Source organism: Theropithecus gelada, chromosome 14 (genome assembly GCF_003255815.1).
Source record: "Theropithecus gelada isolate Dixy chromosome 14, Tgel_1.0, whole genome shotgun sequence".
Lineage (NCBI taxonomy): Eukaryota > Metazoa > Chordata > Mammalia > Primates > Cercopithecidae > Theropithecus > Theropithecus gelada.
This window is the reverse complement of record NC_037682.1, coordinates 114095478-114383835: the sequence shown is the minus strand read 5'-3', so window position 1 is coordinate 114383835 and position 288358 is coordinate 114095478. Positions and strand designations below refer to the sequence as shown.

Below are 288358 nucleotides of genomic sequence, written 5' to 3'. Positions count from 1 at the left end.
CTCCGAAAAAGCAATAGGATTATAGGCATGAGCCACTGTGCCTGGTCCATGATCTTTAAATGAATCTTTAATCAGTCAGTAAATATTTATTGAGCATCAGCCTTGGGCAAAGCATTGTGGTAGGGGATGTAGAGAAAAATACAATCAGTACCTTTAAAGATCTCATAGTGTAGTGGGTACAAAAGAAACACAGGTGCGGTGGCTCAGGCCTGTAATCCCAGTACTTTGGGAGGTCCAGGCAGATGGATCACCTGAGGTCAGGAGTTCAAGACCAGCCTGGCCAACATGGAGAAACCCCGTCTCTACTAAAAATTCAAAAATTAGCTGGGAGTGGTGGTGGACACCTGTAATCAGGTTACACCTGTAACTCAGGAGGCTGAGACAGGAGAATTGCTTGAACCCGGGAGGTGGAGGCTGCCGTGAGCGTAGATCCTACTACTGCACTCCAGCCTGGGCAACGAGAGCGAAACTCCATCTCAAAAAAAAAAAAAAAAAGAAAGAAAGAAACAAAGATAGCAGCTAATGAGACACGGCCAAATATGGCAGGCCCTGAGCCAGTGGTCCAGACTATAGACACAGCAGGAGCTGAAGGCAGAGGAGCAGGGTGGGAGAGGCTGGAAATCTCCATGCAGAGGTGGCCCTTGAGGAGGCACTGAAAAGAAGGCACTGGATTTGGGTAGTTGAAGAGGAAAAAGAAAGGCAGCCTGAAGTGTCTGTGTCCCAGAGTGCTGGGCCGGTGTGTAGCATGCAGTGGGCAGTCCACAAATCCTTTCCACCTAAAGAATAGGAAACATCCCTTAGGCCATTCATTGTTATTGTCATTTTAGGTCTAACACTTTTTAGATGTTTTGCTCCATGTCTTCATTCAGGAATGGGTTATAAGCACATTAATTACAGTATACGCAAAGAATAAAAAGCATTCTTTTGGTTTTCTTCTGATTTTCTTCCGTACAAAAGTTTTACTGCCTCTGTCAAAGGTCATGACATCAATCAAGCACTGTGATTTTACTTGATTATTATTTTTTTTCGGTCTCCATAGAGACTATCCAAAATTGCCAATGCTGACTGTATTTCAAGTCATCATGGCGGATATTAGGAAAAGTTTTCAGTTAGCAATAATCGCAACTTGTATAAATCTCACTGGTTATGATATTACCACTGGGCAAAGTTTTTTTACCTTTTATCATTAGCTGATAATCCTATGGTTTTCCTCAGTGACAATTATGAAAGCTACAGGTTGCAATAATCTTACATGCTTCAAATGTATTTTCTATAATAATTTAAATAACTAGACATACATGGTCATAGAATTCTAGCATTTTGCAGCTGTGATAGACCTTAAAGGTCATTTAGGCTAATCCTTCATTTAATAAAGAAGAAACTTAAGGCTTTGAAAAAGTTGAGATTTGCCCAGTCATGCATCAAGTAAACAGCAGGTCGAGGCCCAGAAATTCATCTCTTGTGACCCAGCCCATTACCTATAATGCATGGCAAACCTTAAGGTACTTCCTTTGTCCCCGGTTCCTGTTGACCAAGCTCCCCCGGCTCTCTATAAGGTCTGGTAGTGGATCCTGTCCTCCACATCCCACAGTCATGAGACATTTCATTCCCCATCCTCTTAACTTCTAGGTGTGGCCTCACTGGCATCAACTTTCAGGAAGCTCTGGGTGAATGACTTTTTCTTTCTTTTTTTGCAACTCTTAAGAGTGGCCTGGAGGTCACTGGGGAGGAAAAGAGATGATTCGGGCTGTCCCTTCTTTCTAACCTCTCTGAAGCTGGGATAAAACTTATTATTATTATTTTTTTTGCTATGTTTATCACTGTACATAGTTTTAACTGATGTCAACAGGCTCTATAGGTTCAGCAATTTCAAAGGACTCATCTCTTCTTAGGCAGGGATAAAACCCGGTCCAAGGGAGGCTCCACATACATGGGTCAAGAAAAACCTGAGCTTCTAGTGCTTTTTCTGTTTCTTTTCTTTTTTCTTTTTTTTTTGAGACGGAGTCTCGCTCTGTCGCCCAGGCTGGAGTGCAGTGGCGCGATCTCGGCTCACTGCAAGCTCCGCCTCCCGGGCTTACGCCATTCTCCTGCCTCAGCCTCCCGAGTAGCTGGGACCACAGGCGCCCGCCAACTCGCCCGGCTAGTTTTTTTTTTTGTATTTTTTAGTAGAGACGGGGTTTCACTGTGTTCGCCAGGATGGTCTCGATCTCCTGACCTCGTGATCCACCCGTCTCGGCCTCCCAAAGTGCTGGGATTACAGGCTTGAGCCACCGCGCCCGGCCTCTTTTCTTTTTTCTTTTCCTTTTTCTTTTTCTTTTTTTTTTTTTTTTTTTGAGATGGAGTCTCGCTCTGTCGCCCAGGCTGGAGTGCAGTGGCATGACCTCGGCTCACTGCAACCTTCGCCTCCCAGGTTCAAGCAATTCTCCTGCCTCAGCCTCCTGCGTAGCTGGAACTACAGGCATCCGCCACCATGCCCGGCTAATTTTTGTATTTTTAGTAGAGTTGGGGTTCACCATATTGGCCAAGCTGGTCTCAAACTCCTGATCTTGTGAGCCACCCACCTCGGCCTCAAGTGCTAGGATTACAGACATGAGCAACTGGGCCCAGCCTAATCTTTGTATTTTTAGTAGAGATAGGGTTTCACCATGTTGGCCAAGCTGCTCTCGAACTCCTGACTGACCTCAGGTGATCCACCCATCTTGGCCTCCCAAAGTGCTGGGATTACAGGTGTGAGCCACTGTGCCCGGCCTTTTTCTGTTTCTTCTAGAAAAACAGTGTGGAGAATTTCGGAAAAATCTTCCTGAAATCACAGTTATGATTTCAAAGTAGTACACCCATGGCCAAAAAGGATGTCATCACACTAAATGACCAGTTGGTAAGTTTTTTATATTCTGAAAATGAGGGTTTGGTGAGGCTCTGGGAGTTCCCATCCAGTTTTCAGGAATAGTGTCCCCATTGTCCAGGAATAATAAGTAACTGCCAACTACAAAAGGAATCAGACTTGGGAGCAGCACAGAATTGGACAATTCTTTGGAACTGTGATTTTTCCTGCATGTCTTTCCATGCCTTCCTTCTGTGTGGGATTCTAACTGAGTATGTTGAAAGTGTGATATGATTATTTTCTTCCAGCAAACAGAACCCTTGGAAAAACAGGTAGGGTTGGCTGGCTGAGCAGGCCATGGCTCCTCTGCACAGAAGCCCGTCTTACCCATAGGAAAGTGGGTAATTATTCTCAAGCATAAAAATAAACCCTTAAGTGATAAGAACTCAGTCACGATCATTACTTATATTCAGCAGTATTGCTTGAAACACACTTAAAATGCAATCTAGCAGGTAACCTTTAGCTGTTGTGCTCTTTGATGCCATTTGTCTTCAGGATCGATGGCAGCATTTTCAATTTCCTTGGCATTCTGAATAGACGTCTTGTCTGTTACTCTGACGGGGTAGGAGATCTAGGTAGGTAAAACACATACAGCATGTTAACTGGATTCATTTTAGTCTTAGAGCCATGGGACTCAAGTCAGTGCACTCTAGAAAACCATCCTGCTGGGCTAGGTTTTATTTTCAGTTAATTTCAAGGATTCCTCTCATCAGTCCTCAGGGACCTGATTGTTCCCAAGGAAAATGGGAATAAACAATGTTTTATCTTGCAGACATGAAGAGAAAACTGGTGCCTTAAGGTCAAACTATTACTTACTTTACATGCTCAATACATACTCAGGAGACCCAATTTTAGAACAGTTATCTGAACTGGATGCAGCAAGTAACGTTTGATCATGCCAATAGAAACACCATGAAATAACACGACACGCCGAGATGATGACAACAACAGAAATAACAATGTTTTTACACATGGAATGCTCGTGGTGTGCCAGCATCTGTCCTAGGCCCTTAGCACACAATGTTCTCAGGTAATCCTCACAACCACCTTATTAGGTATGCATATGTTATTACTCCCTTTTTGCAAATGAGAAAACAAAGGTACAGAGAGGTTAAGTAATTTGCCCAGGATCAACAGCTAGTAAGTAGAAGAGCTGGGTGGTCTTTCTCCGGAGCCTGCACATGCAACAGTGTTGCTAACTCGCTTATTAGAAATATCCTAGACCTGCACGATTAGTAGTTTTGGTACTCAGAGAATTTGAATAACGTAAAGTTGGTGGTTCTCAACTTTAGTTAGATATTAGAAAAACCGAGGAAATTAAAAAAAAATACTAATCCCCTGATCCTACCTCAAACCCATTAAAGCATAAGCTCTGGGAGTGGCCCCAGACATCAATATATTTTATAAGTTCCCTATCTACTATTTTAAAAATTTTTTAAAGTTCAGACGCGGTGGCTCACGTTTATAATCAAAGCACTTTGGGAGGCTGAGGCAGGTGGATCACGAGGGCAGGAGTTCAAGACCAGCCTGGCCAAGATGGTGAAATCTCCATCTCTACTAAAAACACAAAAATTAGCCAGGCGTGGGGGCCAGTGCCTGTAATCCCAGCTACTCGGGAGGCTGAGGCAGAGAATTGCTTAAACCTGGGAGGCGGGGGTTGCTGTGAGTTGAGATCATGCCACTGCACTCCAGCCTGAGCGACAGAATGAGCCTCCGTCTCTAAATAAATAAATAAATAAATAAAGCTCCCCAGGTGGGTCTAATCTGCCTCCAGGTTTGGGAAATATGAATGAAGGCAGCTACACAGGATTTAGGTTCCTAAATTATTTAAGGGCCCTTCATTGCCTCCATTAGTTACCTGTTTTAAATCAAGAAATTAGTGTCTGTGCTATGCGGCATTCTAGCCCTCAGGATGTACTGCAGGAAGAAAACTTAAAGTTATGCAATCTTAATGCTGGAAAATATTCTGGAGATAATCCAGTTTTCCAGTACATCCACACCATCCCTGGTAGATGTTTACTCACTGTCTGCCTAAATTCATGCCCCATTTCCTGGCAAGACTTACCTTACCTGTTTGTCAGTATTAGTATGTTTAAAGATCTTCTATGGGTTGAGGAGGAGAAAAGAAATCTCTTTCATGCATGAAGAACATATTGCTCCCTAACTGAGCAACCTGAATGCCAGAAAGCTCTTCCTTATATGCACAGATATATGTCTCTGTAGTTTCTATGCCTCTGCCCTCTGGAATAACACAGACCAGACTAACCCCTTCTTCAGACAACAGTTCTGCGCGGGTAGAAGCTGACCCCGGTCTCCTGTGAGCCTGCTCTTATTTAGAGGACCGACTGTCTCATTTCCCTGTGCTGCAGTCCTCAGGTCAGCCTCCTCTGCCCACTCTCTGTTCCACTGCCTAGAAATGCTGTTAAGTCTCTCGCCGCAGAACTGATGTAATTAGTTTTAAAATTTAGATTTAGGACTCTACAAGTGTTTTGTTACATTTCCTCCGGCGGGCTGTGTAGTGGAGAAGCAGCAAGGTGTATGACTAGAAAGAACTTGGGTTTTGGGACCTGTCCTGTTTGTGTTCAGATCTTCTGTCTGCTGTTTACTTTGACTTCAGACTTGTATTCAATACAGAAAGAGGTAAAATATTTGTTAAATATTAAGTGATAAGTAAATATTTGACAATGAGGACACCCTCATTCCTGACCACTCAATGTGGCTTCCCTGTACAAAACACAACATGTTGTTTCTTTTATTTCAGGTGTAACCTTACTTCTACCCGAGCTATCTCTATTAACTTTGCTAAAGTAACTATCACAATTACTGTATTTATATATAGAGAGAGATAGGGCAGATAGACAGTGTGAACGTTTGAATACTTAAGGTTAATCTGAAAGTGGGAAAAAGTAAAAACTTTTTAACATTTTTGTGCTTGAATTTTCATTCCTAAAACACGAAACAAAAACAGACTATTTGATCACGGAATTCTGATTACAAATGGAAGTAATCACCAGGTTTTGAATGATTAACCTACACGGCAAATGGAAAACTTCACATCATGAAACAGTTCAACTTGTGCTGAAATGAAAAGCTTAGAACTATAAATGAGCTATTTCTCTTCTTTCTCTCTCTCTCTCTTTCTTTTTTTTTTTTTTTTTTTCCCAGATCTTGCTCTGTGGTCCAGGCTGGAGTGCAGTGGCACGATCTTGGCTTACAACCTCTGCCTCCTGGGCTCAAGCGATTCTCCTGCCTCAGCCTTCCAAGTTGCTTGGACTACAGGCATGTGCCACCACGCCCACCTAATTTTTGTATTTTTAGTAGAGACAGGGTTTCCCCATGTTGCCCAGGTTGGTCTCAGACTAATGGACTCAAGTGATCGGTCTGCCTCCCAAAGTCCCAAAGTGCTGGGATTATAGGTGTGAGCCACCAAAGCCAGCTATTTATCATATTTCTATCTCAGTCCCTCTCACAGTGCTAGTTCAAGATGAAACACTAGATCATTATAAAAGTATTAGATTTCACAACTTTTCTCAATGTTATAGCAGGTTTCAATCTCATATGACCATGATGTTCAACAGAAACACGACTCATTTAAAAGAAAAATCAACTCTATCTTGGAGGAGAAATGAAGGTCAAGAGTAAAAAACCTAACTAAGCTGACTTAGCAGGCAAGGAAATCATCCTTTTCAAACCTCGAAGTGGGGATGACTCAGAGAAACTGTCGTCTGGAGCCTGGGAAAAAAGGAAGTTGAACTCTTTCATAGATCTGCCATGAGGATGCTGATTGCCTGACTTTCGTAAGTGTCTAAGAAATAAAGGGGACTTAGTTTAGTTAATTCAGGTTATTACTGTTGGTACTGTTTGATTGACAATGATCTTATATAGCACTGGCGAAATCTCTTATATAGCACTGGCGAAAAGTTTACAAATGAAAAATTTAGTGTCCCACGCTTCCTCTTCCAGAAAATGTAGGATATACAATATTTCCCTCCACAGGCTGTTTTGGTAGAACACAACGGCTGAATCACCCCAGTGAGATCCCTGGGCAAGTAAAGCATACTTCTACATTATCTCTTTCAAAGTGGAATGGGACACAACCTCTGCCAGCTATTTTTTTTTTTTTTTGTGAACCATTCTATTAATACCAATCAAATCGAGAAAATGATCAAATGAAATTGCATTTTGAGCATCATAAGCTGTGTAATGTCTATTCTGTTAAATTGGGGCCTATAATTGCTTCTCTACTGAAAAGATACAACAAAGACAGCAATCATGGCTTGTCATTATCCCAGACTAGAAAACCGGCCTTTGCAGGGAGGACTTCAAAGGCTTGTGGTTCTCGAATTGCATTTGGCTGCTATTGTTGAAGCGCAGGCAATCTTGATGAGGTGTTTACACTGAGGTAAGGCGCAGAGCAGAGCGGCTGAGTGCCTGGGTCTAGAGCCATTAAAAAATTGTACATTATGTTCCTTGCTTTGAAGTGAGGGTTTGTAGGTAGGAAAGTAACTCAGATTGAGTACAGCTGAACTAGATTGGGCTGCTACTTCTTGCTCAAAAAAACTCATCAGGTTCTTACAGAATCAGACAGCACTACAAAAAAAGTTGATGCTTTACCAAGAGCTGTATGTGAGTCGAATCCGCGTAAAGACACACTGAAACATGTTTAAATAAGGACGTTACCATTAAGTTCTGCAATCACTGGAGGTTTTGCCTTTTTTCCTTTATATTGTTTTTACTACTGACCTTATGTTCAGATGTTGTGGGGGGCCCCACATTAATTTATTGGGTTCTTTGTTACTCTCATTCTTTGATAGTATTGACAACTAGCACATACCCGAATTAAATAGAGTTGATTTTTTAAGTAATGTTAGCTTACCATCATTCCAACACCTATTATTCAATTCCCTGCTTCCAGGCATAATACTGGATTCAGTGAGCATTTCTCGATTAACTTGGCTAAGGAGTGAGCTGAAGTATTTATTTCTCTACCCTATTTCTAATATACCTTGCTGTGTGTCGAGATTCACACCTGCTCACGGCAGCACTGCTGCCGCTTGTGTTTATACACAGCCAGCAAAAGAGGCGGAGACACAATGATAGAAATTGTCTGCCAGTCTGCCATTGTGAGGCTGCAACCCTGATATTTAGCACAGCTGTTTCAATTATCCAAAGGTTTGTATTATTCACCTGTTTAGAGGCAAAGGACATGAAATATTTTGGCCCTGCTGTTGGCCATAGTCTCCATTCCTATAGATGGCCTCATGATGTATTTAGCATGCACATGTTCAGTGAGAACTGGATGACACTGAAACGCTTTTTTCTTTTTTCTCGTATTTTTAGTATAGACGGGGTTTTGCCATGTTAGCCAGACCGGTCTTGAACTCCTGACCTCAGGTGATCCGCCCACCTCAGCCTCCCAAAGTGCTGGGATTACAGGCGTGAGCCACCATGCCTGGCCATGAAACCTTTGAATATATTTTTTTCTACATTCATTTTCAGCATCAGATACTTGAACTTTAAAAAGCCCCAAGCTAATGGTCAGTCGCCTACTTAAAAACCCTTCAATAGCTTTCCATTACCCTCAGTCTTCAAAGATTTATAAGGCCCGGTGGCCTCGGGTTCCTGTCTACTTCTTCAGCCGCGGCCCGCTGCTCTCTTCCTGCTGTACGTTCCAGCTTTGCTGATGTGCCAGGGGCACTATTGTCTCTGGGTCTTTGCATAGGCCATTCTTTGCCTGGAAATTCAGTTATTTAGGGAATTTCTTTGCCCCTTCACTTCACTTACCCTTTTGTGTGTGTGTGTGTGTGTGACAGAGTCTTTCTTTGTTGCCCAGGCTGGAATGCAGTGGCATAATCTTGACTCACTACAACCTCCGCCTCCCAGGTTCAAGTGATTCTCCTGCCTCAGTCTCCCAAGTAGCTGGGATTACAGGCGTGCACCACCATGCCTGGCTAATTTTTGTATTTTTAGTAGAGACGGGGTTTCATCATGTTAGCCACGCTGGTCCTGAACTCCTGACCTCCAGTGATCCACCACCCGAGCCTCCCAAAGTACTGGGATTACAGGTGTGACCCACTGTGCCCGGCCCACTTCACTTATTCTGACCCACCCCATCCACTGTTCAGCCTTGGCTGAAATACAACTTTTTCCAGAAAGCCTTCCCTGCCACCCCAGAGGTGGCTACAACAGTTGCATCTGAGCTCATGGCTTTAGTACTCTGTACTTTCCTTTTGTAACAAGTATCACCCTGGTCATTGTTTTTTTTTCTCCCTCTACACTGTAAATTCCAGTAAGGCAGGAAAAAGGAGGGACCATGTGCAGGGCTGTCTTGCTGTGTGGCTCTAGGGGTACTACTCATCTGTGCTATGCTCTGAATGTGCCTGGCATCTAGACAGTCAATAAATACAACGGCATGAAAAGATCAATCTGGGTTGCTCACTGAACTTGCATTTATATCAGAATACATATAATCTACTTGTTTATCTGGTAGGATGTGTGGTTTATTTTAAAGTCAGGTAGCCAGCTGTTGACAAAATAAGGTGGAAACTAGAACTTTATCTTCCATTCCACTCTCCCTTGTTCCCAGCTTCAGTCGCTGAAATTTGCATTTGCTACTCCCTCTTCCAGAAATCCTCTTCAAATATTCGCATGGCGGGCCCTCTCACCTCCTCCGTATCTTTCTCAGGGAGACTCTGCCTCATAGTCCATTTAAAGTTGTGATTTCCCACCACCTCAGCAATCCTCAGCAGTTCTTCCCAGCTTTATTTCTGTCTTTACCTCCTTAAAACACAGAACTTATCATGCACCAATGCACTAATTTATCTGTGTTGTCTGTTGTCCATCTCCTACCTCAGGAGGCCTGGGATTTTTGTCTGTTTTTGTTAAGGGATGTATCCCAAGCACCTATGACAATGTCTGACACATAATCATCTCTCAATAAATATATGCTAGGCTGGACGCAGTGGCTCACACCTGTAATCCCAGCACTTTGGGAGGCTGAGGCAGGCAGATCACTTGAAACCAGGAGTTTGAGACCAGCCTGGCCAATATGGCAAAACCTTGTCTCTACTAAAAATACAAAACTTAGCTGGGTGTAGGTGGCTCATGCCTGTAATCCCAGCTACTTGGGAGACAGAGGCATGAGAGTCGTTTGGACCCAGGAGGCAGAGGTTGCTGTGAGCTGAGATGGCGCCACTGCATTCCAACCTGGGTGACTGAGCGAGACTGTGCCTCCAAAGTAAGTAAATAAGTAAAATAAAATAAATAAATACATGCTAAATGAATAATGGCCTTTTTCAAGAATGTGAAAGATTTTTAGGAATATCTCATATAACTTAGAGAAAGGTTGATTATCCAGCAATCTGAACTCTCCATAACAAACTAAGAATATGTAACGGTGACCTCTGAATGGACACATTAGAGATTAAAAAAAAAAAATTCACAAAGCTCACACATTGCACTGAAATTGCTCCATTACTAAAATTCTTCAATGAATTCATACGACTGAGAGGAAAGGCCTAACATTTTAGCACAGTGGTTTTAAAATTTCAGCTTGTATCAAAATCACTTGGAAGGCTTGTTAAAACACAGATTGCTGGACCTCACCCCAGAGTTTCTGACTCAGGACGTCTGGGATGGGGCCCAAAAATCTCCACTTGTATTAAGTTCCCAGGTGATGCTGATGCTCCTGGTCCGAGGAACACAATATGAGAGCTTCTGCTTTAAAATGACATACAGGGCCTGCATGAAAGACGTCTGCCAATTTCTCTAACCTAAATATCCATATTCTCATCCTCACAATCTAGCCACATACAACTACGGCACTATCCACCTTCTCCTTAACTAACTCACTGGATGAAGTGACATTTTCTAGTCTTGAAGATATCCTGAGGCCATAGCTAAATGCTTACGGCTGCTAGGCTCTCTCTGGTACACCTTGGTACTTCTACTTCCACTTGTTGAGTTGTATGTTTACCAAGAGTCTTTTCCATTTGTTCCCAAACCTGTTTATTCCTACTGTACCTGTTGTTAAAATTATGAAATTTATTTAAAGATTAGATAATCTGAAGAAATCTGAGCATGAATAGAGAGGCGTTATATTCATGAAAACTTAGTTAAATGATTTAGAATGACCCAATAAAAGCAAATGGCAAAATAACATGTTGGGGGTGGGCGGGGGGAACTGTAAAAAATTAGGGGAAACATTCACCACAAAAACCTAGCAATTATGGCCAGGTGCAGTAGCTCACGCCTGTAATCTCAGCTCTTTGGGAGGCTGAGGTGGGAGCACCACTTGAGGCCAGGAGTTTGAGAGCAGCTGGGCGAAACCCTGTCACTACTAAAAATACAAAAATTAGCTGGGCATCGTGGCAGGTGCCTGTAATCCCAGCTACTCGGTGGCTGAGGCATGAGAATTACTTGAACACGGGAGGTGGAGGCTGCAGTGAGCCAAGATCGTGCTACTGCACTCCAGCCTGGTTGACAGAGGGAGACTACATCTCAAAAACCAAAAAAACGCCCCACACACCCCTAGAAATTATGTTCTTAAATTGTTTCTTAAGGTTTTTTAAGTTCGTACTCTGCTATCAAGAAATCAAAACTGCAAATCATAGATGCTCTCAAACTGATGCAAGAGAAACAATGACACTCCAATTAGTAGAATCTGCACTGGTAGAAAAGACCTTGGCCCCTTGGTAAAAAAAAAAAACAACTAGTGAATCAGTGTATATTTATATAGTTTAAGTGAAACTCAAGTAATTATGGTATATAGTTATCATTTTTCATATCTGCTTTAACCAATTTAAAAACAAAATTTTATTAATATATAATGTTTGTACATATTTATGGGGTATATGTGATATTTTGTTACATATACAGAATGTGTAATGAACAAGATATTTGGGGTATTCATCACCTCCAGTATTTATCATTTCTTGGTGTCTGGAACATCTCAAATGCTCTCTGCTCGCTACTTTGAAATATACAACACATTTTTACTAACTACAGTCACCCTAACTTTGTTACGGAACATTAGAATTTATTTGTTGTATCTAACTGTATGTTTGCACCAATTCATCAACCTCTCTTCATCTTCCCTACCCCTCAGACCCTTCCCAGCCTCTGGTAACTATCATTCTACTTTTTACCTCCATGAGATCTTTGATTTAACTGACAAACTATCAGTTCCTGACCAGCAGTATGGAGGTTTCTTCTGTACTGACAGCTTTCTACTGAAAGTGTTCTTTCACAACTTCATGCCATTGACCCTGCCCCCTTTGCCTGCAGTGCCCTTACTACTCACTTCCACCTGTTAACTTCTACTTTTTAGGGCTGGGTGCTGTGGCTCATGCCTGCAATCCCAGCACTTTGGGAGGCTGAGGTGGGTGGATCACTTGAGGTCAAGAGTTCAAGACCAGCCAGGCCAACATGGTGAAACCCCGGGCTCTACTAAAAATACAAAAATTAGCCAGGCGTGGTGGCAGGAACCTGTAATCCCAGCTACTTGGGAGGCTGAGGCCGGAGAATCCCTTGAACCCGGGAGGCAGAGGTTGCCAACAGTGAGCCGAGATCGTGCCACTGCACTTCAGCCTGGGTGACACAGCGAGACCCTGTCTCAAGAAACACAAACAAAAATACAAACAAAACAATACCCTTCTTCGTTTTAAAGAATCAGTTCCATGATTGCCTTTTGTGTGAAGCCCTCTCTGACTTCCCTGGACAGTCAGGCACCTTTTCTTCCAGGTTCTTTGGGACCTTATCTGATACTAGCACAGCAATTTTCACTTGGCATTGACTGTTTGCATGTCTGCTTCCAATTCGGCCATAAGCTCCTTAAGAGCAGATACAGACAGCAGCAGAAAATTACTGCGGACTCATAGCAGTCTGGGTCATTCAACAAAGAGGCAAAGAAGCGATCACATTGCCATAGCTTCTTACTTTGCTACAGAACGGCGCAATATGACCCGTGTAAGGAAGCATAGAATTACCAGGTACGCTAGGTACATTTTGAAAACTATCCTTAAAAATGATAAAAATGATAGAAATTTATCTTAAATTTCTGGTTTTCAAAGGGGCGTGCTTTAGTTATGTGGATTTTTTATTTTATTTTTTCCTTTTGAGACGGAGTCTCGCTCCGTCGCCCAGGCTGGAGTGCAGTGGCCGGATCTCAGCTCACTGCAAGCTCCGCCTCCTGGGTTCACGCCATTCTCCTGCCTCAGCCTCCCGAGTAGCTGGGACTACAGGCGCCCACCACCACGCCTGGCTAATTTTTTGTATATTTAGTAGAGACGGGGTTTCACTGCTTAGCCAGGATGGTCTCGATCTCCTGACCTCATGATCCATCCGCCTCGGCCTCCTGTAGTGCTGGGATTATAGGCGTGAGCCACCGCACCTGGCTGGAAATTTTTTTTCTTATGTATCCCTCTTGAATAATGCCAAATTAATGAAGTGTCACTCTATAGATCATACAAATTGGTAGTTTAAGCAGCCAAGTGCTGAACAGTGCACACAAGAAAGAGGCCTTAAAAATGGCTTGTATTGAAAAAAATCATAAAGTTCAATTGAAATTATGCGGTCATAAGTAAGTGCTCTTGTAGTAATAGCAGAGGGCAAAATAAGAAAATTTATCAATCAATGAACATCTATAGAGTTCCTATTCTGCAGAAGAATAATTTTTATAAGTATAATAGGATAGGTGGGACTCAAAACACCACCAACCTGGAAGAATCCTATAAGAAAAGAATTCTATGTTTCTAACAAAATATAATTACAAAAAGATGACCATAACTTAAATAAAGGTAAAGCTTAATCTTATAAACAACCAAAAGTTTCACTAAATTTAAAACTATGAAAAAGAGCAATATATCCTTTAGGTGGTAACCTTCCACATGAGGAGACTGACTGTAAATTTAAACCAAACATTCAATAATAAATATAACATATTTATATAGGGCTGTAAGATTATAAAAAGCTTTCACATAGCATATCTCATTTGATTATCTCAACACTCCTGAGTCTGTGGTATAAGGCAAAGATTTGTAATTTTATTGAGGAAGAATAAGACTCAATAAGTTTGTGATTTGCCATGGCTCCAAATGGGACTCAAATCAGGTCTTTTAACTTCAAATTCTGGTGTTTAACAGCACAAGTTCTTGTTAATCCCCACCTCTGCTTTTTTTTTTTCTTTTTTCATTTTGAAAACAATGAAATTTTGTACCAAAGAAAAACTATTTAAAACTTACATTTCTTCCTGAAATATTTAGCTCGTGCTTGCTGTACACCAGGATCTGGGAATTCAAAGATGAACAAGCCCATGATCTTAAGAAGCAGTCATCTTTACATGATGAAGACAGAGCACTGCGGGGTTATGGGTTCTGAGGGAGATGTTCAGGAATGAGGGAGGTGGTGGAAGGAGGATCTTCAAAGAGCCTTTACAAAGGCAGAGACACATGAGCTGAATCTCAAAAGGAGAATAAGGTTTTCCCAAGCAAACAAGCCACGGCAAGAGTAGCCCATCAGCATGAACAAAGAAGGGGCTAAAGGAAATGCTGGGTCTGGGCGCTGCAAGTTCCTGGAGTATGGCCAGGCGTGAGACACAAGTAGGGAGTGATGAAGGATGAGGCTACAGGAGCAGGAAGGAGCTGGGTCAGGAAGGGCCTTTCGTACCACTCTGAGAGGTTGAATTGTATCTTGAAGGTTACACGGTGTCACATTAAGCAGTGTTGAAAGAATTGCCCTATGAAATTGTCCTTCAAAACTAAAGTACCAAATATATGACCCAGGGTTATTAATAAATTCCTTATTGTAAAGTGTAAATATTTGAAACAGTATCTGAGACCACATGCAACTGTTAAATACTGTCAACTAGTTGCATACAAGATTGTAGGGTTCTGTAATCCCTGACAGTGTTTGATTGACTGGGGACCCTCAAGAGAGAGCATGGTGAGTGTGGGGTGTGCCTGGATAGGCACCCTAGGTAGGCAGTCTTCTGAGAGTCTGACCATCGAATGGCCTCCTAGGGCATGTGGACATTAGTGTTTTGCCTACACTTTGTTCTTACTCTGTCTGAAGTTATATCTCTTTCATTTTGAGGCAACGTAGCCTTAAAAAAAGAGAAAGCTGGTTAGAAGGGCCTCTTCCCTGGGTGAAATCTTCTCCTGTGGTGTAAGGAGTGCCTAGTGGTAACGATAGCTTCCCTTCACTGAGTGTCTGCCCCGAGTCGGTAGCTTTGTATAAATTCTTCAAATAGCCCTCCAAAGTATATCATATATTCCTTGTTTGCTTCCTCCATATATAGATGAGGAAGGTGAGGTGAGGTTTATTTTTATTTATTCTTAATTTTAATTCTTTTCTCCTTTTTTTGAGACAGGGTCTTACTCTGTTATCCACGATGGAGTGCAGTGGTGAGATCCACTCACTGCAGCCTTGCCTTCCTGGCTCAAGCGATCCTTCTGTCTCAGCCTCTGGAGTAGCTGGGAATATAGGCATACCCCATTATGGCCAGCTAACTTTTGCATTTTTTGGTGGCGATGAGGTTGAGCTAATATGGGCTATGCTGAAGAGCCAGGATTGAATCCGAGATTGACTCTTAAATCAGTATTTTGTTTTGGTTTTAGTTTTTCTCCCACAATATTTCGTTGTTCCCTAGTAAAAACGCTGCTACCAGGGATGGGGCCAACCAAAGCTCTTCCTCTAGATCTTGCATACTTTTCTCCTTCTCATCCATTCGCACCTCCACTTGAATGATATGTCCTCAGAGAGACCTTCCCCAAGCACCTGGCTAGACATCCCAGTTTCTTTTTTTCTTTTTTTTTTAATATGGAGTCTCACTCTGTCACCCAGGCTGGAGTGCAGTTGTGAGATCTCGGCTCACTGCAACCTCCACCTCCCAGGTTCAAGCGATTCTCCCGCCTCAGCCTCCTGAGTAGGTGGGATTACAGGTGCATACCACAAGGCCCAGGTAAGTTTTGTATTTTTAGTATAGACGGGGTTTCACCATGTTGGCCAGGCTGGTCTCCAACTCCTGACCTCAGGTGATCTGCCCACCCCAGCCTCCCAAAGTGCTGGGATTACAGGCATGAGCCACCACACCTGATCCCCAGTTTACTTATTAAAGTCATCACTTTATTAAATAAAGGACTTTATTCCCTTTCATTAGTTTTTTTGTTGTTGTTTTTGTTTTTGAGATGGAGTTTTGCTCTTCTTGCCCAGGCTGGAGTGCAATGGTGAAATCTCGGCTCACCGCAACCTCTGCCTCCCGGGTTCAAGCGAATCTCCTGCCTCAGCCTCCTGAGTAACTGGGATTACAGCCATGCACCACCACGCCTGGCTAATTTTGTATTTTTAGTAGAGATGGGGTTTCTCCATGTTGGTCAGGCTGGTCTCGAACTCCTGACCTCAGGTGATCTGCCTGCCTCGGCCTCCCAAAGTGCTGGGATTACAGGCGTGAGCCACATTACTTTCTTAAATACAGTTTATTCAATCTCTTTTGAGGTATTATCAGTATCTGAAATTATTTTGTTACATGGTTCTTATCTTTGCCGTATGACTGGAATGTAAACTCCTTCAAGATAGGAGCTCTGCCTGTCTTGTTTTCTGTTAATATCCCAGCATTGAGAAGAGTACCTAATATTTAATACATATTTGGTGTTCAATAAATATCTGTTGGCTGACTGACCTGCTGTCTCAGCAACAGCCACAAAGATGTGTTAATCGAAGGTAGGACTGTGAATTGTTTGTGACTTTATATTATCTTGACTATAGGCCATTCAATAACCATATCACATTTGTAAACGATGTGTAATTTCTTTCCAAGAAATTACAAGGAAAGAGTTGAATAACATGTATAAAGCATTTCTAACTCTTTTCTAAACCCATACTAAATTTCATCTTCATCAGTCTTTAAAGTAACATTAGAATCAAGATAGAAAGGTAGTTCATTTTTCAAAACACAGTTTTCTTTAACGGTGGATTACAAATGGTCTCAAAGTGGAATGAGTTTCGGACAAGTACTTTAGGCTAGTGAACAAATCATGAATAAAAGAAAGAACTGATTATTCACCAGCGAAGTTCCTGCCTGACCGTGATACTTAGGTGCCCTCTAGTGTGTGTTGGTTTTTATATCGGTTCCTCGCTTCACACATCACGTGATTAAGATTTTGTCGTGTATTCAAAGTTGATTTTTCCAATGTATTTTAATGTACAGTCAGAAGATCTATGCAAAATGGCAAAAGATTGCAGAACAATTGACTGTAAAAATCAGTAGTTCTACCCTAAGCATTAATTACAAGCATAAAATGCAATTTAGGGGGGTGAGCAATTGGGGGTGTGAAATTATATGGGTTACTACAAAATTTATATTATAAATGTCTCCTCCTATTTTTGTTGCTATTTTCCATTTTAATTTTTAAAAGGTAATATATAAGCATGGTTTAAAATTAATAGATTTGAAAAGGTACACAGTAAAAAGTTGTGCTCCCGCCCATTTCCCCTCCACTCCTTACAATTAACTACTTTTGTAGCCTTCCACAGTTTCTTTTTTTTTTTTTTTTTGAGATGGAGTCTCGCTCTGTCGCCCAGGCTGGAGTGCAGTGGCCGGATCTCAGCTCACTGCAAGCTCCGCCTCCCGGGTTCACGCCATTCTCCTGCCTCAGCCTCCCGAGTAGCTGGGACTACAGGCGCCCGCCACCTCGCCTGGCTAGTTTTTTGTATTTTTTAGTAGAGACGGGGTTTCACCGTGTTAGCCAGGATGGTCTCGATCTCCTGACCTCGTGATCCACCCGTCTCGGCCTCCCAAAGTGCTGGGATTACAGGCTTGAGCCACCGCGCCCGGCCGGCCTTCCACAGTTTCTTATGCATGCCATGCATGCAAATGTAATATATATTTTTATTTCTCTCCACTGTTTTTTTTTTTTTTTTTTGGAGACAAGAGTCTTACTCTGTCACCCAGGCTGCAGTGCAGTACTGCCATCTCGGCTCACGGGCAACCCTGCCTCCCGAGCTCAGGCAATTCTCATGGGCCTCCTGAGTAGCTGGGATTACAGACACCCACCATGACACCCGGCTAATTGTTGTATGTTTTAGTAGAGACAGTGTTGCACCATGTTGGCCAGGCTGGTCTCAAACTGCTGACCTCAAGTGATCCTCCTACCTCGGCCTCCCAAAGTGCTGTGATTACAGGCATGAACCACCACGTCTGGCCCCTCTCCACTTTTCACATACTGCACCTTGAATTTATTTCTTAATAAGAAATCCTGGTAAGTTATCCCTTATAGTTCATGGACAGTGTCCTTATTTTTTTTTTTAACAGCTGCTGTGTACTCTACTGTATGGATGTACCATAACTTATTTACTCCCAAAATGACAGATATTGGGGTGTTTTCCAATCTTTTGCTATTACAAATAAGGCTGAAATGAACAATTTTGTACAGATGTGATTTCAAAATTGCACACAAATATCTAGGATAAATTCCTGGAGCAAAATGTGTTGGGTCAAATAAAAATAATAATTTCGAACACTTTTATACTTACATGTATACCTATATATTTGCTATGGGCCAGTCACTGATCTTAGCACTCTCTATACATTTATTTATTTGTTTTATTTTATTTATTTATTTATTTATTTGAGACGGAGTCTTGCTGTGTCACCCAGTCTGGAGTGCAGTGGCGCAATCTCGGCTCACTGCAACCTCTGCCTCCTGGGTTCAAGCGATTCTCCTGCCTCGGCCTCCCAAGTAGCTGGGATTACAAGCACACATCACCATGCTCGGCTAATTTTTGTATTTTTAGTGTAGACGGGTTTCACGATGTTGGCCAGGCTGGTCACAAACTCCTGACCTCAAATGATCTGCCCGCTTTGGCCTCCCAAAGTGCTGGGTTTACAGGCATGAGCCACTGTGTGCAGCCTAACTCATTTATTTAATCTTCTTAATAAGCCTATGAGGAAAGTCCTACTATTGTCCTCACTTTAAAGGTGAGGAAACTGAGGCACAGAGAGGTTTAGTAACTTGCAGAGGGTCAGACAGCTAGCAGGTGGCAGTGCCAACCAACCTGGCTCCAGAGTCCATACTCTTAGTCATTATGTTTTACTTTCTCAAGGAGTATATTTGTGTTTTAAGTAGACATAACAAATTGTCCTCCATACTGGTTATACTAATTTATTCTTTCACCAGCTTGACTGTACTTTGCCCACAGGGTCATTAAACTTACAGAATTTTGATAGTTTAATTACAGTTGAAAAATGGAATCCCATTATAGTATTAATTTGCATTTCTCTAATAGGCTGAGACTGGGTAACCTCTTATATGTGTAATAGCCATATATATTAACTTTTCTTTGTTAACTTTCATTAACTAAGAAAAATACACAAAAAGTATAAATGAACAATTCACAGATTGTTCCTCTCATTGCTCTTAATTTCCAGAGCTTTCTTTATTATCCTTGCTTATTGACAGATTGTTCATTTATACTTTTTGTGTATTTTTCCTTGGAACTTGGTCTTTTTCTTACTGATTTCTAGGATTTCCTGAAATCTCTACCAAAAAACACAAAAATTAGCCAGGTGTGATGGCAGGTGCCTGTAATCCCAGCTGCTCTGGAGGCTGAGGCAGGAGAATCGCTTGGACCTGGGAGGCGGAGGCTGCAGTGAGCTGAGATCGTGCCACTGCACTTCAGCCTGGGCAACAGCGTGAGACCCTGTCTCAAACAAAAAACAAAACAAAACAAACCAAGAGCCTCCACACTTGGTACCCAAGCTTCCCGCCTCCTACCCACAAATCAACTGAATAATCCTCTTAGCCATGGGAAACATCAATGCTCTGTAGATAATGACTTGCACAACTTTGACTTTTAGATTTTGATAAAACCTTTGTGTTCTCTGTTCTAGCCCCTTGCTCATCAAACTGTGGTCCATGGACCAGCAGCCTTGCATCTCCTGGGAACTTGTTAGAAATGCACACCCTGCATCTCACCCCAGACCTATTGGATCACAATCTGTATTTTAACAAGAGTCTAAAGTGGTTCATTAGCATTTTAAATTGTGAGAAGCAAAAGATCAGTGGTTCTCAAAGTGTAGGCCTGATAGCAGCAGCAGTATCACCTGGGGCCATGCAGAAAATTCAGATCCCTGGGTCCCACCCTACACCTGCAGAATCAGAAATCTGGGGAGATGAGGTCCAGCAAGCTTTTTAATAAGCCCTCCAGATGATTCTGGTGCACTCTAACGTTTGGGAACCACTGCTCTAGATCGGTGATTCTCAATCTTGGCTAAATATTGGAATCACCTGGGGAGTGTGGCGGCTTTCCCCATATTTAGAGTGCAGCCCAGATGAGCTGAATTGCAATTTCAGTGGTTCATCCAGGGAATCAATATTTTTTAAATTCTCCAGGTGATTCCAGTGTGAAACCAAGGCTGAGAACCACTGCTCTAGTCTGGAACAATGCTTCTCAAACCTGGCTTCACATTAGAAATACTCAAGGAGCTTTATGAAAAACAAAAAAGAAAAACTGATGCTCAGGTTCTCAGAGATTTAAATTGGTCTGAGTGAGGCAAAAAAATCACTTTTATTTTTGAGATGGAGGTCCTCTTGTTGCCCAGGCTAGAGTGCAATGGCGTGATCTCGGCTCACTGCAACCTCCGCCTCCCCGGGTTCAAGTGATTCTCCTGCCTCAGCCTCCTGAGTAGCTGGGATTACAGGCATGCTCCACCAAGCCGGGCTCATTTTGTATTTTTAGTAGAGATGGGATTTCTCCATGTTGGTCAGGCTGGTCTCGAACTCCTGACTTCAGGTCATCTGTCCGACTCGGCCTACCAAAGTGCCGGGATTACAGGCATGAGCCACAGCACCTGGCCAAAACAAATCACTTTAAAAAATTCTCAGGTGATTCTGATATCCAGCCAGATTTGCAAACTACTGCTCTAGAAATGCCATTCCCCCCATATAAACTTCAAGTTAATATAAAGAGTAGACAGTTTGGAGGTGATGGAAGAGATACATTTTTAATTTCCCTTATGTTTACTCAGCCTTTTCAGTGTATTAGGCTAGTGACTATGAAGATTAAAAATGAGCACAAACCCTAGCTCCTGCCCATAGGGAACATACAATCTGTATCGGGAGGAGAGACACACACACGTCTACATATGAATAATGGTTCAAAAAAAAAAAAAAAAAACCACATCATTTTATGCTACTGACTAGAATTCACTAAATCACACATATCATTATGTCACTGTTAGGTCAAATTCATTTCTATTCTTTTTAAAATAATAGGAAGCCAGGTCAGTGATACACACCTATAGTCCCAGCCACTCAGGTGTCTGAGGCAGGAGGATCACTTGAGCCCAGGAGTTCAAGGCTGCAGTGTGTGATGATCGAATCTTGCATAGCAATACACTCCAGCAATATAGCAAGACCCCATCTCAAAAAAATAATAGGAGTAATCTCTTAAAAAAATAATAGGAGCAGCCAGGCACAGTGGCTCACACCTGTAATCCCAGCACACTGGGAGGCCGAGGCGGGCGGATCACAAGGTCAGGAGATTGAGACCATCCTGGCTAAAACAGTGAAACCCCATCTCTACCAAAAATACAAAAAATTAGCCAGGCATAGTGGCGGGCGCCTGTAGTCCCAGCTACTCGGGAGGCTGAGGCAGGAGAATGGCATGAACCTGGGAGGCGGAGCTTGCAGTGAGCCGAGATCGCGCCACTGCACTCCAGCCTGGGCGACAGAGCGAGACTTCATCTCAAAAATATATATATATATAATAGTAATAGTAGGAGCAAGAAGTACATATATGTTGGAAAATGGTAAAGGGACAATTTTAAATACAATTAGTCTTTAGATATTTGAACTTGGAGAAAGTGTTGGGAAAAGTCAATGGCCCCTTCAGAGAGTAATATAAGAACTTAAAGAAACTTTCCTCCATGGCACAAAGAAAAGAAAATTAAGCTGCGGAATCACTGACAATTAATACGCCCTAATATTGTTTAGCAAATTAACTTATAACAAAACTAGCGATTAATAAATCAACAATTAGAGAGTTCACAATAAATATTTCTCCCTTTTATTATTGGAAATAGAACTATTTCTTTTGACCTCAGAAGAAAAAGAGAGTTTCTAATGAAGAAAAACCCCAAATGTTCTCCTTCCGGATCAGCTTCTTTTGAAAACACTTTTTAGTAATGAAAAATATTGTCCTAGTTTGGGATAAATTACTGGCTATAAACATTTTTCAGGCCAGGCATGGTGGCTCATGCCTGTAATCCCAACACTTTGGGAGCCAAGGTGGGAGGATCATTTGAGCCCAGGAGTATGAGGTCAGCCTGGGCAACATGATGAGACTCCCATCTCTACAAAGACATTTAAAAACAAATTTAGCTAGATGTGGTGGTGCATGCCTGTGTTCCCAGCTACTCGCCGAGGCTGAGGCAGGAGGATTGCTTGAGCCCAGGAGGTTGAGGTTATAGTGAGCTACGATCATGCCATTGCACTGCAGCTTGGGTGAAAGGCCAGACAGACCCTGTCTTAATAGAAATTTTTTTTCAAGGATATTGGACTGTTGAATTTATTTACATTTTTAAATGAGCAATCAAGCAAAATTCAAAATTTCATGTAAGTTTTATGGAACAAGAGTATATTAACATCTAAAATTGGGTAAAAATACTAAAAACTGCTTGAATTCACCTAGTTTTTAAACTATTTCAGCTAGATATACTACACCTATTTCATTTATTAGTACAATGGCAAAGATGTGACATAATTCTTTTTTTGAATTTTATTTTTATTTTTTGATTAAAGTATTTTTAAGCCCAAATCTCACCAGATGTCATTCTTTATTTTTATTTATTTATTTATTTTGAGACAGAGTCTCATTCTATGACCCAGGCTGGAATGCAGTGGTGCCATCTCGGCTCACTGCAACCTCCGCCTCCCGGATTCAAGTGATTCTTGTGCCTCAGCCTCCTGAGTAGCTGGGATTACAGGTATGCACCACCACACCCGGCTAATTTTTGTACTTTTGGTATAAATGGGTTTTACCATGTTGGCCAGGCTGGTCTTGAACTCCTGGCCTCAAGTGATCCTCCCACCTCGACCTCCCAAAGTACTGGGATTACAGGCATGAGCCAACGCGCCACCAGGAATAATTCTTTAAGACAAAAAAGGGAGTCTCTGAATAAAAACCACAAATGTTCATCCACCTCATCTATTTTGTTCCGTTAGAAAATGCTTAGAGGTTAGAACAGGTTAGCGTATGTTAAAAAAAAACATCAATTGGGATTTGGAATAGGTCTAAGGGCAACCACATTTAACATAATAACCTCTCCTTTGTATTTGAAAATGACCTCACGTTAGCAGGTGATAAATATCAATCTCTTTTTCCAGTAAGAGTGGTGGGCTCTACTATTCTAACCCCATTCTTGTCCTGTATCCCTGGACATACCCATAGGAAGTGGACGGATAAGATCTTTATGTGCCCCTGTGAAACAGAACTAAGTTTACTGGCTCCAAAAGGTTTTGAATCCATCATGTGGGAGAGAATTTACTCTCAAAATGATCTGATGAGGAAGAGAAGGCATTTATTACTGTCCCAATTTTATAAATAAAGAGGCTAATGTTTAATTATATCATATCATTTACACAGGACAATAACAAATGATGTGATTTTCAATGGGGTTTATAGAAACATCTGAAGATTGGAAAAAAAAAAAAAACCCCACCTTATGTTGTATCCTACCCTCTCCCCGACCACCCAATATGTATACAGAATCTGAGTTGAGAATCGCTTCTGTATGTGAGCTGGGGCATGTTCCACGTTAACCAGAATGTGCTGGGGCATTTAACAGGGTTGAAAACCTCTGCTGCGGTGGTAACAAAGGTAATCCACACAGGGAATCAAATGCTTAAGTTCTATATTTTATCATTTGGAAAACGCAGTTTTAAAAAGTTCTAGATTTCTTTGAATGGAGAATTTTGGATATAATAACTGACATAGTAATGGACTTATAATTACTTATAGCAATTATAGCAATTTTGGATATAATAATTGACTTATAGCAATAATTGACTTGTAGCAATTACACTGTAAACCATTGGTGGCTTTTGTTTTGGTCATAAGAATTTGTGGAATAAACATAAACATAAACATACAGGGTATGCTGTGGAAGCATTTGTTTTACCCAGCTAGGTGGCTGCTATCCTCATCCTAAAGGAAGTGGTATCTAGACATTGCAAACAAACGCAACTTCTAGTTTAATGTTTCAGAAGACACTTAAAGTAGCCTCTACGTACCTGTTCTGGATAAGATTCTCCTCTTTTTTTATTGTGAAGTTGAAGATAAGAGTCCATTTTAGGGGTGGGTAATCCCAAAGTGAGCTTGTTTTTTTCCACAAAATGTTGTTTGGACTTCCTTCGCCGAGGGCCACGTGATCCCGGCAGGAAAACCTCGTTATGTGAACTTGAGCTCTTCCCGTACTGAGAAAGGCTGCTCGACTTCTCCTCCAGGTCACTGTCGCTCAGCTCTGAAAACGGCTTGCTGCGACGGCCACCATGCTCATAGTTTGGGCTTAAAAATTCACTACCAAGTAAAGAAGCTGCACTCTGTGGACTCTCTTTCTGCTCGCGACGGCCACCATGCTCATAGTTTGGGCTTAAAAATTCACTACCAAGTAAAGAAGCTGCACTCTGTGGACTCTCTTTCTGCTCACCTTTTCCCCCCACGAGTTCCACTGACGTCTCCTGGGAAGGGTAGAGGGGAGCCAAAGGCAGATTTTCTAAAGAGCTGTCCGGGGACTCCGGCAACGCTTCCACAGACAGCAGCTGACCTTCCTCCTTCTTACTCTTCCAGTTTGGGTCATAGCGGAGGTCTGAATATTTGTCTTCTATTGGTTGTTGCCTGCCCAAGGCAGAAGAGAAATGTCAAGTCCTTAATTAAAATAAATTCACTCCTTATAGTCAGTTGATCATTTTATTTGAAATCAACCTCCGTCTTTCTCCTATAGTTTTCCTTTTATTATCTGTATGTTAAACACAAATCACAACAGGGTGCAGTGGCTCATACCTGTAATCCCAACACTTTGGGAAGCTGAGGCAGGAGGATCGTTTGAAGCAAGGAGTTCAAAGCCAGCCTGGGCAACACAGTGAGACTCCATCTTTGCAACAAACTGTTAAAAAAAATTAACTGGGTATGGTGTCATACCTGTAGTCCCAGCTACTCAGGAGGCTGAGGAGGGAGGACTGCTTGAGCTAAGGAGTTAGAGGCTACAATGAGCTATAATCATGACACTGCACTCCAGCCTGGGAGACAGCGTGAGACCCTGTCTCTTAAAATAAATAAATTAATTAATAAACATAAAGAAAGATCCCAGGCCCCAATTAGACCCACACACTACACATAAGGGCGCAAGGCCTTAATTGTCCAAGTTCATTGAAATATGGAATAAAAATGGGGGATAATTAATTTTTAAGTGTCAGAAAACAACTGAAAAACAAATGTCTATAATGTTAAACCAATAATCACTGTGGTTCAATGAATGCAATTACTTATGTACAAGAATAATGACTCAGTATTTTAGCTGGTGAAGATAAAACTGTGTTTCACACTTTGGCTGGTAATACATTTCATACACTGACTAACAATGTTCTGGTCAAGGACAAGCCACATATACGACTAAGGTCCTACGATACTGTAATAGAGCTGAAAAATTCCTGTCATCTAGCGATGCTGTAGTCCTTGGAATATCATAGTACAATGTGTTGCTTATTATGTTTGTGGTGCTGCTGATATAAACAAACCTACTGCACTGCCAGTCCTATAAAAGTGTAGCACATACAATTATATACAGCACATAATCCTTGATAATGATAATCAACAACTATGTTACTGGCTTTTGTATTTACTATATGATATGGTTTGGATCTGTGTCTCCACCCAAATCTCATGTCAAACTGTAATCCCCAATGTTGGAGGTAGGGCCTGGTGGGAGGTGATTAGATCATGGGGACAGAGTTCTCATGAATGGCTTAGCCCCATCCACCCTTGGTACTGAGTAGTGAGTGAGTTATGGTGAGATCTGGTTGGTTAAGAGTGTATAGCAGTTTCCCACCCTCTCTCTTGGTCCTGCTCTGCTATAAGAGGCCTGCTCCCCCTTTGTCTTTGCCATGATTGTAAGTTTCCTGAGGTTTCCTTAGAAGCCAAGCGGATGCCAGAATCATACTTCCTGTAGAGCCTGTGGAACTGTAAGTCAGTTAAACTTCGTTTTTAAAATAAATTACCCAGTCTCACTCAGGTATTTCTATGTAGCAATGCAAGAACAGGCTAATACACTACACTATATATATATACACACACACACACACATATATATAAAATATATATATATTTTTTTGAGACAAGTCTTGCTCTATCGCTCAGGCTGGAGTGCAGTCGTGTGATCTTGTCTGGCTGCAACTTCTGCCTCCCGGGTTCAAGTGATTCTCGTGCCTCTGCCTCTAGAGTACCTGGGATTACAAGTATGTGTTAACATGCCTGGCTAATTTTTGTATTTTTTAAATTTTTAGTAGAGACAGGGTTTTGCCATGTTGGCCAGGCTGGTCTTGACCTCCTAGCCTCCTGTGATCCACCCGCCTCAGACTCCCAAAGTTTTGGGATTACAGGCATGAGTCACTGTGCCCAGTCACTACACTATATTTTTTATCATTATTTTAGAGTGCACTCCTACTTATTTTTTAAAAAGTTAACTGTGAAACAGCCTCAGGCAGGTCCTTCAGGAGGGATTCCAGAAGAAGGCCTTGTTATCCTAGGAGATGACAGCTCCATGTGTGTTACTGCCCCTGAAGACTTTCCAGTGAGACAGGGTATGGACAGGCAAGACAGTGATATTGATGATCCTAACCCTGTGTGGGCCTAGACTAATGTGTGTGTTGGTGTCTCAGTTTTTAACAAAAAAGTTTAAAAAGTAAAAAAAAAAAAAATAGAAAAAAGCTTACAGATAAGGATATAAAGAAGTTTTATACAGCTGTACAATGTATTTGTGTTTTAAGCTGTGTTATTACAAAAGAGTGAAAAAGTCAAAAAAAATTAAAAGTGCCTAAAGTAAAAAAGTTACAGTAGCTAAGGTCAATTTATTAATGAAGAAATATTTTTAAAAATAAATGTAGAGGAGTTGAAGTGTTCAGTATTTCTGAAGTCCACAGTAGCTTACAGTAATGTCTTAGGCCTTGAAATTTGCTCCCTGCTCACGCACTGCCTCACCTAGAGAAACGTACAGTCCTACAACCTCCATTCATGGTGAGTGCCTATATAGGTGTACCATTTAAAAACTTTTATGCTGTATATTTACTGTACCTTTTCTATGTTTAGATGCACAAATACTTACCACTGTATTACAATTCCATACAGTGTTTAGTACAGTAACACATTGTACAAATTGTGTGTAGTAGGCTGTACTATCTAGGTTTGTATAAGTACACTCTATGATATTCCCACAATGTTGAAACCACCTAACCACAAATTTCTCAGACCATACCCCTGTCATCAGGCAATGCATGACTGTATAGACATCTGGCTGTTTAGAAAGAACTGTGAATTGTTGCCTAGACAACATTTGCTTTGGATGAAGCTATATAGGTATTCAGTCAAGATAAAACCTTAAGCAAGGTTTTATCTTGACTGAATACCTATATAGGTTCATTCTTCTTTTCAGTGATTTTGCTTTTCACTTCATTTTGTCTTTGTAGAGTGTACCTAATGTACTACAGAAAGATCCCCGAGGCTTCAAATCAGACCAGATCATGGCTCACTGAAAGGTTCATAGCCTCTTGGCTGTCAGCTATGCACACGTAGCTCAGTCAATAGTCAGAATGCACTGGACACTGCAGGAGGGGCCTATCTGAAGAAAAGGTTAAGCAGACGGTCCTGCCTGAGAAAAACGAACTAGCCTATAATCAGTTCATGTGACCCAAAATAAAGTCTCCCTTTTCCCCACGACAATCTCAATTTGTACAGCACCCCCAGTCTTAACAAAAAAAAACAAAAACAAAAAAAAGCTGGTAACATGGCATATTTAATGGCCTCTTTGATCTTCAAAAAGCTAAATGGGAGAGATTTTCCTTCCTTGAATACAGTAGATGCAACCCTCTAATCAAAAAGAAAATGTAAATCACCTAGGCTTTTTATGCTATTTGATATTCCCGTTTACAGAGGACATAATTGTATGCTGGGTAAACAAACTAATGGTCCCCCCTAATGTTAATTTACTTTTCTTAATGTGGACCTGGGTTTCTTTGATTTGATGTAAAGCAAAAACTGGAGCAAAAAGCCAAAACTGTCACGCCTTGCTGAATTGTCACTTTGAATTTTTTAGTTCACATATTGTGATGAGGAACTTCTTGAAATAAGTGGCTCCTCCTTTTCCAACAAGAGAGGAGACATGTTCTTCTCCTTCAGCAAAATGGGAATGGTCCACATTTGTTAGAAGATGGGACGCCCAACCCCTCCCTGCCCTGCAGGGTCACCTGCCTCTGGGGCTTTGATGGGGAGGTTTCTCCCAAGTGATGTACTGTCCTAGGAACTCACGGTGTTTCCTGTCCCTGCCTTTCACTTGACCCTTAAGCATCATAGGGCAGGGATATGAATTGTACTGAATTAAACATAAGTTTCAACTGTGGTTGTTTAGGTGGGGGAGAAAGCTCAATTATTATCTTCAAGTAAATACAGATTTTTTTGTAAAGAAAGGTGCTATTTTCCCATATTTATGCTGTGCTGAAAGAAAAAAACTGAATTTAACTTTCTTAATTCATTTGCTCATTCATTGATTCAGCAGGTACTTATTTATTGAGCCCTTATGAAGCTACAGGAATAGTGGTAGATGGTGAAGTGGTGGGCGCACAGCCTAGTGGGGGATACAGACCAGGAAACAGCAATTGACACTTTGGAGTGATGTGTGCTCTGATGAGGAGCACCGGGCCATCAGGACATAGAGAGACATCCAGTCCTATCTTGGGAGGTCAGGGAAAGCCTTCTGGAGGAAGTGCCAGCGTAGCTCAGAGCTAAGGCTAAGAAGGGCAGGAAGTCTATGCTAGGCTGAGGGTACAGCATGTAAAAAGGAGTGGAGGCAGAGACAATGTGGTGCTTTCATGGAACAAATTCTGTGTGGACAAAATGGAGGGTGAGAGGAGGGCAGGTCGAGGAGCACAGCTCAAGGGTAAGCAAAGGTCAGATCTCGAGGGACGTTGCAAACTCCTGAAGCACCTCGGGCTTAACAGAATTAACCAGAGAGTTAATTAGAAAGCAAAGATTTTAGCAAGATGTAAATACATCTGGACAGCCAAAGTGAGGAGTTTCTGGAAGGGATTATCTACAGAGGCTATGAAGTCCTTTTTGGAAAGCTTAGAACAGGTAATCCTCTACTTTGTACTGTTTAGAGCAGGGCCGGCCACCTTTCACAGGTGACAACACTGGGGATCACTGTTTTGCTACTCACGCAGGACTGAGATGTGGAAAGAGAGCACATGTTACTGTTTGATGATCTAGGGAATGTTTATCGTGAGTCTTCAGGTTTATTTCCTTGGAACAATGTTGAGGGAAGTACTATTATTACCCCCATTTAACAGACGAGGAAACTGAGGCTTAGAGGGCTTATGTACCTCTCCCAAGGTCACAGAGCCTGGCAGTCTGCTCTGGATCAGGCTGCTGCACATCATGTTGCATTATATCCTGCTGCTATTCCCATAGGTGACAGTGAAGAAAGTGGGTTGCGGTGTCTGCCTTATGTGAATCAGCGAATGGATCAGCCAGTCAACAGATATGCACGGAGCACCTCCCTACATACAGGCAGAATCTTAGGCACAGAAGGTACAGCAGCAAGGAAAACAGAAGCAGGCTGCTGGATCTTACTCTTCAATGAGGAGGACAGGCTTTATGCACCAACTGTTATACAGTAATCAACTAATGAATTAGATGCGTAAAGAAATACAGGACGTTATGGGTATTTAAAACAGGAGGATGGGCCGGGCGCGGTGGCTCAAGCACTTTGGGAGGCTGAGACGGGCGGATCACGAGGTCAGGAGTTCGAGACCATCCTGGCTAACACGGTGAAACCCCGTCTCTACTAAAAAATACAAAAAACTAGCCGGGCGAGGTGGTGGGCGCCTGTAGTCCCAGCTACTCGGGAGGCTGAGGCAGGAGAATGGCGTAAAAACCCAGGAGGCGGAGCTTGCAATGAGCTGAGATCCGGCCACTGCACTCCAGCCTGGGTGACACAGCGAGACTCCGTCTCAAAAAAAAAAAAAAAAAAAACAGGAGGATGTGACTTATCACAAAAGTATGTTAGCCTCTTATTTCCACATTCAGTTGCTAGATGATATTGCAAAGTCCATTCCAACTCCATTGTTCTATGATCCTATGATAGACTCATGAAAAAATAAATAACTGAGTAATGCCCACTGTTTTTAAAAATTAGGTAGTCTTCAGTTTAAGGAAATAGATTTCCTGGTTTCCATCTCTGCAGTTATGCTAAGAAAACTGATGCACTCATACTGGTCATGGTATTTAACCAGCATCAGCTGATAAGGACATAGTTTCTACAGTCATGACTATAGACCTCCTTCAGTCATATGTAATATTGTGGTGCTTTGTTTCTCTGTATGACAATATGGATTATTTTGGTTCTGAGAAATGGTACAGCAGAGCATCTAAGAACAAGGGTCCTAGACTATCTGCATTCATTTCCTGGTGCCACAAGATTATGTGAATGTGGGCAAGTTATTTAACTTCTGTGCCTCAGTTTCCTCATCAATAAAATAGGGATAATAGTACTGGCCAGGTGTGGTGGCTTATGTCTGTAGTCCCAGAATTTTGAGAGGTCCAGGCAAAGGGATCACTTGAGGCCAAGAGTTTGAGACCAGCCTGAACAACACAGAGAGACCCCCGTCTCTATTAAAAAAATAAATAAATAAAACCAATTAGCCAGGTACTGTGGCATGCGCCTGTAGTCCCAGCTACTCGGGAGGCTGGGGCAGGAGGATGGTTTAGCCCAGGAGGTGGAACCTTCAGTGAGCCATGACTGTGCCACTGCACTCCAGCTTAGGCAACACAGCGACACCCAGTCTCAATAAAAATAAATAAATTTTTAAAAAATAATAGTACCTACCTCACAGTGTTATTGAGAGGATTATGCAAATTAATACATCTAAATGCAGCCAGGCATGGTGGCTCACGCCTGTAATCCCAACACTTTGAGAGGCCGAGGTGGGTGGATCACAAGGTCAGGAGTTTGAGATCAGCGTGATCAACATGGTGAAACCCCGTCTCCACTAAAAATACAAAAATTAGCTGGGCATGGTGGCACGTTTCTATAATCCCAGCTACTCAGGAGGCTGAGGCAGAAGAATCACTTGAACCCGGGAGGCGGAGGGTGCAGTGTGCCAAGACTGTGCCATTGCACTCCAGCCTAGGCGACAGAGTGAGACTCTGTCTAAAAAAAAAATAAAAATAAATAAAAAATAAAAAAATAGAAATCTAAATGCATGGAACTGTGTCCCTGGCACACAGTAAGGATTCCATGAGGACTGGCTGTAGAAGCACGTGTCAGACAGCTCCAGCACTAGCCTTGCTTGCTGTGCATCACATTCAGTCCCTGTGACATAACACCGTTGCTGTGTATTATGCTTCTGGTGATGGATCTCAAGGGATTTTTCTCTTGAAAACTCCAGTTTTAAAGATGTTTAATCACGACTTAGGCACAGTGGAGAATGGCCAAACCACAGTTTAGGGAATGGGATTAAGAAACGTCAGTACTTTCACATGATGAAACATTTGAACAATTGCTGAAAGATGATGAATAGGGTAAAACTCAGAGAATTAAATTATTTTAGACCTTCTGAAAAAGCTGTAATTTCTAGCCTCAGCAAATTTCCTTTTTTTTGAGACACTCTCACTCTGTTGCCCAGGTTGGAGTGCAGTGGTGCGATCTCAGCTCACTGCAACCTCAGTCGCTTGGGTTCAAGCCAAATTTCCATTCTTAAATGGCTGTAGAAGCAATATCACCCATTAAAGAAAAGACTGATGTTTTAAGTGGAACCTAGAAAGTACAAAGGATTTAGAAACACACTAGAGGAAATGAGTTGCTCTGGCTGAGAAAAATGTTTTTGAATCAGAGAAACTCTAAGAATGTGTATATATAAGGGTAGAGCCTGAAGATGTGGCTCTTATAAGAGTTTTAATTATGTTGCACCATTTACACCTGAAAAGACTATCTTAAAACATCCCCTTTCTCCCCTTTCTGGATGGAAACCATATGTGGAGACAAATAGGAGGTTATGTTTTGCAAAATCATGAGCCTGGAAAGCTGTAATACTTCACAGAAACAAATCTAATGGTCAAAATAGAACATGATACTGAAGAACCCCATTGTACTGAGCTTGTGTGCTTGGAAGCTCCATTGTGTTTGTGGTCCAGGTCAACACACTGGGACAAAATGAGTGTGAAGTGCCCTTTCATCAGTAATCATCTGCACACAAAACATGCACCTCTTTTCCTCCCCATTTGATAGAAAGGTTACACAGAAAATGAGTACACAACTCTTTTGTTACTGTTCAGACAGCAGATGCAGGGTCTGCTCTTTAGATGCCTAGGTTAGAAATGGAGGCAGCGAGGAAGGGAGTGGGGGACGGTTTCACATGCATATGCCATGATATTTGCTGGCTTTAATGGACTATATTTGAGTACTTACTGTGATAACTTCAAACAAAATAAAATAAAATCTCCATTTAATGAAGAGCTTCATATTCAACATTGTATTCAATCAAAAAATTACTAAAATTAGAGCATGTTTCTAGTACAATTAACATCCCTTGCACTCACAATAAAATATTCAATAACTGGCCATTTTGCCTGTTGAGGAGGTGAATAAAAGCATTGCTATTAATCATTTAGCTGTTATTTATTTGTCACTTCATTTTAAGTAGGCAGTTAAATTGAAACTGCACGTTATTATTGATTTAGGTTTAATTTAATCCTTTTAAACAGAATAATTATTCCCAATTTATATGCCATTAAATCTTTTATGCATATGAACAGCAAATTCAATTTTTGTTTAAGTGTAAAGTTTTTAATGCTTCTTTAAAGAACTATAAAACTGATCATTGCTTCCAAGGATTTCTGAATTCTATGCTCGCCTTAATCTTCTTATCAACAGCTTTTAAGTAAATAAAATGAAATAAATCCGAAAGATTAAAAATTCACTTTTGTAAATATGAAATAAAACGGTTCCACAAATATACTGAAATGCTTTGTGAAGGTTATTTGCAATCCAGAAAATTTTATTTTATGCAGGCATTTATTTTGCTAAGAATTTAAGCGCTTGAATAGAAAAAAGGATGATTTAATGAAATGAAGGTCAAAGACTGTCTATAGAAACACACTAAAGGGGCTGGATTGTTATTTAGTGAATTTTATTTATAAAAATACACAATTTGGACAATTCCAACTGAAGTCCTTTTTTTTTCTTTGATAACAGATTTGTGACTGCAAAACACCAGATATTTCTCCTGGGTTCTTAATAGTACCAGTCTTGATTCAAGAACAATCTGTGAGTTAAATGAAAATTATCTAAAGAAGACATGTTTGTAATTGCAATGTAAAATTCTAGTACCTCACTTCTATTAAGATTATGTCATGTGAAACCAAGGCTGCATCTTCACAAGGGAAATGCTGTATGACACAGTATTCAGAAACATAATTCCTCTCATTCAATGAGAGTTTACAGTGCTCATGCCAGACATTTTCTAAGGAAGGCTCGAGTGTTTTTTTTCATTCTCCAAAATAATAGCTAAGAGACAGAGACCTAGATTTATAAAATGTGCAGGTTCTTACACTTTCTTTAGGTAGAGTTTCTTCTTCTTCTTTTTATGTTTTTTGTTTTGTTTTGCTTTTTGGTTGCTTTTTGAGATGGAGTCTTGCTCCATCCCGGAGTGCAATGGCGCCATCTTAGCTTACTGCAACTTCCGCCTCCTGGGTTCAAGCGATTCCTGTGCCTAAGCCTCCTGAATAGCTGGGATTACAGGCCCGGCTAATTTTCACTTTTAGTAGAGACGGGGTTTCACTATATTGGCCAGGCTGGTCTCGAACTTCTGACCTCAAATGATCCGCCCGCCTCAGCCTCCCAAAGTGCTGGGATTATAAACGTAAGCCACCATGCCCGGCCAAGTTTCTTATATTTTAAATGCCAGATTTAGCAGCATTAAAATTGCAAGGCAGCTGTGATATCATAAGAAGGCAATGGAGTGGTCTTGACACCTGGGTTCTAGTCCAAGTGTTGCCACTAACCAGTCATGTGAGCTTGGGCAAGTCTTTCCACCACTCTAGGTCTTGGGTTCCTCCTCTGTACAATAAATAAGGGGAATGGGCTGACCTTTCTGAGCCCTAACAATTCTAATAATCCATTACTTTATTAGTTGGATTGGGTCTATCAGGCAAAACCTAGCAATATATGGAAGTGTTGGGAAAATCATTTATTTTTAATTCCATATATTAAAAAATTACATTAAAGTTTTCTGTATTTTCAAACTTGTCAGGGAGTAGAAATAAATGAAAAGACAAAAGTCATGAATTAAAGCATCCCTTTAGGAATTTTGTTACAATCTTCTTGATCCTCTTGATAAACTCACAGCTTTGTACATCATTTAAATTTGAATAAATCACACTCTGTGAGGTTTTGAACTCATGTATGTACTTATTTTAACACAATAATGCATCCTAGTTTTGAAATAACCTAGAAAGGAACTAGTGGTTGTCTCCGGGGGCAACAAGCCTCAGGAGTCACTATGGCGTTAGCATTTCTGGCGGGGACTCAGCCTTTAATAGCCACAATTCATGCCCATGCACACCCTTTACTTCCCTCTATGACTGCTCATCTGTTACGATGGCACCATGCCTGCTCTGAGGAGCGTGTCGGGGTTTAACTAAAGCATAGTTTGTGAGTAAATGAATGAACAGAAAACAGAAATGACTAATACCTGCAACAAAAAGTCACTCCTCTGATATAACTATTCCCATGTGATCAGAAACAAATAAGTGCTAGTAGCTACTCCCAGAGTACTGCATGGAAACTTCTAGAACATGGCAGGTAGTGTAATGTATTGGAAGAGGTTGACAAAACAATGGCCTGAAATTGAAAATCTAATAAAAGGCAACAGAAAATAATGTGGATGAATGTTGCTAGAAATCAATGGGAATGAAAGTTGACTCCTGAAAGCTCCTAGAATGTTCTCAATAGTCCTAGCATATTAGACCTAACTTCAGATGCTTCTTTAATCTCCTACCCAGTACGAAAAACATCTCTACACCACCTATGGAGAGACAGTAGTCTAGTCTCAGCCTAAATATTCCCGATGCATTTTACAAAACAGCCTGGGAAATTTGGGGGAAATGAAAATCCTGAGTTTTGGTCTTCCCTAAGTCTTTCTCTACCTGTGGTCTCTTTTGGTTATCCAGTGCCACTCTTCAAGCCCTAGAAGTCATCATTCAATACTTCACCTGGCTTTCGTATTATTAATCAGAAACAACACACATGAAAGCATCTGAGATTAATAATTATATACAACAATAAAAATGCAGATTATTGTCCGGGCGCGGTGGCTCATGCCTGTAATCCCAGCACTTTGGGTGGCCGAGGTGGGCAGTTCACGAGGTCAGGAGATCAAGACCATCCCGGCTAACACGGTGAAATCCTGTCTCTACTAAAAATACAAAAAATTAGCCAGGTATGGTGGCATGTGCCTGTAGTCCCAGTTACTCGGGAGGCTGAGGCAGGAGAATTGCTTGAACCCAGGAGGTGGAGGTTGCAGTGAGCCAAGATCGCCCCACTGCACTTCAGCCTGGGCGACAGTGCAAGACTCCATTTCAAAAAAAAAAAAGAAAAAAATTGCAGATTATTAGGAGCCCCTTTTTTTCACTTTCAGACAATTCTGAATACTCAGTTTAGTAATTCCTCATGTGCCTATCTCCCTCCTATTAATTTCTAATACAAGGTGGTTTGTTAGACAGAATATGGGCCCTTTTGTGGAGGTTATGGTCTGAGGTGATCAGAGAGGAAAGCACTGCAGACCTCACTGCATGAAAACATTTGTTTCCCAGGACAAGTGCGGAAGAATATGGCTACCATGAACTCCCAGCCCAAAGGAAAATATAATTAATGTCTATCTACTCTAAGGACACAATATCCTCTAAAAATGTTTATTACTTTCCTAAAGCTTATCATTTTACATGCATATTTACTCTGGCCTCAGTTTAATCTGTATTGAAATTGTCAAAGTTTTAATTTTTACTAGATAGTGAAATAGAATCCTTTATCAGCTCAATCCTTGATTACCTATCTAGATACGTGTAATTAGTGGCTCAGACTTTGGCGTTTGGAGAGAGGTCAATTTAATTTCCGGTTCTACTATCTAGTAACTACATATACCTATGCAGCTCTCAGATCCTCAGTTCCTTATCTGCAAAATGGGGATAATAATGCCTATCCCAGAGGCTCTTGTAAGGATAAATGAGATAAAGCAAAGAGTTTTACAAATGGTAGCTAATTATATAAATATTCCTGTTAACAAGCCCTTATTAAACACACACATAAAGTACTGTACGGCTGCTCTCTGATTTTTTTTTTTTTTTTTTTTTTAAATATACAAGGTTTCAGAAGTCCCCAGGACTGAAGAGGTTGTTTCTAATGCTCTAGGAATTACACAGATCTCTTTCTTCGTGAGTGCTGAGTGTCATAAGGCCAGTTCTGGAGTGGGGTTTAAGGATTATCACGTGAAGATCGCCTCTCCACTCTTCATTTATTCGCTACAGTCAATGCTGCTCCAAATTCCATTAAGTAAAAGGTTTTCTCTCATCCATATACATTGAACTATGGCTTGACTTTGGTCAGATACAAGGGAATAATTGCTTTGAGGAGGTTCTAGTAACATCAAAACACAAGTGTAGGACTCAAGTGATTTGTCAGGCAGCTTTTAAAATTATTGATTATAAAAGCAAGAAGAAAGAAATTTTCCTTGGTTTTAAGGCAAGCTTTGACTGTGTTTTTTTTGAACTACAATTCCCAGAATGCCATCTACTTTATAGAAATAAAAGCCTACTTGAATTTCATATTGAGAGTCTGAGATCAATTTCCTTGTCTCTTTCATGGCTCATAAACTACTCAGATCCAAGCAAGAGTGTGCCTAGGAGAGGCTTCGAAGACTAACATGAGGCAGGGAAAGGGACCAATAATGAAACGCTCACCTGAATAATATTTTCGAGGCATTATTTGTCTAATTGCTTCCGTTCTGTTTTCCTTTTTACTGGAAAACTGGTTATCCTATAATGTTCAGTGTATGAAGCACTATATAGCCAAACAATGACTAGGGCTATAACCTATTCTAACCCGAGGGTTTATAGTTCATCATTTAAAAAGTCCAAGGCAAATCAATCTGAGGAAAACAGCGTTATTTGAGGATCTCCGAATCAGAACCAAGAATCTAACCATAATTTTGATTTTTATAAGCATTATTCTTACTTTGAACTATATTAGATGGTATTTAAACTGTACTTTGGTAAGAACAAGGGTTAAAGTCAGGTCCCCAAGCACTGGACAAAAGGAAGAAAAACCCAACAACTGGGGAAATGAGGTCACTTAATGGATCCTTACCTTGGTTTCTTCATCTTAAAAACACAGACAAAAATACCTATCCATTGCAAAAGATTTTTCCTTTCCAGTGGCCCCATTTCTATAACTAAAACGACTCCCATTTATTACCTAGGAGACTATAAATCTCTTAGAGCCAGGATAAAAACAGGGTTTGGAGCCGTGGAGTCAGACTGCCTGAGTTTTCTGCTCCACCACTCACTAGATGCAACAAATGGGTATAATATAAACTTTTAAAGCCTCATTTGCAACCTTCAAAATGGGATCATGATAGCATCTACCATGGCTGCAATAAAGATTAAATGAGATAATACATGTAAAGTGTTCAGCACAAATGGGCTCATGATATGCATTCTATAAATGCTAGCTGTTGTTAGAGGAACCCTTAATCTTTGGCTTCTCTTGTTCCTTCAATCCTCGTATCTAATCTGTCACCCAACCCTATCAATTATTTCGTTTATATATATAAAATTTCAGTTAAAGTTTTGTCTGAAAAACAAAAAAACAAAAAAACAAACTGGGGCCGGGAGGGGTGGCTCACGCCTGTAATCCTAGCACTTTGGGAGGCTGAAGTGCACGGATTGCCTGAGCTCAGGAGTTCGAGGCCAGCCTGGGCAACGTGATAAGACCCATTCTCTACTAAAAGTGGAAAAAATTAGCCGGGCATTGTGGCGCACGCTACTCGGGAGGCTGAGGCATGAGAATTGTTTGAACCCGGAAGGTGCAGGTTGCAGTGAGACAAGATCGTGCCACTTCATCCTAGCCTGGGCGACAGAGCAGGACTGTCTCCAAAACAAACAAACAAACAAACAAACAAACAAACTGGGAACATCCCAAAGTCCACCCTTGGGTGACTGAATAAATATATCATGGCACCTCCAGATACTAGAATACTATGTACCATGTCCATATGTACTATGAACATATAAATATAATCATTGCTCAGCTATCTGTGAGGGAGTGGTTCCAGGACTCCCTGCCGATACCAAAATCCAGAGATGGGCAAGTCCCTTTTATAAATTGGAGTAATATTTGTATATAGCCTATGCACATCCTCCTATATATTTTAAATTATCTCTAGATTATTTATAATACCTAACACAATGTAAATACTATGTAAATAGTTGTTATACTATATTGTTCTGGAATAAAGCCAAGAAAAAAAGTCTCTGTACATGTTTAGTACAGATTCAACCATCCATTTATTCCCCAAATATTTTTGATCTGTGGTTGGTTGGATCCACAGATGCGAAAGCCATGGATACGGAAGACCAACTCTACAGAAAGAGACCCAAGATACACATGGGTATTTTGTTAAATGAAAATAACCAGTTGCCAAAGAGGATGTCTAAATCGATCTCATTTGGTTAAAACCATGTAAAAAGATTCTCAGGCTCACAAGTTATCAGAGAAAAGTAATTTAAATCTATAATAGGACAGGATTTTATAACCCATCAGAATGGCAGAAGTTAAAAGACAGTAATTCTGAGGACTGGTAACTTGTAGGCACTTGTGGGTAAAGTTGAAGATGTCCATCTGCCCATGAACCACAGTTCCACTCCTGGGGACTTAGACCCTAAGGAAACTCTTGCATGCATACCCAAGGAGGCATACGATGACGGGCACAGAGCATTGTCTGAAATAACGAAAACTGGAAAAAAACTAAATATTCGTCAATATTCAACCAAGACCATGTCTTAGTTCAAAAGAATGATTGTAAAATCCCAAAAACATAATATTGACTGAGCAAAATGGGCATCATACATCCATATATAGATACATATTTATCTACTAATTATAGATTACCCATGAAATAAATGAATGGAAGATTGGTGAGAAGGATGCACACTCATGTAAGAGTATGTATTGATTACCTCTGAGGGGAAGAAAGGGGAATGAGTTTGAGAAGGGGTACATGGAAACTTTATCTGTAATATAGTATGAATTTTAAAAATATATCTGAAACAAATATGGCAGTAAGGGTTCTACTGTATTTTTCTCTGTACTTTTTTATAGGTTAGAATTTTTGCATGATTTAAAAAAAAAACAGCATCAGTAACAAAACAAGGACATCCTCCAAGCACAATAACCTTAGACAAGTTTCTTCATCTCTGTTAGCCTCATTTTCATTATCTGTAAAATAGGAAAAGCAACGCCTTCCCTACAGGATTGTGATGGAGAATTGAGTGAAACTAAGATAGGCTCTTAAAAAGTGATGTCATTGTTATTGTTGTCATATCCATCCAACAGTCTCTCTGTCCATTGTGTGTTTAGTCTCTAATTCAAAATGCACCAGCTTGCATAATAATCATCCTTAAACACTGCTGCATCTCACTGCCCTCCCCAAGAACCTGTATTCTCTCTGCCTGGCTTTCCCAGCCCAGTCCAATCAAGGGTGTCTGTCTCTCTGAAGCTGTCCGGATGCCTCTTCCGCCTCTAGCACCTTGGTGACAGCTCTTATCACTTTTACTGTGACATATCACTAAGACACTTATGAGATTGATTCAACTAGATATCCCCAGTGAAAAAAAGGGAGGGGAAGACGAAAGGAAAGAAGAAAAAGAAAGATAAGAAAGAAAGAAAAGACTCAGGACTGGGCTCTACTTCTGGTTCCCACACGAGCCCTTGCAGTGACTGTATCCTGAGGACAAGTCATGTGAGTTCTGTAAGACTCAATATCCTCATCTGTGGTAGGATGGTTACACTTCATGACCTGAAAATGTATCTTCCAATACTATAAGCACATTTTTAAGACCCCCTCATAATCAGACTCCTACTCAGTCCATTTTCCCTACACTCAAATCCTCCGCAAGCCAGCTGGGCTCCCTAAAGTGCCGCAAACATGTCACTCCCATTCTGTTCTATTATCCAGATCTTAGCTTGTTTTCAAGACCCTGCCCAAGTTCCAGGCCTTCCAATAAATTTTCCTTAATATATTTCAGCCTGAATTAAAAAAAAAAAAATCGGCCGGGCACAGTGGCTCACACCTGTAATCCCAGCACTTTGGGAGGCTGAGGCAGGTGGATCACAAGGTCAAGAGATAGAAACCATCCTGGCCAACATGGTGAAACCCTGTCTCTACTGAAAATACAAAAATTAGCTGGGTGTGGTGGCACAACCTGTAGTCCCAGCTACTCAGGAGGCTGAGGCAGGAGAATCGCTTGAACCCGGGAGGCGGAGGTTGCAGTGAGCTGAGATCGCGCCACTGTACTCCAGCCTGATGACAGAGCGAGACTCCTCCCCTACCACAAAAAAAAAAAAAACAAACAAACAACTAACACAATATAATTTATAAGGAGCCAGTCACTATTCTAAACAATTTAGATATATTTATTTTAGCCTTATGATAACTGGTTAACTATTATTATTATCCCATTTTTACTGATGAAGAAACTGAGGCACAGAAACATTAATTGGACTTGGCCAAGGTTATACAGCTAGTAAGTGGCAGAGCCACTATTTGAACCCAAATGGTCTGCCTCAGACACCATGCACTTCACCACCACACTAAAACCTCCTAATCAATAGCTTTTACCTTCTTCTGTACTCTATCATATCCTCAGTGCCTCAGTTGTAACAGAGTGGTATCACCACATTATTTTACAACCCCTTACTTTTTTTGGTAGCTCATAGCACAAGGTTAAATCCTTTAAATTCTGGTTATTAGATTAAATCTTTATATGATCATACAAGCCCTGGGAGGTAGACCTCTACTAGCTCTGAATGGGCCAAGTAAGATTCTATCCCCAATTATTTGTACTTCATTGACATTCATAGCAATCCTGTGAGATAGGCAAGTCAGGTCGTTTGACAGATGAGAAAAAGTGAGCCAAAAAAAGAATTAAGTGGGTCAGGCATGGTAGCTCATGCCTGTAATCCTAGCACTTTGGGAGGCTGAAGTAGAAGGACTGCTTGAGGCTAGGAGTTCAAGACCAATCTGGCCAACATAGTGAGATCCCATCTCTATTATAAATATTTAATACTATATAAAATTTTTTAAAAAATAAAAAAAGAGTTAAGTGATTTATTCCAGATTATACACTAAACAGTAATGCCTGGACCAAATCGAGTCCACCTGACTCCACATCCTTTTCTATACCAGGCTTTCCGGAATTTCTCCCAGGTGAGGTCCTAGTCTGGAGACACTTGGAATATGGACAGGAAATAAATGGTATGAGAAATGCAAATGCCCTGATTAATACCCATTGCACTTTTTAATTTAAAAATATCTGAATATGGAAAAAAGATGGTGCCCAGCTCTCCTTGGCTGCTTGGAGACCCGTCTCACACACATGGCGCTCATTAGGGCAGCTTGCCCTTACTCTCATTTGGAATGACATCAGTAATTATTTAACTGTATATTTTACAGCCCATTATTATCTTACACAAGCCAATTCCTCACCTGTTATTGGCGCCCTGGTCCCAGGTATGGTGGTTTTGCTCGCGAGCCATCGGAGCTGCTTTTCCACTTGCTTCCTCTCCTGTCTCATGCAGGCTTCCCCGTCGAGGGCTTTCCTCATCTAAGCTGTCGCGCTCCATATCGTTGTCCTGGATTCGATCATCAAACTCAGAATGGGACATCATCTCTTGAGTGAGGCTTTCTGAATCAGATTCCAAGGAGTCTTTTGAAATCCGATGTAAGTCTTCTTTCTTCAAAGGTGGGTGTGTGGGCTGGACATTTAAGTTGGTATGACGGACAGGAGACTGAATCGAGAGCTTGGGAATTAGTTTACTTTTACTCATCTTGGAAAATGCAAAAAATTAACAGGGGATACTCTTGTTGATAGGAGCAGCTGGCTGATATTTAAAGTTGTGGTTCACAAAGGCATTACCTGAAAAAAATTATATTTATGTTACTCTGCGACTACTGAAATCTCAATAATGCCAACGTTAAACAAATATTTAAATGAGTAAGAAAACCTTGTTCTATTATCTGCAGGCTTTTGTATGCACCCTTCTGTATGTATAAGAAAGGTCTATTAGAAAAACAATTGTTTTTCTCTCTACAGAAACACATCTGATGTAGCGCTCATAAGCAGCCTGGGGAATCGAATGCAGTTTTATTGATGAAATAAATGGCTGCTTGGGAAGTGGATTATATTTCTAACTTCCAATAAAGTTAGAAAAGGCTTGTTCCAGACAAACCTTGACTAAGACAAATGGTTAATTATGGACAGTACTTGGATAGCCTTATTTCAAATGCCCAGGGCAACAATATAAATATGGCCCATAGTTATTCATGGATAGAGTAAACCAGGTTCAGGGGCTATCTTTTGGAAAGTAAAGTAAGAAGAAGAGTGTGGTTTTCCATAGTTGGAACTGTAAATGGGGAAGCTGTTTTGTTCCTAGACCTATCTGGGCTGGCAACATCATTTGGAAAAGACTTTCTGATAGCCAGGTTGTGACTAGATAGGAACATATAATTTAGGTGGACATAAATGGAGATCAACCTCATCCAGTATTTTTTAAAACCCATAATAACGATTAAAATTATTCAACAATCATGCCTGTAATACCAGCACTTTGGGAGGCTGAGGTGGGCAGATCACTTAAGTCCAGGAGTTCAAGACCAGCTCTGGCAACATGGTAAATTCCCGTCTCTACAAAAAAAAAAAAAAATACAAAAAATACAAAAAATTAGTGGGCATGGTGGGATGGGCCTGTAGTCACAACTACTCAGGAGACTGCGGTAGGAGGGTCACTTGAGCCAGGCAGGCAGAGGCTGCAGCGAGCCAAGACTGTACCACTGCACTCCAGCCTGGGTAACAGAGGGAGACCCTATCAGAAAAAAATAAATAAAACTATTCAACAAAAGATTTAGTGGCCTTGTGAATTCTGCCACTGAGCGATTCAAAGTGGAGCCTGGAGGTCTACATTACGGAATGGGATGCTATCCTGGGGAAAGTTGAGTGGGTGGGAGATTGGCCTGAATTACAGCTAGGAGTTAGCTGGAGTCCCTTCCAACTCACTTATGAGTATGATTCAAGTGAATCTTCGCTGTCTCTAAGGGACATTATAAAGACCCATGGAAAGGGTGCTTTGAGTTCATATAGGACCGAATGGACATGATGTTTTTGGATTGTGCTTCCTTTCATCTCTACCTAGCATTTCTATTTTGGTCTATTTTCTATCTCACTGCCTTTATACTCATTTTTTTTTTTTTTTTCTGTGAGTCAAACAGAAACCTTTACCAATAGAAATTAGTGTAAAATTTGTCTTAATGGCTTGCTCTTGTTCTTTTGGCAAATCCTAACTTTAATTAAATGACACAACCTAATTACTATTCCTAGGACTGCTTATAATGTTGACCTTGTTGCTAATGTTTCCAAGGAACATCATCAAATCCTTGGAGGAAAGCACCTTAACAAACAACAGGCAAAAGGGAACGTTCATATGTAAATACACATGCAGTGAGTTTTCTATTGAATTTGAAGTCTGTCATGTTGGTAGACTAACATAGTATTCTCTCATTTTACAGACTGGTCTGTTGTATTATTTTGTCTCTTATTTTTAAAACACATACTGCATTCTGCCTTATTATTTTAATTGTTGCTTTTTTAGGATGTGCCAAGAAAGCAGCAAATCTATCAAATACTAACACATTTTAACTAAAAGAGTTTCACATCAGTTTTACTGGAAGAGCTAAGGTCACTGAATTCGAGATCCTGATGGGCAAGCTTAGGCGTTATAGTGCAACTTAGAATTACTCTTAAAATAATTCAGCCCCTTGAACTTCGCTTCTTAAATGAAACAGGCTAAGCTTTCTTGGAATGAATAAATAATAAAACAGTAACCACAGAAGATAATTTTGTTGATGTTAGCGGATTCCTGAAGTTTGCTAAAGTATGCAAAGAGCAAAGCCAAATGCCACAAAAGCTGGGTTTTCTGTGGAGGCCTGATCTTACGAAAACATGGGGTTGAAGAAGGAACAGCTGACAGCTTGAATAAGTTAGAAAGTGGGCGCTTAAATTTAATGAATGTGGCTCCCTCCTTCCGTCCAGTGAAAAAAAAAAAAAGGTTGTGCCGCTGAAATTTCTTACTAAGAGAAGTGACCAGTCTCCTGAATAAACAAGACAGGGATAGATCCCATGGCACCTAGGGACTAAGAGGCGGCCAGCTCCCCAGGGATCCCTGCAGTGGGTCTAGTTCACTAGCATGGGACAAACGAACTTCCTCCTGGAGGGGAAAAGGAACCCTGCTTGGGCTCACCAAGATGAATCGTAAAGAAAAAGGAACGAACCCTGGTTTGAAACAGGCCGGAAGCTGCCCAGTAGAGGCGTTCGGTTTGTTTTTTACCTTTGCTTGTTCCTGAGGAACAAGACCCGTCACAAGGGGCGTTTGGAGGTCCAGGAAGTGACGAGTCGGCGGGCCTGGAGCCCCGGACCGGTCCTAATTGACCGGGAACAGGGCTGCTTTGGGTGCCTGGGCGCCGAAGCCTCGGATCACGGCCCCCCAGCCCCTTGGTGCGGCCTCGCCCCCTTGTCGCTCCCCACTCCGTCCCGAAGGCTCCGGCGCCGGCTCCTCCCCAGCTTGCTCGGGTGGTTTCCTGCAGTCCCTATCCCCAGTCAGCCCTTCCCGTTTCCCTCCCCGGGCGCGCCGCCCACCCCGGATCCGGGGGGCCACCGCCCGTCACCTGCCGGGCGCTTGTCTGCGGCCAAGACCCGGGCGGCCCCGCATCCTCCCGCGCCGCCGCCGCCGCCGCCGCCCGGGCCCCCGCCCGCCCCGGCGCTGCCCTGGAGACCGCAGACAACACAGACGCCGGCCTCCACTTGGGCGGAGCAGGACCCGACCTAGGATCCCGCGTCCCGAACCGCACCCCTGGCCCTGGCACGGAGGCTGCAAACGGCCGGAATAACGACATCGGGGCAGAGCTGGAGGAGCCCTAGCGCCCCGGGAGAGGCTGCCTCGCCGCCGAACTTCCAGCGCCGGAGGGCAGAGGCCGCCCGGGGCAGGAGATCTTTGCCACAAGTAAAACTACTAGGATACGCGAGGAACTACTACAAATCAAGAAGAAAAGGAACCCAATTAAAGAATGGGTAAATGGAAAGGTATTTCACCAACACACGAGAAATTGAAATGGCCAATAAATATCTGTTTATTGAAATGGTGCTTTAATTCATTAATAATCAGAAGATGGCCAATTAAAACCACAGCAGATAATACCACACTCACCATAAGTTGAGTGGAAAAGTCCAAAGCTGAAACGTCTGGCAGCGTCAGGTGCTAGGGAGGATGTCATGCAAAGAAGCCTCACCTGCGGGCGGACGTGAGCACCGATGCAACCAACCATTTTGGAAAATGGTTTGACATTAGCCAGGATATGTATACCTTGGGATCCAGCAATTTCACACTTAGGTATTTACCCTAAGAAGTGAGTGCTCCTGTGCATGCAAACTGGAAATAATTGAACTATCCATCAACAATAGAATGGTTAATTAGATTATGGTATTCCCTATACTGGCCTACTACACAGCAGTGTAAATGAATGAAATACAACTACGTGTAACAATATGGAGGCATACTGAAAACACAATTTTGAATAACAAAAACCCAGAAAAATACATACTGTATGATTTTTGTATATACATTAAAGACAGTCTAAATTACACTCTACAATGATTATGGCTCCATACTTAGTGGAGGAAACTATGAAAAAAGCAAAAAAGCAATTGTTTGGGCATCACTACCCACTTAGTGATTTCCATAAAGTTTGGAGGATTGTGGTCGGTTCTGGCAGGTAGGGAGAAGAATGTGTTTGAGATTGTATTTCCTGACCTTAATGGTGGCTATATAGATGTTCATCTTGTAAAAATTCCTTAAGCTGTACATTTATGTATGGGTAGAATATTTCACTATCAAAAAAGGTTTCAAAAAAGCATAAAGAAAGGAAGCATTAGGAATTATCTTCACATTAAAACAAGTAGATTTGAATAACTATCTTCAAAGATTGGTTTGAGGCCAGGTGCGGTGGCTCACCCTGTAATCCCAGCATTTTGGGAAACCAAGTCGGAGGATTGCTTGAGCCCAAGAGTTCAAGACCAGCCTGGGGAACATGGCAAAACCCTGTCTCTACAAAAAATGTTAAAAATTAGTTGAGCGTGGTGGCGCGCGCCTGTAGTCTCAGCTACTTGGAAGGCTGAGGTGGGAGGATCACCTGAGCCCGGGAGGTTGAGGGTGAAGTCAGCCAATATCGTGCCATTGCACTCCAGCCTGGGTGAGAGTGAGACCATGTCTCAAAAAAAAAAAAAAAAAANCATTGCACTCCAGCCTGGGTGAGAGTGAGACCATGTCTCAAAAAAAAAAAAAAAAAAAAAAAGAGAATGCTTCGACCGGGCACAGTGGCTCATGCCTGTAATCCCAGCACTTTGGGAGGCCGAGGCAGGTGGATCACCTGAGGTCGGGAGTTCGAGACCGGCCTGGTCAACATGGCGAAACCCTGTCTCTACCAAAAGTACAAAAATTAGCTGGGCATGGTGGCATGTGCCTGTAGTCCCAGCTATATGGGAGGCTGAGACAGAAGAATTGCTTGAAGCGGGGAGGCAGAGGTTGCAGTGAGCCGGGATGTGCCACTGCACTCCAGCCTGGGTGGCAGAGTGAGACTCCGTTTCAAAAATAAAACTAAAAATAAAAAAAGAACGCTTCAATACCAGTTGCCTCATTAATGATAGGAAACATAGGAAATTGGAAAATGTCCTTACTACCTAGCTTTCACACTTTTTATTCTGTTTTTTATTTGAGTTAGTTTTTTTTTTTTTGTTGTTAACTTTTTTGGCAGCAGGAACCTTGTCTTATGAGTGCACAGTAGGATCTCAATGTCTGTAGAAGAAATAAAAGCAAGGTAGCTGAAACCGTTAGTGTTATTCTGCCCAGCATATTATACAAGGTATTATTATAGCAACTGCAAGCATGAAAGCAAATTTCAAGCAAAAGGACTTAGTCCTAATAGTGGCTTCCAGAATATGTTATAGAATCAATGCTGAGTCATTCACACTTGTCCACTTTTGATGCTGTGGTTCTTTAGACTCTTCCAATGTTTTCTGCACTATCCAGAAGAGATTTTAACTGGCTTTTCTGAAAATCAGTGGTCCCTACGTGATTGAGGAGTCTGTCAACCCAGCAGCTACTTGCAGAGACTAGTCACACATAGAGCGTGGGACACTCTGGGCTTGATCTGCCTCCTTCTCTACTTGTAATGGCTGTCCTGAGTATTTGGAGTGACTAAAGGACGGAATAATCAACACGAGTAGTAGTCACGGTCAGTAAGGAGACAGAAACCATGCCAGTTACTATAATGGAAATAATTTAATATGAAGATTTATTAACTGAAAAATTGAAAAGGGAACACAAGTGTCATAGGGGTAGTAAGAACGGGAAGCAACTTCCGCCTCTATGGCTGGGGATCACAGGAAAGAATTATTTACACTTAGAAGGATTAACACTGAAATTATTAACACTCAGAGCTGGGACCCAGGCCTCTCAGGAGGGTGAAATCCCAAGCTAGCAGGTGCTGGCGTTTTTGAAAAGGAATCATGAAGCTGGTTCTGAGAGTACTGGGAAAACTAGAATCAGCTACTGCTACTGAAACCAACTGAGCTGCTGGAGTGAAGAGACGTTGTCAAGGTGACCTTGAGAGGAAAAGGAAGGAGCAGTCCCTTTTCCAGTCTCCAGGCTTGGGGTCTCCCTCTAGTGTCCCCTCCTGGCAGAGTCCCACAAGGAGCCGGCTGGCAAAGAAAAATGAGGCTTGTAGGTGTTGCCCCAGCATTATGATCACAGTATATGAGAGTGAAGCTGAGAGACAATGGTTTAACAAGCAGCACAGTAATGCTCTGCTTTTCAGAATTCTTAAGGATTACAGAGTGCATACAAACAAAATAAAACCGTAAAGTGCATTGTTTTCATCTGCTGTTATGGTAATAACGTTGATAATTTACATATGAATAGCACTTCACAGGGTCTGCAAAGTGCTTTTGCATATATTATCTTTTAGAATTCAGCTGTCAACCTGACCCCAAACTAATCAAAATACACAGAATAGGAAAAACAAGTCAAAAAACACTTAAATACATAGGTTAGTAATACTGAACTGAGTTTACTCCTTTTTCACCCCATGCCACCCATTCATGCAACTCCCTTCTTTCTGTTTCCCTGTCCTACACATCACTCATGCTCTGTTCGTGAAATCCTTCCTCTACTCCATTTCCCTTTTTGGTCTTACCCCTCCTGAGTCCACCAGACTTATGCCTAGCTCAGCAGCATCTCCTCCAGCAGGAATTTTGGGACAGTTCCCCACATTGTCTGATGCTTCTTGGACTAGGGTGCTTCTCAACCTGGAGCAGTTTTATCCTTCAGGGACAGTTAACAATATCTGGAGACATTTTTTATTGTTATGACTTAAGGGAGTACTACTGGCGTTTAACGAACGAACAGAGGCCAGGGATGCTACTAAACATCCTAAAATGCATAGGACGGTCCCCCCACCCCCCTGCCAAAATTATGTGATCCAAAATGTCAATAATGCCGAGGTTGACAAACTCTGTGCTAGGCTAGTGGCCCTTGGTCTGTGGTCTCAAGGCACCCAACTGCATGCTTCTAGCTTTATACATATGCTTGTACAACATTGCATTGGAATTACATGTTTATATTTATGTCATCTCCTTACTAAACTGTAAGCTCCCAGAGAACCAGAGAACAAGGACAAACGTAGTGAATGGCACCTAATAAATGCTCAGTAAATGTTGAAAAAAAGCCAGAATATCCTTAGACTTTAGTACCTGATTGGGGAGTGGATAAGTAGTCAGTCCCTTTAATAGAACTGGTAAGAGTGGCCAGTCAAACCTTGTAACAAGGATATACTCATATTTGGCATATAACAAGGATGATCAGATAATTTATTAAAATACTGGATAGCCAGGTGTGGTGGCACATGCCTGTAGGCCCAGCTACTCAAGAGGCTGAGACGGGAGGATCATTTGAGCCCGAGTTCAAGGCTGTAGTGAGCTATGATTGTACTACTGCACTGCGGTGTGGGCAACAGAGTGAGATTCTGCCACTAAAAAAAAAAAAAAAAGAAGAAGAAGAAGAAGAAGAAAAGAAAAGAAAAAAAGAAAAAAAAAGCCAACTAGGATACATTCCAGATTTTTTAAAAGGATGCTATTCATTAATTACACTGGGACAATAGGTACACACTGAAATTGTCCTGGGTAGCCAGGGAATGTAGTCATTCTACATATAACTGTAATAAGTTTAATTGTCTGGTTTCTTCGCATGTAGAATGAATCAGGAGCAGCAAATGGGTCAAGGAAGGCACTCGCACGGCAGAAAGAAGGGACAGTACCAGCAAGAGAAGTAACAGACATATCACAAAAACAAGAGACATTCAAACAAACAAAGCAACCTGGGTTAATCTGGTGTAAGGAACAGCCTTATCCTTGAATATCCTATGTGAGAATCACAGTATTATGGCAAGATTAATTTTCATAATGATTAACTTTTGGAAACTTTAATAAATATTGACTGGAAAGGTAAAAGTCATGTAGCCTATTTTACAAAGACTTTCATCCAAAATATTGAAACATTTAACATCTCAAGAGATAAATCTCAGTTATCCAAAAGAAAAGAATTTACTTAGAATGAGTGGGCTGAGAATTTTAGAGGACCGAAATGGCAATATATGTTTAAACAGAAAATGAAACTCAACAGACAGAAATATGAGTAACTTTGACACCCTTCTAGAAGAACGAGCCACATGCTGGCGAAGCCCAGAGGAAGAGAATTCAGCCTGGTTGGGATCAGCTTTGGGAAATAGATGATCTGGAAGGATGGCTCTTAGGAATGCAAATGAACAATTATTATTATTATTATTATTTTGAGACAGAGTCTTGCTCTGTTGCCCAGGCTGGAGTGCAGTGGTGCAATCTCGGCTCACTGCAAGCTCCGCCTCCCAGGTTCACACCATTCTCCTGCATCAGCCTCCTGAGTAGCTGGGTCTACAGGCGCCTGCCACCACACCCGGCTAATTTTTTGTATTTTTTTTTTTTTTAGAAGAGACGGGGTTTCACCATGTTGGCCAGGATGGTCTCGATCTCCTGTCCTCATGATCCACCCGCCTCGGCCTCCCAAAGTGCTGAGATTACAGGCATGAGCCACTGTGCCCGGCCTGAACAGATGATTAATAACAGCCTTTTTTCTCCTTGTTTGTGTCCTTGGTTTTCTTTCTTAAAAATAATTTTAAAACCTTTCATTATGAAAATTTGAAACCATATTCAACAGTAGAGAGAAAAATATAATGAATGGGCACATTGTTCTCACCCATCTTTAATAAAGATCAACATGTGGCCAACCTTGTTTCTATACATACTGTGCTCCTCCCTGGCTAAATCATTTAGAAGCAAATCTCAGCTATCGCATGGTTTAATCTGTAAGTACTTATGATGTGTCCTAAGAGATCATTTTTAAATAACCATGACACCACGATCACATCTAAAACAAAATTAGTAATAACTTCTTAATATCATCTAATCCTCAGCGTTCAGACTTCCCAGACGGTCTCCTACGTGTCTTTATAATTGGTTGGTTTAAATTAGGACCCAAACAAGTTCTACAAAGTGATTTTTAAAAGCTAACAGCTCGACTGGCGCAGTGGCTCACACCTGTAACCCCAGAACTTTGGGAGGCCAAGGTGGGCGGATCACTTGAGTCCAGGAGTTCAGGACCAGCCTGGCCAACATGGTGAAACCCTGTCTCTACTAAAAATACAAAAATTAGCTGAGCGTGGTGGTGCGTGCCTGTAATCCTGCTATTCGGGAGGCTGAGACAGGAGAATCTCCTGAACCCTGGGAGGAGGAGGTTGCAGTGAGCCGAGATTGTGCCACTGCACTCCAGCCTGGGTGACAGAGTGAGTAAAACTCAATCTCAAAAGAAAATAACAGCTTTATTGAGGTATAATTCACATACCACACAATTCACCCTCTTAAAATGCACAACTGAATAATTTTTAGAATATTCAGAGTTTTCTCAATTATCACGACCAGCTAATTCCAGACTGTCTCCCCAAAGGAAGCCCTGTATCCATTAGCAGTCACCCCTCATTCCCCACTTCCCTCAGTCCTTGGCAGCCACTCATCTCTTTTTTGTCTCTTTAGATTGGCGTATTCTGAACATTTCATATAAACAGCATCATACAATATCTGTTTTGTGAGTGTGTGTCTGGCTTTTCTCACTTAGCATGATATTTTCAAAGTTCATGTTACAGCATGTATCAGTACTCTATTTCTTTTTACTGCCAAATAATATTTCACTTTTTTTTTTTTTTCGAGATGGAGTTTTGCTCTTGTTGCCCAGGCTGGAGTGCAATGGCGTAATCTAGGCTCACCGCAACCTCCGCCTCCTGGGTTCAACCGATTCTCCTGCCTCAGCCTCCCGAGTAGCTGGGATTACAGGCATGCTCCACCAAGCCGGGCTAATTTTGTATTTTTAGTAGAGATGGGATTTCTCCATGTTGGTCTGGCTGGTCTCGAACTCCTGACCTCAGGTGATCCGCCCGCCTTGGCCTCCCAAAGTGCTGGGATTACAGGCTTGAGCCTCCGCACGTCGTCTCACTATATGAGTATACCACAACTTATTTACCCATTCATCATTTGATGGCGATTTGGGTTGTTTTCACCTTTGACTATTATAAATAATATTGCTATTAATATTCCTGTACAAGGTTTTTTTTTTTTTTTTTTTGAGACAGGGTCTCATTGTCAGCTTGAGTGCAGTGACACTATTGTGGCTCACTGCCATCTTCACCTCCGGGGCTCAAGTGATCCTCCCAGCTCAGCCTCCCAAGTAACTGGGACTATAGGCGAGGGCCACCATGCCCCACTAATTCCTTCTTGTAATTTTTTGTAGAGACGGGGTTTCGCCACATTGCCCAAGCTGGTCTCAAACTCCTGAACTCAAGTGATCTACCCATTTTGGCCTCCCAAAGTGCTGGGATTACAGGCATGAGCCACCGCACCTGGCCGATATTACTGTACAAGTTTTGTGTGTACAAGAGCATGGTGGCGCGTGCCTGTAATCCTGCTATTCGGGAGGTGGAGACAGGAGAATCTCCTGAACTCTGGGAGGAGGAGGTTGCAGTGAGCCGAGATTGTGCCACTTTTTAGATTACTAAAAAGTAGAGATGGTGTTTCATGATGAGCCACTGCGCCCCGCCTGTGTGGACATATGTTTCAATTCTCTTGGGTATATTCTCTCTAGGAGTAGAACTGCTGAAGCATATGGTAGCCCTATGTGTAACTTTTTGAGTAACAGCAAGGCTGTTTTCCAATGCGGCTGAGCTATTTTACATTCTCACCAGTCATGTCTGAGGGCTGTCATTTCTCTATAACCTATCCAAACTTTGTTCTTTTCTGTCTTTTTTATGACAGCCATTTTTATGGGTGTGAAGTGGCATTATATTCCAGTTGTGATTTGTGGTTTCCCATCTTTTCTTGTGCTCGTGGCCGTTTTTATTACACAGTTATTTTAATAATATATTTCCAATTTCAGTTTAAAAACTAGTGTCTGAGCAATCTCTAAAGCTGATCGGTACGTTTTTAAAGTGTTGTAAAAACTCATGAGTTTTAATGTATTTAACATGTTTTGATCACTACTCTTTATTATTTATTTACTTATTTTTATTTTTTTAAATTTATTTATTTATTTTGAGACAGAGTCTCGACCTGTCACCAGACTGAAGAGCAGTGGGGCGATCTCAGCTCACTGCAACTTCCGCCTCCTGGGTTCAAGCAATTCTCCTGCCTCAGCCTCCTGAGTAGCTGGGACTACAGGTACACGCCACCACACCCAGCAAATTTTTGTATTTTTAGTAGAGACGAGGTTTCACCACGTTGACCAGGATGGTCTTGGTCTCTTGACCTCGTGATCCACCCACCTCGGCCTCCCAAAGTGCTGGAATCCACCCGCCTCGGCCTCCCAAAGTGCTGGCTCCCAAAGGCGTGAGCCACCGTGCCAGGCCCAATCACTACTCTTTTTTAATGCTCAGATGATCCCATCTTTGGCTACTGAAAGTCCCTGGAGGGTGTACACAATTTGGTTTCTGGGCCCTTTAACACAGTCCCAGAAGAGTCTTTGATAGCTTCTTTGCTTTCTAGTATAAAATGTTCTACCCTCGTTGATGTGGTTTGGATATTTGTTCCCTCCAAATCTCAGTCGAAATGTAATCTCCAGTGTCGGAGGTGGAGCCTGGTGGAAGGTATTTTGATCACAGGGGTAGAGCCCTCATGAATATCTTGGCACTAACCCGTTGCTAATGGGTGAGTTCTCACTCTGAGTTCACCGAGATCTGGTTGTTTAAAAGGGTGTGGGCCAGGTTGGCAGCTCATGCCTGTAATCTCAGCACTTTGGGAGGCCGAGGTGGGCAGATCACTTGAGCCCAGGAGTTTGAGATCAACCTAGGCAAGACGGCATTTGGGGAGAATAATGACATTTTTGTGGCCTTACTTTTGGTTTGCTTCTAACTGAAAACAAGACATAGATCAGAAAATGTAGGAAAAAATTAACATTTGGGTTTTTTTTTTTAATTTTTTTTCAGACGGAGACTTGCTCTGTTGCCCAGACTGGAGTGCAGTAGTGTGATCTCGGCTCACTGTAACATCCACCTCCTGGGTTCAAGCGATTAACCTGCCTCAGCCTCCCAAGTAGCTGGGATTACAGGCACCTGCCACCACACCCGGCTAATTTTTGTATTTTTGGTAGAGATGGGGTTTCACCATCTTGGCCCAGCTGGTCTTGAACTCCTGACCTCGTGATCCATCCGCCTCGGCCTCCCAAAGTGTTGGGATTACAGGTGTGAGCCACCTGTGCCTGGTCTAAAAATTAACATATTTCAACAGGTCTAGAGTAATTATCAATTATAACAAATTTGCTCTTGAACAAATTTGTTCAAAGCAATCATAGGAAGGAAGAGGGCTTCTCTCTTGGAAGGTACAACTTTGAAAAATAGAACTACATTTCATCTAGATCAAAGCCCCATTATATGCCGGGCATGGTGGCTCATGCCTGTAATCCCAGCACTCTGGGATTGCATTTTTTGGTAGAAGCGATTCTCTTGACTCAGCCTCCTGAGTAGCTGGGATTACAGGCATATACCACCACACCCAGCTAATTTTAGTATTTTTAGTAGAAATGGGGTTTCACCATGTTGGCTAGGCTGGTCTCAAACTCCTGATACACTTGCCTCGGCTTCCTAAAGTGCTAGGATTACAAGCGTGAGCCATTCATTGCACCTGGTCCAATGAAATAGACTTAACATCGCTTCTGTGACAGTCCTATGAGAGTTGTGTAACTTGAATCTAACCACAAGAAAACAGACAAAGCCAAATTGAGGGATGATCTACAAAATAATCAGCCTGTAATCTTCAAAAATATCCAGGTCATGAAAGTCAAGCCAAGACTGAAGAACTGTTCCAAACTGAATGAGACTAAAATGAACTGGATCCTTTGGGACAACTGGAGAAACCTGAATGGAGTCTGAGGACTGTTCGTGGAAGCAGAACAGTGCTAATTTCCCATTTTTGATGGTTGCATTGTATTTTTAAAGGAGAGTGTTCTTATTTGTAGGAAGCACACACTTAAGGATTTGGGAGGTGATGCGTATTATGTCAATTTACTCTCAAATGATTCCAGGGGGAAAAGTGCTTTGTTCTATGGTTACACTTTTCTGTAACGTTGTGATTGTCCAAAACATTTTTGTCAAGAGAACAAAAAATCAGCATAGTTGGATCTGGCCCCTGTCACAAATTACAGACTTAGAATGTGCACTTGTATTATTTTGTAATCGGTTTATTCAGATTCCAACAATGAGAAATGCTCCACATAAATGCCAGAGTTTGCTGTATAGCTTAAATAAACTGATTGAAAAAGAAAGGCATGTCCCACGTTACTTTCACATATGAAAACAGGAAGTATAACTTGGTATAACCACTAGAAAAACATATAGTCTGCTTTTTATTAAAAAATTTTAAAAAGCCATCCATTAGGTCAATAATTAGTAAATTAAACCCATCATTTTCTTTTGCACATGTATTTGTCATGGAATCTCCAGGTAAAAATCTTGTCTGACAGACAAGGTCAGCTCAGGTAGTTTAGTAATCTAAGAAATTCGAATCTTTGGGCCTATCTTGAGCTCTTCTTTGTGCCTTGGGGCATGGGTCCTGGGGCCTTCATACCCATCTGACTCATTTATTGTCATGCATTGCTCCTCCCTGACATTGGTTTGTGCTGGTTACATCTTAAAAGTCTGTCTTGGAAGTAACTTCTTCTTTTTTTTTTTAAGACAGAGTCTCCCTCAGCTGCCCAGGCTGGAGCATGGTGGTGCGATCTCGAATTACTGCAATCTCCACCTCCCAGGTTCAAGTGATTTCCCAGCCTCAGCCTCCCGAGTATCTGAGACTACAGGTGCACACCACTACGCCTGGCTAATTTTTGCATTTTTAGTAGAGACAGGGTTTCACCATGTTGGCCAGGCTGGTCTCGAACTCCTGACCTCAAGTGATCCGCCTACCTCAGCCTCCCAAAGTGCTAGGATTACAGGCGTGAGCCACCGCGCCCGGGCAGAAGTAACTTCTTAGGATCAGAGATCTTTAGGTACTTTGCATCCCAAATTTCTTTATTTTGTGACCAGAATAAAATATTTAAAAAAAAAAAAATTTTTTTAAAGCCGTTCCATTAGAGCAAAGCATCTGAAAAATCCTGTTCCATTTGAGGTAAGATGTTAGCTGGTCACATTGACCCTGATCCCCAAGGCTTCGTAGAATCCTCCTGCTCTGAAGTAGTGTCAGACATAATTATTTTTTTTTCTTTTCTTTTTTAAACTACAAGCTTTATGTGCATGGTTTGGTCCTCATGTTGCTGCCCTAGCTCTGGGGCAGATCATTATCCAAGGACACTGTCTTGCATTGCACTGTGAGGTCATTGTTAATGTCTCAGCAATTAAGCTCCTTCCCCCAGGCTGGTCCACTGAGGTGACACTGCGGCAACCCTGAAATCACATGTTCTATTGCAGAGAGCACTACACAATACTCTCTGGTACTTGGGTGTGCTTTTCGTTTAATTTTGAATGTTGTACATTTTCCTTCCTCTTTGTTTTTGCTTCTGAGTACAACTTTGTGATGTAGTTCATGCAACGCATAGGGTGGGAAGCTGAAAGAGAAACATGTTGAAGATGAATATTTATTTTGAACAACATTGCACCCATTTACTTGAAACACTTTGATTGGATATCATATTTTTAGGTTCATGAAGTGCTTTATAAAAACCTAAAACTTACTGATGCATATAAATGGTCTGAAGGCATTATTATACTCTTTTTTGTTTTTTGGCTTTTTTTTGGAGACAGGATCTCACTTTGTTGCCCAGGCTGGTGCAGTGGTGTGATCAAGGCGCACTGCAGCCTCAGCCTCCAGGGCTTAAGTCATCCTCTAACCTCAGCCTCTTGAGTAGCTGGAACTACAGGCACATGCCACCATGCCCAGTTAATTTTTAAATTGTTTGTAGAGACAGGGTTTCACTATATTGCCTAGGCTGGTCTCAAACACCTGGGCTCAAGTGATCCACCCACCTCAGCCTCCCAAAATCCTGGAAGTATAGGCATGAGCCACTGCACCGGCCTACACTATAATTTTTAAAGAAGTCTTACTATATACACAATATACTGGTAAAACTGAAAGAAAATATACAGATATTTCTGCTGTAAAATAATCTGTTGCTGAACACAACACATTGCCTTAGCAAAACTGTACACTAAAAATAACAGGGTTTACTGCAAAAACAGGATTGGGGCAGATCACTCAAAGCCTATGCAACTCTGTACAAACAGACTAGAGACAGCCCCAGATAATATTTTTAACATGTGCAAAACAACACAGTTAAAATGCTGGATTTGAGGGTGCTAAGGCAAGGAGGATGAAAGTGAAGGCTTGCGCTCAGGAGAAAGTGAAACCCCCGAGATGTACTTTTCTGGGGAGGAAGCCCCTGAGTAGTGCAGGTACTCATTTTAAATTTTCTTAAAGTTGGCTGGGCATGGTGGCTTATGCCTGTAATCCCAGCACTTTGGGAGGCCAAAGTGGGTGGATCACTTGAGTCCAGGAGTTCAAGACCAGCCTGGGCAACATGGTGAAACCCCGTCTCTACTAAAAATGCAAAAATTAACTGGGCGTGGTGGTGCATGCCTGTAGTCCCAGCTACTAGGGAGACTGAGGTAGGAGGACTGATTGAGCCTGAAAGGTCAAGGCTGCAGTGACCTATGATGGCACCACGGCGCTCCAGCCTAGGCAACAGAGTGAGAGACCCTGTCTCAAAAAAAAAAAACCAAAAAATTGTTTTAAAAGTTGAACTGGACGGGCTTCCATTTTTCCAGCTAATAGACATAATTCTACTCCCACTGTTTTGGTTCCTCTTGCCTAGGAAAAACAGCACAGGGAGCAAGCCAACTCACACGTGATATTCACATCATTTTCCTGTCCGCCAGGTGAGTATGTGATGACTAGTATTTAGAAACAGGTGTTGCAACACAATTGACTTGGATGTTGTTTACACACATTTTCCCCTCCCACCCCCAGTGTTCACACAGTCAATTCGCTTGTGTTCCTCCCCCAGCTAGTACGTCTATTATTCGGTCTTTGCAGTTCACACTAGTAGGTCAACACCTGAAGAGGCAGAGGTGTTATAAAAGACAAGCCTCCTACAAAAACCTCAGTAAAATCAGTAGAACAGAGCGGCAAAGCTCGCTGTATTTCTTGCAGCTCCTGGCAGGTAGAATAAGTTAGTTTGCATGGGGGAAATAAAATGGCTGGAAGGTGGAATATTCTTGCTTTCTATAGTCCTAGCTTCTGCCTTCCAGATCTTTATCAAGAATACAACCCCCAACCTCCACTTCCCATACACAATCTCCTTCCCAACCCCATTCTCTTCATTTTCTTTATATATTTTGTCTGGGGAATTGCAATGAAGTCATCCAAAGGACCTGAAACATGCCTTCTTGAATTAATTAAGCCTATAGTCACTCATTTAATACAAATGTATCAACTACCCTGTGCTAGAATCTGAGGATACAGAGTAAATCTGATTACTTACCACCTAAAGGAGTATTTGTAGCTATATAAAAACACCAAAAATTACAATATAGGGGAAGAAGTGCTTCCATGACAAAGGTGTCATAGGATCCTCTGGCGGTCTTGGGGTATCCCTGCGTGTGACTTCGAAGAGTCAAGGATGGCTTCCCAAAAGGAAGTCACCTTCTGCTACATGAACTTGAATGCTACTATTTATTTTTTGCAGATGAGTTTCCTTAAGTTCTATAAGATGATTTAGGAGACTTTCTGGGGCTAAAAAAGTCAAATTTTATTCTTCTCCTTTTTAATGGTGACTAATTAATTGTGATGGTTAATTTTAAGTGTTAAGTTGGGTGGATTAAGAAATACCTCAAATCTGGTAAAGCATTATTTTTGGGTTTGTCTATGAGGTTGTTTCTAGAGGAGATTAGTGTGTGAGTCTGAGTGGAGTAGGTGGGCATCGAGATTTGCCCTTGATGTGGGTGGGCACCATCCAATCCACTGGGGGCCCGGAAAGAACAAAATCAGAAAGAAGGCAAACGTGTTGATCTGTCTGCTGGAGCTGGAATACACTCCCTCCTCTCCGGGCAGCAGAACTCTAGACTCCCTGGCCTTTGGATTTCAGGACTTCCACCAGCGGTCCCCTGAGTTCTCGGGCCTCTGAACTTGGACTGAGCCAGGCTACCAGCATCCCAGGATCTCCAGTTTGCAGACCTCCTGTCCAGGGACTTGTCAGACTCCATAATCTCATGAGCCAATTCCCCTGATAAATCCCCTCCTCATATATATATATATATATATATATTCTGTGGTCTCTGTCTCTCTGGAGAACTCTAATACATTAATGAACCTCATTGTTCAGATCTCAGGTCGTACAGTTGACTTACATCGGCCATTTTTCTCTTGAGATGATGTTTCTTCATTATTTGACCTTGATCTGTAACTTTCTAGTGTGTGTTCTGAAACTTCGTTTTCTACAAGAAAAGAAAATCAAGTGACTAATTTCTGATGCCACGGACATGTAGAAATGTGTGTTTGAATAAGATAATACCTCTGTTACTGTGCAACAGTAGACTTACCATGCCCCTCCCATAACTCATACCCTCATTAATTCAACACATAGTTTTTTGATTCCTGTAGGCACTGTGCTAGGCAGTCCTGGGATTTGTATCCTTCTGTGAATAGAAGTGTCTATGATTGAATGCCAGTTTCTGGAGCTATGCTAGTTTCTATTGGTTATGCACTCTTAGACTATAGTCCCTGGAGATTCGCACCTGAGTTTACTAGAAAACAAACAATTGCTTATCTGAGTGACAGCACTTATCAACTAGATTATGTAGTGTCTGACAGAAAGCTTTAATAGACAGAATTTCCCTTTTTTTAGCCATTTGTTCTGGCGTCTTATAGCCTCCGTCAGGTTCCCTGCCCACTGACCTTTTTTCCATATGACATGTGCTTTCCGCAGCTTCATAATGAAGAGCTGGACTATGATAAAGAGTATGAAGATGAGGAAGGACACCAGCGTGAGCAGCAGGATGCCACTTTTCTTCCTTGCCAATCCTAAATACTGAGGATTTGCTTCTATAAGGAAAATGAAAAAGGAAGTTTATATACTTTGGGTTTGTTTTTTTTTTTGTCACTGGAGAATACGTAACAATACTTCTACAATGTGATATAAGCTAATAAACAGCTCAGATGAAGAGATGAGAAAGAGCTTACCCCTGAAGGTAAAGAGACTTACACTGTTCATTCTCTGAGAACAAGCAAACAGGCTTACAACAAACAAGGCAATTATGTGTGATGATTTGAAAAGATCTTTTAAGTTACACAGCTATTGAGCTAGTTATTTTTTATTTCTAGAGAAAGCATATGAGAAAATCAACTTAAATTATACTCAGGGGATTCAAATTAGTTATAGGAATGATTTTTAGCAAAATATAGTTAAGTAGCAAGAGGGATTGTTAAGGAGTTTAAAAAACTATCCAAATAAAATGAAAATTTATTTATCTTGGTTAGGTTAAATGTGGCCCTACAGGAAGGCATTTGGGCTAAATCAGATGAGCTCTTAAAAATATTTCTAGCCAGGTGCAGTGGCTTATGCCTGTAATCCCAGCACTTTGGGAGGCTGAGATGGGAGGGTTGCTTGAGGCCAGGAGTTTGAGACCAGCCGCGGCAACATAGCGAGACTTTGTCTCTACAAAAATAATAATAATAATAATAATAAAAATTTGCCAGGAGCCGTGGTGCACACCTGTAGTCCTAGCCACTTGGGAGACTGAGGCAGAGGATCACTTGAGTCCAGACGTTTAAGGTTACAGTGAGCTATGACTGTGAAACTGCACTCCAACCTAGAAGACAGAGTGAGACCTGTCTCTAAAAAAAAAAAAAAAAAAAAAAAAAGCTTTCTAAACCTAGAATTCTGATTCTATGGGATATAGCTTTGCTAAATGTCCTGGTCACCTTATCTCAACCAACAAATCATTAAGGAGTGCCAGCTACCTGTAGAACATTGTACTTGGACCTGCAGAAGGCACAGTTCATATGCTTTGGGAATTACTTCTCTATACATAAACAAATGAGTAAAAACAAACAAAAGTAAGATATGTCAAATTCTGGATCCATATATATTTATATCATAGTGTGTTCAGGGTTTCAGAGGCAAGAATGGTCTCTGAGGAGTGAGTTGGTCAAAAAAGCTTTCAGTGAAGATATTGGCCTTGAAGGGGAAGTAAGGAGAGGTGACAGGAGGTCTCCTCTTCCACCAGGGGCAGTGAGGATAAACAAGAGCAGGGTGATTGAAAAAGGATGATGTTTTCAGAGAAAAATATACATCTCGTAGGGACTTTGTAGATATGAGACTGCAGAAGTAGGTATTAGATGACACCTAATGAGGTGTTTGGGACTCATGCTCTGTGTTGTAGATTTCAGGAAGCCATAAAGGGTTTTAGAACACAGATATGCAGAGTGTAAAGGGATATTTTGATGGTAGGGTGCTGAAAGTGAACCAGAGGAGGGGAAACTGAAGTTATAATACTCCATGCAGGAGATGATGAGAGCCTGAATTGGGATGTTAACAGTGACAATGGACAGAATACCTGAAAGAGAAGACTCAAAAGTTCTTGGAAATTGACCGATTTTATACACGTGTGTGCATATGCATATACATATACACATACACATACATATATATATTTGTACACATGCACAGGAGTGATAGATGACACTAAGGTTTGGGGCCTGTGTGATGCTTTGGACAAGCTGATTTTGTGGGAGAAGGTGTTGTTTGGTATTCAGCAATGTTGAGTTTGAGGAAATCGCAGAAAATTCAGCTACAGACATATAGAAAATAGAAAGAAATTGAGACTAATGCTGAGGAGGATGTTCTGAAAATATAGGTATAGAAATATTTTGCTGGCCGGGCACAGTGGCTCACACCTGTAATCCCAGCTACTTGGGAGGTGAAGGTAGGAGATCTCTTGAGCCCAGGAGTTCAAGGCTGCAGGGAGCATGATCATTCCCCTGCACCCTGGCCTGGGCGACAGAGAGAGACCCTGTCTCTAAAAACAAAACAAAACCAGAAAAGAAAAAGAGAGAAATCTTTTGCCTTGTGGCAACAGGAACCGTCTTGGGAATGAGTAAACTCTTTAAGAAATAAGGGAAGAACGACCGGGAGCGGTGGCTCAAGCCTGTAATCCCAGCACTTTGGGAGGCCGAGGCGGGGGGATCACCTGAGGTCGGGAGTTCAAGACCAGCCTGACCAACATGGAGAAATCCCATCTCTACTAAAAATACAAAATTAGCCGGGGTGGTGGCACACACCTGTAATCCCAGCTACTCAGGAGGCTAAGGCAGGAGAATCACTTGAACCCGGGAGGTGGAGGTTGCCATGAGCCGAGATCATGCCACTGCACCCCAGTTTGGGCAACAAGAGCAAAGCTCAGTCTCAAAAAAAAAAAAAAGAAAGCAAAAAGAAAAAAAACAGGAAGAACAAAAGATGGAGAAGTAAAATCAGAAGTATATACACATTTAAGGAGTCAGAAAAGGAAGATAAGTTAATTGACGGATACAGGGAAGCAGTGGTTAGCAACAGATAACAGAACCAGGAAAAGTATGCCAAGAAGCCAAGAGGTAACTAAATCAAGGAGGGACAAGGGAGTGATTAACCAATCATGTCCTAAAGGGCAGAAAGGTCAAGAAAAAGGAGGACTGACAAAGGCCATTGAATTTATCGATTAAGAGGTTAAAATGTCGAGTGTTTATTCTAAATGCAGTGGATGATACTTACCGGTGGTCAAGTTAGGATCTTGAGTGGTTTGTTCTTTCTCTTCTTTGTCAATTTCCAATGTACTAGAATCTTCCATTACTGACACTAAAGTGAAAGACAATAAAACATGAGCTATGCATACATTATACGCATGTGACTATACACAACTGTAGTTAGATAAGTCTTCCCAGAGCAGCTTGGGAAGTCAAATTAAAAAACAGCACTGAGATCATTTTTGAACTATGGATTTCTTGTAAACATATTTGCAAATGACTGGGCTCACTTTGGCTTGTTTTTTTAAGGTAAATGTTTTGAACACTTACTCTGTGCCCGGCCTCAAACTGAGCACTTGGTATATATTATTTCTCACCACAGGTCTGAGAAAACGGAGATTTAGAGCAGTTATGTAAAGTACCTAAAGTCCTGTAGCAAGTAAGTGGCAAAGCCAATACATAAACTCTGTTTTACCTAACTCTAGAACCCAGCATTTAAACCATTATTTCATACTTCCATCCTGAATCAGGCCTGTTAGGGAGAAGGTCTTTAGGATGCTTCAAGATAACAACTCAACACCGAGGAATGGCATTCCAAGCTTTAATTATAAAAAACCTACTGCCTGAAATGCAGAAAGCAATGATTTTTATGTTGAAATATAGCTTCAGTTATCATTCAGACCTCTGCTTCCTCCCCATTAGAGGTGAGATGTACTATGATTTTTTTTCTAGGCAAGATAAATTATAAAAAATAAGAGACTGTGGGGTTTTTTTTTTGTTTTTTGTTTTTTTTTCAGATCTTACTGCTTATGTTTCCAATTTCCTTTTTTCCCTCTGCAGTTTCTTGCCTTTTAGTCCATTGCACAGCGCCACTATGTGGACCCTGAGGGGAATGAAGCCTCCCATTCTATTGAAAATGGGTATTAAAGGTAATAAAATCGTAGAAATGGAAAGCTGAAAGGAATTTTAGAAACCATATTTTTAAAGTCTTATGTATGAAAAAGAGAGCAGAAAATTGAGCTGTTCAGTAATGATGCAAGCCATTAAAAGTAACTAGATTCTAAACACGTTTACAAATATTGGATTATTAAAGCAAGTGATGTGGCTGTTCCACTTCATAATATTTTCAATTTCCATTGTTCTTCAAAAAATTGTATGGTACATATTGTATTTATCAGTGTTTAGAAATCCCAAACATTTACTTTTAAATATTATTTAGGATACACATTTTAAAAAATGTGATCTGATACTTAGAACTATGAACATGATAATGATCTGAAAGCCCTCATTCCACCAAATGAAATTCTTATTGACACACTACATGAAATGGAAAGAGAGTATGTAGGAATTTATGCCTTTCTGGATGAGGCTAATAGTCTTACTCAAAGCACCATAACCATTTCCTTCCTTCCTTCCTCCCTCCTTCCCTCCCTTCCTTCCTTTCTCTTTCTTTCTTTCTTTGTGTCTTTCTTTCTTTCCTTCTTTCTTTTCATTTGTAATTCATTTTCTGAGCAGCTGCGATTGCTGGATACTATGCTAGGTAAACTACAAAGTTAAATCAGAAATATGATCATTGCTCTGAGTTAACTGCTAGTGAGTTCACTGTCTAAAAAACTGGAATTATAATTCAGACATTCTAAAGTATTCTGCATTTGTAGTTCAATCCCATAATAAAAAATGACCTGAGTTATTGACAATCAAGTAATTGATGTGCCTTCAAAGGTGATTTTGTTATTCAATGACAACACCAAATCTCCAGCTTCTGTTTCTTTTCTCTTTGTTGATACCAACTCTGTGTTTTGTGTTTGGTGTGCTTTAGATGGGAAAACAAATAAATGAGTCTCCGTATAAATGAATTCAACCTTGTCCTTTACCGCAGAGGAAATTCAAATGTCACAGTCGTGAATGTGTGTGTGTATATGTGTACATCTCTATCTCAAGCAAACTAGAACTGAACTTGCAAGGCTTATGTCACCCTGAAGCCCATCCCACTAAGTATTCCAATGCCTGATGTGGTTCTACTCCTAGGATGCTACAAAGCTGGAGCCAGCTGGAGGGGGCCTGTATGGTCTTAGCAAAAATTAAAACAAAAAGTATTCTTAAAACTTAGAATGAGAAAAATGACCTTCCCAAGGAGGCACGATTTTTTAAAACAAGTTTTTATGATTTTGACACTTACCAGTACTGGTGGGCTGCTGTGGGTCTTGAGAGGATACAGAGTTTCTCTCCAGAGCATCTGAGGCTGTCTCTTCATCAGTAACTAGGAAAGGGGAAAAACAAAATTCTGCTACTATGGAGAGCAGTTTTACCCACATTGTGCTCAGTAAAAGAGATTGGAGAATATATTTGGCGGCTACCTGCTTGTAGAGCTTGTGCAGAAACCCCAGAACTGTGTGTTCTGCGGCTCCTGCTCTGGTTTTTGAATCTGTATCCCACTGAGTGTCCATCTGCTCACCTGCCTGGTTTAAAGCACAGCATGCTGGACCTCTGTGTGGTGGCAGTGCTAGGCAAAAGGTGTTCACTGTTTCTATCTGTGTCCTTCTATCCATCAATCAATCCCTCTGTCTGTTTATCTACCCATCCACCTATCTATCTATCTATTAGTTAGATGGCTTTGGAATCAGCCTCAGACTGGGCTGACTTCCAGTGCTGCTATTTACTTGCTCCTGAATGAGCTAGACAAGATACCAGATCTCTCTAACACTTTTTTTTTTTCTTATCTGTAAAATGGAGATAATGACAGCATTTACCTCTTCGAGTGTTTCATGAGAATTAGTAAGTTCATTTATATAACATGTTTAGTACAATGCCTAGCTATTTATTAAGCACAATGCTACATGTTATTGTATAATATTAGTCAATGCTTAGGAATGTTTCCAGAGGGTCAGCTTAGTATAGGTTTTACCAGTCATTGGACAGACCCACATCCGGGAAGCATGTAACAACTACGCCTGTCATTTTACAAATACTAATACTGACATGTCGGGCCAGGTGCAGTGGCTCACACCTGCAATCTCAGCACATTGGTAGGCTGAGGTGGGTGGATCGCCTGAAATCAGGAGTTCAAGACCAGCCTGGTCAACATGGTGAAACCCCATCTCTACTAAAAATACAAAAAACTAGCCGGGCATGGTGGTGTGTGTGTTTGTAATCCCAGCTACTTGGGAGGCTGAGGCAAGAGAATTGCTTGAACCTGGGAGGCAGAGGTTGCAGTGAGCCAAGATCGCACCACTGCACTCCAGCCTGGGTGACAGAGCAAGGAGACTCCCTCTCAAAACAAACAAACAAACAAACAAAAAAAAATATACACACACACACACACATATATGTATATGTGTGTGTGTGTGTATATACATATATATATACTGACACGTCACACGTGGTTCATTTTTTTATAAAATGTGTGAGTGCTTCCTGGTGTTTATTTAATCAAATAATTTTCCATGGTTTTGAAAATGTATCTGGTTGATCAAACATTTAAATGTATGAAAAATATAAAAATACCTGAATTGTGTGTAATGGCTCTGAGGAAAGAAAGAATTACTAAGGAAATGTTATAGAGATAGCAGTATAGACTAGAAGGCTAAAATGAACTCTGACCACACAGGTGCCAGAGAAAATTGAAGAAAGAGGAGAACTGCTGGCAATGAAAAGAGGGAAAACCTGGTGCTAGTCAAATAGAAGTACTGGGAACAAATTTTAAGAAGAATATGGGGCCGGGCACAGTGGCTCATGCCGTAATCCCAGTACTGTGGGAGGCCGAGGCAGGCAGATTGCTTAAGCCCGGGAGTTTGAGACCAGCCTGGGCAACATGGCAAGACTCCATCTCTACAAAAAATTAGCTGGGCATGGTGGTGCACCCCTGTAGTTCCAGCAACTCAGGAGGATCATCTGAGCCCAGAGAGGTCAAGGCTGCAATGAGCTGTGATCACACCATTGCACTCCAGCCTGCGTGACAGAGTGAGACCTTGTCTCAAAATTTTAAAAAAGAAGAACATCACTGGGACATATAGAATAAAATTTATCAATAGTGATTAAAATCTTCTAACATAGTATATACTATGTGAATTCAGAAAATTATGTTTATGTACAAGTTTTATCTATGCATATTTAAAACTAGGTTCTGTACTTGCTTTGATTTATCCTGTTAATTAACGAGCTAGCAAACTATTGTGTTTAGACTGAATGTTGTTTTGATTAGGTGAATACTGGCACATGATGATCTACCTCCCTAGTTGGTCAGAATATTGTAGACCTCTGCTATCCAATATGGTATGCACTAGCTCCAACGACTATTTAAATTAAAATTAATTAAAATGAAAATATATTCAAAATTTAGGCCAGACACAGTGGCTCACACCTGTAATCCTAGCACTTTGGGAGGCAAAGGCGGGCAGATCACCTGAGGCCAGGAGTTTGAGACCAGCCTGGCCAATATGGTGAAACCTGATTCTACTAAAACACAAAAATTAGCTGGGCATGGTGGTGGGCGCCTATAATCCCAGCTACTCGGGAGACTGAGGTGGGAGTATTGCTTGAACCTGGGAGGTGGAGGTTGCAGTGAGCTGAGATGGGAAGCGAAGATTGCAGTGAGCTGAGATAGCACCTTTGCACTCCAGTCTGAGCGACAAGAGCAAGACTCCATCTCAAAAAAAAAAAAAAAAAAAAATTACTTTCTCAGTTGCAATAGTCACACTTAAAATTCGAATTTTGGGCAACTTGTATCCACCAGTGTGAGCCTGACAACCTCCAAATGCTTAAAGACTTCTGATGAGATCAATGATGATATTAATGAATGTGATTCTGATGCTGAAATGTCAACATTTGAAAGTTCTGTAGAACTTAGTGAATCAGTATTTTCCAAATGACTAACACATAATGTTAGAAAAATCATGCCTGGGTGGAAGTTCTATTCAAAGTGCAAGACAGTTCAGTGGATTTTAATACAACAGTATGAAAAGTTAATTGACATGGGCCCAGCGACTAATCTTTAAGAAACTACTACTTGTTAAGTTTTGGTGTAACGTCAAAGAGGAACATCCACAATTATCTGAACCAGCTATTAAAATACTCTACCCTTTTCCAATTATAAATTTACGTGAGATTAAATTTTTATGTCTTTATTTAAAGCAAAATAACATTTTGGAAGAGATTGAATGCAAAAGTTACAAGAACCTAATTGTTTTCCATTAAGCCAGACATTAAAGAGATTTTCAAAATGTAAAAAAAATGACATTTTTCACACTAATCTTTTCAGTTTACAAAATATGCCTTTTTTTTTCATTAAAATATGTCATTTCTAGGCCAGGTGCAGTGGCTCACGCCTGTAATCCCAGCACTTTGGGAGGCCAAGGCAGGTGGATCACCTGAGGTCAGGAGTTCAAGATCAGCCTGGTCAACATGGCAAACCCCATCTCTACTAAAAATACAAAAAAAATTGGCCAGGTGTGGTAGCAGGTGCCTGCAATGCCAGCTACTCAGGAGGCTGAGGCAGAAGAATCACTGGAACCCAGGAGGCGAAAGTTGCAGTGAGCTGAGATCGGGCCACTGCACTTATCTCAAAAAATAAGTTCACTCCATCTCAAAAAATAAAATAAAACAAATATGCCATTTCTGTTAACATGTAGTGGACTTATTATTTTAAAATAAATTTACAGATACATATTTTTTAAATTTCTCAGTTTGAATTTCTAATAGGTAAATATTGACAGACATCACCTACATAAGTAAAAGTTCTTTGGGGTTCGCAATTGTTTTTAAGAGTGTAGAGATGTCCTGAAATCCAAAAGTTTGAGAACTGTTTTTCAAATATTTAAAAAATCCTGTCCCCCGTTAAGTAATAGAAAACCAAGATTCCTCATTTTAAGTACTAACAAGATGAAACAAACCAGGTGCAGTAGCTCATGCCTCTAATCCCAGTGCTTTGGGTGGCCGAGGAGGGAGGATAGCTTAAGCCCAGGAGCTCAGACCAGCCTGGGCACCATAATGAGATTCTGTCTCTATAAAAAACTTTAAAATTAACCAGGTGTGGTGTGTGCACCTGTAGTCCCAGCTACTCAGGAGACTGAGGTGGGAGGATCACTTAAGCCCGGGAGGTAGAAGCTGCAGTGAGCTGTGATTGCACCACTGCACTCCAGACTGGGCTACAGAAGGAGACCTTGTCTCAAAAAAAAAAAAAAAAAAAAAAAAGAAAGAAAGAAAGAAAAAGAAAAGAAAAGGAAAAAGAGTCAGGTGTGGTGGTTCATGCTTGTAATCCCAGCACTTTGGGAAGGAGGCAGAGGTTGGGGGATCGCTTGAGCTCAAGAATTCAAGACCAGCCTGAGTAACATGGTGAAACCCCATATACAAAAAATATGCAAATTAGCGGGGTGTGGGCGTGGTGGCTCATGCCTGTGCTCCCAGCCACTCTGGAGGCTGAGGCAGGAGGATCAACTTGAGCCTGGGAGGCAGAGGTTACAACAAGCCAAGATTGTGTCACTGCCTTCCAGCCTGGGCAACAGAGTGAGACAATCTCAAAAAAGAAAGAAAGAAATGATAATTCTGAAATCTGGGTGAGGTGGCTCATGCCTGTAGTTCCAGCACTTTGGGAGGCCAAGGAGGGAGAATTGCTTGAGACCAGGAGTTTTGAGACCAACCTGAGCAACATAGGGAGACCCTGTCTCAACAAAAAATTAAAAATTAGCCAGATGTAGTGGTACATGCCTGTAGTCCTAGCAACTTGGGGGGCTGATTGTGAACCAGGAAGGTTGAGGCTGCAGTGAGCCATCATCACACCACTGCACTCCAGCTTAAGTGATAGAGTGAGACCCTGTCTCAAAAAACAAAACAAAACAAAAAACCAAAGATAGCCTATTCAAAAATCTATTCCTGTTGCTCTGCTCTCTTTCTCCAAGCGTCACACTGTGGCTTTTTCAGAGGAAGGCACTTCTTTCCTCAGGACCACTCTAGTCCTGGTGCTGGCATGACTCTCACTTTCCCCAGGTCCCTCCGTGCAGAGCATAGGAATGAAAGGGGTCAGAACTCTTATGTGTAAACGTGTTTTAAAGCATCCTCGGCTAGTAATATTTTTTTCCTAATTGGGTGAACAAAATGTTTGTAGCATCTGTATGTCAATATAGTAGCAGCTAGCCAAATGGAAAAAACAGTGAACTAATGGAAGCCGTCAATAGCTGATGCTGGCGTTTCTCTTCGAATACCATTTGGAGATCTGGCAGTGAGTACAGCAAATAGATCACAAATAAAAATTAAGTCTTAGCCTATTATTATTATTATTATTGTTAGACAGAGTCTCGCTCTGTTGCCCAGGCTGGAGTGCAGTGGTGTGATCTTAGCTCACTGTAAACTCTGCCTTCCGGATTCAAGCGATTCTTGTGCCTCAGCCTCCCAAGTAGCTGGGATTACAGGCGCCCACAACCATGCCCGGCTAATTTTTTTATTTTTAGTAGAGATGGGGTTTCGCCATGTTGGCCAGGCTGGTCTCGAACTCCTGACCTCAGGTGATCCACCCGACTCAGCCTCCCAAAGTGCTGGGATTACAGGCGTGAGCCATCACGCCTGGCCTTAACCTATTATTAAAAACATCTTTAGCTATAATTTTGAGTCATGTAGAGCTATAGCCGTAAGGGAGGAGAACTGCCATTTCCCCCTTCATAGTAATTTTTGTAGATGGCTTGAACAGTTGCTGAAAATTAAGAACGCATTTTTTTCTAACATTGTTGGTTTTCCTATTGAAGAATCTAAATGTCTTTAGGAAGCTTTTAGATATAGCCTCATCCCCCACAGGCCCCGTGCTTCAGTTCTACTGCTGGAGGTGGGGGTGTGGGGTGGGGATGACTCACACCGGGGCGGGGGTGGTTGTTAAGGTTACTGTGCAGCTCAGTCTGTGAGTCCATGGGTCTTACAGTGCAGCTTCTGCAATGACTACTTTTGGTTTGGTGAGAAAGTGACCCGTGGAAAGTATGTGGTAGTCAGAGGGGGCCTGTTAACCGCAGCCACAGCCCCCATAGGGCAGTATGGCAGCTTTCCCACAGCGAGGTTCTCCTAAGCAAGCTTGACTTTCAGCATCAGCTTGATAAAAGAGTTTTTCAATAAATGCATTGTCATGCAACAGTTTCCTCTTTCACTAATGTGAGTAATTCCTTATACTTCAGGAATTGATTACACGAAGTACCTTGTAAAACAATGAAACTCAGAGTCCTACTAATTGCAAACTTCTTACAGGACTCATGCATCTTAAAGGATACCTCTTGGCTCAAAGAGTTGTGGACAGTTTTAAAATTATTTCTTGGACTTTTGGGGAAAGAATCACAGAATAGAGGTTCTGAGAATGGAGGCAACTCATCTTCACATTTAATATTGGATATTTAAAATGGTGTTCAACTCAGAATATTAACATGGTTAAACTAAAATCTTCAAAGCAATTATAACAATAAAATAAATCTAAACAGGAATTATGTCTTCATGTAACTGTGTGTTTCATATTGACATAAAATGATATTGACAATTTCAGTTTATTTCAGCTAATATTATCTCCTTCTGGGTCAAGTACAAAGATGTAGTATGATTCATATGATTGCTCCAAAAACACAACGGCAATAAAACTATTTAAAGTCATTATCAAAAAGCAAGCATAACACTATTTGCATATGGCGCTCTGCTAGGCTTTCTGCTTAACTGGGGTTCTTTTGAACATTGGAATAGTTGAAATTCCGTCACTCACCTGGAGAAATTTCAATCAGTACAGGAATTTGCTATTAGGAAGAGCTTTGTTGGCAGTAATCTCACTCTGAAGGACTTTGCCCACTGCATTTAATTTTGTTTGATAGTGTAATATTAAAGTAAATCAAAAATTATTAAAGAGAATCATTAGTTCTTCTTACCCAAATCTTCAAACCGGAAGGGTGCTACTAGTTTTCTCCCTTGCAGGCCTCTGTGCCGGATAATGCAGTCCACTGTTGAATTTTTGCCGTAAGTGTGGATTATGAGAGTGCTGGTAGTATTACATTTCTTCCCATCAGTTTCAAATTCATGGTGGGTTCCACCTGCGTAGCAATTTAAAGAGGTTATGGCTATTTAATGCTAGGTTCTACTAGAGGCCAATGGTCTTGACTTCAGGGCAAACATTAGATTTCTAACCTCATTCTAACCTCAGCCAGTTCCCTTGTATAGGCTTGGCTCTGGTCACAAAGGCAAACAGATGAATGAGAGTAGATGATGGTTTTCTACAAAGTTTTCACTACTGGAAATAAAAAAAATTCAAAGCTTAAGAAGGATAGCTTGATGTTGTTATGAAACACAAAGATCCAAGACCTTATTCCGGTTATATGAATAAGGCGAATTAAAGGGGAAGTCTTATAACGAAGCAGAATTGGCACTGCACTGGGAATCAGATCTAGGTTTAGGTCTTTTCTCTCTAGAACTCCATTTGACCCTCAGTATTCTCAACTGTAAAGGGTCCTTTGTAGCTCTAAGAATGTTGATTACAGGCCGGGCGTAGTGGCTCACACCTGTAATCCTAGCACTCTTGGAGGCCGTGGAACACCTGAGATCAGGGGTTGAAGACCTGGCCAACATGGTGAAACCCCGCCTCTACTAAAACTACAAAAATTAGCTGGGTGTTGTGGCAGGCGCCTGTAATCCCAGCTACTCCAGAAGCTGAGGTAGGAGAATCGTTTCAACCCAGGAGGCAGAGGTTACAGTGAGCTGAGATCGCACCACGGCACTCCAGCCTGGGAGACAGAGTGAGACTCCATCTCAAAAAAAAGAAAAAAAATTGTTCATCACATAGATATCAAAGGTAATGTCTGTTGAAAAGTAAGCAAACTATAAACAGTACCCAGGCATCATAATTAATTAGTTATTCTGTTTCAAAGGCTCAACCTCTAGGTGCTTTATTACAAGAATATTTTTAATCTGTCCTTGTGGGTATGACACAATATAGTACTATACAATATAGGGAAGATCATATCTGTTTCAATTATACGTATTATGTTAAATGTATTTTCAATTTTATATTTGGGAAAAAGTTCAGGCTCAGAGCTATTATACTTCTTTTTTTTTTTTTTTTTTTTGATGGAATTTTGCTCTTGTTACCCAGGCTGGAGTGCAATGGTGTGATTTTTTTGCTCACCCCACAACCTCCGCCTCCTTGGTTCAAGCAATTCTCTTGCCTCGGCCTCCTGAGTACAAGCATGCGCCACCACACCCGGCTAATTCTGTATTTTTAGTAGAGACAAGGTTTCTCCATGTTGGTCAGGCTGGTCTCGAACTCATGACCTCAGGTGATCCGCCCACCTCGGCCTCCCAAAGTGCTGGGATTACAGGCGAGAGCCACTGCACCCAGCCTGAGATGTTACACTTCTGTATTTACTTATTTTAGAAAATTTTGTGAAATTTGAAGAAGTCATTACAGTTCACTTTAGATTTTTACCTGTTTTAAACAAAAACATTTTCATTATCTGTGATTAGCCTTTCAAGATTGAGGCATAATGTTGATTGGTTTTAAGAATAATTTGTCTGGAAAAGAACTAATAGAATATTAAATGGTGTCTTCTGCCACTAGAGGGTGCCAAAACATTTAAAAATCTCCTGGAAATTTGAGCAGGAAGGAAGACAAAGAAGAGAACCATTTCTCCACTTACCGGACACCTCCACGCCATTCCCAAGTAGCCAGGTTATCTGCGGAGGGGGCTTGCTTCTCATCGCGGAGCACATGAGTACAACATGTTCTTCTCCATTTTGCTTTCTGATAACTGAAGCTTCCAGGATTGGCTTGAAAGGAGTTGCTAGAAGAAAATGGATTTTTCTGTGTTTAATTAGGTATGAGTCTGCATATCTCAACATGGCACAGAGCCTAATAATCTGTAGGTGATTGTTGTAGGGTATACTCTAATTAATGGGCCTTTTTTTTTTTTTTTTTAAAGACAGAGTCTCCCTCTGTTGCCCACGCTGGAGTGTAGTGGCAAGATCTCAGCTCACTGCAACCCCCACCTCCCAGGTTCACGCAATTCTCCTGCCTCAGCCTCCTGAGTAGCTGAGATTACAGGCGCCTACCACCACACCCAGCTAATTTTTGTATTTTTCGTAGAGACGGGATTTCTCCATGTTGGCTGAGCTGGTCTCCAGCTCCCGACCTCAAGTGATCCGCCCACCTCCACCTCCCAAAGTGCTGGGATTACAAGCGTGAGCCACTGTGCCTGGCCCATGTTTTTAACTTAATCTGTTCCAGAATACAGCCATGTTAAAGGGCTTTTATGTGCTTGCAAAGCAACTTTGGCTGAAGCCAGAATGTGTATTACTCCGTGTGTTGTTAGTCTCTGAAAATTCCCAAACAAGCAATGTAGCAACAATTCTTAAAATGTGATATATGAGGCCGGGCGAGTTGACTCACGCCTGTAATCCCAGCACTTTGGGAGGCCGAGGCAGGCGGATCACGAGGTCAGGAGATCGAGACCGTCCTGGCCAATCAACATGGTGAAACCCCCATCTCTACTAAAAATACAAAAATTAGCTGGGCATAGTGGCGCACACCTATAATCCCAGCTACTCGGGAGGCTGAGGCAGGAGAATCGCTTGAACCTGGGAAGGGGAGGTTGCAGTGAGCCGAGATCGCGCCACTGTACTCCAGCCCGGGCAACAGAGTGAGACTCCATCTCAAAAAAAAAAAAAAAAAAAAAAAAAGGTGCGTTTATCTTATAAAGGGCACGTTCGTCTTTTTCTTTATACCTCTGTCTTGGAAATACTTTTTAGTTAGGCTTGCTTCTTCCTCTTTCCCATTCTACTTTCACTTCGGTCCAGAACTGAACTCTTCCCCGTTTACTTAACTCACCCGCCCATCTGCCATCAAGACCTCGTAACGGCACTTCTTAGCTCCAAATATACATTAGATGTGTTACTTGTTGGCAATACGAAGATGAAAAAGATATGATTCAAGGAGCTAATAGTCTGGTGGTAGCTTCAGCCCCTAAACTGTTAATGAAAAGATTATGTGTTGAGGGCAATGACAGAGTATGCATGGGGTGTTAAGAGAGCCCAGAAGGGCACACAAGCAGCCGAGCCAGGATGTGTGCTCCCTTACAAAAAGACAACGTTGAGCTGAGTCACGGTGGTTCTCAAAACCCCCTCGAGAGCCACTCCTCCCCAGCTACTTTCCCATCATGCTTTTACCTATGGCAGGCACCACACTGCAGTAATTCAACAAGAGAAGTCTAAGACATTCATTTGTGTGATATGTGGGATGATGTTACTCAGAGATCAATAAAAAGCAATGTTTTTAATCGATCTGCTCTGCCACAAAAGACAAAACGAGTAAGGGTGGTAAGACACATACTGGACACAACTGATCATCTGTAGAACTGAGTAAGTCCTAGGCAATTAGGAGGCTGTCACTTCTTATCTGCACCTCCTAATCCCACCCTCCTACAGAAAAGAGGAATTGTTTGGCAGAGAGGATTTGAGCAGATCAAGCAGTGCAGCTACATCTGAATTCATTCTATCTTAGGATTTGCTGTCACGAGGTTCCACTTTATTTGCATACATGTTTTCCTTCCCGAGCTGGTGCGCAAACTCCTTATGGGCAGAGATCGTGCCTAATTCATCTTTGGTTCCCTAGAGCCTCACATGGTGCCTGGCACATGGTTGCAGCTCATCAGATACTAATTTTCTTTTCTTTTAGTTCCCTGGAGAGAAAATTTAGTTGCTGTCAAAGACAAATTTCACAAGTTCACAGTTCAGTCTAGGGCTTGCTTCTCAAAATGCTCTCTTCTGTTTCCTTTCAATACAAGATGGCAGAGGTGTCCCAGGCAATGCCTCGCTCTAGGCAACATTTTTAAACTAAAAGGTTCAGTTTAAAAATGACGTATCGTGTTCCTATCCATATTGCTCCCCTACTGGGTTTACTTGCAAGTACCTACCCAGCACAATCACTTTCACTTCCTTTGTGCTCACAGAGTCACTGTAATGTAAGCACTTGTACACGCCTTCGTCTTGCAGGGTTATGTTAGACACACTGATGGAGAGCTGATTGGCTGAGTGATGAAGAAGCTGGTATCTGGAATTTTTAAAAGCTGTACAAGAGGGAAATAGAACTGTTATGAGGAAAGGTATCTGATGGATCCTTGGTCTCTACCCACTAGATACCAGAAGCACCACCCACTTTCTACATTTGGCACAATCAAAACTATCTCCAGACGTTGTCCAGTGTCCACAGGAAGGCAAGATCATTCCAGGTGAGGACCCACTGAGCTAGATCAAGCCATTCTGCTGCAGAAACCCGAGAGTCCCTCCTCTCCTAGTTTACCAAAACCAGAAACAAAACAGCAAAAAGCATTGTGTAACAGAATTATCTCTATTTAAAATGTTTTTCTCTCAGAACTTTTGACAGTTAGTATTTACTTCTACTGGAATCTAGTATTACTAGTTGATTTAGCTTGAAATAACATATTTCTTTATGTTAACACATCAGTATCTAATAATGCTTTTAAAGCATAACAATTTTTTTTTTTTTTTTTTAGAGACAGAGTCCTGCTCTGTTGCCCAGGCTGGAGTGCAGTGGCACTATCTCGGCTCACTGCAACTGTCATATCCTGGGTTCAAGTGATTCTCCTGCCTCAGCCTCCCCCAGTAGCTGGGATTACAGGAGTGCTCCACCACGCTCAGCTAATTTTTTTGTATTTTTGGTAGAGACAGGGTTTCACCTTGTTGGCCAGGCTGGTCTTGAACTCCTGACCTCAAAATGATCTCCCCACCTCGGTCTCCCAAAGTGCTGGGATTACAGGCATGAGCCACCACGCCCAGCCAGCATGATATGTTTTAAGTGGCTCTGCTTTGTAAATAAGATTGAAATGTGTTTTAGACTTTTCCAAGTATTTGGGAGTTAGCAATATTAAATGGAGGTATAAAATGATCTAGGGTTTAGTAAAACCCTGCCTAATGTCAAAGAGATGAACCCAAGAGATTTTTAAGAGTCTTTTTCCATCTCAAGACATCTTGTACTTTCTTCATGTGTGTTTGTGAAGAGAGAAATGACTGTCCTCATTTCCACATTAATACATACTGTCTGTTTCTATTGCTTAAAAATCTTGATTTTGTGTTAAGACCAACAGGAGAAGAACAGCTATCTGGAAGGGAGCTTTGTAATGTGCCTTTGGATTGCTCAGATGGAAAATGAAGCAGCTGGCTTCCTATGTGGGGTGGTGGTGGTGGCTGCATGAGGACCGAGCTCCCAGTCAGTTGGCTGCCTGTCTGTCATTGTGCTGTGGTTGTGGGATGGTTACTGAGAGTGAAAAAGTGATGTGAGTGTGGAGTGGGGACATGGAAATGTGCTTTGTAATTTGAACCCCCTTTAACAACCATTCTAGTGGGGTTTCCATTTCACAGTTCCTGCCCCCAGCAAGCCACCGCGTCTATAATAACAGGCTTTGGAGGCATGATTCACGTGTAACAGTAGGTGGGCTGAGTTCACCCCTTGGGTGACTCATGCAGGCTTTCTGTCCCACCAACCTGTCCAGCTGGAAAATCCCTCAGGTTGAGGTCTGGTGGCATTTTTCTTTCTTTCTTTCACTTACCAGGATACTCATTTAAAAAAATGGTGAACCCTGAGGGGGTCAGCCACTGGAGGGAGGAGGACTTCGTCAGAGAAGTGACACACTTTAGAGTGAGCGTCTGGCCTTCCTCCACGGTGATGCTTTCTGTGTGGTTAGTCAGAGAGGCCTCTGGGGAGGAAGAGAAATGAGGATGGTCAGGCCTGGGGTGGCCACACTGTCTCAGGGATTTTGTCTCGTTCATTCGTTCAATCATGTATTATCTATTTCTTCTAGAAACCAAAAAATAAGCAAATACAAACAAAATGGGAGGGGAGAGGCAAGAACTGAGAGCAGGAGCAGTAATGACATCTCTTGAAGAAAGGGACCCTGGAACCAGGTCTGAAGGAAGGGGTAGGATTTTGATGAAAGAAAGGGAAGGTCGAACTACAGTTCTATCAGTGTTGGGCACTTGCTCTGTCATATGCCAGGAACTGTGCCACGCCATTTACCTGTATTGAATTTAAATTTTTTTTTTTTTTTTTTTTGAGACAGAGTCTCGCTCTGTTGCCCAAGCTAGAGTACAGTGGTGTGATCTTGGCTCACTACCTCCTCCGCCTCCTGGGTTCAAGCAATTCTTGTGCCTCAGCCTCCTGAGTAGCTGGGATTACAGACACGTACCACCACGCCTGGCTAGTTTTTGTGTTTTTAGTACAGACACGGTTTTACCACGTTGGCCGGGCTGGTCTCAAACCCTTGACCTCAAGTGATCTGCCCACCTCGGCCTCCCAAAGTGCTGGGAGTACAGATGTGAGCCACTGTGCCCGGCTGGAATTTAATTTTCAAACTAATCCCAGAAAGGAAGAATTGTGCTCACTTTTACAGACCAGGGAATAGAGGCTCAAGGTCACAGAGGTCATGGAGCTGGGATCTGTACCCAGGGCTGTGGATGGCAAAGGCCATGCTTATGTAACCACATCAGCCTATCTAAGCCACAAGACCCCAGAAAATGCAACCTTTCTGGCCTCAGCTTATAAAAGAGCATCTAGTACCTTCAAGTTGTGTGTCTAGGATTCTAAGAAAGAATGTTGTAATCATGGTGCTCTGGTGAACTGCGGAGTTCAGGGCAAGTAGCTAAGTCCCACCTGTCCGAGAGCTTCTACACCAGAGGGAGAATGTCCTAAGATTTCATTCAATTCAGTATTCCACAGCCGAGCTTTCTGCAGACAAACATGAGTCTAATTTCTCCGAATCACAACCCCCAGAGAATGATGAACAATTGGTTCTAAGTAGCTCACATTTATCTCCCCAAAAAAGAAATTGATGGAAAAATAAACTGGCATTCCTACTGATTTGGCATGCTTATTGCCATTCATTATGCCTTCATATTTTAAATGAAATTATTTTTCCTGAGGAAAAGGCAATTCTTATCAATGAAGGTATAAAACACTTTTATAAACAGAAGAATACCATGGGGCTATAAATTATGAATAGCAAATGTAACAAGTTTTACTGCATCATCTTAAACCTTAACAACAACAACAAAAAAGAAACCAGGAGAGTTTATTTTCTTGTGATAAATTTCAAGTGTTAGGAAAAGTACTTTGGAGAGCTCTGGGAATTAATTGGCGTCTACTTTTTTGTTTGTTCCATTCCTAGGTCATTAATTTGAATCTAGCCTCTAGCAGAAATAACCCAGAATTATTGTATTGTGTTCCTGTAAGCTTTCATGGGAAACTGTTTGCTGAAGTTCTAATGGAAAAACACCCATATCATCCACCAATACCAAAATGAACAACAAGGAGGCAATAAAAAGAGATCTGTGCTTTCCAAAAAAAGCACTGGGGCATAAGGCCAGAATTCTGCTTAGGTTTGGCCATTTGGAAATATTCTCCTCTGTGACATCAATCCATAATTGAGTCATAAGGATATTAATAGAGAATGACAATAGAATTTCTTCTAAGGGATTTTTGCTGATAGTAAAGGTTTAAGAAGCCATTAAGTCCCTATTTTGTGTCCTCATGACATCCATATTAAGAAGGTAGGAAAGCCAGTGGTCCTCCACCTTGGCAGTACATTAGACTCACTGAGGGAGTTTGTGTCCTGGCCTCATTCACTACTAATTAACTCGGAGTTCTTGGTGGGGCCCACACATCGGTTCTCCTGACCCCAGGCCTAAGTGTTCAGAGCATCCTGTTCCCAGAGCCCACATTTGCAGTGTAATGAATAAAATTCCAGAGCTCTGTGGCTGCTCCTCAGATACTTAGGACCAACTCTCTGCTGCTGAAAAACCACATGGAACAGGAAGATGAGTATCAATCTCACTTTCAAAGACTTCCAGAAGACATTCTACCGTACCAAGCCCTTATGTGTCCAAGCCCTTATGCCCTTAGTCGGACTGGGTCTTCCGAAGATAAATGTCTTTTCCATAGCATGGTCAAATAATGAAAGAAACTATGCCTTTCGTTTCGTTAGCATTTCTTCACCACTTCCCAACAGCCACATGTGAATATACTGTAGTTTGTCAATGTCCCTCCAAAAATATGTCTCTTTGCATGGGACAGGGGACTCATGTGTCATCAGAGCTGGCGAGAGCATAGGGGGACATTCACTTGCATCACCATCCACCCTCTGGACTTCCTTGTTCTATTAAGCCCAGGGTTTCACCCTTGAGCTGTAACATCTCACTAGGCTCCTGTTGAGGCAGTCACCCAAAACACCCAGAACTTCTTCAGAGAATTTGTGTCACATCACGTCTCCCTATCCTGTGTTGATGATGCATTTCATTTTGGAACCAAAGTTCAGATTTCATATTCTCCCTCATCAGTCTTATTTGGTAAGTTTGGAGTGAGGGTTCAAGTTTTCTGAGAACATTCTTGCTCTTGATTGTCTTATCTGTCAATAGACCCTTAGGCTTTGTACCATCTGAACCTGTTGCAGAGAGGAGCTGTTTATAATCATCTCTGCATCCCTAACCTGGGTGGCATGGGATGCAGTGGTAACACACACACACGAGCCAAATTGACCTGATTGGAATCCTGGCTCCTCCACTACTAACAGCACAAACTTGGGCAATTTATGTGTGTGAGTTTTCTTACCATAAAAATAGGAAAAACAATAGTATTCATCTCATAGAGTCATTGAGAAAATGTTTTTAAAAAATGTAAACAATCTAGTATAGTACTTAGTCCAAGGTAAGCATGACATGCTGCTTTTACTCGGTATGTAGTGCCTAATAATTATATGAAGAGCTGAGCTGACTCGTGTTTTATAAAGAAAAGTGGAAAGAGTCAGTGTCAAAAGCCAAAGCCTTGTAGCTCTGCAGCTCTTCACTAGGGATCTCCTTCCCCAGTGTTATGGGACTACTTATTATTAAACATTCAAAGGTCCTAGTAGACATTAAGGAAGAAGCAGTTCCAATCACAGTAAACCTAAATGGGAACAGTTCAGGAGGATTAAAGATTTTGAGGAGCAAACGGTGATAATGAGGTCTTTTTATTTTGGACCTTAGGTTCCAACCAAGGGTGTAGTTAATCATACCACTCAGTTCATGGTACACAATCATTATTTGATGAAAAGACAGAGAGAGAAAGACAGGCAGACAGGCAGAGGTGTTAGAACTCTGTGAAATAATAAAATTATGGCTAGGTACGGTGGCTCAGGCCTGTAATCCCAGTACTTTGGGAGGCCAAAGTGAGCAGATCACCTTAGGTCAGGAGTTAGAGACCAGTCTGACCAACATGGTGAAACCTGTCTCTACTAAAAATACAAAATTAGCCTGGCGTGGTGGCGGGCACCTGTAATCCCAGCTACTCGGGAGGCTGGGGCAAGAGAATCACTTGAACCCGGGAGGCGGAGGTTGCAGTGAGCCAAGTTCGTGCCATTGCACTCCAGCCCATTGCACTCCATCTCAAAATTAAATTAAACTAAATTAAATAATAACATGTTTTCTCACTTCTCTCCTCTCTTCATCACATAAATTGTTTGCTATTGAAACACTAACTTATTTGCATATGTGTTTGTCAATGTCATCCCCAAGTCACATCTACTTGCTTTTAGATCCTGCATACTTGGCCTGCCCTCCATCACTGTGAATGGAGTGGGTACCTGGTATCTCCACTTGGGCACCAGGTTTCATCCCATTTATTTACTCTAGGAATTCCCTTCTGTGTTGCTCCATCTTTCAAAAGATGATTTGGTACAAAAATAATTCTACCTTCATTGTTTTTTTTCTCTAATTGTTTTTTTCTTTGGCTGGATGTGGTGGCTCACGCCTATAATCCCAGCGCTTTGGGAGGCCAAGGTGGGAGGATCACTTGAAGCCAGGAGTTTGAGACCAGCCTGGGAAACATAATAAGACTTTGTCTCTACAAAACATTAAGAAAAAAAAAACTGTCATTCTCATCAGCACACAAATATATACTATTTCTCCCGTGTTAAAATGCATAAACAAAATATCACAGTTCCTTCCAGCTACTACCCTATACTCCCCTATACTCCCCTATGCCCCTCTTTTGTTTTTGTTTTTTTTTTTGAGACAGATTCTCGTTCTGTCACCCAGGCTGCAGTGCAGTAACATGATCTCAGCTCACTGCAACCTCCACCTCCTGGGTTCAAGCAATTCTCCTACCTCAGCCTCCCAAGTACCTGGGACTGCAGGCATCTGCCAGCACGTCTGGCTAATTTTTGTATTTTTAGTATAGAGTTGGAGTTTTACCATGTTGTCCTGGTCTTGAACTCCTGTCCTAAAGTGATCCACCCGCCTCTGCCTCCCAAAGTGTTGGCACTACAGGCATGAGCCACATGCCCTGCCTTCCCTCTCTTTTATTGAAACATTTTTCTAAAGAACTATCTATACTTGTTTATCCCGCTCTTTGTTTTCTGACCAGGTTTTCAACTCCACTATTTCATTGAAATAGCTCTTTGTCAAGGTTGCCAAAGACCTTCACATTGCTCAAACCAATGCTCCATTCTCAGACCATATCTTATTCAATCTATGGTGTGCCTTTGCCATAAATGATCACTCTCTGCTCCTTAAATCAGTGTCTTTACTTGGTTCCCTAGATGTCAGTCTCTTTGACTCCCCTCCTAACTCACTGGCTGCTGCTGCTCCTCAGCTCCATTTCCAGGTTCTTCTCATCAATCTGCCCTCCACACAACAGAGGTCAGATCCTGGATAGACTCTCTCTATACTCACTCCGTAGGTCATCTCATCTGGCCTCATCACTTTTCTGATGATCAGTTACAAGTCTGAACGCCTAACAAGTACAACACAAACTCCTGATACTCTTCCCCCTAAATGTGTTATTTGAGACTTCACCACCAGCAAATAGCCCAGTTACTCAGGCCCAAAACCAATAACTCTGTAAAGGAGGTGTTGTTATTCCCATTTCACAGATGAGGACATCAAAGCTCAGAGGTTAAGCATTTTTTGAGCCAAGATTTGAATCTAGAACTGTCTAACTTCCATAGCATTGTGATGCTTCCTGATTCACTCACTAGTTCTTGTGCACTGTCTTGATTCCTATAAATAGACTGAAGTTTCTAGAGGACAATGACTATGTTTTATATTTCTCTAAAATTCATTCTTTACAGAAACTATTACAAGGTGAGCTTGAAAAGTTCTGGCTTAATGCTAGTTTTCATGATGGCACTATAATGTAGGTGATTGACAGATATCTTTGTTCTCCTGTTGTTAATAAAAATTCTGAGAAACAGGAAAGAAGTTACTGGAAGAAAGTTACACATTGAATCAATGATAGAATAAAGACTAGTGTTAAGAAACATGCCCTAATTTCATCCTTGGGGACTAGACATTGACAGAAGTTTTGCCAATGTTCTTACCTTTGGTAAAATGATGGTCTAAACAGAAAGCCTGTGTTGGGTAAGATGGGAGTGGTGAGATTTATCTGCAGCCTGTTTAGGAATAAATGTCTGCCATTTTAAGGTTGTATGTATCATTTTTCTCTTTCATAGGATGCATGCTTATGAATTAAATGGTATAATTTAATTCTTACAACATTTTAAAAATTGTGATGAAATATAGTTTGGCTTTTTATTATATGCTAAAGTACTGTATGTCTTAAGATTAATGTTTGCACTTCTTGAGAATTCAGTATCAGCCTGCTAACCAGATTGACCACACCATGGATGCCTGAGTTTCATATGGAAAGGGCTGTGTTTGAGGCATAGAATATTAGTTGTTTCCTTTACTCTTTGCACCAAGCCGCACTTTTGGCTTTACAGGTCTGCTTATCTTGCAGTATTATCATGTAGACCCCATGTTTGATTTAGAAACAGGAAATCACTGTAGAAGGGAAGAATAGCCCCAGTGAGAAGCCACAGACCCACCCAGCTTTGCTTAGGCTGTATTGCTTAAAAATACGTTTCAATGTTTGTAGTTTTGTTAAAGGAGGATGAGCAGGATGCTGTGCCTAAGTTTTGGTGGCACATTTTCCAAGGACAAGTTCCCCATGGTCTCCTCATTGCCATTGGAAACTAAATTGGAACTTCTTTGGACTTTTCTTTCACCTAAGTTTGGAGTCAGACTTTCACCTTTGTTGTCAGAGGGATAGGGTGTGAGATATCTTCCTTACTTACCACTTCCTCCTCTGTAGGCTCTAGAGACATGTACATCCCCATTCACCTTTAAACTTTCTTATTAGACCCTGAGTGTCGTACACCGACTTCCTAGTCCTATCTGAGCTTCAGAGTTCTTATCTGCAAATTAGCCCTGCATGGCTCCCCACATGCTGAGCATACAGAGCTTGACAATGAATGACTGTGGTGTTTCTCCTGTGAGGTCACCACTTCCTACTGGTAGGTCATGTTTACGGAATGGATTATTGACTTCTGGGCTTTGTCATTATCTCCGTGACTGAATTCATCCATCCATGCATGGCCATGTGTTATGAGATTGCTAGCCGACCCTGGGGCTATAGACTGTGACTGGTTTATATATGGAAATGGAACCTGTGACCTTCACCATCATCACCACCCCAAATGCCATGAACTAATTGTCCTATCAGTGGATGACTTTACACCCAGGCACATGTGATCTACTCCCAAACAAAAGGACAAGCAGCAGTAACAGCCACCTACCAAAGTACACATAGATAAAACCAGTGCAGTTCTTAAGATTTTTCGGTCTTTCCCAAGATTTTGGAAGTTCACATGTGTAATCTTTACCTCTACTATAGGTTATCATGTAGACTGAGAAAAGAATAAAATATTCTTTCCTTTTCTTGCCTTAATAACCTAGTTTTTACATGCCGTAAATTTAAAACGAGAGCAGAGCAAGTTTGTCCTGCAAAGACCCCAAACTCTACATGTCCCTATGCTACACCCATGTCTAACACAGATATATTATCTCTACTGTCCTCATGCTCCACCCATGTCTAACACAGATATACCACCTGCCCCATTCTAGAGTTCGCTTACATAAATTAATGTCATCACCAACCACTGCACACCAGATATTTGAGAGGTGCTCCAAACTCTTCTTTCTCCAAAACATCTCTTTAATCAATTTATTCCTCTTTTGTCACTATTATTGTTGCCTTACTTAAGGACTCCATCATTTCTTTCCTGGACCATTGTAATAACTTAGTTCTAGTCTCTCTTCTCTGTAATTCATCATCATCATCTGGTTCTAGGATTACATTTTAAAAACATGAATTTGAGGTCGGGCACAGTGGCTCACGCCTGTAATCCCAGAACTTTGGGTGGTTGAGGCTGGTGGATCACCTGAGGTCAGGAGTTTGAGACCAGCCTGGCCAACACAGTGAAACCCCATCTCTACTAAAAATACAAAAAATTAGCCGGGCAGGGTGGCAGGCACCTGTAATCCCAGCTACTTGGGAGGCTGAGGCAGATGAATTGCTTGAACCTGGGAGGTGGAGGTTGTGGGAGCTGAGATTGCACCATTGCACTCCAGCCAGGGCAACAAGAATGAAACTCCATCTCAACAAACAAACAAACATATAACCCATGAATTTGATTATGTCTCTTCCTTTATTCAAATATTTGCTATGGCTTCCATTGCCTATAGGAATCAGGCCCAAATTCCAGCCGACTTGACTCCTGTGTTCTCCTCCTTTGTCATGTCCTGATACTCCTTTTCAGATAGTCCTTGTATATGGCCACTTGCTGTTTCCAGAAAGTTCCAGGCTCCAGAAGATAGTTTGTCTTTGTCTATGATATTCTCTTGGCCTGGAATGCCTTTCTCATCTCCTTCAAGACTCAATGTTAAGACCCAACTCAAGACTCAACTTAAAGACTCAACTCAAATTACACAACTTTTGTCAAAACTTCCAAAACAGGCCTTAGCCTCCCTTTTCCCCATAATGTCTTTCTCCTAGTTTCCCAAAGGCTTGAGATATACTTCTATTATAGCACTTAGCACATTACTTTATAATTATTTGGTTACAGGTATTTCTCTGTAGATAGATTACAAACTCCCCATGGAAAAGATATTTACCATTCATTCATTTTAGCATAATGTAACATTTTAGATATTGGTTGAATTAGTGGATAAAAATGAGTAAATAGGCCGGGCTCGGTGGCTCATACCTGTAATCCCAGCACTTTGGGAGGCTGAGGCAGGCAGATCATGAGATCAGGAGATCGAGACTATCCTGGCTAACATGGTGAAACCCTGTCTCTACTAAAAATACAAAAAATTAGCCGGGAGTGGTGGTGGGTGACTGTAGTCCCAGCTACTCGGGAGACTGAGGCAGGAGAATGGCGTGAACCCAGGAGGCGGAGCTTGCAGTGAGCCAAAATCGCACCACTGCACTCCAGCCTGGGTGACAGAGCAAGACTCAGACTCCATCTCAAAAAAAAAAAAAAAAAAAGAGTAAATGTATGTATTAGGAATAAATATTTTAATAGGATGCTAACTTTGCTCTTTAACTGTTATATCAAATAATAAAGACTAGGGCTAGGTTAAAGCTAGAGACATGCAATGCATTAATTCTCACATCAGAGTCCTAGTTACATGACTGCCATGAGGTGTTAAGCAAAAATGTGTTTTAATTCAGATCATCACAAAAAAAGATTTTTATTATTTTTAGATTGAATCAATAGAGAAAATTGCAGGTATAAAAATAAATCAGACTTGTCAGAATCAAATTATTTTTAGTACATTTTAAAGAAGCTGTCTCAACATGTCATCTAACATGTGACTTTTTCCTGGGCAAAGAAAATACGAAAAGAACTACTCAATTTGCAATTTTCCTTTGTTTTCTGCATCCTACCCTCCACAAAACAATGAAAATAGAGGGTTCAAAATTTTTTGGATTTGACATTTTCATTGTCTACAATGTAAGTTAATGGGATGAATTTTGAAAAATGCTTCATTTTTATGGTGTTTTTACCAATCCTAAGACTATTTATTCTGGGAGTAGCCTTGAAAAGAGGGCAGGCTCTCAAACTATGTGACTTTTTTTTCCATAAATTTTTGGCAGCCATAGAAGTTACACTGTAGAAGCAGTCACAGTGATCTTCCCGTAATTTAATTTGCTAAAATCAGCTGACAGTTTATAGATTTGCCAAAACTGATGATTTGCTGCCTGTTTTGCTGACAAGAAAGCAACATGGTCAACTCCTCTCCTAATTACATCTGGGATGGGCTTGAGCAAGGTTAAATGAGAGTGGCAGCCACTGCTCAAATGCCATTGAGCTTAGATGCCCTCGGGTGGCCTTTGAACGAGTTTTCAAATGAGGACTTTTTAATATTGAATCCTCCAAATTGTGAAAGTCAGTGGTTTTCCAACTTTTGATCCACATTAATAAACACATTTTCTGTCACAACCTAGTACACACACACACACACACATACACACACACATACACACACACATACATACACACACACACACACACATACACACACACACATACACACACACACACTAATGAAAAGTTTCATGAAATAAATACTTTTACTGTGTGCTTTATAGGCTGATATTTGTGTTGTCATATTCTAGCTTGAAAACTTGGGCAGGTTACATTAACTTCTTTTCTCATCTTTAAATTGGGGATATTAGTACCTACTTCAGTACTTCCGCTATGATTAAGTGTAATTAACATAGAATACTCAACACTGTGTGTGAAGCAATAAATATTTTTCCTCTCTATATAAATAATATTTAAGTAATTAAGGCTTACCTTGAAACATAAGTTTTGCTATTTTTTAAAAAATGTATTTTTATGAGTTTTTTTTTATGAGGCAATAACTCAAAGCCTAAAAAAGTTAAGGTCACTTAAAGGCTATAAACTCTGGAAAAATTGAAATCTTCCTAATTTTAGCTGTCTAAATGTACTCTTTCTGAATGTATTAACTATTCTTTAAGCCACTTATTGAAGAAAATAATATTATTCATTACCAAAATTGAATCCTTATTAAGTGCCTCAGGGTACAGGGACCAAAAAAAGAAGGCATTAATTGAAGTATATGAAATAGGGAATTGAAGTACCATGTAAAATAGGAAATCGAGTTTTTTAAAGTAGCGTCCTTCAGATGCCATTCTAGATTAAATGTTGATTTGGAAGGATAGGTACATTTCATGAAACAGAACTACAGATTCAATATTTGGAAACAAACACACAAAAAGCAAAATTTTTGAGTGTATTTATGAGTGATGTCCTTTGCATGAATCTGATACAACTGCAGTCAGAGACTGAAGGACAACAGGAGTCCCTTCCTACACCCCTGCCCCCACTCTTTGGGGTAGAAAATAATTTGACCTGCTCCAAAAAGGTAACTGTTTCTATCCTTAATTTTCATAATGCTACATTAGGATTAAGCACTAAAACCCAAATTTGAAAATTACAGTAAAATGTAAAATATAACTTACTCTTTAAAAATAAACATGAAGTTTTCATTGCTGTCATTATTACCTCTGAGCTAGATAAGTGTTGTACAGCACTGTATCATTTTCAAAGTGCTTTCACGTTTGAAATTTGATCCTTCTAACAATCCAGGGAGTTTGGTAGATCGAACGTTTTTATCATTTTTATTTTAAGATGCAGAAACTGAGTTTCAAAGAGATTAAATCATTTGGTTAAGATTTATACAGCAAGGAAATTTTAAAATTCAATGTGGATGCTCTCTCAACTGGTATACCCTTAAAAGATAGAGCCTAATAAGCTTGTTACATCTTGCCATAACAGAGGACCCACAGAGACACACACTATAGTGATCCTTTCTATACTCTTTAGCCATTGAACAAGAGATCAAATAAATGCAGTAACATCCCTCAGATGCATGATTTGAGCATGGCTTGGAAAGTATGAGCAGTTACCTGGGTTGTCTTCTACAGCAGCTCCTCTGTAAATGCAGTTGACTGGCTGACAGGTAGATTGGCAAAACATTAGGTCAGCTGAGCAACAACAAAAATAATGACTCTAAGTCCTTACCTTGTAAGGGGAACCAAGCCAGCAAGCTGAAAACTCCCCACCACATATTGTGCTGTGCTGCTGTGGCACCTTCGTCAACTTCCTCTAGATTCTGAGACGAATGGAGCCGACTAGTTTCTTTTGAAGGGGGAGAGGGAGTAGATCTGTGACCTCATGTGTATCAACTCCTCCACCTGTCTGGAAGCCCCCTCTTAGTTAACTGCCCCCAAAACACCTCCTGGTGGAACATTTTGGGGACCACATGTATTATCTTGATGGTAGAGAAGTGTGAGTGATGTGTTGGTGACAAAAATTGTTTTACCACAAGTGGGTAGTACTGGTAAATCAACTAGTTACAAAGGTTTTTAGAGGGAGGATGGGTGAGAGAAATACTGTAAAATGTCCCTGTGTAGTGATGTCATCCTTATTTTTACTTTTCTAGTTTATTAGATAAATACAATTAGACAATTTTTGCTCAACCTTTGGGAATATTATATTTCTAATGCTGACATCAATTTATAATTGTTGTCAGGGAATGAATTCATTCATTCATATATATACTCATTTTTGAAATCCATATATCTGTCCACCCACCCATCCACCCATCTTTTCATCCACCCACTCACAAATACAAATCTATTCATCCACCCATCCATCCACCCATCCACTTATCCATCCATCCACCCCACTCACTCATGTATGACCTTCCCACTCATTCCCCATACATCCATCCAGCTCTCCATCCATCCATCCATCCAGCCAGCCATCCATTTATCCATCCATCCATCCATCCATCCATCCATCCATCCATCCATCCATCCACCTATCCATCCATTCACCCATCCATCTATCCATCCATCTATCCATCGATCCATCTATCCATCCATCCATCCGTCCATCACCTATTCTTTCAGCCAACCATCTATCTATACATGCATATATTCATCCATCCACCCAACCACCCATCCATCTCTCCACCCACCCATTCATCCATTCACCCACCCATTCATCCATTCACCCACCCATCTATCTATACATATGTCCATCCATATGTATCCAACCTTCTTTCTATCCACCCATTCATCTTGTCACCTATACAACATCTAGTATGCACTACTTTGAGACATGCTCAAATAAAAAACATAAATTCCTTGTTTTTTAGGAGAATATAATCTAGTGGGGGAGACAATGTACATATGAACAATTTTGGTAGTTAATTTTCATTAATTGGACAAATTGAGATAGATGTAATTTAGTTTTTCCAGGGGCACACAGCAAAATATTAGTAGGTTTATGTTTAGAAAACCGAGATCAGTCTGCAATGCTTGGAAAATTTAAAGGAAACACTACTTACTGGTTCTAATTGAAATTAGTGTTAATATTCTGATAAATTTGATGATAGTTTGGGTAGGAAAAGTCTTACTCATCAAAAATGTCTTTCAGATATTTTGTTGGCTGGGCACAGTGGCTCATGCCTGTAATCCTAGCATTTTGGGAGGCTGAGGTGTGAGGATCATCTGAGGCCAGGAGTTCAAGACCAACCTGGGCCACATAGTGAGACCCCCATCTCTACAAAAAATACAAAAATTAGCTGAGCGTGGTGGTGCATGCCTGTAGCCCCAGATACTTGGGAGGCTGAGGTGGAAGGGTTGCTTGAACCCAGGAGGTTGAGGCTGCAGTGAGACATGATCACACCACCATACTGCAATCTGGGTGACAAAGTGAGACCCTGTCTTAAAAAAAATAAAAGTAAAAGAAACATCCAAAACAAAATATTTTGTCTTTCAAATTTTTCGTTTGTTGATTTTTTCCCCTTTGCTCGTAACATTCCATCCGGGAACTTCTAATTTTTATACTTGTCCTCAGTAGAAGAGAACGGTTTACCCAGGGTCACAATTCCTCCATAGGGCATCCATGAGGGGGTCTCAAGGTCCTTTTCCCTTGCCCTGAGGTGGAGCAACTCTGAAGCTCCCCAAGGGATCAGGATCAGCTGAGATCTTTTGTAACTGCACCTCAGTCCAGCCTCTACTAATTCCCCATCTTGCTTCCTTCTTGTCACCGAGAGTACTCGTCTATAAACTTCGGCACACAGATCTCTGTCTCAGCATCTGTTTCCCCAAAACCTGACCCAAAACAACACTTGACATAGGTTGTCAATGAGTGAGTGAATGAAAGACTAAATGGACTCTTTATTTGAGATGTAAATGCTACTCTTTTTGCTCTGAAGTCTAAAAAGATGTTTGACTTACAATTTCCCCGGAGCGTTAGAGAAGAGCTTACTTTAAATTGCACTTTGGACAATGGTGAGTGTATCCTTTTCATCCACGGGTGCTATATTCAACTGGTTGAAAACCTTGACAAATATCACAGTAGTCCACTGGACTCGGACATTAAGAACGGTTGGTGGGGGAAATGCTACATGGTGAACTGGTGGACGACATACATGTGTGCTTTCCAGGGTCCCTGTTCTCATTTCCCCCACTTCAGCCTGCAGCTTATGGAGTATTCAACAGGAGAGGGCAGCAGATTGTAGCCACTCAGTGAATTGGGAGAAAAAGATGAGGTTGGAGGGTAATAAGTGGTCTACCTCTTTTCTAATGGAAAAGAGTCTACTGACCACCTTGTATGTGGGAGACCTCACAACTGATAGCTAGTTTGTCATTTTGATCTCTGTTTTATGAAATCTTCATATTTGGTTTCAATACTAATAGGAAGTAACATCTGGTGGGGTGGCAGAGGAGGACATATTTTGGAGAAATAAACAAACATCCTCTCTATTTTTCATCATCACCCTTGTCAACATGAGTTGTGGGGGTGAGGGGGGTGCAAACATGAAAAAGAAGACATTTGTTAAACAGGCTAAAGATGAACTGTTTTAAGGGGGGGGTCAGAAAACAGGGGATTTCCCTGTGTCTAGAAGCCACTGGGTTTTTTGTTGCATTTACAAAAGAGGCCTACACTTGCTTCTTGACATTTCACAGCTCCTGTGAAGAATCGTGGCCTTTCCCAAGTCAGAGTAAGAGGTGGACTTGCCTGCATCTCCCAGAAGATGCCTCAGATAATTCACACCCAGCGTTGAGGTTTTCTGAGCACTGTTGTTGCACAAAGTGCAAACAAAGTTGCACAAAGTGACTGGGGAGTTTCTAAGCCAGAGCAGCAGCCTTTGAAATTAATTATTGATTCAGAGAAAAGTTTCCTAGGAGTAGTAGGAGCTTAGTGGAATGAGCATGGGAGTGAGTAGCAGACAGGCCCAGGCTTGGCCCCTAGGCCCTGTCACTAGCAGCTGTGTAGCCTTAAGCACATTACCTGCCTGTTGGAATCAGTTTCCTCACCTGTAAAATGGGAAGAGTAATTATAGCCTGAGGTGACTGTCCAGGAATCATAAGGCAGGAGCTGAGAAAGTTGGATTGTATCACTTTTAAAAATGAAGAATTGGCCGGGCGTGGTGGCTCATGCCTGTAATCTCAGCACTTTGGGAGGCCGAGATGGGTGGATTGCCTGAGCTCAGGAGTTTGCGACCAGCCTGCGCAACACGGTGAAACCCCATCTCTATTAAAACACGAAAAATTAGCCAGACTACAGTAGCTGTAGTTCCAGCTACTTGGGAGGCTGAGGCAGGAGAATTGCTTGAACTTCGGAGGCAGAGGTTGCAGTGAGCCGAGATTGCGCCACTGCACTCCAGCCTGAGCGACAAAGCGAGATTCTGTCTCAAAAAAAAAAAAAAAGAAGAATTAAGAAGTTTGCCTGAAGTGACACAGTGAATCAGTGATACACACAGACAGACACACACATATATCTTTTGCTTTGTCTATGAGATTCCTTTGAGGGACTTCACATTTTTATACTTGCCCTCAGTGGAAGAGAATCAGCTCACCCGGGGTCACACGTTCTTTGTGTGGCACTCATGGAGGGTTAAATTAAATATATAATAATAACCCGAATACCTAGCACCTTGGCACAAAAAACATCCTCCATAAATCTGCAGACCTCAGGTGGCTGGAGCAGCATCTCATCCCCACAGGAACCGTGGTAGGTTAGGTGTGCTGGGAGGAGGAAAGGGATCATTTGGCTTTTGTTCTGAAGGCTTCTGCCTGAAAAACCTGCCATTGTGAACCTGGGCTTTCGTGAGGGTAGAAACTTTATTTAGTCTAGTGAAATAGATCATTCTGAAAACAACCCAAACATGAGGTGATTTCAGAAAGCAATTGTGGTTTTGGAGAATATACCACAGGATAGCAAGGGCCAGCTTCAGGCCCCAGCTCATGGAGCTCTGCCCAGATGAGTGACCAGCCCTGGTGTCTTCATCTGTAAATGAGATTAGATGAAAGCTGTGGTTTCCAAACTGTATTCTGAAGAACACGAGCATCCCCAAGATGCCTCAGGCTTCTGCAATATTTTCATTGAAATTTCTTTCAAAAAACATTTTCCATGATTAGTCCAGGCTCTGGAACCAGGCTGACATGGTCCTGGTCTCAGCTCTAACACTCATGAGACGTGTGACTGTGTGCGAATTATTGAACCTTTCTAAGACTCAACTTCCTCTTTCATAAATTGGGAATCATAGTTTCTACTGAACAGAGTTGGTGAGAAGATTTAAAAAGCTTACACATGTGAAGTACTTAGAAAAGTGCCTGATAAATACAAGCACTCAAATGCTGGCTGTTACTTTGCCAGCCACTGGATGCCACCAATCTATGAATTGTTATGTCAGGTAAAATAGTTTTTGTGCTGGATTCTGCAGATTTAGAATAAAATCCAAATGTTTCACTATGGTCTATGATGAGATCAACACACTTTTTCTGCAAGGGGCCAAGTATAAACATTTTAAAATAGTTTTACTTCTCAACTCTGCGCTTGTATCCTGGAATAGCCATAGGCAATACATAAATAAATGAATGAGGCTGTGTTCCAATAAAACTTTATTTATATATACTGGAACTCTAATTTCATATATCATTCTTTTTTTTTTTTTTTTGCTTTTTTTTCCCCCAAAGATATGAAAAGCTAAAAATCATTCTTAGCCTGCAGCTGTACAGACACGCTGTGGGCCAGATTCTGCTCATGAGTGAGATTCTGCACAATAAGCAATACTTTGCTGACTCCTGGTCTATAAGACCCCATGTCTTTGGGTGTGCCCCCCACTTTCTATCATGCTTACTACGCTTTAGCTCCCCAGCCTCTTCTGTTCTAACCCAGCTAGTTTCTTCCCATGTGAGGGCTTCTGTATGTACAGCTTCCTGATACCCTCCTCATTTAGGTCTTCAGCACAACCAGCTCCTGCTCAGTTTTAACTGTTGGTTTCATCATCACCTGTTTAGGGACACCATACCCTACCTAAGAGTGTAACCCCTGCTCCACATCCCTTCAAAGTTACTTTCTATCATATTACCCAATTTATTTCCTAAAGAGCATTTATCAAAATCTGTAATTATCTTGTTTATCTATGTATTCTTCTCTCTCTCCCACTTCATGAGAGCAGGGGCCTGCTCTGCTGGAAACATAGTGTTCAATAAGTATTACAGAATGATGAATGACTCCACAAGCTCAGTATCTTAGTTTCATTCAATGAGTTGATAATACCTGATCTCCTTACTTTGTAAAATTGTTACGAGGATCAAATGAGAAAGTGTTTTGTTTTTTTTTTTTAAATTATAAAGAGTTATACAAAGGAAAGTGGTAAATCATTAAGGCAACATCTTAGACAAGCTACAGAATTCAACCAACACATCAATTTTTACCATTCTTATTGTGATTCAGAGAACAATACGCCAAAATATGGTGCTGAACACTTTTGAATTAAAGAAACTAGGAAAGTCTGAGAAGCTGCCTCAGCACCCAGGGTTTTCTAACCTTCTCTTGCTTTTCTCCCCCAAGTCCAGAGAGGGGCTCTCTCTGGAAGTTGCCTTCAAAAGAAATGCAATTTGTCTTAAGACTCCTTTGGGCTGGGTGCAGTGGCTCATGTCTTTGAGACCAGCCTGGCCAATATAGTGAAACTCTGTCTCTACTAAAAATAAAAAAATTAGCTGGGCGTGGTGGCAGGTGCCTGTAATCCTAGCTACTCAGGAGGCTGAGGCAGGAGAATTGCTTGAACCTGGGAGGCAGAGGTTGCAGTGAGCTGAGATCGTGCCATTGTACTCTAGCCTGGGCATTGCAGTGAGACTACATTTCAAAATAATAATAATAATAAAAGACCTCCTCTGTAAGTATCTCATCAAATAACAAGGCAAGATTAACCATCAGAGAAGAGGCTAAAAATTGTTACCACACCCAGACAGACTTTTCATTTATTATTCTAAGGACAGCTCTGAGAGATCACCTAGGAGACTTTATCTGCATAATAAGACAGCCTTTGTTTGCAGTGCACTTCTGCCCTTCACCTTTCCATAACTTATTGTTCCCATTTGGTTTCAAACGAGAATCACTTACAAACTATTGTTGGCTCTTTGTGCTCATTTAATTCTCCTGAAAATCACTTACCACCCCTCAAAATTGCCTACACTGTGATTTCTCTGTTTCCTATAAAGAGAGTATTTAAGCCTCAATAATCTGGCCCTTCTTAGAGTCGTGTATTTGTGGAACTCCTATGTCTGAGGTTAGTTAATTTGTATGCCTTTCCTCCTGTTAATCTGTGTATTGTCCATTTGTTTAGCAGACTTGCACTTTCAGAGGAGGTGGGAATTTCTCTTTGCTTTACAGATTTGGCATAACTGGCAGGATACTAAAACTGCTCTGCTCCTCTGGAAGCTACAGCTGAGAGAACCTAGGACTTGATGAAGCTGGGAAAAGGTTAAGAAATTCTTATCAGGCAGTCCTGTGAATCTTTACTTATGGGATCCAGTTGAGCAGACAGTAAGAGTCACTTCTTGTCTTTTTCTTTTCCAAATTTAAAATAATAGGAGATTTTTTAAAACTAGTGCTTTGAATCTGTGACTCTTGTAGACTTATTTTAGGCTTATTGATTATTGATCTGTAAACTCCTACAAATGGTCTTTGTTCTTCTTGTTTTTGTATTTGGTGTGGTTTGTCATAAGGAGGAAAACCATAAGATTCTCTTTTTGTCCTGTTTTTATGTCTTGAGAAACTTGGCTTTGTAATCAGTGAATTTGTTCTCAGGTGCTACTTCGAAGGGAATAAATTATCAGCTTTATGCCAGGCAGGCAGCCAGTTGGCTGAGAGTCCAAAATGTCTGTTTATCTGAATGTACCAGCTCTCAAGAAAATTTGTCTTGTCTCAAACTTTGTTGTTTTATTAATAATGAGAATCTTTGCTGTCTTAGGCTATTTTTGAAAGAGACTTTAGATCTTGAGAGGGACTGCATATATCCTCTATAAAACTCAATTCTTACATTTATTGGTTTTAAGTCATAAAAATTCTTACTGATTTTGAGTCACAATTGAAGAAGGAATACGTTTAGAGGTTTGGAAGCTATTTGTATGACTCTGGACATTCCTTAATGATCCTCCCCCTGCTGTAACTGCCTGATGGGTTCTTCTTCCTGCTGCACAAATAAAGACCACAGCATTGCAATAAAGAAAGAGTTGAATTGATGTCAGGCTGGCCAACCATGCTGGCCTGGGAGATGGAGTTACTACTCAAATCAATCTCCTCCAAAATTTGGAGATTGGGGTTTTAAAGAATGATTTGGTGAGTAGGGAGTCAGAAGGTAGGCAGTGCTGATTGGTTGGGTAGGAGATGAAATCATAGGGAGTTGAAACTGTTTTCTTGTGCTGAGTCAGCTCCTGGGTGGAGGCCACAAGATCAGATGAGCCAGTTTATCAATCTTGGTGGCATCAGCTGGTGCACTGGAATACAGGGAGTGCAAAAAAAAAAACAAAAACAAAAACAAAAACAAACTCTACTGATTTCAAGTTTTACAATAGTGACTCCTAAACCATAATTTCTAATCCTGTGGCTAATTTGTTAGTCATGCAAAGGCAATCTAGTTTCCAGACAAAAAGGGAGTTTGTTTTGGGAAAGGCTGTCATCATCTTAGCTTCAAAGTCAAACCGTAAACTAAGTTCCTCCCAAAGTTAGTTCAGCATACATCCAGGGATGAACAAGGGAAGTTTGGAGGTTAGAAGCCAGATGGATTCAGTTAGGTCAGGTCTCTTTCACGGTAATAATTTTCTCAGTAATAATTTTTGCAAAGGCAGTTTCAATCTCTCTCTTTGGGTTTTATAACACCTTATTCTTAAGATGTGGGCTATGAAGAAGGAAAAAGGGCAATGATCACTCTAGCTTTTTCTTGCTGACAGGTGGCATGGTGGGAGTAGGAGTTGACTCTAAGGTAAGAGGAGTGGAACTGCCTTGCAGCTGCCTGCACACACTCAGGGTGCCTAACTGGAGTTTCAAGGCTTGCATGACAAAAGCATTAGTATTCTCCTCTATCGTTTTAGCACAGCATTTAAATGAGCTATAAAGTAAATAATGAGTTCTAGGGTAAGGAGTGAGAGACCTAGCTTCAGAAGCCTTTGTAGAACTGATCTGAATCTCTGAGGGATCCAAGTGAATAGCTTGGAGAACCAATCAGACATGGGGTCTCTAGTAGAGAGATATTTGGGTCAGAGGTTATTAGAAAGGCTGATGAGGATAGACAGGAAAGGACAAATTTAAATGTACCAACCCATATATTTTTAGTTGGCTTCCTAGTCCTGAGACTAGATCAGTCCCGTTAAATAGCTGTTTACCATATCAAGAAGGGGCAGTGCAGATGAGCTAGGCCTCTATATATGATGACAGCAAACAAGTTTTTAATAAGAGGCATTTCTGTGGAAACAAGAAAAACAAAGGTTAATGTTGGGCATAATTTATTGAAACTTTAGACTCAAAGCATCTTTAGTTATAGAGGAGGAAGGCAGTGATAATCTGACATATTTTTCTTGCCTGTACCACAAGGAATAAGCTTCAGCTTTCAGGGCCTCAGAGAAGATGTAGTAGCAATTTCATTGAGTTCAAGTCAGAAAAATGAAAGAAAGATTTGAAAGCATTCGTTTTGAGACTTGTAACCCAGACAGAATTCAGGAATCAGTCTAAATTGCAGAAAATAATAAAAACACAAAAATAGTGGACAAGACTACAATCTAACAACAGAGGTACTATAGCTTTCTCTGAAATACACTTTGTCTCTCTCCATTCCCGTTTTTACTAAAAACAAATTTGCTTGCAAAATAAGTGTTAGTCTTATCGTACTTGGCATGAATATTTGCATAAAGTCAGCAAGAATAATTATTTGCCATATAGGCCTTTTTGAAAATTGGCTTTAATGGAACTTTATTCCATAAGGAATCTCAGCTTAGATTTTTCAAAGCCTTGAGCCCAGCTATGGATTTATCTGTGCCTGCAAATATCAGTATGAATTGGGTGAATTCCTCTCCTTGAGGTTCCAAGATAACTGGGGGCTCCTGGGCTTGTCAGAAAGTGACATTCTTTACTTACCACAGATTGAGAACCCTGGACAGGGACTGCATAGAAAAGGTTTGAGGCCAGCTTTATTGGCCCTATAAATCAACTTTGATTCCTTAAAGCAGTCTGTTTGTATATGAAAGTATGCCATTGCAGTCAAAGCCTTGGTAAAATAATCAGTGTCTCCAGTGATGTCCTGTTACAAAAGCAAACATTGTTATTACATGTAGGTAAATAACTATACTGCCATAAGTTAAGAATATTCACAAATAGTTTCCAGATTCTGGAGAAATTAGGTAGAGAGAAAGACATATGTTCCAAGGTTTTCTCACAGAGTATACTTTACTCAATAGATAAAAGCTGTAAATAGCTCAAAAGAAAAAAAAAAGTTTTCTTGACTCTAAAAAGAAAACATAAAGAATCAGTAAATATTTTAAACAAAAAATCATAAGAGATAATTTCAGTCTTCTACTAGTTCAGTACATGCATTAACTGCTGTTCTGCTTGATACTGAATTAGCAAACCACATGAATATATTAGCTGTCTATGAGAATACTGAATATTTGTTTTTTCCCCCTCTATTCCAATGACCATGGGAGCCAAGAAGCATCACAAGGGAAAATCACCTTTTTTGTTTTGTAAAACCATAGGCAAAAGCCTTTCAATTTTGTAAGATGCTGCCCAACAGTCTGCACGTGGAACAAATGAACATTTTCCATCCCAGCCAAAGCAAACTACATATAACAAAATAGACACTAGTCACCTTACTCAGCACCTGATATTGACCTGGCAAGTCTCAAATTTGCCCCTGTTCATCCCTGTCATCTTTGATCCACTCAAAGTGGGGAGAGATGACCTTCAACTCAGAATTCAGTGGGTGAACTATGGGCAAGATGAAGAGCAGATGGTCACCTTGTGTCAGACCTGTGGAGCTTCTGCTAACAATTGCTTCAGGGGGTACCTAATATGACCAGAAAAATAAGGAGGGTTCTCCAACTTAGGTCTGCTTGACTTCCATTAACAATTCCTTCAGAGATCACCTCCACATATATAAACAAACACACAACAAAGACAAGACAGACAGAAGACCTTCTAAACCAAGATCCCTAACCAAAACTCCTAAGTATTCTTCCCAAACTAACCACCTAATCTTTTCCTGAGAAATCTCCCCAAAATCTTCCTGATTAAGGAAAAATCTCCTGAACCAAGACTCTTCCTACTATTTGGGGAGAGCCAGCCAAACCCCTTAAAGGAGCTGAACCAAGACCCCAGAAGAAGCCAAGCCAATCAGGAGGAGAAAGGAGGTGCTGGAAGCACCTAGAATATGCACCAAATCAGACACTCCATGATAGGACCACAGACACCTAATGATGGTGTTACAGTTATAGGACTTTTTCTCCATTGCAATGAAATCCATGCACCATGGATTGGCAATGCCCTGCCAGTAGAAACTATGCCAGAGACAGCCTCCAGTTCAAGAGAATTAGGCAGCCTCTTGGGCTGGCCTCTAGATTCATCGCCAGAGAGGGGGCTACCAAGCCACAAGCAGGAGTCACAAGGGTGATCCTGGATGAGCCCTCAAATTTGGAACTTCCCAATGTGTTCTTCCTGCCCACTGCACAAATAAAACCATGGCATTGCAGTAAAGAAAAAGTTTAATTGATGTGAGGCCAGCCATGCCACATAGGAGACAAAGTTATTACTAAAATCAATCTCCCCCAAAATTTTGGTATGGGAGTTTTAAAGGATAATTTGGTGTGTAGAGAGTCAGAAAGTAGGGAGTGTTGATTGGTCAGGTTGAAGATGAAATCACAGGGGTTTGAAGCTGTCCTCTTGTGCTGTCAGTTCCTGGGTGGATGACACAAAATCAGATGAGCCAGTTTATCAATTTGGGTGGCATCAGCTGGTATATCAATCAATGCAGGGTCTTCAAAATATCTCAAACACTGATCTCAGATTTTACAGCAATGACTCCTAAACCATAATTTCTAATCCTGTGGCTAATTTGTTAGTTCTACAAAGGCAGTATAGTCCCCTGACAACAAGGGGGTTTGTTTTTGGAGAAGGCTGTTATTGTCTTTGTTTCAAAGTTAAACTATAAACTAAGTTCCCCCAAGTTAGTTTGGCCTACACCTAGAAATGAACAAGGACAGCTTGGAGGTTAGAAGCCAGACAAAATTGGTTAGGTCAGATCTCTTTCACTGTAATAATTTTCTCAGTCATAATATTTGCAAAAGTGGTTTCACTGCCACAGACAACTTTTGTTTTCCTGTTTTGTCTTACTGACTGTTCTTTCTTTTTGATTCTCCATTTATCAGGGGCATGTAGGTTATCCCACCTTTCTTTGCTGCAGGCAGCCAAACAAAAAGTTGAGAGCCTCAAGAACGTGGCCAAACTAAAATGTGGGTTTACATCCATTTGTGGCTTACTAAGCTTTCCTTTCTTTGGCTGTCCTGTGAGAATGGTCTGGATCTTGGAAGGGCCACCTTGGTTAAAGCCATAAAGGGGCTTATTAGTTGAGTCTTCAGTCACTTGTTGAATATAGCTTTGGATTAAAATTTTGGTTTATATTCAGAGCATGTTAAAAACATTTTTTTTTGTTTTGTTTTGTTGGTTTGTTTTCTCCCTTCTCATTTGAGCTAAAAAGGTACTTTATACTCAAAAGGAAAAATTTGATTGTTAATTACCCTGAACCTCTAAAAACTTCCAGTATTTCTCTGTACTTGTCAATTCTTTCCCCTGTCTTACCTAAGAAACCATCCCTCTTAAAATGCAAACTTCAGGGAAAGAAAAGCCAGGAAATGAGAATGTTTGCTGTTTGCCCAAAACTGGTAATAATATACTTAAAAGACATTTTAAAAGAGTATTATTCTCAGAAGTCAGCTTAATTAAAAGGTGATATTCAGACTATATATATATTTAAGGCTTTTCTCTTCTTGTTGGGATATTTTTTCCCATGAGAACTTCTTGGTCAGGTGAATTATCCCACACCCCCACTTTTTTTCTTTTTTTTTTTTTTTTTTTTTGGCAGAGTCTTGGTCTGTCACCCAGGCTGGAGTGCAGTGGTTCCATCTCAGCTCATTGCAACCTCTGCCTCCTCAGCCCAAATGATTCTCCTGCCTAAGCCTCCCAAGTAGCTGGGATTACAGGCATGCACCACCGCACCTGGCTAATTTTTGTATTTTTAGTAGAGATAGGGTTTGCCATATTGGCCGGACTGGTCTTGAACTCTTGACCTCAACTGATCTGACCTCAACTCTTGGCCTCCCAAAGTGTTGGGATTGCAGTCATGAACCACTGCGTCTGGCATTTTTTTTTTTTTTTCTTTTTCCTTTTTGCTAACTAGAACTTCATTGGCCTTTTTGGAAAACTTCCAAACTGGCTCCTCTAAAATTTACTTTACCAGTTACCATTTCTGTCTTTCCTTCCTTTTATCACCTTTGATCTTCCACCCAGTTCCCTTGGTACGTTCCCCTTCATGCCTCTACCTCTTTACATAGCCAGAACCAAGCCATCTGAGCTTTTACATGCTTATTTCTGGCACAGTGAAGTATTTTCTTTTTTTTTTTTTTCTGAGACGGAGTCTCGCTCTGTCGCCCAGGCTGGAGTGCAGTGGCCGGATCTCAGCTCACTGCAAGCTCCGCCTCCCGGGTTCACGCCATTCTCCGGCCTCAGCCTCCCGAGTAGCTGGGACTACAGGTGCCCGCCACCTCGCCCGGCTATTTTTTGTATTTCTTAGTAGAGACGGGGTTTCACCGTGTTAGCCAGGATGGTCTCGATCTCCTGACCTCGTGATCCGCCCATCTCGGCCTCCCAAAGTGCTGGAATTACAGGCTTGAGCCACCGCGCCCGGCCGAAGTATTTTCTTTCTTCAGGAAGAAGATTGTTTTTGGTCCTCAAACACCTTTCCAATAAACCCCCCAAAACAAAAAACCAAAAACAGACACTTTGCTGATTTAACTTAAACAAATCCCAAGTACATTATTCATTTTCTCTGGATGTGCAAGCAGCCTTTACATACATCACAAAAGAGCAGAATGAGTTTGGGAATCTGTCAAGCAGAGAACCGCTGAGAACCAGCCAGAAGGCTAAATATAGCCTGGTCTTTTGTCGCATATGAACATTAGCTGTTATGTTTCCTCAGGAAGTAAACCCTGCCAAGGTAGTAGATAGTTGTGTTAATGAAAATCTGTATTCATGTCCTTGGTACAAATTTGCATTCAAGGCTTATTTTAAGATCTTATTAGCCTAACACATAATTACTTCAAAAAATAGGGTCGGCCAGGTGTGGTGGCTCATACCTGTAATCCCAGCACTTTGGGAGGCCAAAGTGGGTGGATTGCCTGAGATCAGGAGTTCAAGATCAGTCTGGCCAACATAGTGAAACTCCGTCTCTACTAAAAATACAAAAAAAAAAAAAAAAAAAAAAAAAAATAGCTGGGAGTGGTGGCAGGCACCTGTAATCCCAACTACTTGGGAGGCTGAGGCAGGAGAATCGCTTGAACCTGGGAGGCAGAGGTTGCAGTGAGCCGAGATCGCGCCATTGAACTCCAGCCTGGGCGACAAGAGTGAAATTCCATCTCAAACAAACACACAAACAAACAAAAACGAAACAAAACAAAAATGGTATATGACTTTTAGAAGTGCAGATCCTAGTTTGAGCTGAATGTGCCCTCTCTCTTACCCAAATTCTCACTCTCTGGATCATTCTTGGTGCAGCTCCTTGAGGTGGATGGTGGGTAGTAGTCAGCTACGAAGGTGACATGGAGTTCAGGGCACAATACCCGAAAATACTGCATCTCAGCATTTTGAATAGTTTAAGATGAAGGAATGTGAGAAAACAACAGGAGCAGGAAGGTCACTTTGGCCAATTCCTCCCTTCCCACCCTTCTCCCCTGAATCGGTGATAAAACCTAGGAAGGACTCTAACCTTTCCTAAGCAGGTTATGTTTTCTAGCTGTTATGCTAGGAAAGGTGTCTTCCCTAGACCCAAAGAAAATGAGCACCTTCATCTCTGAAGACAGAGGGACACCCAGGGGAATCTGAACACACAGGCCTCATTAAGTCCTCCCAGTTTATTACCATTAGATCACACTCTTAGCTCTATCATGTTTCTCCATGACTGTCTACTCTTCACCAAATTTTGCATTGAAATATTCAGGTTTAACTGGTTTTCTTCAAATCTTCATTTCCGTATGAAGGTTTTTGTGTTATGTAAAGGAACACAGGGAACTCCCCCCCCACAAATATGGCTCCCTGGTATAATGAGTATTTTGGGTTTTTGTCTGTTTGTTTGAGTCTTGCTTTGTTGCCCAGGCTGGAGTACAGTGGCACGATCATGGCTGTCACCTACACATTCTGGGCTCAAGCGATCCTCCCACCTCAGCCTCCTGATTAGCTGGGACCACAAGTGCACACCACCACACTTGGCTAATTTTTGTATTTTTTTGTAGTGACAGGGTCTTGCTATGTTGCTTAGGGTGGTCTCGAACTCCTGGGCTCAAGCAGTTCTCCGGCTCTGGTCTCCAAGAGTACTGGGATCACAGGTGTGAGCCACAACACCCAGCTGAGTATTTTGAATTAAAGGCCCTTAGGGATCAACAGATGCTAGAAGAAACCTTTCCCCTATCTACATAAAGACTGGACAGACCCACCAAGGAGAATAATTGCTTTTCCTTCCTCTGTCCCCTGTCTTTCAGTCCTCTACCTGTCCCAAAGCACAGGATGAGGTTATTCTCATATCTACCAAAGAAGGAAACAATTACTTCTGGTCCCTTCTCGGAGTTTTCATTGACTGAACTCACATCACAGGAAGGTAGACTAAAGTCTGACAACAAACCTGGACAGACTTTTGTCCCAAATGACTGTCCACTCTGTGGGTCCAACCGACTTTGTCCCAGACCATGGTATGTTCTTCAAGTCCATTGAATTTCTTTAAAAATCATTTACTATCTGCCTGAAATCATCCACACTTCCCCATCCTCTTTCCCCTAAGATGTAGGGTATATAAGCCTCTGTACCCCGTTGGGAGATTGGGCACTCACTCTGTGATACTCTACATGCTCACATAGTTAATATATTTATATGCTTTTTCTATTAATCTGCCTCCTGTCAATTATTTTCAGTGAACCTTCAGAGGGTAGAGGTGAAGCTTTCCCTTGGCCCCAAGACATGAAAAACTTATATGCTTTTTCTTTTGTCAATCTATCTTTTGTTATAGGGGCCTCAGCCATGAACCTAGGATAGGTAGAAGGACAGATATTTTTTGTTCCCTAGTTTGCACGTAGGGCAGGGGAAGCATTTTGAAGCTCGCTTTTTTCACACACAGTGGGTGTCCAGCTCCCCAGTCTGAATGGCATGGAGGCTTGATGCCTGGTCAGAAGGGTCCAGAGACACACAGTGCTGCTGGGGCATCCTCCCCTTCCATCGGCAGCAAGTGTCCTCTGGCCTTTTGAAAACAGAATCACACTCTGAATGCGCGTTTATGAAATAATAATGAACAAAGTAACATCTGAAAACATGATAGGAAGAGACCACTCAGATTTAAAATGACATTGCTCTGGATCAACTAAGAAGTTTCTTTTTATTAAATCATCTAGGAACCATTTAATGGAGATGCACCTGAAAGGTGCACCTGTAATTACAATGGTGCCATAGCTGTATCAACAGGGGAGAGCTCTCAGCCAGGAAAGCACAAATGCCACGGAGAGTTTACAAAGAATTTGGCAATACAGGTAGGTGTGGTTTTCCTATAATTACAAATAGTCTTCAAATAAATACACCTGAATCACATAGAAAAAAAATACAATAGCCTTATAAATGAGAAAGAAACCAATATACCTCTCCAAAATAACAGGTTTAGAATGATCTGTGTATAACCAAAATGCCTTGGCATGGTGTTTCCATCTTGAGTGGCAATCAAAGAAAGAAGCAGTACATATTTCCCATTATACACGTCTATCCTGTACAGAGTCCATGATAGTTGAACAGCTGCAAAATTCCAATTTGTTGTGTAATGGCAGCTAAGTGCAAAATATTTGTAAGAACTGATTGTATATTAAGTTTGACTACTCATCACTATAATTTTAAACCTACATACACCAAACCTACTATTATTTGTATTTTAAAATGAAGTTATTTCATCTGCATTTACAGACAATCTTTTTCCCCTTTCCCTTGAATTTTCATTATAGCTAGTCACTTTCCTAGGAAAATTCAATATGTTGAAGTATTAAAGAGAAGCAAATCCAATTTTAATCCTATGTTTAAAAATGAAAAGCATCTGCTATCACCTAACAAAATATCCCCATCACCTTTGTAAAGCGAACATTAACCTAAATAGATGTTACATCGCTCCTTACCCCACCCTCCTCCGCCTGTCTCATCTCTCCCCGCAAGGCAGCCTTTTAGACTAGCGCGGCTTCTCTCTCACACGTGTGCTGGATTACAATTTAAATGCAAATAACCCTGCACCTCATTATCTAAGTTCGTGCAGACTCAGTAACAGTTGTCTGTGCTGAAGCCTGTGAAATCAAATGGAGGTTCATCTGTATTCTAACACATGGATTACTTAGAGTAATTTCAAAAGAGCAATTCATCACTGCTTTGAAATTAAACACTGGACTTGCAGAGTGCCTAGGTTACGGAGGAATGCCTTCCTTTTACCACATAGGGAAGCCTTTCCACAAAGGCAATGAGATAGGAACTTCTCTTACTGTAGCTGTTCAATTAGTTCCCAACGACACTAGGTAATTGAAATAACAGACTTCATTTTAATACGAATACAGCTAGTTGAGTGGAAAAGATACATTTATGGTAATGCTAAACACAGTGACAGGACAATCTATATGCATTCCAAATACCACTAACAAGGAAATTATCAACAACGATTTACCAAAGAGACATCACTCCAGAAGACATATTTTTTATTTTTTATTTTTTGCAAAATCATCTTTCAAATATAAGGTTACTTTAAAATAATTCTTTGGTTAAAGTATAATTAAAATAAAAAGTAGAAACTCCTCCAAGCCTTTCACTACAGAGTGAAAAATACGCCCCTCTTTCAGCCATCAGATGGCCATTTAATCAGCCATTCAGATTCTATGAATCTAAATGTAATGGAAAACACTGTAATCTGAACTCCATACTGGGGTGAAGCAATAAGCTCCTAGCTACCAATGCAGTGATGGTGAAGAGAGCCTGGGAAAATGAAACCCCCAGCTTATGCATTAAAATGTGCCAATTACTCTAGTCCATGGAGGAACAGATGCGGTATTTTAAAATCACAGGAAACAAAGTTCTATCTGTGACTAACACTGGGGCATTACCGGATTGATGTGGCACACTTGTAGAGGAAACGGTTTCAGGCTTTCAATCCCAGATTAAAACCTTTAGTTAATTTCATTTCACCTAGTTCATTTCAAATAACTTTCTACATTAAAACAAAATTCCTCTCTGCAAGAAACCATTTGCTTCTTATCTGTCAATTCCTTCCTTGCCCTTCCTTCCTTCTCCTGTCCCCATATATCATTTGTTCTAATAAGCATCAGCTTCAGATCAAAAAGAACCAGCTGCAACTTCAGGTTATATATAATATTAGCCTATACTTTTTGGATGTATATGAAATTGAGTAATATAGCTGTCTGTTTCTTTGATTATACATAGATTCCACATGACTTCCAAATAATTTCTCAGTTGCAGTGCAAGTTTAGTTTTTTAAGTAGGTAAGTGTGCAAGGAGAACTTAATGTGAATTCAGATCTTTTGGGCCATTTTGATAAGCAATTTGAAATAATGAAATTGAAATGAAAGCAGAGAAATACACTCTTTCTTGTTTTCCACCTAAATTATTCAGAAAATTATTTCAGATCTCTATCTCCTTTTGCTTATATAGACCATTGCCTAAGGCAGTGTCCATATTGGACTAAGAACAATGGATTTTAGCCCAGTCAGACAGATTTATCAGGCCATCATATGACTAAGATAACCTAGAGAGATGGAGTGGATAACCTATTCCAGACTCTATTTCATACATTACAGATACTGCCCAGAACACACTGCTACAGTTTCAAGGTGAAGCGTTCAAGCATTATTCTGAGCACTCAACGCCCACAAAAAATTTGTGGTGAATCTGTTAAAGATTATGGATCTGATTAAACAGTAGATTCACTTCATTACAAATACCATTAGAATGAATGGTAGGGCCATTACATTAGCTGTAATGTGACTTTTCTTTTAAGACCTTTACTGGGAATATTCCCCCCCAACATTTTATATTAACATGTCACCACAGGGTTATTTCCATACCCAGAAGCTGGGTCAATGTTTGTGCAATGCTAGAAGAAACCATGATTTGTTTCTCAAAATGTAAAATGCATGACATATTTTTCTAAGTGACCTAAAAAATACAACTATGGGCCAGGTGTGGTGGCTCACACCTGTAATCCTAGCACTTTGGGAGACAGAGGCAGGAGCATCGCTTGAGCCCAGGAGTTCAAGACCAGCCTAAGCAATATAGTGAGACCCTGTCTCTAAAAACAGAACAAAACAACTGTAATCCTTTTGCTGATTAACATATATAGCCAGCATCCTTTCATGTCCTCTTCTTTCTAGGGGTTATCAAGTTGTAGTTTCAAATACAGGCATAGATCTATTTTTATATACCTCACGTTTTATGCATCTGAGTTTTGAAACACAGTCAATGCTACTGCAACATACAAACATTCATTTTACACTAACTACTGTTTCTTTAAAGGGCTGGCGTTTCACTTTGCATACATCTTCTACAGAGTGAACTATACCATAGGAGACCATCATCTGTGGCCATCAACAGTCAGATAGTCACACAATTAAACAGACATTGATAACTGATGATTTGGTTTGATTGTCATTTATTTTTCTTTTAAATAAACTCCCTCTAAATGCAGGAAGTATAATGAGAAACCACAGAATGTGGCTCTCCAAATTTCCTCAAGTAGCCCTACCTATATATTTTAAATTATCATAGAAAAACAAACAAAACGACAGCACAAGTAGCAGTGCAGCCATGACTGTCATCATTTATATTAGTTCCCTGACTTACTATACATCCCTGGTATAATTGATGCATTTGTGGATGTTCTGTTATGGTTAACATGTACTGTAAGTGTACAGCAACCTGACCCTTGGTATGGTTTGCAAACACGTCCATATTGCACAGAGTGAACTTCTTGCTGCAAGTAATATATCTAACATACATCCTTTCAAAATGTAACATCCTTAACTAGTTAACATAGTCTAGAGTCTAGACTATGAGTCTAGAGTCTAGGCTTTGCCCCTAGGCAAAGACAAGCAAATACTGGTGATTTAGAAATGCAGTAGCACATTAGGCTACAACACGGGTAATTCCAAGTCACTTCATATTTTGCAAGTTCTTTGCTCCTATGATTGAATACTTCAAACACGTATCTTATCTTTCCTCCTGAGTATCCAAAAGTGCTTTGGAGAGCAAAAGTGCTTTGTCTCCCCATTTCACAGAAGCAAGGGGGTGGGAAGGGCTGTAGCAAGAAGGGCCAGCTGCTCTAGAGAGAATGTGGCAGTACCAGGGTAAATGTTAGCATCCTTAAGCAGGTGTCTTCAGCCAGCAACACCGGTGTATGGGGGCTATGAGGGTAGGATTTCACGTGTAACCTAAGAACAACTCTCTTCAGGGCATGTTTTCTAATAATCTTCAAAGGATTCCTCAGCTTGGCTCTGCCTAACTGGAAAATGGAGATGAAAAAAAAATTCCATTCCCCAAACTGCCCTTTCAATGCTCCCCCAGCTGGTCTGGGCACACTCCTTCCTCTTGTACCCCTTAGAGCGGGCCAGCAGCTCCCTCTGGGAGGAATGAGGCCCCTTAGCTGTGCATACCTGGAAGAAACGAAACATTCTCTTCTGTAGCAGGTGCCCCAAGTTAGGGAGACAATTCTCCAAAGCCTTGTGAGCTAGGCAAGAGTCCAGAGAGAACACATTTTTTTTCCTCTGAATCAAGTCTTTCTCTCATTGACACAGTCTCATCTGAAGAACTTTAAGTGTGAAAGGAAATGCTAAATTATTCTGAGCTGTCCACTTAGAATGTGGTGTGGATTTTTAAACACACAAAAAGACACGTCTCCAAAAGGCCTTTCCGTCTTGTTCACTGGTGTGGTTTATTCTTGAAGCAAGGTTTCTCTCCAGTTGAAGCCCCCAGTTGGTCCATGGGTAAGAGGAAGGATGGGTGGATCTGTCAGCTGCCATATTCCAGTTTCTCCTAATTCTTCACAGGAACAAAATCCCAGATATGGGATCTGAAGTAAGAGTCGTAAAGGAAGGGGATATTAGAAGATAGGTTTAATACAGAAAAAGAGGACCAAAATACATAAGGCTACAATGTCAGGAGTTAATTCCTAATTGCAAGTCAAGTTAAAAAGGCAGCTTAAGGCCAGGCACAGTGGCTTATGCCTGTAATCCCAGTACTTTGGGAGGCTGAGGCAGGCGGATCACTTGAGGTCAAGAGTTCAAGACCAGCCTGGCCAACATGGCAAACCTCGTCTATACTAAAAATACAAAAAATCAGCTGGGCGTGGTGGCGTGTGCCTGTAATCCCAGCTACTTGGGAGGCTGAATCAGGAGAATCGCTTGAATCCAGGAGGCAGAGTTTACAGTGAGCTGAGATTGTGTCACTGCTCTCCAGCCTGGGTGACAGAGCGAGACTCTGTCTCAAAAAAAAAAAAAAAAGGAAAAGAAAAAGGTGGCTCAAACATTTCTGAAATTATACTTGGACCCAGTGGAAAAGATGCTCCAATTTTAAAAAATTTGTTTCACCCGTTTTTTTTTTTTTTCTCCTTATGAGTCTCTGTAACATTCAGAGCTGAAGCTGTGCTCTCCCTCACTTCAGTTGTCACAGCAATTTTAAAACTTATTTTTGTCTGTGTCCAGAGAGCTGCATTTACAAACAAGACAAAATTCTCTATCTTCCAGCACTGACAAATGAGGACAGATGCATAAATAAACTTTTCAAAAATGTGAAAAACAATTGCGAATGAGTTTGAACCAGTTTCTCTGGTGGCAGAGAAAGGAAGTATGTAATTCGCCGGAAGGGAAGTGTGTGGGAGGCAGCTGACCAGAAAGCCTCTCCCACAGAAAGGAAGCCTCCAGATGTGTGGGTCAGCCTCATGGGTTTTCTGTCTTGCTGTCTTGTTCCTGGCTTTGCCTCTTAGCCTCCTCATTTTAAATTGCTGCAGGCCTCAGCCTACCTTCAAGGACCTGTGTTTGAGTTAAGCTTTCAGATGCTGTCTTTTGGACTGACCTCTATTGATCCAACCCAAGTTCCCTCCAGGAAATTCAAAGAAGGTCCCTCAGGGAAATCCAGACAATTTGCTTATAATTCCTAGCTGCTTCCTACATTTTAGCTCTTAGAAGCCAGAACTAGCTCTAATACACTGTTTTTCTAACACAAGGCTTAATAAAGTGCCCTGCACAGAGTATCACTCAATATGTCTTGGTTGAGAGAATCAGTAAATGAATATTCCCAGCTCAGCATAAACACATGCTTCAAAGAACTTAGTAATCAGCCAGTCACTGTGCTGACCTCAAACTACTAGCCATCACGGACCCCAAAGAGCAGGAATGAATTACCTTTCGGACCATTTGTACGAAGTCCTTGGAGTTCTGAGGTGACAGGCCCTGAAGTTGGCAGGTACAAGCTTCAAGGGAAGATGCGTGGGCCACAATCAGGATGTTATTTCCTGGGGAAAAATGGCAAGGAATGGGAAGACTGTTTCTATAAAGACATGGAAACGGCAAATACTGGAAGCTAACTAAATGCTCTGGAGGGGAGCAAACGCACTCAAGAAAAAGACAATTTGCCTAAGCAATATTTTGTAAGTGCTTTGTTATTGATAAGGCAGCCTAATTTTTTTTAAAGAAAACATTTTATCTTAAAATAGTTACAGATGTATGGGGCCAGGTGTGGTGGCTCATCCCTGTAATTCCAGTACTTTGAGAGAACGAGGAGGGAGGATCACTTGAGCTCAGGAGTTTGAGACCAGCCTGAGAAACATAGTGAGACCCTGTCCCTACAGAAAATTAAAAGAACATTAGCTGGGTGTGGTGGCCTGTGACTGTAGTTCCAGCTACTTGGGAGGCCAATGTGGGAGGATCACTTGAGCCCAGGAGATTGAGGCTATAGTGAGTCATGATTGCATCACTGCACTCCAGCCTGAGTGACAGGAGCAAGACCCTGTCTCAGTAATAATAATAATAATAATTATTGACTTATGGGAGGGCTACATATAATACATATACATACATACCAGCAAGGTCCCATGAACCCTTCCTCCCAGCTCCCTCCAATGGTAACATCTTACATAACTATGGTACAGTATCAGACCCAGGAAATGGACGCTGGTGCAATACACACAGCGTATTCAGATTTTAGCAGGTGTGCAAGCAGTAGTTTGTGTGTATGTGACGATACAGTTCATGCAATTCTATCATATGTGTAGCTTTGTGTAACACCATGACAATCAAGATACAGAACTGCTGTAGGTCCATAGGGCTCTCTGGGTTACTCCTTCTAATATAGTTTTAAATGCTCCCACTGTAGAACTGTGAGTACTTGAGACTTTCTGGTTGATAGAACATGCTGTGTACCTTTATGGCAGTGACTGGCTAATCAATGAAAACTGGAAGGTGGGCATCATCCATAATACTGTTGCTCATGGCTGTCTACCATTTGAATATAAGTATTTTAACTTAAAAAAAAAAAGAGATGAAGGGAATGTCCACACTTTTTTTGCAATCTGTCTTTTTCACTAAAAAATTTATAGTGAACAATCTTACATGTTAAATATTTGAGCTCAATGTTTAGAAAATTCAATAGCAAACACACTTGAGCCTTACAGAACACTGCTCTTGGTGACAGCAGGGAAGGTGTGTGTATCTGTGTAGGAGTGTTGTGTGTAGGTGTGCATCCTGCTAGATCAATGATAGGCAAAACAGTGGCATGCTAGAGCTTTTGGAAATTGTAAGAGGGAATCTCACAGGGTGCAAGAAGAATAGCTATAATGCAGAATTTAAGTTATTAAGAATAGTAACTAAGTCTGGTATAAACCCCTGGAATATCTACCATTTTAGGTTCTCAGAGAATATTACAAATTTAATGTAAAAGTATCTGGAAGAAAATCTGGAAATACATTTCTTTGGTTAGCCAAAGCAAGTTGAAACATCTCGAGTAGCCTATTAACCATTATAGAGAAATAATCACGTACGTAAAGATGGAGCTCAGAATAATAACCACTTACCTTTACTTTTACATTCACTTATTATTTCTTTTGTTACTTGGAAACTTCTACTGATATAAGTATCATAGGATTCTGAAACAACTAATTTGCTGACTGGAATGTGAGGTCTGTAATAGAAAAATGAACAAAGGAAATGAAAACATTTTGATCTTGAGACAAAGGAAGATATCGCTCTAAACTTTTATTTCAAGGCCTTTCTAAAGATCCCATAGATCTGTTTGCTTATCCATTTCCCTAGAAAGGAGAAAGGTATAGGGAAGGGTATTTCCACTGTATGAACATGGAATGGAAATGTACAGAAATAACAGCTACGTGTATGGCGTCACAGTGACCAGGCGAAAAATGAGACATTCAGTGCAAGTCTCATTCACAGGATAACATATAAGCCCTTGATTGATGGTCCTAGTCACATAGCTAATACAAAGCAAAGCAGAGATGGGAACCCTCAACCTATTTACATCAGTGGGGATTTCCCAGGCCTCTCCTCAAGAGCTGCAAGGATAGGTTTTAAAAGCAGATATTAGGTCCATCTGATTCTTTGTGAGTTTATAACACTTCACCAGCCTTTTCCTTTTATTTCTCTCTTATTTTGAACACAGACCGTACACTTGGCACAAAGAGAAGTGCAGAGCATAAAGATGAAGACAACCCAATTTCTGTGCTAGAGAAGTTCTCTGTCTGTGGTTGGGGGTGAAGAGGCTAGTGATGTAAATGATGATTACTATACAATCTACAAAGGCATGTGATACTGTGTGTCCTCTACCGGCTTGGGGGCCTGGCTGTGTCCTCCACCCAAATCTCATCTTGAATTTCCACATGTTGTGGGAGGGACTTGGTGGGAGATAACTCAATCATGGGGGCAGGTCTTTCCCGTGCTGTTCTCATGATAGTGAATGAGTCTCATGAGATCGGATGGTTTTATTTTTTATTTTATTTTTTATTTGGTTTTTTTGTTTTTTATTTTTGAGACGGAGTTTCACTCTTGCTGCCCAGGCTGGAGTGCAATGGCTTGATCTTGACTCATTGCATCTTCCACCCACTGGGTTCAAGCAATTCCCCTGCCTCAGCCTCCCGAGTAGCTGTGAATAGAGGCATGCACCACCACGCCCGGTTAATTTTGTATTTTTTTTTAGTAGAGACAGGGTTTCACCATGTTGGCCAGGCTGGTCTTGAACTCCTGACCTCAGATGATCTGCCCACCTCAGCCTCCCAAAGTGCTGGGATTACAGACGTGAGCCACTGCACCTGGCTGATCTGATGGTTTTAAAAAGGGGAGGTCCCTGCACAAGCTCTCTCTTTGCCTGCTGCAATCCATGTAAGACGTGACTTGCTCCTCCTTGCCTTCCGGCATGATTGTGAGGCTTCCCCAGCCACGTGTAAGTATAAGTCCAATTAAAAGCTCTTTCTTTTGTAAATTGCCCAGTCCCAGGTATGTCTTTGTCAGCAGCGTGAAAACGAACTAACACAGCATGGAAGAGGATGATCAAAGCTAGGCTTCCAGTCCTGCTGCCCCTGCATGTCTTCAAACCCAGTCGCCAATGCCCTTAGGGCCCACCTCTGCTTGCCTCCGCCCTGCTTAACTATGTAGAGTTTCTGTGTTGTTTCTGGTCCACAAGATGTTTATCTTGTTTTCTGGGTACAACTATGTCATTTCAATTTTCTTACTTTGTCAGTTTTCATTTTGTCTTTCACTGCTGGGTGTTTAGTGCCTGGTAGAGGCGTGGTAAGTTCTCAAAATGAATTCACATGGCCTCTGGATCAGAATATACTATTACTGCTACTATTAGCACAAAATATTTACTGAGGTTCCCGTATGTGTCAGGCTCTGTGCAAGTGTCCTTCTAGCATTCTTTCAGTCTAATCCTCCCAGCAATGCTTTTGTAAATGCTGTTTATGGATGACAAAACAGAAGCTCAGAAAGGCTGCAGCTGACTTGCCTATGCTAACACCATTAGCGACTCTTAGAACCTGGATTTGAACCTGAGTCTGGGGTCTGGCCTGTGAGCCTATCCTCCACACACAGCTTCTGACAGTGCCCTTGTCAAGCCTGCCCTTCTGTGCACATAGGCTTACTGTCCAGAGAGGAAGGATGCCCTTCCACTTGAAGGAAACTTGTATTCTCTCAGCATGCATGTTTCTCCTAGGAAACAGCCTTCTGAGTCTCACAACACCCTGGGGGATAGGTAGAGACCTGAATCACCACTTGTTGGGGCTGCACCTCATTGTTCTGGAGCAAGCTCTTTCTCCTCTTTTTCTTTCCCCATCCTCACCTCTCACCCAGTTCCATCTCCATTTATGTCACCTGATCTCCCAGGCCTGTCCCCTCCCCACAGTAACAAAAGGCCACTTTGTATGGCCCAGGGAGTCATTTCAAGGGTGAGACCATGTAATGTGTGAGATTTATGTAGGTGAAGAGCGGGAGACATACCGGGATCTGGTTCCTCCTGATCAGTTCTTGCCTATGGCTTCTCCCAGCACCTTAAAGTGGAGCCTGTGAATGACTCCAGTGTCTGGAGCCCTGATGGGCTTGGCCTGAGTCAGAGCTTCCTCACCCCTGTCAGCAGGTCATGTCATGCTGCTAGCCACACCTGCGGGCCCTGTGCTGTCCTCAGAGTCAGGTGGCCTTCCCACCACCCACTCAACCTGGAATACGGTGCTCTGGAAGTCAGGTGGCATCCCCGAAACAGTATCCTCCTCCATATACTTTCTGCTCCCCATCTTGCTGTGGTCCAGGTTGTAAGCACAGGCCTGTGCTTTGAGCTTCACACCAAAGTTTGATGTTTTTCCCCTCTAACACTCCAGATCTATGCCCTCCCCCAGTCCCCTGCCCCAGTCCCATGCCCCGTTCTGAAGCCCCACCCAGCTGGTGTGGATTTTGTGTTTTCTGCCTTGCTCCTCTGGCCCAGCTCCTCAAGGCTAGGGTTGCTTTTCAATCCCCCAGGCCCTAGGCTGGTCTTGCTGCCTGTGGATGATGCTTCGATATTAGTCACCAGCCTGGTTAGCTTCCCTAACTCGGCTTTCAGTCCCACCTCCCTCCTGTTCTCTTCCTACCCCTGTTGCAAGGTGAGAGGGCTCTTTCAGCAGAGGCTCCCTGACTCACACTACCCCGGCTCTCGGGGCTTGCCCTTCTGCCTGTCACCATGTGTCTTCAATCATTTGGGCACCACTTCCTTGCTTCCAAAGGCTTGTTCATTTGGCATCATTAATTTCATAGGTAATTAAACGCCAGGGCTGTCCCTTTCACATGCTTACACTTTGGCTTTCTCAACTGATTTTTCAAATTAGAGGCTTCATCTCCTCCCCCAATTCCCTCACCAAACAGAAAATGGTTGAATTGAATTCTGATTTGCCGGAGAGGAAAAGGCAATCTGGAATTAGGACTGTGTCCTGACCCCCAAGTTCCTGGCATTCATCCTTCTGCTCACACTGCTGGTGGGGTGTGTATCTGAGTGTACATTGACAGGCTCAGGTAGGATGATTCTGGAGACCTTTGTAAGGCAGCTTGGGAGGCAATGGCAGAACACACCTAAAGGAAATATCAAAGACATAGTTGACCCAAATTGGTCTGGGTGGGACTGGTGGTGAATGATGAAAGTCACTTAACCAATGTTGGTGGCAACTCCCCCTCTTTCCAGGCCAAAGGGATGCTGGCTGTTGCACGGGGACAACAATTTATTGCTAATTGCCTGCAAAGAGCAGAAAAACGGTGGCCAGAAAGGGGATAGGACAAAATGTGAAGTGTATTCGTGGGGGATCCTGTTGATCGATCTAATTTTGTTTTTGAGCAATGCTAATTCCTTTCAGACAAGAAGCAGCAGCACATAACTAGTTAATGGGGTCATCTGAGGTCTTATTTGCTGAGCAGAAAAAATGAGTATGGAAAAAGAAGATATTCTTTATTACCTTAGCTAGAAATGCACCTTGCTTTATTTGTGGTTTGGGTAGGTATTTGAAATGAAAGGTCAATAGATACCACATAAGAAAGTTCTGCTTATCTTGACAACTTGTTATTATTAATTCTTTTTTTTTTTTTGACAGAGTCTCACTCTGTCACCAGGCTGGAGTGCAGTGGCACGATCTCGGCTCACTGCAAAACCTCCGCCTCCCAGGTTCAAGTGATTCTCCTGCCTCAGTCCTCCCAAAGTAGCTGGGACTACAGGTGCGCACCACCACACCCAGCTAATTCTTATATTTTCAGCAGACACGGGGTTTCACCATGTTGGCCAGGATGGTCTCGATCTCTTGACCTCGTGATCCACCCAGCCCGGCCTCCCAAAGTGCTGGGATTACAGGCGTGAGCCACTGCGCCTGGCCCTATTATTAATTCTTAATTGTGTACATGCGGATTATTCAGCTGTAAGCAATCTACAAACACTTTTTAAAATCCCAGCACAGTTGGGTCTAATGGAAAAAGGAAAGGAACAGGAATGGGATGACTGCCCAGAAGATTGCATGGGGCTGGACATGTGGAAAATGATGAATAAAGCTTATTATTATTATTGTTATATGTGATCACTAAATGCATAAATACTTTTAGGCAAGTTATTTGAACTCTCTCATATATAAAAATGGTTTACCTACATTCTGGGCATATAGCAATAATAAACAAAGATAATACAGAGATTTAAAAATGCTTTGAAAAATTAAATGTAGAAACTGCAAGACATCGTCATCTCCCTTATCGCTCCAATCTTCTCAACTGCATCATCATTAGCTGGTGCTTATTGCTGGAATGCAAAATGGTTTTATTACACTGAAGCAGGTATAATAAAGTCAGAAAAATCCAACATGGGGGCGAGGCTGGAGAATCTAATCCACACTAATGCCAAATATGAAAAAAATGCTGGCTTTTCTCCAGTTTTGATTTCTAAAATCGTAGCTCGATTTCCACCACTATGGACAACTGCCTGTAGGTGATGTCCAGCCCTGTCTCCTTCATGAACCTGGCCTAGTGCTAGTGCAGAAAGCACTTCCACACTGGCCTCAGTAAGCAGCAGTTTCCCAGGCTTACCTGTAGGTTGTATCAACACTCAGGTTGGCTGCAGCTAACTCCGATGGAGGTATCCATGCAGGTAACGTGCTCCCGGCAACCCATTTTGTCCACTCAAATAAGCCGGGCTCTACACGGATCTTCAAGTGATTTTCTTGTTGTAAACCTTAGGGGTAAAATACAGTGAAGATGAAGGAAGTGCCTCTATATTCTCAGGCCAAATTGTTATAAAAATTCTGATAAATCAGTTATTCTCTTTCCTACTGGCTGCTATACATAGCTAAACAGAAGTGGAAGCATGTGGATTTGGACAAGGTTTTTAATTTTTGTGCATTACTAACACATGAGTTTCATACTCCTGCCATACTCCGAGGATGTACCCTGGCTTTAAGTCATATCTGACTTAAGGAAAAAAGCCACAAGTCATTGTCCATATAATTTATTCAAGGCTGGGTTCGGTAGCTCACACCTGTAATCCCAACACTTTGGGAGGCTGAGAAGGGCGGAACACTTGAGGTTAGGAGTTGAGACCAGGCTGGCCAACATGGTGAAACCCCATCTCTACCCAAAACACAAAAATTAGCAGGGTGTAGTGGCATGCACTTGTCCCAGCACTCAGGAGGCTGAGGCAGGAGAATCACTTGAACCCTGGAGGCGAAAGTTGTAGTGAGCCAAGATTGTGCCACTGCATTCCAGCCTTGGTGACACAGTGAGATTCTATCTCAAAAAAAGAAAATTTATTCAATTCTGTGACTACCATAATTCCTCTTTCTTTTTCTGTTTTTTGTTTGTTCATTTGTTTTTGATACAGAGTCTCTCGCCCTGTCACCCAGGCTGGAGTGCAGTGGCCCAATCTTGGCTCACTGCAATCTCTGCCTCCTGGGTTCAAGTGATTCTCTGGCCTCAGCCTCCCGAGTAGCTGGGATGACAGGCGCCTGCCACCATGCCCAGCTCTTTTTTTTTTTTTGAGACGGAGTCTCGCTCTGTCGCCCAGGCTGGAGTGCAGTGGCCGGATCTCAGCTCACTGCAAGCTCCGCCTCCCAGGTTTACGCCATTCTCCTGCCTCAGCCTCTGAGTAGCTGGGACTACAGGCGCCCGCCACCTCGCCCGGCTAGTTTTTTGTATTTTTTAGTAGAGACGGGGTTTCACCGGGTTAGCCAGGATAGTCTCGATCTCCTGACCTTGTGATCCACCCGTCTCGGCCTCCCAAAGTGCTGGGATTACAGGCATGAGCCACTGCACCTGGCCCCCATAATTCCTCTTTCTAAAGCAAATTCCATGGTGTTACCAAGAAACTTCAGATAGTTTCTGAGTATCCAACATCGTATTTGAATATCATGTAAATTGTTCATTTTCTCTACCAGAAAATCGAATGCTGAACATTTACTAGTAGCAGTGCAGAAGCCCTCTGTTTTACTGTAGTGCAGCTGGCTTCCTAGAAATGGTCCCTGCTTAGTTATCGTCATATTGCATGCAGTCCAGTTGTTCTGTGCAAATTGAATACATAAATGCCTTCTGGTAGTGAAGAGGTCTACTTAAGGTTAAAGGATAGAAGACTCAGATGTAGTGTCAAGTTCTTTGTTGGCTTATTTCTGGCTCATTCATTTCTTTGGTAGAAGTAAACAGTCTAATCCTGTTCCTTTTAGTTTTCCTTCCCATGAAATGAGAATGGAGATACCTGTAACTCATGCTTCCACAGATTTTAGGGTGAGAGTTGAGTATCTTGGTAGCAATGGTGCTTTTAAAGTCTTTCCAATTAAGTAAAGAAAAAATGATGATTAAGATTTGAGGCTCCTAGGAGCACCACAGGAGGCAAACAACAGATCAAAACAAGAAAGTTATTCGACTATTAAGTGTAAAGAAAGGATCACACTCTATAAGTAAACATTTTGCAAGCCTAGGATTCATCCAAGAGCGCTTTAAATTCTCAAAGAAAACATGATTAGTATACTTCCTTTTATTTCACTTAGACTGCCAGAGTATGTTTTTGTGACTTGGGCAAAGATCGCCTTCTGAAAGAATCCTTGCTTCATTCCAAATTCGAAGCTTTCAACTGGCAAATGTCCCATGACTCTAAGATAATTTATGTGTGGGGCTGCCTAGAAACAGAGGGATGGACTACTTGTTTTTGTCAACCTGCAAGTCTTACCTTTCAAGATATTGTGTGCAGTCTGAACGCAGCGAAGGGACGGGGAGCAATAGACATGATCGATAATGGTATTGCTCTCTAATAAGGCTTCACCTGCAAAGAAAACCACAAAAGAATCAGTCTGATGGATTTACTCAGTCTCACCTCGATCCGCAGTGTGAGAGGGGGCCAAGCAGTAAGCCCCTGTAAACCCTTCTTTCCTAACTGGGGCTCACATAGAGCCAGTAGTGTCAGCCTTTGTTAGTTTCTAACAAAACCCCTCATCGGTGTTCCTGTGAGAGCAAGTGACAGAGCCCTTCTTGTCTTTTCTTTCCCTTCCCTCTGGTGCTAACAAGTGGTAAAGCCTTTAGCTAGGAGATATTAAGAAACAGGACAATACTTTGGCTTCAAGTTTGTGAAAGAGGATTTATTTTATGAATATTAGGTCTTGTTTTAATTTTATTCTGTGCTAACCAAAATCTCAACATGTCATATTCTTAGACACCAGAGATAAATCCCAACACCTCATACTTTAATGCTATCTTCATAAAATCCACTTCTTTCAAAAATTTATTCTTCTTCTTAATTTAATTTTCAGAGACAGGGTTTTGCTCTGTCATTCAGGCTGGAGTGCAGGGGTGCGATCATACCTCGCTGCAGCCTCAAACTCCAGGTCTCAAGCAGTCCTCCTGCCTCAGCCTCTCAAAGTGCTAGATTGTAGGTGAGAGCCACCACGCCGGGCCTGGAAACCAGTTATTTTGTCTACTGGATTAAATCCGAGCACCTTAATATGGTGATCAAGGTCTTCCATGAACTTGCCTTTATCCATCTTGCCAGCCTCATCTCTGCCTTGCCTTGCAATTTATACTCTAGACACAAGGCACTTTGTTTCCCCTGCATTCCTGAGGCTGTTTCTCAAGCCTCAGACAGTTTATGTGGTCCCTCCCACTGAGAATGCCATTTCCTCATTCCTGCTCCTTCTTTGCCCAGCTAACTTCCACTTCAGCTCCCAGCTCACCTCTTCACCTCTTAGATGTCTTTTTGTGTTCCCATAATATTTGGTGACCACGCATAGCTCTATGTATATCATATTGTATGATATTTATCCACACATAAGTTTGTTTCCCTGACTCACACTTGGGTTCCCTTAGTCCAATACCTTGCACAAGGTAAGTGAGCACTACATATCTGCTAAGTGACTGAACAGGAAAGTACTATCTCCCCGCAGCAGTAATGGAATGGGCTTGCAAAGAGCTGGGCATCTTCAAAGGATCAGTTGACCTTTATAAATTCAGCAAGTCCAGGTCCGTCTTCTTCACTCTTGTCCTCTTCCACAGCCATGCTGGCAGATGCTGCTGTCTTGAACTAGATGCTGACCTGTCTGCTACATCCAACAGTGAGCACAGTAACCCAAGCCATTACTGGATCACGAGGTCCTCAATAAGGACCACACCTCATTCACTTTGGTCAACCAACCCAGGGCTGAGCACAGTGTCCTAAACTTAATGGTTGTGTAGCAAGTTCCTTTTGAATTGAGGAAATTTATTACTTGTAGGAAAGTTATAGAAGCCCCCAGGAAGGGTCCCGCATATCCATGGTACCAGCGTTTTGAAGGAGGCGGCAGGAAATGCCTGGAGTACAGTCACTCCAGGATACTTACCCACTAGTCTCGCTTGCATGCATCCAAACACAGTGATGGGAGCATCTTTCTCGTAATCTCTGAAACCACCACTCCGCTGAGGTAAACTATGAGGCATGTTCAGGTTGCTCCGTATGTAGCGGCCTGAAAAATAAAAAAGTTAGACAGAGGATACATACATTTCTTGTTTACTTGGGACTCCCTTACTGATCCTGACACTCTCCACCCCTATTCCTTCTTGGCCAAAGAGATCACATTGAGCTCTCTGGAGCTGATGGAAAATATCAAGGCTGATATTTTGTCTCATAAAGTGACTTGGAATTCACTCTTCCATTCTACTGACAAAAGTGACATGAGGTAGTTTCTCAGTGAAGGTAATAACCATGCACCCTAAGGCAGGTGAGATTCCCTGGTCAGGCAAGCCTCCGTGTCTTCAAATGCTACTCAAATGAAAATGGAACCCAGCGAACCCGGGAGGTTTAATGGCAGGAGCTCTGGCCATGGGATTAGGGCACGTTGCTGCTGCTGACTTTGCCATGTGGCCTTGGGCAAGACATCTGTCTTCTTTAGTCCTGGCATCCAAGTTTATAGAATGGGGACAAGAACACTTACTTCTTCCCTAAAGCTCAAGACAATCAGGAGGGGCTTACGGATAACAGACATTTTCTATAGTACACAAAACTATAAATGACTCCATCCAGATAACTGTAGCTTGACTGTGCCCCCTAGAGGCCACTATGGGTATGGCAGTGCTGAGCAGGCCCACCAACAACTCACCTTTGGCATCGAAGCACTGGGACAGCCAGTACTTCCCAAACACAACATCCATCCTCTCACCATGCCGACACACAAAGAGGCATCGCTTCTGGGGGCCGGGCTGGCTGTTGACCCTCAGCGGCTACAGAGAAAGAAAGGCTATCAGTGAAGACTCACATGGCAAAGTGGACATGTCTTGGAGCCAGGTGCCAGGTGAGCTGAGCTCTCCTACCAAAGTTCTGCCAAGGTGTGACTAGGTGAGGACAGTAAGACTCATCCTACAGACCTCATAAGTTATTTTGAGGCTCAAATAAGATAAACTGCATGTCTTTATAAAATGAGAAGGGTTGTGAAAAGGGCATTATTGTTGCTACAGCTGCCCTTGGTAGGAGTAGCATTTGGCCATTACTAAAACATGCCGTACACTTTCAGTTACAGCTCAGAGGTAAAACTAGCCATTCACGTAGAGACAGCCATCTAGTGGGACATCTTCCCCACTAGAAGGGGCAATTCATCAACTTCTTCAGGGAGAGAGGGCTTCTATGATCACAAATGTGTCTACCTTTTCTCTAAATTGTGTGGCCAGACCACGTGGTCCTCATGGTCCACTCCAGCAATGAGACCCTGTTTTCCTATTCTAATCACAATGTAGGCTCTGCTGTCTGACTATATATATGTTGGTGATCCCCAAAATGAGACAACTGCGACCTCTGGGTGATGACACAGGCAAATCGAGTCAAAGGCTTGTCCAAATGACTTTGGCTTCTATAACTGCTGGATGGAACCTTGCAGATGTTTCTGCATTCCTTCTTTCTGATATAGTCAGCTTTTCCAGTTTCCTTCGTGCTGGCCAGCACTTCACATTTGCTTCTAGTGGCCCTGACAAGGTTAATACATGGAATGGTGGCATGATCCTTCTCATCTCTTTTCCTATTGTTCCTTCATTCAAATCCTGGGCTCCAGCCACAATGGTCTACTCTCTTGATCCTCAACATGCTTGAACTTTCAGCTTGCCTCTATTTGTACTGTTCAACAACGACTCCCTGCCTCCTTCCATCTCCAACCTTTCTTGAAAAAGTTAACACATACTGAGCACTCATTATATGCCAGTTATTGTGCCAGCCTTATTTTATTATTTTCTTTTATCTTTGTGACAAACTACAAAACAGATACAACTATGGGCATTATTCCTACTTTAGAGAGAAAATTTCCTCCTATGTCTGTGGAACAACCTTCCTTATGAGCCTAGCTTCAAATGTTGGAAGTAACTGTCAGTACTGCTCATCTGACTCTTCCCAGCCTTGAATTTTTGTATATCTTTTATAATTCGGTGTCCTTTCTTCCCAAGAGATCATGGAACCTTTGGAGATAGCAAGGGCAATGCCTCATACTTAATAAATAGGTTCTCAGTGAATCCTGGTTAGAGTTGGCGGTGTGATCCTAACAATCGGCCTTACCTGCATGGGCTGGCAGATGATAGTAAGAGGAGTCGTCTCCCCGAGCCCCTGGTCCTCATACGGCCGCCTCTCCAATACTCCATCCCCAAATGTGAGAGAGTTGGACGATGATGTATTTAAGATTGAGTAAGAACTGCAGAGGAAGATAAGGAAGGTGTGAACGCTCTGGCCAGCAGTTATCAGCACTTCCTCCTGGGGTCAACAGGAGTGTGGGAATTAACTCAGCGCCCTCTGTGGGTAGCCCAATGATGAGGGAAGCTGAGCCAGAGTGGTCCCATTCCTAAAGGAAGAATACCTTCTTTTATACTGAAGACTTGCAGTTAATAAATTAGAGGTAGGCCGGGCGTGGTGACTCACACCTGCACTTTGGGACGCCAAGGCAGGTGGATCACTTGAAGTCAGGAGTTCGAGACCAGCCTGGCCAACATGGCAAAACCCCACCTCTACTAAAAATACAAAAAATCAGCTGGGCGTGGTCATGTGTGCCTGTAGTCCCAGCTACTCGGGAGGCTGAGGTATGAGAATCGCTTGAACCTGGGAGGTGGAGGCTGCAGTGAGCCAAGATCGCACCACTGCACTCCAGCCTGGGCGGTAGGGTGAAACTCCATCTCAGAAAGAAATAAAAATAAAAATAAGTAAATAAATAAATTAGAGGTAGATGGATTTCTGCACTGAGGACAGATATATTCATTCCTTTGGGCAGGGATGGGTCCTAGTGATTTTGTGCCATGCATGGTTCACGCCAAAGACAAGTTCAAGAATAACAATGTATCAATTATTTGTTTGCAGCTGTTTTTCTGGTTCAAAAGAAATCTATGATCCCTGTTGCCTTTAATATTTCCCGTGGTAATTTCCATCTGAAGTGAAGAGTGATAGGGGGGTCTTTTCACCATCTCCACCACTTAGCCAGTGGCTCCTAACGGTCAAGGAAACATTGTGCCAAAGTCCCCTATTCTACCCTCTTCAGTCTCCAAAACCCTATCTCCCCTCAATCACACCTCCAACAGGATGATTACAAATAGAATTATTTCAGAGAAGACCATTCTCACCAGATGTTTAGAGCTGTGAGCCAAGAACTCTCATTTCTGAGTGTTAACACTATAGCTACAGAAGCCTAAAAAGAGGTCTTGCTGAAAGGAAGACAGTCAAAACCTGCCAAGCTTAAATTGTTGTCAATAGTAAGACTTCCACAAGTCTTTATCTAATAAACATTGCAATTTAAATGTGGTTGTTAGGCAAATCCAGTGAACATCTTTGGAAATCACTGAGCAGGGTCCAGGGGAAACATTTAAATTTTATAGATTTCTTGCTTCTTTACAATTTGGGTAGCTATCTATCCCAGTTTTCTCCATATACTCCTAGCTTGCATCTGCTGACCCAGCAACCTGTCTGGGCTACCACCTGTTTTGGATTATTCACTTTTAACATTGTATTATCAGAATTTTATTTTAGAGATGGAGTGTCACTTTTGTCACCCAGGCTGAAGTGCAATGACATGATGTCGGCTCACTGCAACCTCCACCCTGAAGGTTCGAGCGATTTTCCTGCCTCAGACTCTGGAATAGCTGGGATTACAGGCATGTGTCACCATGCCTGGCAATTTTTGTATTTTTAGTAGAGACGGGGTTTCACCATGTTGGCCAGGTTGGTCTCGAACTCCTGAACTCAGGTGATCTGACCACTTGGCCTCCCGAAGTCATCCTGGGATTACAGGCGTGAGCCACCACACCTGGCCCAGAATTTTATTTTTGAAAATAACTTTTTATATTCACAAATATAATACAGCTAACTGGTTGCTGGTAAATTTTTGTTCCAAAAATTATGTGACTTTATCTTAGCACCCCATTCAGTTTCAGAAGTGGCTGCTTTTTCACTAGAAGTGACAGACTTGTTCTATCTACTTATAAACGAAGGTCTCAGAAGTCTCATGCCCTGAAAAACTGATTTTGAATACTTGTGCATATCAGAATCACCAGGGGACTTTAAAAAAAAACACTCATGCTGGGGTTCTGCTCCTCACAGGCTGTGATTCAGTAGGTCAGGGTGGGACCCAGGAACCTGCATCAGTCCATCTGAATATGTTGCCAAGTGAAACCTGTTATGGAAAAATTTAAGTAACTGTAGCCCAAGGAAATCTTGTGCCGTTCACACGGTATAAGAGACCAGCGATTCTACTTTATTTTAAACTAAGACCCTTCCAAACATCACACAGTTCAAGAAAATCCAGTTTGGCTGGGCACGGTGGCTCACGTCTGTAATTCCAGCACTTTGGGAGGCTGAGGCAGGTGGATCACCTGGGGTCAGGAGTTCAAGACCAGCCTGGTCAACATGGTGAAACCCCGTCTCTATTAAAAATACAAAAATTATCTGGGTATGGTGGCACACACCTGAAGTCCCAGCTACTCAGGAGGCGGAGGCAGGAGAATCACTGGAACCCAGGAGGCGGAGGTTACAGTGAGCTGACATCACACCACTGCACTCCAGCCTGGGCGACAGAGTGAGACTCTATCTCAGAAAAAAAAAAAAAAAAAAAGAAAATCCAGTTTTATTGTCTGACTCATCAAAGCTTCAGGGTGCAAAACGTCTGGCTACCTAAAATTGTGCTGACATCTTGCGTGTACATGTCTGTTTCTTTACTTTATTGCAGCTGTGAAGATACTGATAGGATTCCTTCTCTCCCTCCTTCGGCTCCCATGGCAAGACGAATGCCAGCCTCTTTCCCTTCTTAACTGTCATTATAATCAAAGGACCTGACTCACTCTGAGACAGCTTGGAGCTGCCAGTTCCAGTAAGACAATAGTCAGATGCTTCTTGCTCAGAACAGTGGAGGGAGGAAGCCGGGTCTAAGATCCAGAACATCTCAAGCATCAGGAGAGCTGGTTTCTCCCTGCAACACGCCAGGCCTGTGCTAAGCCCGAGCGGCCAGGCAGCTCACCCAGCTTCAGAGAACACAAGGAGGCTTCATCAACTTGCCTTACTTAGAACCAAGTAAGACACTCAAGTTAGTGTGGAGAGAACATATTTCCTTAGGAGGGACTCAGAGAACTGAGAAGCACTTGGCAGGGAGTGTTGTTAAACTCATTGACCCCCAATCATGACTTGTTGCCTGGATCCCCTGGGCAACTCCCACCATGCCAGCCAGGCCATGCTTGCCATTCCCCTGGGGTTCTACCTCCTGATGTCTATCCTGGGTTAGGAGTGAGAGAAGATCTGTCTTACAAGGAAGCTGGGCTCTGCCTCCTTGAGTCATTTAACCTCTGGGGTTAAATAGGAAAGTGCAGTTCATCTACAGGATTGCTTTTATGGAAGACACATGTCCTTTGATGAGCACTCAGTGAGGACTGGCAAACACAAGATAGACAAAAGTCATCATTATGCAAATGGTGATTTTATAGTCACCGCTATACACCAGACTCTGAACCATGTAAAGCGAAGCTCGGCATTGCAGTCTTCACAACAACCTTATGAGGTAAGTGCAATGATTAGTTCCATTTTCTAGATGAGCAAACAGAGGCTCAGAGAGGTAATGCAACTTGGCCCAGGCCACACAGCTGGTAAGTGGTAGAGTTATCGTTTAAATCCAAGACTATTGGAACCCAGTCTCAAATTCTTAATTACAATAAACTAATGCCTAACTTATTTCCCTACTTTGAACGGAGTTGGCTGGGGAAGCTGTTAGTTTAATTTCAGACATTGTTCTCACAGACATGACATCATGAGTAATCTCTCAAATAAAAGATGACACAAAGACCTCCCTGGGACGCACTGACCGAAGTCACTCAGGTTCACCTATACGTCAGCCTGAGCTGTAATTTAGGGAAGAGTGGGCTTGGATGGAGTGAACTCTAAGAGATCAGCACTGCTTCTCACATACATCCTTTTTTTTTTTTTTTGAGACAAAGTCTTGCTCTGTTGCCCAGGCTGGAGTACAGTGGTGTGATCTCGGCTCACTGCAACCTCCACCTCCCAGGTTCAAGTGATTCTCCTGCCTCAGCCTCCTGAGTAGCTGGGACTACAGGCGTGTGCCACCACGCCCAGCTGATTTTTAAAAAAATTTTTAGTAGAGACGGGGTTTCACCATGTTGGTCAGGCAGGTCTTGAACTCCTGACCTCAAGTGATCCACCCACCTTGGCCTCCTAAAGTGCTGGGATTACAGACGTGAACCACCGCACCTGGCCATACACCCACTTTTAAGAAAGAGATCTGATAAAACAGCAACTCCAAGTACTGTAAAATAAAAAATAATAGATCTGAGAACTATGCTTTGTCAGGCAAATAATCTTTTAGTTCTCAGTTTATTCATGCAATTTTGCTTTCCTTGTTGTTACAGGGATTAAAATGGAGACTTTGGAAACCCAGCTTATATATTTTGATCTTCCAAAGCACTTCTGAAAAAGCAAATGCTTGGGGAACATGAGACAACTCTGACCTCTAATTTTGTGCCATCCGGTTCTGCAGGCTCACGGGCTGGGCTGAGGTGGGAGCGGAGTGAAAGAGAGGGGAAGGGATTGCTGGGTGGGGTTATTGAGAAAGAAAATATTGTTTCCCATCTTTGGATTTGTGGTTTGTCTGTTTGTGGCTCACTAGGGTAGGGGACCTTTATTTTCTCCTTCCAGGCAAAAGACTTGATGAAATCATTTCTCTCTGCTTCTCCTTTATGGTGATAATAACAATGTTAGCCACCAAGCAGCTGGTGCTCAGGGCTTCTGCCTCTCAGCCATGTTGCCACATGACAAAAACAAGAGGGAGGAAAACAAACCAGCACGCAGGCCCTGGCTAGATGCCCCAGTGTGCCAGGGAAGCACTGGCTTCGAGCTGCTCCAGCTAAGAAAGAGAAGATGCCTTTTGTTTCTATTTTCTCTGTTGGAACAAAGTTGGCCACTGAACACGGGACCAGTATGGAATAGGGGCAAAATAGTAATGAGGGATGGGAGGAAAGTTATTACCCTAAAGAAGACTGGCAGAGGGGAGGGGGAAATGGATCCCTTTTCAGTCTGGCAGTTGCCTGTTCCCTTAGACGCGGTCTTTGTTGTCTAGGCATGCACGGGCTGTGTCTAGGGACTTGCTCAGGGTCACTTAGCAAATGAAGGATACAGTTAGGGCTCCTGCCTCTTGAAACCTCCTTCTCTATGGGTCTGGCTGGCAGGGTAGTAATCTGCCCAGCTGCTTCGGGGAGTCAGACCACCCTGAGTCATGACCCAGGACAAGGTGGACAGAAGCCCTAAAGCAGTGAAGACGCAGTGCTGGGATGATGCCACCCTTCAGCCAGAAGAGATGGACCCCATGCAGCCTCGGTTTAGTCTCCGATCAGGAACTCAAGCAGACAACGATGGCGAACGGGGCAGGCAGAGGGAAGCAGAGCAATTCCTTTCGCATTTTTCCCATGCCTCAAGTCAGCTCCTTTCCCGGAAGCCTGGAACCCACAGGGCCTTCTTCCCATGGGCTCCATTTACTGCTGCCCTGTGTATCCAGGATCCAGTCTGCCTTAGCAACGTTCTTCAAATGGCATAAAGGTCTTGCTATCTGCTTACCCATGAAATATCCAGGTGCTGCATTCATCAGCCTTGGTAATGTAATTCTCAGGCAGGAGCCCAGAGCAGCCGGTGGTTAAGGACGTGCCGTAGATCCAACCCTCGCTGGTGCTGGTCTGCTCCATTGGAGACATGAAGATGAAGTCCCCGGGGACCAGCTCCAGCTCGTCGTCATTTTGTGGGGTATAGGGGTAGATGACCTGTAATGTCTGAAAAAGGAAGAGAGGGTGAGTAAGCCCCAGGCCTCACCATTCTCCTGAGTGCCTTTAGGGCAGGACTGTGTGTTCTGCATTAATACTGCACACCTCCAGGGGGCGATGTGCCCTGAGTAGATGTGAATTCCTATCAGAGAGCACCTCTCTCTTCAGAGTACTGCAGGTGTATGCCTGGTGCTAGAAATGGTTCCATACTTTTCTTCAGGCATGTCTAGATTTCCCATCAGGATTCAAGTATCGTTTTTGGAAACTGACCTGAAATCCTGTAGGCTCGCTGGCTAACTGCTATATAAATGGACTTGGACCTAGTTTCCCTTGCTTCATCTGATAGTCACCATGATAGACACTTGAAACCCAGCTCATGGAAAGCCAGTCTTCCATATGGGGGTTACGGATGGGCCAGGTGGAGTGTCTCTCGTACAGGAAGGCTCAGGGAATGAAGTACCCCTCTTTCTATGTAACTTAGCTCTTTATTTATGAATTATTATTATTATTTTGAGATGGAGTTTCACTCTTGTCGCCCAGGCTGGAGTGCAATGCTGCAATCTCAGCACACTGCAGCCTCCGCCTCCTGGGTTCAAGTGATTCCTTGCCTCAGCCTTCCTGGTAGCAAGGATTTCAGGCAGCCACCACCACACCTGGCTAATTTTTGTATTTTTAGTAGAGACAGCGTTTCACCATGTTGGCCAGGCTGGTCTCGAACTCCTGACCTCAGGTGATCCCCCTCTCTCAGCCTCCCAAACTGCTGAGATTACAGGTGTGAGTCACCACGCCTGGCCAACTTAGCTCTTTAAACCAGACATGGTTCTTGCCTTAAAGGAGAGTTCTTTAAACCTATAGTTTTAACAAAGATCCTGAAAGAAAAATGTCTAGACATCAGTGTCTGTGTCAGCATGTAGCCAGCTTTCATCAGATGGAGAAAACCTTCTTACTTTGTGCTCCAAAACAGCCCCTAGGCCAAAAACAGGCCATGCCAGTTGGCTATTTATTCTTCCTTTTGCCTTCCTTCCCTGGGATGTATTAACATCACAGATACAGGCATGAAGGTGCTGCAGAAAACATTTATTTTAGCTTTTGTTACTAATAGTGGGAAACCTCAATAGTAAGGAAAATATTTCCTATCTTATTTGCTTCACAAGGGACATAAAGACGGAGAAAGCTATAATAGCTTTCACCGTTTCCTAGGGTCTCAAAGCCATTAGTTGGATGCTATGTATTCTGGTCTCCACTTGCATATTTCTAACTTTGGCTTCAGTTTTCTCATCTATAAAACAATACTTAAGACTATAAAAGTTAAATGAGACAATCTAAGAAAACACCTTAGGACAGAGCCTTGTGCACCGAAGGGGCATCATTATTTATTTATTTATTTATTTTTTGAGATGGAGTTTTGCTCTTGCTGCCCAGGCTGGAGTGCGATGGCGTGATCTCGGCTCACCGCAACCTCTGCCTCCCAGATTCAAGTGAGTCTCCTGCCTCAGCCTCCTGAATAGTTGGGATTACAGGCATGAGCCAACACGCCGGGCTAATTTTGTATTTTCAGTAGAGACGGGGTTTCTTCATGTTGGTCAGGCTGGTCTCGAACTCCCGACCTCAGGTGATCCTCCCGCCTCAGCCTCCCAAAGTGCTGGGATTACAGGCATGAGCCGGGGCATAATAATTTCTACAGAACCAGAGCACCTGATCTCCCAGGTCACATCCTTCCTTCCAGCCGACCCTGATCCCTGGACCCTGCGCTGGGTGGGCCTGTGAACTAATTGGCTCGTTGATGTCAAGGTGATACACCAGAACATGTTATGAAGAGAGAATTTCCTTCTGGAAATCTCTAAAGAAAGGAGCCTTTAAGGTGTGATTCTTTTCAGAGGATGAGAGTGATTGTGCAGGGAGCTCATTTGTACTGCTGTATTTCTGATTCTCCTTTTATGTAGGGCGCCTGTTTGTTTCTCTAATTCTGACTCCAGCATCTTTCAGTTCTAGATCTTCCTGCTCTGATTCCTCCTTATTCTTCCTGTCCCTCTGCCTCATACACACTTAAACCACCTCTCCAAACAAGCCAGGAAGGTTTTCTGTGGGATTGTTAAATCAGCTTAAAGGGAAAAAAAAATTCACGCAAAATCTCACAAACTGCAAAGCTAAATGTGTGACGTCCCATGAAAAGGAACATTCTTTTTTTTTCTGGGACAAGGTGGAGAAAGGCACCGAGTCACAGGGAAACAAGCCTAAACTCGTGTTCCTTAAATGTTCAAGCACAGCATGGTCTTGGCTAATAATGCCTTTGGCCCAGTAGTGCCTTTCCCTTGAGAAACTCAATGCGATTTCAGAGAAGTCCTCACTTGTTCTATCACACAGGGGAGGTGGGTATTCATTCTATTTCTAGGTTATCCCCAGGAAAACTGAGGCACAGCAAAAGGTAGAGACAATATGTCCTAGGCATAGGGAAGCTGGGCAATAAGTAGCTTCGATTTATTGAATGAACAATAAAAGAATTAAGGCATGGTAGCAAATCTAAAATTATAACTGGGACCCATGTCCCCACTGCCCTTTCTCACTCACCAAAAGCAGATTCAAAACCTTAGCCTAAGTTTGAGAGATATGAGAACACAAGCCTAATTTATATTACATTCTACTTATTTTGTTTTATGTTTGCCATCTACTTGTAAGAACTCTTCTTTTTTTTTTTTTTCTTTTTTTGGTGAGATGGAGTCTTGCTCTGTTGCCCAGGCTGGAGTGCAGTGGCATGATCTTGGCTCACTGCAACCTCTGCCTCCTAGACTCAAGCGATTCTCGTGTCTCAGCCTCCAGAGTAGCTGGGACTACAGGTGTGTACAACCAAACCTGGTTAATTTTTGTGTTTTTAGTAGAGACAAGGTTTTACTGTGTTGGCTACGCTGGTTTCCAACTCCTGACCTCACGTGATGCGCCCGCCTCGGCCTCCCAAAGTGCTGGGATTACAGGTGTAAGCCACTGTGCCTGGCCTGTACTCTAAGAACCCTTGAATCCAGGACCAGCGCCGTGGCTCATGCTTGTAATTCCAGCATTTGGAATGCCGAGGCGGGCAGATCACGAGGTCAGGAGATCAAGACCATCCTGGCTAACATGGTGAAACCCCATCTCTACTAAAAATACAAAAAATTAGCCGGGTGTGGTGGTGGGCACCTGTAGTCTCAGCTACTCAGGATGCTGAGGCAGGAGAATGGCGTGAACCCAGGAGGTGGAGGTTGCAGTGAGCCGAGACTGCACCACTGCACTCTGGCCTGGGTGATAGAGCAAGACTCTAGCTAAAAAAAAAAACAAAACGAACTCTTGAATCCACCTCAGGTATGTTTTTCCTCCCTTACTACAGTGGGAGGAAACTCTGTTTGCTGAATGAAAGGCAGCCACAGCCCTGTGTGAATACAGGAGCTGAAATGTCTTTGGAGCCCTTTTTATTCTCACTCACAGTAATAGCTGCAGCAATTTTTTGTTGCTGTTGTACCCACCTTGTGCTGGGTATTACATTAAAGCCTTTCCATACATCTTCTTTATTTAGTCTTCATAACCATCTAGCAAAACATTGTCACCATTTTACAGATGAGAAAACTAAGGACTGGAGATCTGTACAAGTTGTCAAAGTGAATTTAACCCTTGCTAAAGTGATGGAGCCAGGATTTGAAGCCAAGTGTGCTGGACTCCAAAATTGATGCTTTTTGGATCACCCTGTACTTCCTCTGGATTTCTATTGGTTGGTATATTAAACTGGCATGGCCCAACGTAATCACTAACATGAAAGAGCCTATGTGAAATACAAATGAGGATCCGCGTGTCCAAATCGAGTGAGAATCTAAACAGCAGAGGGATGAGGCCTTGGAGTTTTCCTTAGCATCATGGTGCCTTGCCAGAGTGTCCTTGCCTAAACCACTCTCCTTCTCTGGACATCTGTCCCCTCACTGGAACAGTCAATCAAAACTGCCTCCTGGGGGCACGTTAAAGAAGGCAGGTAAGAAGAGGGTTCAGGTAGGACCGAAAGACCTCACAGGAGAGGTCCAGTCCAAAGGGGCCGAGGAGAGCTTTATCAGAATGAACGGTAATAAATGAGCTTTTACAAATAAGAGATAAAAGAGGCCAAGTTATTTTTAGAAGATAATTCACGTGGGCGCTTGCTGCCTTTTTCCTTCCATGCCAGTTGAGCAGAATGTGGGTCAGGCAGAAAAGCAATTACCCTTTGAGTTAACTGGAGGACAGTGTTGATTAGAGGATATTCCTTGTAAAATTCCACTGCCACCTTCCTTATCTTAGAAAGGTGACTTCTCAGAGGTCATCTGCATGCAACCCTTGACTTTTTTTTTCTTTGCCCTCAGAAGGAGTCCAACCAGCCACACCTCCTTTGTTATCTTCAGGGCTAGTTCTAAGTGACTCTAGGAGATGTCAGAGTTCTTTTTTTTTTTTTTTATTGAGACAGAGTCTCGCTCTGTCACCCAGGCTGGAGTGCAGTGGTGCGATCTTGGCTCACTTCAAGCTCTGCCTCCCGGGTTCACGTCATTCTCCTGCCTCAGCCTCCCGAGTAGCTGGGACTACAGGCACCCGCAACCTTGCCCGGCTAATTTTTTTGTATTTTTAGTAGAGACGGGGTTTCACCGTGTTAGCCAAAATGATCTCAATCTCCTGACCTTGTGATCCACCCCCCTCGGCCTCCCAAAGTGCTGGGATTACAGGCGTGAGCCACCGAGCCCGGCCTGAGATGTCAGAATTCTTAAGTAAGATCAGGCCCAGTCTGCTCAAGGCATCTTACAGAAACCTGCATCAAATGACTCAAAAGGAGGACATCACGTTCCCATGAGCAGAGTCAGACAAAGCTGCACGCCCCTGACACTCACAGGCGCACGCTGAGCCCTGAACCTCTGATTCGTGGGTTGGCTCTTCTACCACTTCCAAAACAATGAGCTTGTCTGCTCTCAGCCCTGGGGTTCTAACTGTTTTCTCATGGTTTTTTTTTTTTTTTTTTTAAAGAAGCCTCAAAGAGATGTTAAAAGGCTATGCAAACTAACAGAAATACCAGTTCTTTGGCTGCTTGAAAAATTGGGAAATAAATGTTAAGTATTGCTTAATAAATGTAGTTAAGTTGGAAGGCACATTTTTAACACACGATGAGGTCTCTTGTGGGTGGGGAGAAATACAGTCTCACTATGCTGCCCAGGCTGGTATGGAACTCCTGGTCTCAAGCAATACCTCTGCCTCAGCCTCCCAAAGTGCTGGGATTATAGGTGACAGCCACCATGCCTGGCTATGATGTAGTTTTGTTTCAGACAGGTTGCCCCTCTTTATTGGTCAAAATACTTGGGCTCTCGCTTCATCTCTGGCCTTAAGTTACTAAGACACTAATGTTTTTGTGTCTCAGCTTCTCCTTCAGGATAGAAAAAAGACAATATCGGCCAGGTGCGGTGGCTCATGCCTATAATCCCAGCACTTTGGAAGACCGAGGCGGGCAGATCACCTGAGTTCAAGACCAGCCTGGCCAACACAGTGAAACCCTGGTGCTACTAAAAATACAAAAAATTAGCCCAGTGTGGTGGCGGGCACCTGTAATCCCAGCTACTTGGGAGGCTAAGGCAGGGGAATCACTTGAATCCGGGAGGCAGAGATTGCAGTGAGCCAAGATCATACCATTGCACTCCAGCCTGGGCAACAAGGAGTGAAACTCCATTTAAAAAAAAAAAGGCAATATTATGCTTCCAAGATGTCACATACTTGTCTAGAAGGCAATGTTGATTCCCTCAAAGGAAGGATGGTAGGGCTGTGCCAATCTTTCTTCAGTTTTCTCACTCAGGCCTCCCACTGGGATGTGCAAAGACTCTCACAACAGGTGGTTTGAGTTTTCTTTTCATGCGTGTCTGTCCTCAGAGCTCCTTGAGGACGGGACCACATTTAAAAATTCCAGTATGCAACATGGTACTTCGCATGACACAGATACACAGCAAATGTATGTTGATTATGTCTTTGCAAGGTTTTTGTTTTTGTTTGTATTTATGTGTTCTTCAACTCACCTGAGGTCAAAATGATGTCTTCCATTAACACCATAAATTTATATAATATTAAAAATTTTCCAATATATTTTTTATTTATTCTCTCTCATTTCATTTCTTTTTCGCTGGGGTAAGATTGGCAGGGGAGACAGAACTACGTTACCCAGATGAGCCACTTGTGACCCAGAAAGGAGGGAGGCACGCTGGAAGCCTCCCAGGGAGCCAGGCAGAGGCTGGACACAATCCTGGGCCAACGGACTCTCCATTAGGTGCTTGCTCCATTTTTCCCCTGTAGGTACCCATCTCCCTGCAGCAGCGAGCTGCTGACTCTGATCGCACCCTGCACCTGGTAGCTTCTGGAACCACAGTGAGACATTACCTCATGGTTAGCAAATCGGATATCCCGAGAAAATATGGTAGCCACCCAGTCACACCCTAGCTTGACGTCAATGTTCTGGGCCAGTTTCTCTAGGGTGGGTAGGTGGCTGGCTTGGAAGTGGTAAGCCAGGGTCACATGTAGCTGCTTCTTATGAGGTTCCACATGCACTTCTGGAAAAAGGAAGAAAAAAGTCAGTAATTAAAAGGTGGCGATCATAGCAATGGTGAAGACTTAAGGAAAGGCTTAGAAAGGTACCCTGAGAAATTTTCTGCTTCCCACATAACAAGGAAGACAAAAGATGTTTCTCTCCTTCACAGCAGTAGAATAAGGGGGTAAGGAGATGGCAAGAGATTCCGAACCGAGCCACTGTTCAAGAGATAAAGAGCCACCGTACGGCTTTCCTCTAGGAGCTACGGGTTGGCTGAGGGCAGTCCTTTTAGTTAAGTCCTCTCACAACCATTCCAGTGGCTGGTCACCAGCCCCACCATTGAGACGAGGGTACTATGACCTACAGTGGTGAAATAATTTGTGTAGAAATACAAAGCATGTTTTGTAACTGCATGACTCCCAAGGCTATATTCCCTTCATTTTGGAGCTAGGTCTCTTAGCTTCTGGGTGAGATGGATGGAGAAATGAGGGGAAAAAGATGGATATTTTCAAAGTTTAATGCAGGGTTTCTCTCAACAGCATTTTGGGTTGAATACTTATTTTTTGTGGGGGGCTGTCCTGTGCATTATAGGGTGTTTCACAGCATCCCTGGCCTCTACCCACAAGAAGTCAGCAGCACTGTCCAAGCTGTAACAGCCAAAAGTGACCTCAGACATTGCCAAATGTACCCTGGGAGGCAAAATCACCCTTAGTTGAGACATGCTCATTTAAAGTATACGGACTTATTCTAAGATACCCCAAGAGACAAAACAAAACAACCCTACCTACATGGGGGAATGGCTTTTTAAATTTTCTTTCTCTTGTACTTTTTTTTTTTTTTTTTTTGAGACAGGGTCTTGCTCTGTTGCCCAGGCTAGAGTTAAGTGGCATGATCACAGCTCACCACAGCCTCAACCTCCTGGGCTCAGGTGATGTTCCCACCTCAGCTTCCTGAGTAGCTGGGATTACAGGCGTGAACCACCATGCCTGGCCTCTTTTGTATTTTCAGTGAGGGAGAATCATCTATTGTACAAGCTAGAATAATGAAGAAGTTGCAACTAGAAGAAATTAGGGAATTTGAGAATTTAAGGGGCTTGGTCAAGTCACACAGAGAATTAGTGGCCCAAGATAGAAGCAGAAATTGAGCATTTCGGTTTTAAGTACTTTTTCTTTTATACTGCATTGCCTTTCTTTGGTGTAAGTCCCATGAGACAAGGTTTTTGTCTCTTGCTTACACTGTGTCCTTACTCAGCATATCATGCAGGTTTTCAGTACTTGTTAAATGAATAAATGCACATGAATGAATCTCCTTTGACCACTTTGAATGGAGGACGACACTAAATCTTCTTGATTATATCTGGGCCTGCCAACAACTGGAGAATACCAAGTTCCAGGGCAAAGACATGGTGGCCGGCTTTCCATGCTAGGTAACAAGGAGCTGGACCAGCTAAGCTGTGCAGGGTCATCCAGTTCTCCACATCCCCACCAGGGGGCCACACAACAGCAGAGAAACGAAGCTGGCCAAGTTCTTCATGACAGCAGGATCTTGGAGAGGGACTGGCTCTTCCCACCTCCCACGGGGAAAGCTGGGGCTTCGACTGCTTCTCGCTCAGTATGCGCTCCAAGAATCTGCTGCGGCCCTGGCTGAGGCTTGCTTTTCTCATTTGTGAAGGATTTGGGTTTTGCGGCTTTGACATTAGTTTTGGTCCTTGTGGGGATTTAGTGGTTCTGACGATAACTACTGTGTGATGAGAGAAAGCCATTTCCTTGAGATTGAGGGATAAGAACAGGAAATAATTTGCCTCTCTGTTATGCTCTTGCTCTGAAATATTAAGCTCCTATGAAATGTCAGGTTTCCCTGAAGTCAGGACCCAGACTAGTCCCGTCGCTGAGGGAGAGGAAGAGGTGGGGGTGGGGGTTGCGGAGTCTAAAGAGGCCCCCTCCCCAGGTACAGAGGGGTCTTAAGGTCCTTGTGTTCCTTCCGAGAGCGCTGTGATCCTGCAGTGATGCTGAGCCCCCATCACACTCATAAGTCCCAAGCCCTGTATGGGGCTTTTCTGGTAAAGAGGAATCTCAGGCCCCCAAAGGGCCTGAAATGGTGATGAAAATAGCAGCAGGGAACAATGGCAGGTGAGGGATAGGCCAAAAGGCTAAGGAGCAAACTGTGCGGCTTTGCTCAGGTCTTCCCCCTCTCTGGCACTCCATAAAATTATGGGTAGGGGAGTTCCAGGTCTCCTCCAGCTTTGCACTCAGCACTTGGCTTCCACTGTGCATCCTGCACCGTCCACTCTGGCCGGGGCAGCCTCCCCACTGTCCTCTGCTCACACCCTCCTCATGCCTGCCTGCCTGTGCTCCTGCCACCCGCCCACCTGCCGGTCTTTCCTCCATTGTCCTGATCAACATAGTCTCAGGGCAAGTTTCCTTCCTTCCATGACGGTGGAACCACCCCTTTCTCTTTTCAGAGCTGATGTTACCCAGGGCCTGGCCAGGAGAAACCACTTCTTGTTCTCTTCCCTGTTGCGCTCCTCATGTAGGAGGAATCCTCCTAGTAGCTGACCAGTAAGTACCTGCCAATTGTGATTTCATGCTGGAGGGAGCCAAGAGGCTCTCCCCGCACCTGGTTGTCTGTCTGTTTCCCTGCTGTCATTGAGCTAAGTGAGCTTGTCCACACCTGTAGCCAGACACGAGAGCTTTGCAAACTTCTCCCTCTTGTCACCTCCATCGTGTCTCCTGCCTCGAGCTTTAAGCTAATTCCTTTGACAGGAAATCTCAGGTGCCCTGAGCTAAAAGCTCCCATGAGAAGAGCGGGAGACATCTGGAAGGGGTTACATTTTTAGACAGACTCTTGGGGCTTGGGGTCCTATCTAATGGTGTTCAGCAAGTTGAAGGGTATTGGCTCAGTGGATTTTATTGTGATATAATACGAAGTGCTTCCACTCTTCTCTCTATCCTGTGCTACCCACTGAGAAAAGATCTGGATTGTCGTGGAGTAAACAGTGAGACCCAGATAAACACCTACATGGGCGGTAGCTTGGGAGGGAGAAAGGATGTTTCTTTAATTCTGAAATAGGAGGAGATGGTGGTGCTACAAAGAAATACATTTCTAGTTCCGTATGGAAGTCATTTGTGAAGCTTCAACTTGGGAGTTAGGTAATAAGCCTTAGACGGTCTCTCCAGGTTAGCAGAAAAGGAGTTGAACATTTTTACAAGGGAGCAAAAAGGCGTGGGGTGCTGCAGGACAAGGCTGCTTTTTTGTCACACGTGCCTGTTCCTGCAGGGCCCTCCACCTCCTGACCCCATCCTGCTCCTCTACCACCATTTCCTATCCCTTTTCCTTTCCAGCTCTTTGATTGACAGGGCCCAGGGCTGGCCTGGCAGCTGTTTGCTCACCGGTTTTGGATGCAGCCTCTGCAGCAAAGTCAGCAGCAAACTTCTTGAGGACCTCCGCACTGTCTTCCTTTACGAAGAGGCCGATGAAGTTGGAGGACGTATAGAGCTCCAGGGGCAGCGGGGCGGAGAACTTACATTTCCAGCGACTGACCGTGGTCTGCAGGGCTTCCCCCAGGGCATCCACCTTGCTGTCCTCGCACTGGCAGGGAAAACAGGCAGTCTTCACTTAGAGACGAGGGGAGATGGAAGTCTGCTGCTACTTAACATTGGCATCCTCTCCCCAGATACTGGAGGAGGCTGATAATGCAATTACTTAACCACCATCCCCGTCTGTGGGGAGAGAGAGGAACTGCAGACCTCCAATTACTCAGACACAGATTACCCAACTGGTGGATTAATCTGGGGAACACGCAACCTCTTCCCTCCTTTCCTTGCTCTGAAGTGGCCCCTGTGAACCCAGCCAAAATGCTGTAGGACTGGTCGAGCACAAAGCAAGAAAGGGGAGCGAGATTGGGGAGATGTTGGTCAAAGGACACAAAACTTCACTTAGACAGGAGAAATTAAGTTCAAGGGACCTATTATTATGCTATTAGTGTCTATAGTTAATCATAACGTATTGTATGCTTGAAAATTACGAAGACAGTAGATTTTGTTCTCACCATAAATACATGATAAACATGCGAGGTAATGCATATACAATTAGCCTGGTTTAGGCACTCCACAATGCACACATTTATTCAACCATCATGTTATACACCATAAATGTATACAATTTTTATCAATTAGAAAAAATCAGGCTGGGCGCAGTGGCTCATGCCTGTAATCCCAACACTTTGGGAGGCCGAGGTGGGCAGATCACTTGAGGACTGGAGTTTGAGACCAGTCTGACCAACACAGTAAAACCCCATCTCTACTAAAAATACAAAAATTAGCCAGACGTGGTGGCGGGTGCCTGTAGTCCCAGCTACGTGGGAGGATGAGGCAGGAGAATCACTTGAATCTGGGAAGTGGAGGTTGCAGTGAGCCAAGATCACGCCACTGCACTCCAGCCTGAGTGACAGAGAGAGACTATATATCAATTAAAAAAAAAAAAAAAGAAAAAGAAAAAAAAAAAATCAAAGTTCTCCTTGCTTGTGGAAAAAAAACAAAACAAAACGAAGGAATGTGACAGGAGAGAGTGCGGCATCCCAGGAGAAGCTGCGTGTTTTCTACTACTTTGTATCATCTGTACCTTTTCTTTTCCTCTTAGATGATCAGAAGTTGACTCTACATCCACCCTCATGAGAGTTTGGAAGAATGAGTCCCAGAGAGCTGTGACATCATCCTCCTACCTTCCTGAGAGCATTGGAAAAAAGAATGAATGTCTCTCAAACTCTGAAGGGTTTTGAGAAAGATCCTGGGATGACTAAGAGGAAATGATAGTCACTTTGATTTTCAGGCTGAATGGTAAAAGAGAAGGTGTTAGGAACATATTATTACCTGAGAGAGAGAAAAAGAGAGAGCATATATCTGGGGAATAAAGCAAAATATTTTTTATAAAAATGTTTTAAAATGCAACCACTTTGTTTGGTCTTGAATGTATGGAGATAAATCAACTCTTCTGTATTACCACAGAGAGCTAAAGTACACAAAATGTATTTACATGTGTGATAGTGAGGGGGATGGTATTTGGTCAGTAGAGGCCGGGCGCGGTGGCTCACACCTATAATCCCAGTACTTTGGGAGGCCAAGGTGGGCGGATCACTTGAGGTGAAGAGTTCAAGACTAGCCTGGCCAACATGGTGAAAACCCGTCTCTACTAAAAATACAAAAATTAGCCGGGCATGGTGGCGCATGCCTGTAATCACAGCTACTTGGGAGGCTGAGGCAGAAGAATCACTTGAACTCGAGGGATGGAGGTTGCAGTGAGCTGAGATCATGCTACTGCACTCCAGCCTGTGTGACAGAGCAAGACTCTGTCTCTTAAAAAAAAAAAAAAAATTTGTCAGTAGATAAGCTTCCTGACAGCTAGGATTATAGACTAGGTAACAACAGCAAGTAAATATCTTTGCATTCTCTAGAAATATATAGTGGGAAAAAAAAACCCCATGGATAGGAAATGGCTTTGCCTGTCTATAGACTACCTTTTTTGTTCCCTGCTCTTAGCTCCTCCTCTTTGGTTGTCGTAAGAGTGGAGAGGGTAGACAGCAAACAAGTGTGAAGCTAGATCAGTGATTCTATTCCAGCAGCCAGACCCGTGTGTCTCTCACAGAGGGTTACAATCTGGTGCTGCCCCCATCCTGGGGTGCTCCTGGGCCTCAGCAGATAAAACTAGGAAGCGTTGCGGTGAGGGGCTCATGGTGGACCTCACTGATCCCTTGAAGGTCCCTCCAGCTCTAAGAGCCCGCGACTATTCCTGCCATCTTCCTGCGAGGCTCCCCCTTTGTTCCAGGTCCCAAAGGGTCGGCTGGGATCCTGGGAGTCAGGCTTCCCAGGGGCGGGGGGCTGCCGCTCACCATGAAGAACTGGCAGAGTGTGATGTGGGGAAAGATGTTGTGTGCCTTGTTCTTCCCACAGATCTGCTTCGACTGCTGCCAAAAGTCGGAAAGCTTCTGTGCTAAGGGGCCAGTGGGACGGAGGTAGAGGACGTACTCCCGGGGCAGGGGGTCATCCAGGAAGGGGTCACCGACGTGGGAGAATAACCTGTAAGACAGAAGTAAGCCAATGAGGTGTTGCTTGAGAATAACGGGAGGAAAAAAAGAACTGAGAGACAGATCCACCCTCCATGTGCTCCGAATCCCCGGCATAGCGCGCAGGGAAGGGTTTTCATTCATGATTTGAAAATCTACTTCTGGAAACTCACACTTCACAATCAACTCTCGGATGCAGCAACTTCTGTCTTCCTTCTTGTCATATTGCCTCCTCATCCTACAACTCCTTAAAAAAGTCCTGAAACCACTCTCCAGGAAGCATTCTTGGATCAACTCCAAATCCTGTCTCAATCCACTAGGACCAACCCAGCCTGTCCCTCAGGTCAGCCTATAATTAAACCCATGTCCCTCCAAAGACAAGGGAACCTCCCAGAAAGGGAACCTTGTGGGATCCACCCTGGGTAGGGACACCCTGAAAGGTAAGTAGGGTACTTCTCTAAATTGATTTGCCCAGTATCCATACCCCTAAAATGAATCTTTAAGTGACTGGAGCGGGGACAGATCTTATGAGAGGGGCTCTATCTGGGAATTACTTAGAATTTTCTTTAAACAGCTCCAAGGAGAAATATACCCTGGGGCCAGGGCAGAGGAGGCAATTGACTTGATAAATGGCCTTGCCACAGTCTTTTGGCTCCTGTCTCTTCTGGAAGAGTCCACTAGAGAAAGTCTGCACCTCCCCACTCATCCACATGCACTTAGAGTTAATTATATGCTATTTTCTCAATTTATTTATCTCATACCAACCAGTCACATGCTGCCTGAACACTTCTTCCTCCCGTGGATGCCAAGGCTTTTTGTCTGAAAGAAGAAATCAAATTTCTATTGTTAGTATTTTTAGCCTCCTCTCAGCTTTTCTCACTGCAGTGGCAAGAGCGAGTGTGAAGGAGGCGACATCATAGCCTGCGTTCTGCTCACTACTCTGTGGTGGGGAGTAGACACCTGCAGCAGGTTTTCCCCCAGGGGTCATATCGAGACATATGGAAGTTAGGACTTGTAATTAATTTCCATGTAATTAGCATCAGATTTGCATGCAGTCTGACAGCCCAGGCAGTCTATTTTCAGCAGTTTCCACATTAGAGTTTTATTTTTGCTTCTCTAAAGGTTGTCATGTCTTGCTTTTTCCTCCTTCCTCTTCACCCGCTCATTCTTACTGACCCAGATCCCCGAAAGAGCAGATTCTTGTTTTCAGCTCGTTTGGTAGAAAGTATTAGAAGTGGTGCTGATGGTTTTCTTTTTCTTTTTCTTTTTCTTTTGAGACAGAGTCTCACTCTGTCACCCAGGCTGGAGTGCAGTGATGTGATGATCATGGCTCACTCCAGCCTCGACCTCCTGCACTCAAGCAATCCTCCCACTGAGCCTCCCAGGTAGCTGGGACTACAGGTGCATGCCACCATATTTGGCTAATTTTTTATTTTTGCAGAGACAGGATCTCATTATGTTGCCCAGGCTGGTGCTGATTATAATTAAGACAGAGGGCTAAATGCTTACAAGGACAATTGGTTTGGATTAATTCATTGCCTCCCTCCACCCACTTCCAACCACCACCAGGCTGGATCCATCATCTCCAAGTATTATAGACATCTCTGGGGACGAGTATCACTGGGTTAAAAGGAATGGCCACAGCAGTACAGCTATCATTCCCACTTCTGGAGAAATGACTGAGAGCATAACTAACTGTGGCTAAGTATCCATAGGCCGGTTATAGCAGTGAAGCCCTGTGTACAAACTTACAAGTGGAGCTCTTCTGAAATCATACACAGGTCTCCAAGAGCCAGATAGTTCTGGATTTGTATCTAGCCTTGCTATTCATCCATCCTTTCATTCATGCATTCATGCTTACATTTATTCAGCAAACATCTACTGAATTTCAACGATTTTGTCAGCACTGTGCTAGGCTCTAGGAATACAGTAATGAACAAGAGTTATGAGATCCCTGCCCTAAAGTAGTTTTCTGTTGAGTAGGCACGTAACTATTATTATACAGATAATGATTTAATTACACTGGCATTAAGTGCAGTGGAGGGAAAGCATAGGGGACATAAGAACATAGGACAGGGAGATCTAATCTGGTCTGAGGGGCTGGGGAAGGCTACACTAAGGAGGGAACATTTCAAGTGAAATCTGAGGGTGCAGACACATCTGGGTGGGGTGGATGGGGCGTGTGGCGGTTGTTGAGGTGGAAAACACCTGGTACATCTATTCTACGTGAGAGGTAATGATTAAATGAGCCAGTGTAGAGAAGGAGCATCCGACCCATCACAGGTGATCAATAGGTGCTCTTTCCTGTCCCTTCACACTACGTTGATTCAGGATCCTTGGGAGGGAGAAGAGATAAGTGGGAATCCAAGTTACACTGACACTCTCTGCAAGCATCCTTTCCCCAACTGGCTGCTAAACTCACCCCCTGCTTCCTTGTCCTACCCTTCTATGGAGCAATTAGAATGACCGATGCTGTGAGAATCACAGGGTTGGACTGGAAGGGACCTCAGAGGTCATCTGTGAACCCAACTTCTTCATTTGACACAAGGAAAAACTCAAGTGGAAACAAGTGATGAAATGCGCTTAAAGCAGCCTGGCTGGGGTGATGGCTGAGCAAAGGCCAGCCTCTGTTGTTCTGCTCCACAGCAGAAAGACAAGTTAAAGACTGTCCCTTTCCCCCATGAAAGTCTGTGGACAGATACCAAATGATCAGGATAGGGAAGTCTGCACATCTCATGAGAACAGCATTGTAAAACGCAAGCCTACTTACAGAGAGATGAAGTTACGGAGAAGCAAGACAGATCCCTCTGCTCCCCTTGGAACATCTGGTGCAGAAAAGGCTAGAAGCACAGAGACCCACACATGCTCATTCCCACACTTTGACAAGGTGCTTAACTGCTGCTGGGCTGCAGCCTTGTCTGTTTCCTCATGACTTACCAGACAATCAGAGGCCACACATCTGGCCTTTTTTTTTTCAGTACAGAAGCTGTGTATGCACAAAAGAACACAAACCATGACCTTTTAGAGGTTAGAATCTCTGAGGAATTAAAGTCACCAAAAAAGGACCCATTGTTCCAAAAACAACTGGGAAAAGGAAAACGCATTTGTGGCACCAGACAATGTGCTATTTATATAAGGAATTCAATTTCTTTTTTTTTCTGCACCCTTCCCCCAATGAAATACATCCAACTGAAATTTAATTTATTTCTTCCGAGGCACTAGGAGTATCCTCTGGAAATGAAAGATCTAATTAAGTTACGGGCTCCGTAACTCAAAAGACAAGTTTTGGAAAGAGTTCAAAGAAAAAATTGAAAAAGATAATGAAAGGTTTGGGTGATAAGATGATGATGAAAGGCTAAGGAAATCCGAATTCTTTGTTCTGAAAAGCCGAGATCTGAGAGGTCCCGGTTTGGTGGAAGGTTATCGTATCTGGTGCACATGCTCCAGGGAGGGTTGGCCAAAATAAAATAAGCACAAAGGGCGCAAGTTGGCTTCCAGGAAGGACTTTCTGGCAGCTATGTACGTTAAAGGTTTTATTTTTATTTTTGAAAGCTTCGAGAAAGCTGTTACCTATCTGAAACAGTGCAGTTCTCCAGGCAGGAGGTTGTAGGAGTAAAATCTCATTTTCCCTAAGGTCATGAGCCACAGACAAACCTTGCTGGCCCTTCACCCACTGCCAGGCTGGCACCGATTTGGGCTAAGTGTGTTCCCCAAACTCTGCCCACAGAACAGACTGAACATGGGTGCGGCAGAACATGCCTCTCCCTCTCCACTCTGCTGAAGAAAGACTGTTGCCATAGAGCACCCACCTCCGTGGTCCACCCATGGGGCCAATGCCAAGGGCAAGTGGGAGTATGTGGGGTGGACCCTAAACCCCAGCCTGAGCCTGTGCATCTGCTATCCTCAGGGTGACTGAGGATTTGGCAGAGAGTTTACTCAGACACTGTCTGAGACCTCCAGCAGATAAAGGAGGCATATCCCTTGAAACTAAAATGCACCCACTGGATGACAGCAACAAATGACAGCAATCAGTGATTTAAATGGAACCTTCTTGGTTAGAACTGGTGAAATGTGAATTGTTGAAGTTTTGTCATGTGTGAACCTAAATTTGACTTCTGATCCTAGCCCTAATCTTTCTGATTATCCCATTTGTAGCAGAATATGAAAAAGAAATAGTGTAAAAACTCTCATGCTTACTGAGGATGGAGAAGAACAGCACAAAGAAAAGAAACACAATGACTAATAAAACAAACAAACAAACAAACAAACAAACAAAAAAACAGGTGAGCAGTGATCCTTCCCGCAGGGGAGGGACCAGCAGTGCCCGCCAATGGCCTTGCAACGCTCAGGCGGGATTCTTCCTACTTTCTGCCATCAGCGCGGAGGATTTTTGAATTCAAGGTTGGCCTGGCCCCAGGGTCACAGAGAATACCTCTCATTCCCTTGAAGGAGGTTTGCAAGCAAAAATTGCTTTCCTATTAGTCTGCCTGAGACAAAGCAGCTTTCCTTCTTTCTGCCTTCCCTCCCTCCTCTTCCTCCTTCCCTCTCTCTTTCTTCCTTCCTTCTTTCCTTCCCTCCTCTCCCTTATTTCTTTTCCTTCTACTCTCTTTTTTCTTCTCCTCCTATGGAACTCTTACCAGGAAACCAAATGAAAATTAAAAAAAAAAAAAAAACCCTCCATTATCACGGGATGTACAAAGAGGAGGAAAGTATGGTCCCTACCCTTAGAGAGCTCACAGCCTTAGAGAGTCAGATACAAAAGCAGCTTCGTACAATGCAATAGGCCAAGGGCCATGACAGAGACGTGCAGGGTGCTAAGAGAGTTCACGGTGGGCCCAGCTCCATAGTGGGGAGTTCCCAAGCCTGAGGTTCTCAAATTGTACACCAAGCTACTCTAGGTCAGAACACCACAGCAAACTCAAAGAGGTGCCACTGGATGTTTTAAATGTTATAAGGGAAACACAGCATACTCATCTGTTGAACACCACATAAGCTTCTAGCTTGAGGTAGTTAGAGTTCACAGTATCAGACTGGGCTGCATTCTTGAGGTCCTATCTTGGTGAAGCTGCAGTTTCAGCAACTGTCGTAATAAAAACCAAGTAGCCAGTGAAAATCAATGTGGAACAGGTAATGACAGTGGCAGTGCCCCATCTGATCCTAAGGCTTGGGCAGTTGTACGGTGCCCCACAGACACACACATCCCGTTAGTAAGTAGCTGTGGTTACTTAAGAATACAAATATGATTTTTCTTCCAATTTGTGTGTGTGTGTGTGTGTGTCTGTGTGTGTTGACACAGCTCTTAAGTTGGCAGGACAAAAATCCTTATTAAGGTGTTTAGATCTAACTACTAAATAAACAGAACTGTTGGTATTTATGTTGGCCCACAGGCTCTATGTAAAAATTATTGGACACTAGGGGGTTGTGGGCTGAGAAAGTTTAGGATTCTTTCCTACAAGAAATGATGCTTGATCTAGACCTTAAAAGCTAAAAGAGGCTGGACACGGTGGCTCATGCCTGGAATCCCAGCACTTTGGGAGGCCAAGGCGGGTGGATCACCTGAGGAGAGGAGATCGAGACCACCCGGACCAACATGGCGAAACCCCGTCTCTACTAAAAATACAAAAATTAGCTGGGCGTGGTGGCGTGGTGGTGGGCGTCTGTAATCCCAGCTACTTGGGAGGCTGAGGCAGGAGAATCACTTGAACCTGGGAGGCGGAGGTTGCAGTGAGCCGAGGTTGCGCCACTGCACTCCAGCCTGGGCAACAAGAGCAAAATTCCATCTCAGAAGAAAAAAAAAAAAAAGGCAAAGTGAGAGCTGACTAGAGAAAGAAAGAAAAGCAGAAGGACATTTGAAGTAGAGAGAATGGCAGCAGTAAACAGATGAAAGCAAGAGACAGCACTGCATGTGCAGGAAAATTTGAGTTTGGTAATGCTAGGGCCAAAATTGTAAAGCTGGAAGAGGGTAAAGATAAAGGCCTCTGCAGATACCTGAAAACATAGGCAGGAGATCACTTGCAAAGGCCTTATGCGCCACTTTAAAGCTTGGACCTGACTCAAATTAAGCTAGAGAGAGGCACGATCAGATTTGCTTGCATTGAAGGATAAATTTCAGAGAGATACAGCTGGATGCTGGGAGACTAGAAGGCCTTGACAACAGATGGGAAGAACACATTGAGAGGTTGAACTGAAGCAGTGACAATGAGGATATTGGCAATGATGTTTAGATGGTTGACTGAATAGAGCTGAGACTGATCTGGTACTGCAGCTCGAATATTTATGTGGATGGTGGAGACACCCCCTGAATGAAAATGCAGGAGTAGAAACAAGTTGGGGCTGGGGGTGACAGTGACAGTGAGGTTAGTATTGTTCCAGGAGAATAGTGAGACCAGGTATCATTGAAGAGACATACCCAGTCTTGTTGTTAGGTGTCGTTTTCTTTGTTGGCTTGACTGCACTTTCTTGCCTCTTTCTGTTTGTAATCCAGACATTTATTTTGGGCCACCCATTGAGCTCCTATTTCCTGTCTAAGGAATACCTTCGGCTCCCAAATCACTCAATGCTGTGATCAAAAAAACACTTAAGACATCCCCAACTCAGAGGGATAGATTAGCCCAGACCAGCAGGTTCTCTAGGGATGCTCAGCATATGCCTTCAGAGGACAGTTCCCCTATTTTATTGTCACTTGATAAAACTCAAATATCTGACACCTGCCATAAAAAGCAAGAGACAAGATATATGCTAATGTAATGAAAAATATATTCCCTTAAAATAGTAAGACTTTCATCCAAGTAAGTAGCAAACTAATTTGTTGGGCTTTCCAGTTACTTGGAGCTGTATTGTCCTTGGCTTTGCATTGCTGGTGGACTCATACGCATGGCCGCAGGCACCACACCTGCTCCATGCATTGGTTCTCTGTCACCAAGGACTTGTTCACGTAAGAAATGAGAAGGCACAGCGTCAAGTATGTAATCTTTCAAGTGGACGAAATTCCCTATGCAACCAAAATTAAATTCTATCTTTCCTTCATGTAGCTAAGATGATCTTAAATTTGGAAATATTTAATACTAACTGTAATATTTTAAAAAATGTTCTCAACCTCCAGGATACCAGTTGTTAAATTTTCCGCACCTAACAGTTTGAATTCAATTAAAAGATGACCTAATTAATCAGATGCCTCATTCTCCTCCCTCAAAATCAGCTTAAAAGTCAGCAATGAACTGGGGGATGGGAAAACTGAGGTAGAACCCAACTCCTCTTTTCCCTGGTTGAAGCGTCCAGCCATACAGTGGTGATTGTTGCCACAAAGGAAGATGGAGGTATTCTTTTTGGGTATATTTGGAAAACAACATTTTTTTCATAAAGTAGTTTTAGGTAGAAATACCAGAGCCTTTTGTTGTGCTCTATGAATTGCCGAATCAGTGCTGAATATCCTTACAGGATGCTCTGAGGCTGCTCAACAGAGTGCCTGGGGCTGGCGGCCATCTTGAGAACTGAGGGCACACAGGTGATTCTCCATCTATTTGTTTCTCTAGTAGAAGAAAAATGAGGATAAGGGAGTCAATCATGATCGAGGGCCTTTATGTACCAGGCACTTCAGACTTTATACCTTTATGGCATGGTTTGGATATGGCTTGCTTGACCCTGCCAAGTTTCATGTTGAAATTTGATCCCCAGTGTTGGAGGTGGGGCCTGGTGAGAGGCATTTGGATCATGGAGGTGGATTCCTCTTGAATGGCCTGGAGTCAGTCTCCCGGGAGTGAGTTCTCACTCTTCGTTTTCACAGGACCTGGCAGCTTTTCCCTTCTCTCTCTCCCTTCTTCTCTCCATATAATGTCTCCTCCCCTTGCCTTCTGTTATGAGTGGAAGTTTCCTGAGGTTCTTGACAGAAGCAGATGCTGGAGTCATGCTTTTCGTATAGTCTGCAGAACTGTGAGCCAAATAAACCTCTTTTCTTTATACCCAGCCTCAGGTATTCCTTTATAGTAATAAAAATGGACCAAGCTACTTCATGACAAACTTAGGAAGTCGGTATTGTTAGGAACCTCCATGCACCTGGTGGCTCTGCCCTGACTGGCCAACAGTCAAGTCATCTCTGGTTGTCCTGTAATAGGGGTTGGTTCTAGAGGTTGTGATTAAAAGTCCATAAATCAGTGTACCGAGTAGTTGCCAATCTTGAGAGGGTCAGATGTTTAACTTTGTTTTGTAAATATATGAGTAAATAGGCTGGGCGCAGTGGCTAACGCCTGTAATCCTAGCACTTTGGGAGGCCGGGGTGGGTGGATCATTGGAGGTCAGGAGTTTGAGGAGACCAGCCTGGTCAACATGGTGAAACCCTGTCTCTACCAAAAATACAAAAATTAGCCTGGCCTGGTGGCAGGCACCTGTAATTCCAGCTACTCAGGAGGCTGAGGCATGAGAATCACTTGAACCAGGGTGGCAGAAGTTGCAGCAAGCCGTGATTGTGCCACTGCACTCCAGCCTGGGCAATAGAGAGACTCAGTCTCAAAATATATATATATATATTTTTTTCTTTATATGTATATATTTTTTTCTATATATATGAGTAAATACATGATTCAGTACCCAAAACTCCTGACTGCAATATGGTATTTGAATCCTCATGCCATCCAGACAGCCCTCACGGACACAGCAATTCTGCTTCTCCACAGAGTGCCCTCTTGACAGGAGAGTCATTGGCCGTGATAGTGGGAAGGACACTGTGCCTGTATCTAGTTACCAAATGGAGCCAATCAGGTCTGGGATATCTACTTCTCTGTTCCCTGTACTTTCTCAGTTAAGCAATGTGGCAGCAGGACTGAAGGCAGCTTGAGATTTGTGGGAGGGAAAAATCTCTCCCAAGAAGGATGCATGAAAATCATCCCATATAGCCAACTACTCAGGAGGGCTCCCAGGCTAGCAGTCATTTTTATCCTATTACAGATGAGGAAACTGAGGTTTCAGGCCACACGACAGTCATGCAAGTCAACCGTTACAAGTCAAGAGCCATTTATTCAGCACCTGATGTCCATGTGTAAGGTCCAAATACACACAGAGACATCATTAAGACATTGGCCTTGCTCTTGAGGAGTGCACTATGTGAAGGCCTCCAGGTCTGTAACTCAGTTGCTTCTGACTCCAGAGCAACGTTCCTGCCCACCCTGCCCGTCTCCACAGTACCTGTCCCACCTGGCTGCTTCTCCTCCTCTGTGAATGCTGCCCAAGAGACCTGACTGCAGTCAGAGCTTTGAAAATCTCATTCTTAGTCCTCTGTGCTGTGTGGCTTGGGAAAAGTCAGCTTGCCTCTCTGTGGTAAAGTTTTGTCCCTTAGTTAACCAATAGCATTCCCTTGAAATACAAAAAGAGCATAAGACACCAGGTGCAGTGGCTCACGCCTGTAATCCCAGCACTTTGGGAGGCTGAGGCAGGTCAGGAGGTCAAGAGATGGAGACTAGCCTGGCCAACATGGCGAAACCTCGTCTCTTCTGAAAAATACAGAAATTCGCTGGGCATGGTGGCACATGCCTGTAGTCCCAGCTACGTGGGAGGCTGAGGCGGGGGAATTGCTTGAACCTGAGAGGCAGAAGTTGCAGTGAGTCAAAACCATGCCACTGCACTCCAGCCTGGGCGACAGAGCAAGACTCCATCTCAAAAAACAAAACAAAACAAAACAAAAAGAAACCTTTACTATCACAGATTACTTTTTTTTTTTTTTTGAGACAGAGTCTCGCTTTGTCACCAGGCTGGAGTGCAGTGGCACGATCTTGGCTCACTGCCAGCTCCGCCTCCCAGGTTCATGCCATTCTCCTGCCCCAGCCTCCTGAGTAGCTGAGACTACAGGCGCCCGCCACCGTGCCTGGCTGATTTGTGTGTGTGTGTGTATTTTTAGTACAGATGAGGTTTCACCGTGTTAGCCAGGATGGTCTCGATCTCCTGATCTCATGATCTGCCCGCCTCGGCCTCCCAAAGTGCTGGGATTACAGGCGTGAGCCACCGCGCCCGGCCACTATATCCTATTTTATATCACTGTGTCTCTTCTCCTAATTGCCAACTACGTCTACATTCCCGGCAGAATAAGACAGGCAGTTCATGATAGCTCTTGACTCATGGAGGCCTCCATTTCACTTGGAGATGCTTCTCCCTCAACTCATTCCGCTGAGAAGGACCCTGGGTATCCACAGCTGCTATCCTGCCCCTCTCCTTTCGCTTCTTCCCTGAAGACAGGCAGCTTTCACAGCCTAGTGAAAGGCCATCACTTTTCTGCAGTGCACCAGCCACACTGGGTGACTAATACAGGAGACTGCCTACCTCAGGTAAGGCCTAACCTGTTCCAATTTTAGGCTGAGCAGGAAATGATGTGTAGAGTGGCCACAGGCAATGGCATGGGAGTCAGACTATGTTACATGAAGCTGTGTAAAGGGAGGGTGAAGACACCGAAGCCACAGTCATAGCCCAGAAGCAGCCTGGGCACCAGGTCCAGGACTTAAACATACGTGAGCTCCCAGGCATCAGGCTTCCAAAAGACTCATATGTTGGAGATAGGGGCTAGGCACAAAGCATCCAGTAACCCAATGGGCTGAGAGCCAGAGATCCATCAGGCAGTGGTTGCCAGAGTGGTTAATTAATGATCAACCACTTCTAGTCTGCTAAACTTCTTCCTCCACTGAGGTAGAACTCAACCCTATGAAAAAGCTGTCACCCTCTTCTGATGTACCTGCTATGTCCTGTCATGGAGGGGTCTGAGCAAGCAGCCAGAGCAATTCTTTCTTCCCCTTCACCCTCTAAGTCACTTGGATGAGCTGGAATCCTTGAGTCTCAGGTAAAAGCAAGAGTCCCACTACCAGTGTCAAAACACTGAGCCCAGGGCCTTGGGAAGCGTCACAAGTGCCCGCTCTTCCCTGGAAACCCAGGGAGAAGTGACCAATAAACCTCTCCTTAGGCATAATCATGGAGCTCTACTCCAGACCCTTGGTGCCTTCCAGGCTGGAATGGGGCTTCTTGGTATTAGAGGAAGTTGGGGATATTGAGAATTTCAGTATCTGCCTCTCAGTCTTAGGGCCTGTGCCCCTGACATTTACCTTAGTTATATCAGCAAAGGCTTTCCTTCTTATCTTTCAGAGACAAAAATGAATAAAACTGAACCTAGTCTCTGTGGGTGCAAGTCTAGACATGAAAAGGGCTTTTATGACTACAAAACAAAAAATCCTGTTAATCTAAAAAGGATAGCTTCCCCCTACATTTTTTTTTCTATGCAGCAGAATTGACTTGCTTCTAGGCTTTTGTTAAATACCCATTCCTCTTGGATTCTACCTTTTTGCTTTGGCAAAGGTTCAGTTCCACCCCACACTAAAATCAGCGTGCTTCCTTTTTCTCTTCTGTTGGCTTACACTGGTTCCGGGAATGGAGTCTACTCCATGTGCAGAGCAGTTGGGTATGAGGATGGGCAGAACCAGAGCCAGCCTGATTCCAGGCACTTCCGTGACCAGGGATGGAAGATGCTGGCAGAGCAACCAACCAAATTCCCTGAATTCACATACTACAGCACCTCTCATCTACCACCGTCTGTTAGTTGAGACTTCAGTTTCTGATATGGTCACTCTTTCAGCTACCGGTGGCCAATAAGACTCATGCAATTCAGTCCCACCTTCAATCAACAGAGGTCAAGTAAGTGTTGGGAAGCCTTGGGGGAATAGCTTAAGAGTTGTGCAAGCCAAGGAGTGGAAGCAGTAGTATTTCAGCCAAGCTTTCCAGGCTAAAGCAAAATCAGGGACTGGCCACATACAGCTGCTCTAGCAAGTTCTCGCAGGAGCTGGAACACGGGTAGGTGTCTTTTTCCCAAAGGAAGTCATTTCTTTGTGCTTTCGTTTTTTCGTTTTCAAAAAGGAGGTGATTACAAGCCCACAGGGAGATTGAGAAAGATGTGACATCTATAAAGTGTTTTGAGGTCCTCAGAAGCAACCATAAGTGATAGTGATTCCTTGGCCGCAAAGGATCTTAGGACAATCCTGTTCATTTCTCCTTATGGCTAGATAAGACTATACTATAGACCATCCATGACTTTTGAAGGACTTTTTCCTCTTCTCACAGATATTAAGAGTAGGAGATCCAGCAATGTCTCTTGGTTGCTTAATGGCCCTTGCACTCAGAAAGTTTTTCCATGTGTCCAAACTCCTTCCAATGACACTCAAACTTATGCCACCCTTTTCTGTACCCGGTACAGTTGGTCACTCTCCTACATAATAAGATTATTTATTCTATCACTTTCATACAAGGAAATCCAGCTACTTTTTATCACCAAGGCCAGTAAAATAGGCTTGCAAAGAGCCTGGGCAGTTCAGTTGAACAATCTCATCTCCGAAGTCTTGTCCCCTCTCCCCTAGCCTCCTCCCCATGAGGCTGAGGGACGGCAGTAGAGAAGCCTGTCAGTAAATATCAACCATAACGTCTCTACCCATTTCCTTCAGAGGAAATGAAACTAATGGAGAAAGATATATTGATCACAAAGACTCAATTTCAGAATCAGTCTCCTGGTGGTGAACCCTTTCAGTTAGCTGGGGTTAATGGCTTCTGCTTTCAGCTGTTGTCCAGTGTAAGAGCTGTACATCCCACAATCAATGGGATAGCAAGCCTGCTGGGGACATTACCACCAAGGCCAGCCAATGGGAAAAGGCTCTGGGTTTTTTGTTTGTTTGTTTTGTTTTTTTATAAAGCTAATCAGAGAAAGGGAAAAAAATTTCCTGAGCTATTTGGGGGCTTAAGTAAGTCTTCCAGCTGAAGGCCTCCAACCTGTGGGGGAGGCCTTTCTCTCCTATCAACAAGACTCTGTTTTCCAACCCATAAAGAGCCTGTTAGGCAGCCCTCCTTAGGGGGTGGTTAGCAGGGAAAATGCTGTTTAGGTTTCCCGATGTTTTTATGTGGCAGGGCCCAGCAGCCCATATAGGAGGCCTTGTTTTGTTCCTGCTAAAAAGGGGCTGGAACTCTGGCCTCTGCTGTAGGGAGGCAGCAGTTTGTAATTGGGAAACCAGCCATTAGACCATGGGTGGTGACAAAATAAAACACATTTTTCTCTTTGCCTCTGTTATGTGTCCCTCTAGCATCTAGACAATGCCTTTCTGCTCCCCATGATCAATGAGTTTTTGCACAGAGGCACAGGTGGGAGCACATTCTTAGGAACAAAACTCTCATTAGCGATGGGACTGTGGACAAGTTAATTATCCTAAAACTCACTTTCCCAATCTCTTAAATGGCGATAATAACTGCCTTACAGGGTAGAATAATGATTAATATCACATAATGTATTTGAAGAGCTCAGCACAATGTTTGGCATATATTAGGTACTTAACAGAAATAACCTTTGCACATACGCCTGTGCGTATTATCTAATCAATCTTTGCAGTTTTCCTGGAATAAATGTCTGTAAATTCCATGCTAATAGAAATATTTCGAGACTGGGGACCAGAAGACCCAGATTCTTTCTCTGCTAAAATAATCCACAACTATCTGGGAAGGTCTTAAAGCATGTATGGGATTTAGGGAGAGAGAAAAGCTCCTCAGGTAAGGTGATAACATAAGGTAAAGGTGCACAGGTAGAAACCATCCGGGAACAGGTGACGGTGGCAGGAGTCTGCTGAAGAGGACACATGACACAGATTGTTAGGAGCCAGGCAGGGGAGTTTAGGTTTGATCAGGAAGAAAGTGGGGAGTCACTGAGAACTCTCAGCACGGCGTGGAGAAAAAGAAAGCAACATTTCCCACTGTCTGTCATCATCTAGGCAGTCAGTGGAGGGTGTGTGTTTCTGCTCAGCGGAGGTATCCTAACAGAAGAGTGATAGCCCTGAGCTGGTGTCCACAGTCAGGCTCTGGGGAGAGGCTAGCCAGGACTGCCTTCTTCCTTGCAGATCCTCAGATCAAGTCATTAGTGCTATCCCTGAAGCCTTTACTCTCGGGTTGGCAGGGTAGTAACTCTGCCCACCTGAATGTCTCTGGAGGGCGTAAGTTTCAAAAGCTCTCTCAATTGTATGCGGTGAACTATCATTATTTCCTGAGAAACAGAGGATCAGAAGCCTGTCTTACCCAAGGACAATAGCAAGCCAGGGGCATGGTGATTCCAGAATGAGATCACAGATGTTATCAGATCGGTGCAAAAGTAACTGTGGTTTTTGCCATTGAAGGTAATCGCCAACCGGCCGGGCACAGTGGCTCCCGCCTGTAATCCCAACACTTTGGGAGGTGGAGGTGGGCGGATCACTTGAGGTCCGGAGTTTGAGACCAGCCTGGCCAACATGGTGAAACTCCGTTTCTGATAAAAATACAAAAATTAGCTGGGCGTGGTGGCGCATCTCTGTAATCCCAGGTACTTGGAAGGTTGAGGCAGGAGAATCGCTTGAACCCAGGAGGCGGAGGTTGCAGTGAGCCAAGATTGCGCTACTGCCCTCCAGCCTGGGTGACAGAGTAAGCCTCTGTCTCAAAAACAAACAAACAAACAAGTAATGGTGAAAACTGCAATTAATTTTGCACCAACCTAATAACACTTGGCAGTCGCCTGCCCATAATAGGTGCTCAATAAATATGGCCATGAGTTATATTTTTATGACTAACTTCTCTCCAGGACTTTACCATTTCTGCAGGCTTCCACACATTCTTTCCCTGAGGGATACCTGAGGGAGGAGTGGAATGTGAGTTAGTTCTCTAGCCGCTCGGTTCCATTTCATGTTTAAGGCATCAGTCTCTGACTGTCAGTCCAGGAGATTCTGTTTCTAGGTTACAGGTTCTGCAGAGCACCATGGAAATCAGGCATCTGGGAGGGAGAGTGTCCGGTTAGTGTCAGGAGCCTTTGCATCCCTGCAGAGGAAAGCACAGCTGGTTTGGGGCTAACGGTGTCCATTGAGTGAAAGGAGCTATTTCTCTCTGGGGTGCTGTGGAATTGGGAGGCTAACACTGAGCCACAGTGAACCCCCAAACTCCTATCAAGGCTGGCAGACGATGGGGAAGTGCTCCCAGGTGTGTAAAAGGTATGAAAGGTTCTGGGGAAAGACACAGAAAACTGGAAAGGCAGTGACTGCTACTACGGAGGAAAAGAACGGAGCTTATTTATGAAAATGGTGTGTAACGCCAGTGCCACGGCAGTGCTGAAGCTGTTCTTAAGACTCTCATATAATCACTCTCATGAATCCTCATAATAGCCCACAAAGTGGGTAGGACATCATTATGACTTTTATTTCATAGATTAGGAAAAGGAGGTAACAGACAGGTTAAAAGATTCGTTCATCCCCAGTCATTAATGTAGGAGAGGGGTGACTCCTGCTGTCTCGTCCAGAGCTCTGAGGTACTACTGGGTCTCAGGGAGCAAAGGGGCGGCGAGGGTGGGATGAAGTGAACCTCCGCTGCAGCAATTGGCTGGTGAGATTTAAAACAGAGGAAACAGCCGCCACCACGTCCCACCAAAAAAAAAAAAAAAAGGATCTGGGGCTGGCTGTGGTGGCTCACGCCTATAATCCCAGCACTTTGAGAGGCCAAGGCAGGCGAATCAGCTGAGGTTAGGAGTTCGAGACCAGCTTGGCCAACACGGTGAAACCCTGTCTCTATTAAAAATACAAAAAAAATTAGCCGGGCGTGGTGGTGCATGCCTGTAGTCTCAGCTACTTGGGAAGCCGAGGCAGGAGAATCCTTGAACCTGGGAGATGGAGGCTGCAGTGAGCTGAGATCATGCCACTGTACTCCAGCCTGGGTGACAGAGTGAGACTCTTTCTCAAAAAAAAAAAAAAAAAAAAAAAGATCTGGGAGACACAGATGAATATGAAGAGTCATTTCAAGTTGCAGATGACAACAGAGACTGTTTTTTTCTCCCTTTCCACCCCTTTTCTCTCTAAACCACTAGAATCAGCTAAAAATACTTAAACTTGGGTGATTTTTAGTCCTTCTGAAATGGTTTCAGACCAAAGCTACATAGGAGACTCTGGCTAATGGGTTTGGTGGGTCAGAGAAAATGTACACAGACCAGACAGAGCCATTGTCACTTCTCTGTAACTCTTCTTGGTAAGTAATCTGTTAGCAACATTTATTTTTGTTTTATTTTTTGGAGTTAGTGTCTCACTCTCACCCAGGCTGAAGTGCAACAGTATAATCGTAGCTCACTGCAGCCTCGACCTCCTGGCCTCAGGTGATCCCCCTGTGTCAGCCTCCTGAGTAGCTAGGACTACAGGTGTGTGCCATCATGCCAGGCTTTTTTTTTTTTCTTTTTTGGTTGCTGGTAGAGGTGGGGGTAAAGAATATGTGAGTAAACACAAAGAAATCACAGACTTGGAGAATTAAGCTCAGGTCTTTCTACCAGGAGGGTGGGTTAGTATCATGAGATTCTTGAGAAGACCTTCCAAGGAGAGTGCGGAGATGCCACTAAAGAGAAACCCTCCTCTGCCACCTCAGCCCTGTCAACTGACACTGTCAGAAAGATTTGAAACTCCTCCAAACCAGACTATAGGTCAGATTCTACCAAAGGAAATACTGTCATGGCAAAAACTCCTGCATCGTCAAACCCACCCTGCTGGTCACTATTTCAAGAGTTATCCAGGGAGACCGAAATCCAGGGTAGAGAAACAAGTGGATGGTCTTGGGGTTCACGGTATGAAGAGATGACCACTATAGTTAGGTATGGAATATGGTGTGACAAAAAGAGATTTCCAGTTTAGACACTGCTGCCACCAGGATTCAACATAAGGCATCCCATCCTACTTTTTAAAGTCTTCATCTCCAAAAACATGTGTAGACTCCTTACCATGCCGAGCCCTCCATGGCCTCACACCTGTCTCCTTCTTCAGCTTCACCCTCAAACATCCTCAAACATTCTGCTCCCTGGTTCTTTTCTCACACTTAAAACCTTTCTCTGGGGCTAGGCGCAGTGGCTCACACCTGCAATCCCAGCATTTTGGGAGGCTGAGGCAGGTGGATCACAAGGTTCGGAGTTCATGATCAGCCCGGCCAACCTGGTGAAACCCCATCTCTACTAAAAATACAAAAAATTAGCCAGGTGTGGTGGTGCATGCCTGTAATCCCAGCTACTCGGGAGGCTGAAGCAGGAGAATTGCTTGAACCTGGGAGGCGGAGCTGCAGGGAGCTGAGACTGAGTCACTAAACTCCAGCCTGGGCGACAGAGCAAGACTCCGTCTCAAAGAACAATAACAAAAAACACTTTCGGCCTGGCGCAGTGGCTCACGCCTGTAATCCCAGAACTTTGGGAGGCTGAGGTGGGTGGATCATGAAGTCAGGAGATCGAGACGAGGCCATCCTGGCTAACATGGTGAAACCCTGTCTCTACTAAAAATACAAAAAATTAGCCGGGCATGGTGGCGGGCGCCTGTAGTCCCAGCAACTCGGGAAGCTGAGGCAGGAGAATGGCGTGAACCTGGGAGGCAGAGCTTGCAGTGAGCCGAGATAGCGCCACTGAACTCCAGCCTGGGCAACAGAGCGAGACTCTGTCTCAAAAAAAAAAAAAAAAAAGAACCACACAGACCTAACCCATCTAATCTCAGTCCCCACATATGTAAACAAAAGGAGATTCACACCAGCTTGTTAGGGTTATGTGATATGCTTAGCTCTGAGTTTGGCACAGGGTCGGTGTTCTACGGCCACTGGGTGCCCCTTTCGCCCCCACCACTGACTGCCCTTTTCAGCTATCCTGACTCTAAGCAGGCTAGGCCTGTTTGGGAAGCTCCTGGAGGGAATCTGAGGCAGGAGTTCTTGGCGGATGCTCTGGAGACTTACTCTGCAGCTGAAATCCCAGAAAATTCTACCCCCCCAGCTCCACCACTGCTAAGCTTCTAAGAAAGGTTACGCTCAATTTCCTCAAATGATTTACTGCATCCCCTTTTATGGGAGTACTTTACATATTATAAATGGGACTTGATCAAACACGCCAGGAAGTGAGACGGGTCCAAAACTCTCTAGCCAGCCGTGTGTCTGCTGGCCCAACTATGATCCCCAGATCAACTCAGGCCTGAGGTCCTATAATTTTAAGATTGGGTATCTATCTTAAAATACCCAATTGTGGGGGAATCACAAATGTTCAGTCCATAACATCTACAGTAACATGCTCAGTACTGCATTGGGGCACCCCTGGGTGTGACAGTAAGTGTATGTGCACGTAGGCAAAGATACTTAGGTTATGATTTTAGGATTGAATAACAGGATGTATATTAAGATATTAAGATGCGATATTTAGGAAAAGCTGCTCACAGAATTTCAGGCCTTAGAGACTAAGATCACTTACCTCAATCCTCTCATGTTACAGATGAGGAACTAAGACCTGCAGAGGCAAGTGATTTGATGAGGACAGGAAGCCAGGTCTTGTAACTCCCCAAATTGTGCTCTTTGCACGTTACCATGCTGAGTCTCTGTCTTTTTCGCTTACGCTGTACTTCTTAATTTCTGTTGGATCGAGTGCAACCTCTCTGGTCCAGTGTTAATTTACTGAGAGGCTTGAGGATCCCCTTCATAGGGGACAGCCTAAGAGATGACCCCTCAGCTTGCCTTTGGCTCTGCAGTATGGTCATGGCAGGGGAGATGGGTTGTTCCTGTTCACAGCTTAGCCCTCCTTGCCTGGGGTCTAACTTCCTCCTTTGACTTCCTCCACAATGGCTGCCCCCAGGCCCTACCACAGCCCTCCACAATGGGGCACCACAGCCTTTGATAGAAGCTAGAATCATCAGTAATGTGAAAGAGGCCTAAATGGTCCCTTCCCTGACATTTAGGAACCAGACACTGGAAATAAATGGGGTGTAGAGGGGCTGAGGCAGGAAAAGAAGGCAGTGTAAGAAGGACTGTATCTTCCACTGTGCTAGGCACATTTGCTCATGTAGCAATATTTTATTTAATCCTCAAGGCAGGCCTTGAAGGCAGATTTTTAAAGACCAGGAAGCTGAGGCTTTAAAGAAAGAGGCAGTATTAGGCTTCAGCTTACAAATGTGCAAGCATAAGAATCCAATCTAGTTACTGGCTCTAATTATCGAGACTTAGTCAGTTTCACATTTCTGGAGTACAAAGAGGACTCGAATCAGCTCTAGGTAAGTCTCCACGGTTTTCAAGGCCAAAAGCTCTTGAGAATTTTCCTCATAGTTCATTCTTATTGCCACACTCAAATGCTGCCCCTGAATACAGTCAGCCTTGATTCCTGTTAGGCCAACACGTGTTAGTGCTTATGCCTAAATCGGGATGGATTCCTTCCGTCCTAATTAATCGACCCTCTTCCATAACCAGCTCATGAATTGCCCAGGAACTCCTGAGTTCAGTGCCCTCCGTGGTAACGGGGAGAGGAACACTGCAATGTTTAGGTACAAAAGACTCCTATAATTAGCCCTAAGCCCCAGGAAACAGACAATCAAATTAATCAGTGAGTATGGGAAAAAAGCAGATTATAATTAATTACCTATGTTTATACCAGGGTTATCTTTAGCCATAAGTTTTCTTTTTTATCTAAATAGATACCCAATCTTAAAATTATAGGACCTCGGGCCTGAGTTGACAAAGCCTGAGTTGACAAAGCCTAATTTGACTTTTGTCCCCAGTTCAGAGGAGGATCCTAAATGAGTCACTTCTTCCTGCCTTGCTTCCTCCTTACTGATATGGCCTCCGCCACTTTGGTACAACACAGGATCAGAGAGCATGCCTTTTCTCTGCAGAGCCATTTTCATTCATGGTGGAGGTTTTATTGAACCTGGCCAGGCAAAGCTCCTCAGTGCCAGACCAGCACTCCATGTGGCCACACCCTCCGGCCCCAGTTGTTCCCTCTGCTTGCCAAAGCAATAACCTGATCCTCACTTTCCAAAAAATAAAATGTTCAAGTCCTTTCCACAGAAGGCTATAAGCCAAAAGGCCAACTGCTCTGTGGGTTACCGGAGCCTTCTGCATGGACGAGGTGGGAAACCGAGACTCAGAGATGGGAGTAGAGCTGCATGTGCTTGTGCTCATGTATTAAACTGAACTCCTGGTGATGTGCAATGTGAGAATGACAGTGGGTATTAGCTTTCACTAAATATGCTTAAGAGCTCTGGGGCGTCATTGAAACCCACGCAGAGATTATTCAGCATTGAACCATGAAAAGGGAGAACCATGTAGTCTGACTTCTCCATTGCATGGTGGAGGGAACCAAGGCTTGGAGGGAACCAAGGCTTAGAGAGAACAACGGCTTCTTTAAGGTCATAGTGACTTGGTGCAGAGCTTACATTTGTAAGTCCTTGTCAAGTGCCCACTCCACCACTCCAACATGAGCCTTCTTTCCACCCCTTTTGACTGACTATGGTGCAGCTCTAGGGGGAGGACCGAGCTGGTGGTACAGTCAGGGGTCTAGTCCTGCTGTCACTAGCAGTATGACCTTGGGCAAGTCCTCCAACCTTCCAGCGGTCATAAAAAATGAAAAGGGGCTTACATGGATCTCAAGGGCCCCTTCCAGCTCTGATAGCCTTTGAGTTTCTGTGTGCTGCGGATTCTCTTCTTTTTCTCTCCACCAGAGGGAGGAAGTTGGGCTGTTTTCTTAACCTTAGATCACAATGAGTGGCTGAGGTGTGGGCTGATGATGAAGAGCAGGCTTCGGGGAGTGAGGGGTTCATGGAGAATCGTCAGTGGGAACCAAGGCCAGACACCAAAGCAGGAATCACACTCACAATACCCAATGCAACACAGAGCGGCCATTCCAAACTCTAGCACCTCCTTCCAGGTGGCAGCCTCAAGCCGAATGCTGTTCATCCCAGCTAGAAGATACCAGACACTCACTCTCCAAGCCACTCGTGCACGGACTGACCATCCGGATGTCCTCCCAGATGCAACACAGGTTGGGATCCTCCAATTACTATTCTGTGTTCACTAGTAAAGACCCCAAAAGAACGATTCTTCAGGAAATGAGGTACCAATTTTAGCTTATCAGGAAGACAGTTTCCTTGAGGAGACGACAGAGAAGCCCGAAACATCCGTCTTCGCTTCTGGAGTGGCATTGATAAGCCAGAAAGGCAGGCTCCCTTTTTCCTAGGAAAAGACTCGTTTCCCCTGTAATTTGTCTTTGTTAGCAATTGAGGGTAACCTCTGGAGTTCCACTATTGACTGTAAAACCATTCCATTAGACGTGCACCGGCCAAAATGCTAACCACCAGCCACATGCTGAATAAAACTGAGCATTCAGTTCCGCATCACACTGGCCATGTTTCAGGTGCTAGTGGCTACTATGTCAGACAGTGCAGATATGAAACCTTCCCATCATCACGGAACATTTGGCTGGACTTTGCCGCACTAGGAGTTTCACAGGGAAGGCACTCGATTTGTCGAATGCATTTACTGAATTCATGGACAGCAGTTTAGATAGGGCAGGGAATACTGTAGTATTCCCTGGTGAAGGCATGTTCATCATTCAAAAATTTTCAGCAGGTTTCTTTTAAGAAACCCAGGGTTGGCTGGGTGCAGTGGCTCACGCCTATAATCCCGACACTTTGGAAGGCCGAGGCAGGCGGATCATCTAAGATCAGGAGTTTGAGACCAGCCTGACCAACATGGAAAAAAGAAACTCAGGGTTTTTTTCTTTTCTCTTTTTGAGACGGAGTCTTGCACCATTGCCCAGGCTGGAGTGCACTGGCGCAGTCTCGGCTCAGTGCAACCTCTGCCTCCTGGGTTCAAGCCATTCTCCTGCCTCAGCCTCCCGAGTAGCTGAGAGTACAGGCACATGAAACCAGACCCATCTAATATTTGTATTTTTAGTAGAGATGGGATTTCACCGTGTTGGCCAGGATGGTCTCAATCTCCTGACCTCATGATCTGCCTGCCTTGGCCTCCCAAAGTGCTGGGGTTACAGGTGTGAGCCACAGCGCCTGGCAAGAAACTCGTTTTTTTTTTTTTTCCTAGTATTCATACTTGAAGATGTCTTTTGAGCATTCATTTGTATATTCCTAAGCTGAGTGCTACCAGGAATATGAAAAACAACAACAATAAGAAAAGAGGCAGCTGAATGTATTGGGAGGAACAGAGGATTGGGAAAGAAAAGAGCCAGGTTCCAGCACGGGTTCCAAACAGGAGGGCAGGTGAGGTCCATCAGCCCCTTTGAGTCTCAGTCTCTTCGGTCAGTGAAATGAGAGTAATAATACTATCCTCAGGGGTTGGTTGTTTGTATGAATCACGTGAAAATATAAAGGAACACACTCTGGAGACTGTCAAGAGTTAGATGTTTGTGTTATTGACCTTTCGAGTCCCACAGCCATAATCCTTGAGAATATTTTTGCAGCCTCTTTCAATGGCTCTCCCTGCCTTGGGATCATACTTCAATCCATCATGCATACCTCCAAGAAAATAATTCCACTAACATACCACTAGGATCACGTGCCAACGCCGCAAAGACTAAAATGGCTCCCTACTGCCTGTAAGATCAAGACCAAACTCCTTCTCGTATTTGCTGCTGCACTGTGCCCTGTTTGCTTAGGAAGCTGCTGTTTCATTTTGCAGGAGCTTCCTGAGGCAAGAAGCCTTATTCCTCTTACAAGTGTGACCCAGGCCCCACCCATGCCTTTCCTTCTTCTATCTCTGCAAATTGCACCTGGTCCCTTGAGTTCACCGTCTCTAACTCCCGCCCCGTGTAACCCTGTCATTCTTAATGCCCACCGGGCCTTGCACATTGTAACATGTTCTCCCATGTGGACTTTTTCTCTGATTGTTTTGTGTGTCTTATCTCCTCAATAGCATTAGACAACACTCAAAGAGAGTATGCTTAGGCAGAGCTTGGCATCTCAGGAGTACCAAGGGATGGGGAAGGATGGGGACAGACGGTTGACCCTGAAAGCCTGGGGTTAGATGGGGCCAGATTGATAGGGACAGCAAGGCAAGACAGGAAGAAAATTTGGTTTGAAAAGATAGTTTAGTTTTATACAGATGGACTATACTATTCCTTCAACAGAAACCCTGTTTTAGTATAATAATTTCAAATACCTTGTGTTTATTAAGTTATAATAATTAATTTTCCCTTTTTTTATACTTTAGGTTTATATAATTCCAGCCCAGTCAAAAGGACAAAGAGTTTTAGTTACTTGTGGCTGTTCTTTGGAGATCTGACTCCTTTTGGTTGTAGCAATTGGTCTCACCCTAGATCAAATGTCCATGACTCATCTAGAGGTTTCTCTCACTGGAGAAGGCTGATGGAGCTAACATGAGATACGATGATGGATGTGATGTGGAGCACAGTGTCCTAAAATCAGCACTCTAATGAATAGTGGAGCACTATGATCAGCCAGGATTCTCTAGGAAAATAAGCCAGGCTCCCAGTCCACTGCAGAAGGCCTGGGTGTGTGGCTCTAGACGCCATTCCCTTCATAATAAACACCATCTTCCCAGGGGAGAACAGGTTGCAGCCAGGCAGCATTGCCTGTGTGAGGCCTCAGCCAGCACAACAGTTCTGACCGAGTATAAACAGAGCACACAATTAAAACACATAATTATAGGGTAGGCTGGAGCCAGGAGGTGGGCTCTGTTGGTGGCCCTGAAGCCAGCTGCTGGCCAGGCTGCCAGCATCTCCCTTACAAGCCACATCCAATTTCAGACTGGAATGAGCCTCCAGTGGATAGATGACAACAGAGTTGGGAGGGCAGAGGAGTGTGACACACCTCACTGCTTCTTTAGCTCCTAGGGCGTGGACCGTATTCTCCCAAGGAGTATTCCGGAGGCTTCTGGGAAGACACTCTTCAGTGAAAGAGAATTGGAATTTCACATTTTAGGGACCCGACTGTCTCATCCACATACTGAAACAATATCTAATTTTTCCATTATGATAAGACAAATGCTGCCAGGTGTAACTTAAAAGCTCCTTGTTGTTGGCCAAAGCACTGCAATATATTATGCACTTTCCCAAAATATGAGAGGTCGGGAAGCATTGTAAACAACATGGCCCAAAACCCAGGCATGTGGTACGGTTCTTTCTGCCTATCTGCAAGTGCAAATCCCTCGTCAGGCACTGAAATGCTGATGTTCGCTCAACTCTATCTCAATGATCACACTATCAGTGTTCAATGCACCTTTCTTGGGATAATGATAGTAAAAGGAGTTTCTGTATCCTTCCATCAAGGATCTCAAGGCATGTTCACACGGTTGCCTGTTTCTCCAGCCTTCCTAAGAGGTTGACAAGAGGGACAAGCATTTGAGTCTCCCTGGTGAAGGAGGAGGGGGCTCTATGTTCAAGTGACTTGTCCCCAGCTTCCCTATCATGACAGAAAGTAGAGCTTGGACTAGGATCTTAAAATGCAAGCAATCAGGATTGTCACTCTGAGCTTACTAGGTTAGCCTTCAATGCATTGTGAAAAATGGACTCTGGAGATGCAAAATGGCTATTAATCACCATCAGGTGCAAGGCAGGCAGCATCTGGATTCTTAGTTTCTCCAGATTCATTTCACGAGGATCCTTTGGAAAGAGTTCTTTCTCCCTTTCTCTTCAGGATGGGTGGGATTTGGTTCCTTACCTCATGGAGAATACAGTAATTAGTCACTTGCCCTCAACACACATAATACTAGTGTGCCAGTAAGTTAAGTTGAAGTTGTTGTAGCTTTGGGGGTTTAGGTCAAAATCACAACATTCTGTGGTGGTAACTGAGGGTACATTGTAACTGTGAGTGTGCCCCTCCCGGTCCTGCCCAGGCAATGTGTTCTTTAAACTTGTCCCTCCCAACCAGCCTGGGCAATATGCCAGAAGTAAAGAAGAAAGGTGGGGGTCCTGCAACTGAGCCCCTTCCCAACAGTGGGAGGCCAGTGGTGATGAGCTGTTCTCCTGGCCCAAGCAGCATAGGCCTGAGGAACAGGCGTTGCCCTCAGAAACACTGAATATGGGGTCACAGGATCTGACTTTGAGCCTTGGTTCTGCTATTTGTTAGTGGGATTTGAAGAAAATCTCTTTGGGCATTGGTATCTCATCTATCAAAGTGGTTTAAGAATGATTACCTTGGCCAGGAGCAGTGGTTCACACCTGTAATCCCAGCACTGTGGGGGGGCCGAAGCTGGTGTATCACATGAGGCCAGGAGTTCGAGACCAGCCTGGCCAACATGGCAAAAACCCATCTCTACTAAAAATGCAAAAATTAGCCAGGCGTGGTGACACGTGCCTGTAGTCCCAGCTACTCGGGAAGCTGAGGCACGAGAATAGCTTGAGCCCAGAGGGCGGAGGTTGCAGTGAGCCGAGAAAGCGCCATTGCATTCCAGCCCGCGAGACAGAACGAGACTCCGTCTCAAAATAAAATAAAATAAAATAAAATAAAATAATAAGATAAAATAAAATATAATAAAGAATGATTACCTCTCAAATAGCGATTACTTTGTTAGAGTTAGAAGACAGTGTGGTGCAGTGGTCAGACCCATGGACTTAAGAGATGCACAGTCCTGGATTTGAATTATGTTCCATTGCTCACTAGTTGTGAGGCCCTTGGGCAATTCACTAAATAGAGCTAACCCTCAGCTTCTCATCTGACAATAGAGAATGGTAACAATACAGAGAGGGTTGTTTGGAGGTTTTTACCGACTCAATGCCTGGTGCACAGTTGGCACCCAATAAACCTTCTTTGTTAATATTACAGATGTAAGATGCAAAGCGCAATGCAAATGCAAACAATTGTGATTATTTTCTAGGCTTTAGGCAAGTGTTGCCAATACATGAAGTGCTTTGCAAATAGTAAATGCATAATAAGTCTGTGCTAATTATAGCATCCATAGAAGCAGTTTCTTTCGCTCTGGAATGCAGCTCAGAGATTAGTATCATTTGCAATAACTACATTCCAGGCTGCCAGCCCCACAAATTAGACACCAACTAAAGACATGCAGTACATGATTCAGCTGTAACTCAGGGGAGGGCTTCTGATGACAGCTAAAGCCACAAGGGATCCGATCTGAGTACTTTCGATGTGTCAGCAGAAGGCTCTTCCTCTCGCAGTGATGATGCACATACTGCCATGTGTAGTATGAGGCGCACAGTGTGCTGGGACCTCTCCAGGTCCAGGAGAACATACAGCTGTCGGGGACTGTCTTGGCCATGAAAACATTCTCCACGTAGGCATAGCCAAAGTTGAGAGTTCTCGCAGAGGTGATGTGTTCTTTAAAAAACAAAAATTAAAAAAAAAGAAAGAAAAAACAAGGGCTCTCTTTCCTTCCGTGTATTCACTCTTTTGCTGACATCCAAGGGACTTGTTAAGTGGCAAATCAGTATTAAGCACAAGTGTGTGCAAGAGACCCGGGGACTGTGCCACAGTTTGGGGCTGGTAGGCACTTAGAGTTGGGTGGGAAGCAGGCCTTGCCTTTAGCCTCACGTCACTGCGACCCTTGGATGGACCCTCACAGAGCTCTGGTGTCTTGTTCTGGGTTCACAGTCTACTGCGGGCAGGGAGGAAATGGAAGTATTCAGAGAATCAAGGAGATGATAAAAATGTCAAGAAATGCTTTGTGATAACAAATTGCATAAATGTAAATTATTTAGCCCAAAGTAAAGGAAGTTAAACTGAGATTAAATGACATTTAACAACTGGCTGTTTTCCATTTGCACTGAGGGAAAAGCAAGTGAGGAAGAGAATTCTCTGACTGCACAGGGAGCTGGGATGGCGCGTGCCCATCTATAGGGGCAGCTGAGATGAAACCAGACTGGAGGTATGTTGATCGTTACTGAATCTGGATGAAGATACATGGGGGTTCATTCCACCATCCTCTCTGCTTTTGTGAATGTTTGATAATTACCACAAAGTTAAAACAATGAAAGAAAGGCGGCAGCTTCTACTCAACTCCCACCTACAGCTGAAGGGCAGAATGAAGGTTTGGAGTTGTCCACACTGATTTTTTTGGAATGGTGGATTTCATCAGTTTTAAACCACTACGTGAAGTCGCTCCACCTCTTCGTATTTGCCACAGTGTGTTTCTTCCAGCACAAGGGAGGTATTCTTGCTCTCCTTTTGCAGGATTGGGGGACTGAGTGTCCCAGTTAATGATTTCATAGCTGCTGCTACTTACGAGCTTATTGAGCTTATCACGTGTCATGTGGTGTATGTACTATGCTCTTTACCTGCATTGTATCATTTAACTCTCACAACAGTCAGCTCATTATTATCCCTGTTACACAAATGAGGAAACAGAGGCTTTGAAAGGTTAAATATCTTACTCAAGGGAATATATGGATCTTAGGTCGTAGAGGCAGGATTTGAACCCAGGCAGTTTGACTAGAGTTCCTCTCCACGCCTGCGCTTCATAGCTTACTTAAACTTTGGCATCCTCCCTTTGTACTTTCCAGATTGAACAGCTCTAAAATTTTCATTGCGTCTCTATAAAGAAAGCTTTCAGAAGCTTAAAGACCTTCCCCAGCCTTGACTCTGTCTCCAAATGTGCAGGAACCCAAACCACCCAACATCACTCCAGCTGCAGATGCTATTGTTTATAATATGTTATCCCGCTTCATTCTCGCAGCAGTCCCAACGGGGGCTCAGGCAAGTCTGACAACTCTCTAAGGACACAGAGCCGTGGCCCAGCCCAGACTCCCCAGGGCTCTGGTGCATTTTTCTCCCCTCCTATCTGATGCTGCCTCTAGGTCCTAAGCTCAGCCCTGCCCCCCGCCCCTGCTGCCACCCCGCCGCCCCGGGTGCCTTACATGCACAGTGAGAGAATGACATTTCCCCAAACTCATTGGCTGGTGTCATCAGGACAATTCCACTCCACCGGTTCTGGGTCTATTCATTCATTCTCTTCTCAGTGCATAAGCTCTTGCTAGGATGATTTTAGGGGTCCTGTTGGCCGCTGGTTTCACTCTCCCTTTCATTCTCCACTTTATAGTCCACCTCCACCAAGACTAGAATAATCTTTCTTAAATACTAATCTAGATCACTCTGCTGCTTAATATCCTGCAGAGGCTCCCCATATCCTCGGCCATGCCTGTGCTGGCCCCTGTCAGCCCGGCTGCCTCTCCCGTGGCCGCCCCCACCCCGCAGCCTCTGCTTCAGCAGGGAGCCTCGGCAGTTTCCAAAACACAACCTGGTGTTCTCTCTGTGGAACCTTTGCCCACTTCGCTTTATCTGCTGGGATTGTCCACATCCCCCCTTTTCTGCCGAATGAATTTAAAGGATGACTTTAGGCCAAGATTTCACCATTCAGCGAAATCCTTTCTGAATCACAAATCCCCCCCCAGGGCCCCTCCCACACTTTACCTATCCATCACTCCCAATGGACTGTAAGCTCTTTGGAGATAAGACTCCATATCTGCTTAACTTTGTGCCTTCAAAATTGAGCACATGGTAAACGCCCTGAAATATTCATGAAATAAGTACAGAATCAATAAACCGTCCGGAATTCCCCACCACAGAGAGCCAAGCAGCTCTCTTCGGAAGTCTCATAGCACTCTCTATCACTCTTCTATTAGCCCTTCCAGTCTTATCTCTAATTATTTCTTTCTATGTCTATTTTTCCCACTACATTGGAAGCATTCTTCTCCATTAGACTCTGAGATCTTCAAGGGTAGGAGGTACAGGCCTGAGCACAAAGCCCAGCACAGAGTAGGTGTTTAATTTATTGATTGAATGGAGTGACTCTTTCTCGTCAAACTTCATCACCCAAAGGCACCATCTTACACCTCAGATAACTTCCGCGTCAATGCAGTGGTTTGAGTTTGTTCACGCTGAAGCAACCTTCCACTTGTCCGCCCACTCATATCTTAGGGGATCCTCCCCTCCTGTACCTTTTTGGCATGGAACCTCCCTACCGAAAGAGCTCTGTGTCACCCACAGACATGGTGAGTTTCAGTCTGAACTTCCTTTTTCAGATTATTTATAAAAATGTAAAAGCTGCCCTGACTCAATGCCAGCCACTGTTGAAACACTATCCCTTACATGGTCCCTGGGCCTTAGCTCAGTGCTGGGCTGCCATCTTTGTAGGGTGGGCAACGGAGCCTTCATCTAACCATCCGTCTGCCCGCGCACCCATCCATTCATCCATCCCACACATGTTGAACATCTAAGAAGGACGAGGTCCCGTGCCAGGCTCTGGGAACTTCAGTGATAGACAAAACAAAGTCTGGCCTCAAGGAGCTCAGTTGAGACAGAAAACAAACACGGAGCAAATCATGGTAATGCTGTGATAGACGTGCTCCCCCAGTCATTTAAAGCATGCAGGTGGGTCACGTAGTGGGACATAAACTCTGCCCCAGAAGGGACAGGATTTGAGCTGGGCCTTGATACATAAGCAGAATTTTGCTACCCAGACAAGAGCGACGGAATAGTGGGTGCAACGGGGGAAGGGATCCAAGAAGCCACAAGGTGGTCACAGGAGTGAGAGAGGGCATGGCAGGGGAGCCAAAGCTTATCCATTTATATTTTCTCACTAGGGGAAAATTTTTGTTTTCAAAGCCTGTGGGTCAATAATATCTTTGTAAAGGAAGAAAGGCATATTGATTATGGCCTTGCCTCTTCCACTAGCCAGAAAAAGCCAAGAGTCTCTTCTACAAAGCTATGGAAAGAGCTGGAAACGGAATCCATTCTTGCATCCAAGATTTCCAGCACCAGTCACACGTACCTATGTATTAATGGGACTGTGATCATGCCCCCCACTGCTGTACACTCCCTGAGATCAGAGACTTTGTTATGATCTGTGTTCCCACATGGTCACAAGCGCCCCATAAATCCTTGCTGAATGAATGCACGGGCCCTGCCGGCTACCAGGAACTGTGCTAGTTACTGGGAATAGGAAAATGGACTAGACATGTTGCCTGCCCATCCAGCTAGGAAGGCTGACAGTCTGATCTGTTTGTTACGTGATCCAGTTTCTCAGGAAGGCATTTTTGGAGTGGTAAGAAATTATTTGTTTCAAAGCTTGAGGGAAAAAAAAGATACAAGCTGAGAGGTGAGTCTTTCAGTGTGGATGGAAGGCCTCAGGCAGCTTCCAGGACGTGCTTGCAGATGCCAGTGCTGCCCTGCTCCTTGCTCTTGTCACTCAGGCAGACAGGTTCCCTGGGAGGACCACCGCTCCTCAACACCCTCCCCTCTCCCCAGACCAGACTGGTCCCCTGCAAGGAAAAGTCCCCTGCCTCAGTCGCCCTTCCCTGGGCTGTGCGGCACACTCACATGCGCTAGTGCACACACACACACAGTCACACGTGACCACAGTCAACACACATTCTCCCCTGGTTACACACATATATAATCACACACAATCACACAGTCACACACATGATCACTCATGCAGCACACAAGTGATCACTCACAATACACACTGACAGAATCACACACATGATCACATACAAAACACTCACATCAGGTCACACACACAGTTACACATGTTGTCACACCCACAACACACCCTCACAGTGACAAACATTTGATCACACCCACAACACACACTAACAGTAACACACATTTGATCATACACTCACATTGTCACACACATGGTCACACTTATGCAACTCATGCACACAAACACCCTTACACACAGTCACACATGGTCACACACCCACACAGGCACTCTTACACAGACATGATCACAGTCACAACACGAGCTCACAGATAGACACACATGCTCAGGCAACACACACACAGTAACACACACATGATCACATACTTATACAGGCACTCACACAGTCACACACAGATACACATGCTCAAATGCACACAACATGAGCCCATGTACTCAACCACTCAGTCACATGCTCACCCACATGCACAAACACATGCTCACACATCACACGATCACACTCAAATTCACATTTGCACATACACATTTATGTGTGCACACAGGCTCACACAGCACAAACTCACACAGAACCTCACACACCCAGACATACACACAGCCTGAGCCATTCAAGCGGCAGTACTCACATTTTCCATCTATTGGTGGTTTCAAAACAGGAAGCCTGCGTGGGAAGGGGAGGTGCTGGTGAAGTGAGAACCACTGTCAAGGGGCCCAGGTGCATGGGCTGGATTCAAAAGGGACATCTCACTGGCGCCTGGGTCTCCCTCACAGGCAGGAGAGCTGGGCTGCGCGAGGCCCTGACTTGGCTCAGCTCCTGAGCAGCACCAGCTCTGGCGGGGAAGGCACTGAACACCCGTCTGATGCAGCCACGCTGATCAAATCACACCTCTTCCTCACTAGGGGTTTTCTGTGAGAAAGTAAGGGAGCACCCTGCACCTTCCTGTCTGCCAATATGGGGCCCTCTCCTTTGGAAACTGCTTCTTCCAAGAGCCCTTCCAGACTTAACTCGTGCCTGCCATGCTGCCTTGTCCCTCAGGCCTTCTGCTGCTTACTCCATCATGCTCCTTTGCAATGGAAACATTCTGCTTTGTGCCTTCCCCCAACCCCACTCCAAAGTGAAAGAGACCAGGGATCTGCTTTCGAATAGTCACATCCTTGCAGCACTTTGTGTTTTACAGTTTTTTTCATAATTAGCATCTCCTTCAATCCTCAAGACAGCTTCATGAGGCTAATAGGATACCCATTTTACAGATGAGGAAGCTGAAGGCAAGAGATTAAGTCAGCCAAGCATGGGTTCATTCCTCTAATCCTGAAACTTTGGAAGCCGAAACAGGAGTATCACTTGAGCCCAGGAGTTTGAGACTAGCTTGAGCAACATAGTGAGACCCCCATCTGTACAAGAAATAAAAAAATTAGCTAGGCATGGTAGTGCATGCCTGTAGTTCCAGCTACTCGGGAGGCTGAGTGGGAGGATCACATGGGCCCAGGAGTTGGAGGTTGCGGTGAGCTGTGATCATGCCACTGCACTCCAGCCTGGGCAACATAGCAAGACCCTGCTTCAAAGACAGACAGAGAGAGAGAGAGATTAAGTCACTTGTTCCAGGGTCCCAGAAGTAGACTTTCTGATCCCAACTTTCCATTTTCAAGACTGTCATAACTCCTATCTCCTACTCTGGCTCTTAAGGTACCTCAGAACGGCCAGAGCAAAAACTGATGGCAACAAGGGTGCTGAAAGGAGAGAAGACTAAAGAGAGAAGGAACAGAGAGCTGCCACAGGAAGCGGGCACCCAGGGCCAGGTGGGCCATGGAGGCACTCACTCTATCCCATCTCTCACACACCACACACACACACACACACACACACACACACACACACTCATGAATGAACTCTAGCTGGCCAGGCTCAAGCTCAGGCAGTGTTCGGGGGTGGGGTCACTCCATTTATGTACTTGAATTGCTGGAGTGGCTTGGAACTGATTTCCACAACATACAGAGAAAAAGATTAAGGGGAAGTCATAGTATGACATTTCTGGGGGTGAATGACATCCCTGGAACTTCAGTTTTTTCCCTTTCTCTGAGAAAAGTGATTGGAAACATTTTCCCACAGTAGTGACCTCGCAGAGGAAAATGGCCTCGATGCCAGGCAGCTGATTCCTGTGCTGCATTCCTGACAAAGGGGGTTCTGGGGGGGAGACTGGGGATGCCGGCAGGCCGCCCTCCCATACTGGCCTAAGAGAAGGCCTAGTGATCTCACACGTGTGGCTGAAAGGAGACAAGAGTGGGCCGCAAAACAAGCCCAGACTGGCTTTTTCCGCCAGGCTAGCACTTCTGTGGCAGCCCATGGCCTCCTTTTCCTGGCCCTCTTCCTTTTAGGTTTTACATATTTCACAGCCGGGACCCACAAAATGGAGCATGAGAGGTCATAGGAAAAAGGATGGGTTAGACTCAGGGGAAGCCCTGGAATTTCCTTTCCTGGAGATCTTCAAGACTGAAACGAGAGACTCCTGTCCTTGGGAGGGTTTCTTGCACTTCTTGGCGCGGTTTGCTTCTCCTGTCTGCAGTACTGTCCAAATCTCTTTTTCTCCAAGTCCCACCCTTTTCTAAAAAGCTTCTCCCTTCCAGGCTTGAATAATCCCTGAGGTCAGAGACTGCGACCAACGCAGTCTCGCTGACTGACAAGTGAGGAAGGATCTTCCTGGAGGAAGCGGATCCCTGAGATGATCTTGGACTGTGTCCACCTCCAGATTTCGTTGCTGCTGAGTTAGGGGAGGGAGGGAGGGGTTCTCAGGATTCTGCTCCACCATCAGACCAGAGAGGCTAAATCTCATCTCATGAGTAGTGAGAGTGAGCCAGGTTCCAGGAGAGATCTGGCAAAAGGGGAGGGGAGTCGTCTTGGGGGGGTTGGACTGCTTCGGTTGAGTGAAATACTAAGGAATTGCTCAAGGCTGATTTCCTTGGTCTTGGTCAGCAGAAGGGTCCAGGAAACAGAACCCAGGGGAGAGGAAGAGCAAAGGAGGGTTGCTGACTCCAGAAGACGCTCTGAAGCAGCCTGGCCACCCAAGTTCAGAAAGTTCACGTTTCTGGGGCCTGGCTGTCGTGAGGGCCTCATGGGAGGGAAGAGGAGCAGCTGGACGCTCTGCTGCTTACGGGTCTGTGCTCTCCCAAGCAAAGCATCACGGGGCCTCCTAATGCAAATGTCTTGGCCCTCCCAGCAGGAGACCCCGAGGACTTCAGGCTTGGAGTACTGGATCACTCACGCAGTTCCTGTGCAGTGGGATGTTCACTGACCACTATGTGAACTGACTTAGATCTTAAAGGGAGGGGCTTGAAATGAAGCAAACACAACCTCTGGTTTTGCTCATTCGCTGAGCTCTAACATGAACTTGAATGTTCATTTATTGGTAAACAGCCAACACCAAGAGTGCTATTGTTGTTGATTTGCATCTTTGTGGGTTTGGGCTTGTTTCTGCTGAACACTTCGTGTTTTAAGATCAAATTGAAAATTTTTTAAATTCACTGTGAAGGAAAAGAGCCGAACATGAAAATATCCTATGAACTGAGAGTAAACTGAGTATTTTATTCTGCGAAGATCTTATAAAATCTGAATCACACCACAGCTTCAGTCCTCAAGCTAGCTGAGAGGTTAAGTTCTGAATTCCTCGAGTTTTAAATAAAAAAAAAACTTTGTCATTTTTTTTTTTTTTTTTTTTTTGAGACGGAGTCTTGCTCTGTCACCCAGGCTGGAGTGCTGTGGCCGGGTCTCAGCTCACTGCAAGCTCCGCCTCCCGGGTTCCCGCCATTCTCCTGCCTCAGCCTCCCGAGTAGCTGGGACTACAGGCGCCCGCCACCTCGCCCGGCTAGTTTTTTGTATGTGTTTAGTAGAGACAGGGTTTCACCGTGTTAGCCAGGATGGTCTCGATCTCCTGACCTCGTGATCCGCCCGTCTCGGCCTCCCAAAGTGCTGGGATTACAGGCTTGAGCCACCGCGCCCGGCCAACTTTGTCATTTTTAAGGTGAAAAGAGCTAATAACCTGGAAATACTTTTACATAATTGGGGCTTACCTTGAGGACAGAATTCATCTATATGTCAATAAGGACTTTGAAGTAACAAGGAATCAAAATCCCTGAGAACGATTTGTTTTTAGTTAGATTATTAACCTCAATCCCCATTTCATGTACATCATTATGTCCCACTAAAGCAGGACTTTGCTAAAAAATGGTCTAAATCGTGGGTTCTGTTTCACTTTAAAAGTAATACAGTGAATTTTTATAAAAAATGAACCTGTGGAGATGTTTGTCTACAACAACCTCTGTCTTGGTGCTCAGTATCTCAAAACTGGCTTCAGTGGACCTTTCTGCCTTCAGCTTGGCCCCTTGCCCCACACACATGCACACGAATGGTCTGCACACATCTGGTAAGTCAGGGTGGCTTGCAAGTACAGACTCAGGAGTGTACAGGATGGTTTATATTCAAATTATACCTTGTCATTCTGTTATGGGCAAGTTATCCAACCTCTCTAAGCATCAGTGATATCCCATGTATAATGGGAATAAGAATAGGACCTGCCTCATATGGTTGCTATGTGCATCAAGTGAAATAAAACAAGTACTTAGCACCATGCACATAACACATATTGTGCTTTCAGTAAACAGCTGCTGGCATCCTAATCCTGGGACAATGCATGGTTCACCCTTTCAGAGCCAGCCATTCTCTTTCAAGTACATGCTCTTTCATCAGGAAACATGTCAGGAAAGCCCATCCCCTTTTCTTCACCTGGAAAGATCCAGTTCACAATTCAAGGTGCGGTTCAAATGCCAGATTTGCTGAAACTTTCTTGTGACCTCCCAATCCCCAACCACATGATAGCCAGTTAGTAGCTCCAAATTAACCTATCCACAGTCTACTGAAATTATGTCTTTAGATCTTGCTTTGCCACAAAATATGGTATCCTTCAGCATGCAGAACTGAATATTATTCCTCTTTGCACCGCAGACGCCAGGCACCAAGCAGACACTCAATATTTATTAAATGAATACGACAAAATGGAATCAAATGGCATCTGTGAGGATGTCAGGATGTATGGAACATATGGCTTTACAGAAATACAATCCATATTACAGCTTTTCCAGAAACTAGTTATTTCTGGGTGGACATGAATGTAAGGAAATCAGCTATCATAGAAGACAGGATAAAAGGAGAACACGGAAGAAGAAATTAGGGCAATGGCTTCAGGGTTGTGCCATCTGTCCGAAGGATGTGTTATCCATCTTGTCGGTAAATCCCGGAAAGCTTAATGGGAAAGTGATACTTTTGAACCACTGCCCAGCCCCAAACACAAAAACTCTTGCATCAAGACAATCTGGGACATAGCAAATGAGCTAGGTCAATTTGCCAAATCAGAGAGTGAGCAGAGATAGAAATTTAGACCTATACTTGGAAGGAAACTTTTCAGAAGACAAGACTGTTGTTTTCCTTCAGTATTGCAAAGTTAGGAAGCAAATTTATGTCTCCTGAAAATCAGAGGAGAGCAAGACATTCGGATACCCGACATGGACACCCACCGACAGCATGGAGCCGTCAGGAGGAGGAGAGAGCATGAGAATAATACTGTATGCCAAGCACTATAGTAGGTACTTGATAGAAAATGCAATGTCCAAAAGAACCTCAGAGATAAATCTTATTATTCCCATTTTATTAGTGGAGAAACTGAGTCTTGATGAGGTTAAGTGACCTAACCGAGGTTAAATGCTTACAAGCGATTTTTTTGCTCTCTATTAAAATTCCTCCACCTGCCACACACTGTGGACAGCTCTTGCCTAAGTCTTCCTCCTCTATAATCCATACTTCTCTCTACCGTTAGAATAATTTTTCTGAAACAGGTTGAGTTAAACCTTCCACTCCTCAGTCTGGGCATCGTAGTGAGACCCTGTCTCTACAAAAAATTTACAAATTAACCGGGTGTGGTGACATGTGCTGTAGTCTCAGCTACTCAGGAGGCTGAGGCAGGAGGATCCCTTGAGCCCTGTAATTTGAGGCTGCAGGAAGCCACCACACTCCACAACTGAGCAACAGAGTGGGACCTTGTCTCAAAAATGAAACAAAAACAAAACAAAACCCTTCCACTCCTCTAAAATTGTCCACGGCTCCCTTATATCCACAAAGCAAAATTCAAATATTCAAATTCATAAATGTAAGCTTTATTTATTTATTTATTTATTTTTTGACAGAGTTTCACTCTCGTTGCCCAGGCTGGAGTGCAATGGTGCGATCTCGGCTCTCTGCAACCTCCTCCTCCCGGGTTCAAGCAATTCTTCTCCCTCAGCCTCCCAAGTAGCTGGGATTACAGGCATGCACCACCACACCCGGCTAATTTTGCATTTTTTAGTAGAGATGGGGTTTCTCCATGTTGGTCAGGCTGGTCTCAAACTCCTGACCTCAGGTGATCCGCCCACCTCGGCCTCCCAAAGTGCTAGGATTACAGGCATAAGCCACTGTGCCTGGATCAATGTAACATTCTTTACAGGCTCAACTCCCACAGTAGCTCTTCCTGCCTCTTCTTGACCATTGCACTTGACCACATCTGTTGTCACGCCATGTAACCCCATGCCTCAGGCTTCTTGCCATGCCTGTGTTGCTTCACTTTATTCCCATGGAAAGCCTGTCTTCTCTATCTTCTATCTCTTCCTCCCTGGAACTGCTTCTTTGCATTTAAACAACCTCTCTGAAGTGCTCAATTGCACTGTCCCCTTCAGCTAAAAGTCACTCTAATTTGGCACTTCCCACTAACAAAGTCCCTAATAGTTATTCACGCCATTGAATAATAATGGCTAAGATTTACTGAACATGTATTAAGATGCCAATCTAAATACAATGCAATCGTTCCAACTTATGGATAAGGCTCAGTGTAAAATTAATAACAGGTCTAAGGTCACTGAGTAAGCAGCAGTGAGAATCTGAGTCACCACACTCTATTCAACGGGATTTTTGTCTCTTGGCCTCTCAATGGTACGAACCCTCCCTTTGTTCTCTACTTTTACTTTCCTGATTCTGCCCCTTTGGTTTGTCTTTTACCCTTTTCTCTAGTGGCTTATTCTCGGTTTCCTTTGTAAACTCTGACTTCTCTACAGGCACTTTAATTGCTAGTATTCCTCAAGAATCTGTCCAGTCTTTCTCCATGCATTCTACTCATTCTCTCTGGGTAATCTCAGCTATTCCCTGGGCTCTACCTCCGGCTTTTACATGCTAAGGATGCCCTTAGTCTCCAGGTCCCTGCAGTTTCTCCTGCTCCACCCTCTGGCTTCCTGACCTATTCCATACATTCTACTCATTCTCTCCGGGTAATCTCAGCTATTCCCTGGGCTCTACCTCAGGTGCTAAGGATGCCCTTAGTCTCCAGGTCCCTGCAGTTTCTCCTGCTCCACCCTCTGGCTTCCTGACCTATTCCTTACTAGAAACCTTCACTTGAATATCTTACTTGCACTAAACCTCATGTGTTTAAAAAATGAACTCGCCTTTTTCCCCTCCAATCTTGCTTCTCTCCAGAGTCTCTTGGCTTAGGGCACAGCATCCATGCAATTTCCCAAGTTAGAAACCTAAGATCCGTCCTTGACATCTCTCTTTCTCTCACCTCTCCTATCTAATTCATCATTAAGTCCTGTCCATGTGTGCCTCCTAAATTTCTTAGGCATTGGTTCTCTTTGATCCCTTGTTTTCTCTCTATGCTAAGCCCTTATCACCCCTTGCTTTGAGTACTCCAGCAGCTTTAACAAATCTCCTGCTTCCAGTTTTGCCCTTTCCAATTTATTCTCCAAATATACAACAATAATCATACACTCTTCTGCTTAAAACTGTCAGGCCTCTGAGCCCAAGCTAAGCCCCTGTGACCTGCATGTGCACATCCAGATGGCCTGAAGCAACTGAAGATCCACAAAAGAAGTGAAAATAGCCTTAACTGATGACATTCCACCATTTGTTTCTATACCACCCTAACTGATCAATGTACTTTGTAATCTCCCCCACCCTTAAGAAGGTTCTTTGTAATTCTCCCCACCCTTGAGAATATACTTTGTGAGATCCACCCCCTGCCCGCAACATTGCTCCTAACTCCACTGCCTATCCCAAAACCTATAAGAACCAATGATGATCCCACCACCCTTTGCTGACTCTCTTTTCGGATTCAGCCCGCTTGCACCCAGGTGAAATAAACTGACTTGTTGCTCACACAAAGCCTGTTTGGTGGTCTCTTCACACGGATGTGCGTGACAAAAACATCTCAGTAGCTCCCTATTTCCTCTAGGGTAAAGTTCCAGAACCTTAACATGGCTAAGCCACCTACCTGCATGCTCTATTTTCTGGCCCTTCCCTGGTTTACTTTAGGCTACCCTCTTGTAGCAACACTAGATTTCTTTCAGTGCCTCGAACGTGCCACATTTTCTCACAGCTGAGCAGTGGGCATGCATTCTTTCTTCAGGAACATTCTTCTCCTTCCCTACACTATCTCTGCCCACCTCTCATGTCTTAGCTTAAATCTTCTATGTTGCTTTCCTTGGTACTTATTTCATTTCTTCATTTCATTTCATTCCATTTCATTTCATTTTGAGGCAGGGTCTCACTATGTTGCCTGGGCTGGACTGAAACTCCTGGGCTCAAGCGATCCTCTTTCCTCAGCCTCCCAAGTAGCTGGGATTACAGGTGTGAACCACCACGCCTGGCTTCCTGATCCTTAAATCTCCCAGTTACACATTCTCATGACACTCTGCATTTCTTTCCCAGCATGCATTCTGCCTGTAGTTAATTACTTATTTGATGTGTATCTTCCTTCTCATCATACGTGCATGTTAGCCTGTTGTTCTCAGTGGTAAGTGTAGTACAGGCCATGAGGTAGATGCTCCGTAAGAATGAAAAGTCTTGCTCAAGCCCCACCTTCTACATGAACTCGTGAATTCTCCCAGCCCTCTCTCTGTGGTCCCCTAGCCCTTTTGTTTTCATTCTGCATGAATTAGTATTTAGAGTTTTATCTATCTCTCTCCTCCATAAGTTATGACCTTCTTGGAGAAAAAGACCAGGTCTCCCTTCTGCATGCCTTAACTTCTAGCATGATGCCCATGCTGAGAACTTGTAGTTCTCAGACCGAAAAGCATCAAAATATAGAATGAGGTTGTGTCTGAAAAAACTCTAGGGATGAGTTACACAGATCTGAAAAGAGGTGGAAGAACACCAAGAAGCAGAGGGAGTTGGACTTTAGCAGTAGATGTTTGTTTTTTGTTTTTGGGTTTTTTTGTTTTGTTTTGTTTTGTTTTGTTTTTTTGAGACGGAGTCTTGCTCTGTCGCCCAGGCTGGAGTGCAGTGGTGCGATCTTGGCTCACTGCAAGCTCTGCCTCCCGGGTTCACGCCATTCTCCTGCCTCAGCCTCCTGAGCAGCTGGGACTACAAGCGCCCGCCACCACGCCCGGCTAATTTTTTGTATTTTTAGTAGAGACGGGGTTTCACTGTGTTAGCCAGGATGGTCTCGATCTCCTGACCTTGTGATCCGCCCACCTTGGCCTCCCAAAGTGCTGGGATTACAGGCCTGAGCCACCGCGCCTAGCCCAGCAGTAGATGTTTTTATCTGTGCACTGGGAGAACTGGCATAAAGCTGAAATAACAAGAAGTTAGGAAGCATTCTTGACTTCTCCATCTTTCTCTGTCAGGTACCAAAGCATCCTAAATGAGGCTGAACTGCACTTCCTTTCCCCTTTCTGAACCTCCACTGTCTTGGGCCAGAATATCTTTGTCTCTTACCTGGCAAGTCTGGTTTCCTGTCTTTTCTCCCATTTTATACACCATCCGCATTGCTATCAGTTATTCTGGAGCTCAGATGTAACCATATTACCTCTGCTTAAACCTTCAGGGATTCTTTGTTACCTACAGGTAAAATCCTTTTCAGATGGTGTCCAAAGTGCTCCATGATGGTTCCTGAATCTATCTCTCTAGGCTCAAGCCGTCACTTTGCTCTCATGCCCCCTACATCCCACAACTCTGAACTCTCCCTCCCTCACTACCTCATTTTCTTCTTTGCCTTTGCACGTGCTGGGCCCTCTGCCTGGAACTCGGTTTCCCACTTCAACAAGTAGATAGACGTCTTCTACATACTTTTCTATGTCCAGACCAAATATTTCTCTGTGAAATATGGTGGAATTAGTTGTTGCCACTAGGGACTCTCAGATCTCTCTGGGCATTTCCCACACTGTGTATTCCTTTACTGAACCCAAAGAAGACAGGGCAATGTTTTTTTCTTCTTTGAATCTCTCGCCTCTATCACATATTAGGTGCTCAACAAATGTTTAATAACTGAAGGCATGAGGTCTAGGTCTTTGTGAATTGGGTTGGTGGAACAGGCCTTCCTGTTCATCTAGCACTGCATTTCTTTCCTTAACTAGGAAAGTGTGTATTTAGCCTGTCTTTGTGACAAGCTGTTCTTGTTAGGAGAGAGTTCTATTACACTAGCTTTCTGTTACCCACATGTTGGGGACTGTAAATTTCTTTGCCCATCTAGTGTAAGAATTGCAAATGAAGCAGTTTAGTGTGCTAAAAATACTCTTTTAAGTACATTCCAAGGGCAAATAAACCAACAAGAAATATATGCTATTGGGTATTATCCATGTGATTGTTCTAATGTCATTTTGCTCGGAATTTATGCAGTTCTTCTTCTCTACTCAACCTCTTAAGTGCAAATAATTGAAGGTTGTCAAAACATTTGAAATAACTCTGACCCTCATGTGTACAATAATAATAAGGTGCAGAAAAAGTACTGGCCTCCAAAAAGGGGAAAAGTTCACTGCTGAATGGCTTAAGTAAAAATAAAATGAGTTTATATAAAGTTTGCTAGGAAACAGGAAGTTAGAAAAAACTGTGATAAGGAAAGCCGTAAAGAGCAACGGTGACCTAGAAAAGACGGATCTGAAAATGCAGAGGGAAACGTTTGACACAGATGCAGGATCATTTCTCTAAGGGTTTTTTCTTTTTCTTTTTTTTTTTTTAAGATACAGCTTCAAAAGTGAGGATTAAACTCATCATAATTCTATAAGATAAGCACATCTGATGAGGGGGGAAAATGATTATTCACTCTACTGGAATTGCCTCAATGAAACCCTCTTGATGAAAACTGCATCTTAAAATACTCATCCAGTGATGAGGACTTATTTCAAGATGTAAACCAAGGCGGTCATTGGTGTGAGGCTTGCTTGTGAAGCACGCCACATCTTCAGGATGTTGAGCTAAGCCAGTGTGCTCACAAGTGTCCCTCCCAGATGGCTTTTCTGGACAGCCAGTTCCCACCCCAGTGGCATCCTGGAAGCCACGGACAACTAGTAAATCTATGAACACCATTCAAGCAAAGACATGGGGTCAGAGCACAGTGGCTTCAGACCTTGAGCCTCTTCCTTTCTCCTTGGGAATCCCCGTCTGCTCAGGCCAAGTCCTGTCCTCAGGCTCAGCCATGCCAAGCTCTTTTCAATGTCTCTCTCTTCACTGCAGCTGTTGATAAGGCCCACAGTTGATCATCAGGCTACCAGCCCCTTTTTTGTGCTCATGAAAACAAAAAGCTTTTGAAGTACAAATCTTAAGAGAGGAGACATTCAATTTCGGCTGGGCATGGTGGCTCAAGCCTGTAATCCCAGCACTTTGGAGGCTGAGGCAGGCAGATCACCTGAGGTCAGGAGTTCAAGACCAGCCTGGCCAACATGGCGAAACCCCGTCTCTACTTCAAACACAAAAAATTGCCCAGGTGTGGTGGCGCACACCTGTAGTCTCAGCTACTAAAAAGGCTGAGGCATGAGAACTGCTTGGACGCAGAAGGCAGAGGTTACGGTGAACTGAGATCATGCCACTGCACTGTAGCCTGGGCGACAGAGTGAGACTCTGTCTCAAAAACAAAACAAAAAAAAGAGAGGAGACATTAAATTTTTACTGCTCAACTCTCCTGTGAATTATCTTGTACATCATTCAAGATACAAGTCAACTGTCACCCTCTAAGATATTCTAGTTCTTTGATAAGACAAGACACTATTTCTTCTGAGTTCATGCAGTGCTATACATACCTCTATTATCATATACTCTTATCATGACAATAATAATCTGTTGACATATCCACGGGTGTCTGTAAGGCAAAGACTCCAGGGCTACTCAACACATTTGTGGAATGAATATGTCAATGAAGCCGGCTGCGAATGGAGGATTATGGGAAGTAGATTTTGTCTGTCAACAGCCATTAAGAAACAAAAGCCAAACATGTTGAATGGCAGGAATTACTGATGTGAAACTTGGATCTGGGCCATGTTTTGGCGCGAGGCACTTGAACCACATAAACAAGCAAACTGGATGGCTGGGATTTGTTTCTAGTGACTTATCGTTGACATACTTGTTGATGTTAAGACTCCTCTTTCCAAAGTCAATACCTTCACTTCATCCAATCACTGCCAGACATCTTTCCCTGAAGAATTTATTAAACTGGACACCAGGGAACTCCAGAAATAACGGAGATTGAAGAAAGCACTTTGTATTAGTGATGATCTGAATTAAAATTTAATTGGGTTTGAGATGGAGTGAGTGGGAAGCTGCTAAGGTTAGTCTTCCACAGCAAAGGAGGGAAACCTTTTCTGCTGTGTATGAAGCCAACACCCCACCTCTACGCTCGACTCCCCATATGCAAAGACCTTTGGCATTTTCTGTTTAGCACAAAGGCTTTGAGTCTTTAAAGAGAGAAAAGCCAATTACATGACCAGTTGGGAGGGGAGACCTTTGCTCTGCCATCCCAAAACGCCTTCAAAACCTTTCTGCTTGATATTATGTAGGTATAGTGATGGGTACATCATAACAAGCCAGGAATTTCAATGATTCATTAAGAGAGACAACAACATTTCACCAGAGGGAAGGCAGGGAGGTAGGATTCTGCCGCTGTTTGAATAGGAGGAGCTATTGATTAGAATCTATTGTTTGGAATCCAGAACAGTGCCTGTCCCTTTGAATGAGGATGGGAAATTCCAGGGAAAACCTTTTCTGATAAAATTGTTGGTTTACACAAGTGTCCTTACTTTAAGGCTATTTTTAATTAGCTTGTTAGTTTATGTAATTGAGCGTTGTTGGGGGTGGAAAGATGGGTGGTGGAAAGACAAACCATGATTTCATCTCCATTATAAACACAGGAAATACGTGGTGCTACAATAGGACTTTACAAGTTGTATTTTACAAGTTGCAGGAAATACCATGGAAGAACACAAGCCTTCCTTAAGGCAAGATGAAGTCCAGCCCAGAGCAAAATTCCTGTGTCTCCATTAGGAAATAGATACTTACAACGTGCAGGGCCTGGGCAAGAGTGTAAAGAGAGGCCCACATGCGCCAATGTCTAAATGTTTACAAATAATCAAGCGACCACCAACTCATAAATATGCCTTAGCCTCCTACCTTGGCCAATACACCTTCATAACAACCTGGTTAGAGGCTTAGACTTCTTGCCATTGTGTGCCAGGCTATGGCAGCTCGGGAAGAGCCAGCAGCCAGCTGGCCCTGATCGCTTCTCCTGTGGTCTGCTTCCATCTGCTTTTAGCTCAGACCCTGGCTTCTGTGGGTACCAGGAGGGTCCTCACATGTATGCATATGGGTACCCCGAGAAGATGTCAAAGTTGTGTCCACACCCCCACAAATAGAAGCTCCTTTGTCATCCTCAGGGCTAGGGCTGTCTGTCTTTGGGAGACTGGAGATGGGGGAGAGACCCCAGAAGCAGGTTCCTAGTCATTTGTGTTCTGACTATCCAGAGCATGGTGTGTGTGTGTGGTCAGGGTGGGAGACACATAAGCTCCAGTGTATGCGCGTCTCCTTGGAACTAAGACGTCTTCACTCTGTAGTAAAGAACGTGGCCATGGGAAGACCAGAATGGAGCGCTCTAGGCTAGGACAGGTCTGCGTACAAAAACCTCAGTAGTGGGTGCGACAAGAGAGTAAACATTTAAACAAACTAGTGGAGCAGTCCTGCCTTATCCATGGTTTCATTTTCCAAGGGTTCAGTGGTCAACTGTGGTCCATGAAAAATTGCAGAAATAAACAACTCACACATTTCAAATCGTGCGATGTTCTGAGTAGCACGATAAAATCTCGAGCCATCCCGCTCCATTCCACTAGGGACATGAATCATCTCTTCGTCTAGTCTGGATACAGACTGTGGAAGCAGCAGTGAGTCCATGCTGTTAGCTCTCTGCCTGTTAGTCATTTAGTAGCCATCTAGGTTATCAGCCCAACTGACCCAGAGTTGCAGTGCTTATGTTCACATCACCATTATTTTAATTTATAGTGGCCACAAAATGCAAGAGTAGTGATGCTGGCAATTTGGATATCCCAAAAGAGAAGCCGTAAAGTGCTTTGTTTAAGTGAAAAGGTGAAAGTTCTTAACTTAATAATGAAAGGAAAAAAATTGCATGCCGAAGTAGCTGAGGTCCACAGTAAGAACTCCTCTTCCATCCGTGAAATTGTGAAGAAGGAAAAAGAAATTTGTGCTGGTTTTGCTGCCACACCTCAAACTGCAAAAGTTATAGCCACGGTGCATGATAATTGCTTAGTTAGGATGGAAAAAGTGTGAAATTTGTGGATGGAAGGCATGACCTGAAACAGAACCCGATTGACACAGTTGGGTCTGGTGCTCTATCCATGCTTTCAGGCATCCACTGGGGGTCTTGAGTATACCCGAGTATAAGGAGGGGCCACTGTAATAGGAAAATCGCATCATAGAGACTATGGGGATTGCAGACATGGCAGAACCTTTAGCGGGTAGAAGTGGTGAAGGTTCCACTGTCAGGAAGGGAAAGGAAGGAGGGCAAAACAAGGACAGAAGGAGAATAAGAATCCAAATATTTGCATCACAGTGGGCTGAGAAGGCAAGCTCAGTTGTGCAGCGATGTGCAGTGTTGGCCCTACAGCTCTATGAGGGGGTTTGGCTTAGGATGGGCCTCTCTGGGTGCCAGAGGAGGCTGACCTGAAACAGAGATGGTCTGGCAACATGAATGGAAAATACCAAGGATGGCATGGAGTTCATCTTGGCCACTGTGCCCGGCCAAGTCCTTGGGTCTCTTAGGGGACGCATGGAAAGGCAGGAACCGCCCCCCGACCCATGTGAGTACAATTGTTCAAGGACCTGTGTGATGTCACCCACACCCTGTCATGTCTGTGGAAGCCACTTCTTCCACAGCCACCAAGCCATCTCGGCTCACTGCAACCTCCACCTCCTGGGTTCAGGCGATCCTTCCGCCTCAGCCTCCCGAGTAGCTGGGATTACAGGTGCCCACCATCATGCCCAGCTAATTTTTGTATTTTCAGTAGAGATGGGTTTTGCCATGTTGGCCAGGCTGGTCTTGAACTCCTGACTTCAAGTGATCCACCTGCCTTGGCCTTCCAAAGTGCTAGGATTATAGGTGTGAGCCACCGCACCTGGCCTTTTTTTTTTTTTTTTTAAGATAGGGTCTTACTCTGTCACCCAGGCTGGAGTGCAGGCATGATCATGGCTCACTGCAGCCTCGAACTCCCACGCCCAGCCAATCCTCCTGGTTCAGCCTCCCCAGAAGCTGGGAACTCAGGTACGAAGCTAAGTGCCTGGGTAACTTTTTAAGTGTTTTTTTGGTAGAGATAGGGTCTTGCTATGTTGCCAGGCTGGTTTCAAATTCCTGGGCTCAAGCGATCCTCCCACCTGGGCCTCCCAAAGTGTTAGGTTTACAGGCATGAGCCACCATGCCCAGCCTAGGACATTTTAAAGCAAATTCCAGATATCATATCATTTTACTATAAAATACTCATAAAGATTTATTTTCCCTACAGTATTTTAAAACAACCTAGACATTAACATGCATCTCTAACTGATAAGGATTGTTTTATCTTTAACATAATCAGTTGCCTTTATCATATCTAACATTTATAATAATTCTTTAATATCACTAATATCAAATTCACATTCATTTTCCCCTGATGGTCTCAAAATGTCTTTTTCCAATCAGTTTGTTTGAATCGGGGCCAATGAAGGTCCTGACTTCAGCAGGATGGAAAGCCCCAGTGTGTGGCTCAGGCGCCAGGGCCTCTCACACGCCTTCCCCTCAACAAGAACCACGTGGCATCTCAGCTGAACTGGGCCACAAGACCAAAAGTGGCGAGCCTTCGTCTTCTGGGCTTTCTGGCCTCTGGAGAAGTAAGTCTCAGTGGGAACTGCAGGGAGCTGGCCCCTGTGGCGTTGGAGTACTCACTCCGCAGTCCTAGTCCGAGAGCCACTGTCCAGAGCCTCCCAGTCCTCCCAGGATTTAGGTCACTGAGCCACAGTAGACCTGCAATGAAAGTGGGTTCCTGCTCTCTCTGGTACTGCCTCTACTTTTCATGATTTGATCTTTCTAGTTAAAGGCCAAAGACAAGCTGCATGGGGTGATAGAAAGAGCCGAAAGCAGGGACGGCAGGCTGAGCACTCTCTGTCCCTGTCTGACCGGGTGGCCTTGAGCAAGACTCTGACCAATCAGCTTCTTTACTTCCAAAGTGAGAGGGAGGGACTTAACAATCCCTACGACCCTATAGCTCTGACATTTTATGACTCTAAGCTCAAAAGCCACCAAATGACTTTGTTTCTGCCGCTGTGCTAGATGTTGGAAGTACACAGATGTCTCCCTTCTTAGATGATAAACTGCTTAAAGGGAGGGGCTCTATCAGATTTTGTCATCACCAGATTCTAGTACGGCACAAAGCGCATTCTGGGCACTCAATAAATGTTGCTGAATGGGGTACCCAATCCAACAACCAATTCTTGAGCATCTACAGTGAGCCAAACACCATGTTAGGCTGGAGATCACAAAGATCTCCCTGGAGAGCCTCATATTTAAATAGGGAGATGTTCAATGGAGAAGAAAAGTTTGACAATTATAAGAGAAGTAGCTATGGGTCTTAACAGCTCAGACCTAAGATAAAGAAACTGGGCTGGTGGCCCCCATCTATGAGCTTCCTGCTCCTCAAATTTTACCCTGTCAGCGATACTTAATTCCCAATCCCCCCACCTGCTTCAACAGCAACACCATGAAGAGCGGTCCTAGGACAAAGAAAAGGCAGAAAGAGGTCTGTGCCAATTTGCAAAGAGGAGAATCTCCCAAGTAGCATCCGGAGCCCTTTCCAGGGTCAGCCTAGGGAAGCCCACAGAAACGACGCGGACGGCTAAATGTAAACTCAGTGACTCAGTAAACTCAGTGATTCTGCATCCTCATGGAAGACAGGCATGTAGATCCGCCCAGAACAACTGCATACTTCCACCTCAAGATGGGCTAAGGCCGGGCGCGGTGGCTCAAGCCTGTAATCCCAGCACTTTGGGAGGCCGAGGTGGGTGGATCACAAGGTCAGGAGATAGAGACCATCCTGGCTAACATGGTGAAACCCCGTCTCTACTAAAAATACAAAAAACTAGCCGGGTGTGGTAGCGGGCGCCTGTAGTCCCAGCTACTTGGGAGGCTGAGGCAGGAGAATGGCGTGAACCCGGGAGGCGGAGCTTGCAGTGAGCCGAGATCGCGCCACTGCACTCCAGCCTGGGTGACACAGCGAGACTCCGTCTCAAAAAAAAAAAAAAAAAAAAGATGGGCTCAGGCCGGGTGTGGTAGCTCATGTCTGTAATACCAGCACCTTGGGAAGTTGAGGCAGGAAGACTGCTTGAGCCCCGTAGTTTGAGACCAGCCTGGGCAACACAGGAGACCTCATCTCTAAAAATAAAAATAAAAAAAAATAATAATAATAAGACGGACTAAAACTACAGGGCAGGAGAAGGTCCCCAGTGAGGTGGGTTTCCTCTAGGTAAGGAGCCTTCAGGACAGGGACTGGGCCACTGTTGCTGTCTGGCCCAGCTGTGCGGGGAGGGTGAAATGACCGTTCAAAATCTCTTTGGGTCTTTGGGTGGGAACAAGGATTTCTTGAATTCACAAAGCTGGCAAGGCTCTGAATCACGGCCCAGAACTGAGTTCCGCATTGCCAAGTCCACATCTGAGAGAAAACAGCCTTATGCTCTACCTGAGAAACCAGATAAACACACTGCCTCAAGAAAAGACTTCAGGAAGTGTCCCAGCAAAACAAAACCGAATCCCTTTCAAAACGGTAACCAGGTTCCGTGGTGTCGAGACGATAGCCTCGCTGTCCTTCTCTCCTGGTGCCCATCTCAGAGGCCCTCTCCTTGCTGGGCCTGGCGATTCACTCCCTACGTGGGGACAGGCGGGTCCTGGAGAAGATGTCATTAAAGTGTAATTTTAGAAATGAAGGCATCTGGGGGATCATCTAGTCTCACCCCTCCCTCAATTCATAGACAACTTCCTTCCTCTGAGCTTCTCCAGCGACCCTTAGAGAACGCAGGAAATTCACCACAGTAAGCGAAGACATGACGTCTTTAGGACCAGGAGTTTGCAATTCTAGCTAATTACAGCCAACACTGGCTCACTGCTGCGCTGTGATTTGGAGTCTTAAAGCTTCTGTGTGGCTCAGCACATGTGGTGGAAAAAAAAAAAAAAATGAAAGAACACTGCAACAGAAACTGGGGGAGCACTTGCAGGCACATGTGTGCAGCAGGAGTCCCCGGCAGGACGCGGCTTAAAATCAGACACACATGGTCCCGCCGGAGACTGGGGCTGCCAATTGAGGCTCAGAAGTTTTGAGAGGAAGAGCTGGAGGGGAGGAAAAAACCCAACAACTTGTTAACAATTAGCAATCGGAATCCTTTTTAAAAAATAAGTCCTGGGACCCGTGGACAAGAGGGAAGTATTTTGCTGAGAAATCATCAAAACAGCACTGCTCTGAGCATCCCTTCTGCCAGAAAGCTCAGAACGGTTGATAAATGTGAAATTACTTATTACTTTCCTGCATGGGAGTCAGAGTGGACAATACTGTCCCTCCTTTACAGAGCAGGGAGACACAGTCACAGCAAAACTTCTGCTTTCCTTTATTTCACTGTGGAAGGAATAACCGGACTAGCTAGAAATCCCTCAACGAGTATGACTTTTATTTTTCAAAGACCTTGTTGATACATCCTACAAGTGAAGGGGAAAACAGTAAGAATCTATGATCTCATTTGCTCACAGATGCATAAAGAAATGCTGGTGCCGGGCACAGTGGCTCACGCCTGTAATCCCAGCACTTTCGGAGGACGAGGTGAGCAGATCACTTGAGGTCAGGAGTTCGAGACCAGCCTGGCCAACGTAGTGAAACCCTGCCTCTACTAAAGATACAAAAAATTGGCCAGGCGTGGTGGCACACGTCTATAATCCCAGCTACTCAGGAGGCCGAGGCAGGAGAATCGCTTGAACCCGGGAGGCGGAGGTTGCAGTGAGCCAAGACCGAGTCATTGCACTCCAGCCTGGGTGACAGGGCGAGACTCTGTCTCAAAAAAAAAAAAAAAAGAAAGAAAAGAAAGAAAAATGAAACAAGCAATGGAGCCCCGCTTTTCCTCCTGAGCAGGCTGTTTGCAGGGAATCCAGTACAGCATGCTCCTCCAACACTGTCTAAAGATGAGCTATGCAAGGGAGCATGATATCGCTACTGCACCTACAGAACGATGGGGAGACTAGACACTGGAAGGGCTCTTCTCAGGGGTACCCTGAACGTCGTAGGCAGAATCAGCACCACAGTTTCCAAACCCTTGCCTCCTGACCACGGTTGATGCTGGGCCCTCTCTGAAATGGTAGATACCTTACACTCACATTTAACAAGGGTGAGGTACTCAAGTCACTGAGTTTGTTTCTTTTCTTCTTCTATTTATTTATTTATTTTTTTGTTTATGGTGCTACGCTCATCACAGCAACCAGAGTGATTTTATTAAAATCCAAATTTGAGGCTGGGTGCGGTGGCTCACGCCTGTAATCCCAGCACTTTGGGAGGCTGAGGTAGATGGATCACCTGAGGTCAGGAATTTGAGACCAGTCTGGCCAACATGGTGAAACCCTGTCTGTACTAAAAATACAAAAATTAGCTGGGTGTGGTGACGGGTGCCTGTAATCCCAGCTACTCGGGAGGCTGAGGCAGGAGAATCAATTGAAGGAGGGGGTGGGGGTGTGGGTGGGAGGATGGTAGGAGGTCGCAGTGAGCCGAGATCGCACTCCAGCCTGGGGGAAAGAGTGAGACTCTGTCTCATAAATAAATAAATAAATAAAATAAAATAGAAATTTGAGTCTGTTCTTCAAACACTCCTAGTGAGTCTCAAGTGCCTTTCCTCCAGGCAAAGTCCACATCCCTTGGCATGGTGCTTATGATTCTTAGGATCTTAGGATGGCGCTCACTGGACTCTCCACTTCACCTCCCACTTCCTTTTCATGCAGCACATTCCCCACTTTCTGTCATTTCCTGCACATGCTGGGGTTGTCATGCCTCTGTGGCCCTGTGTGTGCTGTTGCCTTTCTCTGGAATGCCATTCCCCTTTCCCCCATCTGGTGAATTGCTAATGACATTTTAAGATCAAATGCTACTACCTCCTCTAAGAAGCCAGCTCAGGCCTGGCCCAGCCCATTCATGGCACACAGCTGGCCTCTCCTCTGTGTCCCCACAGTCCTCTGATTTTTCCTCTATTACAGCATTTCCCATGTCAACAGCAACTGTACATGGCAGTAGTCTGTTTCCATGCCTGTCTCCCAGTAAACTGTGAACTCCTGCAAGGTGGGACCCTGGTGGTTGCCTCTGTGCCACAGTGGTGGACCCAGAACGTGATGTTTGCCAAACGGCAGTGAAGCTAGCACTTTGCCGCAACTTCTATGTGCTGCCCTGATTCTAAGCACTCCACACATAATAATTCATCTGCTCCTCGCCAAAACCTGAAGCAGGAGGTACCAGTGTCATCATGATCTTACCGATGAGGACACTGAGGCACAGTGACACCAATTACAAAGCTAGTGAGTGGCAAAGCCAGATACGGAATCCAGGAAGTCTGCCTTCAGAGCTTAGGCTCTTAACTACTCTGTAATAATGTCTATCAATAGATGAATGAACGAAATAACCAGAAATCAAACTCCCATTCCTAAGGCAAAGGTCCTCTAGGTTCCAATTTATAAAATTCTGAGAAGAGCTGCCACACTGGGAATCTGGGATGAGGGCACCACCCACCAAAGTCCGCATAAGCATTTCAACCCTGGGAGCTCCCAATGACACTGACCCAGCTAGGACAAAAGAGCCCTGCTCTCAAGTTACTTTTACACGCTGACATAGTCTCACCCAGAAGCACCAAAAAGTCCACTCAAAGTTTCCCACAGTCACCCCCAGGGCCACCCTGCCTCCTTGCTATCACAACGAAACTTGAGATTTTTGAGGTTTCTTCATGATGATCGAGCTCCAAAACACAGTGCACATGGAAAGAGGAAAGGTTTACCACTAACTCTCTAAGCCAGCGGCCCGTGGTTTCTACCCTGTGCTCTTCAGGACTCTTTCTTGGAACTGGGCTGAAAGGTCTCTTGGGCCTGCCTGCCACTGTTGTCTGATGGGCCCAGATAACTGACAAGGATGGATGCTTTGAGACACTTGCCTGGGGCCTGCCTTTCCACCACCACCTCCAAATCTGCTTAGAGCTGCTCGCAGGGAAGAACAGATGAATTTGGACTTTTGCTGGTTAGCAAAACAGAGTATGAGAAGAAACCAACACCCCTGGGGCAATGGACAGATGGGAGAATGCGTCTCCAAGGGAGATCGCAGTGGAAATGAAATCAGGTTTGGAGACAAAGGCTTTAGGCTGGAGACGTGGCTCTACCATTCACTAACTTAGAGGCTTGGAATAGGTTATTTACCGTATTTGAGTCACATCTGCAAAAAAAATAGGTTAACGGCTTCCTCATGTGTTGTGATGTATAAATGAAATATTATATACAAAAGGGCTTTGTAATCTAAACAGTGGTTTCCAAGCCTGGTTAACTGTCAGAATTGCCAAAGGATTTTTTTTTTTTTAATTACAGATTTCGGATCCTCTTAAGCCTACTGAATTAAAATCGCCAGGAGGAGCCCAGGAATCTGTATTTTCAGAAACTTTCTGGGAGTTTCTGAAGCATAACCACAACTCTAAAGCTCTGTGCAAAGGCTGGTCGTATTATAACCCTGTGGTAAAAGAAATACCAGGTCTGAATATTATGCTTAAAGGGTAACCCTAGAGCTGTCAGACTTCCACGTGAAGAATTTCTAAGGAATGTGACTTCACTATGGATATTCAGAAAAGAAGCCCAATTCTCTACCAAGTTGGACCTTAGAGACCAAAGAACTCAAGAAGGGCAGTTTTCTCCTTGGATTATCTAGATGGTTCCTTCTGCCACTGAACATTCTCCTAGACAAAGAACAGTCTCAAAATATCCAGAGACACACTGACATTTCCCATCTCTCTCAGTATCTGGAAGAAGCAGGAGAACCAGAAACAAGATGTTGCAAGTTAGAAATGGACCCCTGCAGCAAAAGACAATCATCAAGTGTTTGAGACCAGTACTTGGGCTCCTGGAGTACAGAAGAGAACCAGGACACCTATCGGGAATTAGGAGAGGCAAAATGTATAAGTGAAAGTCTTGCAAGGCAAGGAAGCAAGAGAGCATGCGGGCGGAGCTCTAGGTCCCACTGGGCCATCCATCAAGGGCAGCCTTCAGCTGGTCACTACCCTCCCCGTGCCTCTGTCTTCATCTGTAAAATGTGATACAACTTGTCTACTGCAGGAAGCTTTGTGAGCTTCAAACAAAATAACAGATGCAAAAGGTTGCAGGGCCCTGGGAGAGGGCAAATACCATGTGATGTCTTTATTCTTCAAAAGTATGATGACTAATGCATTATACCACAGATATGAACATTTTCCCAAGAATTAAAAAGTCCGTACAACTGGTTCATCCAATAAACAGTATCCTCTATGAATGTCATTCTTTGACTCCTCAAGAAAAAGGAGCCTCATTCTCCTAAGAGGCATCCCCAAAGAACAGAGTAGCATGTTTCTAAATTTCACCCAATAGCAGTGAAATGCATTAACGGATTTGCCGATGAGCTACTAAGCCTAAGAGGTTATGTTAGGAGACTTGGAAAAGAAGGGTTAAAAGTGAGCAACCTCACTAGGGTAAAAAGGAAAGATCCTGGAAGGCTTTTGGAAACCACTAAGTAACAAATGCAGCTCCCACCTCCCACCCACGCACCACTGGAAATAACTTTAAATAATGCATCTGAGAAAGTCTGCAGAACAGGCAGTCTGGATTAAGGACTTTCAAAGGGATGGTGTTTGAACAACGGTTCTTTCAGGGAAACCATCTTGAGAAATACTGAACTCTCAGGCAAGCTCACTCTGACAAATATCCTTAAGCAAGCTTTGAGCTACAGCTGAAATCCTGGTATGGTAAATATCATCATATGGAAAAGCAATTTATAGCAAAAAAGATTTAGTGGTCCTCCCAGCCACCACATTCCCACTCCCACCCCCTGTAGTGTTGTGGAAGATCTGCTTACTCTAAGTGAACAGAATTCCATAGGGATCTTGGTTGGTCATTCAGAATCTGTTGTAGAAACTGACCTAGAGTCACTCATTCTTTTTTTTTTTTTTTTTTTGAGATGGAGTCTTGCTCGAGTCTGGGCGTGATCACTGCAAGTTCCGCCACTCGGGTTCAAGCGATTCTCCCAGCTCAGCCTTCTGAGTAGCTGGGACTATAGGCGCCCGCCACCACGCCCAACTAATTTTTTGTATTTTTAGTAGAGACGAGGTTTAACCCTGTTAGCCAGAATGGTCTCGATCTCCTGACCTCGTGATCCGCCCGCCTCAGCCTCCCAAACTGCTGGGATTACAGGCGTGAGTCACTGCGGCTGGCCGAGTCATTCATTCTTTTTTTTTTTTTTTTTTTTGAGACAGAGTCTCGCGCTGTGTCACCCAGGCTGGAGTGCAGTGGCGCGATCTCGGCTCACTGCAAGCTCCGCCTCTCAGGTTCACGCCATTCTCCTGCCTCAGCCTCCGAGTAGCTGGGACTACAGGCGCCCGCCACCACGCCCGGCTAGTTTTTTGTATTTTTAGTAGAGACGGGGTTTCACCATGTTAGCCAGGATGGTCTCGATCTCCTGACCTCGTGATCCACCCGCCTCGGCCTCCCAAAGTGCTGGGATTACAGGCTTGAGCCACCGCGCCCGGCCGAGTCATTCATTCTTTCAACAAATATAAAGTGAACATCTACTACGTGTCAGACATTTGTCTACCCTTGGGGAGATAGCAGAGAAAAAAACATACAAAGATTTTTGACCTCCTGCAGTTTATATTCTACGGGAGAGGGCAGACAGTAAGTAAATACATGCGCCTTATAGTAAGTGTTTTGGAAAAAATAAGGCAGGGAAGGGTGGGAAGGGATTCCTATTTTGCATGGAAAGATGAGATAAAGGTAATGAGAGAGTCAGGGAGGGAGAGCCCTGTGGATCACTGTGTGAAGAGCCTTCCTGGATGAGCAAGCACAAAGGCCGGAGGCAGTGGCGTGTGTAGTGTATTCAAGGAACAAAGAACAGACCGTGTGGCTTCAGCTGAATGGGCAAGGAGGAGCCTGCTAGGAAACAGATTCAGGGAGGTAGCAAGGGTACACCCTACAGACATGAAGGCTTTAGATTTAACTTTGTGATACAGAGAACGTTGGGGCATTTTGAGCAGTGCAGTGATTCCATCTGCCTTACACTTTGAAAGGATCTCCAGCTATTCTGATGAGAAGAGACTACAGGAAAGCAAAAGCCAAAACAGGGAGAGCAGGTTGAAGGCAGTTGCAATAATACAAGCAAGAGAGAACGCCAGGGATTTGGATCTGTGGAAGCAGCGAGGCTGACAGATTCACTGATGGACTGGATGAGGGAAAAAGTGAGGTGCTAAGGGTGACTCCAAGGGGTTAGAATGAGCATCTGGAAGCAAGAGTTACCCTGCTTGCTGATGACAAGACTGTGGGAGGACCCACGTTTGAGACACCTATTTGACACCCGTAGGAGATGTTGAGTGCGGAGTCTGGAAAATGGGGAAGAGGACTGGGCGGGGGATGTAAGTGCAGGAGTTGTCAGCACATGGATAGAACATAAAGTCAGGAGTTTGGAGACTACCATGGGAGTGAGTTTAGACAAAGAAGAGAAGGGGTCCATAGTTTTCAGCTGAGGGCTCTCCAACAGCTGAGGCGAGGAGACGAGGAAGCCAGCAAAGGAGTTGGAGCAGAAGCAGGCACTGCCGTAGGAGGACCAAGAGAGAAGAAACTCCTAGAAGCCAGAAGTCTTTAAGGAAGCATCGAGAGAGGACTGATCGCCTGCATCCAATGCTGCTGATGGGGGATGGAGTTGCTCACAATATATGGCAATACTGTGGCCATTAGTGACCTTGATGCCAGCAGCTTTGGTAGGTAGCATGACAAAAGTCTGAAATAAGTTTAAAAGAAAAGAGGAGGACAGGAAGTGGAAACAGCCAGTATAGACAACTTGTTTGAGACGTGCTACTGTTCAAGAATCTGATTTAACACATTAGGTTTTGCAAGAAGAGAAACTGATGAAACGATCTTTCCAGCTACTAAGGCTGATTATTACTACCTTTGCTGGGAGGTTAATTGACCTATGTGATGGGATACATAGATGCCTGGTTCTGATGAACTCATGATGTGAACCATAGGTTTTTCCCTCTCAGAGACTTATTTTAAGGAGGATGAAGGGGAAAGACAAGGAGAGAATAGTAAAAGAAAGGGACAAGAAAAATTGTAAGGAAGACTTTTAAAGAGTTTCAGGCCATGTTAAGTTTCCTAAACTATTTCTTTTCCATTGCAAACATCACTAACATAACCCCCAAATTTCCTGGTTAAATTTAGCACAGATGTAAAATTTTGAGCACTGGTGGACATGGGTATCTAAACCAATCATCTGATGAGGAAACTGAAGCTTAGAGAAGGGAATTGACTGCTAAAAATACAAAAATTAGCCAGACGTGGTAGCGGGTGCCTGTAATCCCAGCTACTTGGGAGGCTAAGGCAGGAAAATTGCATGAACCCAGGAGGCGAAGGTTACAGTGAGCCAAGATGGCACCACTGCACTCCAGTCTGGGTGACAGAGTGAGGCTGGTAACAGAGTGAGACTTAAAGAAAGAGAGAGAGAGGGAGGGAGGGAGGGAAGGGAGGGAAAGGAAAGAAAGGGAAAGAATGGAAAGAGAAAAGAAAGAAAAAAAGAAAGGAAAGGAAAGGAAAGGAAAGGAAAGGAAAGGAAGAAGGAAGGAAGGAAGGAGGGAAGGAAGGAAGGAAGGAAGGAAGGAAGGAAGGAAGGAAGGAAGGAAGGAAGGAAGGAAGGAAGGAAGGAAGGAAGGAAAGAAACTTGGGTGAGAAATCCACATATAGTTGAATTCATTCTTACCAGGCAAGGGCTGGCCTAGTGTTGTAGGGGGTGGGGGACAGTAGGGGAAGGGAACAGGAAGTCATTTGCTGGTGGTTGACCAGGCCCCCTGTGACTTCTCAGAGTTGCAGAACTGCCACCAACAGTCACAGCAGTTCCTGGAGAACAACGAGAAACTTGGCGTCAGCCAGAAGGTACCTGTGGTGATATCACGAGGTACAGCGGTGGAAAATACACACTCTCTAAGGGGCTGTTTCCCCCCTTTGCTGAACACAGGGTACCAGAGAAACTAATTATAGCCACTGAGGGCAGTTGACATTTACAAGTATCCATGCTGTGTGCAGTGTTTCTTCCTCTGCTGATCTGTGGCCACAGCCACACCTAATGTATATGGTGGAGGCCACAGGATCCAGGCAGCCTGGGTGTGGCAAGGTCACCCTCCTTCCTCCCTACCCCTTCTTACTGCCAGGAGATCTCTCACACTACTGCAGGTCTGCTCTATTCTGATGTGATCATCTCCTGGGACTGTGGGGTAGGATCACTTCCCCAGGGGCAGAGAGGGAACCTGGCCCTTCCGCTATCGATTAGTCCAGGAAGTGGTAGTTCATAGGACAGGCAATGAGGATTCGGAAGGGAGGCCTTAGGTGGGATAAGAAGAGACAATCTCCATGTCTCTGGGCCTTGCTTTCTTATGCTAGTACTCCTGGGAGTCTGGCAAAACTTGAGGACTTTTCTGGAAGCTAGAGGACAGGGGTCTCTGTCATACAGTGGTAGCTTTGAGGGGACCCCCTGAGAATGGGCTGATCCTAAGCCTGGTCCTGATCCTGAGCTGCTGGTAAAGTCTTGTTCAGTTTGTTGCACCTTGGCCTCAGCCGTGCTATGGGAAATTAAGGCATCAATCTGTGTGACTACTTGGACAGGATGGGAGAAGGGGAGATGAGGCTATAATTGCCATGATTCCATCTACCATCTCCAAATTATGAGGCTGGAAGAGCCATGGCCAACAGCTTCCACTGGGAGGAAAGGCAAGGCACTTTGTCTCTCTCTTCCTTCCAGCAAAGCTTTCTGAGGCTCCCTTCTTTAGCCTGGTCTGGTGTTCAAGATTCAGAAAACTGAATTGGACTCCTTAGACAGGCGTTTTACAGAAGTGGGTGATACTGTGGTTGTATTACCTGCCCTCAGGTGGAGAGGGGACATGTCTGCAACCCAAACCTCCTTACAGAGCGGTGCAGACTGAAAGCTCTGAGCAAGGTCTCCCACAGGCGACATTTCCTCAGGAGGTGAAAGGACATCCTGATGTTCCAAGCCTCTGGGTGGATAGCGATTCCCCACGCAAGAGGTCCCACAAAGGATATTAGAGGGGCAGAGATGAAAAGCTAACTCACGGCACATGTGTGTGTTTTGTGGAGGGAGGGATAAGGTAGAATCATCCTCTTTCGACTTAATCTGACACAATTCCTCCATGTGACTTGGGCAATAGAAATAAAAAAGAACCCAGCCTGGGCAGCATGGCGAAACACCGTCTCTACTAAAAACACAAAAAATGAGCTGGGCACTGTGCTACCTATCTGTAGTCCCAGCAACCTGGGAGGCTGAGGCAGAAAGACCATGTGAGCTCAGGAGGCTAGGGCTGCAGTGAGCCATGAATGAGCCACCGCACTCCAGTCTGGGCAACAGAGTGAGACCCTGTCTCAGAGCTCTCCTCTGCAGCTGAGATCCCCCTTCCTCTCGGGGTTCTCACCAGCCCCAGCTTTGCTGCTACTACCATGCAGTTTTTCTGCCCCCACAGAGGGACACTGCATCACGATCAGGAAATTCCACCTCCTCGTCCTCTCTCCACAGTCCCCACAGACTCTACTCCAATACTGGAAAGAGAGGGCTGAAACAGGGACAAGAAGGAAAGGAAGCATTTGAATCTCCTCTGTTTCTGGAGAATTTTCAAATGACAGGAAAATATAATTTTGACTACAATTCAAGGGGTTGAACACCATGACCCTCTAGTCCTAGGGGGAGGGGTGCTGCCTCCTTTAGCAAATAGTGGCAAAGCCAGGGGGCCACGGTGGAGGCTGGGTACCTCTCCCTTTGTGGTTTACAGAACCTGGCAATGGCTGGGAAGCCATATGTTGTGTTCTGAAACTCAAGCATAAACTTCTGCTGGATGTTTGGATTTTGGTTTTTTAATTATCCCCTGTTTTGAGAGAGAAAAAAGGGGTGTGTGTCGATGTGTGCTTTGAAGGAAGTAGGGGAACAGATGGGTGGAGAGAATAGAAAGAAGAGGAGAGGAGCCGTCATTATTGGACTTTCGGGTCCGTGTTTCTCCAGCAGTTTCTGCTGTGTCTCTTTGGTGACAGATCGGGTAAATGGCCTTAAAAGATGATAGCTCTGCCGAAGCTACGGCAGCCATGGAGGTTCTATTGATTCAGAAGCTTTCTGGATGGTCTCTGCCGCAGCATATGCACCACCTCATTCTTAACAGACACGGACACAGCGCTAGAACTGTTTTGAAAAAGGCAACTTCCCCTTGACGGCAGCATTGCAAGGTCTGTCCAGACCATGAAATCCCACCTCAACCATCAATCAATAAGAAGACATGACATTTCTTAAGTGTTATTTAAATGCTAAGCACTGTGTCAGCACTTAACATTTATCTCGGCCAGGCGCAGTGGCTCACACCTGTAATCCCAGCACTTTGGGAGGCCGAGGCGGGTGGATCACGAGGGTCAGGAGATTGAGACCATCCTGGCTAACACGGTGAAACCCTGTCTCTACTAAAAATACAAAAAATTAGCCAGGTGTGGTGGCGGGCACCTATAGTCCCAACTACTCCTGTAGGCTGAGGCAGGAGAATGGCATGAACCCGGAAGGCGGAGCTTGCAGTGAGCCGAGATTGTGCCACTGCACTCCAGCCTGGGCCACAAAGTGAGACTCCGTCTCAAACAACAACAACAACAACAACAACGACAACAACAAATTTATTTCATTTAGTCTTCAGAACAACTCTATGATGTAGGTACTATAATTACACTCGCTTTACAGATGAGCAAAGGAGAAAGTAAATACTTTGTACAAGGTTATGCAGATAATGAATGTGTCCCAGGCTCAGACACAGGCTTGCCAGACACCTCTGTTCTTCAGCACCATCCTACCCTGCCTTCCCATCGTCAGCTGACATCGCTTCACTCAGTGCGAAGACAGAAGGAGGAAGCCCGTTGGTAAAGTGTTCAGGCTTAATTGTCACCATCATCAGTCTCTTTAGTTTTACTGATGAGGAAACTGAGGGTCACAAGTTGTGAAGCAATCTGTCCAAAGTCACACGACCGTTAAGCAGCAGAACCAGGAGTCAGAGCCAGGACTGAGTTCAATCCTTCACTCTCTCCATTTTACCCCGCTGCCTCTGGGCCCAATACCTGGAAGAAGAGGTCCCCCTCTCCCTTGCTTCAGGTTTTAAAGTGAAGGCAGAAGAGGAAGCTCAGAAGGTCTTCTTCAGTGTCCCCTAAATATGAAACTTTGGGAAAGGCTAGACCTTAAAGGCCAATAGGTAGCAATTTCAGGAAGGCAGATTTAGAGAGAATTGGATAGCCTCGTAAGGTGGTGGGCTCCCCAAGAATGGAGGAATTCAAGCAGTCTTGATGACTGTGGCAACACTGTAGACAGCAATTGCTGTTTTGGCTGTCCGGTATCTAAGCACTCTTCTTACTTAGGGAAATCCCAATATGAGTTCAGGGGCAGCCCCGTTGAAGAGGGTGATGGGGCAGACGTTCTCTCTTTCAGCTTCCTGACAGATGACGCCCAGGCATATGACTTAGACGAAGGCAATCAACTGCTCCCATTAAAGACTTTGGAACCTCAAGTGACCAACAGTGGAGAGGTCATGGCAAGCGTCCGTAGCAGTGTCCTTGGCTCCTGCCTGTTTCCAGAGTCTGACTATCCAAGACCCTGATTAGTGCTGCGAGCTACCTAAACTCCTTTCCTGCTTAAGTTATCCAGAGGTGGTTTCTAACCTGGATATAAACATCTGATGGAAGGCTGGACTGGATTAGGTCACAAAGCCAGCTGCATATCTGAATTACTGGTGGAGTGCAGTAAAAATACAGATTCTCATGTTCCCCAAGGCCTACTGGATCAGAATGTTCAGGGGTGACCGTGAGCATTAATATTTTTTAAAGCTCCTCAGATGACTGACATGTGGCCAGATTTGGGAGTGGCTAAGATAAATAAACTTTAGGGCCCCCAAAATAAAATACTATGATTTTCAAGAAAACTCTTACCAAGAATTTGGCCACAGCTCTCAGAAAAATGCAAGATGCCTATAGTTTCTTTATCATTGCTAACATAAAGCTTATCTTTATGGACAAATCACGTACACTCCTAAGAGGCTAAAGGTATGATATATCTTCCATTTCCATAGGATATTCCTTCCAAGGGCTTTTGCATCTACAGATCTATTATCACAGCTGATGTAACTTCCCACTTTCCTCCAGTGGGTGAGATCCATGATTTCACGTGCATTTGTCTGATGCCACAGTCAGTTGATCACACAGCTTTTTACCTCCCAAACCAAGGCCTCTCTTCGTTGTGTGGCTGCTCCTGGGATCTACAGTGCACCTCCTGTGTGCCCTAAAGAGAGCTTCATCCCGGGTGAGCCTCAACTCCTCTGTGTGAAAATGAGGAACACTAATACCAAGTTACTTTGTCTAGTCTTGGGGCATAAGAAAGACAAACACAGGCTGAGAGATTGGCATGTCAATCTCCAAGCTGTGGTCCCGAAGGCTCTGAAAGTAGGCCTTTCAGAGAAGAAAGATGAGGCCGGGTGCGGTGGCTCATATCTGTAATCCCAGCACTTTGGGAGGCCGAGGCAGACGGATCACCTGACGTCAGGAGTTCGAGACCATCCTGGCCAACATGGTGCAACCTTATCTCTACTAAAAATACAAAAATTAGCCAGGCTTGGTGGCACATGCCCATAATCCCAGCTACTCGGGAGGCTGAGACAGGAGAATCGCTTGAATGCAGGGGACTGAGGTTGCAGTGAGCCGAGATCGTGCCACTACACTGAAGCCTGGGCGACAGAGCGAGATCCATCTCAAAAAAAAAAAAAAACAAAAACACCAGAGAAGAAAGATGAATGTCCAGTCAGCTTGCTGGGGCTCAGCTCAGAGATGTACATCCCTGTACCACTATTGCTCATTCATCCAGGAGCAAAATCCCTACTTCTCTGGCAAACGTAACTGCTGTTAAGAAGGTGCACTTGGTAGTGAATTTCTTTATACTTCAGGGTGTTTCCTTTCGTTTTCGTAACACCATGGGTAGGAAGGTAGCTGTGACACCCATAGAGTCCTTCTCTTGCCTCCCAGCTAGTCAGGGCTGTTAGGGGTAGAAATTCTGGGGTAGAAATTCCCTAGCTTCCCTTGGTGACCCTCCTGGTGCTCAACAAGGATGCAGAATGTGAGGGAAAAAGAGCAAGTACCAATGGGACCCTGGCTTGTGCCTATTACTCAGGGCCTGGATGGAAGGCAGCATCCAAGTCCACCCTGGGCGTGTATCTACCCAAGCAGCTCCTTAGGAAAGTCAGCAGACCTCCCACCTCCTCATGCTGGAGCTTCATGTCAGCTACCGCCCTCCAGAGGACTTTGAGGACAATCTGGCCATCTGGTATCTGTACAATCTGCATCCGTATAGTGCTCATAAACTTATCTTCCAGCTCGTTCAAAATGTACGCAGCTGAATTCTACTGCTGACTTTGGCACTTGCTCCTGGTATCTGAGAAGAACAGATTCAATTAAAAAGGAAATAACAGATGCTGCAAATCACTCCCTCATTTTCAGAGAAGTTTTTTCCCCCCAGTGCCCTGAATTACTTGATGATGAACAGCAATGCAGTTAGAAAAAAAAAAAAATGCAGCTGGCATGACAACTTCCAACTTGGCTTCAAACCAAGGGGAAGCTGTGGGCCGTCCTTTCTAGATGGTCTTTATGCCCGGCACATTCCTTTGTTTGGTGTGGGTATTGTTGTGTAGAGAACTTGGCTGGAGGTAAAGGGATAGAAAAAATGAACCCTGGGGTTCTTTCAGCTTTAAGAGTCTTTGCATGGCCGGGCGCGGTGGCTCATGCCTGTAATCCCAGCACTTTGGGAGGCCGAGGCGGGCGGATCACAAGGTCAGGCGATCAAGACCACGGTGAAACCCCGTCTCTACTAAAAATACAAAAAATGAGCCGGGCGCGGTGGCAGGCGCCTGTAGTCCCAGCTACTCGGGAGGCTGAGGCAGGAGAATGGCGTGAACCCAGGAGGCGGAGCTTTCAGTGAGCCAGGATCGCGCCACTGCACTCCAGCTTGGGCGACAGAGTGAGACTCCGCCTCAAAAAAAAAAAAAAAAAAAGAGTCTTTGCTATTACTCACTTGTCCTCACAGTATCTTTGTGAGGGGTGTATGTGGTCAGTGGGACATCGAAGGCAGGATTAGTATTCCCATTTTAGAGATGGAAAAACGAAGGCCCAAGGACAGCAGGTTATTCGCAAACTCCAGCAAAGGAAATTGGTTCTATCAGAAAACCTGGATTCTTATTCCACATGCACCTGTGCCCATTACACAGCATGAGGCAGTAATGAGGCCAAGGCCAGGCTGAAGTGCCTGGGGGCATGCCCAGGAGACATAGAGGCATACATGCACTCCTGGCACATGTCCTTGCAAGGCACTTAAAGGCTACCAGTGCCCGGCCTTCCTAGGCTCCATTCAGGCCTGTTTATCACATCCTGCCCTGTGCTCAGCTTCACTCTGCCTGAGTCTTGTGAGCCTCCCTGGGCCTCAGGGGTGACCATCTTGTTCTTGATGACTTGTGATGGGACCCACCTGGCTGGAGAGTGAGTCCAGAAAAATGGAAGGCAAGAGATGTGATCTAATTACCTCTCCTCCCTTTCCCTAAGCACTAAAATGATTACGAATTCCAAGCATTGGACAAGAGATGGGGGACCCCCAAAAATGTCTGTTACAGAGATTTTGGGAGCCTGGGACTGCAAGATTGGGAGCTCCCTTTGCCAGAGTGTAGAAAGAGGAAGGGTGGGGGCTCTCTTCTGGGGAATTAACTGAGGAGATCTGCCTGGACACTGAAGCACAAACTCAGGAGAGCCCAGGCTTCATTCCATGAATCTCATTTCCAACAGTCCTCAGAGAACAGGGCTCCTACACTTCCTCACCCATTAACTTTGCTGGGACCTTATTTTCTGAAAAAGAGTCAAGACCAATGTTTCATCTATGGCCTGTCAATGGAAAGGGATGATTTAAAAATTATGATTATCCCTGAAAATCCAGGGTATATGCCTCGATGTTCTCATGGCTGCTCCACCATCTCCACCCCCGCCACCCTGTCCCCAGGCCAAAGCCTACCCACCTGGGGTTCCTCACCTTATGGAACGAGAGTGCAAAAGCTCTAGGGAAGTGAATGCAGCATAGGCTTTCTGTGTTCCCATTGCCTACCAATTCTACATGCCCCGTCCCCCTCCCCGATTCTCCCCAGCAGGCCCTTTTGGGGCAGCCACCCCCTAACACCCTTCTACTTTGGTGCCTTTATGTGCCCATTTTTGGCTATATCAGCATTAGCTATAATTTAACAAGATCACATGCTTCTGGAGGCAGAGGTTGAGGATACCACGACCAGATGGATGAATGTTTGACTTCTGGCTCTGCCACTTTTCAGGTGGGGGAGATCATGTCTGGTGTTGAATGTCCCTGAGCCTTCTTTTCAAAAAATGGGATGAGACTGGACCTGCCTTGCAGAGTGGTTGTGATGATACAGAGATGATGTGTGCAAAGGGCAGCACAATGCCTGGCATGTAATAAGCGTGTACAACAATGGTGGCCCCACCATCTCTCCAACCACTAGCACACTCTGGGACTTGCTCTTTCTCCTCCTCCTAAATGCTTTTCCTAAACTGCATTTACCTCTGTCTTCTAACTTTACTTCTGTTGGCCTTATCTTTCTTCTGTTGTGAGAACCTGGAAGCTAGACCATGTTGTTTATTATAATTATCTTAAATCCATGGCTGAGAATGCTTTTTTTTTTTTGGAGACAGAGTCTCACTCTGTCACCCAGGCTGGAGTGCAGTGGTGTGACCTCGGCTCAGTGCAGCCTCTGCCTCCTGGGTTCAAGCAATTCTCCTGCCTCAGTCTCCCAAGTAGCTAGGATTATAGGTGCCCGCCACCATGCCTGGTTAATTTTTGTAATTTAGTAGAGACGGGGTTTCACCATGTTGGCCAGGCAGTCTTGAGCTCCTGGCTCAAGTGGTCTGCCTGCCTCAGCCTCCCAAAGTGCTGGGATTACAGGCGTGACCCAGAGCCCCTGGCCTCGAGAATGCTCTTTTGATCTAGGCAAATGAATGAACTAACAAATGAACAAACACATAAACTAAAAACAGGTTAGAGCTCTAGTTTCTGAGACTGTGTGATAATCTCTTCCAGATCTCTAGGAGGAAAGGCTAGGTGGGGACTCAAATTCCTCCCTTGCAAAAGCCTTAGATTAGATAATTCCACCCAGGATGTCAGCAATGCTTGATGACTTGGAACGTTTCTGCTGATTGTAGGCCTACACCCAGAAAGAGTTAACCAGCAGCTGCTGGGTTTATTTTCATTCTCTTTAATAAGGGAATCAAAGCAGCAGGACACAAACACGCTGAATCTCTAATCACTCCAACACCCACACATGTTCCCCATCCCCTTCTGATTTAGTAAAGTCAAAGCTCGCTTACCACGCAATACACTTGACTGGCTTCTACAGTGGCTCACTTGTAAGTGATGAAATCTCAGCTTTTCCCCCAAACCTTTATTCCTGAAAGCCCATCATCACCAAATTCTTCCTCTAGAATAGATATTGGTATTGCCCTCTTGCTGCAGCCCCTTTTACAACGTAGACATGAAGGTGGGGCTGGGGATGGGAAAATGAAGACTTCTAAGTCTCTAATAACATAGTTTGTTTTGAGACAGGGTCTCGCCTCGCTCTGTCACCCAGGATGGAGTGCAGTGGTGTGATCATGGCTCACTGCAGCCTTGCCAGGCTCAAGTGATTCACCCACCTCAGTCTCCTGCGTAGCTGAGACCACAGGCATGTGCCACCACACCCAGCTAATTTTTGTATTTTTTGTAGAGACAGTGTTTCACCATGTTGCCCAGGCTGGTCTCGAACTCCTGGGCTCAAGCCATCTGCCAGCCTCAGCCTCCCAAAGTGCTAGGGCTACAGGCATGCACTACCGTACCTGGCCGTGAATGAATTTATCATGTTTAAGTTGACTGGGTTCTACATTAAGGGGAGGTGATGGGAAATGATCATGTACTGAACACTAGCTAAATACATTATATACATGTTCTTATTTCTTAATAACTATGACAGAAGGATTATTATTATACACTTTCGGCTGGTGAGAAAAATTGAAACCTAAAATCGAAACTTGCCCCATATTACATGGCTCCTGGAAGACAGAGCTAAGACTCATGCCAACATCAAACTTAGAGAGGCCTGACTCCAAAACCTGCATGAATCTTTCTGAGGGATACAAGTGAATGGTGCTATTTGGCAATACAACTTTTTGGAAGAATGAATGAATAAATAAGTTACCAAAAGCCAAACAAGAAGGCCGGGCACAGAGACTCACACCTGTAATCTCAGCACTTTGGGAGGCCAAGGTCGGCGGATCACTTGAGGTCGAGAGTTCAAGACCAGCCTGGCCAACATGGTGAAACCCCGTCTCTACTAATAATACAAAAAAAGTTAGCTGAGTGTGGTGGTACACGCCTGTAATCCCAGCTACTCAGGAGGCTGAGGCAGGAGAATCGCTTGAACTCGGGAGGCAGAGGTTGCAGTGAGTCGAGACTGCACCATTGCACTCCAGCTTGGGTAAGGGTGAAACTCTGTCTCAAAAAAAAAAAAAGCCACAAAGTCCAAAATGACTTAGCAAAACTTCTTGGAGAAGAGTCAGCATCTCACCTCTGAGGACCAATTCCTCCTAGCCTCTCTGCTCTAGGATGTTCAAGATGGTGAGAACCTGCTCTTAATTCCTTTCCTTCGGACACTGAGTCTCCAAAGAGTAAGTGGCTTGGAACTAAAGCCTAGTTTTCAGATTTCTGGCTCAGTGTGTTTCTACTAGTACTATGATGTCAGGAGAAGAGATGGCCAAAGAAGAACTCTATCGTAGTATTCAGGCATCATAAATTATATATTAGAGGCCAGGTGCAGTGCGTTCATGACCCAGCACTTTGGGAGGCCAAGGCAGATGGGTCATCTGAGATCAGGAGTTCGAGACCAGCCTGGCCAATATGGTGAAACCCCATCTCTACCAAAAATACAAAAATTAGCCGGGTGTGGTGGCACGCACCTGTAATCCTGGCTACTCAGGGGGCTGTGGCAGAAGAATCGCTTGAACCCAGGAGGCAGAGGTTGCAGTGAGCTGAGATTGCGCAACTGCACTCTAGCCTGGGTAACAGAGCAAGACTCCGTCTCAAAAAAAAAAAAATAAATAAATAAGATTAGCTGTTTATTGTTACTGAAAGAGACAAACGAGACAATAGCCTTTAACCTGACATTTAGGATGCTTATTCATTCAGCAAATATATATTTACCAGGCACTGTGCTTAGTAATGACAAAAAATAAAAAATAAAAAGATAAGCTGTCAGAAACCTCACAGCTTAGTGAGAAAAAAAGCCTCATTCAAATAATTGTCTTTTATCATGGCAAGTGCTAAGCAAAGTACAAACAAGGTGCCTGGGCAGCCCAGAGGAGGAAGAGGCAAATTGGTTGTCTTGTCAGGAGTAGAAGAGGCACCACGCAGAGAAGTCGCACGCTAGGAAAAGGTTACCACTCCCCGTCAGAAGCAAGAGGAAAATACTGGAAAAGCCTGCAGAGTAGGGTTGTAGCCTGTTTTTCTGGGACAGGAGAGTGACATTTGCCTAATGACTTCCAAGAAAGTAAGTAGGTCAGCTGGTCCTAGATATTTGGATTTTGTGGACCAATGTTCTTTGAAAAACAGGGATCTATGGGGTAGGTGGGGGTGGATCGTGTGGATTTAATGTTCAATTTTCTCCAGCAAAAATCTGCATCTGAAATCCCCATGATCAATTACCACCAACAGTTCATAAAAGTAAGGACGTTTTAATCACAAAAAAAGTAGAAAGGGTACCCTCTCAGAATAAAAGACACTTCCTTCTAAGGAAGATCATCCAGCAATTTCCACCGGCATTCTTTTTGGCTTGACTCATTTCAATGTGGACTAATGACAATACTGACAGAATTTAGGTCCAAAGTCGGGACTGAAAAGAATGTAGCCCATTAACCCAGATAGATTTAGAGACAAACAATTTTCTTTTACCTATAATGGTGCCATATAAACATGATAATCTACAGAAATGTGCAGCTGAAATTCTCCATCTTATATTCCCTTTTCCATATGTGATTGCATACATGTATGTTACTTCTTGGTACTCCCAGCCAAGGATTTCTATAACTATCCATCTACATAGTTCCTCTAAAAGCCTACAAGTCCATGCCTTGTTAGATTCCAGCATCAGGAGATCAGCAAGCCTCAAACTCTTCATTCTAAACGCTATCCTTGAGCCCTTCCACAGACACACTCAGAAAATCAGCAACTCCCTAAAAGAATCTCGTATCTAGGGTACTGGAGTAAAATGCAGAATGTACACTCTCTAGCTCAACAACACAAGTTGTTAGCAACAAAGCCATTTCTCCAGACCTTTATGGGAGGAACTTCCCCACAGATGGCCAGATGTGCAAACAAGACCTTTGAGGGCCTTTCAGAGCTCAGATTATAGAAGCCAGCAAAAGTATATAGCAATGGAGAGGGATTCTTCCATAGAAGACACACTTTCTAAAGTCCCAAGCCCTAGATCTGAATCCAGGGGTGGCATTAAGAATTAGAGTTCTGGCCGGGCGCGGTGGCTCAAGCCTGTAATCCCAGCACTTTGGGAGGCCAAGACGGGTGGATCACGAGGTCAGGAGATCGAGACCATCCTGGCTAACACGGTGAAACCCCGTCTCTACTAAAAAATACAAAAAAAAAAAAAAAAAACTAGCCGGGCGAGGTGGCAGGTGCCTGTAGTCCCAGCTACTCGGGAGGCTGAGGCAATGGGCGTGAACCCGGGAGGCGGAGCTTGCAGTGAGCTGAGATCCAGCCACTGCACTCCAGCCTGGGCGACAGAGTGAGACTTCGTCTGAAAAAAAAAAAAAAAAAAATTAGAGTTCTGTGGCACATGCCTGTAATCCCAGCTACTTGGGAGGTTGAGGCAGTAGAATCGTTTGAACCCGGGAGGCGGAGATTGCAGTGAGCTGAGATCATGCAATTGCACTCTAGTCTGGGCAACAAGAATGAAATTCCGTCTCAAAAAAAAAAGAAAAAAACAATTAGAGCTTTGGCAAATAAAGAAGGAATGTTTTTGGCTTCTCTCTTCATGATGAATATTTTGACCCCTTCAGAATAGACATGAGGTGGCCTGACAGCTGGACCCAGGCAGCCCCTACCTGTGTCCCAGTGCCTCCGTGTGACTTGTGGAGTGGATGCCACACCTGTGATCACAGGAGTCGAGCCTGGTCAACGGCTTTCCCCACAAAAGAAGGGCATCAGGCCCTGCAGATTGAGTTAGTCAGAGCAAGGGTGGAACGAAGTCCTGTGATAAAGTTGAACGAAGATGGGAGGTCAGAAAGAATCCATTGGCAGCCATTTTCTTTCTACTCTCAAAGCCCCCAGCCTCCCTATTAACTACATGAGGTGGTAGATGGCAATGGATGCCCCCATGAGTTGGTGAGATTTAAGGTCCCTGGTGAGGAAGCCCAGGAGCCCCAAGCACATTTGTGACGGTAGCTCCTGGGGAAACAGTCCTCCTTCATTAGGGCTAGAGGACAGGCCTTGCTTCAACAATTTCTGTGAGACACTGTCAAGGTGTGTAAAGGGAAGGCTGGCCCTCAAGCAATGGGTGGTGGGCTCTTGGACTGACTGTCAGTAATGGAGGGATTTTAGATTCTTTTTATTTTTTTCATTTTATTTATTTATTTATTTATTTATTTTGAGACGGAGTCTCGCTCAGTCGCGCAGGCTGGAGTGCAGTGGTGCCATCTCGGCTCACTGCAAGCTCCGCCTCCCGGGTTCACGCCATTCTCCTGCCTCAGCCTCCCGAGTAGCTGGGACTACAGGTGCCCGCCGCCACGCCTGGCTAGTTTTTTGTATTTTTAATAGAGATGGGGTTTCACTGTGTTAGCCAGGATGGTCTCGATCTCCTGACCTTGTGATCCGCCCGCCTCGGCCTCCCAAGTGCTGGGATTACAGGCGTGAGCCACCGCGCCCAGCCTCATTTTTATTTTTATTTTTTGAGACAGAGTCTGGCTCTGTTGCCCAGGCTGGAAGGCAGTGGTGTGATCTCGACTCACTGCAACCTCTGCCTCCCAGGTTCAAGCGATTCTCCTGCCTCAGCCTCCTGAGTAGCTGGGACTACAGGCATGTGCCACCATGCCCGGCTAATTTTTGCATTTTTAGTAGAGATGGTTGCTTTTCACCATGTTGGCCAGACTGGTCTCGAACTCCTCACCTCAAATGATCCATCTGCCTCAGCCTCCCAAAGTGCTGGGATTACAGGCATGAGTCACCATGCCCAGCAGGGATTTCAGATTTAGCTGCAACCTCAGAGCCACTTCCCTCCGGGACTCATGAGTCTTGCTGGCAGCTAGGAGGGCAAACTGTGTCCACGGGGATAGTTTCTCTCTGTGCAGAGCCAAGGCCCAAACACAGTATTTTGGCCAGGTTATTGCCTGCTCCCTCCCACAGTTACAGTAACTAGGCTTAGAGCCTTAAAACAAATCCTTCTTTAACCACAGGTCTTTTTATCAGAGTGACCTTCTTTTCTTCTAACCCCCCAAATAAGGAAAACATAAGACAGTTGCCTATTTTCACCCAATGCCACTTTGAGAAAGTGCGACCCTTAAAGAAATCCCATAATAAAGTTTCCTATTAAAAAAAAATGGTTGATGGGGCGCAGTGGTCATGCCTGTAATCCCAGCAGTTTGGGAGGCCAAGGCGGGCAGATCACTTGAAGTCAGGAGTTCGAGACTGGCCTGGCCAACGTGGTGAAACCCTGTCTCTACTAAAAATACAAAAATTAGCTGGGCGTGGTGGTGCATGCCTATAGTCCCAGCTACTCGGGAGGCTGAGGCAGGAGAATCGCTTGAACCTGGGAGGCGGAGGTTACAGTGAGCCGAGATCGCGCCACTACACTCCAGCCTAGACGACAGAGTGAGGCTCAGTCTCAAAAAAAAAAAAAAAGAAAAGAAAATGTTTCCAGAGACACCCATCTGTAACCTCTCTGAGGAAAGCAGCCTCTCTAACACGCCACCAACCCGACACTTGGGGAATTCTCTGCAATTGAAGCCCTTTGGTTCCCCCATGCTCAGGTGCCCCTGGAAACTACTCTCCTACTCACGGCTGACCCATGTAGCCTTTCATAAGGCCATCTTCAACAGAAGGAGCAGAGCGTGTTTTCAATGCTGAGAAATGTGAACTTCTTCCGGCCACCTTCTCAGAGGAAGACCGAACAGGTTGTGATTCAGACACTCCATATGACACCAAGTTAGACTGTTCAACTGGCAGGTTTCAAGCCAAGGACTCAGCCCATAAATAAAAGGTCACTCAGCTTTCGTTCCTGTAAGTTCCCCACTCAGCTTACAAAGCACTTGCTGCCTTTGGCAACACTTGGCTTTGGTCTACAAAAGCCCCACGGCCGCAGGCACCCTGAGTAAGTTAGGTTGATTTCCGAGTCCAAGTGAGTCATCTTTGAGGCCTTGGCTATTAGCACATTGGAGACAGTGTCCCCCAAGTTAAGAGATCTTGTCCACCAAGATAGGGAAGGACAGCCCCTCCAATGCCTGCAGGTCCCATTCCAAGAATTCCAGGTCCCTAGAGTGTATATCCCCAGGCTTATGCCATCACTAGTCTCTCTTCTACCCTAGAGAAATGCCTCTTTCCACTAACCACTGAACTAACACCAGGGCACCATGTTCTCTTGCTTTTAGAATCCAGTCATTTCTTGTGTCATGGGACGTGAGATGCTTGTCTTCAAAAAACAAGGAGCTTTAAGTACAATAAAACAAAACATTATATTTATGCCAAGAACTTTGTGTTTAACCCTTGAGTCTCAGACAATCCCACTTATTCACCATGTCTAAAAGTTTCTATTTCAGACGTGATCGAAACTTCTTTTTCAAATCAATAAACTGCCCAAGTTTCTAAACCTAATCTATGACTTGCAGGCATGTTTCCCCATATTTCCAAGGGAATAAGCATCATTTGACACTATTTATTTTGAAAAGGGCCAGGGGGGAAGAAACAAGAGACAATATATTTCTTTTTTTTCTTTTCTTTTCTTTCTTTTTTTTTTTTAGACAGAGTCTTGCTCTGTCGCCCAGGCTGGAGTGAGTGCAGTGGCACAATCTCGGCTCACTGCAACCTCCGCCTTCTGGGTTCAAGTGATTCTCTTGCCTTAGGCTCCCGAGTAGCTGGGATTACAGGTGCCTACCACCACGCCCAGCTAATTTTTTGTATTTTTAGTAGAGACGGGGTTTCACTGTGTTAGCCAGGATGGTCTCAATCTCCTGACCTTGTGATCTGCCCACCTTGGCCTCCCAAAGTGCTGGGATTTACAGGCATGAGCCACTGTGCCCTGTCAAAAAAAAAAAATATTTCAAGGAAGTATGTGGCATGTCTGCAACCAACCCAGTTCAGAAAACATCTACTAAGTACCTGCTGTGGGCGAGGCTTGGGGGTAAGAGGAAAGAGGACATTCCAAAAGGAACCAGATACAGCACAGATCTTCAGGGAGTGTCCGATTTGTTTATAGAATGAGTCAATATATGAGAAAACAAATGATGAGTGAATGCAGAATCAGGATCAGGATTAGTAGTAAGTTTTATAGCAATTCCACTCCTTCATTTAATGGTATTAGTATAATTCAAACATGATTGAGGAGAATATACATTTTTCCTGAGTTAAATATCTGGCCAGGCACGGTGGCTCACACCTGTCATCCCAGCACTTTGGGAGGCCGAGGCGGGTGGATCACCTGACATCAGGAGTTAGAGACCAGCCTGGCTAACATGGTGAAACCCTGTCTCTACTAAAAATACAAAAATTTGCTGGGTGTGGTAGCGTGCTCCTGTAATCCCAGCTCCTCAGGAGGCTGAAGCAGGAGAATCGCTTGAACTTGGGAGACAAAGGTTGCAGTGAGCTGAGATCGCGCCATTGCACTCTAGCCTGGGAGACAAAAGTGAAACTTCATCTCAAAAAAAAAAAAAAACAAAAAAGAAAATCTGGTGATTTTTTTTTTCCTACTGCCTACTGTTTTATCTGTTCCCCGAAATCCCAAACACATTACTTGCAACCTAGAGTTCTCTGAAATCTCCAATCTGACCTTGAACGATGAAGGCAAGGGATCTCTATGCTTTGTAGGGGTGGGATCCTATATTATACTTTATGTGATGATACTCTCTGCCCTCCTTTAAGTACTTGAAAAAGATCTTTATTTTAGACTCCTCTCTCCATGCTGATGTCATTAGTATTCTGGATGAAACGTTTCCTTGCACGTAACTATGTTGGACTTGGATTCATTACTAAAGCAAATAATTCGGTTTTCCTAGGGAACAAATGCTACTTTTCCTCAGGGGCTGTTTGCTGACCATCCCTCTTGGTTGAGCATATGCTACATTACTTGGAAGCCACATGTTAGGACTAAGGGAGACATAGAGAAGTAAAGAACACAGCATCTGTCGTCAAAGAAACTGTCGTCTTCACTGGGAATGAAGATTGAAACCTGGCATTACAGCTGGGCATGATGGTTCACGTTTGTAATCCCAGCATTTTGGGAGGCCGAGGCAGGAGGGTCATGTAAGCCCAGGAGTTTGAGGCTGCGGTAAGCATGATCGTGCCACTACACGCCAGTCTGGGTGACAAAGCAAGACACAGTTTATTGGAAACAAATAAACAAACATGGCACTACAAGGGCTCAGAAGCGAAGACGCTAATATATTCACTCAGAGTTCAGAAAAGGCAGAGGTTTGCTTAGGGCAAAAGTTGTCAGGAGAGGTTTTCAGACCAAAGCAAGGACATCTTGAGGGGAGAGTCCAAAGGAAAGAATTAATCCTATTTTCAGCTCTCTATCCCTGAATACCCTTAGTTCCTCCAAGCAGCAGTGGGCTAGCAAGTGATGCTACAGGACCGTATGCCATTGCAAGCGAGGACCCTGTGACCTTCAGCAGACCTCTGCGTCACCGTGGAGCTTTGAGATGAGTGTTAGAAGGAAGAACAAGCTCATTCTGAAAAGTACACAGATGTTGGAAACTGTGAGTATTGCCCAAAAAGAAGCTTGAAAGGCTCCCATCCCCACTGGGTGACCAGCAGAACCTGCCACTGCAAGAGCCTCGTTCTCATTAATAAGAGTTCATTTTATTATTTCCATGCTATGTAATTTCTCCCACTGCCTTTTAGACTGGAACATTCAACTTTTCGCACTTCATATTAATTACCCTGCGGGATTCAGGCTACAGTGCACAATAAGAAGACCCAATTAGAACATTTCCCATTGTCTTTTTGTTTCTTTGTAATCCAAAATCAATCCATAGCGTCTTTAAATCCTCACAAGAAATGACTAGGTTTATTAACTTCTCGGACAAAGAAGCCAAGAAATTCAAAGCAGATGGAGCAGAATCACACAAATCACACAACCATGCAAATTAGTAGCAGCCCATGGGCTTGACAGGGTCCGAATGCCAGGGGTTGGGAATTTTTAATATGAAACAGAAAATATATCCCATAACACTCATGTTCTTTTTGTGATGAAACATGATGATTCTGGTTTAATGTGGAGCAGGGTGTCCTCAGGAGCTCTGAGAAAACACAGGCTTCCCAGTGCTCGTCCACATAGCACATCCCTGTCTGGGACAGTTTACTGTTCACCCTACATGAAGTGGTCTCTCGCCTGTCAGAAACACACTTCCTCTACAAATTGCATCCCCTACTGTTAACATCAAGATCAGAAGTAGGCCAGGTGCAGTGGCTCACACCTATTAATTCCAGTGCTTTGGGAGGCCGAGGAGGGTAGATCACCTGAGGCCAGAGTTCAAGACCAGCCTGATCAACATGGTGAAACCCCATCTCTACTAAAAATACAAAGGTTAGCTGGGTGTGGTGGTGGGCACCTGTAATCCCAGCTACTCAGGAGGCTGAGGCAGGAGAATTGTTTGAACCTGGGAGGTGGAGGGTGCAGTGAGCCGAGATCATACCACTGCATTCCAGACTAGGTGACAGAGCAAGATTCCATCTCAAAAAAAAAAAAAAAGATCAGAAGTAAACCATGAGAGTGAGTAAGATGAACATATGAACATTTACATTGAAAAATATGAAAAAAAGATGTAATGGTGTTTGGAAAAGAAATGTTAACTTTATCCACTAAACAAATCCCGAACTTGGGAAACGAATTTAAAAACTGCACTCACCATATGTAACTCTGGTCAGGGCCTAAACAAAGGAGGAGATAAAGCTTATGATGTCAGCCCATCTCATTCAGCACTGGGGACTTTGTGCTAGTTTAAAGTGTTGAGGAATTGGATCTCTACCTAATCATAAGAGACTGACCTCTTCCTCACGCCAGCAGCAAGGCTGTTCCCAGGGGAATGATGGTTACCTCAGTTTCTCTTGGCCTCTCAGATGTGCAGCACGCCAGGTCTCCCCTAGTACCCACACACGATGCCTCATGCTGCACACCTACCCACTGAATGGGGCCAAGTGAATAAAGCACCACCAACAACACTGCCTCTGGTTCCACTGCTGGGCTCTGGGTACCACTGTCAAAGCTAAACAATAATATTTACATAAAGCTTAATAGACTACAAGACATCGAAAAAGACATCAGTCATCTGGGGTGGGCATGGTGACTCATGCCTGTAGTCCCAGCACTTTGGGAGGCCAAGGCAGACAGATTACTTGAGCTCAGGAGTTCAAGACCAGCCGGGGCAACATGGCGAAATCATGTCTCTACAAAAAAATACAAAAATTATCTGGCTGTCATGGCATTTGCCTATAGTCCTAACTACTCAGGAGGCTGAGGTGGGAGGATTGCTTGAGCCCTGGAGACGGAGGTTTCAGTGACCAGAGATTGCACCACTGCACTACAGCCTGGGTGACAGAGGGAGACCCTGTTTCAAAAAAGAAAGGAAGGAAGGAAGGAAGGAAGGAAGGAAGGAAGGAAGGAAGGAAGGAAGGAAGGAAGGAAGGAAGGAAGGATTAAAAAAAGAAAAATCAGTCATCTGATGTGTTTCTCACAATAATTTTGGAAGGTGGATAATATTATCCACAGGTATTTCACAGAAGTAGAGATAGCATAGAGGTTGCAGGAAATGCCAAGAACACATAGCAGCTTCCTAAGATTCAAACTCAGTTCTGTGACTCCACGTGCCACACTCCTCTGAGTTGTGAGTTCTCTAAGATGAAAAGTCACATTTTTCCATCTGTAAGACATTGAGTGTTGCCATGAGGATTAAATAAAATAACCTAGATACAGCAGGCACCTAATAGATACCAGTTCCCTCCCATGCCCCTCCTCCATCAGGGGCCAAAAGATTTAAAAATAATCCCAGTCCGGGCGTGGTGGCTCATGCCTGGAATCCCAGCCAGCACTTCGGGAGGCTGTGGCAGGTGGATCACCTGAGGTCAGGAGTTCGAAACCAGCTGGCCAACATGGAGAAACCCTGTCTCTACTAAAAATACAAAAATTAGCTGGGCGTGGTGCTGGGCACCTGCAGTCCCAGCTACTCAGGGGGCTGAGGCACGATAGTTGCTTGAACTTGTAGGCGGAGGTTGTGGTGAGCTGAGATCTTACCACTGCACTCCAGTATGGGCTACAAGAGCGAAACTCCATCTCAAATAATAAATAAATAAATAAATAAATAAATAAATAAATAAATAAATAAAATCCCAGTATATGTTCTGCACACACTACACATTTATACCCACAACTTCAGATTAAAGTGAACATTAATGACCATACTGAAGCAAATAGATTTCCAGAGGCCTGGGGAGTGCTGGGTGTCAGGCGGATGGAATGTGGGGGCTTGTGGGATCACTGGGAGTTAGGGGACTAGCTTTAGGTTCTGACCATTGTAGCAACTCAGTGAGCCTCCATACACGGCACCCAGGGTGCTCCCACACCTGGTTTCTAGTATCCTCACAGCTGGCACCTGCCTTACCAAACATATGCCCCAGGCTCTCCCATACTGCGAGTGCAGTTTTCATTACATAATGCATCCATCTTCTTGCTCTTCCTCAGCCTTATGCCATCCTAATTTTCTATAGTCCCAAAGCCATTCTCTCCTGCCTTGTTGCAAGGTAGGGAGAAAATGTAAAATTCACATGGTCACATAGTGTTACTTGGGAACAATTTTTGCCAGAGCCTAGAGGAGGGGCATGGAAGATTTTGGAAGGTAGGGAGCAACAGAAGGTAGAAATCCATGCCTGGTGTGAACTGCAACAAAAATTTGGCATGACTAGGGGAGTATGGGTAGGGGGAGAGGAGGGCATCTGCAATGTTGACAATTTTTCATCTAATAGGACAGAGGAGAATTCCAACTCTAAGAGAAGAGATCTGCCAGGTATACTGGCAAGAACACCGAGACTACGTGGCTGAGCCCAGCTCCGCCCTTAATTTGCCAGAGCAGTCATTCCACCACCCTGGTTTCCTCACTGAGAGAATGTGCGGGTTGGACTGGGCTGGCTTTGGAATGAGACAAATCTAGGTTCAAATGCAGGCTCCACCAATGACTTGTTATGCAACTTTCGGCAAGTTTCCTTACATCGCCACGCCCCAGTGCTCTTAACTGTCAGGCGAAAATGAGAAAATGTGTTTCCGGAGGCTGTTTGAGAGTTAAATGAGGAGGTATATAAATATATTCCCCCTTGGACAGTGTCAGGTCTATGAAGTTCCCAGCACAGCAGCTGCTTCCTCTTTATTCTAAGTTGCTGTAAGCTTATGTCTCTATGGTGCAATGCAATGACTCAATCCGCGGTTATTTAATGTGGCTATCCTGCCCTCCCTAAGTCTTGACTATCAAGGCACTGAGGTGCTATATGCTGAAGCAGCAAATAAACAATTCAAGTTGGACAAGAAGATGGAAACAAGTGTGAGGGAGGATGGTGGAGGAAAAAGGATCCAGAAGTGGGAGGCAGTGGATCTGGGTTCGAATTCTAGCGCCTTCAGTCACTAGCTATAAGACATATGGCTTTGGATTTCTGAGCTTCAGTTTTCTCTTCTGTAATAAAGGGGATAATCACATATGTAAAATACTTTGTTACCTGGAAAGCGCAATTGAAATGTTAGGGTCTGTTATGCCACCATTCCTGTTGTTTGGAGAGTTCAATTACTTGGGTTTGAAAAATGTTTTGAGAGCTATTTAATTCCTCTTAGCAGTCAAACAAAACTTCAAACTTCCCCCAAACCCTAATCTTCAAAATCAAATGGCTGCTATGTAGACTACCCATGTATCCCCAAAAGAGCTGGGCTGACTTTTCTTTGCTATGAACAAATACTGCTAGTGACCCACTGGAGTCACCAACTCCTGGTGGCCTGATCTTTACTTGAAAAACACGGTAAACCACCCTCCTATTTTAACAGCTAGCACAGGGCAGGGCGGGAGGAACCCCCACCCACGCTTGCTCTGAACAGAAATCGTGGCTGCAGCTGATGTGAAAACAAGATAAGGAGAAATGTCTGTCAACAGACTCTGGCCTACCCTAGAACTGGGCTGCTCTCTGTGTATTCTGTACAGATGGGAAGGCAGGGGCCATTAGCCACCTGCAATTCTGCTCTGATGTGGCTGTATACTAAACACGGCCCAGGAAAGGGTGGGCACAGCTCGGACACACGTGCAACTAACACATTCTAGTCTTTAGCTAAAGTCTTTGAAAATATAGATTTAGAAATGTACTACTGGTTGGGTGTGGTGGCTCACTCCTGCAATCCTGGCACTTTGGGAGGCCGACGCAGATGGATCACCAGAGGTCAGGCATTTGAGACTATCCTGGCCAACATGGTGAAACCCTGTCTCGACTAAAAATACAAAAATTAGCTGGGCGTGATGGCGTGTGCCTATAATCTCAGCTACTTGGGAGGCTGAGGCAGGAGAATCGCTTGAACCCAGGAGGCAGAGGTTGCAGTGAGCTGAGATCGCGCCATTGCACTCCAGCCTGGGTGACAGAACGAGTCTTCATCTTACAAACAAAAAGAAAAAGAAAAAGAAAAAGAAATGTAGGGCCCTGAAGAAATCCTCATTAAGGTTAAAATTCTGCCAGCTTATTACTGAGAAACTAAAAACTATTTGGGGCCGGGTGCAGTAGCTCATGCCTGTAATCCCAGCGCTTTGGGAGGCCAAGGTGGGCAAATCACCTGAGGTCAGGAGTTCAAGACCAGCCTGGCCAACATTATGAAACCCCATCTCTACTAAAAATACAAAAATTATCCAGGCGTGGTGGTGGGCACCTGTAATCCCAGCTACTCAGGTGGCTGAGGCAGGAGATTTGCTTGAACCTGGGAGACACAAGCTGCAGTGAGCTGAGATCACACCATTACACTCCAGCCTGGGCAAGAGAGTGAGACTCTGTCTCAAAAAAATAAAAATAAAGAAAAAATAAACAAAAAAACTATTTGGTTATCAGGCTGAGTGGAAACATAAGCTCAATGTGTCTATTTAGTAACTTCCCAACAGTTCTAAACTGCCATTCGGAGCTCTAAATGAAAACTTCATTTTTTAAACCACTCTGGGCATGGCTGGAATGCAGGAATCAATGTGTCGATGCAAAAATGCTGCAAGGCAGTTCTCTTCTCCTTCCCTGAGCCTCATTAAACCTCCAGGGGTGAGGCACAGTGTAACTGAAGGTCCAAACAACATATCCAAGGCACTAAGAGGATCACAATGCATAAAACACGATGTGTATAAACGCTAATGGATAATGGGAAAAAAGTAAAAAAGAAAAGAAAAAAAAAGGAAAGAAAACCACAGAGTCTCCTAAGAGCTACTGAAATGGCAACAGCATCAGACACTTATTAGCATTCACCCCAGGAGACATTCCCAGAAGGGGTTGAAGCGTTATCAAGGTTGGGAGGACTCAGCATGTTTGCAGAGGAGGAGCCGGATGCATATGCTCACCAGCCTGCTGGCATGAGTACTGCAAACTCCTACCCATCCGCAGGCTCTGATCAGATCATGCCAGAGCTTCGAGCTCCTTCCAAGCACCCGTGCGACTGAGTGATGACAGGAGTGGATAGAAGAAATAAATGCAAGGTTTTGAATTTTAAAGCAGATCAGTGGGCCGGGCACAGTGGCTCATGCCTATAATCCCCCAGCACTTTGGAAGGCCAAGACGGGTGGATCACTTGAGGTAGGGAGTTCAAGACCAGCCTGACCAACATGGTAAAACCCTGTGTCTAATAAAAATGCAAAAATTAGCTAGGCGTGGTAGCAGGTGTCTGTAATCCCAGCTACTAGGGAGGCTGAGACAGGGGAATCGCTTGAACTGGGGAGGCAGAGGTTGTGGTGAGCTGATATCGTGCCACTGCACTCCAACCTGGGGGAAAGAGGGAGAAGGAAGGAAGGAAGGAAGGGAGGGAGGGAGGAGAGAGAGAGAGAGAGAGAGAGAGAGAGAGAGAGAGAAAGAGAAAGAGAAAGAGAAAGAAAGAAAGAAAGAAAGAAAGAAAGAAAGAGAGAGAGAGAGAGAGAAAGAAAGAAAGAGCCGGGCGCGGTGGCTCAAGCCTGTAATCCCAGCACTTTGGGAGGCCAAGACGGGCGGATCACGAGGTCAGGAGATCGAGACCATCCTGGCTAACACGGTGAAACCCCGTCTCTACTTAAAAAATACAAAAACTAGCCGGGCGAAGTGGCGGGCGCCTGTAGTCCCAGCTACTCGGGAGGCTGAGGCAGGAGAATGGCGTGAACCCGGGAGGCGGAGCTTGCAGTGAGCTGAGATCCGGCCACCGCACTCCAGCCTGGGCGACAGAGCCAGACTCAGTCTCAAAAAAAAAAAAAAAAAGAAAGAAAGAAAGAAAGAGAGAGAAGAAATAAAATAAAATAAAAACAAAGCAGATCGGTGGTGAATGGCATACCCTGGCATACCTCAAATTAAGCACAGACTAAATGTTCTATGCTAAGAGCTAGGGTTTTCAGATCCAATGTGGCATACTAAATCTTGACACTCAAGGAACCCACAGTCCAAACAAGCCTTGTTTTAGGAGCTCTTCCCTGTGCTTAGAACTCTTAAAATTTAAAACTCCCTCCACTGACTTCCCATCATCAGTAACAGCATTTCCAAGACTTCAGCCATTTCCATCATCAATTCATTAATTTTTCTATATCAGTATCTATACTGTACTATATTTAAGACTATATTTAAGTAGCTTCCTTCCTTCCTTCCTTCTGTCCTTCCGCCCTCCCTCCCCCACCGCCCTTCCTTCCTTCCTTCCTTCCTTCCTTCCTTCCTTCCTTCCCTCCCTCCCTCCCTCCTTCCTTCCCTCCCTCCCTCCCTCCTTCCTTCCTTCCTTCCTTCCAAGTTGTTTTAGAGACAGGGCCTTGCTATATATATTGCCCAGACCGGACTACAGTGCCTATTCACATGTACAATCATGGCACACTGCAGCCTACAACTCTCAGGCTCAAGCAAACCTCCCACCCCAGCTTCCTGAGTAGCTGGGACTACAGGCATGTGCCACCATGCTGGCCTAAGTAAGTTTCATTAAAATAATTCATCTACTTTTATTCAAATACCTTTTGAATAAAATGTTATTTCTACCATAAACAGAAAACTAGTACCCTTTGCCATTAAAAAACAAAACAAAAAAGGAAACAAAGGAATCTTACTAAATTCTTGTTACATCCCCTCCCTGCTAGTGCTCTGAACCTAAGGCCTATAGCTCTCATAAAAAAGAGATTAACAAGTACTAGAGAGGTTTTAAAGATAATAGGCTCTGAACTGAGCCCCTCACTGTTTGTAATTAGAATTGTAAAAAGAAAAATTGTTCACTATGTGATTCATCATTTCTTAATGTCATGTCTACATATCACCCAAATCAGGCCACATGGGTCAGCTGATACCATCTGCGCTCCCTAGTCAACCTCATGATTGGGCCTCCATCATTGCATCCCCAGAGCTTCGAATGTCACATAGGAAAATTATAGGTACACAACACAACTGTGTGAATGACTGAATGAATGGATGCATCATTTAGTCTCATCATTCTTTCTTTTTTATTTATTATTATTATTATTATTATTTTGAGATGGAGTCTCGCTCTGTCGCCCAGGCTGGAGTGCAGTGGCGTGATCTTGGCTCACTGCAAGCTCCGCCTCCCGGGTTCACGCCATTCTCCTGCCTCAGGCTCCTGAGTAGCTGGGACTACAGGCGCCCGCCACCACGCCCGGCTAATTTTTTGTATTTTTAGTAGAGATGGGGTTTCACCGGGTTAGCCAGGATGGTCTTGATCTCCTGACCTCGTGATCCGCCCGTCTCGGCCTCCCAAAGTGCTGGGATTACAGGCATGAGCCACTGCACCCGGCCTTCTTTTTTATTTTTATTTTATTTTATTTTATTCTGAGACAGAGTCTCACTCTGTTGCCCAGGCTGGAGTGCAGTGGCGTGATCTCGGCTCACTGCAACCTCCGCCTCCCAGGTTCAAGTGATTCTCCTGCCTCAGCCTCCTTAGTAGTTGGGATTACAGGCATGCACCACCACGCCTGGCTAATTTCTGTATTTTTAGTAGAGACGGGTTTCACCATGTTGGGCAGGCTGCTCTGGAACTCCTGACCTCAAGTGATCCACCCGCCTCAGCCTCCCAAAGTGCTGGGATTACAGGCATGAGCCACCATGCTCGGCCATCATTCTCTATTTCTCGATTTCAGCCTCATCTACAGGCTTATTTTTCCTCCCATGACCCATGCCCGCTCATCCCTCCATGACTTTGTCCATCCTGTGCCTTTCAGGGAATGCTTTACTTTTCCTCCAACTGGTCAACTCTAAAATCTCCAAGCCTTAGGGTATGTCATCTTCCCTTGATGGTTTCTCCTTACCACTCTGGGTGGAGAATAGACATTCTTCTCCGTGTGCCCACCACACACGTATCACACTGTAATCACAAATGCACTTGACCTTTCTCTCCCACCCACTCTCTAAACTCCTTGAGGGGAGGAATGATGTGTCTTCCATTTCCGTTGTCAGTACCCGGCATTAGTTGACACTCCATAGATACATGTGGAATGAAAGCATCTCTGGCTATTTCCCCATATTCTCCGATCGTACGAGACAAACCCTGTCTTTCTCTTCTCTGAGTTTTAGCATATACTGTGTCTTTGGTTTTTTTTGTTTGTTTGTTTTGAGACAGGATCTGGCTCTGTCACCCAGGCTGGAGTGCAGTGGCGTGATCTCAGCTCACTGCAAGCTCCCCTTCCTGGGTTCACGCCATTCTCCTGCCTCTACCGGCGCCTGCCACCACGCCCGGCTAATTTTTTGTATTTTTTTTTAGTAGAGATGGGGTTTCACCGTCTTAGCCAGGATGGTCTCGATCTCCTGACCTCGTGATCCGCCCGTCTTGGCCTCCCAAAGTGCTGAGATTACAGGCGTGAGCCCCCACACCCAGCCCACATACTGTGTCTTTGACCAGAGTGCCCTGGACAGTATGCAAACTCTCTTCCACATTCCTGCTGAGAAGCCTCGCGGGGGCCCATTCTCCAAGCCAAGGGTGCATTCCTTCCTCTCTGTTCCCACCATAGCCCCTGAATATCACCTTTACTGTAGGGTGTGTCCCACATCTGTGCAATTCTTTGTTTCTCGGCTGCTATAATTCAGTAAATTATGAGCTTCTTGTTTTTGTGTCCCCAAGGTTTAGAGAGTGGTTGGCATCTTATAGTGGATAATCAATAGATATTAAATACTGTCTGAAGAAAAGAATGAATGTTTAGTAAGAAAATATTTTACTAATGTTTAGTAAGAAAATATTCATCTTTCTTCTCTCAGCAATCCCAAAGTCCCTGGAGTTGAGGTCAGTATAACCATAAAAATATTAAATTTATTGCTGACTTAAATGGAGTACCTACTATCTGCCAGGCACTCTGTCAACATTATCTCATTTAATTATCCCCATCTTGTGAGGTAGGCACTTCTACTGATGCCAATTTCCAAGTGAGGAAATCTGGGCTTAGGGAGATTAAATCACTTGTCCAAGGTTCTGTAAGTGGCAGAGCCAGCACATGGAACGAGGCCTGAAAAGCTCCAGTGTTCTTAACTATCACTCTGGCTTGGACTCTGAGCTTATACTGTCTGACCTCCCTCCCTCCTTCATGATCAGAAGCCACATCCTGGGCAGATGGATCTGGGCCTGCCTGGGGGTAGCACTGATTGTGTCCTTTGAGAGCCCAGCTAAGCCACCAAGCAAACCCTGCTCAAAACACAGAACCCTGTCACAAATGGCCATCACAGCCTTTTGCTCAAACCATGGGACTCAGCAAAATCACCAGCTCCACACCTACCCAGCAGAAGGCCAGGCAAGGCAGCCTTTTCATTGATTCCAGAAATGTCTCTTTTTCGTTTGTAAAATACCCACATTTTGGGATTTTCCCGCAAGTGGTGGGTGGCTACAGCAATAACAGATGAACTGGTATCTTTGAAAGCTGAATAGAAACACTTTACAATAAAGATTTTAAGCCTTAAATTGACTGAGGAGCTAAGTGAGAGTCCAGCAGCACCCCAGTGGGAGAAAATATTGACCCGGTTTTTATAACTGCATTCCCTGCATGAGAGGAAAGGGGTTACAGCTGCTCTTTCTTCACTCACAGCCCTGTGTTGAAAGCATCTGAGCTAACAAGGGCCAGTTTCCTCTGGTTTGCACCCAAGGAAGTCAGAGAAATGCTGCTTGGCTGCAGAAGTTTTTGTCCAGAAAAGAGTGACTTTAACCTACAAACGCCAGCTTCAAATAATTGTATAAAATTTGAGAGGAAAGAAAAGGAATCAGAGCCACCTTGTAAAAGCTCCTTCCTGCTTCTTGATGATGTTACCAGAATTCTGTGCAGGAAAGGCCCGGCAGACGCACACAGCAGAACACACAGTCATGTGGTTTCGTTTTTCCAGTGATGAACCTCTCAGGAGAAACACTCCGTTTTGGAGACAGGCAAACGTATCTGGACAACAAGTTAACCATGACCTTTCATTTGCTGGATGTGAGCACAACCCAGGGGGAGAATCCTGCAGAGGGGAGGAGTCCGGAAGACCCTGGGTTTGGTTCTGGCTTTACCGCTCATTCGCTTCGTGGCCTTAGGTAAATCATTTAAGCACTCTGGGCTTCAGCCTTTCACAGAAGAAGTGAGACGATCGGGCCCAATGATCAAGTTCCTCAGCTCGGAAATACTGATCTTATAGTAGCATATTACAGAGCGCAAGATGCCGAGTCTGACTCAACTCTCCCAGGTGCTGTACCCTAAGGAGAATCCTCTTCCAGGAGCAGCGCACACCACCCTCAGCCATCATTCCCACTACCGAGGCACAAAGATGGGAAATAAGGCGACAAGGGTGAGTTCTGGAGGGAGCACAGTGCTATGTGTCTCACTGGCTCTCAGTGCACACGTATCTAAACTTTAGCAGCAGCTGGGCTCATGACAGGCAGTGGATTCGGACGCCAGAAGATCTTGGCAAGGGATGCTTGGGACAGCAGCAGTTTGACTGCCAGGACCCCATTTTTGAGGCAGCTGAGATGTCACAGAGGCTACCTGAACCTCAGAGAGGGTAACACAGTGCAACCACACACCCTTCAAAACCATGAGAACATAATTCTACTTAGCATTTCACTTAAAACCAAAAGTCAGATGTAAAGAGCTAACTCCATGTAAGGCAATGTGCTAAGAACTCTACATGTATTATAATATAGAACCCTATATACATATATATAGTGTCCTTTGAGTTTGGTTTTATATATATTAGGTTTTCCTCCATGGTTCCTGGCTCATGACTCCCATCGCCCTTTAGCCTTTTGTTATCATGTTGAGTGCGGTAGGACTCAGGAGCAGGCCTGAGGAAACAGAATCTGACCTGATCTGTTCTCCTTTCACCTGCCCTAAGGCAGGACTTCAATCTTCCAAAACAGGCCTCCGACTATGGGTCATAAGACCCTCCCCAGAGAATGTCCCACCCTAGGGGAAGAAATGCTGAGGGAATGAGGCTTCTATGAAAACCCAAGAAGGCGGGGTTTGGTGGGCTGCCCACATGGAGGGTCCTGGAAGGTGGTGCCAGGGGAGGCCATGGAAGCTCCATGCCCCTTCCCCCATACCTAACCTTACACATCTCCTCAACTGTATCCTTTGCAATATCCTTTATAGTAAATCAGTAAGCATAATTGTTTCCCTGAGCTCTGTGAGCTGCTCCAGCAAATTGAGCCCAAAGAGGCGGTTGTGGTAACTCCAACTTGAAGGCTGTCAGAAGTTCCAGAAGCCTGGACTTGCAACTGGTGGGGATGGGGGCAGTCTGGGGCCTGAGCCCTCCCACTGTGGGATCTGAGGCTATCTCCAGGTAGACAGTGTTGGAACTGAATTGGAGGATACTAACTGGTGTCCGCTGCTTGCTGTGTGGGGAAAACCTCCACATGTTGTCAGGCCTCTGAGCCCAAGCTCAGCCATCATATCCCCTGTGACCTGCACGTACACATCCAGATGGCCTGAAGCAACTGAAGATCCACAAAAGAAGTGAAAACAGCCTTAACTGATGACATTCCACCATTGTGATTTGTTTTTGCCCCACCCTAACTGATCAAAGTACTTTGTAATCTCCCCCACCCTTAAGAAGGCTCTTTGTAGGCCGGGCACAGTGGTGGGCACCTGTAGTCCTAGCTACTCGGGAGGCTGAGAATGGCGTGAACCCAGGAGGCGGAGCTTGTAGTGAGCAGGTATGGCGCCACTGCACTCCAGCCTGGGCCACAAAGCGAAACTCATCTCAAAAAAAAAAAAAAAAAAAAAGGCCGGGCGTGGTGGCTCAAGCCTGTAATCCCAGCACTTTGGGAGGACGAGACGGGTGGATCACGAGGTCAGGAGATCGAGACCATCCTAGCTAACACGGTGAAACCCCGTCTCTATTAAAAAATACAAAAAACTAGCAGGACGAGGTGGCGGGCGCCTGTAGTCCCAACTACTCGGGAGGCTGAGGCAGGAGAATGGCATAAACCCGGGAGGCGGAGCTTGCAGTGAGCTGAGATCCGGCCACTGCACTCCAGCCCGGGGCGACAGAGCCAGACTCCGTCTCAAAAAAAAAAAAAAAAAAAAAAGAAGGTTCTTTGTAATTCTCCCCACCCTTGAGAATGTACTTTGTGAGATCCACCCCCTACCTGCAAAACGTTGCTCCTAACTCCACCGCCTATCCCAAAACCTGTAAGAACCAATGATAATCCCACCACCCTTTGCTGACTCTCTTTTCGGAGTCAGCCCGCCTGCACCCAGGAGAAATAAACAGCCTTGTTGCTCACACAAAGCCTGTTTGGTGGTCTCTTCACACGGACGCGTGACACACATGTGGTCATAGAAGCCTTCCTCGGTGTTGATGATTGCTGTTGTGGTGTAAGGGCAGAGCAAAAACACAGTTTGAGAGTTTTCTGGAAACAACTTCCATTTTACAAAAGAGAAAACTAAAGGCTTTTAATCCCACTCTGCTATTCAGGACACAAAAATTTATGTGTAAGAATATTCATCTAAATAAAATGACCTAGTTTTCCAAAAATAGGGTACTGAGTAAATAGTATATTCACGTACTAGAAATTCAGGAGAAATCACTTTAGACAAATAATTGACAGAAAAATGTTTAGACAAATAATTGACAGCAAACTGCTAAGTAATAACCTCAACTTTGTTTAATTTAAATATAATTATAAATAATATGGTATTTGCTTGTTCTTTGGGTTTTTCCATATTTTTCAAAATTTACACAATAAACATACATTACTTTTTACACTGTGGGGCTATTTAAAAGCCCATCCGAAATAACCAGCAGCTGGCCGGGCTCAGTGGCTCACACCTGTAATCCTAGCACTTTGAGAGGCCAAGGCAGGTGGATCACCAGAGGTCAGGAGTTCAAGACCAGCTTGACCAATATGGTGAAACCCCGTCTCTATTAAAAATACAAAAATCAGCCAGTGTGGTGGCAGGTGCCTGTAGTCCCAGCTACTCAAGAGGCTGAGACAGGAGAACTGCTTGAATTAGGGAGGCAGGGGTTACAGTGAGCCGAGATCTTGCCACTGCACTCCAGCCTGGGCAACAGAGCAAGACTCCCTCTCAGAAAAAAAAAAAAAAGAAAAGAAAAGAAAGAAAGAACCAACAGCAAACTCCCATTCCTCTTGGTGTCTGGATCCTGAGGAATGCTTTTTTTTTTTTTATAAAAATTGTACAGAATTGAGATTCTATACAATTGACATCTCCCAAATGAAAACCAAGAAGTCCCCTCAGCTTCTCCCTTTGCTCCTGAGGTATGCAGTAAATAAGTGGGAAGCCAAGGCAGTTGAACAGTTCTTTCTCCAAGGCTGGGGCACCTACCATGCCAATTGGCCCAGACCCCTATGTTCTAAAGAAGTCGGGCAGAGAAACAAAAATAAAACCAATTAATAAAAGAAATTTATGTATAATCTATCTCTGCTCAACTATTATGATTGTTATTATTACTAGGTATTTAAATGAGGCACTGATGGCAAGATAGGGAGCTAAGACAGGACAGAACTGGCTTCATGTCTTGGCAAATTCTCTCATCTTGGAGACATGGGAGCACCAGGAAGAAGATGATCATGGAGAAATAGCAAGACTTAGAGGTGTGGTGGGGGAAAAACAGGGGCTGACCTTCAGGCACACATGGGTTAAAATGCTGATCCCATTTACTGAGTGACACTGTGTGAATTCTTAACTTTCTTATCTGTAAAATGGGTTTAAAGAGGCTGCTGAAAGAAATAAATACAGCATACAAAACACATAGTAGAAGCATAGCAAAGGAACATGCAGTAGGTGCTTAATATCTTTCTCACGGTCCCTCCTCACTCATCTGCCACCCCCCAATACAACATACCTACTCTCTATCTTCCTCAAGCTCTAAATTTTTCCCTTTTGCAGAAGAGTAACATAAAACCTCCCACTGGAGGCCCAGTGCTGTGAAGGACCACGTTAAGTGGAAGGTTTGAATCAAAGGGTAAGTCATTTCATCAGTCATCACTGCTAAATAAGAATCAGGCAGGCGCCCAAGCAGAAGGCAAGTTGCCAATTTATTTCATACTTGGAAATACCATGACCTCATATGTATTACACACTCCTAAAGTGTCTACCATGATGCCATCAAAATCGTCTACCATTTGTGTGGCTCATGATAGACTTTCTACTTTCGTATCTGTTGCATCTCACTGGAGGTACAGAATAGAAATAGCCTCATTTGCCCAGGTGCGGTGGCTCACACCTGTAATCCCAGCACTTTGGGAGGCTGAGGCGAGCGGATCGCTTGAGGTCAGGAGTTCAAGACCAGCCTGGCCAACATGGTAAAACCCCATCTCCACTAAAAATACAAAAATTAGCTGGGCGTGGTGGTGCACGTCTGTAATCCCAGCTATTCTGGAGGCTGAGGCAGGAGAATTGCTTGAATCTGGGAGGTGGAGGTTGCAGCGAGTGGAGACTGTGCCACTGCACTCCAGCCTGGGCGACAGAACTAGACTCCATCACGAAAAAGAAAAGAAAAGAAAAGAAATGTCCTCATTTTACTTACCGAAAAACAGGGCTTAGAGAGATGGGTTGATTTGTCGGAGATTAGTTGGCACATAGGAATAGCAGTTGGGGAAGAAGGGGATTAGGAAAGGGAAAAAGTCAATGCCTGCACTAGTTATTTCACTGAGGCGTTTGTGGTAGAGTAGGAAGAAGAGACAGTGCCTTCTAGCCTCCATTCTCTTCCCAAGTCCCTGCACACAGAGCTCTATTAAAAGCCTGGATGGCTTTTCCTCCAGGGTCACGTTCTTTCCCTGCATACCACGGCCAAGAGCCTTACTCATCTTGCACAGATCCAGCCCCCAAACAAGTTCTATGGTTGTTTTCTTAACATTTAAGACCATCTCAGTACCATCTCCACCTTTCCTATAAATCTACCAGTCCACTGTCAACAGCATCCTTGGGTCCCGGTTAGGAGGAATGCTTGCTTCCAGGTCCACACCCTGGAGTCAAGCCCTCTGCTTCCTCCCAGAATAACTGTACCTGAGTCCGCTGTCTCATGCTCGACCATGCGTGTTGACCAGTCTACTTACATATTTCTCCTTGGTAGCCATTTGTCTCTTCCTCGACATGACTCAGCTCATAGGAGAAAAAACCTGCTTCTCTCAGCTCCACTTAGACTTTGTCTGGCAGACTTTTGGCTAAGCACTTAAGCAGCCCCAAATATCATGTTCCCCAAAGGACTCCAAACCACTTAAGGCCATAGTTGGGATTGGACTTCCTCAGGGAGGAAGTGACCGGAGAGAAACCTGCTCTTTTCAGTCTTTATTTTCCATGAGCAGAGAGAGAAGGGCCGAGTGGTCCTGCAGAGTGTTGTGGCAGAACGAGTGCCAGGCAGGCCTGGGTTCAGTGCCTGCTTTGCTCCTCCCTGGCTGTGTGGGCTTGTGCAACTCAACTTCTCAGAGCCTCAGTTTTCTCCTCAATAAATGGTGATAACATCCTCTGTTCAGCCTGTATCCAAATAGGGCTGCTATGAAGCTCAAGGAAGACCCCACGAGGTGAAAATGCTTTGTAGAATGTAATGAACTATAAAAATGAAAGGCGCTGGCCGGGTGTGGTAGCTCACGCCTGGCACTTTGGGAGGCCAAGGTGGGTGGATGGCCTGAGGTCAGGAGTTCGAGACCAGCCTGGCCAACATGCTGAAACCCCATCTCTACTAAAAATACAAAAACATTAGCTGGGCATGGTGGCGTGTGCCTGTAATCCCAGCTTCTTGGGAGGCTGAGGCAGGATAATCACTGGAACCCAGGAGGTGGAGGTTGCAGTGAGCCGAGATCACACCATTGCACTTCAGCCTGGGCGACAGAGCGACACAAAATAATAATAATAATAATAATAAAGAAGTGTTGCCATTATCACGAGGAGGTGTTGGATGAAAACATTTTATATTTTGAAAACTCTGCGTCTGCCTATAAATTGGAGTACTCACAGGCAGACACTTTCAGACGGAAACCCTACCCTAGGTAAGAAGGACAAAGATAAACAAATTAATTAACTCTACAGTATTTCTTGAGCACCTGCTCTGTGGCAAGCACTCTTCCAAGCAGGAGAATCAGAGTAATGACTGAGACAGTTAAGGTCTTTGCTCTCAGAAAGCTACATCCTGGGGGTGGGGGTATGGGACAGAGAATAAGCAAATAAAGAAGAAAAACAAGGCAAGTTGTCCTTCCACTGAGGGTACAATGGACTTTCACCCTATTTTCCTATTCTGAGGCTGCAGAAACATCAGTTGCAAACTCAGTGATAATCCAAGGAAAAGACCCAGAATTGGTGGGAAGAAGATAGTACTTTCCTCTTGCCGGGGCAAGATACTGCAGTTTCAGACCCAGGGCCCGTGAAGATATGTTGATGAGCCAGAAGAATGAAAGAATGAAACATCTGGACAAATGATTTATCAGTTATGTAAGGATTTCTAGCCTCTGCTTGGAAACCTTGTTGAAAATCTCTTAAAAAATAAACACAGGCTGGGCGCAGTGGCTCACGCCTGTAATCTCGGCACTTTGGGAGGCCAAGGCGGGTGGATCACCTGAGGTCAGGAGTTCGAGACCAGCCTGACCAACATGGAGAAACCCCGTCTCTACTAAAAATACAAAAATTAGCTGGGTGTGGTGGCATGCGCCTGTAATCCCAGCTACTCAGGAGGCTGAGGCAGGAGAATCACTTGAATTCAGGAGGTGGAGGTTGCAGTGAGCTGAGATCGTGCCACTGCACTCCAGCCTGGGCAACAGGAGCGAAACTCCATCTCAAAACAACACGAACAACAACAAACACAAACCTGCATCACTTTGAGTTCCTCTTTACTTTTCCAAATTCAGAAAACTGAACCAAATATTTTCTGTTCTAAAATTGTTCACACCTCATCCTTCATCATATGTCACCCCCTCCAGGAAGCCTCACCTGCTTTAGCGAGGTGAACACACACTCTTCTCCACAGCTCTTGCTATCTGTGAATAAGTACACACAGCATTTTCACAATATACCACCATTCCTAACTTTTGCTTGTCCCTCACTAGAAGATAAACATCCCCAGGCCAGGGCTAGGCCTTCCTTATTTGATTTTGACTTCTTAGCACCTAGTATCAGGCAGGCACATAATAAGTACTCAATAAATGCTTACTCACTAGATCACTCCTCATTGATCAATCTTGTCTCTACGGCCAATTTATTAGATGGGTTGAATGTGAACACAGACTCCAGGATACACCTTGTAAATGCGTATAATAGGACAAAATGTCTCATCTCAGTCTATTCTTCAGCTGACCTTCCCATTTTTTCTATAAGAATGTGTGCTGTGTCTGATGTTTTACCAAGAGTTGGTCAAGTGAGCTTTTGATCCAAATGAGATCTGTATTAAAACTGATAGTTTCCTCTTAACTATCAACTTAAAGGAACTACAATACATTGATGTTCCCTGCCATCCAGGGCTGCGATCAGCCTCATCCGAACTATGGAGACTTTAGACATTTGACCTGGTCGTCAACAAGAAAATTACAAATTAAAAAAACAGAAAAGACTGGGCAGGGAAGCTAACTACCCTAAAAGATGCAACCCTCCATCTCAAGTACAGACCTTATTTGAAATCTGGCTCACACACACACACACACACACACACACAGATTTTTTTTAAATTATAAGGCAATTGAGGATATGTGATTATTGACTAGATATTTGATGATATTAAGTAATTATTTTTCAGGTGTGATAATGATCCTGTGGTCATATTTTATTTTATTATTTTTATTATTATTTCTTTGAGACAGAGTCTCGCTCTGTCCCCCAGGCTGGAGTGCAATGGCACAATCTCAGCTCACTGCAACCTGCGCCTCCAGTGTTCAAGTGATTCTCCTGCCTCAGCCTCCCAAGTAGCTGGGATTACAGGCGTGCACCACCATGCCCGGCTAATTTTTGTATTTTCAGTAGAAACAGGGTTTCGTCATGTGGGCCAGGCTGGTCTCCAACTCCTGACCTCAAGTGATCTGCCCACCTCAGCCTCCCACAGTGCTGGGATTACAGGTGTGAGCCACCATGCCAGGCCCTGTGGTCATATTTTAAAGCGTCATAGTCTTTCAAAGATGCAAACTGAAAGACAGACTACATGATACATCTAAGATTTTTTTTTTTTTTTTTAAACAAGGTCTCACTCTATCTCCAGGCTGGAGTGCAGTGGCGACTCACTGCAGCCTCAACTTCCAAGGTTCAAGGGATCCTCCCACCTAAACCTCCCAAGTAGCTGTGACAGCAGGCATGCACCACCATGCCTGGGTAACTTATTTTTTGTAGAGACGGGGTCTTACTATATTGCCCTGATCTCAAGGCTGGTCTCAAGACCAACTCCTGGGCTCAAGCAATCTTCCTGCCTTGGTCTTCCAGAGTTTTGGGATTACAGGCATAAGCCACCATGCCTCACCCTAAAATTTAATTCAAAATGATATGGGGGAGGGTGGGGAAGTGGGTGGTATTGATGAAACAGGATCAGGGATGAACTGCTTGATGCATTTGTTTCCCTTTACTACCTTACGATAAGTTAGAAAATTTCCATTAAATTTTTTTAATCAGTAGTTTATTTTATTTCTAATCACTGTAGGGTGGCCAGTGAATTCTACAGACCAAGCTTACCCATGACGGTGCTGGGCTTGGTGCAGCTCCCTCTTGGAGGGGAGAGGAGGCAACCCAGAGCTGGGTTATGGAGAGTTGGCCCCTAGTGTCCTAACCACCATCGTCCTCAAAGAAGCTCTTGGTTAGAAGGAGATGTGCATCTCAGGCTCCAGGAACCAAATGAAGGAGACAGAAGTGTTTCTCAACTTTTTACACAGAAAGATAAAAACTCGGGAAAGGCAGATTGGAAAGAATATTGAATTTAGAGTTACTCCTTGCCCCGCAACTGGGACAAGTGAACTTCTCTGTGCCTTAGTGTCCCCATCTCTAAAATGGGAATATAACTACCGTCCACATCAAAGAACTGCCATGAGGATGAGATGAGATCTCATACTGGACGGTGAGAAGCAGCTTGGGGCCGTGGGTCAGACTTGCGTCTGATGGTGGCTCCATTGTACCAAACACACAGTCAACTACTAAATAAACACTATTATAATTAATTATTTAAGAAAAAGCAATTTGTCCAAGGCCTCACAGCGCGTCGGCAGGGTACTACGCAGGAGGAGAATTTGCACTTCTGTCCTCGCAGCGATCCCTCCGAGTTGTACATGGGCAGATGATTCATGACCAGTGCTTTTTTGACAAGGCAGGGAGAACAGAGAGGAGATGGGCCCATCTTGTTCTGACAGCTGGGCCACCCTGGGTGGCAGTGATGAGTCAGCCTCGCTGCCACACTCAGCACACAAGGCTTCCCAAGCCCAGGCAGAGCATTGTGGATCGCAGACGCGCTGACCATGCAGTTGTGTGATGGCGACAGATGACTTGTCTCTTTGTGTCCCTTCCCCCAAAGCACTCAGTAACCTAACAGGCTTCTACCAGCCTCCAAATAGAAGCATCTTTTTTTCAAACCCTGAAGGGATCAAGCAAGCCAGAGGGGTAAGCATGTAGGTTTGCATGCACGTGCCTGTGCCTGTGTGTGTGTGTGTGTACGTGTGTGTGTACAGGAGGATGCATATGAACCTGTGTCTATTACCCCCGCAGACAGCGTGCTATCCCAGTGTCATGGTGGAAGAACAAGGAATAAGATGCTCAAACAGTGGATGACCAGGTCCCTACTTCCCAGGACTCAGCTTTACTTTGGAGGGAAGCTTATCCAGGTTCCCTGAGGACCTCCCTACATATGTGACTTCAGAGTGGACTGTTCAGTGTGGCTTGTCTAGGACTTAAATTCTCAATCTCATCATTGCCTTTCTGCGCCCAAAACCAAAACAGCAGAGGTACAAGAAGGCAAAACTCCGTTTCCTTTGTGAGCACTGCTCCTGTTTGACTGAGGAATCTGGCGAGAACAAGAAGAAACAGGGCCAGAGCTGGGGCTATGTATGTAGAAATTTTGGCTGGATTTTAAAAAAAATCAACAGTGTCTTGGATTTTGTCACAAGAAAAATCACTTAGACATCCTACAGTTTTGGATAAGAAAACAAAGGGAATGCTTGATTCATTCTATTATGCTTTTAAGTAACTATTACAATGAAAGATTCATTAATTACTATGCAAGAGCAAGGTTTCAACAAAAACAAATAGGAATACATTAAATAATTTTTAGCTAAACTTCATTTGTTATGGAATAGCACCTAAATCTAACTTTTATTTTGCTAAATATAAAAAGAGTTTTGGTATCTAATTTCAGGTGTTGAAATGCCTGGGGTCTCGTTCTGGACAACACGTTGCCCTGGGACAGGCTGCTCACAGCATTTTGGCTTTGACACAGCAGCTCTGACATTAAAAAGCTCTTACCCACCATTTGTAACACATCAGAAAGGTTACTTTGCCTTTTACGCATCCTTTACTCTGCTTTGGTTGTGGAGGAGAAAAGATAGGACTCTGGTTCTCCTTTCAAATCAGCTATGCATAGAATAAAGGAAGAGCACGGACGGGCGGTGGCTCATGCCTGTAATCCCAGCGCTTTGGGAGGCCGAGGTGCGTGGATCACCTGAGGTAGGGAGTTCAGGACCAGCCTGACCAATATGGAGAAAACTTCGTCTCTACTAAAAATACAAAATTAGCCGGGCATGGTGGCACACACCTGTAATCCCAGCTACTAGGGAGGCTAAGGCGGGAGAACCGCTTGAACCTGGGAGGCAGAGGTTGTGGTGAGCCCAGATCACGCCATTGCACTCCAGCCTGGGTGACAAGAGCGAAACTCTGTCTCGAAAAACAAATAAATAAATAAATAAAAATAAAGATAAAGGAAGAGCACTTGATAGAAAGGCAGCAGACCTGCACTGAAGTCCTAACCAGTAACAAGCTGTGCTACTCTCAGCAAGTCACTGTCCCACTCTGAGTCTCTATTTTCTGATCTGAAAATAAGGACTTAGTTTAGGTGTCCTTCCCCATGCCTTTGATTTTCACAATCTCTCTGAAGCTTATAGTTCAGTAGGTTTTATCTGAAGCTGAAGATCCAGAATCCTACAGATCAAGAGCCAGCAAACTACAGCCCAGGGGCCAATCCAGCCCACCTCCTGCTTTTGTACAGCCTGTGAGCTAAGAATGGTTTTCACATTTTTAAATGGTTAAAACAATTGGTTGGGCGTGGTGGCTCATGCCTGTAATCCCAGCACTTTGGGAGGCCAAGGCGGGTAGATCACTTGAGGTCAGGAGTTTGAGACCAGCCTGGCCAACATGGTGAAACCCCATCTCTACAAAAAATACAAAAATTAGCCAGCCAAGGTGGTGGGCGCCTGTAATCCCAGCTACTCAGGGGGCTGAGGAAGGAGAATCACTCGAACTTGGGAGGCGGAGGTTGCAGTGTGCCGAGATTGCGTCACTGCACTCTAGCCTGAGTGACAGAGACTCCATCTCAAGCAAAAAAAAAAAAGAAAAAGAAGATAAAAAAGTCAAAAGAAGAATGACAATGGTGCGACCGATGGAAATTATATAAAATTGAAATTTCAGTGCCCACAAATAAACAAATAAACTTTCATTGGAACACAGCCATGCTTATTTGTTTATGTCTCATCCGCATCTGCTTCTGCACTGCAAAACAGCAGAGTTGAGTAGCCACCATGGAGACCATATGGTCAGCAAAGCCTGAAATGTTTACTCTCTGGCCCTTTGCAGAGTTTGCTGGTGATCCAGGTGTCACAAACTTCAGTGTACATACCAATCACCTAAGGATCTTATTAAAGTGGAGATTCTAATGCAGTGGGTTTGAGGTAGAGCTGAGATTCTATGTTTCTAACAAGCTCCTGGTTGGTACCAAAAGGGCTGGTCTGAGGACCACATTCTGAGTGGCAAGGCTAGGCTCTCTCAGACAAATCCAGTTACATCATGAACTCGCTCACCATCCTTTGGTGCCTTTCCGGGGCCTTCAAAATAAACTGAGACTCCCTAGTACAATGTGATTGTCGCCAGCTTCTCCAGCTCCACTGCCCCCAAACACACTCCTTTGATGCACCAGGATTTCTCATCCATCGTGCCTATGCACACACTGACCTCTTCAACTGCACTATCCCCTCCTCGCCCCACCCCTTCACCCTCAACATGTCCAATTGCCCAACTTCCTGTCTTCGCATCCTCAGCTCCAGTGGCACCTCCTTAGAGTGGATCCTTCCTGGATCCTGTGAGTCTTATGCTGTCTGGGCTACGTGGCTTTCAGTGAGGTCTCTTAGTACCTCGTGGACCTCTTCACAGCCTGAATTACATGGTTGTGATACTACGGCCCTTAAACGCAGAGGCATCCTTGTTTATTCCTGCATATCCAGTAGCCAAGCATAGTTCTTGGTACATCATGGGGTATAATGAGTGTTATTTGGAATGGAACAAATGAACTGCCCAGGATTATGCAGCAAACCAAGCGAAAAGCTGGGACTAGAGTCCACACTTTCTAAATCCTGGTGTGTGGTTCCTTTTCCCTAAGCCATGCCTCATAAGTGGATACTCATTCTCCTGACTGATGGAGGAATTTGTTCCATAGCATTCCAAACTCTGAATGCTCTGAAACTCCTAAAAGAGTTTGGGAATGGCAGCCCCTCCCCGCCACTCACTACTCTGTAGAGCACAGGGGTCAGTCAGCTCCTGAAAACACACCTTTCAGCCTCTGGGCAGTGGGTCCTGGGGTGATGCTGGCAGTGGCTGCTGGATCCTCATGTATACTAACGAGTCATGTGGAAGCAACTCCAAGTGGTTAGTGAGAGGCCTAGGAAAGAGATTCAGTCTTCACCACCTTCACTCCTAGAGGCTGCAGGCGTTTCCCTTTTCACTTCTTGTGGTTTCTATTTTCTTATTGGACACCTGGACCCAAAGGAACATGGGTCAGCCAGACAGATCGAGGCTGAGTGCAGCCACAGTGGAAAGAAGGGCAGACAGCATGGTCCCCATTGTGACCCCTGCCAGCTGACAGGGCTGTGGCAGGATGGAGTAGGGTCCCACCTGGCCTCAAACTCCCACCATTCAGTTCACACAGGTATTCTCTCCAGGTCACTGGTGGCTGATATGAACTGAACTGAATTGTTTCCTCTTAAAATTCATATACTGAAGCCCTAACCTTTAATATGATGGTATTTGAAGAGGGGGCCTTTGGGAGGTAATTAGGGTTAGATGAGTTCATGGGAGGAATTCTAATGATGAGATTAGTGCCCTTGGCCCATGCCTATAATCCCAGCACTTTGGGAAGCCGAGGCAGGCAGATCACCTGAAGTCAGGAGTTTGAGACCAGCCTTGCCAACATGGCAAAACCCTGTCTCTACTAAAAATACAAAAACTAGCTGGGCACAGTGGTGGGAACTGGGTGTGGTAGTGGGCACCTGTAATCCTAGCTACTTGGGAGGCTGAGGCAGAAGAATTGCTTGAATCTGGGAAGCAGAGGTTGTGGTGAGCTGAGATCCTGCCACTGCACTCCAGCCTGGGTGACAGAGTAAGACTCTGCCTCAAAAAAACAGAATAATGCCCTTATAAGATTATAAGAGACTTTTGTTGTTTTTTTTTTTTTGAGATGGAGTTTTGCTCTTGTTGCCCAGGCTGGAGTACAATGGCACAATCTCAGCTAGCACAGGGTATATGAAATAATAAATGTTAATAAAAGGTTATTAAAGAGATGAATGAATGAACTGAGTGCTTATCATGTACCAGGCACCATGCAAAGGGGTAGGGAAAGAGAAAGGACTAAGACACCATCTCTCCAAGGAGTCACAGTCTAGTCTGGGAAACTGACATAAGCTGACCTTGATGATGTGATAATGGTAAGTGTTCCACCAGAGGCATGATATCGGGTATGTACAACGTTCCAGGGCAGCACAGATGCACATAAACACATTCTGCCCCGAGATGGGAATGTAGTATGTAGAGGAGTTAGGAATGGATAATACAACCTGAGAAATTTTCTCAAAGGAGAGAATATTTGACAAGAATGTACAGCACTCCCTTGGTATCCATAGGGGATTGATTCCAGGACCTCCCTCAGATATCGAAATCCTCAAGTCCTTGATATAAAATGGTGCAGTATTTGCATATAACCCATGCACATCCTCCTGTGTACTTTAAATCATCTCTAGGTTACTTATAATACCCAACACAACATAGAAGTTATGTAAATCGTTGTTACACTGTATTGTTTAGGAAATAACGGCTGGGAAAAAAATCTGTTCATGTTCAGTATACGTGTAATTTTTTCCCCCAATATTTTTGATTTGCAATTGGTTGAAACCACAAATTCAAAACCCATGGACATGGAGGGCCGACTGTATCACATTTCATCTAAGAGAAAAATGCACCCAGGAAGAAGTTATCCACGGATTCATCAACAAACATAAGCAAGACCCAGAGGTGATAATGGCGGCTTTCATAAAGGTGGCGGAGTCACACAGAAGGGCCTGGGAGCGAGAGGCAAAGGTGAGCAGGAAGGGCCAGAAGGTGACAGTGATGCCAGGAAATACAGAAGGGAGCCTAAGGGAAAGATAGGGAGACAACAATTCAATAGTACAGGAATGTTGGAATGTCGCTATTTAGATTTTTATTTTTATTTTTATTTATTTATTTATTTTGAGACAGGGTCTGGCTCTGTCACTCAGGCTGGAGTACAGACTGCAGTGGCACATTCTTGGCTCACTGCAACCTCCATCTCCTGGGCTCAAGCAATCCTCCCACCTCAGCCAGAGTAACTGAGACTACAAGCCTGCACCATCACACCCAACTAGTTTTTGTATATATTGTTTTTTTGAGACGGAGTTTTGCTCTTGTTGCCCAGGCTGGAGTGCACTGGTGCAACCTCAGCTCACTGCAACTTCCGTCTCCCGGGTTTTCAAGCGATTCTCCTGCCTCAGCCTTCTGAGTAGCTGGGATTATATAGGTGCCTGCCACCATGCCCAGCTCATTTTTGTATTTTTAGTAGAGACAGGTTTCACCATGTTGGCCAGGCTGCTCTCGAACTCCTGACATCAGGTAAACCACCTGCCTCGGCCTCCCAAAGTGCTGGGATTATAGGCATGAGTCATCCCGCCCAGGCAGTTTTTGTATTTTTTTAGTAAAGACAGGGTTTCTCCTTGTTGCCCAGGCTAATCTCGAACTCCTGGGTTCAAAGCAGTCCTCTTGACTCAGCCTCTCAAAGTGTTGGGATGACAGGCATGAGCCACCGCGCCCAGCCAAAAATTTTTAAAATGAAATCTTACAAGAGCTGTTAGCGTGAGGTGGGAGAGCTGAGGGGTCTAAAGCCAGATGAATGTAAGTGCATTGGCACAGTCATTTCTGAGTGGGATAAATCCTTTAATGTATCTGTCTTGCTTCTCTCATTTGTAAAACGGAAGTACTGCTTACTACTTTCCTCAGGATTGAGAAAAGAGTAAAATTACACATTAGCAGGTTCAGAACAAATGTAAGCTCTCACTCTCTAATTATAAAGAGTTCCGAATACCCTGCAGTTCCAAGACGGTCCGCTGCAAAGAGGAGGAAAATGGGCTCCGCCTTCAGCAGGTGCCTCCTTGTTTTGTGATTATCTACTGTTGATGCGTCTATCTCCTTCCTAATCTCAGGAATTCACTGGGCCTAGGATTACATCCTGTTTTCTCTCTGGGGGCTATGGACCGAAAATACTTGGCTCAACAGAGGTGCTCCTTGCAGCTTTGAAGAACTAAATTGCACAGATGGGCAAAGTAGACATAAACTGTCTTCCCCAAAGTCACAGGACAGAACAGCGGCTGAGCTAGTTCTAGAACTTTGACCTCACAGTCCATTGATTTCATGATGCCACATGGTCTCAGACCAAACAGAACAAAGACTCTGATCTCAGTCGGTGACATATAAATTCCTCTCCAAATCCCCACCAAATGGGAACTGCCACAGAACACTGAGCATCGTGTCACCTTTCTCTTTCTCAGAACAGCATCCACACTTTCACACAGAGGAACAGAACCAACACTCAAAACAACTCTTAAAACACTTTCCTGCAGTGTGGTCTCTAAACACAGGAAACAGCAGCTGGCTGCATTGCCAGTAATGCTTATTTGCCAGTCAGGGTGCTAGAGCTCTGTGTGCAAGTTTAAAGCTGTTATCCAGGAACAAAAATAAACCAGCAAAGCAGAAATCGAGGCACTGTAAACATGGGTCTAATAAAAGGTTTTTGGAGCCAGGAAAACTTGGGTTAGGGACCCAGCTCTGCCACTTAATCATGGTGCATGTTTAATAAACTCAGTTTCCTCATCTGTAAAATGGGTTTATTAATACTAACAGCAGGCCAGGCACGGTGGCTCACGCCTGTAATCCCAGCACTTTGGGAGGCGAGGGTGAGGAGTTCCAGACCAGCCTGGCCAACATGGTGAAACCCTGTCTCTACTAAAAATACAAAAATTAGTCGGGTGTGATGGTGCATGCCTGTAATCCCAGTTCCTCAGGAGGCTGAGACAGGAGAGTCGCTTTAACCCAAAAGGTAGAGGTTGCAGTGAGCTGCGACTGTGCCACTGCACTCCAGCCTGGGCCACAGAGCGAGACTCTGTCTCCAAAAAAAAAAACAAAAACAAAAACAAACAAACAAAAAACAACTAACTGCAGAGGTTTGCTGTCCTGAGTAAGAAAGTGTTTGGGCTGGGTGCAGTGGCTCGCACCTGTAATCCCAGTACTTTGGGAGGCTGAGGCGGGCAGATCACGAGGTCAGGAGATCAAGACCATCCTGGCTAACACGGTGAAACCCCGTCTCTACTAAAAATACAAAAAAATTAGCCAGATGTGGTGGCAGGCACCTGTAGTCCCAGCTACCTGGGAGTCTGAGCCAGAAGAATGGCTTGAACCCGGGAGGCGGAGCTTGCAGTGAGCTGAGATCGTGTCACTGCACTCCGGCCTCAGGGACAGAGCTAGACTCTGTCTCAAAATAAAGACAATGTTTGTAAGGTGCCATGGCTTATGATTGGCACATAAGAGATGACTGAATGGTATTTACCTCCAACACCTTTGAGGATCTAATATCAATTCACTTGACAAAATCCAGCTCTTCAGAGGAATGAGGGGCCCCAACTGGAGTTATTTTCACTAGTTCTTCCATGATTCCATAGCACCATTTACGTCTCTGTGTTTGTGGGCACTTAGCAGACTGCTATATACTTATTTGGTTTTCTTTTTTTCTTATTTTAATATAATTTAATTTTAATTTTTGTTTTCCCGACTAGACTGGGAGCACCAAGGTGGCAGCTCATTCTCTATTCACATCTGTTTCTTTTGATCCTAGCAGAGCACGCACTTAATAAACGTGTGTGGGAAAAACAACAACGCAGCCCTCTTAACAGGAAATTCGTGGAAGGAAGAAAAAGAGGCATCCTGAACCCTAGATATGCAGCTCTAAAAAGATACTTTAATATTCTGGCAGGAGTCCAGCAGTAAGCTGAGAATGGCTGAAGAAATTTGAGAGTACTTCCTTCTTCATCATGATCTTCTTTTTCTTTTAAAGTAGAAAACCACCTCTGCAGAAAGAGCAATTCCAGAGCAAAGAGGACCAAACAAGGAAATAGTCTTGGACTCTTTAGCAAAAAAAGGGGTTGCAATATACATTCTCTCCATCATCAGAAATGGCAGTGACAACAGAAAGAGCACCAGGCCTTCTGGAACTTTTTTAAGTGATGGAGTCTCGCTCTGTCGCCCAGGCTGGAGTGCAGTGGCACGATCTCAGCTCACTGCAAGCTCCGCCTCCCGGGTTCACACCATTCTCCTGCCTCAGCCTCCTGAGTAGCTGGGACTACAGGTGCCCGCCACCATGCCTGGCTAATTTTTTATTTTTTAATTTTTAAATTTTTTTTATTTTTAGTAGAGACGGGGTTTCACTGTGTTAGCCAGGATGGTCTCGATGATCTGATGATCTCCTGACCTCGTTATCTGCCCGCCTCAGCCTCCCAAAGTGCTGGGAATACAGGCGTGAGCCACTGCGCCCAGCCCTGGAACTTTCTATGGTAAGGAGTTAAAGGTTGGCTAAAGCTATTCCTCCTACTGCTGAAAACTTCAGCCTCCTGACTGTTACAAATTCAAATCCTCCTGAGTCTCAAGTACCTGCACTCCCAGCTCAACAGTTCCTTTTCTTCCTCCTAAGGTGGCTGTTCTGCCCTGGCTTGGTTACACTGGACTTGCTTCCCATCTCCTTCGCAAGGCCTCTCTCAGCACTAACCCCTTCCCAAAATGCTGAGCGCAACTCATTGTCACATGCCCAGAGGCCAGACAGTGGCTGGCCAGTGAATGCTTGCCCAACCAGAGAATGCTGAGGGCTCATCTTTCCTAAGGCCATTGCTCAATTCCATCAGTTCATCACTGCACATCCCCTCAGCCCTGGGGTATGGATAATCCATCCCTAACCAACCGGGGAATCATGCCCATGAAACAGCTATCCAGAAGCTAGTCCATAAAGGACACCCCTAGAGGCCATGTCCCCCGTGCAGGCTGGCCAGCCTGGTCCCCCAGGGACTTTAGGTATGCTCCTGACTCCAACGCAGAAGGCTTGGGTCCTTCTGGGGAGGTTAACCAGGAAGCTCTGCTGTGCTCACCCAGAACCAGAGGACACTCTCCCTGAGGAGGTCGAGCATCTGTACGTGGGCCAATGGTTTCCAAAGTTGTTTTTCTTGTGAACTAAAATCTGACCCTGTCCCCAGCAATTATAACCACTCATTAAACTTCACAAAATAGGCTGGGCATGGTGGCCCACACCTGTAATCCCAGTACTTTGGGAGGCTGAAACAGGCAGATCACCTGAGGTCAGGAGTTTGAGATCAGTCTGGCCAACACGGTGAAACCCCGTCTCTACTAAAAACACAAAAATTAGCTGGGCGTGGTGGTGCGCATCTGTAGTCCCAGCTACACGGGAGGTTGAGGTTGAGGCGGGAGAATCGCTTGAACCTGGGAGGCAAAGGTTGCTGTGAGCCAAGATCATACCACTGTATTCCAGCCTGGGTGACAGGGAGACTCCGTCTCAAAAAAAAAAAAAAAAAAGTTCACAAAATAGGCACCTGTTTTTCAGATGACAGCCCTTTCACTATTAGAGGAGAGATACCCTCCCTCCCTCTCTATCATATCACATTATGTTGAAGTCATTTGCTTGAGTCTGTCTTCTCTAAGAGGTTGGGGGCTCCTTGTGGTCAGGGTCTTATTCATGATTGTACCTTCAGAATGCGGCACAATTCCCAGGTGCCCGGCACAAAGTCACTGCTCAGTAAATTTTTGTTGGACTAACAGGAGCCCAGTTCTGTCCTGCCTCAACATCTTCCTTATCTCTGCATGTCTTTTCCAGACTAAACATCGGTAGCCCTGCACGACCTGTTTCCCAGGACAACCCATTCTGGGGCAGCGGCTGGTGCCCCAGAATGCAGAAGATGGAAAGGGAACATTGAAAAACCAAACAACAAAAAGCAAACAAAAAAAAACTTCAAATACTGAGATTCCATCCTCCACATCCTTCGGAGCCAGCTGCACAGCTAACAGCAACCGTCTGTTTACTCAACGCCCCCTGGGAGTCATCCCATTCGGAAGTCTTCACCAGTCACACACGATGTGGGCCATCTCACGAAGGCGGTTTTCCTGGTGTCCCACCGCTCTTCCTCTGAGGCCCATCTCCTGCTCCACTGGTCTGCAGGGCTGGCAGCCACAGGCCGGAACAGGACAGCCCACTTGCGGCCTCCCTGCCAAGGCCTGATGGATAAAGTGATACCGGGAGATCTGTGGCGCCTGAGGCGGCCAGACAGCAAGCGGACACAGCTGTCTGTTCAGCCTTCCATTTGTGGGCCTGTGGTCTTATGTTTGGAGGAAGATAAGAACTTCAAATGTTCTCCTCCATCCTGATGTAGAAAAGCTGCTGCAGATCCCAGGAGGGACATCTTGATTGATCAGTGGATTTTCAAGATCAGGTGCACACCACCACGCTGGGGTTTCGCCATGTTGCTTAGGCTAGTCTTGAACTCCTGGCCTTAAGCAATCCACCTGCCTCAGCCTCCCAAAATGCTGGGATTACAGACGTGAGCCGCTGCGCCTGGCCCGTGGATTTTTCTTGACAAGACAGCAGCTCTGAACTTGCAAGGCCAAGCAGAAGGCAGGAGTGGTGTGGCTCCCACTGCGCGCTGAGGAGCACTGCTCCATACTCCTAAGCCAGCTCCCCGCATCTCTGTTCCCCTCCTCAGAACACTCATCACATAAACTGAATGCTATTGAAATTATTCCTTCTAGCAGGGTGTGGTGGCTCACGCTTGTAATCCCAGCACTTTGGGAGGCCAAGGCGGGCGGATCACCTGTGGTTAGGAGTTCCAGACCAGCCTGGGCAACATGGCAAAACCCCATCTCTACTAAAAGTACAAAAATTAGCCGGGTGTGGTGGAGCATGTCTGTAATCTCAGCTACTCGGGAGGCTGGGGCAGGAGAATCGCTTGAACCTGGGAGGCGGAGATTGCAGAGAGCCACATCGCACCACTGTACTCCAGCCTGGGCAACAGAGCTCGGTCTCGACAAATAAATAAACGAATAAATAAATAATAAATTATTCCTAGGCTCCACCCAGGTCTTGAAGAGGGTGGGGAGGAAACAGAAACACACTCTTACCGAAAGGCTTAGAATAGCTTATTAACATACCCAGAGTCCCCTTCTGTACTCAACACTGAGCCCAACCACCATACCTACCATTTATCATGCACTTAAGGTCAGGCTCTGCACTCACCATGCTTATATGTATTATCTCATCTAATTATTGTAACAATTCCTTGAGGCACAGACTATTACCTTCATTTAACAGAAGACAAAACTGAACTTAGAGGGATTTGGTAACCTAAGTGGAGTAGGAATTTGAATATACATCAGTTTGATCATACACTCAAGTACCAGACACACCACTATGCATTCTGCGCCAGGAGCCCCTTCTCGAGGCCGCAAGATTAAGAACACGCTTCCTATTTCTACCACAGAGGTTCATCTGGCAGCAGCAGGTGGAGGCTGGGATAGGTGGTTGGCAGAGACGTGGTGCTCTGTGACCCATAAGTACAATCCTGTGCGCATCTTCTCACAGTTGGGAGCTGAGATGGGCAGTGTATACACACACACACACACACACACACACACACACACTATTCTAGAAAGTGTGATAACATCATTCCAACTCCAGACCACATCACTAGACAGCCAATCACACTGCATTTAGCTGGGGCCAAGTCAAAGACCAAACCAATGGGCAAGTTGGGTTGCTCTCTTGACCCCAGTTCCATGTAATCTAGAGACTTCACATCATTTATTTGGATCTCAAGTTTCCTTCCTTCTGCTATTCATCAAACCTTACTGAACACTAGCTACATGCCAATACCATGGGTGCTGGCTAAGAACTCTTGGGTGTGGAGTCAATTGCCTGGGGTTTGCAACCTGGTTTCTACCACTTTCTAGCTGTGTGATGTTGGGCAAGTTAAAATCTCTGTGCTTCAGTTTTCTTGTCTGTAAAATGGGTATAATAATAGTTCCTATCTCATAGGGTTGTTATGAAGAATAAAACAAAATAGTACATATGTTAGGTATTTAAGATATTGTCTGGCACAAAGTAGGTACCCAGTGAAGGTTAGCTATGACTACCTGCTGCTTGGGTTGGGAATGATAAGGGTGATGAGTTAGCAACAGAAATGTCATGAACTCAGGGGAAAGGCAGACCAAGCGCTTACACACACACATGCTGTGGCTGACAGAATAATAGTGACCAAAGCTGTCCATGTCCTAATTTGCAGACCCTATGAATATGTGACCTTACATGGCAAAAGAGACTTTGCAGATGTGATTCAGCTGAGGAGCTTGAGCTGGGAAGATACAATCATTAGGGCCTTTATAAGGAAAGGAGTGAGGCAGGAGAGTCAGAGGCAGAAGGGGAGGTGATGATGATGAGGAGGGCTTGGAGTGATGTACTTGAAGATGGAAGAGGAAGGGGCCACTAGCCAAGGGATGCAGGCGGACTCTGGAAGAAAGTCAAGGAAACACATTCTTTCCAGGAAGAACACAGTTCTACTGACCCGTTGACATTAGCCCATGATATCCATTTCAGACTTTTGACTTCCCAACTGAATAAATGTGAATGCATGCGTGTTGTTGTAAGCCACTGAATTTGTAGTAATTTGTGAGAGCAGCCATAGGAAGCTACTACACATGCTTTTGGCTATATTTGCTGCATTTCACAAAGCCTCTTGTATTTCACAAAAGCCACTTGCTAACTCATTATGACTCATGTCCCTAGTTCCCAAAAGAGATAAAGTGAAAATTTAAGCTTCCAGAAGGATGTGTTTACTTTGGTGGAGATGGCTTCTCGAGTGACTACTTCTGTTCCTCACCCTGACAGAATTAGCCTCTCTGAAACAGTGGTGCTTGGCAAGGAAGAAGACTAGAATAGCCCACTAAATACCACACAAAACCAACAGTTCACAGTACTTTGAGAGCCTCAAACTACCAGGACCCAATTGTTGGTAACAAATAATAGTATCACTTTGCATATGCATGACTTTTTGTGGTTTTCTATTACTTTTAGATCCATTGCCTCATTTTGATGCAGCCACCTATAGAAATAACGTTCAAAACCACATCCTCAGAAAGTGACAGATCCAGGACTTGAGCCAAGTCTTTTGTCTCTAAAGCCAATTTTCTTTCTGCTGTAGCAGAATATCACTTGTTTTTACCCTCATGGATGGGTGACTGAGACCACCATCTATCCCTTCAATATCCTATCACTGGTGCAAGTGGCACTTTCTCACCCAAGCATCTCACCCACCTAGAGGGGTGACCACTCCCATGGCCTACGGACAGGTTAGCTTTGTCTTCTACAGGCTAAGATGCAAACAAAAGGCCAGGAGCTAGAGAGGAGCAAAAGGAAAAGATGAGAAAAACATATGAAAAGGCTAATTCAGATAACAGATCATCCCATTCCTCCAGAAAACAGAGCCAAAACCTTGTTAGAAAGCTGTCTCAGCCACGCTTGGTGGCTCACACCTGTAATCCCAGCACTTTGGGAGGTGGGAGGATCACCTGAGGTCACGAGTTCAAGACCAGCCTGGCCAACATGATGAAACTCTGTCTCTACTAAAAATACAAAAAAAAAAAATTAGCCCGGTGTGCTGGCAGGTGCCTGTAATCCCAGTTACTTGGGAGGCTGAGGCAGGAGAATCGCTTGAACCTGGGAGGCAGAGGTTGCAGTGAGCTGAGACCACGCCATTGCACTCCAGCCTGGGCAACAAGAATGAAACTCCATCTCAAAAAGAAAGAAAAAAAGAAAACTGTCTCTAGGTGCCTGGACTCAGAGAGGTAGCCTGATGTGGAAAAAAGAAACCATGGTCTCGACTGAGATCAGCAGGCCTAAGTTCTGGTTTCTATCACAGACTAGCCGTGTGGGATCTTGAAAATATCACTTAATTTTCTGGTCTCATTTTACTTAAGTGTTTCAAAGGGTACTAGACTAGATGAGCTCTACTAGCAATTCCAGCTAGAGATTTCTGAGCGTCTACCTCTGGAGGTTTCTTCCAAGCAGAATCTTACACCTGGGGCGTAATATTAAGTCATTTGAACTGTCTACTGGCCTTCCCAGACTTTTTCCTCTCCTCTCAAACTGAAGAGTATTGCTCCTGTCTTACCGGTGCTTCAGATGTAATCGTGTGCTCCCCATCTGGTTTATGACCCTCACCCTCCCACACTGATGTGTCTTCCGTCTTCTGTCTCTTGCATCGCATTTACCACGCTTTATCATAATCGTCTATCTTCCACCCTAGATTGCCAGTTTCCTGAGGGTGGAGATTATAGCTAATTGTCTTTATATTCTCAACTCCTGTTATAATAGGATATTATAGTTGCACATAAATGTGTGAAGTGTCTGTACAGTAGATACATACATATACAGAGAGAGAGAGAAAGAATGGGCCGGGCACGGTGGCTCACATCTGTAATCCCAGCACTTTGGGAGGCTGAGGCGGGCGATCGCCTGAGGTCAGGAGTTCGAGACCAGCCTGGCCAACATGGCGAAACCCCATCTCTACCACAAATACGAAAATTAGCCAGGTTTGTGGTGGTGCACACCTGTAATCCCAGCTACTCAGGGAGCTAAGGCAGGAGAATCGCTTGAACCCAGGAGGTGGAGGTTGCAGTGAGCTGAGATCGTGCCATTGCACTCCAGCCTGAGCAACATAGTGAGACTCTCAAAAAAAAAAAAAAAGAATGGCATTATACCAGGGGACATGTCATGGAGAAAGTGGCTGAGGACCCTGGGCAGATCACTGTGTATCTTCGTAGGTGACTTGGGGTAATCCCCTTAGCCTGGCTTGCTTCACAGGGTGTGACGCTTAAGAAGTCTTGTGGCAGAAGAGATGAGGAGAGTGAGAGAGGAGAGGAAGAGAAAGTGAAAAGAAGGGAAGAGGAGCCAGATGCATTACGGTGGAACTAGTTCTCCAGGATGGGTAAAATCTGATTAGGGAAAAAGAGGAGAAAAAAATGAGCAAACAGGCAATTCAAGGAAAAGTTGATTCAAAACGAAACTGCAGATGCCACTGGTTGAGAACTCCAGCAACCCTGCATCATTCCACATGTGCCTGTGTCTAAATGGGCGGCACACAAAAGCGATCAGCGAGGCAGAGTTCTTCCCAAGGTAAAGGAATAAACACTTAGGGAGCGAATGCTCTCGGTAAATGTTTTTGAAACGAGCACCATCAACGTGGAAGTAGGATTCTAAACAATCCTGCTCCCTGAATCACCGAGAAGGTTCATCCAACAAAACCTGAAAGAAATGGGAAGCATTCAGCTGCCTCTGGCCATCTGTGCCGTCGGCTTCCCCCCGGCATTTTCCGGACTGCCGCGAGAGGCTACAGCGGTGGTTCTTTCAGCTTCCCACTCTGCACCGGAACAGCCTTGGTCCTGGTGGAGTTCATTGCCACAGTTGCTTTATGTACGAGAATGTTTATGCTTCCACAGAGGCCGGGAGCACCACGGGAAGTGTCACACAAACAGCTGGTGACTCCACAGAAGGGAAGATGTCCCTTTAATTAAAAAGGCACCCATAAGCAATCTATTTACCTCAGGGGCTGGGCTCAAGGCACTCCCCTCCTCTTATTTAACTAGCACTTTGGTTGTATTTCGCAAGAAAACAAATTGTTTTTGTTTTGTACCAATTTGAGAATTACACTATTGTATACTAGTAAACGGCTCCCCGCCACTGTAATTGCCTCATATCTTTCTTCCTTTCCATTTATTTACTCTCCAGAGTATCAACAGTCAAGAAGAGTTTTCTTTAAAGGGAGAGGAGAAGAATTTGACCATAAAGCACTGCGAAAAACAAAACAAAAACAGGAACAGAAAAGCCAAATACTCTGGAACAGAGAAGCACACCCATGAAGCAGTGACAGCATCCTCGTGCTGTGCAAAAACACTGGTCCAGGCTGGGTGCAGGGGCTCATGCCTGTAATCCCAGCACTTGTGCAAGGCTGAGGCAAGTGGATCACTTGAGCCCAGGAGTTCGAGACAAGCCTGGGCAACGCAGTGAGACCCCCATCTCTACAAAAATAAAAATAAAATAAATTTTTAAAATTATCCAGGTGTGGTGGGGCACACCTGTAGTTCTCACTGTTCAGAAGGCTGAGGCAGGAGGATTACTGGAGCCCAAGTGTTCAAGGCTGCAACGAGCTAGGATCGTGCTACTGCACTGTAGCCTGGGAGATAGTGAAACACACTCTTGAGCTGGGCGCAGTGGCTCACACCCGTAATTCCAGCACTGTTGGAGGCCGCGGCTGGCAGATTGCTGGAGCTCGGGAGTTCAAGACCAGCCTGGGCAACAAGGCGAAAACCTATCTCTACAAAAAAATACAAAAATTAGCCGGACATGGTGGCATGCCACCTGTAATCTCAGCTACTCGAGAGGCTGAGGTGGCAAGATCACATGAGCCTGTGAGGTGGCGGCTGCAGTGATCCATGATTACACAACTGCACTCCGGCCTGGGTGACACACAAGACCCTGTCTCAAAAACAACAACAACAACAGAAAAAACCACACACACACACACTGATCCAGCCGTCAGAATTGCAAGGAATTGCAGAGGTGGTTGACATCAACTCCTTTTACAGTTGGGACCACTGAGGCCTGGGAAGGAAAAGGATGTGTATGAGTCTAAGCAGCCAATAGTTGAGAGTAGAGTGACATCCCAAAGACAGGGTCTGAACAAAAGGAAGACCTAGCTCACCTCACAGTGTGCTACCACCAGGCTCCATGTGGGCGGTGCACAGAATCCAGAGCCGCTGGACTCTGTAGAGCTGTGTTCACACAGGCCTCAAAGAGGCAGGCCTGTCCCTCTGAGGGCCACTGTGGAGAACGTGCAGCCAGCTCAGAAGAGCAGCTCACTTCAGAGTGCCAGATGGGAAAACCTGACATTTACCTTTTCCTCCGGAGAACTGCACAGAATTTAGTAGGGTGCTGTATGCACAGTAAGAGCTCAGACAGTTTCTGGATGTTCATCTAGGACACTTCACCATAGGCTTCACCGTCATAGATAGTAGGTGGCAAAGGGCACGACTGCAAAGTCGCCAGGAAAACAGGGATGTGAGCAAGATGAAACAAGAAAAGGGATCACCTATCACATACTGAGGGCCCCGGGCAGAGGATCCAGAGGACTGAGATCACCGCCACATCTACCCACCCATCCTCCAGGGAAAAAGAGAAAAACCAGAGATTCTCCATACACCTTTGGGCAAATACAAAGTGGCCCCTGGGAGAATCCATCCATGAAAATGACGGAAATGTTCAGTTCAATGAGGATCACAGGCATGTCATTCTCCTGGCAATGGCTCTGCATCCTGCTTGGCTGTGTCTGTCACCGTGCAGAGAGGATCCATTCTTGACTGTGGTGTTTTTCTCCCCACTCTCTCTCTGAGGCTTGAGTCTGATTCCATTTGAAAGTAATCAGAAGACAACCATATGGTACCCCTTTCACTCCCCAACCCCTGCCATTTATTATCGTCAGCAGCTTGCGTGGTGCTCGCTCTGCCCTGGGTCTGCTTTTTCTCAGGCCCCGCACCCCTCTGGGCACTCTAGAGAGAGAGGCACGGATAGCAGAATGCAGTTCCCAGGGAGAAAGCATCCACTGGCCTCTGCCCCACCTTACCACCTTATGCCCAGAGCTCAGTGAGGAGCAGAGAACCATCAAAGTGGAAGGCGACCAAGGAACCAAACCGCAGAGGGAGCCATGTGGAATAACATCGCCACTCGAGTGGCACTAATATCTACCTCATTACTGAGGGTGTGCCCCGTGCCAGGTGCTCTCGAGCTGTTTGTGTGGTTTGGCACCCTTCTCTCCCAAAGGTCCTTCGAGGTAAGTGCTGTTATTGCCTGCCTTGTACAGACAGGAAAATTGAGGCTTAGCATGTTCAGCAACTTGCCCAAGGTCAGTCACTCAGCTGGTAAGGGGGCAGAGCTGGAATTCAAGGCCAGGCTGCCACAAGTTCAGACTTCTGTCTATCAGGGCAGGATGGATGGGGCAGATCATGATGGGGTCTCTTCAACTTGTAGATGGCTAAGAAGGGAGATACCCTTACACAGGCTGATGCCTGCTAGGATCGGGGATGCACTGATCGTACCACCACATCATCACCAGCTGGAGCAAAGCTGGCGGGAGACACAGAATTCCCTAGGCTGACTGCTTCCCTAGAAAGCAGCGCCTTTAGCTCTGCGAATGACTGTCCACTCCCTGAAAGGCAGCTGGAGTTTGAGGCAGCTGAGGGTGGGGAGCAGGCGGTGATCAAAGCCACAGGATAGAACAGTGAGGCAGGATACTCTTCAATCTCTGTGGCACTTAATCTTCCAAACCTCAGTTTCCTCATTAAATTATCAATGTTTGAGATGTGATAGTGATTATATATGTGACTCTGCTTTGTAAGCTCGAATGTGGTCTAAAAACTTAAGGTATTATTAGAAATTAGGGCGTAAGGCCAGACGCGGTGGCTCACGCCTGTAATCCCAGCACTTTGGGAGGCCAAAGCGGGCGGATTGCCTGAGCTCAGCAGTTCAAGACTAGCCTGGGCAACACGGTGAAACCCCATCTCTACTAAAATACAAAAAATTAGCTGGGCATGGTGGCGTGTGCCTGTAGTCCCAGTTGCTCAGGAGGCTGAGGCAGGAGAATTGCTTGGACCCGGGAGGCGGAGGTTGCAGTGAGCCGAGATCACGCCACTGCACTCCAGGCTGGCGACAGAGCGAAACTCCGTCTCCAAAAAAAAAAAAAAAAAAAAAAGAAATTAGGGCATAAGAGGGAATTTTCACAGAAGCTGTGTGCAAGGGGTTACAAATGCCCCACTAGTATATCCAAATACCTGAAGGTCTACTCAGCAATTAAAAGAGATAAACTATTGATACATGCAGGATGAATCTCAAAAATATGCTGGAGGAAAGAAGGTAAGTACAGGGGTATGCACTGTATGACCTACATGCAAATCTAGAAAATGCAAACTAATGTACAGTGAAAGAAAGCAACTGGGCCGGGTGCTGTGGCTCACGCCTATAACCCCAGCACTTTGGGAGGCTGAGGCAGGCAGATCACCTGAGGTCGGGAGTTCAAGGCCAGCCTGACCAACATGGAGAAACCCTATCTCTACTAAAAATACAAAATTAGCCAGGCACAGTGGTGCGTGCCTGTAATCCCTGCTACTCAGGAGGCTGAGGCAGGAGAATCACTTGAACCCAGGAGGTGGAGATTGCGTGCAGTGAGCCAAGATCGCGCCATTGCACTCCTGCCTGGGCAACAAGCGTGAAATTCCATCGCAAAAAAGAAGAAAAAAAAGAAAACGACTGGTGGCTGCTCAGGGTTGGGGGTTGAGAGAGGACTGATGGCAACGGGCTACAAACGAAACTTTTAGGGGCAATGAATGTGCTGTGTCCTGTAGTAGGTGATCACATAGGTTAGCTAATTATACATAAGTTATAACTCAACAAAGTTTTTTTTTAAAAAAAAGCACATCGGCTGGCTGGGCGCAGTGGCTCACACCTGTAATCCCAGCACTTTGGGAGGCCGAGGCGGGTGGATCATTTGAGGTCAGGAGTTCGAGACCGGCCTGGCCAACATGGTAAAACTCTGTCTCTACTAAAAATGCAAAATTAGCTGGGTGTGGTGGCACACACCTGTAACCCCAGCTACTTGGGAGGCTAAGGCAGGAGAATCACTTGAAACCTAGGAGGCAGAGGTTGCAGTGAGCTGAGATCATGCCATTGTACTCCAGCTTGGGCAACAAGAGCAAAACTCCACCTCAACAACAACAAAAAAAACCACACACACAAAACAAAAACAAAAACAATAAAAAAGCATATCAAGTTTTTTTGTGTGTGTGAACCAGGACCTCTGTGTAGCCTGGAAAGTTCAGGAGACTTGCAGTTTACCCTAGGGCTGTTACGGCAACATGGTCCCTGCGTACCAACTGTGTGACTCTAGACACATCCTGAGCTCCTCTAAGCCTCTAGTCTTGTCTTAAAACAAAGCATATATTGTGTGCTTTACCTCACAAGACTGCTGTGGGGTATCTCACGCACATAAGAGCAATTTTTACAGTGTACAATAACACAAATAGAAGGGTATGTTGTGTGGGGGCACAGTCACAGCAGGTAGATGAGAGACCTCCTTGCCCTGCCCACCTAGAAGAGCCCTTTAGCTCCAGGTGGGTTCCTCTATCTATCTAAGGACGGGAAAGCAGCTGCAGCCCCCACGCCAGAGTCAGCCACATTTCCGAGATGCTGGGTTTTGGCCAAGTGTTCTCAGAGGATCCAATGCCAACCAACAGGTAAGATAGAGAAAGCCAGGGAAACCAGATACTTTAATTCATGGGCTCCACACCCCGCTTCTCGACTCCTCATGCAGCCAACTTGGAGCTGCTTTTATCTTTGGGCAGTGAGGCATAGCTAACACAGCTTACTGTCCAAAGCCAAGTCAAAGGCGCTCGTTCCAGCTCTTTCCTTCTGCCACTGCCTTGCTCTTTAATCTGACATTGTTCAAATATTCTCAGTAGAAAAAAAAAAGGACAGTCCAGTAATACATGTAAATCCTCGCCAGACACCTCAACCACCATCTCACCTCCTCTCCCTTCTTCCAATCCAACACAATAATGCCACAATCACATCCTGCATCCTGATCCTATTTTTAACTTTCCCAAGTTCTTTTCTGTCCGTTATCTCATTTTGTCTTTGCAAAGACCGATGACACATGACAAGTCTTGCCATGCACAGAAGTTGGTGAAGATATTAAGGAAAAGAGGTTAAATAGAAGACCTAAAATGTGCAGATGTCATTCAGGAGCTAGACCAGACCTTAGAACCTTTGACCCATGCCACAGTGTCCCTCCCAAGACTATTATCTCTCAATCATTGAAAACATTAGAAAGCCATTTGCTGTAGACAAAGTTCCAGCCACCGGCAGCCTCAAAAAAAAAAAACCAAAAACCAAAAAACAAACAAACAAAAAAAACTGATCAGGGTTGTATCAGCAAGGATTCCTCCAATTCGATTATTCAGTGACTTGCTACAAGGCCCAGCGTCAGCCCCAAGCTACAGAAGAGATGAGAGCCTGTCTCCCCAGAAACCAGAGGTCAGCAGGGGGATGTTAGTGCGGTATCAGGTCCGGCTGTGCAAAGTGATGGCCCTGATCTGAGTTCTGCCCCATCTTCTCTAGGCTCAGACCCTCTCCTGGCCTCTGAGGCCTCCTCTTCCTCAGGTCTTTGCCCCCAATACATTCTTTTCCCCTCAACCAACCTCACTAGCCTCAAGGAAGCCGGACCCTTATTTTTAGAACTCTTAAAACAGGGAAGTGCTAGTGGGCATAGAAAAAAGGAAGCGATTGGCCATTCTGACCCTTGAAAGGTTTCCTTCCTGATGCCTCCCTAACACCTCCTTAACTTGGACTTGCACACGAGCACACACACACACGCACCGTGAAATCGCCACTTCTCAGTCCTTCTCCATGTGGCAGATTCTCCTACAGCAGTCTCTAAGTTGGACTGAAGTTCATAGAGTGGAATGGAAAAAACCGAGCCCAGCTCCAGGGAGTAATGAGCTGGAGAGAGCACACCCTGAGGTCACCCTGCTCGAGCCAGCCCTGCAGCCCTCTGGTCCTCTTAGCTCTGTCAAGCACTTAACAAGCATGCAGTCATTAATTGCGTTCTCCTCAGAGGGCACCAGCATGGCCCTGAGGGGACTAAGTGACTTTTGCAAGATCACAGCACAGTGCAGCCCAGCATGGGCTGGGTGGGATCCAGCCTTGCTGGCCTCAACCCTCTCTGCCAGCCCACCAAGAGCCTGGCCCGAGTGCCCCTTCTTGCTGCCACACACTACCAGACCCGGTGACACCCACAGGGGAAACTAGAGCTGTCAGCCCTGGCTGCTGTCACTCTGTCAAAAGGGCCTAGAGCAGTCAGCCCTGGCTAATGTCAGTCTGTCAAAAGTGCCAGGTTTGAGACAACCATCTTATCCCTTCTTAAAGCATCACATCCAAGTCTTCTGGACCCAGGAGACCATCACTGCTCTTTGGGGCTTTGGATTTTCATTATGCTCAGCTCTCCAGGCATAAAGCTCAAGAGAGAAGCTTCTGATGAGCTAAGCCTGATGCCCTTGCTCTTTCTTCTCAACTCTCCAAAATGAAGTTAAATGCCTGCTCTCTGAAGCTTCCGATGGCCCCTTTTCATACTGGTCTAAGTTATTAGGAGGAAGGCCGACCGCATCAGCCTTTCTGGGTTGAAGCAGAGGAGGCAAGCAAGCCTGAGCAAGGAGTCCGACTAGATCAGGTGACCTCCCAGAGCTTCACTCCCTTCTGGGCAGAGAATTTAAGAAAAAGAGCAGCAAACCCAACCTCCCGCTTTCCAGGCCTACTCTTGTTACCTCTTTGGTAAAGAGGGGCGGTGCTAGGAGTAATATAATAGTAGCCATGATAGGCTAAATAATGATCCCCCAAAAGACACCCACATCTTAATCCCTAGAAGCTGTGAATGCCACCTTATATATATATATATTTTAAAAGACTTTGCAGATAATGATCTTGAGATGGGGAGATTACTCTGGATTATCCAAGTGGGCCCTAAGTACAACCACATGTATCCTTATAAGAGACATGCCAAGGAAGATTGGACACAGACAGAAAACAAAGACAATCTGACCACACAGTGATTAGACTGATGCAGCCACAAGCCAAAGAATGCCAGCCCCCCACTAGAAGGTAGGAGAGGCAAGGAGTGGATTCCCCTAGAGCCTCCAGAGGGAGCACGGCCCTGCTGATGCCTTGATTTTAGCCCAGCGATACTGATTTTCGACTCCTGGTCTTTACAATTATGAGAGAATAAATTTCTGCTGTTCTAAGCCACTCAGTTTGTGACAATTTGTTACAGCAGTCCCAGGAAGCTAACACAGTAACTAATACTTCATGATTGCTCACCATGTGCCAGGAACTGTTCTAAGCATTTTACCCACATTAAATCATTTCTATCCTGGCCCTACTGGCCCTAGATGGTGTGAGGCCTGGGCTGTGCAGATACCTGGGTTTGAATCCCAGCTTCACTGCTTACTGTTGTGACCTTGAGTAAGTTATGCAACCCTTCTACACCTCAGTTGCCCAATTCATAAAATGGGCATGTGGTACCTTCCTCATTGAGTTGCTAGGAGGATAAAATGGGTAATAAAGATATAAGTACTTAGAACAGTATAGAATAAGTATTGAATACATGCTAGCTATTAGGAGATCTCAGGGGTTGAGCAAGCCAAAATTAGACCCTTATGCTAATCTGTCAAGACATGGCAAGACCTCCCGGACTCAGTGCAAGAGAAAAGATGTCCCTTTAAAGCTGATTTGAATCTCAAATATGACTGTCTGAGGAGTTCGGTTAAGTATTTCTTCCCTTAATTAAGCAATTTAGGTTTTTAATGCTGGCCTCATTTCAAAAAAGGCAGTAGCCTGAGACTCTGCTAATTCTGCAGCATTCCCCAGCTGACTTCCCCACTCCCACCTCCAGTTTTTTTTTTTTTTTTTTTTTGAGATGAAGTCTCGCTCTGTTACCCAGGCTAGAGTGCTGCGGCGCCATCTTGGCTCACTACAACCTCCACCTACCGGGCTCAAGTGATTCTCTTATCTCAGCCTCCCAAGAAGCTGGGATTACATGCATGCACCACCCCACCCAGCTAATTTTTGTATTTTTAGTAAAGACAGGGTTTCACCATGTTGCCAGGCTGGTCTCGAACTCCTGTCCTCAAGTGATCTGGCTGCCTCAGCCTCCCAAAGTGCTGGGATTACATCCAGCCCCACCTCCAGTTTTTAAGGAGAGCTATGCACATTGATCATCCATACTGATGACTTCACCTGAAGCGTCCACACCTGACACACCCCTGCAGAACCCACATTTTCTCCCTGTAATTCTGGTATCAGGAACTGGAGCCCTAGTATTAGGAAGTTGTATTAGGAAGTCAGTGGAAGGCAGAAACCATCAGTCCATTTTACGGCCTTCTAAGGTCACTCCAACGTGTCCCAGCAGCCTGGAGAATAACAAATTCAAGGGTCTACTTTGATTAAGAGATTACAACCAAGTTAGTAAAGAATAAACAAGGTTTGCCCAGGGACACGGGAGGGGAGGGGAGACCTAAAGTTATCGCCTGTAATCCCAGCACTTTGGGAGGCCGAGGTGGGTGGATCACCTGAGCCTGACCAGCCTGGCCAACATGGCGGAACTCCATCTCTTCTAAAAATACAAAAATTAGCCGGGCGTGGTGGCACACGCCTGTGGTCCCAGCCACTCAGGGGGCTAAGGTTGGAGAATCGCTTGAACCTGGGAAGCGGAGGTGACAGACGTCGCGCCACTGCACTCCAGCCTGGCGACACAGCGAGACTCCATCTCAAATAAATAAATAAATAAATGAAGTTATCACCTGAAAAAAAAAAAATGTGAGAAGGGAAAAAATAAAAAGCGCTTTCATTTACTTGGCCCTTGCTGATAAAGTTTGCCCAACTCTCCTGTTTAGGTGATGTAATTCAAAGATGAAAAGAAGCTGCGCCCAGTCCGGACCCCAGGCCTTGTGTCCTCACCTAAGAAATCTGCACGCCAGGGATTAACCAGGGGAGAAGGGCCTGGCCGCTGGGCCTTGGCTTCCTCTTAGGCAGAGTTCCAGCCCCTGAGACTTGAGCCGACCGGCTTAAGACGACTCCGGCCGCCGCCGCCCTATGCTGGCAAAGAGGCCTCTCCCCAGCAGGCTCCAGGGGCAGCCACCTGCTCTCTCCCTGCCCTTCCCTACCCCACTCTCCTAGAGCAAGGATGAAGGAGAACAGCTCCCCCTCCTTACTCTCAGGCACCCACAGATTTCTGAGCTGCCGTCACCACTGACGAGAACCCAGGTTCTCTGGAGGGATCGCTTCTCCTTCTCATTCCATCCTCCCCATCAATGAACACGCAGCAACACCCACGCTCCCGCTCCTCCTACTCCAGGGGGAGACCGAACCCGAGAGCGACATCCGGAGCTGGAAGTCGCTGCAACGGGGGCGCCGGCCTCCCTGCCCCGCAGTCTCTCGCCCTTTCCCAGACACCGGAGGATCCCAGGCCAGCCCAGTATTCCAGGCGGAAAGGGTGCCCGAGTCTTCCGCAGGGCCCCGCCTCCTTAGGCGCTCGGCGCTGGAGACCTAGGGGAGCGCGCGAGAGAAACGCTGAGCTCCACCCGCGGGGCCCGGAGGCTGGGCATAGTACCCGGGACTCGAACCCCGCGCCCTCCTCCCACAGCTTTAGGCATCCCACGGCAGGCCCCGGCCCAATGCCCCCGCGCCGCGTCTTCCCCGGCACCCCCGCCCGGAGCCGAGTCCCGGGCTGCCAGCGCGCCCATCCTGCCCCCAACAGGTCTCGGGCAGCGGGGAGCGCGCCGCCTGTCCCGCAGGCGCTGGGAGGCGAGCCGGAGCGAAGCCGAGGGCCGGCCGCGCGCGCGGGAGTGGTCGCCGAGGGCTGCGAGCCCGGCCACTTACGCGCGGGCTCTGGGGAACCCCATGGAGAGGAGCACGTCCAGCGCCGATCCATGCTTGATGGTGCCGGGGCGCTGCTGGCGGTTCCTCCGGGGGGTGACTTTGCTGTACAGCTCCTCTCTCGCAGCCATGCCGAGCGGACTGGGATGGCCGTACTGAGCCATGGCTCAGCGGCCAGCCATCGCCAGGGAAGGAGCCCGAGCCGGATGGTCCGGGAAGGAGGAGGGAGTCGGGCTCGGCCAGAGGAGGGGGCTCGGGGACCCAGAGCCAGGCAGGAGGCGGCGGCGGCGGAGGCGGCGCTCCGAGCTTCCCCAGTGTCGAGACTCTGACGCTTCCTGGTGAGGCCACAGGAGCCAGAACGCCGGCGAGCGGCCGCTGCGGGACCAGCCTTAGCCACTCGGGCCCCCGGCTGCCCCCAGCGCTGCGCCTGCAGTAGCCCTGTCTCCTCCGCCCCCTTCCCTCTCCTCGCCTAGCAGTCCGGGAATTTGCAATGAGTAATTTTTGAATGGATCAAAAAGGAAAAGGAGCCTTGTGGGCTGGCCCTGACTTGCCTGTACCCGGGCCCCGCCCCTCTCTTAAAGCGGCCGCGTTGTCCGAGGCTGCTCGGTGCGTGGAAGAGCTCTAGTCGCGCTACTTGGAGGCGGAGGATCCCAACCTTATGGGCTGCTTGTGTGCTTCACCTCCCGACCGTCACCCCGGGCGCCCCAGCCCTCTCTTTGGCTGGCATACCCTCCCAGCTGGGCCTCAAGACAGCAGATCAATCCATTTCAAGTTTCTTGTGGTTCTAGATGCGGTTATTAATGGAAATCGGGTGAACTGATGGATGATACTAATGGACCAGAAGGCTAAGTCATAAGTCCTAGGTAAAAGGTTTTGCTTCCCAAAGATCCTGCAAAACCCAAAGGGTTGTTAGGACCATCGGAGGCTGAGTTCCCAATCAGCCGTCCAAGTGGCTGCACTCAAGACCTACTGTGCTCTACAAGGTTATGGTCAGTGACTGGATAGTGCCTTCTGGGTGGGGCAGAGGGAGTGGGGAACAGGACCTCATGTTCTCAGAGCTGGCAGGGCCCGGGAGGGGACAAGAAAAGAGGGGGAGGGCAGAAAGAAGAAGAGGGAAGGGAAAAAGAAAGGAGGAAGGAGGAGGAGTAGAAGGAAGGGCTAGGAGGGTAGAGGAAGAAGGAACAGAGAAAAGACACTTCCTAATTATAAGAGGTGTTCAAAAGGGAATGGGCTTATTTCATGAGGGAGTGGATATCCTGTCAATAAAAGGATTCAAAGAAGGACTGAATCACCACTGCACAATAATAAGTGAATTGTATCGTAGGTTGGACAAAACTACTCCCACTGCAAAGATGGTGGAAGTCATAACCATATTGATGCCCCATGCCCCACCTGGTAAATTTGGCTGGGGGATGTTAACGCTCTTTCATTTGGAAACAAAGTCATTGTCTTCAGTCAGGGACAAGGGTCCCACTTGCTATAATGAAAGAGGCAATGAGTAAACCATAACCGATAGTCTTTTTTGGGTAATAATAGTAATAATAAAACCTAACATTTATTGGGCTCTGGTATGTGCCTGTCATTGTGCTGATCGTAATAAATGAATTAACTCACTGAATTTTTACACTGACCCTAGGAGTGTATTTAATCATTATCCCAGTTTTATAGATGAGAAAACTCAGCTCAGAGAGGTTGGGGAAGATTATAGAGCTGGTAAGTGCCTAGCTAGAGCACTTGTATCCACTACAGTGCCTTAGACAAGTTACTTCTCTCTACAGCCTAATTTCCTCATTTGTATGGACCGTGGTAACCTAACCTGGCACACACTGGGTTTTCCAGAAATGTCAGTCAGGGCCTGTCCCTGGTTGGAGTATGGGGGAGGGATGGTGACCAGCACCCATGGAGTGGCATTTTGAGGTTGCTTTATAAGGCCTCTAAAGGTTTTACCAGGGGAAATGACACAGTGTAACTCCCTGAGCCAGGAATTGGCTTCCTAAAGAATAGCCAGTGGTGTTTGGAAGCAGGGAGATAAGACAGCTGGAGCTTAAGCAACAATGTGCATTAATTCTGCTTCCTGCTATATAAAGGATGAGGGAAAATTAATGCTTCCTGGATAGGAGCTTCTCCCAGAGCAAAGGGGATATCCTGGAGACCTTGCACAATGCTCTTCGGGGTATGGAGCAAAAAGACAAGACTAGGCTGGAAACACCATACCTAGTATTAGCCTCCTTGGATGTGTTCAGTAAAATATGCTGGATTTTACCCAGTATTCTGAATTTTTTTTCCAAATGCCTGGTTTGAAAGTCAAGTGATCTGGATCTTAGTCAAGAGATAATAATGTATGTGAAAGCGCTTTGTAAACCATAAACCGCTACATAAATGATAACTCAAATTTATTGAGTACTTACTATATGCTGGTGTTGTTCTTTGCTTCTTACACATGTGACTCAAACAATTCCTTTTGACTATGAACCAGGAACTACTTTACAAATGAAGGTGCTGCGACAGAGGTCAAGTATCTTGTCCAAGGTCATATGGCTAGTAAATGGCAGAGCCAAGATTTGAACTCTTAACATTTGGCCAAACAACTACTTACGACCATTGTTATGATGATGAGACGACATCAGCCTTTAAGATAGTTTTTTGACTCCACCTATGCCCCTTGACATAGAAATGCTGGATCTCTGTTTCTCCAGAAAAATCGAATTAATTGTCTTTCTCCCTGCCTTTAGGCAAACTGTAAGATAAAGGAAATGACGGATATAAAAATAGTTTTAGGTAGACTGGAAAAAGCACTATGGAAAACTAGCCACCTTAGACGCAAACTGTTTTTGTCTGGGGCACTTTTACAGAAATCCCAGCCCACTTGTCTTCAGCTCAGTGCCAACCCCTGTTTTATTTAGGACCCCTGCCATTTGTTCTGCACTGGGTCGGGGGACTGGCAGTTAAGATGCATTGTGCTTTAATTGTGTTGACATTGAAAAGCTAGGAAAAGCTTCATAAATGTCTACATTGTTCTATTACAAAGAGAAAAGAGTGGGGCTGGGTACGGTGGCTCACCCCTTTAATCCCAACACTTTGGAAGGCTGAGGTGGGCAGATCACGAGGTCAAGAGATCGAGACCATCCTGGCCAATGTGGTGAACCCCATCTCTACTAAAAATACAAAAATTAGCTGGGCGTGGTGGCACGCGCCTGTAGTCCCAGCTACTCGGGAAGCTGAGGTAGGAGACTCGCTTGAACCCAGAAGGTGGAGGTTGCAGTGAGCTGAGATCACGCCATTGCACTCCAGCCTGGCGACAGAGCAAGACTCCATCTCAAAATAAATAAATAAATAAATAAGTTGAAAGAAGAGAAATGACTATTCATCTGGCAGTATATCTTACAGTGGCCAAGAAAGGTGAGATGGGAGTAGGGGTCTTGCACAGGGACAGAGCTGACATATCAGCATGAAGTTCCTCCCTCAGAAGGGAGAGCAAGTTGACATGTCCCCATGTGCGGTTAGGTCAGAATCCACACTGGACCACAAAGCTCTCTTTGTTCATGTGAGCATATTTAACCCTCCCTCACTGGCCCCTGCCACATTTTCGCTATGGTATATCCTCTCAGATGGCCAGAGGGAGACCCAGGATGGGCCCAGCTGGCTGCACTCATAATTTCTGAAGCATGTCGTGTGTCTTCTCCTTCTCCTTCACTCTGTCCTTAAGGAATGGTCAAGTAATAACAATAAGAACATGCAGTAGGTCTGTAATCCTAGCACTTTGGGAGGCCAAGGTAGGTGGGTGGATTGCTTGAGCTCAGGAGTTTGAGACCAACCTGGGCAAAATGGTGAACCCCATCTTAACTAAAAATATAAAAATTAGCCCAGCACGGTGGTGCGTGCCTGTAGTCCCAGCTGCTTGGGGGGCTGAGGCAGGGGGATTGCTTGAACTCGGGAGGTCGAGGTTGCAGTGAGCCAAGCCGGGATGGCGCCATTGCACTCCAGCCTGAGTGACAAAGTGAGACCCTGTTAAAAAAACACACAAGGCCTGGCGTGGTGACTCACGCCTGTAATCCCAGCACTTTGGGAGGCTGAGGTGGGTGCATCACGACGTCAGGAGTTCAAGACCAACCTGGCCGAGATGCTGAAACCCTGTCTCTACTAAACATACAAACAAATTAGCCAGGCATGGTGGCGGGCGCCTGTAATCCCAGCTACTCAGGAGACTGAGACGGAGAATTGCTTGAACCTGAGAGGTGGAGGTTGCAGTGAGCTGAGATGGCGCCCGCCACTGCACTCCATCCTGGGCAACAGAGCTAGACTCTGTCTCAAAAAAAACAAAACAAAAAACAAATAAACAAACAAACAACAAAAACAGGCAGTAAAGTCTGCCCAGTGTTTCCAGTCCTGAGGGCTGGGCTGTTGCCTTGCCAAACGAAGGCAGCTTTGGAACTGCTGGGAATGACTTTCTCCCCTAGACTTTAAGGGGATCCTTCGTGGTCTGAAGATTTTGAAACCACGTGCTGCCCCTCTCTGGGCCTCAACTTCCTTGCTTGCCAAATGAGAGAGTTAGCTTAGCCTAGGGATCGCCAGGATTTTGTCAAGGGACCCTCGGGAACTCTGAGGGACAGGGGTTGGGGTAACCCAACTGAGGATTAAGAGGATAGTGTGGTATCCTCTTTTCTTTCATTGTAAGTCTATCAGCTTTATATGTTGGGATGTTTTGTTTTTGTTGTTGTTCTGTGTGTTTTTTGTTTTGTTTTGAAACGGAGTCTCTCCCTGTTGCCCAGGCTCGAGTGCAGTGTCGCAATCTCAGCTCATTGCAATCTCTGCCTCCCGGGTTCAAGCGATTCTCCTGCCTCAGCCTCCCGAGTAGCTGGGATTACAGGCATGTGCCATCACGCCCAGCTAATTATTGCATTTTTAGTAGAGACAGAGTTTCATCATGTTGGCCAGGCTGGTCTCGAACTCCCAACCTCAAGTGATCTGCCCACCTAAGCCTCCCAAAGTGCTGGGATTATAGGCGTGAGCCATAGGGCCTGGCCGAGATCTAATTTTTTTAAGTGTTTTTTTTTTTTTTTTGTCTTTCCTTTTGTTTTGTTTTGTTTTCCTTTGTTTTTTTCAGGGTCTCACTCTGTTACCCAAGCTGGAGTGCAGGGATCTCAACTTCAGCTCAAACTATCCTCCCATCTCAACCTCTCGAGTAACTGGGACTACAGGTGTGTCCCACCATGCTCAGCGTCTTTTTTTTTTTTTTTTTTGTAGAGATGAGGTCTTGCTATATTGGCCAGGCTGGTCTTGCACTCCTGGACTCAACTGATTCTCCTGCCTCAACCTTCAAAGTGCTGGAGTTATAGCCATGAGCCACCACACTCGGCCTCAAGATCTAATTTTGAATAGACTTGTTTTGTTTTTGGTAGAGACAACGTCTTGCTATATTGTCCAGGCTGGTCTCCACCTCCTGGCCTTAAGTGATCCTTCTAACTTCCTCTCAACCTCACAGGGTGCTGGAATTAAAGGCAGGTGAGCCACCACTCCCAGATGAATAGACTTTTTAAAATGTAAATTTAGGCCAGATGTGGTGACTCAGGCCTCTAATCCCATCACTTTGGGAAACCAAGGCAGGAGGATCCCTGGAGCTGAGGAGTTTGAGACCAGCCTGGGCAACATAATGAGATCCTATCTCTATTAAAAATAATAATAATAATAGACCTGGCACTAGCCAGGCACGGTGGCTCCCACCTGTAATCCCAGCACTTTGGGAGGCTGAAGTGGTCAGATCACCTGAGGTCGCGAGTTAGAGACCAGCCTGACCAACATGGAGAAACCCCATCTCTACAAAAAATACAAAATTAGCTGGGCAAGGTGGGGCATGCCTATAATCCCAGCTACTCAGGAGGCCGAGGCAAGAGAATCGCTTGAACCTGGGAGGCAGAGATTGCTGTGAAGTGAGATCACGCCATTGCACTCCAGCCTGGGCAATGAGAGCAAAACTCCGTCACACACACACACACACACACACAAAATAGATCGGACACAGTGGCTCATGCCTGTAATCCCAGCATTTTGGGAAGCTGGGGCGGGCGGATCACCTGAGGTCAGGAGTTTGAGACCAGCCTGGCCAACCTGGTGAAACCTCATCTCTACTAAAATACAAAAATTAGCTGGTCGTGGTGGCACATGCCTGTAGTCCTAGCTATTTGGGAAACTGAGGCAGGAGAAGTGCTTGGACCCAGGAGGTGGAAGTTGCAGTGAGCTGAGATCGTACCATTGCACTCCAACCTGGGCGACAGAAGGAGACTCTGTCTGAAAAAAATATAATAAATAAATAATTAAAAAAAAAAAAAAAACCGGCCAGGTATGGTGGCTCACACCTGTAATCCCAGCACTTTGGGAGGCCAAGGCAAGAGGATCATGACATCAGGAGATAGAGACCAGCCTGGCCAATATGCTGAAACCCCGTGTCTACTAAAAATACAAAAACTATCTGCGTTTGGTGGCAAGTGCCTGTAGTCCCAGCTACTCAGGAGGCTGAGGCAGGAGAATTGCTTGAACCTGGGAGGTGAAGGTTGCAGTGAGCCGAGATCGCGCCACTGCACTCCAGCCTGGGCAACAGAGCAAGACTCTGAAAAACAAACAAACAAAAAACCCCAAACAAACAAAAAATATGCAGGACAAGTCTTTGTACAAGTGTGGCTCTCTGGATTGGAGACCACCAACCAGTGTTGGCCACCATCTAAGCAAGGAAGAGACAGGTCACCCTCTTTCTCTCCTCTCTCCTTCCTTCCAAAAGACTCCTAGGCAAAAGAGATGCTTCATCTCTGGAGGAATCTGATTGTACACGTTTCCTGTGGTGACTGTAACCAGTGACCACAAACTGGGTGGCTTACAACCATCAGAAATGTTAATTTCGCAATTCTAGAGTTCTAGAATTCCAGAAGTTCTAAATCAGAATCCCTGGGCTAACCTCAGGGCTGCGCTCCCTCTGGAGGCTCTGGAAGGGAATCTATTTCTTTCCTCTTCCAGTTTCTGGTGCCTGCTGGAGTTCCGTGGCTTGGCAGTACATCCTCCTAGTTTTTTAAAACATAATTTAATATATTTTTTTCAAGACAGAGTCTTGCTGTGTTGGCCAGGCTGAAGTGCAGTGGTGCGATCTCAGCTCACTGCAACCTCTACCTCCCGGGTTCAAGTGATTCTCCCGCCTCAGCCTCCCAAGTAGCTGGGATTACAGGCACATGCCACCATGCCCGCTAATTTTTGTATTTTTAGTAGAGATGGGGTTTCACCATGTTGGCCAGGCTGGTCTCGAACTCCTGACCTCATGATCCACCTGCCTCAGCCTCCCAAAGTGCTGGGATTACAGGCGTGAACCACCGTGCCTGACCTCTCCCAGTCTTTAAGGCAACATCTTCAAGTCTTCCTGTTCTGTCTTCACATCACCTTCTCTGTGTGCATCTCTCTGACATCTTTTTACCTTTTCTTTTATAAGGACACTTGTGGTCGCATTTAAGGCCACTTAGATACTAATCTAGAATACTCTCACCATCTCAAGATCCTCAATTTCTTTCCTTTTTTTTTTTTTTTTTCAGATGGCATTTTGCTCTTGTTGCCCAGGTTGGAATGCAATGGCGCAATCTTGGCTCACTGCAACCTTCGCCTCCTGGATTTAAGCAAGTCTCCTGTCTCAGCCTCCCAGGTAGGTGGGATTATAGGCATCCACCACTATGCCCAGCTAATTTTTTTATTTTTTATTTTTTTTTATTTTAGCAGAGACCGGGTTTTGTCATGTTGACTAGGCAGGTCTCGAACTTCTGGCCTCAGGTGATCCACCCACCTCAGCCTCCCAAAGTTCTGGGATTACAAGTGTGAGCCAGCACACCTGGCCTAAGATCCTTAATTTCATTACATCTCCAAACACCCTGGTTAGGACTTGCTATCTCTGGGTGGCCATTATTTTACCTACCACACTACTATTCCTTAGAGCAGCTAATTTTTTGAGGCTGAATGGGCTTCAAGGTTCAGGAGATTTTTCAGCCTCATGACTTAGGTTAAGGGGAAGAGATAGATTATGGGAGGGACAAGAAATGAGTAAGTAAATCATACTTCCCCAAGCCTTTTGGGAAAAGCCACACTTCTCAATTTATGCTTTTCCCTCTGCCTGGAATTCTTCCTTCTTCTGGCCTCCTTTAAGAGGGCTTGTCTGGCCTCACTTCCCTTCTTTGCCCACATCGCATAGATGGGACAGAGAGGGTAGGGAGCAGGACCTCAGGTTCTCAGAGCTGGTGGGACCTGGGAGGGAAGAGGAAAACAGGGACAGGGCAGAAAGAAGAAGAGAAAAGGGAAATAGAAAAACAGAAGGAGGAGGAGAGGAAGGAAGGGCTAGGAGGGTAGAGGGAGAAGGAACAGAGAAAAGACACTTCCTAATTATAAGACGTATTCAAAAGGGAATGGGCTGATTTCATGAGGGAGTGGACATCCTGTCCTCTGTGCCCCCTTTATCATAGCACCAAGCACAATGAAGCACATTTCATTTGCTTAAGCGCTTATCTCCAGGGTAGAATGGGGGCTCCATAAGGCTCTATGCATCTTACTTTAGCTGTGCCCTCAGTAGGGGCTTAATAAATGTCTGTTGAATTGACTTGAATTGCATTTCAGCTAAGACGAGAAGCGTCTTGATAGCACAAGTACGGTTGCATTTTCTCTTTTCCCTGGTTTTGAGACTGAGTCAACAAATTTTCTTCCACCCCACAGCCCCACCTGGGCTGGACTGGCTCAGAGCCCTGGTCATAATCTTTCTTCTCCCTCCTTTGATTTCGTTTCATTGTTGATTAGACAGACCTTCATCCCTTGCTCATGTCTCTGGTGCACAGAGTGCTGTGAGTAACCTCAAGGGGATTCTCCTTAAAGGCAGTCCCTGAAGGGTCTGTCGAAGGGGCACACACAGGAAGTGGAGCAAGGACAACTGGAAGTTTGAGGAGGGGGGCATTGAGGGAAAATGACCCTCTTAGAATGGGCTGGCCTGAACCAGCAAAAGAAATGATATTTTAGCCAATCGCCAATGTTCCATGGAAAGTGTGGTTTGGAAAACACGTCTCTAGATGACAAGAGGCACATTTCTTTCAGTTTCTTGGCTCTGATGTCTGCATTAGTCATTGCCCTCCCACCAGACTGCATATGAGTGCTGCTGGGACTGAGTGTCCAAGGTGAGCCTCCTAAGAGCTTCCTCAGGGCCTGCTCCTCTATTAGCAGCTCCTGTTAAGGGTAACTAAGAGAGGGGAAGGAAAGCAAGCCCCAATCCACCTCTTAGCTCAAGGCTCTAATTGAAAAGCTGGGGACTGAGACTGCTCCTGGCCTTCAACTGTCTGTGCCACTTCAGCCCTCCTAAAATGTCACACTCTTGTTCCTCTTTGGTAATAATGTTTACATAGCTCTTTACAATTTCCTAGCACTTACAGGCATAATATCTTGTTTAATTATTATTCACCTAAGAAAACAAAACAACATGGGAAATTTGCTTCAATACATTTTTCTTTGGAAGAACAACAAAAAATTGAGGCTTAGAAAAATTATGTGAGTAACCCATGATAATAGAGTGATGAAAGATGGTAAATCAGTGTTGAAATGCACGTTTTCTGAAATCAAAGCTATACGTTTAATGTTCATCTTTCTTTCTTGAACAGGGTCTAGAAATGTCTTATGACTTGGCGCTCTTAGGAGGGAAGGGCAAGTTCCTTAAAGCAGTGAAGACGAATGTTTCAGGTGAGGCCAAGTGAAGTTTTCACTCACTCCCTCAGCCTCTGAAAGGCATCTAAAATAGAAATTATCTCAGGATGAAGGTTGAACTGTCCTCTGGAGTCATACTGTATTGCTAGTAACCCTCATCATGTCTCAGGAATGCCTGGGATGAGGAACAGTGACCTGGAAATTTATTGATTGCAAATTGCATTTAAAAATTGCAGTGGGCCAGGCATGGTCACTCATGCCTGTAATCCCAGCACTTTGGGAGACCGAGGTGGCCAGATCGCTCGAGGTCAGAAATTTGAGACCAGCCTAGCCAACACGGTGAAACCCCATCTCTATCAAAAATACAAAACTTAGCTGGGCATGGTGGCAAGGTCCTGTAATCCCAGCTACTTGAGAGGCTGAGGCAGGAGAATCGCTTGAACCCAGGTGACAGAAGTTACAGTGAGCCGAGATCGCACCACTGCACTCCACCCAGGGCCTCAGAGTGAAACTGTGTCTCAAAAAAATACACACACACACACACACACACACACATATATATATATACATATATATATACACACACACACACACACACATATATATATATACACACACACACACACACACACACAGGCCAGGTGTGGTGGCCCACACCTGTAACCCCAGCACTTTGGGAGGCCAAGGCTGGTGGATCACTTGAGGTCAGGAATTCGAGACCAACCTGGCCAACATAGTGAAACTCCATCTCTACTAAAAATATGAAAAATTAGCCAGACATGGTGGCATGTACCTGTAATTCCAGCTACTTGGGAGACTGAGGCAGGAGAATCACTTGAACCTGGGAGGTGGAGGTTGCAGTGAGCTGAGTTCAAGTTACCACACTCCAGACTGGGTGACAGGGCAAGACTCTGTTTCAAACAAACAAACAAACAAAATAAATAAAATAAAATAAAAATAAAACTTGTAGTGGGCCAGGTGTGGTGGCTCATGACTGTAGTCCCAGCACAATCCAGCTGAGGTGACTGGATTGCTTGAACCCAGGAGTTCAAGACCAGCCTGGGCAACATGGTGAAACCCTGTCTCTACAAAAAATACACAAAAAAATTAGTTGGACATGGTGGCACATGCCTGTAGTCCCAGCTACTCAGGATGCTGAGGCAGGAGAATCCCTTGAGCCTGGGAAGTCAAGGCTTCAGTGAACTGTGATGGTGCCACTGCCCTCCAGCCTGGGTGACAGAGTGAGACCCGGTCTCAAAAAAAAAAAAAAAAAAAAAAAGCAATGTTAAGGTCAGGTGCGGTGGTTTAGCCTGTAATCCCAGCACTTTGGGAAACCAAGGCAGGAGGATCGCTTGAGCCCAGGAGTTTGAGACCAGTCCGGCCAACATAGTGAGACCCCATCTCCACAAAAAAGAAAAGAAAAATGGCAGAGACAGCATACCTGGCACCTAGATTTTGAGTTCTAAGTATCATTTTCTACTAAAAGGAGCCAGAGCTTCATGGAGAGATGCTGATTCCAGGTCAGAGGCAGGGCAATCACAAGGTTGGCCTAGAATATCATGTGCCAGATCCTTGATTGGTTCTTGGATCCCCAAAAAATCAACTATAAAGGACGTTTTTGGGACAGTTTGGGAAATCTGAATGTGGATGCAGTGTTGGATGCTGTTTTTGTATGAATGTGAATTTTCATAGATGTGATACTGGTGTTGTGATTAGGTTGTGATTATGAATGTTCTTGCCCTTGGGAAATGCAGGCTGGAGTTTTAGGGGTGAAATGTTATCATATGGGCAGCCTTCTGGATGATTTGGCTAAAGGGAAGTGTGTGTGAGTAGAAAGAGTGAAGTAAGGTGGATATGGCAAAAACCTGCCGCTATGAATCTAGGTGAGAAAACATATGAGGATTTGTTGTATTAGTCTCTCCTTTTTTTTTTTTTTTTGTATTATTCTTTCCAATTTTCTGGGGGTTTTAAAATATTCCGTTTTAAAAAAAATTAAGACATGAAAATGTTCAATTTTTTAAAAAACATTTAAGAAATTGTGACTGGGCATGGTGGCTTATACCTGTAAGCCCAGTACTTTGGGAGTCTGAGGTGGGCGGGATTGCTTGAGTCAAAGAGTTCGAGACCAGCCTGGGCAACATGGCAAGACCCTGTCTCTTAAAAATATATATAAAAAATTAGCCGGGCATGGTGGTGTCTGTCTGTAATCCCAGCTACTGGAGAGGCTGAGGTGGAAGAATTGCTTGAGCCCGGGAGGTGGAGGTTACAGTGAGCCAAAATCGTGACATTGCACTCCAGCCTGGGCAACAGTGTGAGACCCTGTTTCTTTTTTCTTTTTCTTTCTTTTTTTTTTTGAGACTGCATTTCGCTCTTGTTGCCCATGCTGGAATGCAGTGGCGTGACCTCGGCTCACTGCAACCTCCGCCTCCCAGATTCAAGCGATTCTCCTGCCTTGGCCTCCCGAGTAGCTGGAATTACAGGCACGTGCTACGATTCCTGGCTAATTTTGCATTTTCAGTAGAGACAGGGTTTCACTATGTTGGTCAGGCTGGTCTTGAACTCCTGACCTCAAATGATCCACCCATCTCGGCCTCCCAAAATGCTGAGATTACAGGCGTGAGCCACCGCGCCTGGCCTGTGAGACCCTGTTTCCATTTTAAAAATTAAACAAAAAGTAAAATAAAAAAGAAATTGCAGTTAAGTCTTTCTTTTTTTTTTTTTTTGAGACAGAGTTTCGCTCTTTTTGCCCAGGCTGGAGTGCAATGGCACGATCTTGGCTCACCGCAACCTCTGCCTCTCAGGTTCAAGCGATTCTCCTGCCTCAGCCTCCTGAGTAGCTGAGATTACAGGCATGCGCCATCACCCTGGCTAATTTTGTATTTTTAGTAGAGACGGGGTTTCTCCATGTTGGTCAGGCTGGTCTTAAACTCCTGACCTCAGGTGATCCCAAAGTGCTGGGATTACAGGCGTGAGCCACCGCACCTGGCTGCAGTTAAGCCTTTCAAATGATGGAGGACCTTGGGTTTCCCTCCAGTGGTGGCAGAGCCTTGCAGGAAAGATGCCTCACCTGAGCAGGGGATGGTCTCACTCTGAGTGCCTAGCACTGGCCCAAAGGGCCCCAGAGCCATCTAAGCTGCTTGACCTCCAGTTCTTGGACTTTTCCGTTTTCACATCACCACACAGGCGTCTCACAAATCCACAGATCCAGCTGGTAATCACTGGCTAAGAGCATCAACGTGGTTGGTCTTTGAAATCTAAGGAAGGTGGTTCTTCTTCAGGATGCTCACGGTCACACAACTTTTTCTGTAAATAAAGGCTCTTGAGAGCATCTCCAGGGAAATGCTTTCCCTTGAAATGGGTTTGCCTCTCTCCCACATTACCCTTGTTACATACCACCCACCCCTCATTAGAGCCAGTGTTTTTAAACCTTTCTCTAGAGAAAAGAGTGTCCTAGACATGTGTAATTCTATTTCTGGTCCCCTCTGTTTTCAGGAATGGCACCATCCCTCGCCTCCTGTGACTAAGCCATGCTGTTCCTCAGAGCCAATCACTTCCCCATTTAGAAAGTGGCTCCTAGTGAAGTTGCCAACAAGTGCTTCTCTGAGCATATCTGGAAAAAGTTCTGGGAAGCTGAGGGATACTGGTCTGAGTGCTGAATGGCCACTCTGTGAAGTGGTGTGAGGGTTGTGGCTTGCTCTTATCTGTTCGTCTGTTTTGAAAATAATCACTCATTCACTTGTTCAGGATGAGTAACAGTCTATGGTGGATGAATAGTAAATCATTGATCTCATTTCCTGTGAATGTCTTCTGCACCGGGCTCTGACTGGCAGAGAGAAGCATTCCAAAAATGTTTTGAGCAAACACAGTGAGTGGAATTAGGCTAAGTGGGTAGCTTCCCAAGATGTGCTGCTATGCTGGGGATGGCATGGATTTAGATGTTTTCATTTCAGTACAGTCACATGAAATATCGATCTTGTTCTTTATTTCATAATCACATCTCATATATGGACTAGTAAATTGTTATGAAAAAGAGACAGTGGAAAGAGACTAAAGTTAACTTGTCACCGGCTAGGCACAGTGGCTTACGCCTGTAATCCCAGCACTTTGGAAGGCCAAGGCAGGCGGATCACTTGAGGTCAGGAGGTCGAGACCAACCTGGCCAACATGGAGAAACCCCGCCTCTTAATAAAAATAAAAAAAATTAGCTGGGCATGATGGTACATGCCTGTAGTCCCAGCTACTCGGGAGGCTGAGGCCGGAGAATGGCTTGAACTCAGGAGGTGGAGGTTGCAGTGAGCTGAGATTGCGCCAGTGCACTCCAGCCTGGGCGACAGAGCGAGACTCCATCTTGAAAAATAATAAGAAAAAAAAAATATAAAGTTAACTTATCACCAAGTGCATATCAGGTAGTTTATAAGAATTATTTCATTTAATCCTTATAACATCCCTGTAACTAAAGTTTTATTTTTCTCATTTTACAGATGAGAAAAGCAAGACTCAGTTGAGATTTACCCACAGTTAGTAAGTACCAGAACCTGAAATCCACACTCTTTCCACTGTTGTCTGCCGTTTCCAGTAATTTGTAGTCAACTCTACTATTTTCTTGATACGTGATGGTCAATAGTCCTTTCATCCCCACACATCTGGGCTATCTCCTTTTCCTGACCAGTTAGCCCATGATTTCAGTGAAATGGTTTTCGGTGAAATTTGTTGAGAAGAATAAGAACAATTATTTTCAAGCCAGATATTAATGAAGCCCACACTGCTGCTTGTCTCCATTAGTCTGAAAAATAAACTTGAATTATTCCTTTATTGTAGCGATCAATCACTGATTTAGATCATTCTCAATTATTCTGAAATAAATAGATAACAGGATATCACCAATTTTTTTTTTTTTTTTTTTTGAGACAGAGTCTCGCTCTATCGCCCAGGCTGGAGTGCAGTGGTGCAATCTCCGCACACTGCAAGCTCCGCCTCCCAGGTTCACGGCATTCTCCTGCCTCAGCCTCCAGAGTAGCTGGGACTACAGGAGCCTACCACCATGCCCAGCTAAGTTTTTTGTATTTTTTAGTGGAAACGGGGTTTCACCATGTTGGCCGGGAAGGTCTCGATCTCCTGACCTTGTGATCTGCCCACCTCGGCCTCCCAAAGTGCTGGGATTACAGGTGTGAGCCACCGTACCTGGCTGATATCACCAATTTTCTTAAGAGATGTTGTAGGGCTGGGAGCGATAGCTCACTCCTGTAATTCCAGCACTTGGGGAGACCAAGGCAGGTGGATTGCTTGAGCCCAGGAGTTTAAGACCAGCCTGGACAACATGGCGAAACTCTGACTCTACCCCCCAAAATATACAAAATTCAGACAGGCATGGTGGCATGTGTCTATGGTGTCAGCTACTCAAGAGGCTGAGGTGAGAGGATCAAGAGGTGGAAGAATCCCTTGAGCCTGGGAGACAGAGGTTGCAGTAAGATCACACCACTGCACTCCAGCCTTGTCTGAACCAGACCTTGTCTCAAAAACAAAACAGAAAAAGAGATGTAGACACTATACATCAAATCTGAAAAAATAAAATAAAACAGTACCTTGAAAGGTAATCAAATAACACTTTTAGGAGGCTAGCCCAGTATTTAAAAGTGTGTGTGGCCATTGCAATTAAATATCAGAGCCTTTCTACTTAGAGTAACACTGTTAGCTGCTGTTTAAACTTGGAAATTAACTCTACAAACTTCAGTTTCTGTATAGGTAAAATAGAGATAGAAGATTATCTTCCTAAGGCTGTGTGATTATTAAATAATGGAGGTCAAGTCCAACACAGATACCGACACATAGAATACCTGGCAGACTTCAACTCAAAAAATGAAATGACGTCAAATCATAGTAGTGATAAATGAAGAAAATAAAGCAGGTGAATGAGAAAGAGAGTGAAGGGGAAGAGGGCACCTTAGCTGGGCTGGAAGGGAAGGCTGGCAGCAGGAAGGTGATATTTAAGCTGAGGTCTGAACGTTCAGCAGGAGGTGCACATACCAGATGAAAATAGCAGTGATTTACCTGGAAAAGACCTGAGTTCAAGTTCTGATTCTTCTACTTCCGACCTAGTTCACTTTAAGCAATTCTGAATCTCATATTCCTGCTCTACAAAAAGAATTTTTTAAATGCTACAAAAATGCTGAGTGTAATGGCGCATGCCTGTAAATCCCAGCACTTCGGGGGGCCGAGGCGGGAGGATCGCTTGAAGCCAGGAGTTCAGAGACCAGCCTGGGCAACAAAGGAAGACCTGGTTTTTAAATTTAATTTTATTTTTTAGAGACGGTCTCGCTATATTGCCCAGGCTAGTCTCAAACTCCTGAGCTCAAGTGATCCTTCTGCCTCTGCCTCCCAAAGTGCTGGAGTGCTGGGATTAAAGGTGTGACCATCACACCCGGCTGACCCCGTCTTCAAAAATTAAAAAAAAAAAAAACAAGTACATTGTAGACTGCAAAATCCTACAGACTTTGAGCTAGCGCATCCCTCCATTTATACTGAAAATAAACCACTGTATTCATTTAATCATCCACTCATGCATACATTCCTTTATTTCCTCATTCATTATGCAGGGCTGATGAAGCTGAAACTGGATTGGCTTTGGAATAGCTCTCGTGTGTGGGGCTTTACAGTTATAACATCAACAGTCCTGGGCAGGTGGCAGTACTGTTGCCATTTCATAGATGAAGAAATTAGGAATCGTTTTAATGACAATGGCTAAAGTGACAACATCTATTTTCAAGGTAATTTCCTGTCTCCACTGCCAGGTGAGAACACCTTGAGGGAAAGGATGTCAGGGTTCCGACTGGGGATGTTTGTTGAGGTGTATTTCATCTTCTTAGCCTGTACATTGCTGGAGCCCCTACAAGCTCTCATGGGGTGCTAAGCACACACTATAAAAATGAAGACAAGACCGGGCGCGGTGGCTCACGCCTGTAATCCCAGCACTTTGGGAGGCTGAGGTGGGTGCATCACGAGGTCAGGAGATCAAGACCATCCTGGCTAACATGGTGAGACCCTGTCTCTACTAAGAATACAAAAAATTAGCTGGGCGTGGTGGCGGGTGCCTGTAGTCCCAGCTACTTGGGAGGCTGAGGCAGGAGAATGGCGTGAACCCGGGAGGCGGAGCTTGCAGTGAGCTGAGATCGCGCCACCGCACTCCAGCCTGCGCGACTGAGCGAGACTCCATCTCAAAAAAACAAAACAAAAAAATGAAGACAAGATGGCTGCAGTCTGGCTGGCGTTCTTCCTTAAGAAGCAACGGGTGTGAAACAGGCCTTGCTAGGTCCCTGGGGAAGGTGTGTGGCCACTTACAAATGAAGCCGCCATATTTTCTGAGGCAAACCTCAGCTCGTGTCACCTGACAATAACATGCAATATTTAAAGTTGGACTGTCCCTAGCAGGGACTTGCTTGCTAAAAGGAGAAGTCATTCTTACAATCGGCTTGGGTCTAGCTAACTTGCTAACTACCAGTAATACTGGAATTAGAATGGGAGGGGGAAAAGAAAAAGGGAAAACAAAATAGGTACAGGTGAAAATACAGTCCAGGCTCATCTACCTCCAAATCCCTGAGTTTTCTTATTTCTACTCATTAAAACCTGGGAAGGACAGCTCTTTGCCTATTGCTAACATCCCAGGGGTAACAACTACACAATGAGAGCTGGAGCTAGTTTCACAGAAATGATCTGTAAGGAATGAAAATAAGTGAATATCTTGAAATTCTTGACAACTTCAAATCTCCTGGGTCCATCATAGGGGACAGAAGCCACTTCAAGAAACCCCCAGTAGTTGTCCTTTGCTGTTAGTCTGAAGGAGTTTAAAAGGCATGCTGGCCGGATGCAGTGGCTCATGCCTGTAATCCTAGCACTTTGGGAGGCCAAGGCTGGTGGATCACCTGAGGTCAGGAGTTCGAGACCAGCCTGACCAACATGGTGAAACCCCGTCTCTACTACAAATACAAAATTAGCCAGGTGTGATGGTGCATGCCTGTAATCCCAGCTACTTGGGAGGCTGAGGCAGGAGAATCACTTGAACCCGGGAGGCGGAGGTTGTGGTAAGCCGAGATCAAGCCATTGCACTTCAGCCTGGGCAACAGGAGCAAAACTCCATCTAAAAAAAAAAAAAAAAAATTAGCCAGTTGTGGTGGCACACACTACTTGGGAGGCTGAGGCTGGAGGATTGCTTGAGCCTGGGAGGTGGCGGTTGCAATGAGCCAACATCAAGCCACTGCAGTCCACCCTGCACGACAGAATAAGACTTGGTCTCAATATTAATAATAAATAGAAGGCATGCTGTATTCCCAAGGCAGGAGGGGAGGACGGACAGAGGAAGGGAAGGGTGAGAGAGAGGAGAGAAGACAAAAAGGATGGACATGAGAGAGAGATCGGCTCCTTTAACTGCTTCCTGTTGTGGTGATGCTTTTGCACTTGTACATCTGTGGAAGGATGTGAAGTGGGAAGTGTTTCGTGGTCATAAGAAGAGCAGCAGCTGGTGGGGGATGGCGTGGGCCGATGGATACTCTGGAGGGAAATGGCAGAGTACAGGAGGAGGGAGAGAACCCGCTAAGGCAGTGGTAGAATAAAGATTATCATCCGCTCCCATCGGGCCAGCTTCCTCACAAATGGTTGTCAAATGAAGGTGTCTGGCTCTCATTCTCAGTCCAGTCCAGGCCCCACTGTGGTAGTGCCTTCCCTTCTCCCAGATAAAAGGACAGAATTGGAAAACTCAATGTATGACCTGGAGCCCAGTAGAACAAATGTGAACTAAACTATCCAGAAATCAGTCCACTTTAAATAGCATTTTTTTGGGGCTGGGCGCGATGGTTCATGCCTGTAATCCCAGCACTTTGGGAGGCCAAGGCAGGTGGATCACTTCAGGTCAGGAGTTTGAGACCAGCTTGGCCAACATGTCAAATCCCATCTCTAGTAAAAATACAAAAAATATATATATATATTTGTTGGGTGTTGTGGCACATGCCTATAGTCCCAGCTACTTGGGAGGCTGAGGCAGGAGAATCACTTGAACCCGGGAAGCAAAGGTTGCAGTGAGCCAAGATCACACCACTGCACTCCAGCCTGGGTGACAGTGCAAGACTCCATCTCAAAAATAAAATAAAATAAAATAAAATAAAATAAATAAAAATGGTATCGTGGTTGTGCTTTAAAAGGACTTCTTATTTTTTAGAGATACATGCTGACAGATTTGTATATGAGCTAACATGGAATCTAGGATTTGCTTCAAGATAGTCCAGTGGGGTAGTGACTGGAGAGAAGTGGCTGAGGATATAGATGAATTATGATTGTTCAGGAAGTGATTGTTGCTATAGCTTGGTGAAGGGTACAAAGAGATTCATGGTGCCATTTGCCTTACTTTTGTGTATGCTTAATATTTTCTTTTTTAAAAAATTTTCTTTTTTTTTTTGAGATGGAATCTCTTTCTCCTGCCCAGGCTGGAGTGCAGTGGCATGATCTCGGCTCACTGCAACCTCTGCCTCCTAGGTTCAAATGATTCTCTTGCCTCAGCCACCGCGTAGCTGGGATTACAGGCGCCTGTCACCACCTCAGGCTAATTTTTTGTATTTTTAGTAGAGACGGGGTTTCACCATGTTGGCTAGGCTGGTCTCGAACACCTGACCTTGTGATCCGCCTGCCTCAGCCTCCCAAAGTGCTGGAATTACAGGTATGAGCCACTGCACCCGGCCTTTTTTTTTTTTTTTTTGACACAGAGTTTTGATCTGTCGCCCAGGCTGGAGTGCAGTGGCACCATCTCAGCTCACTGCAACCTCTGCCTCCCGGGTTCAAGTGATTCTCCTGCCTCAGCCTCCCAAGTGGAGGGGATTACAGGCACTTGCCACCGTGCCCAACTAATTCTTGTATTTTTAGTAGAGATGAGGTTTCACCATGTTGGCCAGGCTGGTCTCGAACTCCCGATCTCAGGTGATTCACTCGCCTTGGCCTCCCAAAGTGCTGGGATTATAGGCATGAGCCACTGTGCTTGGTCTTTGTATATATTTAAATAATATCATAATACAAAATGAGCTACATCAACACTGAAAGGCTATAGAATGTTTCCCTGTTTACTTATTTATTTAACAGAGATGGGATGTCTCTATTTTGCCCAGGCTAGTCTCAAGGGATCCTGTGCCCTCAACCTCTTAAAGTGTAGGGATTATGTATGTGAGCCACCTCACCCAGGCTTTTTTTTTTTTTTTTTTGAGACAGAGTCTAGCTCTGTCACCCAGGCTGGAGTCCAGTGGCACAATCTTGGCTCACGGCAACCTCCACCTCCCGGGTTCAAGCAATTCTTCTGCCTCAGCCTCCTCAGTAGCTGGGATTACAGGTGCACGCCACCATGCCCAGCTAATTTTTGTATTTTTAGTAGAGACGGGGTTTCACCATATTTGCCAGGCTGGTCTCGAACTCGTGACCTTGTGATCCGCCCGTCTCAGCCTCCCAAAGTGCTGGGATTACAGGCGTGAGCCACCGCGCCCAGTGGTGTGTGTTTTTTTTTTTTTCCCCACTTTAAAATAGTATCCATTTCTCAAGGAAAACAGCATGTTTTGGGGGATAGAGAAGGACTGACTTTTGATGTTGAGAAATTGAATAGGATGTTGGCAGTGCAGTTAAAAATGAAAAAGTAGGTAAAAGAGATCTTTTCCAAGTAAATCCACCCTTTCTAGAGGATTGAGACCACGAAGGAGAAATATTTGAGTCTATAGGACTAAGAAAATGGTAATGCCATTCTCAAAAACTGGTTATTCAAGAAGAGAAGCTTATTTAGGACAGGAAGAGAGGGGTTTGCTAAATTTATTTCGGATATGTTGAAAAAGGTGTCATGGCAGCAAACTGGAAATATGAAAGTGGGACTTGACAGACATAAATGCTTCTCTTTTGAACCAGTAGGGATCACCCTGCTACACTCTGGACTGGGGGCCTCTGCACGCAGCACACCATGGATAGGGCCGAGTATAAAAACCACACACAGGGCCGGGCGCGGTGGCTCACACCTGTAATAATCCCAGTACTTTGGGAAGCCAAGGTGAGTGGATCACTTGAGGTTGGGAGTTCGAGGCCAGCCTGGCCAACACGGTGAAACCCTGTCTCTACTAAAACTACAAAAATTAGCCGGGTGTGGTGGCATGCGCCTGTAATCCCAGCTACTTGGGAAGCTGAGGCAGGAGAATCGCTTGAGCCTGGGAGGTGGAGGTTGCCGTGAGCTGAGATCGTGCCACTCTGTACTCCAGCCTGGGCGACAGAGAGAGACTCTGTCTCAAAACCAAAAACCAAAAACCAAAACAACAGCAACAACAACAACAAAACACACAGGGCCCAAACCAAGGCTGGTTCCGTGGGACCGGAGATTCTCTCAGTCAGCCTGAGCAAAGCCCTAAATTGGAAGGTACCACGAACAGAAGGAACAGTAGCCTGCACCGCTTGTGGGGTGGGGCAAAAGGCCCGGAGCTCGCCTTACCCTGCTTCCAGGAAGTTGTCGGCCTGACTTCCAGCCACCACCAGCTGCGTGAGTTGTCACTAGAAGGCAATTATAACTGTCTCCTCTTTTTGGTTCAGATTACAAATGGTAAATAACCAACCCCCAAAAAGAAAAAAAAAGTTCCGGTTTGGAAATCTGAGACCATCTGTTTCTCATTCTATTTCCCCTCTCTTCTCTGAATTTCTTATATTTGATCCTCTCCCTCTCTCACTCTCTCCCACTCCTGAAAACACACAGTTCAACCAGGGGCATAGTGGCCTTATTTGACTATCTTTTCTTTGAGAATGCTAGATTTGTTATTGGGATTAAATTAGAAATTGTTTACTTAAAAATGTTTTTTTCATGAAAATTGTTTCTGTATTTAATCTAGATATTAAATCTAAATGAAATAAAATAAAAATAAATAAAGTGACATATGATGAAGCCACATGTAGTTTTGTTGAAATCCATGCAAAATTCCTTCTTAATGTCTTTTTTTTTTTTTGAGACAAAGTCTCACTCTGTCATCCAGGCTGGAGTTAGTGGCACAATCTCGGCTCACTGCAACCTCCACCTCCCAGGTTTAAGCAATTCTCCTGCCTCAGCCTCCTGAGCAGCTGGGATTACAGGTGCCCACCACCATGCTAGGCTAATTATTTTTCAGTAGAGATGGGGTTTCTCCATGTTGGCCAGGCTGGTCTTGAACCGCTGGCCTCAAGTGATCTGCCCCCCTCAGCCTCCTAAAGTGCTGGGATTACAGGCATGAGCCAACTCGCCCAGCCTCTTAATGCCTTATTAACAGACTCATTTAAATTTAATTAAATGGCTGGGTGTGGTTTCTCACGCCTGTAATCCCAGCACTTTGGGCGGCTGAGGTGGGAGAATCACTTGAGGCTAGTAGTTTGAGGTCAGCTTGGGGACTATAGCAAGATCCCGATTCTACAGAAAACTTAAAAAATTAGCCAGGCTTGGTGACACATCTGTAGTTCCAGCTACTCAGGAGGCTGAGGCGGGAGGATTGCTCGAGTCCAGGATTTTGAGGTTGCAATAAGCTGTGATCATGCCACTGTATTCCAGCCCAGGCGATACAGCGAAGTCCTTGCCTCTAAAAAAAACAATTGAAATTAAAAAATTTAAAAAAAGTTAATCAAAGGATGATTGTTGACTTTTAAATCAGTTAAGGATTAAAATGCAATATCAAACTCTCTGTATTGGAAGCAGCAACAGTGTTGCCAGGACTGCTTCTCTCCTGGGATTCAGGCGTAGGCAGGCTGGCTTTAGAAACTATTTCCTGCCGGGCGTGGCGGCTCACGCCTGTAATCCCAGCACTTTGGGAGGCCGAGGCGGGTGGATCACGAGGTCAGGAGATGGAGACCATCCTGGCTAACACGGTGAAACCCCGTCTCTACTAAAAAGCAAAAAATTAGCCAGGTGTGGTGGCGGGCACCTGTAGTCCCAGTTACTCGGGAGGCTGAGGCAGGAGAATGGCGTAAACCCGGGAGGCGGAGCTTGTGGTGAGCCATGATCACGCCACTGCACTTCAGCCTGGGCGACAGAGTGAGACTCCGTCTCAGGAAAAAAAACCCAAAAAAACCACAACTCTATTTCCCTATAGTCTGGTGTTACAGGTCCCTCTTGTGTTGGTTGTTAACATTGTCTTGCTTCTGTTCTAGAACCATGAGAATCTGATTCTGTAATTCAGTTCATCAGCATATTGCAATCAATATTCTCCTCCTCACCATCATCATCACCATCAATAGCTAGGTGCACATACAGAAGACAATGGGAAATCAGTGTAGGGTGATTTAAAACCACGTGCTTTGTAGCCAAATGGATCTGAATTCGAATTGTTTCTTCTCAGCGATATTACCTGGGCAAATTACACTTTTGTGTGTTAGTTTCTTCATTGATTAAGTAGAGGTGATAATACTCATTTTCAAGAGAAAATAGGACAATGTATATAAAGTGTCTGATGTAGAGTCTCAAAAAATGTACTTCCTTTCCTATTCACTTCTTTCTCTAAGGAATACAGAAATTCTTTTTTATTTTTATTTTAAACATGGAGTCTTGCTGCATTGCCCAGGCTGGAGTGTAGTGACAAGATTTCAGCTCATCGCAACCTCCACTACCCAGGTTCAAGCCATTCTCCTGCCTCAGCCTCCTGAGTAGCTGGGACTACCAGTGCCTACCACCATGCCCGACTACTTTTTGTATTTTTAGTGGAGACGAGGTTTGCCACGTTGGCCAGGCTGAGGCAGGAGAATGGCGTAAACCCGGGAGGTTACGAACTTCTGACCTCAGGTGATCTACTTGCCTCGGCATCCCAAAGTGCTGGGATTACAGGCGTGAGCCACTGAGTCTGACCCAGAAATTCTTGAAAAGAATGAGTGAAGATACAATTGAGGCAAACTGGATGTGCTGTGAACTTATCAAAGGATTTAGTAATTGTTAAGCTTCCTACATAATGACAAAGCAAAATTTTTAAAAATGACAAATTAGGCAATAGTATCATTTTGGCCCATCATCATGCGCAGTAGACAACTCCTTTGCTTACATTGTGTCTCCGTGTATTCCTTCCTTTACTGTCCCCACTCTGGAAGGCTTTGAAGGTCTTGACTTTTCTTCTTGTGGTTGAAGTCTGACAAATGCATGCTTGCTGCTTTTATCCTATTGTGTCCGGAATTGGTGGGTTCTTGGTCTCGCTGACTTCAAGAATGAACCCGCGGACCCTTGCGGTGAGTGTTACAGTTCTTAAAGATGGTGTGTCCCCAGTTTGTTCCTTCAGACATTCAGATGTGTCTGGAGCTTCTTCCTTCTCGTGGGTTCATGGTCTCGCTGACAGGAGTGAAGCTGCAGACCCTCGCAGTGAGTGTTACAGTTCTTAAAGGCGGCCTGTCTGAAATTGTTGATTCTTCCTGGTGGGTTCGTGGTCTCGCTGGCTTCAGGAGTGAAACTGCAGATCTTTGCAGTGAGTGTTACAGCTCTTAAAGGCAGCGTGGACCCAAAAGGTGAGCAGCAGCAGAATTTATTGCAAGGAGTCAAAAAATAAAGCTTCCACCGTGGGCAAGGATACAGAAGTAGGTTGCTACTAGCTGGTTTGGGCAGCCTGCTTTTATTCCCTTATCTGACCCCACCCACATCCTGCTGATTGGTCCATTTTACAGAGAGCTAATTGGTCCGTTTTGACAGAGTGCTGATTGGTGCTTTTACAATCCCTGAGCTAGACACAAAGTGCTAGACAGAAAAATTCTCCAAGTCCCCACTAGGTTAGCTAGATACAGAGTACTGATTGGTGTATTTACAAACCCTGAGCTAGACAGAGTGCTGATTGGTGCATTTACAATCCCTGAGCTAGACACAGAGTGCTAGACAGAAAAGTTCTCTAAGTCCCCACTAGGTTAGCTAGATACAGTGTACTGACTGGTGTATTTGCAAACCTTGAGCTAGACAGAGTGCTGATTGCTGCGTTTGCAATTCCTGAGCTAGACACAGAGAGCTAGACAGAAAAGTTCTCCAAGTCCCCACTAGGTTAGCTAGATACAGAGTACTGATTGGTGTATTTACAAACCTTGAGTTAGACACAGAGTGCTGATTGGTGCATTTACAATCCTTTAGCTGGAGACAGAGTGCTAGACATAAAAATTCTCCAAGTCTCCACCCAACTCAGGAGTCCAGCAGGCCTCACCCAGTGGATCCTGTGCTGGGGCCGTGGGTGGAGCTGTCTGCCAGTCACGCACCGCGCCTGCACTCCTCAGCCCTTGGGTGGTCGATGGGACGGGGTGCAGCGGCGCAGGGGGTGGTGCTAGCTGGGGAAGCGCTGCAGCGCAGGAGCTCACGGTGCAGGGAGGTTCGGGCATGGGGGGCTGCAGGTCCCGAGCCCTCCCCGTGGGTAGGCAGCTGAGGCCCAGTGAGAATTCGAGCACAGCGCCCACAGCGGGCACTGCTGGGGGACCCAGCGCACCCTCTGCAGCTGCTGGCCTGGGTGCTAAGCCCCTCACTGTCCAGGGCCGGTGGCACTGGTGGGCTGCTCCAAGTGCGGGGCCTGCCGAGCTCACACCCACCTGAAACTCGCGCTGGCCTGCGAAAGCCAGGCGCAGCCCCAGTTCCCGCCCACGCCTCACCCTCCACACCTCCCTGCAAGCAGAGGGAGCCGGCTCCGGCCTCAGCCAGCCTAGAGAGGGGTTCCCACAGTGCCGTGTCGGGCTGAAGGGCTCCTCAGGCGCCACCAGAGTGGACGCTGAGGCAGAGGAGGCTCTAAGAGCGAGGGCTGCTAGCATGTTGTCACCTCTCACTATGACCCTGCTTGTAGCAAGTCCTCAGGTCAAGATATAAACATATTTTATTGCAATTAGTAGGACAAGTTGTGTGTACAAAGTATTTGTTAAGGCACTACTGACTATACATAATTATGCTTCTGCTCAGAATAAAGGATTTCTCCTTCCTCTGAATTCATATAGGGCATACAGTGCAAAAATTCACTGAACCCTTAGCATATACCACCTTGTTGTTTACACTACTTGTTCTAATATATACGTCTCCAGGATTCTTGGGGTTGTCTCAATTGCTCTTTGAATTTTTACCAACAAGCCTAGGCTTGACCACAAAGTCAGCTTTAGTAAATATTTATTGTATTAAGTTGAATTGTGTATCTTGTTTGCCTGAGGATACTGGAAATATTTCAAAGAAATAAATTTGGTTCTCTACTTCTTTGTATTCCCTTTTTCCTCTTTTTAACCCACCATGATGCTCTTGAGAAGATGGGTAAATCTTTGATAATATTCAAAGTAAGCAATAGAACAAAGCCGACTAGAATATTAATTTGCAAGCATCCAGACCAGGACTGAACTCACTGACAACAACCCTGCCAAAGGTCATTCCCCATTTGCCAGAGCAACTGTAGTTTTGGGGAATGCATCACTTATCAAGGCAGCTATTTCAGACAGAAATCTTAATTTGTGTGTGTGTGTGTCTGTGTGTGTGTGTGTGTTTGTGAATAAAGACAGGGTCTTAGTATGTTGCCCAGGCTAGTCTCAAACTCCTGGCCTCAAGTGATCCTCCCACCTTGGTCTCCCAAAGTGCTGGGATTACAGGCATGAGCCACTGTGCCTGGCCCAGAAATCTTTATATGGGGTTACAGTTTTTGTCCCTTTAGATCTAAAACCTATACATTGGAGGAATTGAAAACTCTTTGAAACCTGCTTTCTACATGACAGCCCATCACGTATTCAAGCTCTTTGTAGATTCAAGATAGCTCTTGAACCAGACATGGTGACATGTGCCTATGTTCCCAGCTACTTGGGAGGCTAAACCAAGGGGTTTGAGGCTGGAGTGAGCTATGATCATGCTTGTGCATAGCCACTGCACTATAGGTTGGGTAACACTGTGAGACTCCGTATCAAAAAAAAAAAAAAAAGAAAAACTTT

The 288358-nt window shown here is 44.5% G+C and overlaps 3 protein-coding genes and 1 non-coding gene across 5 annotated transcripts in view; all 4 read right to left on the bottom strand.

The window, feature by feature from the left end:
- Nucleotides 1-45843, bottom strand: part of JHY (junctional cadherin complex regulator) — a 72023-nt gene extending 26180 nt beyond the window's left edge. The window contains exons 1-5 of the mRNA XM_025357080.1: nucleotides 45193-45843; nucleotides 41962-42391; nucleotides 24497-24772; nucleotides 24169-24412; nucleotides 3339-3452 (exon numbers count right to left, since the gene is read on the bottom strand). Of these exons, the coding sequence (XP_025212865.1) occupies nucleotides 3339-3452; nucleotides 24169-24412; nucleotides 24497-24772; nucleotides 41962-42302 (975 nt within the window). The 5' untranslated portion in view covers nucleotides 42303-42391; nucleotides 45193-45843. The remainder of the gene's footprint in view (nucleotides 1-3338; nucleotides 3453-24168; nucleotides 24413-24496; nucleotides 24773-41961; nucleotides 42392-45192) is intronic.
- Nucleotides 1031-1170, bottom strand: LOC112607542. Its single transcript, XR_003115865.1, has one exon. It is a non-coding gene; the product is annotated as a U4 spliceosomal RNA (small nuclear RNA).
- Nucleotides 45844-55372: 9529 nt separating the features above from the next.
- CRTAM (cytotoxic and regulatory T cell molecule) lies at nucleotides 55373-88943 on the bottom strand. Its single transcript, XM_025357038.1, has 10 exons — nucleotides 88855-88943; nucleotides 77479-77625; nucleotides 75826-75978; nucleotides 73555-73698; nucleotides 71794-71955; nucleotides 65094-65174; nucleotides 62943-63026; nucleotides 60092-60238; nucleotides 59545-59631; nucleotides 55373-56747 (listed from the first exon to the last, which is right to left on the bottom strand). Exons 1-10 carry the CDS (start codon nucleotides 88898-88900, stop codon nucleotides 56617-56619), a joined length of 1182 nt encoding a protein of 393 aa, XP_025212823.1. The 5' UTR covers nucleotides 88901-88943; the 3' UTR covers nucleotides 55373-56616.
- Nucleotides 88944-104793: 15850 nt separating this feature from the next.
- On the bottom strand, nucleotides 104794-262772 carry UBASH3B (ubiquitin associated and SH3 domain containing B). Of its 2 annotated transcripts, none has more exons than XM_025357672.1 (14): nucleotides 261746-262772; nucleotides 142600-142657; nucleotides 141665-141851; nucleotides 139170-139368; nucleotides 135633-135802; nucleotides 129040-129248; nucleotides 123508-123640; nucleotides 122072-122192; nucleotides 121316-121438; nucleotides 119677-119769; nucleotides 117549-117693; nucleotides 112538-112644; nucleotides 110871-110980; nucleotides 104794-109540 (listed from the first exon to the last, which is right to left on the bottom strand). In XM_025357672.1, the coding sequence occupies exons 1-14, from the start codon at nucleotides 261795-261797 to the stop codon at nucleotides 109403-109405; spliced, it is 1845 nt and encodes a 614-aa protein (XP_025213457.1). In that variant the 5' UTR covers nucleotides 261798-262772; the 3' UTR covers nucleotides 104794-109402. The 2 variants fall into 2 exon arrangements, with proteins under 2 accessions (XP_025213457.1, XP_025213456.1); XM_025357671.1 differs by having other exon boundaries at nucleotides 142604-142657.
- Nucleotides 262773-288358: the final 25586 nt, after the last annotated feature.

Coding starts and splice junctions, on each gene's coding strand:
- UBASH3B (XM_025357671.1), bottom strand. CDS start 261,906: ATGGCTCAGTACGGCCATCCCAGTCCGCTCGGCATGGCTGCGAGAGAG. Junction 139,369..141,664: donor CACTCTGCCAGTTCTTCATG/GTGAGCGGCAGC, acceptor TTTCCCTGCCAG/TGCGAGGACAGCAAGGTGGA. Junction 112,645..117,548: donor AGTGTTGATACAACCTACAG/GTAAGCCTGGGA, acceptor TTTCTATTACAG/ACCTCACATTCCAGTCAGCA.
- CRTAM (XM_025357038.1), bottom strand. CDS start 88,900: ATGTGGTGGGGAGTTTTCAGCTTGCTGGCTTGGTTCCCCTTACAAG. Junction 65,175..71,793: donor CTTCCGGTTTGAAGATTTGG/GTAAGAAGAACT, acceptor CCCCTTTCCTAG/TTACTGATGAAGAGACAGCC. Junction 59,632..60,091: donor ACATGTCATATGGAAAAAAG/GTCAGTGGGCAG, acceptor CTTTTCTTGTAG/AAAACGAAGTTTCAGAACAC.